The sequence below is a fragment of the Aethalodelphis obliquidens genome, unplaced genomic scaffold (genome assembly GCF_003676395.1).
Source record: "Aethalodelphis obliquidens isolate GAN/ISIS:26980383/991018 unplaced genomic scaffold, ASM367639v1 scaffold42, whole genome shotgun sequence".
NCBI classification, from domain to species: domain Eukaryota; kingdom Metazoa; phylum Chordata; class Mammalia; order Artiodactyla; family Delphinidae; genus Aethalodelphis; species Aethalodelphis obliquidens.
The window spans coordinates 7,993,041-8,218,714 of NW_020837986.1; the positions used below are offsets into that span (position 1 = coordinate 7,993,041).

General features: G+C 44.8%; 3 protein-coding genes and 1 non-coding gene across 26 annotated transcripts; 2 read left to right on the forward strand and 2 right to left on the reverse strand.

The window, feature by feature from the left end:
* Nucleotides 1-7,333: 7,333 nt before the first annotated feature.
* Nucleotides 7,334-7,406, reverse strand: TRNAK-CUU (transfer RNA lysine (anticodon CUU)). The gene has a single exon. It is a non-coding gene; the product is annotated as a tRNA-Lys (tRNA).
* Nucleotides 7,407-50,471: 43,065 nt separating this feature from the next.
* TGM2 (transglutaminase 2) lies at nucleotides 50,472-82,834 on the forward strand. The gene is made up of 13 exons (XM_027078045.1): nucleotides 50,472-50,618; nucleotides 53,000-53,240; nucleotides 59,096-59,338; nucleotides 62,968-63,086; nucleotides 65,749-65,877; nucleotides 66,920-67,097; nucleotides 69,386-69,521; nucleotides 70,428-70,531; nucleotides 72,111-72,353; nucleotides 74,383-74,655; nucleotides 78,959-79,119; nucleotides 80,107-80,243; nucleotides 80,949-82,834. The coding sequence occupies exons 1-13, from the start codon at nucleotides 50,472-50,474 to the stop codon at nucleotides 81,097-81,099; spliced, it is 2,262 nt and encodes a 753-aa protein (XP_026933846.1). The 3' UTR covers nucleotides 81,100-82,834.
* Nucleotides 82,835-94,923: 12,089 nt separating this feature from the next.
* On the reverse strand, nucleotides 94,924-172,547 carry RPRD1B (regulation of nuclear pre-mRNA domain containing 1B). Of its 19 annotated transcripts, none has more exons than XR_003427095.1 (10): nucleotides 172,020-172,546; nucleotides 166,337-166,466; nucleotides 158,806-158,939; nucleotides 149,681-149,793; nucleotides 147,767-147,893; nucleotides 141,271-141,446; nucleotides 118,574-118,724; nucleotides 103,403-103,575; nucleotides 98,423-98,653; nucleotides 94,967-95,079 (listed from the first exon to the last, which is right to left on the reverse strand). XR_003427095.1 is itself a non-coding variant. In XM_027078320.1 (8 exons), exons 1-7 carry the CDS (start codon nucleotides 172,168-172,170, stop codon nucleotides 118,575-118,577), a joined length of 981 nt encoding a protein of 326 aa, XP_026934121.1. In that variant the 5' UTR covers nucleotides 172,171-172,546; the 3' UTR covers nucleotides 94,974-95,079; nucleotide 118,574. The 19 variants fall into 19 exon arrangements, 7 of the variants coding, with proteins under 7 accessions (XP_026934124.1, XP_026934121.1, XP_026934122.1 ...); XR_003427094.1 differs by having other exon boundaries at nucleotides 98,423-98,826; XR_003427096.1 differs by lacking the exon at nucleotides 98,423-98,653 and having other exon boundaries at nucleotides 94,974-95,079.
* A 102-nt stretch (nucleotides 172,548-172,649) lies between these two features.
* Nucleotides 172,650-218,303, forward strand: TTI1 (TELO2 interacting protein 1). 5 transcript variants are annotated; one of them, XM_027078326.1, is made up of 10 exons: nucleotides 172,668-172,708; nucleotides 180,887-180,945; nucleotides 184,249-184,361; nucleotides 186,782-189,124; nucleotides 193,290-193,499; nucleotides 196,442-196,590; nucleotides 199,531-199,671; nucleotides 202,029-202,233; nucleotides 202,523-202,610; nucleotides 214,501-218,303. In XM_027078326.1, the coding sequence occupies exons 4-10, from the start codon at nucleotides 186,823-186,825 to the stop codon at nucleotides 214,682-214,684; spliced, it is 3,279 nt and encodes a 1,092-aa protein (XP_026934127.1). In that variant the 5' UTR covers nucleotides 172,668-172,708; nucleotides 180,887-180,945; nucleotides 184,249-184,361; nucleotides 186,782-186,822; the 3' UTR covers nucleotides 214,685-218,303. The 5 variants fall into 5 exon arrangements, with proteins under 5 accessions (XP_026934131.1, XP_026934127.1, XP_026934129.1 ...); XM_027078327.1 differs by lacking the exon at nucleotides 172,668-172,708 and adding an exon at nucleotides 172,789-172,860; XM_027078328.1 differs by lacking the exon at nucleotides 180,887-180,945 and having other exon boundaries at nucleotides 172,680-172,708.
* The last annotated feature ends 7,371 nt before the right edge of the window (nucleotides 218,304-225,674 follow it).

A 225,674-nucleotide genomic window follows, 5' to 3' on the forward strand; every position in this document is an offset into this window, starting at 1 on the left:
GACCACAGGCAGGGAGCCAGGGTACCCGGGGTGCAAGGATGAAAACTGACTTCTGAGAGACTACAGTTACGGCTAGTGCTCAGGGGGGCTGAGGAGGGGTATGGATAATCCAAGAATCCTTGGGAGGGAGGGGCCCCCAAAGCCATCTTGTACATCTTTCTTGTCTCCAGGAAGAGCCGAAAGCCCACAATTTGTCTACTCACAGCAGCCCAAAGGGGAGAAGGGGATGCAGAAATGAAATATAATAATGAATAATAATATTACTAGCCAACATTTATTCTGCATTTTCTTTGTGCCTGACTTGGTGCTAAGCCCTTTAAAAGCTTTGCGGGGCTTGTTGAAATGTTCACAACAATCCAATGAAGCCAATACTAGTTTCACCCCATTTTACTGAGGAGGAAACTGCTTTTCAAGCTCCAGGGGTTGGTGGGCAAGAGGTGATAGGAGGAGCATGGCCTGGGAGTCAGGGACCTCACCTGACACTTCCGCCCTGGTGCCAGCTGCCTGTGTGACCCTGGGCAGGTTGCTTCCCCTTTCTGGCCCTTGGTTTACCCTATCTGTACAATCAGGTCATTGAATGGATAAGGATCTTTCTTGTCTTTGTAATCAGAGAGCCCAGCCTTTGAATCCAGGCTTAATAGCCTGGTGACTCTGAGCAGATGGCCGCCTCTCAGTTTTCCCATCTGTCCAATGGGTTTTGTCAAGCCTGCTGGGCCAGGATAATAAGATCCTGGGATCTCTGAGCTCCACACCAGGCCTCTTCCTCTCCAGAGGGGTGGCCATCTTGTAAAGTCTGAGAAACCCACTGGGGCAGTGGTACAACTGAACCCAAATTGTAGTTTAGGCACTTTACAGTTTACGGTGTATTTTTTTGTCCATCCATTTCTTCATCCAATATTCCCTACAACCCTGAGGGCACAAAAGTTACACTGTAGGATGTCTCCATTTTACAGATGAGAAGACTGAGGAGAGGGGAGGTGACTGGCCCAAGGTCACACAGCAAGGAAAGGAAGGACTAGAGAAGGGGAAACCTCAGAATCTGGACCTAGTTCTTGTCCATGCCTAATCCAGGAGAGCAAATGTCAGCCACTCTGAGGTGAGCACCCCACACCCTCATGCCTTCAAGTTACCCACATCAGACCCTGACAGGGTAGCAGGCAGCACAGGCTGCCCTCCTGAAACAGAGATGTCCTGTTCTCTGCGAGCTGTGAACTGGCTTCCAGCCCAGGACAAACCCATCAGGCCCTAAACCCCACCCACTCCCAGCTGCAAAATAGCTGTCTGAGGCCAGAGCCAGTGGGCCTCCTGGAGAATAAATAAGCCCTCTGGCTGGGCAGCAGGATCCTTGGATCCCATCTCCTTCAGTCTGGGGCATGACAGGGACCTGGGTGAATCACCGCACTTCCTCAGGCCTCATTTTCTCCATCTGTGAAGTGGGGGGATTGGGCAAGACCAGGGATGGCAAACAGGTGTCGCCTGGCCAGTGGAACTCCTGATCTGCCCTCCGAAGCCTGCCTCCCTCTCTGTGTACTGACCATGCCTCCAGGCACCCAGGCTGAAAACCTGCAAGATGTCCTTGAACTTCCCCAGAGGCCCCAGATCCACTCCCCTCATCTCTCTCTAATCTTCTTCTTCTTTCTCCCTCCACCTTCCCATCCTCATCCCAGTCTCCATCCTCTCTCCCCCTGGACAGTTGTAACAGTATCCTCAGTGGTCCTCCTGCAGCCACTTGGGCCCTTTTATCCATCCTCCACAGAGAGGCTAGAGGGACCTTTGCAAAATGTAAAATAATGCCAGTCCCTGCTTAACAGAGCCCAGTGGCATCCCATGACTCTCCAGATAACCCCATCCTGCCCATCGCTGGAATCTACAAAGCTCTGTGGGGTCAGGCCTCTGCCCACCACTCTAGCCTCACCTTACTCCCCAGTCTCCATGTTCTCTGAGTTCCAACAACACTGACTTCCTTTTAGTTCTTCGGCCATTCCAAGCACTTTCAAGTTCCCCTAGAAGCACGCCTGGCCACAAGGATTCACGTACAGGTGATTTGCCGAAGAAGAGATCATGAGAGAAACCACAGGAAGGGGAAACAGGACAGAGAAGGGAAGGAAACCAATGTACAATTTCAGATCAAGGCTCAGCCTCTGCCTGATCACGTGGGGAATGCTGGAGGGTATTTTTACACCTCCTGAGGCACTGCAGGCCTCTGCAAAAGCCTGCCACAAAAAGCGGGGTCCAGGAACCCTAGGGCAGTGCTTGCTTGGAGGAGGGTTGCTGGGGTGGGCCCACAGAAGATAATATTCTAGATTACAAATATATAGAATGCTCTCACCACTAAATTATAAATTTTTAAAACTCCAACTTAGAAATAGGTAAAGGATCTGAATGAGCATTTCTCCAAATAAGATGCACAAAATTCTAATAAGGACATGAAAAAATGCTCAACCTCATTAGCCATCAAGGAAATACGAATCAAAACCACAATGAGATCTCACTACACATTTACTAGGATGGCTAAAATTTAAAAGTCCAATAATAAACGTTGGCAGGATGTGGAGAAATTGGAACCCTCATGCATTGCTGGGGGAATGTAAAATAACGCAGCTGCTTTGGGAAACAGTTGGGCAGGCCTTCAAATGGTTAAACATCCAGTTACGATATGACCCAGCAATTCCACTCCTAGATATACACCCCAAAGAAACAAAACCATATGTCCACACAAGAATTTCTACATAAATGCTTATAGCAGAATTATTCATCATAGTTAAAAGAAAGAAGCAACCCAAATATTGGGCAACCAATGAATGAATAAACAAAATGTAGTATATCCATACAGAAGGATGTGCTTCAGCCATAAAAAGGAATGAAGTCACTTCCTAACTTATTCTCTGAAGCAAGCATTATCTTGATACCAAAGCCAGATAAATATATCACAAGAAAAGAAAACTACAGGACAATATACCTTGTGAGTATAGATGTAAAAATCCTCAACAAGATACTAGCAAACCAAAGACAATAGCACATTAAAAGAATTATGCAGTGTGACCAAGTGGGATTTATCCCAGGTATGCAAGGGTAAAGATAAGAAAATCAATCAATGTAATATACCACATTAATAGCATGAAGGGAGAAAAACACGATCATCTCAGTTGTCTCAGAAAAGACATTTGACAAAATCCAACAACTTTCATGATTAAAAACAAAACAAACAAACAACAAAAAAAAACAAGAACAACAAGAAAAAAATACTACTCTGAAAACAAGGAATAAAAGGGAACTTATTCAACATGATAAATGGCATTCATGAAAAACCCACAACTAAGATCAAACTCAATGGTGAAATACTGAAAGCTTTCTCCCTAAGGTCAGGAGCAAAACAGGATGACTATTTTCACCACTGCTATTCAGCATTGTACTGGAAGTTCTAGACAAGAAAATTAGATAAGAAAAACAAATAAAAGGAATCCAATTAGACAAGAAAAAGAGCAGTTACCCTGCAAAAGAAAGAAAAGGCATCCAAACTGGAAAGGAAGGAATAAAGTTGTTTCTATTCACAGATGGCACGATTCTGTGTATAGAAAATAAGAAGTAATCCCCAAGAAAGATACTAGAGCTAATAAACAAATTCAGCAAAGTTGTGGGTTACAAGATCAACACACAAAAATCTGTGTTTTTACACACCAGCAATGAACAATCTGAAAAGGAAATTAAGAAAGCAATTTCATTTCCAAAAGCATCTGAAAGAATAAAATACTTAGTAATAAATTTAACCAAGGAGGTGAAAGACATTGTATTCATAGGTTGGAAGACTTAACATTGTTAAAATGTCAATACTATCCAAAGGGATCCTCAGATTCAACATAATCCCTGTCAAAATTCCAACAGCCTTTTTTTGGGGCAGAAATAGAAAAGCCAATCCTCAAATTCTTATAGAATTTCAAGAGGCCCCCCAAGTAGCCAAAACAACTTGAAAAAGAAAAACAAACTTGGAGGATTCTCAGTTTCCAATTTCAAAACTTACTACAAACCTACAGTAATCAAAAGAGTGTGGTACTGCCATGAGAATGGACATCTAGACACATGGAATCAAAATAAACCCATAGGTCTACAGTCAATTGATTTTCAACAAGGCTGCCAAGTCCATTCAATGGGGAAAGAGTAAGTTCTTAAACAAATGGTGCTGGAACAACTGGATTTCTTCATGTAAAAGAATGAAGTTGGACCTCTGCTTCATGCCATATACAAAAATTAACTCAAAACGGATCAACAACCTAGATTTAAGAGATAAAACTATAAAACTCTTAGAAGAAAACATAAGGGTAGATCTTCATGAGCTTAGATTTGGCAGTGGGTTCTTAGATATGATACCAAAAGCATGAGCAACAAAAGTAAAAGTTGATAAATAGGACTTCATCAAAATTAAAAACTGTACATCAAAGGACATTATCAAGAAAATGAAAAGGCAACCTACAGAATGGGAGAAAATATTTACAGATCTTATATTTGATGAGGGTTTAATATCCAGAATATATAAAGCACGGCTACAACTCAGCAAAAAAAGACAAGCAACCCAATTTTAAAATGGGTAAAGAACTTGAATAGACATTGCCCCAAAGAAGATATACAAATGGCTAACAAGCACATAAAAAGATGCTCAACATAATTAGTCATTAGGGAAATGCAAGTCAAAACCACAATGAGACACCACCTCACACCTACTCACACCTACTAGGATGTGTATAATCAAAAAAGCAGAAACTAACAAATATTGGTGAGGATGTAGAGATTTGGAACCCTTGTACTTTGCTGGTGGGAATGTAAAATGGTGCAGCCCCTGTGGAAACGATTTTGGTGGTTCCTCAAAAAGGTAAACATAGAATGACCCAGCAATTCCACTCCTAGGTATATACCCAAAAGAATTGAAAACAGGGCCTCAAACAGATACTTGCACACCAATGTTCACAGGAGCATTATTCATAATAGCCAAAAGGTGGAAATAATCCAAATGCCTATCAGCATGTGGTATAGACATACAATGGAATATTTTCCAGCTGTAGAAAGAATGATGTTCTGGTACATGCTACAGTATGGATGATCCTTGAAAACATTCTGCTAAATGAAATAAATCAGACAAAAAGGACCAATGTTGTATGATTCCATGAAATATCTAGAATAGGCAAATTCATAGAGACATAAAGTAGGTTAGAGTATATCAGGGGCTGGGAGGAGGAAGGAATAAAGAATGAGTATTTAATGGGTCCAGAACAGGCAAATCTATAGAAACAGAAATTAGATTAGTGGTTACTTAGGGCTGGGAGTGTGGGGTGGGAGGAGATGAATCCCTAAAGAGCAAAGGGTTTCTTTTTGAGGTCATGAAAATGTTCCCAAATTGACTATGGTAGAGGTTGCACGTATCTGTGAATATAGTAAAACTATTGATTTGTATACTTCAAATGGGTGAATTGTATGGTATGTGAACTATATCTCAATAAAGCTTTTTCTTTTCTTTAAACAAACAAACAAACAAAAACAGATAGAAGCCAGAGGAGGGATGAACAGAAACAAAAAATGATCATAGGGAATCTAGTGTAGCACTGACAATTTCTGCTTACAAGCTCTTTCTTGTCTCAATACCTGGAATGTCCTTCCCCTTTTTTTTCAATTAGTTAAGCCCTCTTTATCCTTCAGATATCAGCAACAGGGTCAGGCTTTCCTGGTCACTCTGAAGGAGTCAAAATTCCCTTTTATAAAGACCATGTAGTTCTCTTTCATAGCACTTATCTCAATTGCCATTTTGCAATATTTTGTTAATGCTCATATCCCCCACTAAACTGTGAGTTTCACAAGAGCAGGAACTGAACCTGCCTGTTCAATGTATCCTTGGCACAGGGAAGAAAATCAACAAAATTTGTTAGACGAATTGATGAATGAATGAATGAATGAAGGCCAACTTTGATTGATTAGTAGGGTCTGCCTAGAGCACCTGGTTGACTCAGTAAGAAGGAATTCTAAGACTGATTAATGATGTCTGCCATGGAGGAGGGCCGCTATAGAGATACTAGCTTTGTCCCAAATTTGCCATCCCTGAATTACAGAGGGCCATCCCTCAGGGTCCCCCAACAGAGGGCACTCTAGAAACAGTCTCATCTCCGCCAGCTCCCAGGAGGAGAGTGCAGTTGTCATCCCAGCTGGCCTTGATAATCAATCACACAGCCATGCGGTGCCATTAGGATTTGTCACTGAGCCACATCCAGGTGCACCAGGCAGGAGCAAGCAAGCTCATTTGCATTTCATCTGCATGGAAATTTGCATACGCCTCCACAGCTCTGTCTCCTTGCAATTTTCAAGTTAAAATGTCATTATTACTCCTGTGAAGCCTGTTATTTCTGGATTTCATTCTCCCTGCTCCTCTAACCTGACTCCCTCGTAAGCCTCAGACACTCAAGCCTGGGCTGGGAGAAGGAAATGGTTTGAGCTTTGGTTCTGCTGCTGATTCACTTGTGATTTCCCTCTGTGGGCCATGTCTGTGCCACTAGGCACAGGGACAGGGATGGTCCTATGGGAGCTGCCGTTTAAGCAGTCACAGGAGGGCTGCCACAAACTTAGCCACTCAGGACTGTCCCCATGAAGCCTCCAATTCCCCACCTCTAAGCCTTTGACCTTGCTGTGCCCTCCTCCTGGAAAAGCCTTCTCCCTTTCCTACAGGGTGAATGTCCAACATCCGCCCCTTTCGTTCTCTGCTTATACCGTGCCACAGCCCCTCAGTCGTAAACCGGTTGGATGAAAAGATAGACATGTGACCCAAGCTCACCAATAAGCTTCCTTTTCCAGGATTTGGATTTGGGAATCAGAGATGCTAGGCAGTTTCTGAACTGAGCATGTGTAAACTTGAGTTCAGAGGGCCACTGTGTCCAGCTGTGTACATAGAAAGCAGAAAAGTAGTCCTGGGGGTGGAGGACCAAAGCTGATGCACCCAGAGCCAGCCTCAAGAGACCGAGAGGTAGCAAAGGCCCTGGCTCCCGGTCTAGCCCCCATCCCTAAGCCCCAACCCTGAGGCCTGGCTGCCCTGCTCAGTACTGCTTCCAGCACTCACCACCTCTGCTCCCTGTCTCTTTTCATGCTTCAGCAAGCCCTAGGGCCTTGTGTTCCTTGAAACTGGGATGAAACAATAGAAGATGAAATGTGAGCTCAAGGATCCCAAAAGGAAGTTTTTTTAAAATAAATTTATTTATTTGTTTATTTATTTAATAAATAAATTTTATTTATTTATTAATTTAGCCTGCGCCAGGTCTTAGTTGTGGCACGCGGACTCTTAGTTGCCGCATGTGGGATCTAGTTTCCTGACCAGGGATCGAACCTGGGCCCTCTGCATTAAGAGCACAGAGTCTTACCCACTGGACTACCAGGGAAGTCCCCCAAAAGGAACTTTTGAGGGAAAAGAATTTGATACTTGATGTCTCAAAAAAAGAGCATAGAAGTTGTTGTGAAGACAGAGAGCAGAACTTAAATGAACTTTCTTTTTTGGTGTTTATACCGAGAAAAGGGGTATTAATTAATTTAATACCCCTTAAATTAATTAATTCTTTAGAAACAGGAGGTATGACTTTTTCTTTCTTTTTTAAAAATTTTTATTGAGGTATCATTGATTTACAATATTATATGTTTCAGGTGTATAACATAGCTGTTCACAATTTTTAAAGATTGTACTCCATTTATAGTTAGTATAAAATATTGGTTATATACCCTGTGCTGTACAATATATCCTTGTAGCTTATTTATTTATACATAGTAGTTTGTACCTCTTAATCCTCTATGCCTATCTTGCCCCTCATCCCTTCCCTCTTCCCACTGGTAACTGCTTGTTCTCTACATCTGTGAGCCTGTTTCTTTTTTGTTATATCACTAGTTCGTACATCTTTTAGGTTCCACTTCAATAATATCATACAGTATTTGTCCTCTGTCTGACTTATTTCACTTGCATAATACCCTCCAAGTCCGTCCACGTTGTTGCAAATGGCAAAATTTCATTTTATTTATGGCTGAGTAGTATTCCAGAGATGCATGTGTTGCTCAGCATCGGAGGGCTATAAATGGGAGGTGGCATCGTTATTGATGATCCATTTGCAAGGGACTCTGAACCCTGAGAGACCTCTGCTGGACCACCTCAGTGGAAGGAGATGGGGCCCCAGGTTCAAGTCCCAGCTTGGCCACTGGTTTACCGTGAGACCCCAGGCAAGTCCCTCCCATTCTCTGGGCCCCAGATTCTCCTCTGGTTACTGGGGAGAGTATCAGATGGTGGAGGAGGTGGAAGTCTGGAATCATCTGGATCAGGGAGCTGTTGCTAATCTACCTGGAGGCTGGCCTGGTTCTCACATCTTGCCCCTGAATCTCAGCAACCCTGATCTCAATGATTCTTCCTCTGAAATCTGTTCATGACCATGTAACCCAGGGGTGCCCTTGGCCTCTTAAAGGGGCCCTATTTCTACCATCTGCTCTCCAAGGGTCTCTGCTCTGTGGGTCCAGCCCAGGATCCCAGCTCCACCCTCCAGCCCTCAACACATAACCACATCCTGTGGCTCAAGGAAGCATTTCCCAGCTGGTTTTGTCTCAACATTTCCCTACCTGCTTGGCCAACCATCCTGCAAAGCTGGGGTCACCAGGGCTGTTGTGTGCGTGGAGGTGGTTGCTCTTGTTTCCTTCGTTGTTTGTAAGAAAAAGGCTTAGCAGCTCTGGCTGTTAATATGTTCCCGCTGAGGAAGAGACCCAGGATTAGCTCTGGAAGAAGATATAAGACTGAGCATGAGCTGGGTTTGACCAGAATAGGCATGATGTCTGAGGGAGGGGTCTGAGCCATATGGGTTCCCAGTGACCGCGCCGATGCTGCCTTGAACCAGGAGATCTTGGGCCCAGACCCCACTAGAGGGCCCTCACACCACGTGTATGGGGCGGGTTGCATTTCCCAAAGGCGGCTGCGAGAGCCTCTACCATCTCATATGCTTTTCTTTTCTTTCTTTTTTTTTTAAAAAAATATGGAAATTAAAAAAAAATTTATTTACTTTTGGCTGCGTTGGGTCTTCGTTGCTGCGCGCGGGCTTTCTCTAGTTGCAGCGAGCGGGAGCTACTCTTCGTTGTGGTGCACGGGCTTCTCATTGCGGTGGCTTCTCTTGTTGTGGAGCACGGGCTCCAGGCAGGCAGGCTTCAGTAGTTGTGGCACGTGGGCTTCAGTAGTTGTGGCTCGCGGGCTCTAGAGTGCAGACTCAGTAGTTGTGGCTTGCGGACTTAGTTGCTCCACGGCATGTGGGATCTTCCCGGACCAGGGCTCGAACCCACATCCCCTGCATTGGCAGGCGGATTCTTAACCACTGCGCCACCAGTGATGCAAGGTTCACTCTAGGTTGACAAAATCAAGGCACTTAGTTGAGTGAAATCACGAGGGTCAGCAAAGGTCAGTATCTTCATTCCTTAGGCTCCAGTTAGTCTGGTGGTTGAGTGCTCCAGGGGGTTGGATCCTGCAAAACAACTCAAAAATGTGCTTCAAGCTGATCTCTACCTTTGAAACAGAACTGGGAGTCTTCACGATTGACTTATTACCTTTGCTATAGTTACTTCTTTTGCCCGATCACTGTCATTTGTTCCTGCATTCTTTGTTCTTTTTAAAATCATTAATTACTGAGACCTATTCTTTGTTTCCACGTGAAGACCTATGGGAGGCTACAGTTCACCTTTCTCCCAATCATCAGTAAAGAGAACACAGAGGGGTTCTGAAATTCACACTCTGATTCTTAATTTAAGCTGTTTCAGCGCATGTTACACTTTCTCTTATTGCCTCGTATTCTACTTCCGCAAAATACCATGTAGTCTGGTTTAACCCCATCCTTTCCTTATAACTGTCTTGCTAACGTCTTGGAACTCAGCCACCATACTGTAACGCAGTCCACGACTGTCCACATAGAAGGGACCACCGGGAGGGGCCCTATGTAGGTGCTTTGGCGACAACCCCGCTGAGCCTCTAGCTGACAGCCAGCATCAACCTCCAGACGTGCAAGTGAGGATGCTTCCATGTGATTCCAGCCTCCAGCCACTGAATCAGCCTTCGAGTATTCCCAGCTGATAACATGGATGGAGACAAACTGTCCCTAATTGTGCCAAGTCCAAATTCCTGGCCCACAGAACGAGGGAGCATCGTAAAATGCTTGAATTAGACCATGAAGTTTTGGGTGGTTTGTAATGCTGAGAGTGTACGAGAGCAGTGGCCTTGCTAGAGGGTGCCCACCCAAAGTCCTGAGACCTCCCCCACCGTGTGGGTCTCATCTCCCTCTCCTTACTGAACCTCACCCAGAACATCCCCTCTTATTCAGGTGAAGAAACAGGTGCAGGAGGACCAGGGACTTGCCCAGGGTACCACAGACTTCAGTGGCTAGCTGCCCTGCTGTGGGGAAGCTCTGATTAAACAAGGTCTCTTAGAGCAATTGCAAATGACAGCCATGGGGTTGGTCCACTGCCTGTTTTTATAAATAAAGTTTTATGTACCACAGCCACGTCCAATTATTTACATATCTCCTGTGGCTGCTTTAACACTGCAAGGGCACAATAAAGTATGAGCCACAAAACCTGAAATATTGACTGAGCTCTGCCCACTAAAGCAACAGCCAGCTGAACCCACCACCAGTCCCTCCCATCAGGAAACTTGCACAAGGCACATAGATAGCCTCATTCACCAGAGGGCAGACAGCAGAAGCAAGAAGAACTACCATCCTGCAGCCTGTGGAACAAAAACCACATTCATAGAAAGATAGACAAGATGAAAAGGCAGAGGGCTATGTACCAGATGAAGGAACAAGATAAAACCCCAGAAAAACAACTAAATGAAGTGGAGATAGGCAACCTTCCAGAAAAAGAATTCAGAATAACGATAGTGAAGATGATCCAGGACCTCGGAAAAGCAATGGAGACAAAGATCAAGAAGATGCAAGAAATGTTTAACAAAGACCTAGAAGAATTAAAGAACAAACAGAGATGAACAATACAATAACTGAAATGAAAAATACACTAGAAGGAATCAATAGCAGAATAACTGAGGCAGAAAAACAGATAAGTGACCTGGAAGACAGAATGGTGGAATTCACTGCCGTGGAACAGAATAAAGAAAAAATAATGAAAAAAAATGAAGACAGCCGAAGAGACCTCTGGGACAGCATTAAATGCAACAACATTTGCATTATAGGGGTCCCAGAAGGAGGAGAGAGAGAGAAAGGACCAGAGAAAATAATTGAAGAGATTATAGTCAAAAACTTCCCTAACAGGGGAAAGAAGATAGCCACCCAAGTCCAGGAAGTGCAGAGAGTCCATACAGGATAAACCGAAGGAGAAACACACTGAGACACATAGCAATCAAATTAGCAAAAATTAAAGACAAAGAAAAATTATTGAAAGCAGCAAGGGAAAAACAACAAATAACGTACAAGGGAACTCCCATAACATTAACAGCTGATTTCTCAGAAGAAACTCTACAAGCCAGAAGGGAGTGGCATAATATACTTAAAGTGATGAAAGGGAAGAACCTACAGCCAAGAGTACTCTACCCGGCAAGGATCTCATTCATATTCGACAGAGAAATCAAAAGCTTTACAGACAAGCAAAAGCTAAGAGAATTCAGCACCACCAAACCAGCTCTACAACAAATGCTAAAGGAACTTCTCTAAGTGGGAGACACAAGAGAAGAAAAGGACCTACAAAAACAAACCCAAAACAATTAAGAAAATGGTAATAAGAACATATATATTGATAATTACCTTAAACGTGAATGGATTAAATGCTCCAACCAAAAGACACAGGCTCACTGAATGGATACAAAAACAAGACCCATATATATGCTGGCTACAAGACACCCACTTCAGACCTAGGGACACATTCAGACTGAAAATGAAGAGATGGAAAAAGATATTCCATGCAAATGGAAATCAAAAGAAAGCTGGAGTAGCAATAAAATACTCTCAGATAAAATAGACTTAAAAATAAAGAATGTTACAAGAGACAAGGAAGGACACTACACAATGATCAAGGGATCAATCCAAGGAGAATATATAACAAATATAAATATATATGCACCCAACATAGGAGCACCTCAATACATAAGGCAACGGCTAACAGCGATAAAAGAGGAAATAGTAGCACAATAATAGTGGGGGACTTTAACACCTCACTTATACCAATGGACAGATCATCCAAACAGAAAAGTAATAAGGAAACACAAGCTTTAAATGACACAATAGGCCAGATAGACTTAATTGATATTTATAGAACATTCCACCCGAAAACAGCAGATTACACTTTCTTCTAAAGTGCGCTCGGAACATTCTCCAGGATAGATCACATCTTGGGTCACAAATCAAGCCTCAGTAAATTTAAGGAAATTGAAATCATATCAAGCATCTATTCTGACCACAACAGTATGAGATTAGAAATCAATTACAGGGAAAAAAACGTAAAAACCACAAACACATGGAGGTTAAACAATACGTTACTAAATAACCAAGAGATGACTAAAGAAATCAAAGAGGAAATCAAAACATACCTAGAGACAAATTACAATGAAAACACGATGATCCAAAACCTATGGAATGCAGCAAAAGCAGCTGTAATAGGGAAGTCTTTAGCAATACAAGCCTACCTCAAGAAACAAGAAAAATCTCAAACCATCTAACTTTACACCTAAAGGAACTAGAGAAAGAAGAATAAACAAAACCCAAAGTTAACAGAAGGAAAGAAATCATAAAGATCAGAGCAGAAATAAATGAAATAGAAACAAAGAAAACAATAACAAAGATCAATAAAACTAAAAGCTCGTTCTTTGAGAAGATAAACAAAATTGATAAACCATTAGGCAGACTCATCAAGAAAAAGAGGGAGAGGACTCAAATCAAGAAAATTAGAAACAAAAAAGGAGAAGTTACAACAGACACTGCAGAAATACAAAGCATCCTAAGAGACTACTACAAGCAACTCCATGCCAATAAAATGGACAACCTGGAAGAAATGGACTCATTCTTAGAAAGGTATAACCTTCCAAGACTGAACCAGGAAGAAATAGAAAATATGAACAGACCAATCACAAGTAATGAAATTGAAACTCTGATTAAAAATCTTCCAACAGACAGAAGTCTAGGACGAGATGCCTTCACAGGTAAATTCTATCAAACATTTAGAGAAGAGCTAACACCCATACTTCTCAAACTCTTCCAAAAAATTGCAGAGGAAGGAACACTGCCAAACTCATTCTATGAGGCCACCATCACCCTGATACCAAAACCAGAAAAAGATACTACAAAAAAACAAAATTACAGACCAATATCACTGATGAATAGAGATGCAAAAATCCTCAACAAAATACTAACAAACAGAATCCAACAACACATTAAAAGGATCATACATTATGATCAAGTGGGATTTATCCCAAGGATACCAGCATTCTTCAATATACACAAATCAATCAATGTGATACACCATATTAACAAACTGAAGAATGAAAACCATATGATCACCTCAATAGATGCAGAAAATGCTTTTGACATAATTCAACACCCATTTATGATAAAAACTCTCCAGAAAGTGGGCATAGAGGGAACCTACCTCAACATAATAAAGGCCATAAACGACAAACCCACAGCAAACATCATTCTCAGTGGTGATAAACTGAAAGCATTTCCTCTAAGATCAGGAACAGGACAAGATGTCCACTCTCGCCAATCTTATTCAACATAGTTTTGGAAGTCTTGCCATGGCAATCAGAGAAGAAAAAGAAATAAAAGGAATACAAATTGGAAAAGAAGTAAAACTGTCACCGTTTGCAGATGACATGATACTACACATAGAGAATCCTAAAGATGCCACCAGAAAACTACTAGAGCTAATCAATGAATTTGGTAAAGTTGCAGGATACAAAATTAATGCATAGAAATCTCTTGCATTCCTATACACTAATGATGAAAAATCCGAAAGAGGAATTAAGGAAACATTCCCATTTACCATTGCAACAAAAAGAATAAAATACCTAGGAATAAACCTGCCTAGGGAGACAAAAGACCTGTATGCAGAAAACTATAAGACACTGATGAAAGAAATTAAAGATGATACCAACAGGTGGAGAGATATACCATGTTCTTGGATTGGAGGAATCAACAATGTGAAAACGACTATACTACCCAAAGCAATCTACACATTCAATGCAATCCCTATCAAACTACCAATGGCATTTTTCACAGAACTAGAACAAAAAATTTTAACATTTGTATGGAGACACAAAAGACCCCGAACAGCAAAGCAGTCTTGAGGGAAAAAACGGAGCTGGAGGAATCAGACTCCCTGACTTCAGACTATACTACAAAGCTACAGTAATCAAGACAGTATGGTACTGGCACAAAAACAGAAATATAGATCAATGGAACAGGATAGAAAGCCCAGAGATAAACCCACGCACCTTAGGTCAACTAATCTATGACAAAGGATGCAAGGATATACAATGGAGAAAAGACAGTCTCTTCAATAAGTGATGCTGGGGAAACTGGACAGCTACATGTAAAAGCATGAAATTAGATCACTCCCTAACACCATACACAAAAATAAATTCAAAATGGATTAGAGACCTAAATGTAAGGCCAGAACTATAAAACTCTTAGAGGAAAACATAGGAAGAACACTCTTTGACATAAATCACAGCAAGATCTTTTTTGATCCACCTCCTAGAGTAATGGAAATAAAACCAAAAATGAACAAATGGGACCTAATGAAACTTAAAAGCTTTTGCAAAGCAAAGGTAACTACAAACAAGACGAAAAGATAGCCCTCAGAATGGGAAAAAATATTTGCAAACGAATCAAAGGACAAAGGATTAATCTCCAAAATATATAAACAGCTCATGCAGCTCAATATTAAATAAACAAACAACCCAATCCAAAAATGGGCAGAAGACCTAAATAGACATTTCTCCAAAGAAGACATACAGATGGCCAAGAAACACATGAAAAGCTGCTCAACATCACTAATTATTAGAGAAATTCAAATCAAAACTACAATGAGGTATCACCTCACACCAGTTAGAATGGCCATCATCAGAAAGTCTACAAACAACAAATGCTGGAGAGGGTGTGGAGAAAAGGGAACCCTCTTGCACTGTTGGTGGGAATGTAAATTGATACAGCCACTATGGAGAACAGTATGGAGGTTCCTTAAAAAACTAGAAACAGAATTACCATATAACCCAGCAATCCCACTACTGGGCATATACCCAGAGGAAACCATAATTCAAAAAGACACATGCACCCCAATGTTCATTGCAGCACTATTTACAATAGCCAGGTCATGGAAGCAACCTAGATGCCCATTGACAGGCGAATGGATAAAGAAGATATGGTACCTATATTACAATGGAATATTACTCAGCCATAAAAAGGAACGAAATTGGGTCATTTGTAGAGACATGGATGAAGCTAGTGACTCTCATACAGAGTGAAGTAAGTCAGAAAGTGAAAAAGAAATATCGCATATTAACACATATATGTGGAACCTAGAAAAATGGTACAGATGAACTGGTTTGCAGGGCAGAAATTGAGACACAGATGTAGGGAACAAATGTATAGTCACCAAGGGGGGAAAGCGGCGGGGCGTCGTGGTGGTGGTGTGATGAATTGGGAGATTGGGATTGACATGTATATACTGATGTGTATAAAATGGATGACAAATAAGAACCTACTGTACAAAAAATAAATAAAATAAGATTCAAAAATTCAAAAAAAATACCAAAAAATCTGAAATATTTGCTAACTGGTCCTTCACTGAACGTTTGCCTTCCTTAAAGGCCTGAGGAAACTGCAGTCCCTCCCAGAAGCTCAAACCTCCCCAAGGGATGAAACGGAAAATTTTCAGCCAAAAGCTCTAAGTTTAACCCCAGCAGACCTGGGTTCTAATCTCCTCTTCTCTGCAGACCTCACTTTTTTCTTTTACAGCATAGAGCAATAACTGTCCCTGCTCCTGACAGGTGCAGGGAGGATGGAGGAAAAAGGAGGGTAAAGACCCTTTGCCTACAAGCCCAGCACACGGCGCACGGCAGGCCCTCAGTCCTGTGAGCGGCTGCCCATCCTCTTCCCTTCCACCCTGAGAAGTTTCTGGCTTGCAGGGAGGGGCAAGAATGGAGTTGGAGCTCCCAGAGAAATTAGTTCCTCGCCCCCGTGGCTTCACCTCATTTGTGATGTTAATTGCATAGATTTGCATAATGTGCTCACTGAGGTGTTATTTTACTTGCACATTTAAATCATTTAATCATCTGTCTTTTCCCCCCTCTTAATCTTGAGATGCCAAGATGAAGAGGGAGGTGAAAGAAAGACAGGAGACTGTGAGTCTCTATGTTTCTCTTTCTCTGACTGCATCTCTGTCTCTGTCTCTGTCTCTCTCTCTCACACACACACACAGACAGACAAAGTGAACTCCCAGATGCAACCCTGATGTTTTAACATTCTCTATCTCCATCACTGGACTCCAGCCACACTGCCTCTTGCCCTTCCTCATACACTAAGTACATTCCAGCCTCAGGACCTTTGCACTTGCCTTCTCCTCTGCTTGGAGGAGATATCCTTTCTCCAGATAGCCGCACAGCTCTCTCTTTCACTTTATTCACATCTTGCCGCTTCAGGTAATACTTCCTTGACCTCCTTGTCTTATTTAGTAGCTTCTATCCTTTTTGCATTTTTCTGCAAAGCGCTTGTCGCCACTCAACATTGTGGTCCATTTTTTGTCAACTCCTTTAACAGAATGTGAGCTTCACAAGGGCAAGGGTTTTATTTGTTTGTTTTGGCCCTGCAGCAAGGCATGTGGGATCCTAGTTCCCCGACCAGAGATCGAACCCATGCCCCCTGCTGTGGAAGCATGGAATCTTAACCACTGGACCGCCAGGGAAGTCCCAGGGCAAGGGTTTTGTTTTTGTTTTTCTGCTTGGTTTTTGTTTACTGCTGTCTCTCCAAGTGCCTAGGACAGTGCCTGGCACATAGTAGGTACGCAGTAAATATTTGTCAAATTAAGAAACATACACTGAAGGTTTAAAAGCCCTAAAAGGATAAGATGTGATGACTGTACAGTCACAGGCTTCCAGGCCGTTGTCGGCTCTGAGTCCAGGACCCAGGTTTGCTAACACTGAGGCCAGGCTTGCTCCAGAAATGGAGCTGTTTCTGGAAGGTCCCTTAAAGCAATGACCCAGGTCAGCCTCCCCTGGGGGCTGACATTTCCTGGGAAGTAAGAACAGCTGTCTGGGGTCTGGGCAGAGTGAGTCTGAACTGGCAGCCTTCCAGAGAACCGGGCAGTTGTTTCACAACTCCAGGCGTCATATGTGGCAGAACTCAGCGGTCAGACTGATAAGTCCAGAGCTCACGGTCTAACCATAGCGGGCACAGGGAGGAAGGCTGAGGGTCACAGGGAGAGAGGTCACTGAGAGTCCTGAGAAGACTGCTGTTCCCACTTCGCAGTGGATGTTTTGAGTCAAGGATCAGAGCTGGATATCCAAGCCTCCTCTGCACCATTGTACAGATGAGGAAACTGAGGCTCAGCCTAGGGAATTGGCTTGTCCAAGTGTCCTGAGCAGGGCCCATCTCCCGCAGGAGCTCCTGCGTGGAAAGGCCCTGATCTGGGAAGTGCCAGGCACGGTTCCCACCGCCTATGTTGTGCCCCTTTCTCCTCCAGATCCTCCTCAGTGTCACTTCCTCCAGAAAGCCCTCACTGATACCCTCAGTTTAGGTCAAGTTCCTCTGTTCTCAGAGAGTCACACACTCTCCCTTCAGAGCCCACATCTATTTGCAGTGACAGTCTGGTGTCTGTGTCCCCAGCCAGGCTCTAACCTCCACCAGGCAGGGACCATGAGGTGCTATTCCAGTCACCTCCGTTTTCAGAGCCTAGCACACGGTGGGTATGTTGCAGGGACTCGATGCCCATTGGTTGACTGAACACACACAACACGTGCAGACACTTAGTGCAGGAGCATATTCTAGATGACAAGGCGGCCACAGGGGCTGGCCCAGGGACTGGGACCGTGGCTCTGCTCCCTCAGAAGCTCTCGGGCTGTGCTCTGCCCACATCCTTGGATCTCTTTCCTGTTGCTTCTGGTGTGCGCTCATTTCCACAGCCTGCTCCTGGGTCTGTGTCCTGGGCTGCCTCGGGCTGCCAGAAGTCCCATCGCCTATGCCGGGGTTGGGGCGGGGGGAGCTGGAAGTGCCTGGGAACTGAGGCCCCCTGCGCACTCCTGGGGTGTGCCTCCTGCGTGCAGGGTAATAAAGACTCCGGCTCTTCGCCCCATCCGCCCGGCAGGGCACTTACCTGGCTGACACCCATTTACTTGACCTCCTGCCTTGCCCTGTCCCACTTCCCCACTCACCCTCTGGTGTTTCCTGGAGACACTCCCTAATAAACCACCTGCACGCAATCCTGTCCCGGGCTCTGCTTCATCTCCCTCAGGACCCTGTTCACACCTGGCAGAAGCTCGAGTCAGACACTCCTGGGTCCAGCCCCGACTCTGCTTCTGACCAACTGTGCAGCCCTGGGCACCTTCATCCGCCTCCCCAGCCTCCTCTGTAATACGCAGCAGCAAGAATTAGAAATGGTGTTTGTGGGGTGCCTGATCCAGGCCAAGTCCGTCCTGGGTCTCAGTGACAGTAAGTGTTCATCTCTGTCACCAGCAAGTTCTAACTCTAAACATCCTGGATCCCACCACCTGTTGAAGCCTCAAATGGGATATACAAGTTCAGAAAAGCAGCCACCCTGGCCCTGAGCTGTGCATGTGTCAGGAGCTCAGAGGTGTGTTCTATAAATTTCCAAAGAAACTGCCTGGCCTGCAGCTTCCTGTCTCTGCTGAGTGTCGTTGGCCCAGTCTCCAGCACACCCACAACATCCTCCTGCCCCTTGTCTAGGTCAGAGCAGGTCTTAAAGTACTCAGAGACCTAAGCATCAGGGATCTGCATGGGTTCCCCAAGCCTCACTTCAGGATGCCTGGCCTCCTACCTGTTCTTTAAAAAGCTGCACTCTCCTGCTCCTCCAGGTCTTTGCACCTACTGTTATCATTTGCCTGTCCAGTGAACTCCTACACATCCTTTAAAGCCCAGCTCTGATGTCACCTCCTGCAGGAAGCCTTCCCTGACCATGCGGTTCCCCAGGTGGGGTTTAACGTCTTCTCTGGGCACCCACATCTCCTGTCCTGACCCAATACAGAGCTGGCCACATATGTGCCTTTTTGTAAATGCCTCTTGACTTGTCTGCCTCCAGGAGAATTGGGACTGGTTTGCTCATTACTGAATCCCAAACGCCCAGCACAGGGCCTGGAATACAGTAGGTAGTCAAACAAATGTTTGGTGAATGAATGAATGAATGAATGAAGACATCAAGCCACCCCCAGATTTATCATCTAAGTTTGTAGCTCAAATGTCAGGGCTGGGGGTGGGTCTAACAGCTCATCGTGGGTTTGTCTGGTTTTGGATTTCATTTCATTTAACTTTTGGTTTTTCCTTTTCTAAGGAAACGGTTTCAGTCCCGAGCGGCCCTGTCTTAACTCTCTCATTTCCAGGAAATCGTGGGCCCTGGCATCACGGGAGCATCTGGCAAGTAGCTACTAACACCTTCCCCTTTGGGGTGCCCACACACACTGTACCCGCCCAGCTTCTTCCCACCTCCTCTGGGAGGCCCTGCGGTGTGTGGAGAGCTGGACTGGAGGGTCAGACAGACAGATGTCTGGCTCCTTTGCTAGCTAACTGACCTTGGGGAAGTCACTTCCACACTCACTGCCTCAATCTCTCCAGTTGTAGAAGTCCTTGTGGGCGTTCTGGGGCTCCTCTCCCTGTCTCCTGGCCCTGGGGAAAATGAAGGGCCAAAACATGAGCTCAGGGAGAGAACAGGAGTCTGTTTTCAGAAGAGGAAGCCGGAGCTCAGGGCAGGGCTGGGAGCCTCAAACTCTTGGGGCTGAAAGTCCCGCCAAGCGCAGCCTCAGCCCAGGGGAGGGCAGCTTTGCCACCAGGCCCCCAGCGGGGCTCGGCAGGCTGAGCCGGCAGAGGGAGGAGGCTTGTTTTTCAGGGCCTGGCCTTCCCTGGGGGCGGCCTGTCCTTAGCCTCAGGGCTCAGCCCAGCCCCTGGCACAGCCAGGCCTCAGCTGGGCGGGAGGTACTAGGGGGCAACGCTGGCCTGGCCCCACATCAGCATTTCCTGCTTTTCAGCCTGGGCATATCTCCCCTGGAAGCCACCTTCAGGGGCCTGGCTCTCCCACACCAGAGGCCAGCAACAGTGAGGGCCAAGGGGGCTGCCTGTAGCAGTGACCATAGGGCTCGACCATGGTGAGATTTCTGGACAAGCATAGCATAGTGGTTAAGGGCCTGATGGTTGCTTTTTAAAATCCTAGCTCTGGGCTTCCCTGGTGGCACAGTGGTTGAGAGTCCGCCTGCCGATGCAGGGGATGCGGGTTCGTGTCCCGGTCTGGGAAGATCCCGCAGGCTGCGGAGCGGCTGGGCCCGTGAGCCATGGCCACTGAGCCTGCGCGTCCGGAGTCTGTGCTCCGCAACGGGAGAGGCCACAACAGTGAGAGGTCCGTGTACCGCAGAAAAATAAAAAATAAAAATAAAATAAAATAAAATCCCAGCTCTGCCTTCTGACTTTGCTGGCCTCAGTTTACTCATCTGTAAAATGGGACTAAGAATAGTTTCCATCTCTTGGTGTTGCTAAGAAGATTGGATAAGCGATATTACATTCGCTTAGCACACACCATAATAAGTTTGTACTTAGATTCAGGGACCTGAGGGAGACCCGAAGTTCAGACCCTTCCCTGAAAGTCTAGTTCCTGGAGACCTGAGCAATGCCAAACAGATGGGCAGCAGGACAGACAGGAAGAGTGTCAAGGGAGGGAGGGAGAAGAGAGGGAGGCTCCAGGGCAAGGTAGAATGTGTGGCAGGTGGAGCCCATCTTTCTTTGACTGGGAGGATGGACTGCTTTACTTTAGGTTAAGAGACCCCGAGCGTGTGTGCATATGGAGTGGTGGGGGTGGGGGGTAGGCTGGGGTAAGGGCAATGCCCTGGACTGGGGTCAGGAGAGCCGGGGTCCCAGCTCCAGTTCAGGCCTGTGCTGCTGAGTGACATAAGAAAGCCACTGCCCATTTGTAGGTCCTAGATTTCTTAGAGGCTGAGAGCTAGAACCACATGGTCTTGAGGGGTTGCTTCCAGTGCAATTGACGGTTGGGGCTGAATCCCAGAATCCTAGCTCAGGAGGCTGTCTAACTCTGAGCCAGTGACAGGAAGACACGGTTCTGAACCTCACTGTGATTATTTCTTCCCTTCCACCCAGGAAAGGACATTATGGCCATTTTACAGATGAGGAAACAGGCTCAGAGACTCAGCAGCTCACTAATAATTCCTCACCTTTCACCAGCAGGAATGGGTTCCAGAGCCCTTCTGCATGCACTACAGCCCACTTAAATAAATTGTCTGTTACCATATCACACGAAAACAACTGAGTGGATTTTCACACACCAGGGAGGGTATGTTTGGGACAATCTGATGTTAAATATAGGCCACACTAGAGTATTCAGAACTCACGTTGGGGTTTCCAGGTCTGCTTGGGGCATCTCAGGGAGAAAGCAGCTACCATCTAGCGGGGCTGGACCTGCGGCACGGGAAGAGACTGGTGGGAATTAAGGCAAGTGTATCCAGACGCCAAGCAAAGAGAGCAAAGAAACAGGGGTGGAGGGGTGAACGCTCCACATACAGACACCAATTGTTGACCAAGCTACCATCACAAAATCAAGGGCACACTGTCAGAGTCAAGTGCCTCTCTGGGAGAAGCATCAGAGCTTACTTATACCATGGTGATCAACTCGATATTCCCACTCGAAGCAACTCAAACTTCCCACGTCCCAAATCAAACTTCTGGCCAGCTCCTCCCACAGCCGTCCCATCGCAGACCTTGAAAACTTCCTCATTCCTTAGGTCAGAACCCTTGGAATCATCTTTTCTTTTTTTTTTTTTTGGCTGCACTACGCGGCATGTAGAATTTTAGCTCCCTCCAACCAGCGATCAAACCTGTGCCCCCTGCAGTGGAAGCATCTTAACCACTGGACCGCCAGGGAATTCCCCCTTGGAATCATCTTTTATGCCTGTCTCTCACAATCTGTTAGCAAATCCTACTGGCACTACTTCAAGTTATATCCAGATAGGGACTTCCCTGGTGGTCCAGTGGTTAGGACGCCACGCTTCCATTGCAGGGGTCACAGGTTCAATCCCGGGTCAGGGAAATAAGATCCTGTAAGCCGCGTGGTGTGGCCAAAAAAAAAGATATATCTGAATATATCCAAGATATATCCAGATATATCACCACCTCCTGGACTACCGCCATCACTTCTCACGCAGATTTTGTGGCAGCCCCCTCACGCATCTATCGACTTCAAACTTTCACACCTGCAGAATCCAGAGCACCTGTTAAAACCTAAGTCAGATCACTTGTCTCCTCTGCTCAAATCCCTTCAATGGCTCCCATCAAACCCAGAGTAAAAGACAATGTCTTTGGAATGTTCTAGAAGGCCTAAACAGTCTGGTCCTCCTTGTTGGCTCTTTCTAATACCCCTGGGAGGTAAGCAAGGGAGGAGGGATTGCTCTCACTTTACAGATAGGGAAATAAAGGACTGGAGGACGGAGCCTCTGCTTGGCTCACCTGTCCTGGGACTCTGTCCACCACTCTGTCCCGGATGCCTGAGCAGGCGGCTGCTGGTGTCTGTAATCTGATGAGTGCTCACCCCACACTCTCCATGGAACACTGGCTCCCTGCCCATTCTCCAGAGATGCCAAAATACACTTGTGGACACGGTGCTCTTGGCTGGGAGAGGCCCCTGGATTCCACCCCTTTTTAGGCCAGATCAGAGCAGTGCACAGTCCACTCTGGGCTGCTTAGTAGCCATTAGAGGAATGTAGATCTTCTGGAGCCTGGAGTGGGTCAGCCCTGGGGCAGCCAGCTGTACCCCGGCTCTGACCCTCATTCGCCAAGTGACCTTGGGCAAGTCAATTCTCTGTTCTGAGTTGTGCTCTTTCCACTCCTACGAAGTTGTAAAATTTAAACATTCTAAGAAGAAACTGATGCAATGTGGGTTGCATCCTGTGAGACCACAAATAACCAGCGGCCAGAAGATGTCAAATATCAGCTCACCACTGGCCCGAGGAGAGGATTAGAGTAGATTGTCACAGGGTTCTGTCCCAACCCCATCCCGTTCAACTATCTATCCATCATTTTAAGATGGAAAGGTGGCCCTTTACAGTGTGGCTGGGAAGGGCAATAGGACAGAGTATCAGAACCAGAGTGTCCAAAGACCTTGATAAGCAGGACCAACGGGCTGAATATAAGAAGATGAAATATAATAAGGGTGAATGTCAAACCCTGTACTTGAACCCAAATACCAACAAATGAGTTTGGGATGAAGAGGACAGGATTGAGAGGAAGCAGATTTAAGCCAGTAGTTCTCTAGGGGGCATTTTACAAATTCATGGGGTCATTTGGGGCTGCCACTAACAATTGGGGGGCCCTTGTGACATTTAGGGGCAAGGTCCAGGGATCCTGGGCATCTCACAACGCACAGAACAGTCTCACCCTGTTGATAATTGCCCTGCATCCTTCACAACTTTCAAATGTCCACCCGATGAAAACTCAAGACAAATATAAATAGGTCAGGCTTTAGTGCATCACAATACTGAAAGGTTTTCATGAGACATCATGTGAAAAACTCAGTAACGTAGGAGAAGGTTGTTATTGACAGGGAAGCATAAATGGAATAAGGACAGTCACCCAATTATTGAATAATTTTCTCTTTCTGCAGTCTGTCTAGTCAATGTATTAGACTATCACCAATTACATATTGAGAGGAAAATTTTCCAGGGCATGGATGCAATTACAGCAAAGACAGTGAAACCAACTGTAAATATTGAATAGAAGAGATATGTAGCTCTTTTTGTTTTTTACAGGTTTAGAGCCAAATATTAATAAATTAGAGATGCAAGAAATCTGGGTTTCTTTAGGGACGGTTGCTTTGAATCTATGTTGTGAAAATTACACATTGAGCTGATTTATTTGGGGGTTACCTGTTGGTTTTCAGTCTTACTCAGAAACTGTCCCCATGGCTGCACCACATGGTTTCTTGATAGCACTGAATGGAAAACTTCCTCTTGTGATCCATCTGCTAATCCTTAATGAGGGATGTGGTAGTAAAAGGCTTTTTTTTTTTTAAAGTTTTTTTTTAAATCTTACTCCTCTGTTGAGGAGTGAGATTCTAAGGAAGATGTGTTTTCTGCGTGGTCACACCACTCACCTGTCGTATGCCATAAAATGGGAATTATTTATCACTACACTCAGATGCTCACCCTCCTTTTTCTCTCCACCTGACAGGTTGCGATGTGTCTTGGTGTGTTCTCCCTACTTCAATTAAGGTTATTTCTCTCTTTCTCTTATCGTATACAAATGAGTTGGGTCTGTTGTGTCTTGCCCTAACAACCGTTTTTATTTTAATTTTCACCTGCACCTCCTGCCCTGTCGTTTTCCTGCACTTCTTGCGTTTATGGATGTCTGATCTGCTTACATCTTTGGAATCCAAACTTACTCATTATGAATAGATATGGGTTATTATGTCGTTTTGGGTAGTTGTGCCCAAGAACATATGGAGATACACATGATTTTATTATAAATGATTTCCCTTTTATACCTCCTTTATATTACAGACTGGGCATCGTATTGATATATATGTGTTTCGGTAGATTATCCCTTGTGAATTTCATTGCAGAAAACTAAAATGAAAGGAAGCATAAAATATTTGCTATGAAAAAGAGACTTTGGCAATTACACTTTTAGGTTTATATCCGACTAGAATATGACAAGTTTTCACCAAAAGACATGTGCAAGAATGTTGGCAACAGCACATTCTTAGTAATCCCTAACTGGAAACAATGGAATATCCATCAAAGTTGGATGGATACATAAACTGAGGTGAGCCACACAATGGAATCCCCCAGAGCAAAAAGAATGAGCTATTTACAAGGACACGCAACACTGCAGATGAATCTCACCTGAACATGCAGCTGGGTGAGAGAAGCCAGACATAAAAGAGGTTGTCCTGAGCAATGCTGTTTCCATAAAGTCCTCAAACCAGCACTAATTGATGCCATTAGAAGTCAACATACTATGTATATAATATAGACTAATCTATGCTATTAAAAGTCAGGATAGCGGTTACCTCTGGGGGGCTAGTGACTGGGTGCAAGACAGGGAGGAAGATGGTCGTGTCCTACTTCTTGATCTGTCATGTTCAGTTTGTGAAATTTCATCAAGCTCTAGCTTTATGTCCACTCTCTGTATATATGCTTGTATTAGAGTTTTCCAGAGAAAGAGAACCAATAGGATATGTATATATATATATATATATATATATATATAGAGAGAGAGAGAGAGAGAGAGAGAGAGACAGAGACAGAGACAGAGACAGAGACAGAGACAGAGAGAGCCAGAGAGAGAGCCAGAGACAGAGAGACAGAGACAGAGAGAGACAGAGAGATCTATACATCTATATTGTCTACATATATTGGGAGGGGTGTATTTTAAGGCACTGACTCATACAATTGTGGAGGCTTGCAAGTCCTCCATCTGCAGAGGAGGCTGGCAGGCTGCAGACTCAGAGTTGAGCTGATGTTGCAGTTCATGTCCAAAGGCCATCTGCTGGTAGAGTTCTCTCTTCCTCAGGGAAGGGCAGTTGTTTTCTATTAAAGCCTTCAACTGATTAAATGAGGCCCACCCACATGATGGAGAATAATCTGTTTTACTCAAGGTCTACTGATTTAACTGTTAATCCCATCCAAAAATATCCTCACAGAAACGTCTAGAATAATGTTTGGCCAAATATCTGGGTACTGTGGCCCAGCCAAGTTAACACATAACAACGTTTTACTTCAATAAAAAGCTATTGGGGGCAGTGTCTTTGGACTGTCAGGGTTGAGAGCCACTAATTTAGCTGAAGCTCATAAAGAAATCCACAGTATGAGTACAGTCATCAATCATAAAGCCAGTTCTACATTAAGTTCCATGAAGAGGAGTATTGTAACTAGATCAAGGGAGGTGATTCATTCAGTCCCTCTCTCTCTGTCTCTCTCTCTCTCTCTCTGCTAATTAGTCATCACCTGGAGAGTTCCGGTCATTTCTAGAGGTTACCCCTTGATAGTGACTCAGGTTTTCACTGGAATGGCGTGGCCAAGACAGTAGCCAAAGGAAAATGATGGGCATGTCAATGGAGCATGATTCATATAACAAATCAGAAGTCTTAAAAAATGGGTGAGTCCTCAATCTGATAAAGGGTATCTATGAAAAACCCACAGCTAACATGATATTTACTGGCAAAAGACTAGACGTTTTCATTGTAAGATCAGGAGCAAGACAATGATGTCTCTTCTTGCCATTTCTATTTAATATTGTACTGGAGGTTCCAACCAGAGCAATCAGTTAAGAAAATAAAATAAAAGGCATCCAGATTGGAAAGAAGTCAAACTATGTTTATTTGTAGATGACATAATCTTATATAGAGAAAATCCTAAGGAACAAACTGGAAAATTATTAGAATTAATAAATGATTTTAGCAAGGTTCCAGTATACAAGATTGATATACAAAAATCTATTGTATTTTTATACACTAGCAATGAACAAATGAAATGCAATTAGGAAAACAATTCCACTTACAATAGTATCAAAAAGAATCAAATATTTTGGAGTACATTTAACAGAAGATGTGCAAGACTTGTATACTGAAAACTACAAAACATTGTTGAAAGAAATGAAAGATCTAAATAAATGGAGAGACATTCCACGTTTATGGACCAGAAGGCTTAATATTGTTAAAATGGCAATACTCTCCAAATTGATCTAAAGATTCAGTGCAATCTCTATCTAAATTCTGGCTGGCTTTTTAATTTTTTTTTTTGCAGAAATTGACAAGACTATCCTAAAATTCATGTGGTATTTCAAGCGACACCAAATATTAAAAACAATCTTGAGAAAGAAGAACTAAGTTGGAGGATCCACTCTTCCCAATTTCAAAACTAACTACAAATCTACAGCAATCAAGACAATGTTTGCTGGCATTAAAGACAGACATATAGATCAAGAGAATAGAATTGAGAGTCTAGAAGTAAACCCTTACATTTGTGGTCAACTGATTTTCAACAAGGATGCCAAGACTACTCAATAGGTGAAAGAAATCTTTCAGCAAATGATGCTGAGACAACTGGATATCCACATGCACACCATACCAAAAAAATCAACTCAAAATGGATCATAGATCTGAATGCAAGAGTTAAAACTATAGGGACTTCCCTGGTGGCACAGTGGTTAAGAATCTGCCTGCCAATGCAAGGGACATGGGTTTGAGCCCTGGTCCGGAAGGATCCCACATGCCATAGAACAACTAAGCCTGTGTGCCACAGCTACTGAGCCTGCATGCCACAACTACTGAAGCCCGTGTGCCTAGAGCCCATGCTCCACAACAAGAGAAGCCACTGCAGTGAGAAGTCCACGCACCACAGCAAAGCTAAGCCCCCACTCCCCACAACTAGAGAAAGCCCTCACACAGCAACAAAGATCCGACGCAGCCAAAAATAAAAAATATAAATATAAATAAATAAATATATTTATTAAAAAAACCCAAGAGTTAAAACTATAAAACTGTTAGAAGAAAATACAGGAGTAAACCTTCATGACCTTAGGTTAGGCAAAGCCTTCTTAGATACAACACCAAAAACACAAATGGCAAAAAAAAAGATAGGACTTCATCACAATTAAAAACTTTTGTGCTGCAAAAAATATCATCAAGAAAGTGAAAAGACAACCCAAGAATGGGAGCAAATATTTACAAATCACATGTATTATAGGGAATTTGTATATAGAATATATAAATAACACTAAGAACTATATAAGTAATGAAAAGATAACAATTTAAAAATGGGCTAAGGATCTGAATGGACATTTCTCCAAAGAAGATATACAAGTGACCAATAAGCACATGAAAAGATGTTTAACATAGTTAGTCACTAGGGAAATGTAAACCAAAACCATGACAGCCTCTAATGGCTATAATAAACAAAGAGAAAATATTAAGTGCCAGGGAGAATGTGGAGAAAAGAGAAATTCAACCATTGCTAATAGGAATGTACAATAGTGAAACAACTTTGGAAAGAAGTTTGGCAGTCTGTCAAAAACTTACAGTTACCATGTAATTCAACCATCCCACTTCTAAGTATATACCCAAGAGAAATTAAAATATACATCCACACAAAAACATGTACACAAATGTTCACAGATGCATTATTCACAATAGCTTAAAACTAGAAACAACCCAACTGTCCATCAACTGATGAATGATATATCCACTGATGGAATATGATCTGGCAATAAGAAGCAATGAAATTCTGATATATGCTACAACATGGACAAACTTTGAAATCATTATGCCAAGTGAAAGAAGCCCGTCAAAAAGACCACGTACTGTATGATTCTATTTATATGAAATGTTCAGAATAGGAAAATCCATAGAGACAGAAAGTAGATTAGTAGTTGCCTAGGATGAAAAGGAGTGTAGAGAATGACTGCTAATGGGTATGGAGTTTCTTTTAGGAGGTGAAGAAAATGCTCTAATATTAGATTCTGGTGATGAATCCACAACTTTGAATATATTAAAAGCCATGAAACTGTGCACTTTAAATGATGAATTTTATGGTACATTAATTATATCTCAATAAAACTGTTTAAACAAAGATTGAATCCTTGATTCCATGATTAGAAATTTATCCTGAGGCAATCATTGTCAACAGGCTCAAAAGCATTATATCATTCAGAGTTCAGTTGCAGGAAGCAGAAACCACATTTTCTGCTTTAAACAGAAAGAGACAATACTGGAAGTTGGGTTCTTGAAAAATTATTGAAAGACCTGGTGAGTGGGCTGTGTCTCTGGGAATGACTCTCGTAAGTCACCACCGTACTGTCTACCTATGGGAGCTGCTGCCTCTACCACATCCTGGAAGCTTGGTAACTGCTGTCTTCAGAAATTTGTCACTTCAGAGAATTCTCTGGCAGTCTACTGGTTAGAACTCTGCACTTCCACTGCAGGAGACATGGCTTTGATCTCTGGCTGGGGAACGAAGAACCTGCAAGCCATGCAGCATGGCCAAAAATTCTTTAAAAATAAAAAAAAAAAAAGGAATTTGTCACTTCAGCTTTAATCTAGGGATCAGATGTTGCTGTTGCCCCCATCACCATCTCTGGACACCTATGAGCTGGTGACGACACTGAGACCACAGTTGCAGAAAGTCTTAATGCCTTCACAACCAGCAGGAAACAGCCAAAGCAGAAAGAGAGTCTCCACCTTTCTTTGTCTTTAAAATCTCACACATGTGCGTTTAATGGGTATGACTGAATTGGTCTCCAAACTCTAGCTGTAAGGGAGTCTGGGAGATGCAATCTTCACCCTTCCAGCCCCTGCAATACAGGAAGGCACATCAAAAGAAGTTGAAATGGATGTAAAATGAGCCAACCCACCATAACCAATGGCTTCAGGGATGACCACTGTTTGCAACAGTGAAAACATGGGAAAAAAACCTAAATGTGCAACAATAGGGATTTGATAAATTAGGCTTCATCTATTTGATGAAATTCTAGACAACTGAAAAATGTGTTGTAGAAATACATGTTGTGATCTGAAACATGTTAGACAAAAATGAAAAAAGGCAGGTGAGTAGTATTAAATAGACAACTTTTATGACATTAGGAACCACATCTGTCTTGTCCTCCTGGGCATCCCACTGACTGGCACATAGTTGGCACAGAGTAGGTGCTCAATAAACCTTTGTTGGATGATTAAAAGTAATTCCATTTTTAGGGGCTTCCCTGGTGGCGCAGTGGTTGAGAGTCCGCCTGCTGATGCAGGGGACACGGGTTCGTGCCCTGGTCCAGGAAGATCCCACATGCCGCAGAGCGGCTGGGCCCGTGAGCCATGGCTGCTGGGCCTGCGCATCCGGAGCCTGTGCTCCGCAATGGGAGAGGCCACAGCAGTGAGAGGCCCGCGTACCGCAAAAAAAAAAAAAAAAAAAATCTTGAAAAGTAATTCCATTTTTAGAAGTTAAATACATATTTATATGCATTCATATATACACACATATTTAAATATGGTATAGTAAGCCTGAAAGAAATACAGCAAAATGTTAACAGTTGTTCTCTCTGGTGATAATATTTGAAGTGACTTCTGCTTTCTTCTTTTAGCTTTTCTGTATTTTACAGATTTTGAACAGTGAACATGTATTAATATCAATTAAGGAAAAAATGCAGATGTTCTGGTAAAGCCACAGAAAGAAAACATGCCTGCTTCATTTTTCTGTCTCCCACAGGGCCTGGCACAGGGGTGGGCCCAAATCTATGGGTGGTGACCAAGTGACTGCACCTCTATTTGCTGCCTGAGTGATTTCTGGGTATTTCTCAAGCAGCCTGAGGGAAGAATTGGGCTTTTAGGAAAAACCTGACTCTGACACAGTATGCTTCCTTCAGCTAAAACTGGACAAGTGCCAAAGCCATGGTACTCTACCTAAGTGCTACTCTTGAGTGTTGCAGAGGCTGTGCCAGAGTGAGGTCTTATTCAAGGGTCTTAAAGGGCTAGATCAATGACTCAGTCCTGCCCTTCCCACGCACCTGTCAGGCCCTGGAGCCATTGATGCTCTGGCTTGCCAAGCCCGCATCACTGTTACCAGCTGGGCTCAGGCAGGAAAGCCCTGGGGGAAATGGAAGTGGGGTGTCTGTCCTGCTCCAGGACTGTCCCTCAGTTTTGTGAGGAGTCCATCAGAGAAAGGTTTTTACCACTTTCACTTACACAGCTATTGAGGTCGTAGGTCACATTAAGAGAAGTATAGGAACCAGAATGAGAAAACTGAGAATTCAGTTGGCTCTGTGCAGCCCGGAGCCATGCTTGGGCTAATCATATAAATTATCAACCTTGTTTTCCCCATCTCACTAACAGCAACCTTCTGCCTCACACATTTTGCCAGTGGTCAGGAAACCTGGTCATGGCTGGCCTTCTTCCTCCTTGGGGCCTTAGTGAGGGTTGGCTTGGGGAGGCCCCAGAATGTTTGATAGTTAGCACCAGCCATCACTCCATTTATTATACCCGTTAGCCAGATGGAAAAACTGAAGCTTCTGAGGGGAACGGACATGGTCAGGGTCACACAAACAGAAAAGGAACATGTAAGCAGAGGCTCCCATATCCACCATGGTCTTTGGAGAATACAGGGCAGGACCAAAGAAGAGAAACAGAGAGAGAGATATGTCACAGAAGGATGGGAACTGGTCCTGTTTGGGAACAGTTTACCTCATAGGACATGCAAACATATCCCAGCCTCAGGCTCAGCTCACCTACAAACCAGCTGGGAGAAAATGCTCTGTCCCCGACCAGCTGTGGGTACCATATTTTGGCTTCAATTTGCTCATCTTTAAAATAGGACCCAGGGGAGAGGGCAGACAGCAGAAGAAGAGCAACAATTCTGCAACCTGTGGAAGAAAAACCACATTCACAAAAAGATAGACAAAATGGAAAAGCAGAGGACTTTGTACCAGATGAAGGAACAAGATAAAACCCCAGAAAAACAACTAAATGAAGTGGAGATAGGCAACCTTCCAGAAAAAAAATTCAGAATAATGATAGTGAAGATGATACAGGACCTCAGAAAAAGAATGGAGGCAAAGATCGAGAAGATGCAAGAAACGTATAACACAGATGTAGAAGAATTAAAGAACAAAGACCTAGAAGAATTAAAGAACAAACAGAGATGAACAATACAATAACTGAAATGAAAAATACACTAGAAGGAATCAAGAGCAGAATAACTGAGGCAGAAGAATAGATAAGTGACCTAGAAGACAGAATGGTGGAATTCACTGTCGTGGAACAGAATAAAGAAAAAAGAATGAAAAAAAATGAAGACAACCATAGAGACCTCTGGGACAACATTAACCACAACAACATTTGTATTATAGGGGTCCCAGAAGGAGAAGAGAGAGAGAAAGGACCCGAGAAAATATTTGAAGAGATTATAGTCGATAAACTTCCCTAGCATGGGAAAGGAAATAGCTACCCAAGTCCAGAAAGCACAGAGAGTCCCAGGCAGGATAAACCCAAGGAGAAACACGCTGAGACACACAGTAATCAAATTGGCAAAAATTAAAGACAAAGAAAAATTATTGAAAGCAACAAGGGAAAACCAACAAATAACGTACAAGGGAACTCCCATAACATTAACAGCTGATTTCTCAGAAGAAACTCTACAAGCCAGAAGGGAGTGGCATGATATACTTAAAGTGATGAAAGGGAAGAACCTACAGCCAGGAGTACTCTACCCGGCAAGGATCTCATTCTGATTCAATGGAGAAATCAAAAGCTTTAAAGACAAGCAAAAGCTAAGAGAATTCAGCACCAGCAAACCAGCTCTACAACAAATGCTAAAGGAACTTCTCTAAGTGGGAGACACAAGAGAAGAAAAGGACCTACAAAAACAAACCCAAAACAATTAAGAAAATGGTAATAGGAACATATATATCGATAATTACCTTAAACATGAATGGGTTAAATGCTCCAACCAAAAGACACAGGCTCACTGAATGGATACAAAAACAAGACCCATATATATGCTGGCTACAAGACACCCACTTCAGACCTAGGGACACATTCAGACTGAAAATGAAGAGATGGAAAAAGATATTCCATGCAAATGAAAATCAAAAGAAAGCTGGAGTAGCAATAAAATACTCTCAGATAAAATAGACTTAAAAATAAAGAATGTTACAAGAGACAAGGAAGGACGCTACACAATGATCAAAGGATAAATCCAAGAAGAATATATAACAATTATAAGTATATATGCACCCAACATAGGAGCACCTCAATACATAAGGCAACGGCTAACAGCGATAAAAGAGGAAATAGATAGTAACACAATAATAGTGGGGAACTTTAACACCTCACTTACACCAAGGGACAGATATCCAAACAGAAAAGTAATAAGGAAACACAAGCTTTAAATGACACGATAGGCCAGATAGATTTAATTGATATTTATAGGACATTCCATCCAAAAACAGCAGATTACACTTTCTTCTCAAGTGCACACAGAACGTTCTCCAGGATGGATCATATCTTGGGTCACAAATCAAGCCTCAGTAAATTTAAGAAAACTGAAATCATATTAAGCATCTTTTCTGACCACAACAGTATGAGATTAGAAATCAATTACAGGGAAAAAAACGTAAAAACCACAAACACATGGAGGCTAAACAATACATTACTGAATAACAAAGAGATGACTAAAGAAATCAAAGAGGAAATCAAAACATACCTAGAGACAAATTACAATGAAAACACGATGATCCAAAACCTATGGGATGCAGCAAAAGCAGCTGTAATAGGGAAGTTTTTAGCAATACAAGCCTACCTCAAGAAACAAGAAAAATCTCAAACAATCTAACTTTACACCTAAAGGAACTAGAGAAAGAAGAGCAAACAAAACCCAAAGGTAGCAGAAAGAAAGAGATCATAAATATCAGAGCAGAAATAAATGAAATAGAAACAAAGAAAACAATAGCAAAGATCAATAAAACTAAAAGCTGGTTCTTTGAGAAGATAAACAAAATTGATAAACCATTAGGCAGACTCATCAAGAAAAAGAGGGAGAAGATTCAAATCAAGAAAATTAGAAATGAAAAAGAAGTTACAACAGACACCGCAGAAATACAAAGCATCCTAAGAGACTACCACAAGCAACTCCATGCCAATAAAATGGACAACCTGGAAGAAATGGACACATTCTTAGAAAGGTATAAGCTTCCAAGACTGAACCAGGAAGAAATAGAAAATATGAACAGACCAATGACAAGCAATGAAATTGAAACTCTGATTAAAATTCTTCCATCAAACGAAAGTCCAGGACCAGATGGCTTCACAGGTAGATTCTATCAAACATCTAGAGAAGGGCTAACACCTATCCTTCTCAAACCCTTCCAAAAAATTGCAGAGGAAGGAACACTGCCAAACTCATTCTATGAGGTCACTATCACCCTGATACCAATCCAGACAAAGATACTACAAAAAAAATAAAATTACGGGCCAATATCACGGATGAATATAGATGGAAAAAACCTCAACAAGATATTAGCAAACAAAATCAAACAACAGATTAAAAGGATCATACACCATGATCAAGTGGGATTTATCCCGGGGATACAAGCATTCTTCAATAAACACAAATCAATCAATGTGATACACCATATTAACAAATTGAAGAAGAAAAAACATAGTATCATCTCAATAGATGCAGAAAACACTTTTGACAAAATTCAACACCCATTTATGATAATAACTCTCCAGAAAGTGGGCATAGAGGGAACCTACCTCAACATAATAAAGGTCATATACGACAAACCCACAGCAAACATCATTCTCAATGGTGAAAAACTAAAAGCATGTCCTCTAAGATCAGGAACAAGACAAGATGTCCACTCTCACCACTCTTATTCAACATAGTTTAGGAAGTCCTAGCCACGGCAATAAGAGAAGAAAAAGAAATAAAAGGAATACAAATTGGAAAAGAAGAAGTAAAACTGTCACTGTTTGCAGATGACATGATACTATACATAGAGAATCCTAAAGATGCCACCAGAAAACTACTAGAGCTAATCAATGAATTTGGTAAATTTGCAGGATACAAAATTAATGCATAGAAATCTCTTGCATTCCTATACACTAATGATGAAAAATCTGAAAGAGGAATTAAGGAAACACTCCCATTTACCACTGCAACCAAAAGAATAAAATACGTAGGAATAAACCTGCCTAGGGAGACAAAAGACCTGTATGCAGAAAACTATAAGACACTGATGAAAGAAATTAAAAATGATACCAACAGATGGAGATATATACCATGTTCTTGGATTGGAAGAATCAATAATGTGAAAATGACTATACTACCCAAAGCAATCTACACATTCAATGCAATCCCTATCAAAATAACCAGTGGCATTTTTCACAGAACTAGAACAAAAAATCTTACATTTTGTATGGAGACACAAAAGACCCCAAATAGCCAAAGCAGTCTTGAGGGAAAAAACGGAGCTGGAGGAATCAGACTCCCTGACTTCAGACTATACTACAAAGCTACAGTAATCAAGACAGTATGGTACTGGCACAAAAACAGAAATATAGATCAATGCAACAGGATAGCCCAGAGATAAACTCATGCACCTATGGTCAACTAATCTATGACAAAGGAGACAAGGATATACAATGGAGAAAAGACAGTCTCTTCAATAGGTGGTGCTGGGGAAACTGGACAGTTACATGTAAAAGAATGAATTTAGAACACTCCCTAACACCATACACAAAAATAAACTCAAAATGGATTATAGACCTAAATGTAAGACTGGACACTATAAAACTCTTTGGGGAAAACATCGGAAGAACACTCTTTGACATAAATCACAGCAAGATCTTTTTTGATCCACCTCCTAGAGTAATGGAAATAAAAACAAATGGGACCTAATAAAACTTAAAAGCTTTTGCAAAGCAAAGGAAACTACAAACAGGATGAAGAGATAGCTCTCAGAATGGGAGAAAATATTTGCAAACAAATCAACAAGCAAAGGATTAATCTCCAAAATATATAAACAGCTCTTGCAGCTCAATAGTAAAAGAACAAAGAACCCAATCCAAAAATGGGCAGAAGACCTAAATAGACATTTCTCCAAAGAAGACATACAGATGGCCAAGAAGCACATGAAAAGCTGCTCAACATCACTAATTATTAGAGAAATTCAAATCAAAACTACAATGAGGTATCACCTCACACCTGTTAGAATGGCCATCATCAGAAAATCTACAAACAACAAATGCTGGAGAGGGTGTGGAGAAAAGGGAACCCTCTTGCACTGTTGGTGGGAATGTAAATTGATACAGCCACTATGGAGAATAGTATGGAGATTCCTTAAAAAACTAAAAACTGAGTTACCATATGACCCAGTAATCCCACTATTGGGCATATACCCAGAGAAAACCATAATTCAAAAAGACACATGCATCCCAATGTTCATTGCAGCACTGTTTACAATAGCCAGGTCATGGAAGCAACCTAAATGCCCATTGACAGGCGAATGGATAAAGAAGATGTGGTACATATATTACAATGGAATACTACTCAGCCATAAAAAGGAACAAAATTGGGTCATTTGTAGAGATGCGGTTGGATCTAGAGACTGTCATAGAGAGTGAAGTAAGTCAGAAAGAGAAAAACAAATATTGTATATTAATGCATATATGTGGAACCTAGAAAAATGGTACAGATGAACCAGTTTGCAGGGCAGAAATTGAGACACAGATGTAGAGAACAAACGTAAGGACACCAAGGGGGGAAAGTGGTGGGGACATGGTGGTGGTTGTGGGATGAATTGGGAGATTGGGATTGACATATACACACTAATATGTATAAAATGGATAACTAATAAGAACCTGCTGTGTAAAAATAAAATAAAAACCCAAAATTCCAAAAAATAAATAAATAAGTAAAATAGGGCCCAGGAATCACTCAATTCAAGCTCTAAAATTCCACGATTAATGATTACCTCATTATCTTCCCCAAACTCAGCCCTAACCACACCACTCCCCCATTTAAAAGCTTTCCCATGGCTCCCTTTGGCCTAAACTGAGCCTGGAATTCAAGGTCCTTCCATGTGGTCTGGGCCCTTCCATGCTTTTCAGCCTTAACATTCCTTCCAAGTACCCCTAAACTCCAGCCACTCTGTTTGACATCCCCTTCCCACGAATTCTCCACACTCTTCCTCACCCTTATGACTTTGCCCCAGTATGCACAGATAGGTCCCTTTGCATGAAATGCTCCTCTTTACGGTATCTGCCTGACAAACTCCTATTCATACTGCAAAACCCAGATTAAGTGTTACCTCTTCCATGAAGCCTGCCCTGATCTGCCACACGGAGAGACTCTCTCTCCCATCTGGGTTCCCTGAGACCCCAAGCTTTCCTCCACCACAGCCTTGAACACAGTACATGGGAATGAATGTTTACACAGTGAGTGTCTTCTAACCTGTTTCCCTCACTGACCTGAGAGTTCCTTGACAGCAGGAACTGTGTCTTATTCATGATTCACCCCATAGTAGGTGCTCAATAAATGTTCAATAAATAAAGTATCCCATAAGTAAAGTAATCACTTTAAAAAAAAAAACCCACAGCTTTGTCTCTGATGGTTTATGAGTCTCAAGACAAAGAGAGCCCTCTCTGGGCCTCAGTGTCCTTAGCTATAAAATGACAAGGCTGAACTGGTTGGCTTCTGAGGACACGACCTTTTCTCTCCCCACAAGCTGTGATAAGCCAGAGACCGCAGTGATGCTGTCAGCTCACTTAAGAACCAAAGAGCAATTGAGACAGAAGAGAGTTAAGCAATCTCCAGGGTCTTACAGCATCTAATGTGGGGTTGGGGTTAGGGTTAGGGTTAGGGTTAGGGTTAGGGTTAGGGCCAACTCTTCCCCCCTTCTTTCATTGAATTTCCTCCAAGCTTATCACCACCCCCCATTCAGATACAGCACACCCTTCTCGGCACCCACATTGTCACCACACCAGGGAAGAGCACCTCAGACAGAGGGAACAGCCAGTGCAAAAGCTCTTAGTTGGGTGCATGTCTGGCAAGCTAAAGGAGTGGCAGGGAGCCAGCATGACGGGAGCTGAGTGAGCAGGAAGGGAATGGAAGTGGTGGATGGAAAGCGCAGGTCCCTACACACAGCGAGCGCTTAGCGAATGATGGCCATGCAGATGTTGATGTGGCAGCCATTGTTGGGACATGTGACCCTGGGGTAGATGTGAAGGATAGACAAGCACAAAGAACAGAGGGCAAAAGCACCAAGGCGTGAACAGGGCCCCACCACCTCGCTAGCCTGGGCCTCCATCCTCTCCTGCCTGGACTGTAACACCAGCCTCTTCTCTGCTCTCCCCACGTCCTTGCTCCCACCCCAGTGAGCAATTGGCCCCTTGACAGGGGAAACATATTTTGCAAAAAGCGTTGGGTTTCAGAGCTGGGCAGACCTGGTCCTGGGCAAGTGCCTCAGTTTCCCCATCGGTAAAAGGCGCGGGAGTGGTGAGGGGTTGGCACTGAAAGGCTTTAACAAAAGCCATTGGAGGTGGCTGAGAGGCTGAGCTGGTGCTGGCTGCTCCCTGTGAACCTGGGAGGGAGGGTTAATGAAGGCCAAAGTCCTGCTGGCTTCTGGGTCCTCAGGGTACCGCAGTGAATGCCCTGTCTGAGCTCCAGCAAGGCAGTCCCAGTGGGTCTTGGAGCTGCTGGTCTGGAAAGATGCACTTTTTCCAGGGCTGCCAGATGGCAGCTGAGAAAGGGTGGGAGTCGGGGGTGGCACGTGGAGGTGGTCCATTGTGTTCAGCTGGCGGGATGTGTCAGAACGCAGGGCTGGGGGACTTCCCTGGTGGTCCAGTGGTTAAGACTCTGCGCTCTGCACTCCTAATGCAGGAGGCGCGAGTTCGATCCCTGGTCAGGGAACTAAGATCCCACATGCTGTGTGCCGTGGCAAAAAACAAAACATGGGGCTGGGATCCTGGGATCCACAGGGAATGGGCAGACCAAGTGTGAAACTGCCCGACAGACCCCAGGGTCCAGCCCACCTCCAGAATTTCCATCCAGTGACCACAGTCAACCTTGCTGCTGTCTCTCAACCACACTCTTCTCATTGGAAATTGGCGGGTGGAGCCATTCATGCAGACAGAGAATTACCGGAGAGAATGACAACTTAGGGTCTTTGTAGGGCCAGATGGGACTGCAAACAAATCAACGAAAAGCAAGAACATGCATAAGTCTTCTTCACACAGAGCTGGCACACAGTAGGTGCACAAGATGCTAGCATCCCCTCTCACCCGCACCCCAGAGCTGACTTGCAGGAACAGATGGAATTGAGGCACCTGAAGCCCTTGAAAATAATGAGTCATTAAAACAGCCAACACTTGTATAGCTCTCGCTGTGACCTATGCTATCCCATGCAATAGCACATTTATTCTCAAGTCTGGGAGGCTGGAACTGTCATTATACCCATTATCTGGGTGAGAAAATTGAGGTGCAGAGACATGAAGTTACTTGCATGAGGTTGGGCAGCTATCGCACCCGGAAGCTCTCCATCACTCTGCCTCTGGGTTTCCTGATAAGCCTGGGTACCGCCCAGGTAGAATGGGGACCTGGGAAGAAGGTGGGTCTTCATGCAGGACTTGATCTGAGATGAGGCATCAGCCACTTCCCTCCTCCCACCTCTCCATCACCCCAGCAAGGCCAACGGCCTGACTGTTGCTTAGGAAAGGACAGGGTTAATCTAATTGGAGCCTCCAGACCATGCACAAGGTGATTCATTTTATTTTTAAAGCTTAAAAAAAAAAAAGAACTCAACCTGTCAGGTCTTATTTAGAAACCTGAACATTCCGAAAATATTGACGAAGAGAGGGGACTGCATCCATGAGAAGATTCTCAGCGAGAGGGGTGATGCTAATCCAGTGTGACAGGGGTGTTTTTTTTCTCAGGCCAGAAAGGCAGAGAGTGCAAATTGCTCTTCTGCGGGTCAGCTAGCTGGGGTGCAAGATCAGGAAGCCATCTGGGGTGGCTGTTGTGGGGTGAGCGCTGGGCTCCGCTCCCTTACCAGCTCCATTTCCCAGGAATGGTTTATCAGACGACTCCATTTTAGTCACAGCATGTCAAAATCACAGAATCTAGAGCATCAGAAATTCATTATTGGTCCAACCTTGTCATTTCTCAAATGGGCAAACTGAGGCCAGAGAAAAGGAGTAAAGCATTTATTCTACCAACCATCAGTCAATCAACAGGTGTTAGAACCTGCATTATGAAGCTGCTCCCCTCCCACCAAGGTGACCGGGGATTTAGAAAGGCAGCTATGGCTCCCTTCATGACTTTGATTTGGATTCAAGTCTCTGCTCCGTGGTCCAGGGCAGGTTATTTAGGCTCTCTGAGCCTCGATTTCCTCCGTAAAATGAGGAAAACAACCCCTAAACCCCGTAGAGTCGTTGGGAGAATTAAATAAGAGAAATGTCCGTTCCAGTCTTTGGTTACATGAACAGGCACAGACTCAGGGCAGCTTAACAATTTCCCAAAAAATCACTTGGAAGGACATGGGAATGGCTTACAGGTATTTACACGAAATAAATGAAAATATATGTCCACACAAAGAGCTGTACCTCTATGTTTATAGTAGCTCTATCTATAACCACCCAGAACAACCCAAATGTCCTTCAGCTGGTTAATGTAGAAATAAACTGTGATGTATTCATTCAATGGAATATTTACTACTTGGCAACACAAAGGAAGGTACGGCCAATACTTGCAACAGCTGGATGAATCTCAAATGCATTATGCTAAGTGAGAGAAGCCAAACTCAAAAGGGTGTCTATCGTATGATTCCATTCATACGGCAATCGGAAAAGACAAGAGTAGGAACAATAATCAGTCAGTGGTTGCCGGGGACAGAGGAAGTGGGGAGAGAATTGCCAGGAAAAGGGCAGGAGGGAAATTTTGGGGGTAATGGAAATGTTCTATATCACGATTGTGATATAGTAACAGGACAGTATATGTTTGTCAGCTCATTGAACTGTACACTCAAAAAGGTGAAACGGATTGCATGTAAATTATAACTCAATAAATCTGACTTAAAAAAAAGTCAAACAAAAGTAAAAAAGCCTAGCTTCAGAAAAGACAAAAAGTGAAGTAAAAAAAAAAAAAAAAAGTGAAGTAGTTTTAGGAATGAACCAGCGAACTCTAACCATCATTTAGAACTTGTGTCAGAGCCAGAAGATTCTAAGTCCCAGGAGAGCATCTGATTGGCTGAGTTTGGGTCTCAGGCCCACCTTAACTAGGGTTGGGCAGGGCCATTTGATTGACAGCCCCATCAAGGCTGTAGAAAAGGGCAGTTTACCCAGAGGCAAATGAGCTGTGTCTACAAAGAGGACTCCATCCACTGCAGAGGCCTGTAGCCTTGGGGTTTATTATCCTGGATACTGAGCTCTGCCTTTGCAGGAATGAGACTAAAACTTGCATCTTCTGTGACGATGGGACATGGTGATGGCAGACTCCCCTCAGATGTGAAAGCTGGGTTTCAGACTAATGGGGTCGAGCTGAGTGCTTCTTCAGACCTACAAACACTGGGTTCGGGCAATCTCTTGAGTGACTCATCAAACAGGCGGGAGAAACAATGATTAGTTCAGCCACACAAGTGTTCAATTTAGCTGGACAAGCGCAGTCACTGCCCTAGACAGTCATTTATTTCCAAGAAAGAAAGTGTGTTTGATCCTTATTGACTGAGCGGGGTGTGTCAAGCAGACACAACCAATGACCTAGCCTCAGTGGGGGAGATGCAGGGTAATGCTACAGAATCCAGTGGTTCATCCCCCATGTCTTCACAGACCCAAACGGCCAGGGGGGCTTAACCGGGCCCCCATGCCAAGGCTTAACTCCCCTGGCATGAAGTTCCAGCAGTATGGATTACAGGTATGGACTTCAGAGCAATCGCTCTGCCCCTTCTAAACTGTGTGACCTTGGGCTAGTCACTTCACCTCTCTGACCCTCCTTTTAACACAGTTAAAATTTTTCAAGCACTTTCTTGGATTTCACTGGGATTAAGTGCTCCAGAAGCATTTAAAGACATAAACAGGATTGTGACGTAAACAGAAACTCAGTGTACCATTCTCAAAGTTCCGAATTTCAGATGTGGGAACACTTGTGAATTTCTCCTTTACTCATGTGCTGTGATCCTGGGTTTGGTTTTGTAAGATTGTGCCAGTACTAACAAAGGGGTTTTTTTATGGGCTGATTGTGGATTTTGTTTGGTTCTTTTTTGGAGGAGGGCGGCGGGCAGATTTCCTTTCTTTTTTTTTTTCTCAGTCTATATTTTTTCTACCTTCTTTGCCAGAATATCTTTATTTTGGAGTATTTCTATTTTTATAAAAGCTCAATTCTAAATGTAAACAGGTTATTCTTTTTCTCTTGAAAAATTAATCTTTAATTACCAAAGGGATACATAAAAACACTTACCCTCTTAAAAATTTTCCACCTTCCAGGAAATACTGAAACCACCTTAAATCACCACGACCTACCCCCTAATTATGGCCCCAGTACTCCTCCCATCACCGTCAGCAATTTGGAGAGAATTTTTCCAAACCTCCTTTTGTATACTTGTTTACATATTTTACATATATTTACTTATTTGTTCTCATGGGAAATGAACAGTCTTGTGGAATCATAACCTACATAATGTCCTACAATTTACTTTCTTTGCTCAACATTATGACTTGGAATTGTTTTCATTGTCCATGCACAGAGGACTACTTCTTCTGGTTTTTAACTGCCATATAATATTCCCAGGCATGGCTTATTAATTCATCCCCCTTTGCTGGGCACTTAGGTTGTGGCCAGTTTTCACCAGAAGGAATAATGATGTAAAGACCCTCCCTTTACAGACCCTTTGGACACATGTGCAAGTATTTCTCTTCGGTTTAATTTGAAAATGGGACAATATTTGCAGGGCTTTCAGAGCTTTATTCTTGTGTTTTGTTTTTTAAATCCACTTTCATTTTAAAAAACCATGTTGTTGAGATATAACTTACACCCCATAAAATTCATCCATTTATAATGTTCAGTTCAATGGTGTTTAGTATATTCACATATTTGTGCAACCACCACCACAATCTAATGGTAGAACATTTTCCTCACCCTCCCAAAGAAACCCCAAGCCCATTAGCAGTCACTCTTCATCCCCCCTCCCTTCAGTCCCTGACAACCACTCCTTCACTTTCTGTCTCTGTGGAGTTGCCTGTTCTGGGCATTTCATATAAATGGAATCACAGAATATGTGGTCTTCTGAGATTGGCTTCTTTTCCTGAGCGTAATGGTTTGGAAGTTCCTCCATGTTGTAGATGCATCGCTACTTCATTTTTTTTAATTGTCAAATAACCCTTTTTTGAGTGTTTATTCTCTACCAGGCATGGTGTTAATCCTCACAAAAAGCCTGAGAAGTAGGCATGATTATTATCATACCCATTTTACAGATGAGGAAACTGGGGCTTGGAAATGCTGTGACTTAGCCAAGATCACACACAGGATAGTAAATGGCAGAGCTGGCTTTGAACCCAGGTGTGTTGAGCCCCCATACCTGTGTCCTTGCAGCTGAACTGCACTGCTGCTAAAAGAAGCAGGGAGGGAGTGAAAAGTGTCTCAGGGGCTCCGTGGGCAGAGCACAAAGTCCCTTCTACTCATAGGATGCCTCTGGGTCACTATCATGACCGCTGATGATTGCCCCATGAGGCTGGACTATTTACCCAACTCCAGACGGCCCTAGACCTTACCAATGTCAGAGCTCCTGCACCTGCTTGTGCAGCTTTTCTGCCGTCTCCCTCTCTCTTGGCACTTCCCACCTCTAGTGTTTCTTCTCTCCAGTCCTAATGTCTTAACGTCTAACCTTTAGGGGCTGTTACTTCCGTGACAGTGTTACGCCTTTGCTAGGATTGTATGCCAAGTAAGTGATAATTGGTTGTGAGTAAGGGTCTGAAGTGGGTTTTCCTATGATTAAAGCAAATCTTGCTGCCTGAAATGGTCAGGACTCCACTCCCCCAAAATCCTAAAACTCTCCATTCCCCGGAGTGTCTGGAGAGTTAAGAACTGTAACCACATAATGGTGACAACAATAATAGAATCACGTTACTCTCCTTGGGAGGGGCTTTCACGTCATTGGGTCTCCTCCTCTGAGCCCAGTGAGCTGGGGGTGGAGGAGAGTTGTCCCTTTTTATGGGAGATTAAGACTTGAGGCCAGGGGCTTCCCTGGTGGCGCAGTGGTTGAGAGTCTGCCTGCCGATGCAGGGGACACGGGTTCATGCCCCGGTCCGGGAGGATCCCACATGCCGCGGAGCGGCTGGGCCCATAAGCCATGGCCACTGAGCCTGCACGTCCGGAGCCTGTGCTCCGCAATGGGAGAGGCCACAACGGTGAGAGGCCCGCGTACCGCCAAAAAAAAAAAAAAAAAAAAAAAGACTTGAAGCCACACAGCCAGTGAGAGGGAGAGCAGGGTTGCAGCCTAGTGCTCTCGGACCCCATGTCAACCCCTGCCACACCAACTCAACCTGGTTCCATTGTATGAGTCTCACATTTCACCCCATTCCCAGTTACAACGCAATGCCCTGTTGCCAAGTTAAATAAAAGCACCTTTCTACCTTTTCAAAATTGAGAGTAGAGGTACAGGCCAGGACTTGTTTTTCTATTGTGTTTGGAGGCCCCACCCTGACTCTGCCCTAACTTGCTGTGTGATCTGGAGAAAGCTATTTGCCCTCTCTGAGGCTCAGCAGTGAGTCTGCCTACTCCTGGGATTGTAGGAGATATGACTGGAGAGTAAGTTGGGCCCAGACCTCTCATCTCTGGTGGAGGCAACAAGAATTGAAAGATGCCCCAGCACCATGCCCTGGCTCCTGGTCCTGCCCCAGGCACCACAAATCCTGCCAACCAAGGCTCTGGGGTAACCCCCTGAGTCTGGCCCAAGCTTGAATAAGTCTCTCTCTCTCTGTCTGTCTCTCTTTCTCTCTCTCTGCCGCAGGTCACTTATTCATTTAACAGACATTTATTGAGTAGCCACTAAGAGCCAGGCGGGCAGTGGGAGACAGAAAAACAGACAGACACACAGACAGACAGACAGACACACACACACACACACGCATGCACGCACGCACACATTGGTCCTTATACAACGTAGACTGTGACTGTGTCCTGCAGGTACTGGGCATGAGGGAAGGGAAATCCTGCTCTAGGAGGAGGTGGCCTTTGGAGGGGCGTGAAGCCTGGGTGAAATTTTGATAGGTGACGAGGGGAGGGCATCTCTGACGGCACACCTTGAGCAAAGGCTTGGAGGTAGATAATTGCAGGGTGCATTTGGGGGCCGGTAGTGTGTCTGGTGAGGCTGGAGGATACAAATGTGGGAGATGCGATTGGAGGGTAAGCTGGGCCAGAGCTGCAGGGCCTTGAATGCCAGGCTGAAGAGCTCATACCTTGCCCCAGGGGTTTCAGAAGGAGAGGAACAAGCTCAGATCACTTCTCAGAAGACTCTCTTTGGCCATACCTCCTCTCTTTCTCACATCAGCCCCAGGAGGGCTGGGTTGTGATTCCTGCTTTTACAGAAACAGAAACTGAAGTTTCAGAGAAATGAACTAAAGTACGCATGGTCCCTAGAGCTTAAGTGGCAGAGTTGGGGCTGAGACCCTATGCTGGGGGCAGGGAGTTGGGAGGGGGGCACATTGTAAGGGTGGAGCTGAGGACACCATGGCCAGGTCAGTTTTTCCATCTGCAAAATGGACACATTGGGAGGGCCCTCCCAAGTCAGGTGCCCTGCTCTCTGCTCCCCACAGCCTGGGACACCCAGGTCCTGCCTCGGAGAGGCCACCCACCATACTCCCTCTCAAAGGGCCTAAAAGGTCATGCCTGCCCCTTGACATTTTCCCTAAGTCCCCTGTCCTAACACCCCTACTTCAGCCCCTCCCACCTCAGGGGATTCTGCTAGACGCTGCTCATTTGCCATTAGTCACCAGCTGGTAGAAAAGCTGAGACCATTTCCTTATTACGGTCCCACCCGCTACCGCCCAGCCCTCCCTCCCCTCCCAGCTCAGCCATCCAGGGCCATCTCTGGTCTGCGGGTCCGTTGTCCTTAGGGAATAGCTGAGCCCAGCCAGGGCTTGGGAGCCCAGCTAGGGCTTGGGAGCCCAGCTGCGCTGTAACCTCAGGCAGTTTCCCCAACCTCTCTGAACCTTAATCCTTTTCCTTTTCTTCCCTTCCTTCCTTCTTTCCATTCTTCCTTTTACTCTGACTCATCCCTCCCTCTCTCATGCCATAGACATTTATTGAACATCTACAGACACCCATGGGTCACAAGCATGGACCACTGCTCTTGGAGGCCTCACTTGCCAAGAGCTGTAAGATTAGACAGGACCCAGGCCCCTGAGACCCCATCCCTGGGTGGGCAGGAATGGGGTTGGGGGGTGTGGGATAGGACTGACCTCTGAACCCTGGAAGAGCCAGCCCAGGCTTTTGAACCAAGCCCAAGTTCCATGCCCCGACTTACTGACTGTGTGACCTCGGGCAAGTCACTTCACCCCTCTGAGCCCCAGTTTCCCCATTTAATAAATGACTAGGGCTTCCCTGGTGGCGCAGTGGTTGAGAGTCTGCCTGCCGATGCAGGGGACACGGGTTCGTGCCCCGGTCCAGGAAGATCCCACATGCCACGGAGCGGCTGGGCCCGTTAGCCATGGCCGTTGTGCCTGCGCGTCCGGAGCCTGTGCTCCGCAACGGGAGAGGCCACAACAGTGAGAGGCCCACGTACCGCAAAAAAAAAAATAATAATAATAAATAAATAAATAAATGACTAAAATCATATTGTGAGATTTAAACGGAATATCTGACTGGTAATGGGTTATTCCAAAGTTCTAAAAATTCACCTTTGCCTCCACCTCAAGGCCTGGAAATCCTTATGGAATGAAGGACTGATCCCTCGAATGGGGGAGTTCAGGCATCAATCAGTGACCCTGGGTCCAAGACTTACTTACGAGGCAGGGAGTTCTTCTAAGAAACCCCCAAATATTATAGAATATACAAATATTCTACCTTGTTTGCAACCTGCTTCACCTACGCACGTCAGAATCTCCCTTTTGTGGGGGAAGGGGAGCCTTGACTCTTGATGACATCATCATAAAAAGTTTTAGGTGGCATTTACTGAGCACTTACTATGTGTCCCCCACTGCACAGACATTATCTCTAAATCCCAGAAGTGGTGATTCTTATTGTACCTGCTTTATAGATAAGGAGATTGAGGTTTGGTCAGGTCTAGTAATTTACCCAGGATCACACAGTCAGGAATGACCTCAGCTGTGCCCTGCCCTGGACTTCCCCTGTAAGGGATGATGAAGGGTCACCTCCTGCACTGTCTGGGGACCTTGAGCTCACAACCACCCTCCCTGGGCCTCAGTTTCCCCCTCAGTAAAATGGTTTTGAATTTTTACTTGCACAGTGAGGTAAGACAAGGCAGGGTTTCCCAACCCTCCTGAGCAGATGGGAAAATTGTGGCCCAGAGTGAGGCAAGGGCCCCCTGGTCACCAGGCCTGGAATCCAGGTCTTTGGGCTCAGCCTGTGGTCTGGTCTTTATCGATTGTCACTCCTAGGAAGCCAGTTCTGACTCAGACAGCCCTGGGATCGCTTAAGAGCCTGAATCACTTAGGTGGTCATAGTTCTATAGAAACAGGGAGAGGAAAGAAGAGGCGGCAGCTGGCGTGGTCAGGGACGGGTCTCGGACTCTGTACCAAGCCCCATGCAGGGCACCAGGAACAACCTGATGGGTAAAAAGCTTCCAGTGTATTCCTGCCCTCCAGGGAGCTCCCAAGTGGGGGTGATAAAGGGAGATTAGTACCAAGTGGAGAAGAAATGTCATTTCCAAACGGAAAAGAATGGACAAAGGCAAAACCCATCCTTTCATGTGGGGCAGGTCTGACTCTTGTAGAAACGCTGAGACTGCAACCTTCCTTCTGCAGAGCCTGACTGTCTCCGGGCCTCCTGTTTCTCTTTGAGGTCCCTACTCTCAGAGCCAGGTTCTGGGACACATGGCATTTTTGCTCCAAAACTCAGAGGCCCCAGTTATTGAGTGATCACTATGTACTAGGTGCCCAAACTCAGTTATTATGGTTGAGTCTTACTCCAGGCCTGTGAGGGAGGAATTCTTTTCCTCATTTTGCAGAGGGGGAGACTGAGGCCTGGAGAGCCAAAATACCTGCCCACGGCTGCATAGTGTGATCTCCAACCCTGGCTTCTTGACTGACGTTCATGTACACCACTCCTTCCTTTCAGCTCTCGCTAGCTGTAGGGAACAGTTTCTACAACAATCTATAAGATGGGACAATGACAAGGTTCACCCATTGGGCAATTTTATGGGTCAGCAGGGCCCCAAACTGTTGTAAGTTTGTTCACTAAGACCTCAGGCAGGGTCCATTTGACTCAGGGACACACATCTACTAAAACAACACAGGTTTGTTCCCTGCGCTGTGTCACACAGGAATGGAAACTGGGGCCAATTTTGTAGCCTAATCCATCCATAAATATGGAACTTACTCTGGAAAAAGGGCTGGAGGAGGCTCACAGGCCCCTGCCTCTCCAAGGACCCTCCCTGTTCAGGACTTGTGGTGGCTAAGAACCATAGGAGGCTGGGGGACCAGAGGGAGAAGAATGGGTGATCCCCCCATCCCCTAGGGTGCTAGGAGTGAGAGGTCAGAGGTTGAGTCCCTGGGACGTTGGCTTTGTTTCCTTCTGGCACAGGCTGGACCTGAAGGAACATCATCAGTAGAGGGAGGGAGTGGGGGAGGGGTAAGTGGATGGATGGATGGATGGATGGATGGATGGATGGGTGAGTAGATGGATGATTGAATGATTAGATGGATGGACGATTAGATGGATAGAGGGATGGATGAGATAGAGGGATGTCTCTGGATTTTGCGACAGAGACAGGTGTGTTGAGTCTGTCTTTGTGGGTGTGTCTGCATGTTTGTACATGAGGCCATGTCTGTCTGTGTGTCCGTCTCCCAGTATCTGCACCTTTGTGTGTCTGTAAGTGCCCCAATCTGATTTTGTGTCCACCTCTGGTGGTGTGTGGTCTGTGTGTCTATGAGCTGGGTGCATCCGGACACCTGCTTATTTGTGTGTAGTTCTTGGTGGGTACCTGTCCGTGTGTCTGGCTGTGGCTATGTACAGGCATGTCTCTGATTTTAATCTGATTTTCTGTCTACGTCACCGTGTCTGTGTGTCCAGGTTTATTTGTCGTATCTGTCACAGTGTGTCTGTGTCTCTGTGCGTCCACAACCCTACGTCCCTGATTGTGTGTCTGTGTCTGCTCCATGTGTATCTTTATCTGACGGTGTATGTGTCTTCTTGATCCCGGGTCTGACCTGACTGCGGGTCCATGTCTGTGTATCCAAGTATGCCTGTGTGTCCTGGTGCAATTGTGTGTCTGTATCTGTGTGTGTTTCTGTATCCAGGGGTCTCTGTTACCCAAGATCTGACTCTATGTATCCAGGTGTGTCTGGGTGTCCTGGTCTGTGTGTCCCCGTGGCTGCCGTCCCAGCCCTGCTCTGTTTCCCCAGGGGGCGCCCTTGCCCAACCTTCACTTCCTTCCTCGTCTCCTGACCCCCGGGTGCGCCCCAGCCGGCTGGTGGAGAGGAGCGTGGACCCAGACAGGACACCGCCTCCCCGCCAGGTCCCCGCCTTCCCGCAAGGCCCCGCCCCTAGCCCGCCCCTAAGCGGGCTATAAGTTCACCGTCGGTCTCAGCCTCTGCATTGCCCGTTGCTAGTGGTCTGCACTTGGAGAGTCCTGCCACGGGTCTGAAGAGCACAGCCACCACCCGACCATGGCCGAGGGTGAGTATCAGGGTCAGTGCAGTATCAGGGTCAGCGCCGCTGCGACCGCTCAGGGGCCCCGGGTCCAGCCATCCTTACCTGATCTCTGTGGTCCCACCGGTGCAGTGGGGGTCAGGACCGGGCTGGGCTCAATCCCTAAGTCCCCGATTTGGAGCGCAACAGGTGGGCTGGGCTGGGTGAGAGGTGCCGGGCTCCCAGTCCTGGCTCTGCTTGGGGCCTCAGCTTCCCCATCCCCAGGGCATAGTCATTAACCTCTGCCTTCCTGGATCAGATGAGGCAATGGAACACGAAGGCATGTTATGAACGGTAAAGTACTGTGTTAGCAGACCATTGTCACTTGTCCTCCGTCAGTTAGTGGGAGCTGGCTCCCTGCTGCATGCCAGGCGTGAAGCTGTACAGAGGGTGCTGGCCTGGGCTCAAGTACTTAGTTTTGGTTAGTCCGTGGTGGTGTGTAACCCAAGCCTGGCTGTCTCCTTGGCCTTGGGGGCCAGAGAGGAGCTCCCAGCATCCTATGGGGGAGAGGCCTGAGAGCAGACTTGCTTTCCTAGGTCCCTCCCTGCCCTCAAGTTCTGCAACCCTTGTCCTTGGCCACTGGTTGAGTCTCAGTTTCCCCTCCTGTAAAACATGGACAGTAATGCCAGTCCTCAGTACATCTGTGAAAGGACTGGAGAAGGAGCTCAATTCATTTCCTACACACACACACACACACACACACACGGGCAGGGCTACCATTTCAGAGGAGGGATTTCTACGATGGGAGATGCGCCTGTACTAATGCTGCTGGACTCAGCATCCTGGCTGACTCTTGGGTCAAGTCCATTTGGAGGTGGCCTCTGCACCACCGCAGCCCCCAGGAAGGAGGGTGGGCAGAGCGAACATGGAGAGGGACCCGGGGCGCGTGGAGCAGGAACAAGCAGGGGGAACCACCGACGTGCCCGACCTGCTGTGTGATCTCAGGCCACATTTGTCCCTCTCTGGGACCCGGCTCCCCAACACATGCCATGGAAAGCCAGCTCAGGGCTGGGTGTGACGCGTCACCTAGGCGGCCACTTGTGCCCCATGCAGTTTCCCACCCTGTCCCCAAGAGTGGGGTTCAGTAGACCTGGGGGACTCTGGAGATGCCAATTATGATGAGCCCCCTGACCCACTGCCAGAGTGGCCACTTCCTACAGGGGTCCCGGTGGCCTGGAAGACCTCGGGTCCTTTCTCAGTGCAGAAATCCTAAGATCCTGGACCCCAGTGTTTCTGCACCTCTAGAGCTGGGCATGATTTCTGGAAATCTTTCTTCAGACAATAGAGTGAGAAAGCGCTGCATCTGCCCCAGACCAGGGACTGACCATCTCCCTAAGGTCTCCTAGGGGGACAACAGTGGCCTCTTTCTTGCTTAAGCTCTCTGGAGTTGAAGTTTCCCAAAACAGTGTTTCTTCACCCCAACAGGTCAGCAGGAAGTTCTTCCCTGTGGCTAGCGGAGGTCTCTCTTGCTGTGATTGCAGGGGCCTCAACTTCCTCCAGGTCTCCTCCTAGGCTTGAAACAACACGGGACGTGGGCGGGGGATGGGAGGGGTGGAGGGGGTCGGGGGGATGGACAACAAATCCTGAGCTGTGAGTGAGGTTGTTACCAGTGCGGGCTCCCGAACCTACAGCCCTGGATTCAAACCCCAAAGCTTCAGCTTGTGCTTGCCGTGAGACCTGGGGCCGCGTAATGTCTCTGTCTACAAAGTGAAGGTAGTGGTAGTAGCTGTGTAGGTGGGTAGTTGTGAGGTTTAAGTGGAGATAATCCATGTCAAAGCCCTCGGCAGTTACTGGGCACTTCGCACCTCATTTGGGGGCTATTCCATGGCGGAAGGGAGGAGACCTGCATGTATGTCCCTGTGGAAGGACCCACTTGCTGGGTGACTTTGGCAAATCCCTGCCCCTGGGCCTCAGTGGGACCACATACTCTTAAGGGCCCCATAATTCTGAGCATCTCCCTTGCCCACTCCTCTCACCCTACGGTCCCCCTAATCTTGACCTTGATTAGGTCAGATTGAACTTGCCAAGGTTTATGAGATTTGACCCTCACTCTCCCATCACCCCAGTCCCTCCCCTGGTCTTCAGCTCCCTCTGAAAATATGGGAAAAGAGAACTTTCACATATCAAACTTTTGCCCTGGGCTCGGCCCCGGGGAAAGGGTGTCCTCTGCTAGACCTCACAGCAGCCCTTTGATGCTTCAGTAAAGGAGGCACAGAGAGGGAGAGACACCTTCCCCAGGATCACACAGCGGCCCAGCAGAACTGAAACTCAGGTCCAGAAGACTCCAAAACCTCTGTCATTGAAAAAAATTTATATTATGGAGAATAATGAACGTACATAAAAGTAGAGAGAACAGTAGAATAAATGCCTATGTTCTCGTCACCTGGTCCCAACTACCACCAACTTATGGCTACTGTTGCCTCCTGCCCTCACACCCCACAACCTATTATTTGGAAACAAATCCCAGGCATCACATCATTTCATCCGTAAATATTTCAATATATCTCTCCAAAGAATAAGGACTCCTTTTTAGACATAAACAAATTAAAAATTCCTTAATATCACCATTATACATCAGTATTCAAATTTCTAATTGCCTCATGCATGTAATAAATAGTTTTTAAAATCAAAATCCAAATAAGCGTCACACAGCACAGTGGGTTGTAATGTGTTTTAGGTTTCTCTTAGTTTATAGGTTATCCCTTCAACTTTTTTTTCTTGTCTTTTCTGGGTTTTTTTTTTTGTAATTTATTGGTTAAAGAAACCAAATACTTTACCTATAGTTTCCCAGAGTATGAATTTTCTGGATTGCTTCCTGGTTCTGTGTTTACATCTTCCTCAGTCCTCTGTATTTTCTGGAAATCGGAAATTGAACCTAAAAGGCAAAGCCTGTGTAATTAATCGATACCAAACACCACCCCCCTTTTTACCAAAAGAGCCCTCCAATCACAATAGACTAGCTCGTGTTCAGTAGGCATTTATTATGAGCCGAGCACCGGGCTAAATGGCTCACCACAGCCCTGTTAGGTGGGTCCTGCTGTCCCCACCTGTGGACACATGGGGAAAAGTGAGGCCCAGAAAAGCTGAGTTGCCTGAGGGTCCACGGCTGGGAGGTGCAAAGCTTCCCCACTTGCCGCAGTGCACGCAACCTGTGATTAAGAGCTGGGGAGGGAATTCCCCATCGGTCCAGTGGTTAGGACTCTGGGCTTCCACTGCAGTGGGCCCAGGTTCAATCCCTGGTCTGGGAACTAAGATCCTGCAAGCCGCGCAGCATGGCCAAAAAAAAAAAAAAAGAGTCGGGGAGATTCAGGCCCAGTTAGCCCCTGGGGGACAGGGCGGGTGGGGATTGGGAAGGCTGGCTCCCGGGGGGCGCCCTGAACCCCTCACGTCCAGGGAGCTCAGGGCTCACAGCTGGCTGAGGGATGGAACCACGGCTCAAGATCTGTCTCCACAGATCTTGTTCTGGAGAGATGTGACCTGGAGCTGGAGGCCAATGGCCGTGACCACCACACGGCTGACCTGTGCAGGGAGAAGCTGGTGGTGCGACGGGGCCAGCCCTTCTGGCTGACGCTGCACTTCGAGGGCCGAAACTACGAGGCCGGCGTGGACAGCCTCACCTTCTGTGCCGTGACTGGTGAGTCCCACGCCCGCACCTCCCTGTTCTGTGGTTTCGTTGTCCCCTGACAGACCATGGGACAGGTGACGCCATTCCTCTTCACCCCCTGAGAAATTCCCAGCAGTCATAACCCATTTTACAGATGAGGGAACTGAGGCCAGAGAGTGCAGAGATGTCTCCGCAGGCCCTCAGTCTTGTAGATAAGTCTGTGCTTCTGGACGCCTGGGTTCCTGACAACCTGTTGTCACCAGGGTTGAGGGGGAGGTTTGCCGCCACACGGGTCCATCAAGGTCCTGCCTGCCTTTTCCCACATGAGAACAACTTCCCAGTTCTTATCAACAGTCACCCCCGCAAACCCACGCAACCTGATGAAGCCTCTGGGATCAGGCCCAAAGAGGGTCTGGTTGGTGGAGAGAACCCCAGCTGCTCCAGCCCTCTGAGTGGGCAGTTTTATGTTCCCCTGGTTCTTTCTCTAAGCCTTGGGAGGCTGCCTCAGGCTCAGGAGCTGGACAGACAGACCTGGGTTCTGGTGTGGACCAGACTGCCTACCCGCTGTGTGACCCTAGGCAAGTTGCTTAGCCTCTCTGAGGTAAAGCGCTCCTGGTGGAAGGTAGTTAGGTGAGAAGGGCCTGACATGAGGGAGTGCTCTGCAGATGTTAGCAGCTGTTTGCTGGTCTTGCTCCAGGGACTCCAGTGATGGATGAAGGGACATTGAGGCCCCAACCACCCCATCCCCAGATGCCCAGTGTCCAGTCTTCTTTGCTATTCCCAGGAAAGTGGCCTTAAATGTCAAATCCCTGGGTTTGGCTTCTGATGGGAACCACTCCCTTGAGGTCAGAGAGGGGCCGCCTGGCTGGGACTCTGGCCCAAGTGTGGGAAAGGTGAGCTCTAGCTCTTTCTGAGGTCTCTGAGGCCAGAGAGCAAGCAGGCTGAGGCCCGTACTACCTGGGAGGCCGTTTGATAAAGCTTATCACAGTGCCTGCAGACCGGCCACGGATATCCCCTTCATCCCTTTCCTTCCTCCCCCTTCCCTTCTGGCAGGAACACACCTACTAGCCAGGGCACCCCCACACACACATACCCAGCATCCTTGGGGTTCTTCCAATAAATCTGAGGGGCCTCCTGCAAGTCTCTGACCTTTCCAGCCTCAGTTTCCCCCTCTGTAAGTGGAAGGCTGAATCCATGGCAGTTAAGGGCTGGGTGTGGTGCCCTGAGAAGTGTCAGGCTTGGCTTGATGAAAATCACATCTATGGTGTATGCATACTCATCCTGAATCCTTCTGTTCTGGAAGCATAACTAACACCCATTTTACAGATGAGAACTCTGAGACTCAGAAAGGTCAAGTTACTTGCCCAGGTCACACAGTAAGTTAGGGACACAGCAGGATTGAAACCCTGACCCTAGAGTTGAGGCTTTTCATTGATGTGATCTGAGAGCAGGGACATTTACTTGTTCACCACAAGTGCCTGCCGGCCTCAGTTTATTCCTCTGTGAAATGGATGGTCGATGAACTGCCAACTTGGGTATTTCCCATCTGTTTTTCCTTCTTTCACTTTCAAGGTGTCCGAATTTCTTTCTCCTTCTTCTCCATTTGTCTAGGTAGCCTGACACTAGGTCACGAGGCCCCAAGTTCAGGGTTGGGGCCACGGGGGAGGCAGGCAGCTGACCTTCTTACCCCAGCAACTAATCTCTGTTCTCCAGTCTCTGCCAACTTATCTCAAATCATAGCCAACCTGCCCTGGTAACGTCCACAGCCCCCGGGGCAGCCACAGAAGGCACTGTATCTCTGGGTGCACTCGGCCTCCCTGTCTGAGCTACCAAGACCCTCCTGTGGGCTGGGGAAGCTGAGAAACAATACCAGGAAGCGGAGCTTTCTGCCTTGAGGCCTGGCTTTGGTCAGCCCCCGACCCTGGGCCTGGCCTGGGCACCCTGCCCTAGTGTTGGAACATTCTAGCTTATGATCAGCCTGTCCTACCTCTTCAGGGAAACTGAGGCCCAGAGAGGGGAGAGAGCTGGCGAAGGTCATTCAGCAAATGGGGTGTGTGACCTGACCCCACCCATGCCCAGATGCCATGCATTTCACCCTGACAATTCGAGGCCAGACAGGCTCTGCTGTGGGGTACAGACCACAGCAGACAAGCACCACCCTTGTTAAGGAATAAAGCTCTGCTTCCCCCCAAGGCGGGCCAGGGTTGGGAAGGTGGGTCGGGTGAGAGTGAGGTCATCCTGAAGCAGTGAAAAGAAGCCTTCTGCAGCTAATAGGAGGCTTGACTCTGGAAGGTTCCCCTCATCCACCCCACCCAGGCCCTCACTGCCATGGTCGGGGTAGTGGCCAGGACCCCTCAGGTCTCCAGGGCCATTTACCCAGGGGGGTCTCTGCGGCGCCTCTAGCCCCACAAAGAGTACCGCGTGGAACCGCAGCCAAGGAGTTTTCTAAGCCAGTTTATGTGAGCAGCAGTGGGGCCGGGGGCAGCCCGTCCGCATCCCATCCACCAGGACCCCTCAGAAGAAAAGGGTGTGTAAGTGCGTGTATGTACACGGTTTCCGCGGGACAGAGAGAAAGGGAAATGTGTTTCCTGGCCTGTCCCTGAGGGTGATGTATCAATAGTGATGGTGGCTATGGTACCTGGCCCAGGCCGTTACCATGGAGACCAGATCATTGATCATCCAAACAGAGTCTTTTCTGAGAATGAAAGGGGTGCCATTAAGAATTATGCTGGATAAACAAATGGGACCTAATGAAGCTTCCAGGCTTTTGCACAGCAAAGGAAACCATAAACAAGACCAAAAGACAACCCTCAGAATGGGAGAAAATATTTGCAAACGAAGCAACTGACAAAGGATTTATCTCCAAAATTTACAAGCAGCTCATGCAGCTCAATAACAAAAAAACAAACAACCCAATCCAAAAATGGGCAGGAGACCTAAATAGACATTTCTCCAAAGAAGATATACAGATTGTCAACAAACACATGAAAGAATGCTCAACATCACTAATCATTAGAGAAATGCAAATCAAAACTACAGTGAGGTATCACCTCACACTGGTCAGAATGGCCATCATCAAAATATCTACAAACAATAAATTCTGGAGAGGGTGTGGAGAAAAGGGAACCCTCTTGCACTGTTGGTGGGAATGTAAATTGATACAGCCACTATGGAGAACAGTATGGAGGTTCCTTAAAAAACTACAAATAGAACTACCATATGACCCAGCAATCCCACTACTGGGCATATACCCTGAGAAAACCATAATTCAAAAAGAGTCATGTACCAAAATGTTCATTGCAGCTCTATTTACAATAGCCCGGAGATGGAAACAACCTAAGTGTCCATCATCGGATGAATGGATAAAGAAGATGTGGCACATATATACAATGGAATATTACTCAGCCATAAAAAGAAATGAAATTGAGCTATTTGTAATGAGGTGGATAGACCTAGAGTCTGTCATACAGAGTGAAGTAAGTCAGAAAGGGAAGGACAAATACCGTATGCTAACACATATATATGGAATTTAAGAAAAAAATATGTCATGAAGAACCTAGGGGTAAGACAGGAATAAAGACACAGACCTACTAGAGAATGGACTTGAGGATATGGGGAGAGGGAAGGGTAAGCTGTGACAAAGCGAGAGAGAGTCATGGACATATATACACTACCAAACGTAAGGTAGAAAGCTAGTGGGAAGCAGCCGCATAGCACAGGGAGATCAGCTCGGTGCTTTGTGACCTCCTGGAGGGGTAGGATAGGGAGGGTGGGAGGGAGGGAGATGCAAGAGGGAAGAGACATAGGAACATATGTATATGTATAACTGATTCACTTTGTTATAAAGCAGAAACTAACACACCATTGTAAAGCAATTATACTCCAATAAAGATGTTAAAAAAAAAAAGAATTATGCTGGGACCACAGGCATAAAATGAAACTATTTTGGGAAAACTGGGATGTATAGTCACCCCAACTTTACCCCTTTCGGTCTCAGTTTCTGTATCTGTGAAGTGATTCAATTGAGCTAGACAATTACCGCATTCCACTCCAGTCTCAAAATCTGTTATTTGGCCTGAGAATTCTGATTTGTAATATGGTCTCTTTGGATGACGCTGGGGGTAGTTCATATTTACTGCATAATTACTATGTGCTAGTCACTACTTTAAACTCTCACTGATTCTTCTAAACAGCTTTAGAAGGTGGTAGTGACAATAATTAATAATAACTATCATGTATTGAGCACTTACTATGTGCCAGGCACCTTGCAATGTGCTTAACAAGCATCACCTTCTTTGAGCCTCACAATGACCTTATGAGGAGGTATTGCAATTGACCCCATTTTACAGGTAAGGAAACTGAGGCACAGAGAAGCTAAATAGCTTGTCCAAGGCCACAGAGCCAGTTTCAGACCTGGAGTCGAACCTTTCCAGGCGTGTAGTCTAAGCCTGTTTTCTTCTTTGATGAGAAAATCGCAGATCAGAGAGGCCTGGTGACTTAGCCCAGGTCACACAGCACTCAGGGTCTAAGTGGTGGAACCAGACCTAGGCTGGCTCTCGGGCCCCAGTGCTGCCCCACTTCTCCCCTAAATACTGGCTCTGGAAGACAGGGAGCATTTAAAGGCTTACAGCTGGCTCCTGGCACTCAGACAGGGCTCCAGAGGCCTGTGTCATACCAGTTAGTTCATAGTTATATTTGGGCCTGGGAGTGGGTGGGGCTGGCAGGTAGCCCCTCAGTGAGCAGGGCCCCATATTGTCAGTAGTGAGGGGGGGCAGAGCTGCAGGGAGGGAGATGCAAGAATAAACAGAAAGCCTCCCGAGCAGCCGCCCAACCAGGCAGAGAAGGTTTTGTTTCTTCTCTCTGCCGCCCAAGTCCAGAAAGAGTGACCAGCACCCCTCACCCTCCCCATGACTCAGACCTGCCTACATGGGCTAGGCCCTGCCCTCCAACTGAAAAAGAGCTAGTTCAAGACAGGCTGTCACCACACTGAGCCCTGAAACCCCCCCACTAGGGAGCATCCCTTTTGGGAATGAGAGGCACCTTGGGGGCAGCCCAGGGCCTAGAGATGTGGGCTCAGATGTTAGCTTTGCTGCAGACCCCTGGGATGTTCTTGGGAGAGCCCTTCTCTCTGAGCCTCAGTTTTCCCTCCTGTACAAGGGGTCTTGGGAGAAGCAGGAAGTGCCAAGGTGCTTTGTAAAGTGTAAAAGGCTGTAGGGAGGCGAGGGGTAGTTCTGGCTCTTCGTGGCTGCCTATGGAGGTACAGAGGCAAAGTTGGAGGGGCCCTTGGGAGACAGACACCTAGGCCTGCATTGGCCAGCACCCTCTGCTAGCCAAGAGCAGGCAGGCTTTCAGACAGGCCTCACTGGGGACGTCAGAGGACCAAGGTCCCATTCTACTCAGAGTCTTGGCTTCTTTTTCTGAAAGTTAAAGGATTTAGGCAGGAGAGGAGGACCTTCGGAGAGTATCTTGCCTAATTCCTGTCCATGTTACAGATGGGCAAACTGAGCCCAGAGAAGAGAATGGTCTTCCCCAAAATCACACCAGTCCAGAGCAGTGTGACTGTGACCCTGTCCCAGGCCACACTGTCCCCTCTCCCAGGAGGAACCTCCTAGGAGACTGAGGACGTGCTGTGCGCCTGCACATTTTCACGTATTCCCACAAAACCATCCTGCACATTTTGGGGTCTGATCCCCATTTTACAGATGAAGAAGCTGAGGCTCAGAGAGATGAAACCTGTCCCCAAAGTTCCCTCAATGGTTAGTGACAGAACTAGGCCTCAAACCCAGGCCCAGGGGACCCCAGACATGTGCTCTGCTCCTGCCAGCCCTGGCGCTCACCCCCCTTCACCACCCCTGGCTCACGGCCCCTGCTTTCTCCCTCTGCAGGCCCAGCCCCCAGCGAGGATGCCGGGACCAAGGCCCGCTTCGGGCTGTCCGATGCTGTGGAGGAGGGTGCCTGGGTGGCCACAGTGGTGGACCAGCAGGACAGTGCCCTCTCGCTGCAGCTCCGCACCCCAGCCAGCTCCCCCATTGGCCTGTACCGCCTCAGCCTGGAGGCCTCCACTGGCTACCAGGGCTCCAGCTTCGTGCTGGGTCACTTCACCCTGCTCTTCAATGCCTGGTGCCCAGGTGAGCTGCGCTTCATCCGCGGGGCAGGGTGTGGAGATGGGCAGGGCTGGACCCACCCATGGGAACCACTGAGGGTGGGGGGATGGGGCGGAAGAGACATGCAGTTGAATTGAGTGAGGCCTGCTCTATGCAGTTCCGTGCTCCAGCCTCCCAAAGACCTTGTGATGTCGGAACTCATTATTCCCATTTACAGAGGAGGAGACAGGCTTGCGGAAGCAAAATGACTTGCCCCAGCCTACGTAGCTATGAAGCGATCTCACCCCGTGTCTGAGGCCCTGGCACTGTGAGCTGGGCCTGGAGGTGGCCCGGGTTCAGGAGCCCCGTTCAGGAAAGGGCTGCCCAATGGATGCCCAGGGCCGCGGCTTTACGCCTGGTTCTGTTCCGTGGGGCTCTGTTTTAAATCCCACCAGACTGGCTTGGGGAAGGGGAACAGGGAGGTGGAGGGGCGGGGTACCCAGGAGAGGTGGGCAGGAGCAGTTTGGTCACCTAAGTGCCTCCTTATGCACTCTTTCAGTGATGGCTCTCAACAATCCCCAGGGGGAGAGGTTAGCATCCTCGTTTTACAGACGGTAAACTGAGGCTCAGAGATAAGTGGTTTTAGGCAGGTCCTTCAAGAAGCAAGTGGGCGATGCTGGACAAAACTAGAGAGTCAGGGAGAGCGCTGAGTCTATCTCGAGCAGATGGGAGGAGACAGGGGCGCGCCACAGGCCTTCCCAGGCCTCAGTTTCCGCACGTGACTTACAAGACAGTGGGCTCACTTTCCTTCCTGCTCCTACGGAGCCCAGCAGAGAGAGAGGCCTTGTGGGTGGGCCCAGCTGGGAATGGGCTGTCCCTCCTCAAAGCCCAGGGCCCTGGGCAGAAATTCTGGCCTCTCCAGCATCAAGACAACCAGCTTCTTACTAGGCCACTGCTTTCTTTCTTTCTTTCTTTTTTCTCCATTTTGGGGCATTTTATTTGAACAGAAAGATTTTTAACTTTTCTCTTTTACATACTTTCGCTTTTATTTCTAATTATAACAGTAAGACATGAGAACACCCTCTGTATAAAAGCTTCAAGCACTACAGAGAGACAAGCCCCCCTTGACTTTCTTCCTTGGGAAACACCATTATTAGATGTCTTTGGGGGGGTTATCTCCTTAGATTCCAATGTATGTGCCTGGAGAAGTCACTGTATTTTTTCTTCCTTCCGGTTTTATTGAGATATAATTGACATACAGCACTGTATAAGCTTAAGGTGTACAGCATAATGACTGTACACGATGACTTATGTACATCGTGAAATGATTATCACAAGTTTAATGAACATCCATCATCTCATATAGATACAAAATTAAATAGAAAAAATTTTTTCCTTGTGTTGAGAACTTTTAGGATTTATTCTCTTAAGAACTTTCACATGTAACATACAGCAGTGTTAATTACATTCATCATGTTGTACAAGACCTCACTGCATTATGGGTTTCCCTGTCTTTCTTAAACATAAAAGAATCTTACCATATCCATCAGCCCACAACTTGGGTTGGTTTTTTTCTCCCTCTACTGTACATCTTGAGGCTCTTTCTGCATCAGTCTGCAGACATCTGCTCATCCTTCTTAAGAGCTGGGAGTGCCCTGGGTCTTGCCGGGTGGATGGTTCATTAGTCTGGCTCCCACCCACAGGCATGAGTTGATCCCCTGTGGCTTATCAGAGGGAGGAACACCCTTGATCACATGCCCTGTGGCCACACGGAATGGTTTCTCAGGACAGAAGTGGCCTTGCTGGACCCACTGTCCACTCATTTTGATTTCAGTCAATGTGAACTTACAGCTAGTTGGCAACCCTGCCCGCAGGGCAGGAACGTGGCAGTGCCCCTCCCCGACCCCAACACCGTGGGGTTTCAGAGTTCAGGGAACGGGGAGTGAGGGTCTGGGGTATGTCCCCTTCCTGTGTCCTGGCCTCCTCCCTGACAGTCAGCCAAGCAGCACAGTGACTAAAGGGACCCACATCCTAGGCCGGGAACCGGTGATGCAGAGGCAGGAAGTTGGGCTCAGTGGTGCTGGGCACACTAGGGGAGGAAACTGCTCTCCCTCTGGGGGGAGGGGGGATCTGCCCGTGACCTGGGGGCCTCCCATCCCTGAGCTCCAACATGGTTGGGGTCGGGATCTAGCGGCCCCAAGGCCTCCACCTTTACCAGCTAGAGACCTGAGCGGGGACATCATAGTCCCAGCTTCCTGGGCTGCGGTGGGGACAATTCAACATGTGCTGACACCTTCACTGGATGAGAAAGTACCGTGGGCTTTGCCTTCTTTAAATTCTTCCTCCCGTGCTGCCACTGATTTACAGCCACATAGTTTATTTATCTGAAGGCTGATGTTTATTGCACAATCTTCAGAGCCACAGGGCAGGACGCAGAAGACACCCAGCCACTTTCACGTTTGCTTCCGCCAAGCTGTAAAGTTGCTTGTCGCTGTAGGGGAGCCCAGGGGTCTGAGGGGCCGGGCAGCTTCATCCCAGGCACTGGGCATGTTTCCCCAAGCTGATTTCAGTAGGCACGCTGCCTGGGCCTGCCATACTTTTAGGGACCCATGAAAATGTGTTAATTTCTTTTAAAATCAGAAGAAACAAAATGAATGTTCAGGCCAGAGAATGTGTTTTAACATATAATATTAATATGTTCATCATTATACCAATGCAGTCATAAAATATATTTTTGTTTTTTTATTTTTTTGTGGAGGAAGGAGCCCACGGAGGCAAAAATGCCCAGAGCCGACCAAAGTCATACCATGGCTCTGGAATTCCCCTTCCCAGCCGCAATTTCTTCACTTGTGAAGTGAGGATTAGAAAGGCCAGGCTAACCTTTGCCTTCCAGTCATCTGGCCCCACCGCCCCAGGCCCTTTTCTGTCGTCACTAGCCACAGGGAACTAAGTGCCCTGCGTCTTCCAGCAGGTGCACCTCTGCTCTCTCTGGTCCTCTGCTTAGAATGTCATCCAGGCAACCTTCAGATGCCAGCGGACCCCCCAAGCTGGACAAGGACCCTCCTCCCCTGAGCTGCAGTGACACTTTCTCAGCTTTCTCTCCACCTGAATGATGCTCCTTCCTCGCACTGGCTCAGGGCTTTAGCTTGCAAAGCACCTTTCAGATCTGGGATCACATTTTACTCTTAGGGAACACAGTCAGGTGGCAGGAGAAGAAGTGACCTGCCCAGGGTCACACAGCAAAGGAGACTCAGAGCTAGGGGGTTCCTGACTCGTGGCCCAGCGAGTGTGCCTGTCCCTTGTTTTGGCATCAGTTTTCCCATCTGTAATATATTCTTGAGCCTCAGTTTTGCCATCTGTAAAATGGGGCTTCCAAGGATCCCTTCCACATGGGGCTTTTGTAGAGATTAAACAAGTTAATATATGTCATACATTTATCCTGGGTCCTGGCACATGCCAAGTGTCGGATAAAAGACAGACATTGTTGTCACTGATAATACCTTATCTCACTGATATGGGATTATTAATTAATGACTAGTTTTTCTGATTAAAAGAGAGAAAGGCCTCTGAGAAACTGACCTGGCCCTGGGGAGTTGGCACCCCGGCTGCCATGTCTGTGGGGAACCTGGGCCTTGCCAGACCTCGAGTTGAGGCCCTTTCCTTTTCACCCACAGCGGATGCTGTGTACCTGGACTCAGAAGAGGAGCGGCGGGAGTACGTCCTCACCCAACAGGGCTTCATCTACCAGGGCTCAGCCAAGTTCATCAATAGAATACCTTGGAATTTTGGGCAGGTAAGGCCACACCCTGCCCCTCCCAGCCATCTTAGGCCCACCGTGTGCTAGGTCCTGGGTCTGAGACAGTCAAAATCAAAGTCAGAAGTGTGAGCAGGTCTGAGTCACCCACGCCATGCTGTCAAAGATTCAAGGGCCCTGAAATGGCTAGAGGCTTAGAGAGGGCCCAGGCCAAGCCTGAGGTCACACAGCAAAGGGTGGCCCTTTCCACTGTGGGAGCAGCAGCTCTGGATTCAAGGTGGGAAAGAATAGGAGGGCCTTTGAGAGTTGTGGGGCTGGCAGGTGCTCCATGAGGGAGAAGGGGAACATTCAAGGCCATATATCAAAATAATGGGCAGCACTGGAGGAAGCTTACGATATGCTAGGCATGTGCTGAGAGGGGCTTTAAACTATTATCTAGATCAGTGGTTCACAAACTCGAATATATGTCAGAATCACCTAAAAAAATGGGTTAAAACACAAGTTCCTGGGTCCCATCCCTAGTTTCTGATACAGTAGGTCTGGGTGTGGGCTGAGAATTTGCATTTTTAACAAGTTCTCAGGTGATGCTGATGCTATTGGTCCAGTGATACTTTGAGAATCACTGTTGTATCAGCTAGCTACTGCTGACTAACAAACAAGTCCAAAACTTGGAGGCTTGAAAAAACAATCATTCATTATTTCTCATAAATCTATGGGCCAACCAGGACATGGCTGTCTAGGCTGAGCTGGTTGGCTCATCACTGTACCATGTGATTCCTCCTCTTTCAGCAGGCCAGCCTGGGCTGGTTCTCCAAATCAATACTCTTATTTCCTCTACTATCCAGCATCCCATAAAAATTCTGGAAATATTGCTGAGAAAACTCATGAAGCAAGAACCATCACACCCCTCGCCCTTCAACCTCCTGGTGTATTAGTGGGTGTTGGCCTCCTGGGGTAGGGTTCACCTTGAGATTTCTCTTAGCAGCCCCTGGATCAGGCTCCATGTTCAGGACTAGAGAGTCCTGCCCTGGGATCATAGGATGATCCCTGAGATCTGGGGCTCTGGCCTCAGTTTCCTCTTCTGAATATTGGAGATAATAATCGTAAAACTGTCTGCCTCCAAATAACTGCAGAAACCCTGCAGCCCTCTGTGGGATGTAAATGAAATGGTCATATGACTGTGATGCATAAAATACATCAAAAAATGAATTGGCTCTTATTTCCCAGGGCTCTGTATTCTCCCCTGAGAGACAGAACAAAGCTAACTCCTCCCTTTCATTTTCTGAGTTGCTGGTCTGTGTCCAGGTTGCGCGGGGCCATGGGACATGGCCTTGCAAACTTCCGGAAGTCATCACTAGCCAGGATGATAAGACCTAAAGGAAGGAAGGGAATCAGGCAGTTCCTGAAGTAGGCAGAATTTGAGCTGAGCTTTGGAAGAGGTGGGTGCCTGGTATTCCAAGCAAAAGGAACAGCATGAGCTGAAGCTCAGAGGTGGGAAAGTTTATGTTGTACCTAAGAAGTATGTTACAGTTTGGGGAGCACTTATATGAGAAGGGGCCCCAGGAGATGACGTGGGAGAAGTCAGCAGTGTTCAGGTTGTGAACAGCCCTGAATGTCAGGCAGATGGCAATAGGGAGCCACAAAATGAATGGTTCAAGCCAGGGAGGGCTATTCTGTGTCATGGAGGGAGACCTGCGATAAGACCTGGTTTGGGACAAGACCACAGAGACGGGGAGCAGGGGGCAGACAGGAGAGCTCTTGAACGTGACGGATGGGTCGTCCAATGAAAGGTGACAAGGAGAGATTTTGAAAAACATAACATCTGAGTTGCAAGGATGAGAAGGTGTGCGTCACACAGAGAGAGGCAGGAAGAGCATTCCAAGCAAAGGAAATAGCAAGTACAAAGGTCCTGAGGCAGTGAGCCTGGAGCAGAATGAGTATGGGTGAGAGCGGTGAGAGATGAGGTCAAAGATGGGGTGGGACACAGATCGGGTTTTTTTTAATTTTATTTATTTTTTATACAGCAGGTTCTTATTAGTTATTGATTTTATACACATTAGTGTATATATGTCAATCCCAATCTCCCAAGTCATCCCACCACCACCTCCCTTCCTCCGCGTCCATACGTTTGTTCTCTATGGGACACAGATCTTAATGGGCCTTGCAGGCCACAGGGAAAAGTCTAGATTTTACTCTGGGTGCAGTGGAAACAGGAGTGATGAGATTAGATTTACTTCTTTACAGTCTATACTTTGGTTCCAATCCGAACAGTGTGTGGCGATAGGATGGGGAAGGAGGGGAGGCTCATCAGCTCTGCAGGGTGAGTCAGGCTTGAGGGAAGTGAAGACGTGGTGGTGGGGGAGTGCAGTGGCTGGGCCTGAGGTGAGTCGGAGGGGAGGGAAGCTCCAGGGACGCTGGGCTTTTCACTCTGGGCTCTACTCCAAGTTCCCAGGACCCCCCAGCCTGGATGCAGTCACACCCCCTCCCCCTTTCTCACACACTCAGTCATTGTCCCACCTCATCCCCCCTTTCCTGGGCCAGGAAAAGCTGGCACTACAGAGATGTGACAGACCCAGCCCGAGCCTCCGATCTGCTGTGTGAGACAGCAGAGGGGTCCCACAACTGCTGGACTTCAAGGCAGGCTTCCCAGAGGAGGTGACTTCTCAGCTCCCTCATCCTCCCCTTGTTTCCTCTGACACAGTTTGAAGACGGGATTCTGGACATCTGCCTGATGCTCTTGGACGTCAACCCCAAGTTCCTGAGGAACGCTGGCCGCGACTGCTCCCGCCGCAGCAGTCCAGTCTACGTGGGCCGGGTGGTGAGCGCCATGGTGAGTGAGTAGCAGGCCCGCCCCAGGGGCCCTCCCTTACTGTGATGATGGAGGCCAGGCCCCGCGCTGGGCACGGTGGGGGAACCCAGGAGATGGGTGAGTTCCAGCTAGGAGACCTTGTATTTGGAGAGACAAGGTACAAATGCAGGTAATGCCATGTGGTCCCTCAAAGCAATCCATTCATTCATTCATTCACTCACCCATCCAGCAAGCATTCGTCAAGTGCCACCGACATCCTAGGCACCGGGGAAAAGCAGGTGTAAGACATGAATGGTCTCTAACTTCATAGAGCTTCCGTTCTAGGGTGTGTGTGGGAGGAGACAGGCGGAACCACAGTATCACATGAGTGCACAGTCATAAATTACGATGCACTCGCCAAAGGGGCCAGATGTGTGACAGTGTCTGACACAGGGCCTAATCCCAGCAAGGGGCTGGGGGACCTCCCTGAGTGATGAGTCCCGAGTTGACGTAGTAACTGGGAGGATAAGAGCATCCCAGGCAGAGGGGACAGCTTGTGCAAAGGCTCCCTGAGGAGGGGCGGCTGTGGCAGGTTTGAGGAGCAAAAGGGGGGCTGGTTTGGCTGGAGCAGAGCACAAGCAGGAGGGTCGGATGCAGGTGGGCTGCAGAGGGGGCAGGGCCAGACGGTGCAGGCCTCAGGGCCACGGTCAGGAGGCTGCATTTTATTCTCGAGGTTCTGGGAGTCTGGGGGCAAATGACACAATCTGGGCAGGGGCCAGAGGGGGTCTTTGTAAAACTCAGGTCACGCCATGTCACTCCCCTTCCACTCCACGGACAAATTCACATCTCCAGCATCACCCTCACGACCTTGACCCCTCTCTACCTCCTCCCTCCTGCTTCTCTCTCCAGCACCAACCATCTCTAACCTCCTGGTCTGTCACACCTTGGGATCTTTGCACCTGCTCTTCCTTCAACCTGGAATGCCCTTCCCTGCCTTTCACCATGTGCTGAATTCATGCCCACCCTAGTGCAGCTGTCACCCTTTCCCCAGGCTTGGTCCCTCTGATGCTCTCGCTGGTTGCAGGTCAACTGCAATGATGACCAGGGCGTGCTGCTGGGACGCTGGGACAACAACTACAGGGATGGCATCAGCCCCATGTTCTGGATCGGCAGCGTGGACATCCTGCGTCGCTGGAAGAATGACAGCTGCCAGCGCGTCAAGTATGGCCAGTGCTGGGTCTTTGCTGCTGTGGCCTGCACTGGTGAGCGGCACACGGGATGTGAGAGGGCCTGGAACTGCCCTTGGCTTCTGTGAGCCCGGGTCCCTGCAGCCTTCTCCCAGGCCTGATGTGTAACGGAGCCAGGGAGATTTGGTCAAATAAGGGGGCATCTGACCCCCGTGGTCACGGGGTTTCTGCAGGGAGCCGAATGGTGGATCGGCCCAGGGACTCGAGATGGACTGCCCGGGTTGAATTCCAGCTCTGCCTCTGACCCCTGGGAGGACTTGGGCAAGAGAACTGGTGTCTCCAAGCCTGTTTCCTCATGTGTAAAATGGAGACAGCAGTCACTGACCCAAGTGCCAGGGAGCTCTTAGGACCCGGGGAGATGTCACTTAGCACAGTCTCTGGTTCAAGTTAGGTGGGGTTTGGGGGTTTCCGGGGCAGCTGGGATTCCTCAGCTGGATCTTGGGGCATTTTCTCTGTGTCCATAAGTCGGCTGACCGTGATCGGATGGACGTTTGCAGTGATGGGCACCGTGACACACTTTTCTGTTCGGCCAGGCTGCCCATACCCATTACCCTCTGAATCATTACAAGCTGCTATTATTAGCTCCTCTTAGAGGAGGAAACGGAGGCTCAGAGAAGAGAAGTGGCTTGGCCAAGGTTGCACAGCTGGTGAGCGGCACAGCCAGGCTTGGAACGAGGTGGGCCCGCCCCTCTAAGGCCAGCCTCCTGGCCTTAGACTGTGATGATGAGGCCTCCCGGGACACCATCCCTGGGACAGGAGTGGAGCCTTGCTCCCTGGGCAGCGGCGACAGGTCTCCCCAAGCCTCAGGTCTGTACTCTGAAACCTGTCACATGGTGGGGCAAGGCCTGGGGTTGGGACATCAGCCCTCGCCACGGGCAGCAGAGCATCCAGACTCTACCCAAGTTAAAGGGCACAGGAACCAGGCAAGAGGTGAAGGGTCACAGCTGCTCCTTCCTTCCTCCTCCCAGTGCCCTCCTGTCTCCCGGCCAGAATCCAGGGCCATCGGGGAAGCTCTTGCTCTGGTTGATGGTGGGCACAGGACAAAGGTCACATCCCTGTCCCTCCCCCGTCTCAGAGACTCAACCTCAATCAAAACTAAAAGTAAACCAAAGGTCCTACAGATTATATTTAGTAGGCCTTTCTGTTGCCTTTCTTTTTTTAGATGTTACTTTCTTTACCTTACCCTGAGAATATGTTACTTTTACATTTTACATAAAAAGTAACATAAAAAAATGAAGGAGGAAAAACACCCATAATTCCCTCTGTCAGGAGCACCTAGCATCACCATTCGGGCAGGATTGGTGCCCGGGGTCTTCGTCCCTCCTCTGTGGTCTATAGTTGCCACTTGATATCCTGCCTCTTTGTCACCTATCATTCCAACACCAGTCCCTTTCCCAGTTACTCTGGGCTCTCTGTAAACTGTGCTGAGGCCCAAATGCAGGCCCTCCTCGTCCACGATGGAGTCCCAGTGCACCTGAAGCCCGGGCTAGAGAGGAGGAAACAAGGCCCAGAGAGGCGAAGGGACTGGCCTCAGGCCACACAGCCTGAAGCAGCTGGGGCTGGAACGGAAGGGCTCCTGACCTTTGTTCCCTCTTCTGCTTGCCCCGCTGTTCACTCCTCACTCTGAATCTCTGTCATTCCTTTCCTTCCTCCTTTTCTTTCTACTTCACCCACTCCTTCATCCCATTTGACAAATTAGCCTGTGCCAGGCCTGTGCTGGGCTCTGGGGATATAAAATAAGACAGCTCGCTCACTGCCCTCAGAGGACAAATTAAAGAATCCCTCACACACCTGTATATTGAGAATGGTGATGACTCGCCAGTTTTGCTATGAATGCAAATGATGGGGTAATCTACACCCGACCGGGTGGCCTTCCTGGCCCAGGGTACAGCATATGCCAATGTCCTGGGGCTGTTGGCAGCATGGAGTGCTGGAGGAGCAGCGAGGCCAGTGTGGCTGGAGCAAAGTGTGCAGGAGGTGGTCAGGGGCCAGACCCTCCAGGGTAAGGGCCACGGTGGAGGTCTGGCCTTGACCTCGAGGGCTGTGGGGAGCCATTGAGGGTTTAGCAGAGGACCGTTAATGTCAGATTTGCATTTAGAGTCTTTTGTTATCTGTGATGTGAAAGGGAAAGAGTGGACATGGGCCAACCAGCGAGGTGGGTGCCATTGTCCGGGTGGGTGCACCCTTACCAGTGTGCAGTGCTCCCTGGGGTACAGATGGGCACGTGGAGGCCCAAGCAGAGCAGATGTGTCTAGGGCCTCAGCTCATCCCCTAAGCTCTCTCCACTGTGTCCCCCGACCCAGTGCTGCGGTGCCTCGGCGTCCCCACCCGCGTCGTGACCAACTATAACTCGGCCCACGACCAGAACAGCAACCTGCTCATCGAGTACTTCCGCAATGAGTTTGGGGAGATCCAGAGTGACAAGAGCGAGATGATCTGGTGAGGGGGGCGCTCAGTGGGAAGGATCCCCTGGAGAGGAAACTTGGGGCGATTTCTCAGAGGAGGTCACATTTGAACTGGGTTTAAAAGTTCAACAGTATTTGGACAAAAGGAAGCGGGCCTTGGAGAGGCTCCAGGACGGGGACAGCAGGAGCAAAGGCCAAGAGGAAGGAAAGTCAATGCAGGGAGCATGAAAGGGCATCAGGGAGAACACACCGTCCGGGGTCTGCACTGCCAGGCTGGGGGTCTGGTCTTGATTCCAGAGGCTTCAGACTGGAGAGGGGTGTGCTGATGACCGGGGGGACAGATCGGAAGCAGGGGGCGGGGCTGTGGTCCAGGTGGGTGGTGGTGGGGTCTGAATCCAGGCAGAGCCTGTGAGCTGAAAAAGAAGGAAGAGTCGGGGCTTCCCTGGTGGCGCAGTGTTTGAGAGTCCGCCTGCCGATGCAGGGGACACGGGTTCGTGCCCCGGTCCGGGAAGATCCCACATGCCGCGGAGCGGCTGGGCCCTTGAGCCATGGCCGCTGAGCCTGCGCGTCCGGAGCCTGTGCTCCGCAACAGGGAGAGGCCACAGCAGTGAGAGGACCGCGTACCGCACCAAAAAAAAAAAAAAAAAAAAAAAAAACAACAGCAGCAAAAAAAAAAAAAGAAGGAAGAGTCGAGAAATTAGGAGGTCTGGTCAGCTGGGCATGCAGAGCCACTGAGAGGGGAAAGGAGTTGGGGAGAGGGGTTGAGGACTCCCAGTGTAGTTGGGAGCACCCGACTGGGGCCCCCAGAGGAAGAGCAAAGTGTGGTGGGGGACGTTCTGGGGTCAGCTTAGGACAAGGCGAGTGTGGACAGCCCGCAGGAGGTGACCGTGAACGTTTGCATGAGAGTCCTGGTCCACGTTCTGCTTTGTTTCCCCAACAGGAACTTCCACTGCTGGGTGGAGTCGTGGATGACCAGGCCTGACTTGCAGCCGGGATACGAGGGGTGGCAGGCCCTGGACCCCACGCCCCAGGAGAAGAGCGAAGGTGGGTTGGCAGGTGTGGCCCCATTACCGAGATGAAGTAACAGAGGCTGGAGGGGACCCACCCAGCAGAGGGGCTCCTCAGCTGGAGAGGGGCAGAGCTGGGATGCTAACCCAGGTCTGGCTGACTCCAAAGAACATTGAGTGTTGGGGGACCTCATTGATATTTTATAAAACACCTCTTTTATAATTTGAAAAGTAATTCATGCACATTGTGGAAAACAGAAAATATAGAGAAGCACAGAGAAAAAAAGTCAAATAGCATCTTTGTCCTCTTCCCCCCAAGAAATTTCATTAACATTCACACACAGCTTCCAATAATTTCAAATGAATCCTTCCTCAGAATAATATTTTAAATACACACAATATAACACCTAGGTTTCAATTACATTGCAATATAGTTATCAAAAATTTTTAAATAAATTTGTGATATAGTAATATATGCTCTATATAACAAGATTTATTAGTAGAATCAATAAGTTCCATAATTTTGTGGTAGAGATGAATGCAATCTATATTTCCGGTTATCTGTAACAACTATAAAGAGAGATAAAAATATCTGTGGTTCTTATGAGTGACAAGTCATAAGTGCACCTAAGACTGTGGTTTTTGGTCTTTCACAGTCGAAGGAAGTGAAAATAATGATGTAATTTTTTCCCATCCAAGTTTATGAACTCCTGAATTCTATTTGCTGCACCTTGGGGGTTCCATGGACCCCAGGTTAAGAACTCTTCCTGCACATGGTCTTTCATCCTGGCCCTGTCACTTCTCCATATATCATTAGCATTTCTCTATCAGACAGTTTTCTGTGATTTTAATTTTAATTTAATGTTACCACATTCCATCAAATGGACGCACTGGAATATAGCTACCAAGCCTCTAGTCCTCAACATTTAAATTTGTGACCAGTTTGAGGCAGTGGTACACCACACCCAGATAAACATCTAGCCCTCTGGTTCATTTCGTTAGCACACACTCCCTGAGTCAGTGTCAGACACTGACTGCTACTCTCAGTCTGGGCAGGAAACCAGACAGACACACACCCTTGTAAAGTATTGCCTACAGTTGGCTTCCTCATTTCCTTAAGTGCCTTGGGATACATTTCTGTTTATCAAACACATAGAAATAAGTGTTTGCCAATCCTCATTAGGTAGGTACAAATATCCCCACGTGAAGCCAGGACTCAGAGAAGTTAAGTGACTTCTCCAAGGTCACACAGCTAATAAGAGACTGAGCTTTGAACCCCAGAAGCTGGGTTCCAGGGTCCCCTGGAATTCTTTTTTTTTTTTTTTTTTTTTGTCTTGTTGCATGCCGTGTAAGATCTCAGTTTCCCAACCAGGGGTTGAACCCCAGGGCCCTGGCAGTGAAAGCGCAGAGTCCTAAACACTAGACCACCAAGGAACTCCCTCCCCTGGAATTCTTAATTCTTACCTGATGCTGCCTTCTTAGAAATGGAATCCCTGAGTCAAAGGCTATATGGTCTCTAGGTTTTCGGCTACGTGTGGTTGAATTGTGGAAGATTCTGGAGGTACCACCCTCCCCTCAGCCCAGGCTCGTCTTACCCTTCTCCTCCTCCCAACCAGGGACATACTGCTGTGGCCCGGTTCCCGTTCGTGCCATCAAGGTGGGCGACCTGAGCACCAAGTACGACGCCCCTTTCGTCTTTGCCGAGGTCAACGCCGACGTGGTGGACTGGATCCGGCAGGATGATGGGTCCATGCACAAGTCCATCAACCACTCCCTGGTCGTGGGGCAGAAGATCAGCACAAAGAGCGTGGGCAGAGACGAGCGGGAGGACATTACCCACACCTACAAGTACCCGGAGGGTAGGGGCCCTCGGCTCATCACAGCCTTGAGGATAAGCAGCTTGTTTACCAGCCCAGAGGGCGTGTGAGTGTGTGTGTGTGCGTGTGTGTGTGTGTGTGTGTGTGTGTGTGTGTGGTGTGGTGTGTTTTCTGGCAGCTTGCAAACAACAATGATCTGTAGGTTACTCTCCATTTCAAGAAATTCCTTAGAATCAGATGCAAACTTGACAAACACCCTGGGGGCAGGGGGACAGTGGTAAAGGATCATTCATTTAGGAAAAGAATTCTATATTCCACAAAAAGATTTCATTGGGTTTTTAAGCCTCACTTTCTTTGTTGGTTTGACTCAGTAAAACTGAAAGGGATGGCTGTTATACAAGAGAGGCTTTCATCTTCACAGAAAAATCATGATGTCCATGTTGTTTAACAGAGCTTATTAGTGGTGGGAGCTCCAACAATAGATGGTCAATTCCATGCTTTTTTTTTTTATCTTTATTTTATTTATTTGGCTGCACTGGGTCTTAGCTGCGGCATGCGTGATCTTTAGTTGTGGCATGCGGGATCTTTAGTTGCAGCATGAGGGATCTAGTTCCCCGACCAGGGATCAAAGCCGGGCCCCTTGCATTGGGAGCACGGAGTCTTAACCACTGGACCACCAGGGAGGTCCCTCCATGCTTTTTTTTTTTTTTTTTTTTTCCGGTACGCGGGCCTCTCACTGTTGTGGCCTCTCCCGTCGTGGGGCACAGGCTCCGGACGCACAGGCTCAGTGGCCATGGCTCACGGGCCTAGCCGCTCCGCGGCATGTGGGATCTTCCTGGACCGGGGCACGAACCCGCGTCCCCTGCATCAGCAGGCGGACTCTCAACCACTGCGCCACCAGGGAAGCCCCCTCCATGCTTTTTTATTGCAACGTATTTGTGCTGAAGAGGCTTGGAAGTCCAGAGGGGCCAGGAAGAGAAGTTCCTGGAACTCTGTAGTGTTAATTGTTTTAGCATTTCACACACAGGTGGGGAAGTGGGCATGAAGGTAGATTGGAAAGGTTTAAAGAGAAATGGACCAAAAGAAACTTAATAAGATGGGCTCAATCAGACACAAAGATGAAGCTTCTTTCTGCTACTAATATTAAATCAATAGTGGGGAAAAGATGTGGTTTATTTTAAAAATTGAATTTGAGCACATCCAATGGCCAGTTCAATAGACAGATATTTTCTAAGCATCTACGGTGTGCCAAGCACAGTAGGGTTCACAGAAGTGACTAAGAAACCACAGGCTTTATCTGACCCCCGTTGACTCTCCAGGGCTGACTTGGGATTGGGTATTAAGTGGCCGTGCTCCAGTGGGAAGGGCTAAAACAGAAGGAAAAGATGCTTTCCCCGGCCTCTGAAAGGTCTAGAGCTGATGATTTGATAGAAGAAATAAATATGTACCCAACAACACTGGGGACAAAAATAAAAGGCACATGGGGAGAAGTAAATGGAATATAAAGCAGGGAGCAGTCATTCCTGCTGGAAAGCTCAACAGGTAGAGAAGGAGGGAAAGGATTTCAGGTAGAAGTGGTCCCTGTGCAAAATGCTTAGAGGTGAGAAAGTTCTCATTGTATCAGTGCCTACTAGGCACCAAACACTGTTGTAGGCATTGGGTATGACTTCAGATTAAGTAAAACACAGTCTTAGTCCTCAAGAGGCTTGAGAGTGTAAGCATATGAACAGAAAAAAAACCTGGTGGGCCAAAACACCGTGACAGGCAATAGGCAGCTATGAAACTCCAAAAGACATTGTGACTCTTTCATCCTGGGAAAGGAGGAGTCAGAGAAGGTGTCCTGGAAGAGGGGTCATTTGGGGATGGGTCTTGAGGGATGTATAGGAGCTCACTTGTGGAAAGTAAATAAAATACTCTTTCCTCCTCCTGGCACAGTAATGTAAAGAAGGGGCTCCCTCAGGGGGTGCTCTGAGTCACCAGAACTCTGAGAAGCTAGCTTGCCCTGCTACCAGCCTCCTTCTCATTGATCCCCCTTCCAGCTGTGATGAAGCTCTCTTCCCTGTCCCCACAGGGTCCGCAGAGGAGAGGGAAGCCTTCACAAGGGCCAACCGCCAGAACAAACTGGCTGATAAAGAGGAGACAGGGGTGGCCATGAGGATCCGTGCAGGCCAGGGCATGAACAGGGGCAGCGACTTCGACGTCTTTGCCCACATCACCAACAACACTGCCGAGGACCACGCTGGCTGCCTCCTGCTCTGTGCCCGCACCGTCAGCTACAACGGGATCCTGGGACCCAAGTGTGGCACCAAGGACCTGCTCAACTTTTCCCTGGAGCCTTTCTCTGGTAAGGCCCTGTGTTCCTGGAGCAGCTGTTGACCACCCTGACGACATGCTAGGTCGTGCCCTGAGAGCTGAACGTGTGCCATCTACCTCACAGACACTCCCATTGCCCTCACTGTGGGTCAGGCCCTGTCCTCGGCACTTTATAAATAGCAACCCAGTTCCTTCTTATAACAAAAGTAGGAGGTGGATTCTTTTATGGTCCCATTTTCCAGATGAGAAGACTGAGCACAGAGAGGTTAAGTAACTTCCCCAAGGCCACACAGGAAGTGACAGGACGGAGACTTGAACCTGTACTCGTAGCAACTATTCTATTTCATTCCATCTCATCTTCGCAGGACCCCTGACTGCTTTCCCAGACTCTCTGCTGCCCCTTCCAGCAAATTCCTTTCCTCCGTCTCCAGCAACTCACACTACAGGTGCCTCTCCCCAGAGCCCCTTTGAGAACCTCTCCTATTTCTCTGGAGGTTCTCAGGCTCAGAGAGAAGAGATTCAAGACCAGCACTACCCAGAGAACTTTCTGTGATATAAGGATGTCCTGTATCTGCGTTGTCCGGTATGGTGGCCACTAGCTCCATGTGGCTATTGTGCACTTGCAGTGTGGCTGGTGTAATTACGGGACTAAAGTTTTAATTTCACTTAAACAGCCGCATGTGGCCGGAAGCTGCCATACTGGACAGTGTGGCTCTAACAGTGATAGGAAAGGAAAAGCCCTGATCTTCTCCTCTTCCATGGCTCCAGTGCCTGGCCCGACCTCCCTGGGAGCAGATCCCCTTCCCCGTTTGGGGCTGAAATGATGTCAGTAGCTCACCCAGCCCTCAACCCTGGGCAGAGCCTCTGTCGCTCTGGCTTCTTGGTCGGACGCCTGCACAGTCATCGTCCCCTTGATCCCTTTTTTCACTGCTGGCTTTGTCACCACTACTGGTTATCTCCCTAAAATTAAGCTGGAGACCCTGAGAGGGGTTGCGGCAGCCGAGGTCACTTAGGGAGGCAGCACGGAGCCCAGTCTCCTATCCCCCCCAGCAGCCCATTCTCTGTTCCTGCACTTGGAGCTTGTGGGCATGGGGAGGGCAGGGGGGTCTTCGAGTTGGGAGAGGACCCGGGGTCAGCATGATCTGAGTAGAACATCAGTCAACCCTGGGGCCCCTATCTCAGGGCCACCTCAGGCACCCTGGAGCCACACGCCGGGACAGAGCAGACCCTCTGTCAGGGTCCCTGAGCAGCAGCAAACTCTGGGGCAGAGCCACGTGGCACCAGGGCTGGGGCCCCAACACTTATGCTGCTAAAAGGCGTGTTCGGAGGCCAGACTTGGCTTTGAATCTGGCCTCTCCCACCTTCTATTATTAATATTAATTTTGGCTGCGCCATGTGGCGTGTGGGATCTCAGTTCTCTGACCAGGGATCCAACCTGTGCCCCCTGCATTGGGAGCTTGGAGTCTTAACCACTGGACCACCAGGGAAGACCCTCTCCCGCCTTCTAGATGTATAACCTTGGGCCTTGAATCACACTCATCCATCACATGGGGCATTAGCATGCCCCTCATGGGCTGCAAAGGAGATGTGTGTTCAGGAAAGATCTGGAAAGTGTATGATGGTGCCTGGACACGGCGGGGCTCTTCACTGTTCGCTGAGCAAGCGCCAACAGGTGTGGGGAGGCCGAAAAGCATCTTTCCTGAACCTGCTGTGCCAGGCAATGGTCTCAGGGCCGGGCTCAGTGCTTCCTGAGTCACTGCCAGCCTTGCTGGTGTGCAGAGGACTCAGCTCTCATCTCCACAGCCAGGCCCCGAGTCAGGGGCAGGGCTCCATCCCTACAGGTGTGTGGGGTGGTCAGGATACCGAGGTCCTAGTTCCTGCAATTCTGCCCACAGGATGTGGGCTCCTGGGTATTTCTCTTCTCCATTCCAGGCCCCGGGTTCCCCATTTGTACAAAGGCTGGCTCATCTTTGAAGAGCCCTTCCAGCCCCTTTGTGTGAATGCACACGTGTCAGTTCTTCCTCACGCTCAGAACCGCTTCAAAGGGAGGAAGTGCCTTTCCTGGAATGTGTATCATAAGGTGAACTCCAGCCTGAGCCAGGGATGCCAGAACAACTTCCACCCAGGCTGCTGTTGAGTTACCCTTTGCCTCCCAGATACCCTCAGGCCCTTCGCAGCATTCTGCTTCAGCCACAGCCGCCAGGGTTTCTTCCTGGGGATGTGTTCACAGCGGAGGGGTCCCTCCTGCTACGGAGACCTCTGAGGGGCACAGCCTGTCGGGAGAGGGCAGAGAAGGGCAGTGGTACTGCGTGTTGCCCTCAGGTGGGGCTAGGCCAGGATGCTCTATTGAGGCTTCCAAGGCCAAAGTCAACCTGAAAGTGATTCTCCCACCCTGTGAGACCCTGAACTTTGGCTGAGTTGCGGTTATTCTTTGATGATAAGATCTGGGGGATTTCCATGTGCTAGCGGACAGGAAGCCAGGCCTAGGACAGCTGAACTGAATCCAGCTGACCCCACCCCGCCTCCTTGCTCTCTTCCTTCCTGCCACCCACCCCTTCTCTCTCTCTGGATACCCTCACCCCTCCAGGTGGGTCATGAGGAATGCAGGCAGCGTGATCTCTGTGATGATCAAAGGAATCATCTAAGGAATGAATAGACACTAACCGCAAATGTTTCCCTCCTTCAGCCAGCATCTGGCCCGAAGCCAAGGCCAAGGCCAAGGCCCCTGGCCTGTAGACAGCAGTTCTCAAAGGTCCAGCCCCACCCTGGCCTAAGCCTCCTGGAAAAGTTAACAGCTGGGGCCACCTCCTCCAGGCTCCTGGAGGACAATGGTTTCCTTCTTTCCTGTGGAGCTGGTCAGAGTTTCTACTCTGCTCCACCAGGTCCTGACCCTGGAATTTTCACTCCTTTTTCGCAGAAGCTTTGGTTTTTTTTTTTTTCCCCCCACGCCATCTGAGCAGAGGTTGGGGCAGATCCACCCCAGGAATGAGTGACTAGAGGGCTGGGCACACATTTTCCAGAGAGTGGGACGGGGAACACCAATGTGCCCAGCCAGGACCTGGACCTTGACTCATGCAGAGAGAAGGTGACCATCTGCTTGGGCCTTCACGGCCCTAGAGATGACCTCCCAACGGGTGCTCACTGGCCCGGGCACCCCAGACCCTTGCTAACCTCCCTCTTTAACAGTAAGCTCAGGTCTCAAACTCAGAGTCCTCAGCAGATGAGAATATCGGCCCGAATTGAATAAACATGACTTTGTTTGCTGGTGTTTGTTTTTACCAGCTTCCTTCTACTTATGGTAAATGAGGCAGGTTTTCTGCAAATAATGATGAAAAGGTTCCTTAAGCAAAAAAGGTTAAAAAGTGTAAAGTGAGGGGACTGAAAGAAAAATTATTTACTGAGGAGTTACTCAGACATGTGAAAAATCACATGAATGGCTGGAGTTTGGGAAACGCTGGTCTAGTGCAGGGACGGAGGGGACAGATGGCAGAAAAAGAAGAAACAGCATCTCCCATCATGGCACTGGGATAGTGAGGAGAGGTTGGCTGGGCTCCATGGAGCCCCAAGACCATCCCTCCAACATTGTTGTTTGATGGGGGGAAGTCCGAGGAGCAGAAGGGATTTTTCCCAAGGTTCCCTGCGACCGAGTGAACAAGCAGGGCCTGTGGAGAATCAGTCCTGTGCCCGTTTCACTGCTCCTTTCTGCCTCCTGTAAGCTGACCCCTGGTGCCCTAAGGCTTCAGTGTTCTTGTCAGAGAAATGGGGCTGCAATCCACACTTTGCTTCTCTGCAGCGGGAGGGGTTGGCCCTGCCGGCTTTTTTCTCACCCCTATCACTTGTGTGGCTTTTGCTCTGAAATGACCTCTGGTCTTAGCTCTGCCCAGCGGGTGCCAGATGTCCCAGGGAACAGAGAAGGAACAGAGAGGGGAGGTCATCTTCCCAGGCTCACACAGTCAGACGGTGGCCAAGCAGGGCCAGCTCTCCTGATCTGAACACTTACTGGCAGAAGTGTTTCTTCATCTGTAAATGGGTACAATTCTACCGACCTCATGGGGGGAAATGGAGGTCCTGAGAGGTGGAGTGACTTGCCCAGCATCCTCAGTCAGCGAAGGGCAGAAGCAGGATTAAAGCCCAAGCCTCTCCTCCCCACTTCCTCCCTGGGAGCCTTGGAGACAGGGCAGGTGAGGGAAAGTGCTGGGACATGCCCCTCCATTCACCAGCTGTGTGACCTCGAGTTCATTCCTTGCCCTCTCTGTGCCTTGTGGAGATGCCATAGGAGAGGTGGGGGCCACGATTCAGATGTCATGAGTGCTCTCCCCTCTCCCCTCCTGCAGAGAAGAGCATTCCCCTTCGAATCCTCTACGAAAAGTATTGTGACTACCTGACCGAGTCGAACCTCATCAAGGTGCGGGGCCTGTTCGTCGAGCCAGCTGCCAACAGCTACCTGCTGGCTGAGAGGGACATCTACCTGGAGAATCCAGAAATCAAGATCCGGGTAAGGGCTGGCTGGGTCCCTGGACAGGTCCCCACACGTGCATGCACCTCCCTCCCTGCAACCTCAAGATCTCCGATGCCCCAGGTTCCTCAGATGCTAGGTTCATCAAAGAAAAGCATCATGAAGCAGAATTTGGGACTCACAGCCTCTAGGAATGAATCCTAAAATCCCAGAGTAGTAGGATCATGGCACTTAGGGATCTCAGACTCGTGGACCCTTAAAAGCTAAACTACTAATGCTAGATTCCCAGGTCCTGGGGCCCTGGTGGGGCAGGAGGGGATGTGTTGTTAAGGGCACAGACGCTGGAGTCCATTTATTCATCTATACAATGGGTGTTGTAAAGATTAAATGTGAGTCTACAGGAAGCACATAGAACCACATCCAGCACGTTATGAGGGCTCAGTAAAAACTGACTATTCTCATCACCAACTTCATGGTCACCATAGTGATTCACCTGGAGGAGTCACAGCCCCAGATCCCCAAATGCTGCAGTTACAAATAAATGGTAAAGAGCAGAGCAGGAGGGAGTGAGCACTGTGTGCCAGACAGTCTGCTAGGAGCTTGCACATATTAGCTCAGTTAATCCTCATGAGAACCCTGCAGTCAGGCATTTCTGTTCTATGAAGAAACCAAGGCTCAGAGAGGGTAGTAACTTTGCCAAGGTCACACAGTGAGAAAGGGTCAGAGATCAGCCTGGCTCCAAAGACTCTGATCTTTCCACCCTAGACCCTAGAATGAGGGAGGCATTTTACACATCCTGTGGGTTGCGTGGAGCCTCACTTCAGCTCCATGAAGGAGGCCTGGGCAGGTGTCATCATCTGTGTTTTCCACATGAGGCGAGGAATGTTAGCGGCGGAGCTGGGCAGACATTGGGCCAAACTGCAGCAAAGATGGAGATGGCCCAGTTGGGACCCTGCATGCCCTTGAGGGGCTGTGGGCTGCTCTCCCTCCGTGCTGCCCCTGACATCTGCCCCATGCCTCCTCTAGATCCTGGGAGAGCCCAAGCAGAATCGCAAGCTGGTGGCTGAGGTGTCCCTGTGGAACCCGCTCACCGTGCCGCTGTCAGGCTGCACCTTCACCGTGGAGGGGGCGGGCCTGACCAAGGAGCAGAAGACCGTGGAAATGTAAGTGCTGGTCCCTCCAGCTTGGGGGCCTGGGAGCAGAGGGCAGATGCTGCGGGGGGAAGGGCGCCCTCCGGCACTGAACCCAGGCCCGTAACCCCCTCTTCTCCCTTTCCACACACCTGCCTAATATTCCCCCGTGTCTACGCCCAAATACCCACGCGTTAGCTGCGTTCTGTGCACATGTGTTCACAAACCTAAACAGGTACACATTCGCTAAGCACCCACCTCGGGACACCCGAGTCCTCACATGCACACAGGTGTACATGCGTGCCTGTGTGGTGTACCCTCATGGATACATATTTATATATACGTACACTTACAAGCATACACACTTCTTGTTTTTCACTTTTTCATTGTAATTTATATAGAGTAAAGCATACAAGTCACGTATGTACAGTTCAATGCATTTTCATGCATGTGGTCACGTGAGCATCCGCACTCTTACCCCCAAGCACACCATCCACTTCCATGTACACACACACACACACACACACACAAACACACCAGCCCCTCTACACACAGGAGGGCAGACGGCCCAGGCCTTCGGAGAGTGGTGAGCGGGACCCATTGTATTCTGTCGGCACAAAGCTATACATCCATGGAGTTTCTAGGCTAAGATCTCAGTAGTCACGTGTCATCCTGGCCTGTCCCCATTGTGGGGACCAGGCCAGGGCCCTGATCTCACCCTCTTTCTCTCTCTCCCAGCCCACACCCCGTGGAGGCGGGGGAGGAAGTCAAGGCGAGGGTGGACCTGCTGCCCCTGAACGCGGGCCGCCACAAGCTGGTGGTGAACTTCGAGAGCGACAGGCTGAAGGCCGTGAAGGGCTTCAGGAATGTCATTGTTAACACCTCCTAAGGGCCCCCATGCCAGCCGAGGGCCCCCAACTTGACCCCAATCTTTATCCCAAGGTAATGAGCAAAATTTGCCCCTTATTGGGCCCCAGACCCCAGGGCACGGTGGGCTGCCTATGGGGCCTCTTTGGAATCAAATGTACTTCCGGCCCATATGGTCCCCCTGAGCCTGGCTCCCCACCTCCCTCACCTGTGAGGAATGTTTTGTGCCTCCACAGTAGGAGCCCTGATCTTGGCTGACTGGGCCTGGGGGGTGGGCCGGGGAGGAGGGACTCCAGCCTCCCTTCCCAGCCCAGATGCCATTTGGAAAGCCACTGACCACCTGCCATATTGTTTGATCAACTCCAGAGCCCCTTCCCTGGGAGCAGGCAAAAAACAGTGTGCCCAGTGACCAGATCAAGGAACTCAGCTCCCTGGGGTGTCCTGAACCCCTTCCCCAGATTGTGCCCAGGCCCCAGGGGCCGTTGGCAGAGCCTGAGCAGGTGCAGATCAAGAGGGTCCCAGGAATAGTCCAGACCCAAGCTCCCCCCACATCCCAGCAGCCCTGGCCCAACAGTACCCCCGCACGCCGCAATTGTGAGGCACCTACTAAGTGCTTCCTGGGCTCACACGGCCACCAACCCATTTAATTGCCATGGAAAACTGCAGAGTGGGAGCCACTTTCTCAGTGAGGAGACTGCAGCTTGGAGAAGGGAGGTGGCCCGCCCTGCACCGCTGGATAGTTGCAAGGCTGCTTAATATGAAGGTGCAGGAATGGAGCCAGGCCTTCTGACTCTGAGTCCAGGGCCCCGTTCACCACACCAGCCCTGACCTGACTGTCAGAGAGGCCATCTGGGGCCTGATCAAAAAGGATCCAGTTCGGATGAGGAGGTGGGGAGGTAATTGGAGGGGTTAGAGCCCTGGGTTTGAGCCCCAAGTCTGGCCAGCCACTGCCTTCCCCTCTCTGGGCCTCAGTCTGCTCATCGGTCACAGTGGTTGAACCAGCTCATCTCCAAGGCCCCTTCAGCTCTGCACTTCTGGTGCCTTATATGACTCAGCCTTGCCAATGACATTGAGTCTTACTCCCTGGCTTCACAGAACCTTAGGTCACAGGCCAGGATGTTTTGGAGAATGAGACCATGACCATGACCACCTTCCTGCCCCCAGCCCTGTCTGAGTCCCCCACCTGTGCCCAGGCATCTTCCTTCAGAGCCCAGTTCTAGGGGAAAAGAGCCCCGGAGGCCCCTGACCTACCCATGACCCCACCCACCACAATGTGTAGACTTCACAGGAGCCTTAGTTGCCTGTGCTGGTCACTCACCAACAAGGCTGGCATCTCAGCCAACCCCTCTTTGAAGAGCCAGGGCCCTAGAACACAGCCTTTGCCCCTGACTAAGCTCGGGGACCCCACAAGTTGCCATCTCTGACTTTACCACTCATTCTCTCCATGTGACTGGGCCTCCCTCAGCCTGGAAGAGGGAAGTGGGGAGAATTCTGTATCTGGAGTGGGGTCAAAGACTCCAGAGTCCCCCAAATCCCAGAGAGGGATTTGGGGAAAGTCACGCTGATGCACTTAGAACTTTCTGCTTTGCACAGGAAGAAGCACTTGAGCCGAAATATATATGTTCTATTCTGTATACATATTGCTCGATTTCTCTATGGTTTTATAAATACTTCTGGGTTCCAAGCAAGCAGTAGATGTGCTTTTGAGCCACAAAGAGCAAGTACTGAAATAAAAGAGTTTATTTTTCACATTCAAACCAGGTCTGGTCTGTTCGCTGCATGCTTTTGAGGAGAGTGGGTGGGTGAGCTCACTTAACATCTGGACCAGCCACTTCCTGCCTAAGAGCCTTTCCCTAGCCTCAGCGCCGCCCTCAGATCTAAACTTTACTGGCATTCAATGCTCTACAACTGTCCAGCTCCACCTCCAGCCTCTTCTCCAAACAAACCATGTTCAGACCAGAATGAACTGCCTGTATCTCTTCTAACATCCTGTGTACTTGTCAACCTCTTAGCTTGGAGTGCCCCTCTTTTTCCTTACCCAGCTTGTGAACTCCTATTCATCTTATAATGCTTAACACTAAAGTCATCCCTTCTGTGAAGCCTACCCAGATTTCTTCTCAGAACCCTGGAACATGGACAACTCAAACATTTATCACAGTGACTTTTAGTTCCATGTTGATATACCTGTCCCGCTCCCCATCCTGTCTGAAGTCCCAAGGGCAGAGACCAAGAATCTCTTAAACAGACACTAATAAATGCTGGATCAATGTGTTTCAACTCAGCTCCCATAAGACCAGTACTGTCCAGTAGAAATATAACGTGAGCCACAAATGCAAGCCATATATGTAATTTAAATTTTCTAGTGGCCATATTAAAAAGAGAAAAAGAAACAGGTAAAATACATTTTAATAATGCATTTAATTTAAACTAATATGTCTGAAATATTGTATTGCAACACATAATCAACATAAAAATTATGAGTGAGATATTTTACATTCTTAATTTTCATACAAAGTCTTTTAATGTGGTGTGTATTTTACACTGACAGCCTGTTTCAATTCGAACTAGCTGCATGTCAAGTGCTCCATGGCTGCAGGTGGCTACTGGCTACTACATTGTGTTACCAAGCAAGGGCTCGTATGCCTGCCACACAGAAAGCCAAACTCTGACAGTGGGTGTTTGCAGCAAAGTAAGGTTTTATTTGCAGGGCGCCAAGCAAGGAGAATGGGCAGCTCATGCTCAAAAGACCTGAACACCCCGATGGCTTTCAGGGGAAAGACAGTGTGAGGGGATATGGTCTCAGGATGCGTGATCAGCTTGTGGACCTTCTTCTGATTGGCTGGTGGTGAGGTAACAGGTGATGTTTCAGGAATCTCAACCTTCTGGTTCCAACCAGTCTGGGGTACGTGCTTGTGGTCAGCATGTAGCCGCCATCCTCCACCTGGGCGGGGCGGGGGTTCTTAGTTTCTACAGAGCAACTCAAAGATATGCATCAGATTGTTATCTATATCCTTTCAGGAGGAACTGGGAGCCCTGTGACTCTATGGTCTTCATCATTAACTGCTTGAATCTGCTCTTTGGAACTCAGGGAAGGCCTAGGAGACTAAAGCCTTTTTTTTTTACAAACAAGAAACAGGGGACACAGAGGGACTTTTGTACCTGGGAAGACCCCACAAGGTCCTGCTTGGTTTCAATCCCCTCTTTTCGTTGATACTCTTCAATCCTTAGGGGAACAGGGGTGGGACAAGAATGTGAATAAAGTTTTGGACAGAGAAAGATGAATCATAAACTCAGCAGGGGAACTCAGTTTCAGGGGACTCAGTTTCAATTGAATGGTTCCAAGTCTAGACTGATTCCAGGAGCGTGGGGGTTTGGTCATTCATCTCATTCCCCACCAACGAAGCACTAATCAATGTTTGTTGATTAAATAGATGATGGAAGACAGTCTCTGCCTTCAGGGAACCCATGTTGAAACATCTGACATGCACGCAAAAAATAAATCAAAGTGTGACATCACATTTTCGGGGTGCTAAATCCTTCTGTTCCTTAAAAACTACACCTGGGTCTGGCCTTGATGGCCTGAGCATTTTATCAATTAGTGACCAGCAAGAAAATAGAAAACACTCGGCTATTTCAGGTGGAGAGGGAGTTTACAAGGGAAACTGACTCCAAAAACATCTGAGATGCTGGAAGAGCAGAGGGAGAAGGAGTGGTACCCAGAAATAGGGAAGCAGCTGCCACCCAGGATACTCAGGAGCCCAGGAGCCGGTCCCCGCCACCCAGCTGCTGGAGGCACTGTCACTCCAGCTCTGGAACCAACAGAGCTGCTGAATCTACAAATCCTGCAGAAGTCAGCCCTGGTAGGAGCCAGAGGCAGGCTGGCATCTCTCATCCTCCTGCCTTCTCCCCACTGGCAGATCCTCACCAGAAATAGCTAGCGAGGGGCTCTGGCAAATATATTTCCAGGCTTCCAGCCCCTGAAAAACAGAGATGGCGAGGCAAGGGCTTGGGGGCATGGAGTTGAGTAGCCGATACCTATGGCTGCTCCCTTTGTAAGAACACCCTTCCAATCATCTCCACCTAAGGAACTCAGCTTTCAAAACCCTGCTCCAGGGAGACCTGCTCTGTGAAGCCTTCCTGGACTGCAGCCGACTGCTTCAAGCTCTGTTCCCCTTGGCATATGGTAGAGAGCCCTTTACAACACTCAGGTTAGCCTGGCTTAGGACCAGCTGCTGATGTGCCTGGCCCATGCTCTGGAGCACCCCAGGAGCAGAGTCAGGGCACACCTCACACAAGGGGGTCACCAAGTGGACGCGGTACTGCCGACTCTAGCTCCCAGGCCTGACTGCCTCGCCTCCTAAAGAGAGACAGGGCTGCCCCGGCCAGGTCTGCCAATGCTGGACAGATTGGGGGGCCCCTCCTGACCACCCCCTAGGCCTGCCCCACCCCTGAGAGCTCACTAGCCAGGAAGGAGGAAGGTTTTGCTGGTCACGTGGGCCCATTAGAGACAGGGGAAAAGAGTCTGAGCTCCTTCTGCACAAACCAGAGGCAAGGGTTGAGTCTGGGGCCCTACACAACAGTGCTGGGCACAGCTCCGCGGCAGCTCAGAGCTACTGGGCCCACACCAAAAGCTCGGCTCATAGCCCGGGTGGCAGGGGCCTGGATTCTGGAGCCAAACAGACCTGGGATCAAATCCTGGCTCTGCCACGGGTTCACAGTGTGGCTTCAGGCAGGTTCTCAACCTCTCTGTGCCTCTGCTTCCTCATCTGTCGAATGGGGATGATTTGGTGTCTACTTGCGTGACTGGTGTGTAAGTTCGATATAACAGTGTCCATAAAATACTCAGCTGGCTCCTGGCACATTCTAACCACAACAGCCACTTTCCTCCAGGTCAGCAACATTTATATGCACTGAGTTCTTCACTTCTGAAACAATCCTATCCAGCTTTTCCCCCCATTTTACAGCTGGTAAGGTGCAGAGTGGGGAGACTTGAACCCAGGCAGCCTGCCTTCCCCAGGGCATGGGCTAGCCTAGAGGAGGCCCGATTTCTACTGGAACCCTCCCTTCCCACCAAGTGCTAGGGTGCACGGGGCACAGGCCTCCAAAAAAGCCCCCGTGGAATGGAGGTCTGATCCGGTCTATCTTTCCACCCCCAAAAGTCCCTCTCCTTTCCAGCTGCTCTTGGGATGCCTGCCAGCTCCGCCCCTTGGCCTCAAGTCAAACCCAGAATAACAGAACTTTGACAGAGTCCAAGAGGAGAGGCTTAAGTGGGAGGGCCAGGTAGGGGCCTCCTAGAGGCACATGTGCCTTGGGGCCAGGACTAGGTCATCACATACACTTTCCCAGCCTCCCCACTTCCCTCCCGGACAGGCCTGAGAACACACACAGAGACGCACACCCATGAGACCGTGAAGCCCTGTGTCTTGTTTCAAGATGCAAAGTCCAAAGTGTTCCATTAAAAGCAGAAGGAATGACAAAAAAGGTGGTGCATACAGCCTTGAGAACACAGGAACTCTAACAACCTGAAGTTGAGCAAGAGAGGCAGACATGAAAGACCACGATCCACATAATTCCACTCGGACAAAGTTCATGAACTCATCTGTGGTGTTAGAAGTTGGGGTTGTGTTTTCCATGGCAGGGGAAAGACTGGACAGAAGCACGAGGGGGCTTTTGGGGCACTGGGATGGCTTTGATTTTTTTCCATCTGGGTGCTAGGTAAACAAGTACATTCAGCCTGTGAAAATGTGTCAAGTTCAGAAAACATAGTACTTGAAGTTTCTAAAATTAAGTCCAAAGTGGGGTGGAGACTTGATCCACAGACCCTGGCCACTGGGAGTAACAAGTCTTCCATCAGCAGCCCCCAAGGTCTGAGAAAGCCAGAGCTAAAAGGCTCATAAACATAGTTACCATATGACCCAGCACTTCCATTCCTAGGTATAAACCCAAGAGAACTGAGAACATATAACCACACAAAAAGTTGTATGTAAATGTTCATAGCAGCATTATTCATAATAGCCAAAAAGTGGAAACAAACCAAATGTCCATTTGGTTTGGATAAATGGATAAATAAATGGATAACGAATGGATAAATAAATGAATTTATCCACGAATGGATAAATAAAATGTGGCATATCCATACAATGGAATATTATTTGGCAAGAAAAAGGAACCATGTACTTATACATGCTCCACCATAGATGGACCTTGAAAACATTATAATCAGTGAAAAGAAGCCCGTCACAAAAGACCACATTTGTATGAGTTCATTTATATGAAATGTCCGGAAGAGGCAAATGTATGGAGATTCAAAGTAGATTAGTGACTGTCTGGGGCTGGGGGGCTGGAGGGACTGGGAGGGGGTGACAGCTAAAAAGCATGGGGTTACTTTCTGGGGTAATGAAAATGTTCTAAAATTAATCATAATGATAGATGCACAATTTTATACTAAAAGCCATTGAATCATACACTTTAAAAGGGTAAGTTGCAAGGTATATGTACTATATCTCAATAAAGCTGTTTAAAAATAAATAATGAACAGGGGGAAAAAGGAGAAGGCTGAGCCCCAGAATCTGACTTGATTCAGATTCAGGAGGTCTGCCTGGGTGTGCTGGTGACCTTGGGTAAAGCTCTTCCCTTCTCTGGGCCTTAGTTGGCCCTGCTGCCACAGGGGAGAGGAGAGAGTAGCAGCAGAGGAGTGCTGAAACACCACTGATGTGGGCATCATATCCATGACCACATAGGCTCCTGGCCCAGCCTGTGGAGTCTGGGGGTCCCCCAGGGCTAGTAAACCCCTAATCGTTCATGAGATCTTTGCACTCTGGTCACAAGCGCAATGTTTCCTCAACAGCCTTTAAAAATGGGAGAAGAGATGCTTTTCCAAACATTGCTTTCAGCCACTGCTCCATGTCAAGGATACCACAGGCGCAGTGGAAATCCCAGTTTCTCTCTAGGCCCTTAGTCAGTTCCCAACTCCACGTCAGCTCATTCCAAAGTCATCTGGAGTAAACATACAGAGAGACCAAGGAGAAATGCCAGCCAGACCTGGTGAGACAGGGATCCGCCTTCACTTGGTAAGTGAAGCCCATTTACAGATGGGGAAACAGGCACAGATGGGGCAGGGGCGGGTCCATGGTCCCAGATCCAAGGCTGAACCCAAGGACTTTCTCTTTCCACTTGTCTTGAACAAGCCTAAGAGCCTACTATGTGCTCAGCCTGAGGTGCTCTCCAGAAGGGATGAGAGAGGGCCTCCGACCAAGTGTGGGCAGCCCCTCCCCAGGAGTCCTGGGCCTGTGTCCCATCTCCCCTCTCTCTCTTGCTGTGTGACTCTGAGGAAGCCACTTTCCCTCTCCAGGCCTTTGTCGCACTGGAGCTCCCAATTACTGCCCTGTCACCCAACCCAGGGATGTGATTATGATGGGAACAGGCCTTATAAACTGTAAAGGGCTGTAGAGATGGAAGCCAACAGGAACTCCAGCCGTGAATGAGAAAGGCAAGATCAAGGCGAGCGACTGAGGCTCATTTATTTAACCAGTAGTAGCTATGGGGTCAGCAGAGGTGGCTGCTGCCTGAAGGGAAAGGATGAGGTGGCCTGGACCGGGGTGTGGCTGTCTTGGAGTCATCGGAATGGATTTGAGGTACACAGAGGAGATCCATTCATTCAACAACATCTTTTTTTGCCCCAGCTGTGGACCAGGTGCTGCATTAGGCCCTGGGGATACAGTGGTCACCATGGCAGGCCTGTCCTACAGAGTATTCAAGCAGATCACCAGTGTGAAGTGAGATGTGTCAGAAAAAAAGACTAAGGCTCAGGATAATGGGGCCGTCAGCACAATCCTAAGAGCAAGGGTGCCACGCACCCTTTTAAATGCATCACATGCATGAACTTGCTGGGTCCTCATAACACCCTGTGAGGCGGGAGCTAGTATTACCCTCTCCACTCTGTGGGCGAGGAAACTGAGGCCCAGAGGGGTTACGTGACATGTCCAAGGTCACACAGCTAGAAAACAAGGAAGCTAGGATGCCAACCAGGCAGGCTGGGTTCACAGCAACTGCTCCTAACCTCCTGCTCTGTTGTCATCTGTCTTGTGATGTGGACTTACAAAACAAGAGGGTCTTCGACAAGGAGGTCAGGGAAAGCCTTCTGAGAAGGTGATGTGGAAGCTGAAACCCTAGGGAGGAGGAGCCAGCCCAGGGAAGGGTTGGGGACAGGTTCGGGGTGGGGGAGGTGGGGGCAGAGGCCATTTCCCAGAAAGCTGATGCTCTAGGTTCTGGGACCCTCACTTGTGTGGGGCCTTGTTCACACAAAGATCACAGGCAGCTGTGGAGTACTGCAGGCAGGGAGGGGAGCCAGATTGCTATCAGGAAGCATTTCAATGTAAGCATTTCTGGGAAATAGCTTGAAAAATGCCCAGAAGAAGGGAATCTGAAACTAGCAACTCTCCAGCAATTTATTATGATTTCTTTTCACATTCTTCATAAATAATCACTTTTGTACTCAATTTTATATTTGTAATTTTATCTTATATTCTTTTTATTAAAGGTGGTCCCCCCGCCCCAAATTAAAACTAAATTCATGATGTGATAACACAGCCTTCTCACCAGAATGGTTAAAATGCAAAGCAAAAGAAAAAAAAAAATCGAACTGTTGGTGAAAATATGGAACAATAAGAACTTTCCTACGTGACTGTGAGGGGAATGTAAATAGTTATGACCAGTTTGGAAAACTATTTGCCATATCTTCTAAATGTACAATCATTTATCTTTATGAGGCAGCAATTCCACTCATGGATGTTTACCCAACAGAAATGAGCCCATATATTTTCTGAAAGACATGTGCAAGAATGTTCCTAGCAGTCTTTTTTTTTTTCTTCATAATACCCCAAAGCTGAAAACAGCCTAAAAGTCCTACACTAGCAGAACAGATATATAAATTGGTATAGTCATTCAAAGTGACACTACAAGAAAGAATGAGAAAAAAATAAATGACACCTACATGCAACAACTTAGTTGAATCTCACAAGCATGTTAAGGAAAGATGCCAGATGCACGGTACACTGAATGATTTTATTCATGTGAAGTTCAACCCCAGGCAAACTCATCTATGATGTGAGAAGTCAGACAGTGGTTGCCTTTAGGGAATGGTTAGTAACTGGAAAGGGGCAACAGGGAGGCATCTGGGGTGTTGATGCTGGGCTGATTGTTGAGCTGGGGGCCGGTTTACATGGGTGTGTTCAATTTGGGGGAATTCATCCAGCCATATGCTTATGACGTATGTTTTTCTATATGCATGTTGTACTTTAATGAATGCTTCCCTCTCCAATGGTATAAGCTTCAAGCCCCTTGAAACCTTGACTTGACCTTGAGACCAGAGAAGGGTTTGGTATTACCATGCAGTGGTTCCCACTGGACGGTTGTGAGCAGGAGGTGATATGATCTCCCTGATGCTTTAGGAAGCTCCCTCCAGCCACCCCAGGGAGGGAGTGATAATGCCAGGGTAGCAGAGGGGAGGCTTGGGAGGGGCTGCAGAGATGCCCAGTGAGGGAGGAAGGGCAGAGAATTCTTCCTGGGCGGGACCTCAAAGGCAAGACAGGGGCGGAGGAGGTGGAGGTGGCTGGGGAGGATATTTTGGGCAAAGACAGGGAGACTGAAATAGAACAGGGGCAGCCAGTGTGGGGGGCTGAGGAGGAGAGGGAGGGCTGGTCTTGATCATTCCAGAATGAGCTTCCTTGCCCCCTGCCCGGCCAGGCTCAAGCTCCAGCCCTGCCCAAGCCTGGTACACCCAGCTCCACATGGAAGCCAACTCTCTGTCAGCCAACTCCCCCTTCATTCCTTCCCAGGCCTGGTCAGCTCTGCTCATGGAAACTCTGAGCGGCCCACAGCCAGCTCTTGGCAGTCACCCAGATGCTCACAGCACTGCCAATTTGTCTCTCCTCAGTCATGACTGGTTTTTTTTCCCCTCTTCCCTGTTTTATTGACTCAAACCTTCGTGATGGTGTCCTTGGGGCAGATCTGAAGCTCGATGATGTTGTATCTTGTATCATTGAGGCACCTGGTGGTCCTGGTGAAGTGGGTAGTACTAACCCATTTCACAGATGAGGAAAGTGAGGTCTGACGAGGTGAAGTGACTTGGGGCCAAGATCACCCACTCAATCAGGGGCAGAGCTAGATTTTAACAATAAAAGAACAATAACAGTTGCTGTGTATTGGCACTGAGGGGAGCCAGATGCTGTGCCGAGCACTGTGCAGGCATTTGCCCATTCGGTCCCCACAATGACCCAGGGGAAGAAGCTGCAATTATTATTATCACCCCTTAACAAAAAGCCTTAAGTACATGTGCAGAAAAGTCCACAAATCATAAACTGGACCCAGCCATGAAACCAGCATCCAGGTTAAAAAATAGAACAATTGACACACCACTAAAAGCACAAGTGATAAAAGAGAAGATTGATAAATTGGACTTTATAAACATTTAAAACTTTTGTTTCAAAGGATACCATCCAGAAGTGAAAAGGCAACACACAGGATGGGGAAGATATTTGAAATCATCTATCTGGTAAGACTCTAGTACCCAGAATATATAGAGAACTCTTACAACTCATTAATAAAAAGTCAAATAACCACATTTTAAAATAGGGAAAGGACTTGGAGACATTTCTCCAAGAAAGATATACAGATGCTAATAAACAAATGAAAAGATGTTCAACATTATTAGACATTAAGAAATGAAGGTTAAAACCAAAAAGAGATGCCACTTCAGAGCAACCAGATGGCTATAATCAGTAAACAGATAATAAGTGTGGGCGAGGATGTGGAGAAGTTGGCACACTCATACACTGCTGCTGGAAACATAAAATGGTGCAGCTGCTTTGGAAAGCTGTTTGATGGTTCCTCAAAAGGTTAAACATAGAGTTACCATTTCATTCAATTCCATTCCTAGTGGAATTAGAGAAAAAAACCGTATGTCCACCCAAAAAGCTGAACATGAATACTCATAGCAGCATTATTCATAGTAGCTTAAAAGTAGAAACAACCCCCGCACCCCCCCACACAAAGTAGAAACAACCTAAATGTCCACCAACTCATGAGTGGGTAAATAAAATGTGGTATATCCATACAATGGAATATTATCCAGCAGTAAAAAGGAATAGAGTACTGATACATGCTACAACATGATGAAACCTGAAAACACTATCTTAAATGAAAAGACCACATATTCTATGATTCCATTCTATATGACACGTCCAGAATAGACAAATAGACAGAAAATAGATGAGTGGTTGCCTAGAGTCACGGGATGGGGAAGGGTGGGGTCAAGAGGATAGGGAGTGACTGCTAATATTTTCTTCTGGGGATGATGCAAATTGTTATAAAATTATATTATGATGTTGGTTGCACAACTCAAATATACTTAGAACTACTGAATTGTACACTTTAAATAGATGAACTTTATGGTATGTAAATTATATCTCAATAAATTATATCTCAATAATTATATCTTTTTAAAAATAAAAAGATACTCCATGCCTTTTTTCATGCAATACCTGGATTGCCCCTACCTTCTCCTTGCTATCTGAATGCCCTCAAAATAGCTGACTGCTAAGGCCCAACTCAAATGTCATTACAAAGATTTCCTTGATCCATTCCCATCAGAAGTAATCTCTTTCTCCTCTGAATTGCCACATTAACTTACATCATTCACTCAGAGATAATTTACAAGGCACCCATCATGTGTCTGGCACTTATTACATTTCACATGATTATTTAAGTCCTCATTTCATCTCTGCTACTACACTGTAACCTTTTGGAGGGAGGAGATTGTATCTTGTTCCCTTCTGTGTACTCAGAACCCGCCAAGTGACTGGCACACAAAAGGCATTCAAGAAAGGTATACAGATTTCATTCTACATTTCCTTTTTCTCATATCAGCTTCCTCCCAGGACACAGCTTCTCAATGGCAGGTTCCAGGCCTGATGCATCATTGTATCCCCCATAGAAACTGCCTAGCACTTAGTAGGTTTTTTTTGTTGAGTAAACACAAAATGATTAAATGATGAATGTGGCTTTAATTTCCATCGTAACTGTCGGCCAAAGTTTTTGAAAGGAGGTGAGACTTACATCCAGGTGTGGAGGATGGGTAGGGACAAGTGAGGATTTGCAATCCAGATAGGGAACAGCAAGAAGGAAGGAGTATGATCTTGCAAATATCTGCATGGTACAGGAAAGCATAAATGGTGCCTAGAACAATTAAAAGAGAACCAAACAGAACTTCTAGAAATGAAAACTATTAATAACTGAAACTTAATACTCAATAATTGAGCTTGATAGCAGATTAGACAGAACTGAAGAGAGAATTAGAGAAGCAGAAGATAAATGATCCAGAATATACCACAGAGAAATAGACAGATGTAAAACATGAAAGAGAATTGGGAAGGCATTGAAGACAGGGCGAGAAAGTCTAAAATATGTTTATTAAGAGTTTCAGAAGGATGTAAGAGAGAAGAGGCAGACACAATAATTGAAGAGATAATGACTGAGAACTTTCCAAAACTGATGAGAGCTAATAATCCACAAATTCAAGAATCCCAACAAACCCCCAGCTAAATAATAAGAATAAATCCATGTCTAAATACATGATAGAAAAGCTGAAGAACATTAAAGACAAAGAGTAGAATCTAAGGAGCATCTAGAGAATACAATAAATTACCTTCAAAAGAATGACAGGTGATGCTGACTTCTAAATAGCAACGATGGAAGCCAGGTAATGGTGAAATGCTATCTTTGATGGGCCAAAAGAAAATAGCTACCCAAATAAAATTCTATACCCACCAAAATGTACTTCAAGAACAAAGTTTAAATAAAGACATTTTCAGACAAACAAAATCAGAACTTTCTGCTCATAGAACCTCATTAAATTCTAAAGGATATACTCTGTGTAAAAGGAATATTAACCCTGAATGGAAGGCTTGAGATAAAAGTAGAAATGAAGAGCAAAGAAACTGATAAATACATCTGCAGGTCTATTTGAACATTAAGTATATATAAACAATAATATTAATGTCCAGTAGAATTTCTTTCTCTCTTTAGTATTTGATAGAATTATAATACATGAAAACTACGGCATATATGTCAAAGTAGCATTGCAGTGGCTGGGAAAAGATAAAAGGTACTGATTATATAAATTTAAATATTCATGTTGTAATTTCAAGGACAACATTTAAAAAACAGAAAAGATGTATAATCTCCAAGCTGGTCGAGAAGGGAAATAGAATTAAAAAATAATCAATTCAGAATAGCCAAAAAGAATAGAAAAATAACATAGAAAGGGTGAGATGAAAAGAAAACACAAAATAAGCGAGTGGATTTACACCCATATACATCAATAATTATATTAAATATCAAAAGACTAAATGCTTCAGTTAAAATATAAAGATCGTTGTATAGCTTGGATTTGAAAAATACAACTATACGTGGTTTACAAGCAGCATACAGGAAACATAAGGATATATAAAGATTGAAAGTAAAAGGATGTAATAAAGTATAGCTTACAAAAGAATGGTGGTGTGACTATATTAACATAAAATAAGAGACTTTATCATTAAAAGTATTACTAGAGATAAGAAGGCTGCTGTATAATGGTAAATGTTTTAATTTATAAGAATATATAACTACCTTAATTTTATATACACCTAATGACATAGTTTCAAAACAAAAATTAATAGAATGATAATTCAATACATCTCTCTCAGTATTTGACAGAACATGGAGACAAGTCAGTATGGATATAAAAGATGTATTTATCAGATAGGGATAGGTTATGCCTCAGTAACAAAAAACTCCGAAGTCTCAGTGGCTTGGTTCAACAAAGGTTTATTTGTCAGTCACACAAAGTCCAGTGAAGTCAGGCAATTCTCAGGACAGTTCTCCTCCAAGGAGTGACCCAGAGATCCAGTCTGCTCTCATCACATGCCTCTGCCATCTCACTCTGTAGTTCCCACAGATGCTTCTAAAGAAGAGAAAGTGTGGAGGAAGCACACTGGCTCTTAATTGCCTTGGCTCAGAAGTTACACATATCATTTTCATTCACATCTCTTTAGCTAGAACTGGTCACACATTCTCTCCCATCTCTAAGTATACTGAGAAGTGCAGTCTGCCTATGTCTCCAGAAAAGAGAGGAAACCCAGGCCGGAGTGGGAACCTATAGTCTCTACTCAGAGGATTTGAACAAAACAGTGAAAAAACTTGACCTAACAGACATACATAGATAACTCTGTGTCCAACACCTTATTTTCAGACACATAAAACAATTTACAAAATTTGACTATAACCTGGGCTATAAAGCCAGTCTCACCAAATTTCAAAGAACCAAAATCATATAGAGCATATTAGCTAACCAGCTATTTCTTATAACTAAGGTATAAATCAATAATAAGAGATAATTAGAAATTTCCATATGCTAGGAAAATTTTAAATACACTTCTAAATAACCTATGGGTTAAACAAGAACTGATAAAGGAAGCTAAAAAATATTCTGAATGAACTGATAGCAAATTAATTCATATAAAGATTTGTGAGTGTAGGTAAATCAGTACATAGAGGGAAATTTATAGTCTTAGATACATATGTCAGAGAAGAAAAGAAGCTGAAAATTGATAAAATAAACATCGACTCCAAGAAGTTGTAAAAAGAATGTCAAGGCATGGGACTTCCCTCGTAGTGCAATGGTTGGGAATCTGCCTGCCAATGCAGGGGACACGGGTCGATCCCTGGTCTGGGAAGATCCCACGTGCCACAGAGCAACTAAGGCCATGCACCACAACTCCTAAGCCTGTGCTCTAGAGCCCACAAGGCACAACTACTAAAGCCCCCACAGCTAGAGCCCGTGCTCCACAATGGGCAAAGCCACCATAATGAGAAGCCCGCGAGCTGCAACGAAGAGTAGCCCCCCACTTGCTCCAACTAGAGAAAAGCCTGCGTGCAGCAATTAAGACAGAACGCAGCCAAAAAAAAAAGGAATGTCAAGACAAATTCAATAAATGTAGGAAGAAGTAAATAATAAAGGCATGAACAGAAAATAATAAAATAAGAAAGCAAAGATTAAAACAGAGCCAAAAGACAGTTCTTTGAAAAGGTAGTAAAATTGATAGACCCCTGAAGGAAACTGGTCTAGAGAAAAACAGAACTGGCACCAAGAAAACAATATTAGGAATAAAAAGTAGGACATCACTACAGAGGCTGCCAGCATTAAAGAAAAATGAGGGTATTCTGAACAACTTTGAGTCAATACATTTGAAAGTTTAAATGAAACGGACAACCTGGAAAGGTGTAATATACCAATTTTGACTCAAGACAAAATAGAAAACCTAGAGAGTCCTCTAATAATTAAGAACACTGAAAATCCCTTTCATTAAGAAAACTTTAAGTCTAGATGGTTTCACTGGCCAATTCTATCCAACATTCAAAGAAGAAACAATTTTAGCTTCTAGAGAACAGAGAAACAGTAAATAATCCCCAATTCATTTATGAGAGTAACATAACCTGCCTACCAAAACAGCAAAAGGATACAGCAAGAAAAGAAAGTTACAGGCCAACTTTACTCATAAATATAAATGAAAACTCCTTAATAAAGTGTTAGCCACATAAATCACTATATAAAAGGATACCACAAAAGTGGGCTAATCCCAGGAACACAAGGTTGATTTAACAATAGAAAATCTATTCATACAATTCAGCACATAAACTGATTAAAGGACAAAAACTACACGCCGAGAACCATTTGATAAAAAATTTATATTTAGTCATGATTTTAAAACTAAAAAAAATGATAATCTACAACATTATGAACAGAAGGGAATTACCATAACTTGATAAAGATTATGTCTGTGGCTACCATAATTAATGGTAAAATATTGCAAGCTTTTCCTTTTGAGATCAGGACGTCAAGGATGCCCACTGCACCCATTTTATTCAACATTTTACTGGCAGTCTTATCCAGTGCAGTGAGGCGAGAAAAAGAAATAAAAGATGTAAGAGTTGGAAAAGAAATAAAAGTCATCTTTCAAAGGTGCTATAATTAGTATATATAGAGAAACCCCAAATGATCTACAACAATGTTATCTAAATTAACAAGAAAATGTAGCATTTTTATTGGATTCAAAATAAACATATTAAAAATATGTTTCCATATAATCACCCACTGAATTATTGAAAGAAGCTACTGGGGGGAAGATCTGCACTTGGGGGACAAGAAGGTCTTCTGAACGTTCAGAGATAAACCTGTCGGAACAGGCTACCCTGTGTGTGAGTGAGCTTCCCGTCACTGGAAGGGTTCAAGCAGGGACAGGATGGCCTGTGTCCAGGGGTGTTGGAGAAAGAAACTGGGCTCAGAGTGAGAGGCTGGTTCTCCCCAGGCTGGGCCTCAGCTCTTCTCACACTTGTCCCTGGGAGGCAGCCTCTCTCCTTTCTTCTGGTTCCTCTCAGAATCAACTTAATCCTTCGGTAAAGTGGGTAAAATAAACCAGGATTTATGGCTCCAGAACATGTTGTAACAATCCCTAATCTTATCGCTGTCCACTTCCTTCTCCTAGGCTTTCCTTTCAGAGAAAACCCACAACGGCATTTCTCTTGCCCTGCCTCCTGCCCCCGCCCCCGGCCCCACCAGACTTATCTACCAAGTTCAAGTTCTGTGGCAAACGGAACAGCTCCCCCAATGGCTGTAGGTGCCGGCCTAGGGGCTTCTCCACAAGCACAAACTTGAGTGGGTTCACCCTGTTCAAAGCCTTCAAAGTCTCCCCGCTGCCTAGAGTCATGGTTTTTTTCCAACAACAGACCCCTTTGATAAAGGCAAATCTTTCCTTGCAAATAGCACCCCACTGAGTATTTACTCGGTTCCCAGCACCGTGCTAAGGCTTTACGGGCTTGATTCATGGAATCCCCCATGAGTCCCCATGAGGTAGGACCTATTATTAGCTCCCCAGGTCACTAAGTGGGGACTTGGGACTGGGACTTTCTCAGTTCAGCCCACACACTCTGAAACACCATGCCATCTGGTTTGGTTTGGTTTGGTTTGGTTTTTGTAACTGTTTTTCCAGTGAAATTTAACATAGTCCCTTAAAGGCACAACACAAAGGCACAACACGGAACAGTGCAGCTGCTTTCACTGGAGCAGGGATGGAGGGCCTGGACTTCTCAGCTTTGCCACCTTATCCCCCAAAGCAGCTCCCCCATACCACCCAGCCACCATCCATAATCCTCACCAGAGGGGCCCAGGAGGTAGAGCACATAAGCATGCAGACCTGGGTCAGTCCTGTGCTCTCTAGCTACCTGACCTTGAGCCTTGGTTTTCTCACCTGCAAAATGGGGCTAATAGGCCTTCCTACTTTCGTAGGGTTATTGTGAGGATTAAACGAGATGGTGAATGTAAGGGTTCATCATCCAGAAGGTGCTGCATACATGTTGTCTGCGATTATTGGTGGTCTCTGTGGATTGGGGTAGCCCCTCGGCACCTCCCTCTGGACTCTCAACATGGCAAACCGGGGGCCGTGAGCTCTGGAAGATGCCGCAACCCATGTTCACGTCACCTGTTGAAAATTCATCCTCTGGTCATAGCACTTTGCCGGGCCCACTGTGCCTTTACCTGATTGGTCGCTGTCTGTCTCCCCCCAAGACTCTAAGTGCCATGAGGACAGGGATTGTTTCTGGTTTTGCTAGCTGCATCCACAGTGCCTATCACCAGGGGGTGCTTAAGAAACACCTGTTGAATTAAAAAAAAATTAAAGTCCTTGGGAAGATGATAAAACTATAACTCTGAAACATAATTTGTTAGAATCACAGAACTCCAGGGCTCAAAGGGGGCTCAGAAACCAGCCAGACAATTTCCTCAGAGGAAACTGAAACACAGGGACAGAGAAGGACTTCCCGGGATGCAGAGTGAGTGAGAACAGGACAAGAAGCCAGGCCTCTGTGTGACCCCCTCACCTGCCATTTCCCATCTGTCATAAGCCCCACTTACCTTCACCATTGGCACTTGACGAATGCTAACTGATCACCTCCATCAGCCCTAAGATCTTGGCACAAAAACTCCAGAAGCTGCTGGCAAAGTCTCCTTTCCGGTAAATTCTTTTCTTAGCTCTGGAACTACTGGTTCCAAAGATGCACAACCGGTCCTGAAAATAGCCATTTCACCCCAAATTAAGAACAAGCCCTGTTTTTGAGGATTCTCAATTTGGGGTTCCTCTCAGGCAGAGTTCTAGACCATCTGAGTTGGCAGGGACCTGAGATATTCTGGGCCAATTCCAGAAGGGGGAACCGAGGCCAGAGAAGGACAGAGACTTTCCCAAGGTCACAAAGGGAATCAGTGACAGGGCTGGGACCAGAACCCGGGCTCTCTACTCTCTGGCCAGTGCTCCTGTCTCTACAGCAGGCTGTAAGTAGTCGGACTGGATTAACTTGAAGGTACTTGCAGGCTCTGATCTGAGGCTAATAGATTCTTCTTCGAACAGGGGTGTGGTCTTCTTCAGACTGTGGTCAGCTGTGCAAACTCCTGTCACAGGTCCTCAGCACAGAGTAACTTTCTACGTGCAAAAATGACAATATGGCATTCCAAAACAAATTGGCATTCCAAGGACAAACTGATATTCCAAAAAAACAAAATTCCAAACTGGTATTCAAATTAGTTGCCAACATTAAAAAACTATTTTTACATGCAAATCCAGGATTCCACATTCTCTTAGAAAAATCAGACAATCTGGTAATACTGATCTTCCCTTCCGGCGTGTGACACTTGGCTGAACTACACAGCGGTTGTCACACATTTGCCTGTCCACAGCTGGCCAAATTGCCTCCTTCCTATTGCCTCCCCAGGTCCTGAAGGCATTTGAGTTTGCAGCCCCTGTTCTATTGAGATTTGCGAATCCCCTCTGTAACTATTCCCCAGATAAGGGGTCACGTAGGCACTGTTTATTGCCTCCAGGGAGTTTGCTTCCAGTCTGTTCCATGGTTGGCCACGTAGATGGTGGTGGGGAGAGAGAGCTTGATTTGAACCATGGCCGATCTGAATTCATGTATAACAGGTCATACTGTAGTGTACTTCCAAAGCCTAATGAACTTTAATTACCTCAGAACCAGTACTGAACATGCTTGTTTTGGTTGAGGCAGATAAGAAGGCCCCTCTTGGAAATGACTTCATAGACTGTCAAGCCATCGAAATGAAATCCAGATGCCATTGCATTCTGGGCAAACTAGGGGTCAAGTCTGGATGGCCCTTTGGAAGTTTTGAAGGCAACCAGTGCCGATATCAAGAGGGTCTGGAGGTCTGTCTTCAAGTTCTTGAGCAATGACAGCACTCAGATAAATTGCCTTTCTATGACCTTGCCAGGGGCTGTCACCACCAACCCGTGTTTCATAATCCATGGAGGTGGGGGAGGTTTAGCGTAAAGACAGGCCGCTGAGCAATCCATCAGGAGGTGGCCCAGGAAATCTGGGCAGACACTCTTAGAGAGTTCTTGGCAAGCTTCAAATTTTGGAACTTTAAAAGCAATGGCTTCGTTCCTACCACACGTATCAGCAGTCAAATCTCAAAGCCAACAGAAATATTAGAGTCCAGGAGTATTCGATATGGGAGAGCCCTTGTATGTTTCATCTCGTCTAACTCTCTACCTTAATTGAGAAGTGCCCTACAGCACCCCGGACAAGAAGGGTCAGCCAGCCTTGGTGGGGCAATGTTTTCCTGATAATGGGTCAGAAGCTGTCCCCACTGAAACGTCCAACTCCTGTCCCCACTTTTATCCTCAAAATAAGAACCATTTTTATGCCTGCCTTTATCTATGTACATTGAGCACCACCATACTTGCCCTCTCATCTGCAAGCTGAACTGTTCCAAGTCATCCTTCCTGGGAGGCCTTGATTTTGAGGCCTAGCTACTGTCCTGCAATTGGCCAGTGCCCCTTTTCAGCATCTTTTCACAACAGCTGTGACTTTAAAAGGACACAGTTCTTGCTCTATGGCCTCCAGAGAAGAACGGCTGAGTCCAGCTGTACCACATCCCAGGCTCACATGCCCAGTTTGCACTGATTGTTCCACAACAGTAAACAGCTTTTATTTATTTAACGAATACTCATGTAGCTCAGCTTACTTTAGCAATATTCATTAAATCCCCATAACCCTTGGAGTTACGAGTCTATTATTGTCATCCCTGGTGTACAGATGATGAAACCAAGACACAGGGGAGTAAAGTCACTCGGCCAAAGTACCAGTTAAGTGGGGAGGCTGGGGGGCTTCCCTGGTGGCGCAGTGGCTAAGAATCCACCTGCCAATGCAGGCGACACGGGTTCGAGTCCTGATCTAGGAAGATCCCACATGCCGAGGAGCAACTAAGCCGGTGCACGCCACAACTACTGAGCCTGTGCTCTAGAGCCCACGACCCACAACTACAGAGCCCGCACGCCTCGAGCCCGTGCTCCACAACGAGAAGCCACCGCAATGAGAAGCCTGTGCACCGCAACGAAGAGCGGCCCCCACGCGCCGCAACTAGAGAAAGCCCTCGCGCAGCAATGAAGACCCAACGCAGCCATAAATAAAATAAAATAGAATACAATTTAAAAAGTGGGGAGACTGGGACTCAAACTCAGATCATTGGAGTCTGGAGCTGGTGCCCGTAACCTCCCTGTGCTGCCTCTCTGTGCAGTTGTTCATGTTAAGCACAGCGATGAAGATCTCTAGGGAGATCTGGAAATACTTTGTCTCCTGGGTAAGTCAGCCTCAACCTGAGGTGTGAAGTGACTTGCCTTAAGTCACTCCATTCTGCAGTGATGGAGTTGGGACTTCACCTGGGTTCCAAGTTCAGGGCTCTTTGCTCTAGCCTAGAGCATGCCGAGTGGACTCATCAGATTTAATTGAAGGGGAATCCTCCAGGGGAGCAACATCACAAAGATCCTACCCAGGGAAGTGAAATGCATTCTAACCTGGCTTTGAGCCCACATGCATATCTAACAGTCCACAATTACCCAGTGGGTTCCTGGTCCAGGGAGACAAAAACTAATTAACCTAAGCATCTGATATTTTGAAAGTGCACGTTAGGAAATACATGGAGACCTCATTAATTCATACCCCAATAATTCAGCAGTCATCATGGTCTCTTGTTGGGCTGAAGTACATATTACATTAACCCAGAGATGGGCAGACTTTTGTAAAGGGTCAGATAGTAAATATGTTGGGAAATGTGGTCATACACAGCCTGTTGACTCCTGCACAGCTGCATGAACGTGTTCCTGGGGCCTGAAACATTTCCTAACAGGAAGGTAAGGAGCCCTCACAGCTAGTGCTGGGCATATCACCTTGTTTGCAAATATCTTTCCCCTGCTAACAGGTTTGATGTATATGTCTTTGTTCTGCTTAAGTGGCATCTGGCCAACCCCACTGCTTATATCTGTTCCTGGGGAGAGGGAACAGGGTCCTCCTCCTGCAGCACAATGAGGGGCACATGCAGACCATCTTCCTGTGTCAGCTGCAGGACAGGACCCGCTGACCATGGGGAACCAGTGCTATTAAAGCAGGTCTCGCTTTCTTCTGTGAGTAAAGCATCACTCCATCTAGTGCCTATGTGAGCTGTGTCTTACTTGGTGACTCCGACACCTGAAACCATGCACCTTAAATTTCTTACTATCTCTGCCTTTTAATTGAGGTATTTAGACATTTAATGTGATTATTGATATGATCAGATTTTAGCATATCACCTTGCTATTTGTTTTCTACATGTCTCATCTATTCTTTGCTTCATTTTTTCCTTTTTCTGCCTTCTGGAATATTTGAAAATAATTTTTATGATTTCATTGCATCTCCTCTGTTCACTTATTAGCTACAGCTGTTTGTTATTTTCATGGTTGTTTTAGACTTTTTAGTGTATATTTTTACCTTATCACATTCTACTCTCAAGTGACATTATAACACATCACGAATACTATAAGATCCTTATAATAATACTTCCATTTCTCCCCCTTCTGACTTTATGCTTTTGTTGTCATATATTTTGCTTTCTTGTATGTTATAAAACTCGAAGTACATTATTATTTTTGTTTAAACAATTATCTTTCTTTTAAGATTTTCTTTTTGATGTGGAATATTTTTAAAGACTTTATTGAAATTGTTACAATATTGCTTCTGTTTTATGTTTTGGTTTTTTGGCCACAAGGCATGTGGGATCTTAGCTCCCTGACCAGGGATTGAACCCACACCCATGCATTGGAAGGCGAACTCTTAACCACTTGACCACCAGGGAAGTCCCTCGATTATCTTTTAAAGACATTTAAATTATAAGAAAAAAAATTATATACTTCCCCATGGAGTTATTTTCAGTGCTCTCCATTCCTTTGTGTAGATCCAGATTTCTATCTTGGTATCATTCTTCTTCAGATACCATTTCTTATTGTTCAGGTCTACTGGTGATGAATTATTTCAGCTTTTGTTGCTTTGAAAACATTTTTCTTTCATTTCCATTTTTTTCTCTCTTTTTAAAAATTAAAGTAAAATTGACTTACAATATTAAATTAGTTTCAGGGATCAAAACAATATTAAATTAGTTTCAGGGGTACAATATAGTGATTCAATATTTTTATACATTACAAAGTGATCACGAGAAGTCTAGTTAACATCTGTCACCATACAAAGTTATTCCAATATTATATTCCCTATGCTAAACATTACATCCCATGACTTATTTTATAATTGGAAGTTTATACCTCTTAATCTCCCTCACCTATTTCATTCCACACTATCCCCTCTGGCAACCACCAGTTTGACCTCTGTATCTATGAGTCTGTTTGTTTTGTTTGTTCAGTTTGTTTTTAGATTCCACGTATAGTGAAATCATATGGTATTTCTCTTTCTCTGACTTATTTCACTTAGCATAATACCCTCTAGGTCCATCCATGTTGTCACAAATGGCAAGATTTCATTCGTTTTTATAGCTGAGTAATATTCCATTGTGTATATATACACCACATCTTCTTTATCCATTCATCTGTTGATGGGCACTTCGGTTGCTTCCATATCTTGGCTATTGTAAATAATGCTGCAATGAACATAGGGGCACATGTTTCTTTTAGAATTAGTGTTTTTGTTTTCTTCACAAAAATACCCAGAAGTGGAACTGCTGGATCATATGGCAGTTCTATTTTTAATTTTTTAAAGACTCTCCATACTGTTTTCCACAGCAGCTGTACCAATTTACATCCCCACCAACAGTGCACGAGGGTTCCCTTTTTCTCCACATCCTCACCAGTACTTGTTATTTCTTGTATTTTTGCTGATAGCCATTCTGACAGGTATGAGGTAACATCTCATCGTGGTTTGATTTGCATTTTCCTGATGATTAGTGATGTTGAGCATCTTTTCATGTGTCTGTTGGCCACCTGTCTTTGGAAAAAAAGATCTATTCAGGTTCTCTGCTCTTTTTTTTTCCTCTGCCCATTTAAAAAAAAAATAGGGTTGTTTTTTTGATGAGTTATATACTTTGGGTATTAGCCTCTTTTTGCCAAATTGTTCACACACACCTTCTCCCACTCAGGTTTTTGAAAAATTTCCTGATTTAACAATCCATTGCTTGTTTAGTAGCATATTGTTTAGCCACCATGTGTTTGTGTTTTATGTAGTTTCTTTTTTCCTTGTATTTTATTTCTCATCTCATACCATCATGGTCAACAAAGATGCTTGATATGATTTCAATCTTCTTAAATTTATTGAGACTTGTTTTGTGGTCCAGGACGTGATCTATCCTGAAGAATGTTCTATGTGCACTTGAAAAGAATGTGTACTTTGCTGCTTCTGGATAAAATGTTCTATAAGATATCTACTAAATTAATCTGGTCTAATGTGTTGGTCAAGGCCAGTGTTTTCTTACTGATTTTCTATCTGGGTGATCTGTCCATTGATGTAAGTGGGGTGTTAAAAGTCCCCTACTATTATTGTGTTACTATAAATTTCTCCCTTTATAGTCATTATTTGCCATATGTATTTAGGTGCTCCTCTGTTGGGTGAATATATATTTTAAATTGTTATATCCTTTTGTTGGATTGATCCCTTTATCATTATGTAATGTCCTTCCTTGTCTCTTGTTACAGTCTTTGTTTCGAAGTCTATTTTATCTAATCATTGCTACCCCAGCTTTCTTTTAGTTTCCATTTGAATGGAATTCATTTTACCATCCCCTCACTTTCAGTCTGTGTGTGTCTTTAGATCTAAAGTGAGTCTTTGTAGGCAGCATATACATGGGTCTTGTTTTTTTATCCATTCAGCCACTCTTTCATGGAGCATTTAGTCCATTTACATTTAAAGTAATTATTGATAGGTATGTACTTATTACCATTTTGTTTGTTTTACGGTTGTTTTTGTAGTTCCTTTTTTCTTCTTTTGTTGTCTTCCCTTGTGATTTGATGACTATCTTTAGTGTTGTGTTTGAATTCCTTTCTCTTTTTTTGGTGTGTGTATTATAGATTTTTGGTTTGTGGTTACCATGAGACTCATATATAACTATGTAAATATGATTATTTTAAGTTGATGATCTCTTAAGTTCAACACATTCTAACAACCAAGCATTTTTATTCCTCCTACCCATATTTAATGTTTTTGACATCATATTTTACATCTTTATGTTTTCTTTATCCCTTACTTATTGTGGATATAGATGATTTTATTACTTTTGACTTTTAACCTTCCTGCTAGCTTTATAAGTGATTGATCTACTATCTTTACTATATGTCTGCCTTTACCAATAAGATTTTTCCTTTTATAATTTTCATATATCTAGTTGTAGTCTTTTCTGCCTAGAGAAGTCCCTTTAACATTTCTTGTAAAGCTAGTGCTGAACTATTTTAGCTTTTGCTTAACTGTGAAACTTTTTAAAAATATTTATTTTCTTTATTTTTTTGGCTGCGTCAGGTCTTAGTTGCAGCACACAGGATCTTCGTTGAGGCATGCGGGATCTTTCATTTTGGCATGCAGTCTCTTCGCTGCAGTGCTCAGGCTTCTAATTGTGGCGCGCGGGCTTCGCTCTAGTTGTGGTGTGTGGTTTTCTCTCTCTAGTTGTGGCGTGCAGGCTCCAGGGCACATGGGCTCTGTAGTTGTAGCGCACGGGCTCCACAGAGTGTGGTCTCTGTAGTTTGCGGCACATGGTCTCTCTCATTGAGGTGCGTGAGCTCAACAGTTGTGGTGCGTGGGCTTAGTTGCCCTGTGGCGTGTGGGATCTTAGTTCCCCAACCAGGGATCAAACCCACGTCCCCTGCATTGGAAGGCATATTCTTTACCACTGGATCACCAGGGAAGCCCCTGTGAAACTCCTGATCTCTCTTTCAAATCTAAATGATAGTCTTGCTGGGTAGAGTATTCTTGGTTGTAGGTTTTTTTCCTTTCATCACTTTAAATTTATCATGCTATTCCCTTTTGACCTGCAAAGTTTCTGACGAAAAGTCAGTTGATAGTCTAATGGGAGTTCCCTTCTATGTAACTGGTTGCTTTTCTCTTGCTGCTTTTAAGATTCTCTCTTTATCTTTTTTTGCCAGTTTAATTATAATGTGTCTTGGTGTGGACCTTTTTGGGCTCATCTAGTTGGGACTTTCTGTGCTTCCTGGACCTAGATGTCTGTTACCTCTCCTAGGTTAAAAAATTTTCAGCTATTATCTCTTCAAATAGCAACCCCCCCCCTTCTCCTTCTGGGTCCCCTGTAACGGAAATGTTAATATGCTTGATGTTGACCCAGAGGTCTCTTAAACTACCTTCATTGTTTCAAATTATGTTTTTCTTTGTTCTGTTCAGCTTGGGTAATTTCACTGTGTCTTCCAGTTCACTGCTCTGTATCATCTAATCTACTGTTGCTTCCTTCTAGTGTATTTTTAAATTTCAGTTATTGTATTCTTCAGCCCTATTTAGTTCTTTATATTTTCGCCCTCTTCATTAATCTTCTCACATGTTCATTCATTCTTCTCCTGAGTTTGCTGAGTGTCGTTATGATCATTACTTTGAACTCTTTAGGGCGTAGACTGATTATCTCCACTTCACTTAGTTCTTCTGGAGTTTTGTCTTGCTCCTTCGTCTGGAACATATTCCTATGTCTTCTCATTCTGCCTGTGTTTATTTCTGTATATTAGATAGGTTGGTTATGTTTCCTTATCTTAAAGAAGCGGCCTTATGTAGATGTCCTATGGGGCCCAGCATCACACTCCCCTCTGGTCACGAGAGCTGTATGCTCTAGGGGTGTCCCCTATGTGGGTGGCATGGGCCCTTTTGTTGTAACAGGGCCTACTACTATGGGTGTGCTAGTAAGGGGGTGCTGGGCCCTGGTCTGGTTGGCTGCCAGGTCTTGCCTTGTGCAGTGGTGGGCTGGGTTGGGTCCTGGGGCAGCTGACTGCTTGGTCTGGGGGGTCCTGGGACTGGTGCTGGTCTGCTGGCAGGTGGGTAAAACCCTGGCACTAATGGGTCAGAGAGAAGACTGCAAAGTGATGCTTGCCACCACCAGTGTCCTCATGGTAGAACAAGATGGCTGCCTCCAGTGTCTGTGTCCCCAGGAGAATCCCAATTGCCTCCTGCCTTTCCAGGAGGCTCTCTAAAGTTAACATGAGGGTCTGATCCAGGATCCTTTCAAATTACTGCCTCTGCACGGGGACCTGGAATATGTCAGATTTTGTGAGTGCCATTTAAGAGCAAACTCTCTATTTCCCACAGCTCTCCAGCTCTCCTGTATGCAAGCCTGCTGGCCTTCAAAGTCAATGTTCTAGGGCTTATCTTCTCAGTGCAGGACCCCTAGGCTGGGTAGCCTCATGTGGGGCTCAGATCTCTCACTCCTTGGGAAGAACCTCTGCAACTGTGATTATGCTCTCAACTGTGTGTCACCTACCTGGGTGTGTGGGTCCTGGATTTACTGTATCTTCACCTCTCCTACCCACCTTGTTGTAGTTCTTTGTCGTTAGTTGTGGAAAATCTTTTCTGCTAGCCTCCAAGTTGTTCTCATAGATAGTTGCTCTCTAAACAGTTATAATTTTGGCATGCCTGTGGGAGGAGGTGAGTTCAGGGTCTTCCTACTCTGCCATCTTGGCCACACTCCCACCCATTTTTTAAGGACATTTTTGCTAAATAAAGAATTCTACATTTTTCCCCCCCTTTCAACACTTTAAAGGTATCATGCCATTCCTTTCTGGTTTGCATAGTTTATGATGAGAAGTCTGCTGCTACTCTGATCTTTGTTCCTTGGTATATGTTTCTTCTTATTCATTATCAGTGGTTTAGCAATTTCACTATGATGTGTCTTAGGATGTTAAGTTTTTTTTCATGTTTGTTCTTCTTGAGGACTACTGAGTTTCTTGGACCTATGCCCCTTTAACATTTTTATCATATTTGGGGAATGGCCATTATTTCTTCAAATATGTTTTCTGTCTCTTTCTCTCTTTCCTCTCCTTCTGGTACGTATTTCTGACAGTTGGTATTGTTTCACAGGCTACTCTTTTCATTCCCTTTCCAGTATTTTCTCTTTGTGCTTCATTTTGAATAATATCTATTTCTGTGCCTTTAACTTCACTGATCTTTTCTTCTGCAGGGTCTAATTTCTTCTGCTGTTAATCCCATTCAGTTTATTTTAATTTCAGATAGTCTATGTATCATCTCCAAAAATTTGATTTGGATTTTTAAAAAATACATTCTATGTCTTTCCTCATTATGTTCATGTTTTCCTTTATATCTCCTTGAGCATTTATAATGTTAATAATATCTGTTTAAAATCTTTGTCAGCTAATTCTATCATCTGTGTCGTTTTGGATCTGTTGAATTATTTTTCTCCTGGTTCTGATCATATTTTTCTGCTACTCTGGTGATTTTTTTTTTGTGCCAAATATAATAAACTTTACATTGTTGAGTGTTGGGTTTTGTTGTATTTCTTTAAACAGTGCTGGACTTCGTTCTGCCAAGCAGTTACTTGCAGATCAGTTTGAGGATTAATACTGAGCTTGTTTTATGGCAGGCTAAAAGCAACCTTTACTCTAGGACTACTTTAGCCCCAACACAAAGGCATGACCTTTTCAGGTTTCTATCCAACACTGTGTATTACAATGTCTCTTCTCTGGCTAGCAGAAACTTCAACTATTCCCAGATCTCTGTGAGCCCTGGGAATTACTGCTTTCTGTTTTTTCTTTCTCTGGAGGCATGGAGTTTCGTCCCACATATGTCCTGATCAGAACTTACCTAAGGGTCAAGGGAGCCCTCTGTGGATCTTCTGAGCTCTGCCTCTATGAAGCTACCTTCTCTCTGTTATTTCTCCATGTAAATTTTAGCTGCCTCAGCTTTCCTGAACTCTGACCCCTGTCTCCCAGTTCAGTGATACAGTGGGCGTCTGGTTCCCCATCTCTGTGAAGACTGGAAAAATCCTAAATGAGTAAGATGGGCAATTCCCCTCTTCCTGTGTGTTTTCCTTCTCTCAGGGAGTCACAGCCCTGAGATGTCCCAATGCTTCCTGATGTCCAATGTCTGAAAACGTTTGTCTCGTATATTTTGTCTGCTTTTCTAGTTGTTTATGGCGGAAGGCAGTTGCCACAGCACTTAATCCTTCATGGGTGGAACTGAAAATCTCTATCCTAGTTGTTTTCACCATTGGTTTATACTTTAAAATATCATTTAACTAATAGATGGTGACTTCATTAAAAGTTGTTAGAGACAATTTAAGAAAATTGTGTTGGGAGTTAGTTCATGAATATTTTTGAGTTTCACAATTCTACCAGGAAGTTAGGCTCTGTCAAGATTTTTATGAAAAGTTGAACTAGGAAAAGATCTTCAAGGTTAACTCGAATTGATCAAGACACAACCCATTACTTAACCTTTAAATTCACTTTTTAAAGTGTTCAAGATTTTGACAAGGGTGCCAAGACCACTCAAGGGGAAAAAATAATCTCTTCAACAAATGGTACTGGGTGAGATAACTGAATATCCATAAGCAAGAATGAAGTTGAACTCTTACCTCACACTGTACACAAAAACTAACTAAAAAATGCACCAATGACCTAAATATAAGAGCTAAAAGTGTAAAATCCTAGAAGAAAACATAGGAGTAAACTTTCATGACCTTGGATCTGCAGTGTTTACTTAGATATAACACCAAAAGCACAAACAGCACAAGAAAAAATAGATCATAGACTTCATCAAAATTTAAAACTTATATACATCAAAGGACACTATCAAGAGCGTAAAAAGACACCTACAAGATAGGAGAAAATATCTGCAAACCATGTATCTGATAACAGTCTAGTATCCAAAATATATAAAGAACTCTTACAACTCAACAACAGAGACAACCCAATTCAAAAATGGGCAAAGGACCTGAATAGACATTTCTCCAAAGATATACAAAGAACATTAAGCACATGAAAAGAAGCACAATGTCATTAGGAAAATGCAAATCAAGCCCACAATGAGAGAGCACTTCATACCCACTAGGATAGCTATTGTTATGGGTTGAATTGTGTTCCCTCCCCTGCAAAATATGTTGAAGTACTAACCCCTGGTATCTGAGACTTTGACCTTATTGGGAAATAAGGACTTTATAGATGTAATCAAGTTAAGATGAGGTGATTAAGGTGGGCCTCAATCTAATATGACTGGTTTACTTATAAAAGGGGGAAATTCGGACAACGGCACAGAGGGAAGATGGCCATGTGAAGATGGAGTAAGATATTAGAGTCATGCTACCACAAGCCAAGGAATGCCTGGGGCTACCAGAAACTGGAGGAGGCAAGGAAGGATCCTCCCCTAGTGACCTGGAGGGAGCATGGCCCTGTGAACACCTTGATTTTGGATTTCTAGCCTCCAGAACTGTGAGACAATGAATTTGCTGTTTTAAGCTACCCAGTTTGTGGTACTTTCTTATGGAGCCCTAGGACACCAACACAGCTATAATTTTAGAAATGGAAAATAACAAGTGTTGGCAAATGTGATGGTTAATTTTATGTGGCTGGGCCACGGTGCCCCTATATTTGGTTGAACATTATTTTGGATGTTTCTGTGGTGTTTTTAGGATGAGATTAACATTTAAATGGATGGACTTTTGAGAAAATCAGATTACCTTCCACAATGTGAGTAACCCATCAAAGGTCTTAATAAAACAAAGACTGACATCTCCCCTTGAGCAAGAAAGAATTATGCCAGCAGACTGTCTTTGGACTAAAACTGCACCTATTTCTTGGGTCTCCAGGTGCTGGCCTACCCTGCAGATTTTGGACTTACTAAGCCTCCACAACTGTGTGAGCAAATTCCTTAAAATAAATCCCTATCTATCTACCTACCTATATCAATATCCTATTGATTCTATTTCTCTGGAAAATCCTAACACAGCAAGGATGTGGAGAAATTGGAACCCTCATCCATTGCTGATGGAAATGTAAATGGTGCAGCCATTGTGGAAAATCATTTGGTGGTTCCTCAATTAGTTAAACACAGAGTTATCATATGACCCAGGATTTCCACTCCAAGGTATATATCTAAAAGAATTGAAAACAGGTGTTCAAACAAAAATTTGTACAAGAATATTCATAGCAACACTATTGACAATAGAAGATAAAAACAACTCAAATGTCCATCAACTGACTGATAAATATTGATGGATATCCATACAATGGAATATTGTTCAACCATTAAAAAAATAAAATTCTGATAAATGTTATAACATGAATGAATGTTGAAAACACTATGGTGAGTGGACAAAGTCAGACGCAAAGATCACACGTTGTAAAATTCCATTTATATTAAATATCCAGAATAGGCAATTTCATAAAGACAAAAAGCAAATTAGTGGTTGCCAGGGTGTTGCTTAATGACTATGGGGTTGCCTTTGGAGGGGATGAAGATAATCTAAAACTAGGTTGTGATGGTTGCACAACATCGTGAATGTATTAGATACCAATGAATCATACACTTTTAAAATGGCTAAAATGGTTAATTTATATTGCGCATTTTACTACAATTTTTAAAAGTGTTCAAATACACAGAGAAGGATAATTCTTGAACTTACTAATTAAGAAACAAATTGAAGATGTGGAAACGGAACTTTTTAAGTTAACAAAAATAAAACAACAAATCAAGAATTAAAGGTCGGGCTTCCCTGGTGGTGCAGTGGTTAGGAATCCGCCTACCAATGCAGGGGACATGGGTTCGAGCCCTGGTCCGGGAAGATCCCACATGCCACAGAGCAACTAAGCCTGTGTGCCACAACTACTAAGCCTGTGCTCTAGAGCCCGCGAGCCACAACTACTAAGGCCCGTGTGCCACAACTACTGAAGCCTGCACGCCTAGAGCCCGTGCACCACAAAAAGAGAAGCCATCGCAATGAGAAGCCTGAGCACCACAACAAAGAGTAGCACCCGCTCACCGCAACTAGAGAAAGCCTGTGCGCATCAATGAAGACCCAATGCAGCCAAAAATAAAATAAATAAAATTTAAAAATTAAAAAAAAAAAAGAATTAAAGGTCATAAAATATGTGTAACCATTGCGATAAGTAGTCTTGTGGAACTACAATCACAAAGCAAGTTTTGTCTCCTACCATCTCCTGAAATCCAACTTGTGGGACTAGCGTATCCCTTAGTTCTAGAAGAAAATCAGGCCTTGCCAACTTCTCTAGTCAATCTTACATCATCATCATAATATCATCCTGTAGTCACACTTAAGATGCAAAACAGTCTCAGTTCAGAAGTTTAAATGTCCAATTCCATTATAATAAAAATGGCTTATCATTTGAAGTTGAGGCCTTCTCTGGGCCTGCTGCAGACCATAAGCCAGCATCAGGGAAGTGAGGCCTTCTTTGTGTATTAAGGCTTCTGACCCTCCTGGGGTAGGGCCGTGGGAGTGAGGAAATGAAGGCAAAGCAAGAAAACAGCCTTAGTTGAGGCTTTGTGGTGACTGGGCACTGACTTGGCAAGAGTTTAACTGTCTTTCTCATGTGGGCTCCTCCAACGCTCCTCAGGGTGGCTCATCCGTCCTCTCCTCTCTCCCTGTCATGCCATCTTCATGCCGCAGGGAGCCCTCAAGGGTGACAACTTCCCCATGACTCTGCTTTTTGATCCTTCATCAGCACCGCGAGTTGGAAGTTCATCTCCTGGAGTAAACCCTCGGCTCTTGCTCAGGCTCTGAGATGACTGCGTGCCAGTTCTATTGCACGCAGCCCACATCTGGTGCTTGGGAGGCAGAGACACATCCCTGGCCCAACAAGCTCTGGGAGTGGAGGCTGCACCCACCTCTGCCACCTCTCCTTTGCTCCATCATCAAAGCACCCAGCCAGCCACTGGTATCTCATCCTTTAGATTTTTCCAGGCCAGGGTCTGTACAGTCTATCAGATTGTCACCCTACAGGGAATGCACATAGTAAGCTCCAGTGAGGCCCTTTTCCCTAGCCTTGAGGTGAGCGCAACTGGCACCCATTACTCTTGCTGAGGAGACTCCAAACACACAAATGGCTCTCTTCAAAGAAATCCCCACCAAAAATTCTCCTTCTTCAACTCTTTTTTTTTTTTTTTTTTTTTTTTTTGTGTTTCGCGGGCCTCTCCCTGCTGTGTCCTCTCCCCTTGTGGAGCACAGGCTCCGGACGCGCAGGCTCAGCGGCCATGGCTCACGGGCCTAGCCGCTCCGCGGCATGTGGGATCTTCCCGGACCGGGGCACGAACCCATGTCCCCTGCACCAGCAGGCGGACTCTCAACCACTGCGCCACCAGGGAAGCACTCCTTCTTCAACTCTTAACTCTTCTTTTATATCCTTGATGTGGGTGAGGGAGTTTAAGATGGCTACAGGTTTTCGACCACCTCCATTATAAATACAGCATATGGTATACTTATGTGGTATCTATTGCTGCCTTGCAAAAAACATCTATTTTAACCTCTTGTTGCATGTGCATTTAAATAACTACAATCATCTGAATATAGTAACAGCTACTATTGAGCCCCTACTTTGTCCCAGACATGGTACTAGGTCCTTTTTACAAACATCTCATTTAAAGTTATTAATAGGTATGCTTATAACTACCTTATCGATTTCACGAGTTCATACAGATAACTGGCATTTAAAAATCTACAGAGTGAGGTATTATTAATAAGATTCTCAATAGGAAGAAATATTCTGAAAGCCTAGTCACAGAACTTTAGATCTGGAAAGGACTTCATAGGTTAGTCAACCACACTCATTTCCTTTAAGAAGCAGCTGAGGTCCTGAAAGGCTGAGGGACTTGCCGAAGGTCATCACAGTGAGAGGAGATCAGAAGATGGGGGTTATCATTTGCTACAGCTGCCTCTTATTTTAAAAAGTATTAGGTAAATTCTAATGCATACTGCTAATTTTAAGATTTATCAAACCAGGGGTAGAAGTGAATTCTTAATGTAAAATAACTGTCTCAGAGTCTTAAAAAATTGAACAAACTGGGCTTCCAACACTAGGTAAAGCTGTGCGAATCCTAATATACTGTACAGGAGAATAAAGGATTCTTAATTGAATCTGTGCCTCAGAGTGGAAAAATGATTTTTAAATGGAAAATCCCACAGAGGTGGCGATGAGAAATGAGTTTAGCTAGATGAATGATCTTAAGAGAAAGCAAGAGAGCAAACCAGGTTGGAGGGTGGCTTTTTCTTAAAGATCTCAAATAAACCAAGCGCAGACTGTTTGTCCCCAGACAGTGAGCTACTGTGCTTACTCTCATCTTCCTAGTCTTGGTACTGTCTCGTGTTTTGATCCTCACAGCCTCCAAGATTTCATGTAAACTTTTTAAAAAATAAGCGTTTACAGCACGATGATGATATTATTACTCTATCTATCAAATACTATGGAGAACCCAGAAAATGCCATCCAGCATTCTCAGACTTCAGTCCTGCATTCTCCTGCAAGACAACAATCATATGCTTTAGGGCTGGCAGGTGTCCAGAAACAATTTAGTCCAATACACTTCAAAGATAAGAAAACTGAGGCCCCAGAGAGGAAAGCACCTTGCCTAGGAAGGTCACACTGTTAATGGCTCTAATCACAGAGGTTAAGCATTTTGACAGATTCATGAACTCTTGGGTAGTTAGTTCCATCCTCAGCTCTGAGGACCTCAGAGTCACATTTTGTAGCCTGAAGTGCTAATTAAACCAGAGGAATTATGGACTTACTATTTATAGGCAGGAGTGAAGACATTAACTAGGCCATGAAACCTGGGGACACAGAAGGAGATCTTGTCTCCTGAGATTCACATATTACATTCAACCTTTATATTTTAAGACAGAACTTGGTTAATGCATAGCCTCAACTTTCCAAACCTGATCTTCATCTTGGGTTGCATTTAGCCTTGAAGGACCAGGGCTACAGCAGTTTTTTTGCGTCATGAGATAAACGGGATAAACTGGTAACTGTACTTCTTTTGGTAAATGCTGCCCTCACCCAGTAAGAAAGGTTAAAATCATCCTTCTAAACATATCAATTGCTTCAAAGGAAAGTATTTCAAACCATTTTTTGTTATTTTGAGTTTTAACCAGTAATAGTCAATATGCTCTCACCGAATTTAAAAGTGAAAAGAAACCTACAAAAAATGTTTTTAAAAGACATATCACTTGGGTTTGCAATTATCTCATGTTTATTTTACTGTTCAGAGTGGTTTTCACTGTACTGCCAAAATCAAATCTCTCTTACGAGGCCTAGTGGTACGAACAGAAGTGCTGAAATCAAAGAACCTGCAAGTTTTAATCTGTCGGAGACCGTGTGGTACTAGGCAAAGAGCCATTTAACCTCTCTCCATCAATCCCACTTCTGTACAATGAAGATAAAACTATGAAGGTATCTCTCCTGTGTACTGTGTGAATTGGCTAATTAAAGCTAATTAACCCCCTGGAAAGAACCAAAAAATACTATCTAAGTGCTGAGTATTTATGGGCTACTAAACAGTCACAAAAACTCCTAAGAGACAAGACTCTGCAGAGACAGCACAATCTCTATTGATGATTACTAATTACCCACTGATTACAAACAAAGCTTTGGGTGCTCCCTAACAGGGGAGGGAAAAGAAACATTACACAATGTCATTCAACAACACCATCTTTATTCAAAAATATATATCTATGAGACATTTCAGAATATACTGCTACCGCCAATGGCAGCCTATACTTCTAAATAAAGTCCTAAATTAATATACAAATTTAAGCTTTAAAAATACTCTTTAAGAAAAAAAAAAACAGAACAAAAAACAAGGGAAGATTGAAGACTTTCTGAGAATGAAGACCTGAAGGTAAGGTCCTAGAGGCCAATGGATGCCCTAAGTATAGGAGAACACAGAACAAAATCCACCCACCCCGCCCTGCCAGATCACCTCACACATACAAGGAGAAAGGTTCATTTAAATTAAACAAATGAAGTAGAGAATTAAGAGTTAAAAAACAAAACAGAACTAACTTCCTTACAGGAAGTCCACTAGTAACAGGTGTTAAGAGGCCAACACATTCATTTACATAACTGCTAAAGTTTCATTTCTTGCTCTTGCTGTAATAATTATGCACCAATTTCTAGTCAAAGACTCAATCAGATAAAACACAGCAGTGGGCAAAATCCATTATGTTATAATATTTTCATCTAGCTGATGACAGCAGATATCTACTACACCTTTTTGGCTGGTTTGTGGCTGGTAAGACTTTGCTTCCTTGGTGAAAGAAAGCACAGAGTTTGTGCAAGATGGGTCTGTTCAGAAGCAAGCTCATCTGCGGGACTAAAGCAGCACACCACGCGGGGAGGGGGCTTATATGCAGAAACAGCAAAGACTGGAATTTATTCTGCAATTTTAGTAAAAGTCATTTACTGCCCTATGGCCTCTGGGAGAAAAGCTTTATATATAGACTCATTAATTTAATAATGACAGGACAACAGGCAGTGTCAATATGCAAACAACACACAGACCGTATTCAATCTGAAAAATAGCTTAAATGCTACTAGGTTCTACACAGAGTTAAACTGCACACCTGCTATGACTTTTTATCATTTTCACTTCACGGCAGGCAGGAAAGCTTCTTGAAGGGAAGCCTGTTACACTTTTAAAAACAGACGTTATGTTCTAACACGCTGAACATGTAAAATTACATGTAATTGGCTTTTTGGTAATCCTGAAAAGAGCAACTCAAAATAATGGAGATTCTGAAGCCCCCTCCACTGAATTCCTTTTTATATAGCTTTTGGATTTCAGCCTCTGGGCTATAATTCCTGTTACACTATTTGGGCAAATTGTTTTCTGCCCTTTCCAATGTCAAAAATAAGCCTGCCAAATTAGCATGATTTACAGTCAGCAGGCCTAACCTTTACTAAAAGCAAGGTAATAATCCTCCCTAACTACATTATATAGTCATAATGTCAGCTGGCATGATAATGGAATTAAGACCCCCAATTAATATCCCTCACTTTCCCCCTTCCCGAGATGAGCTATTCAGTAACATCTGACACAAAGTACTCCTCCTCCTAGGGGCACAAGGACACGTGCAGTGGTGTGAAGTGAAGGACAGACAAGCATGCACAGAGTGTCATATTTGCAGGGGAGATTTTCAAGTTTAGTCACCATGCTGTGGACACGTGCCCACGCAGTGAATTAAATGTTAGTGTGTGCCCGACTCCCCAAAAGAAAGGGTCAAAGCAACACCCACGCAGAGCCCGGACTCCCAGAATGCCTTTAGCTTTGGAGGCCCACAGTGCCATTTCTAACAACCGCCTTCACAACCAACTGGGGCAAAGATCATGTTTCGAGGAACGCGCTCTCTGACAGTGGGTGGCACCCTTGATAAGTGCAGCCTGGGAAGGTTGTTGGATAGGAACCTAAAGCAAATAACTTATGTTTAATTCATGCTTGTGATCTGTTAGTCGTTCTCTGAACTATGACTTGATGTCCCAGATCAGCTTTATTGCTAGATCCTCTAGTCTGCTCACACACGCACCTAACCTTTGACTACGCATTGTTAGAAGTCACAGTAAGGGAGGATCCGAGATTTGGCAAACTCTGTACGGCAAAGTTGCTCAACAGCCGTGCCTCCAACCTCTGGGGTGGATGGCGGCCAGGAAAGCCAACTACTCCAGAATTGAGTCCCTCAGCAGAAGTTCAAGTGAACTTGAACAAGCCCAACTCAGAAAGGAGAAGCTGCTTTCATGACACAATGCTGTCGGGAGAGACAAGATTCTTCTACACATGATTTTCATAACTTCTTGGGTGTAAAGAGAGAGCTAAGAATGGAAAACCAACAGGGGCGTGGAAACATGAAGTGAGTCTGTATGCTTTCCAAATATAAATCTAAACTGGATTCCATTCGCCACTGTCCTCAATTGTGCTCAACAGGAGAGGCTGGAGAGGAGAATCAGACCCTGCGGTTCTTTCTTGAGGCTGGGGGGGGCTGAGCAGAAAGAGGGATAGAACCAGGGGCTACTAGGTTATTTCCAACCATGACTTGCCCTCTTCTTTCTGCTGGTACAGATGGGAGTCTGGGGCATGACACCTGCCTTAGTCAGTTGAAAACAGGTCACCAGCAGAGGGCAGGGGGGCCAAGCCCCCTGTGACGTTGGGCAGCAACGAGAGGTCTGGCAAGCTCTGAATATGGGACTTGAGTTCCTTGCGGACCTGGGTTACCCGAGCAAGCTTCTGTTTATATTCCTAAGGAGACAAAGAGAACACAATGCAGTTAAGTCTGTGTGTGCTGATGGTCAGGTTTAAAGAGGAGATACAGATACTCTCACCTTCTTGCTCTGTGTGCTCCTCACCAGAGAGCCCCTCCCCCATTCAGCTAAACATTCATTCAAACTCTCAAAAGGCAAAACTTTAAATAAAAAAAGGAAAGCTCAAGAGCTCAATACTGGCAACAGTGAATGAAATGGTATTCAGCTAAGCACTTGAGATTTGGAAGTAAAAAGTGATGTTCTGTATTTGCGGTGTCTTTGGTTCTTATCTATTTCAGAATACTTTATAAAATAAAATAAAGCCTAAGCTTTAAAATCATTTTGAAAACTCCACCTAGACATGGCTAGAAAAACCACTATAAAGCTATATTTTGTGTGTTAAACTTAGATTAACCCAGAGTTATTATCTTCGTAGACAAGGACTACAGAAGCTTAAAATTCCCACTGCCACTGCCTGTGTCCAGGACTTCCTTGTTCCACACCTGAGAAGTGCAGCAAGGCCCAGCTGACGCCTTCTAGTAGACTCCCCTGAACAGACTTATCTTCCAGAAGCCCAGCTTTCAAGTCACTCCTCTGAGAAAGGGAAGCATGGCACGGCACTATCTCCATGACTGCTCCCAGCAGTAAGGTCTTCTTACAACTTCCCAACCCCCCATGCATATGCCAGAGCTTGCACAGGCCGTTTGTTCAGATTCCCCTCAAGCCTGAAGGGATCTCTTTCTTCTCCTGGTCCTGGCAAAGTCCTGACTCCACTCCTTCGCCTACTTGCTGAGTTCCACTCCTCTAGAAAAATCTTTCCTCCTTATCCAAGACGTTGGTCCCCATCTCCACTGGCCTTCCTCTGCACTGTGCCCCTAACAGACTGCTCTTAGGTACTCTCTCCATACATACAAGACTTCTATGTTCCCCTAAAATATGACTCCCCTGATGACAGGAACTGAATATACTATTTTCTTTCCTCAGCTCCCAGCTAAAAGGTCTTCTTGGTAAATCTGTATGGAGTAACAACTCTGGGCCATGTGAGATCTGTGGTTTACAACCCCTTTGGGGCTTGACTTTTTCCCTCTAACTGTGTCACCCTCCTTGGTGTTTCTGCAAAGATAAGGAGGTTCCTGAGACTGGGCCCTTGGTGACTAAAGCGTCTCCTGCAGGAAGGTAACAGAAAGCACTGGGCTAAGATGCAAAGCCCTGGGTTTAATTCTGGCTCTTTTAGTTTCTGTGTGACTGTGGATGTGTTCCCTCCTTTCCTTCATCCTTCTTTATCTGAAAACTGAAGGAACTGAACCACCCGTAAGGTTTTTCTTCAAGTTCCACATTCCTTCATGCCAGACACCTGAGAGGCAAAGGGTTTGAGGGCATAAGCTTAAGCACTCCTAGGAAGAGTGATAAGACAGGAAAAAGGTTAAATGAAGAACACTTACTTTGAGTTGTAAAGACAAATTCCAAGCAAGGAGTGGAAGAGGGGAATGGGGAAATGGGCAGGGAGGCTCCACCCCTACATGACTGGTGGCGGTCAGCCTTCCACCTGAAATGAGAGCTGCTCACACAAGTCATCAAACGAACAGACAAGTGACAGGTTAAGAAAGTAAGCTCTCCTGGCACCCCATGTTTTACCTTCGTAGACTTAATACAACTAAAATAATGACTTACGTTAATTATTGATAGTGACTCCTCCATCAAACTAGTAAGCGTCGGGAGGCTAGGACCAGACCTATATGCTTCACCCAGCATCCACCATGCCCAGCAGTGCCCTGTAAACAGTAGGTGTCTACACAGCTGCCCAATGAATTAACAATATATAAAAGATAATATCATGCACAAGCACACCACATAAAGTAATCACCTTTCATTCTTGAAACTGAAAACTACTTTCAAATCTGAGGACCTAAAACGTGAAGGTTCTCTGTCCTTCCCTCCACAAATAGTTTTCTTCTTTGGTTTCACAGACTTCACAGGAAATTAATAGAGAAGACCAATTCTCTATTACTGGACATGGATTCATTTATTTAACTTCTCCTGAATTCTAGGTACAAAAAAGGTAAAATAGTTACTGAATAGTTACCCCTTGCTCCCTGCCCAAATCCTCTGACCAAAGCTGACAAATGAAAGCCACCTCAACTCAGAGCCATCCAGTCTTGGTAGCTACAGAGCACTTCAGTTGAAGGAATTCCTCAAGAACAGTTTGAAAATCACCAAGTCTCTAGTGAGCTGACCTGAGATCAGAATCCAAGGGTCCTCACTCTTGGGTAATCCTTAGACTAATTTAATTTAGCAAGTCCACCTGAAGTCAAAAGGAAAGGTGGCTGGGACTTCCCTGGTGGTCCAGTGGGAAGACTCTTGCACTCCCAATGCAGGAGGCCGGGGTTTGATCCCTGGTTGGGGAACTAGATCCCGCATGCATGCCGCAACTAAGAAGTCCACATGCTGCAACGAAGACCTGGTGCAGCCTAAATAAATAAATAATAAATAAATAAATATTTTTTTAAAAAAGAAAGGTGATTGATCTGATAACACCCCCACACTACCTTAAGTTCAAATAACTCTCTTCAAGGGCAATCTTAAAAAAAAAAAATCCCATTTATTCCTGTTTAGGAGAGTGGAGAGGTATCTCATCATGCTTAGGCTGCTATTATATTCTAGATATCACCACAGAAACTTCATTTTAATAAAAGGAAATATGTTCCATATTAAAGTCCTCTCTTCAGGCCACTCTGAAAGTGGATGGATCATGCCCATACCTCCTTGTGCCATGGGCATTTCTTCTCATTCTCTTCCCATAGGGATTTCTATTTTAAGAGCAGTTGCATGAGCCTAGGAGGAGGGCATCACGAGAGAAAGGATGAAAGTGGGATTCACTGAAAAGGATTAAAAAACACAGAGTTGCAAGATACAAGGTTAATATATAAAAGTCAATTGCTTTCCTATATATACCAGCGATGAACTAGTGGAATTTGAAATTAAAACCCAATACCTTTAAATTAGCCACAAAACAATGAAATACTTAAGTATAAATCTAACAAAATATGTATAAGATCTATAGGAGGAAAATTACAAAATTCTGATGACTGAACACAGAAGTAAATAAATGGAGGATATTCCATGTTCATGGATAGGAATATTCAATTCTATTAGGATGTCTGTTCTTCCCAACTTGATCTACAGATCCAAGGCAATCCCAACAAAACCACAGCAAGTTATTTTGTAGATACAGACAATCTAATTCTAAAGTTTATATGGCGAGGCAAAAGATTCTGAAAAGCCAACACAATGTTAGAAAAGAAGAACAAAGTTAGAAACTACCTGACTCTAAGACTTACTTTAAGCTGTGGTAATCCAGATAACGCCAATACTGGCAAAAGAATAAACAAACAGATCAATGCAACAGAATAGAGAGCCCAGAAATAGACCCATATAATCAACTGATCTTTGACAAAGGAGCAAAGGCAATACAGTGGAGAAAAGATAGTATTTTCAACAACTGGACATCCACATGCAAAAAACCAGATTTACACACAAATCTTACATCCTTTACAAAAAATTAACTCAAAATGAATCAGAGACCTAAAGGTAAAACACAAAACTATAAAACTCCTAGAAGATAACACAGAAGAAAATCTAAATGGTCTTTGGTTTGGTGATGACTTTTTACATACGACACCAATGGCATGATCCATGAAAGAACTGACAAGCTGGACTTCATTAAAATGAAAAATTTCAACCCTGCAACAGACTGTCAAGAGAATGAAAAGACAAGCCAGAGACTGGGAGAAAATGTTTGTGAAAGACATCACACGTCATCAGGGACATGCAAATTAAAACACTGTTGAGGGGCTTCCCTGGTGGTGCAGTGGTTGAGAGACCGCCTGCCGATGCAGGGGACACGGGTTTGTGCCCCGGTCTGGGAGGATCCCACATGCCGCGGAGCAGCTGGGCCCGTGAGCCACGGCCACTGAGCCTGCGCATCCGGAGCCTGTGCTCCGCAACAGGAGAGGCCACAGCAGTGAGAGGCCCGTGTACCGCAAAAACAAAAACAAAAACAAAAAAACACTGTTGAGATACCACCCCACACCTATTAGAATAGCCAAAGCACAGAACACCGACAACACCACACGTTGGTTAGGATGTGGAGCAAGAGGAACTCTCAAGTACATTGCTGGTGGGAATGCAAAATGGTACAGCCACTTTGGAAGACAATTTGGTGGCTTCTTACAAAACTAAACATACTCCTACCATATGATCCAGCAATCATGCTTGTTGGTATTTACCCAAAGGAGATGAATATCTATGCCCACACAAATACCTGCACGCGAATGTTCATAACAGCCTTATTCCTAACTTCCAAAAGCTGGAATCAACCAAGATGTTCTTAAGTAGGTGAATGGATAAATAAACTTTGGTACATCCAAACAACAGCATATTATCCAGCACTAAAAAGAAACGAGCTATCAAGCCATGAAAAGACATGGAGAAACCTTAAATGCATATCATTTAGTGAAAGAAGCCAATCTGAAAAGGCTAACTATGAATCCAACTATATGACATTCTGGAAAAGGCAAAATCATGGAGACGAAGGTTGGAGGGAAGTAGGGAGGGATGAACAGGTGGAGCAGAGATGATTTTTAGGGTAGTGAAAATACTGTAATGATAAATTATACATTTGTCCAAACCCACAGAATGTACACCACCAATGTGAACCCTAATGTAAACTACTGACTTTAGGTGATTATAGTGTGTCAGTGTAGGTTCATCAACAGTAACAAATGTACCACACCTGGAGAATGTTGATAGTTGGGAGACTATACATATTTGGGGATAGGGAGTATGTGGGAAATCTTTGTACCTTCGTCTTAATTTTGCTGTGAACCTAAAACTGTTCTAAAAAATAGCCTTCGAAAAAAGTGACCAATGCGACAAGAGGTTAAAATGTATCAGCAAGAGTGACTAGATATATATTCTAAATATCTAAATACAGGTAAAGACTGCTTTTAAACCTGTTAAAACAGGGACTTCCTCGGTGGTCCCTGTGAAGAATCTGCCAGTCAGGTCACGGCACTCCCTTGACAGCTAGCTGCCTTTCCAGTTATTCTCTTAGGTTCTGGACGGGCAGAGGAAACAGACCTCAGGAGAATCCAAGAAGCTTTTTTCTCAAACTACTAGCCTGCCTTCTGACAACTGTGGTGCACAAGCTCTGCTGCTACAAGGTTCCAAACCATGCCCTCAGCAACTCCTGTGCTCAGCAGAAATCCAGGCTTCCTTTCATGATACCATGAAAGCCAACTTCAAAGTGATGAGACCTATTCAAGTTCTGTTGACTCATTTAAGTGTGCTGCATCCCACAGTCTCTTTAGCACACCAAGTACCATTCAGACAAATGATGTGGCAAGGTGGTCACATGCTCCTTGCTTAAAATACCTTACACTTGTAACAGAGGACTTAGCCTTTAATCTAAGGCTCATGCTCCCCTGCCTGGTACAGGAATTCGAGAGATCAAGCCCTGTACCATTTACACCAGCAGATGACGCTGCTGCACCGCTCCTGCTCATCAGTCTTCTCTCCCTGCCAGCTAATTCACCTCACCCCCACTTCACACGGCTCTTTTTCGTACTCTTGTCTTCAGACACTTGCCTCTTCCTCCACTACCTACCTTAAGCAGGAAAAGACAAGGCAAACCCAGGCAGCTGTTGCTTTTCCTTCCCTGCTCATGAATAATTTATACTGGGGTGGTGGCAGAGGTGATGGGTTGAGCTGAATCCTCCATTCTGCTACAGGCATACTGCAGCAAACCCCACACCACCCTAGAGAGGCCATGGGGAGCCATGAAACAGGCAGGAGTTCCACCAGATTTGCTGCTACGGCTGCCCTGTTTCAAGATCCTTGAGGAGAGGAGGTGGAGGGGAAAGCAGGCACCTGTGAGGAATTGCCTGGGTTTATTTGACTGCCAAGAAATGTTCAAAACATAGAAGGTAAAGGCCCAACACTTAGTTCTAAGATAATGCCGAGGATTTATGGTCCTGACAAAGCTCTGGAATCTTGCCTCACAGACTCTTCAAACCAGAGGGAGAAAATGTGTCCAACATCCCCCTGCTGACTTTGTGGGAACACAGTCCAGCATGGAGTACGAAGACAATTGGCTGAAGGAAGCAAGGCTGACACATTCTTTGCCTTTCTTGGTTACAGCGGTAAGCCAAATCTGACACGCTGCAGATGAGCTTGGGGATAAGATGGTTAGAAATGACAGGGTCCGACATCACAGTGACCTTTAGACAGGAATTTCACTTTCAAAACAAACAAAATTAGAAGCATACCCTCTAGCAACTCATGTAAATGTAATCACTGATCAAAATGTAAACACTGTCAAACCTACTTTCTTCTTGCTAAGAAGTATTTACATAAGAAATATTATGCTAGAAATAACACCACAGGCAGGGGCTTGATTTGATAAGACTTCCAGTAACAAGACTCATGTGTTCCTTTATCTTGCCCTGTTGTGCTATAGGACATATGGTATATAAAAATCACCCACTGCTTGGCTACTCCCAATTAAGAATCATAAAGGGTTATTACGCATGAAGAAGTTTATGAAGGGCCCTGTTCAGAGAACGGCTTCAGAGTCAAAGAACGGCTTCATTGCATGAAGGGTAAAGAGAGCCAGGCAGAAAGGGGAAGCTGATCCTCGCCCTAAGATTACTTAACGTGCCCACTCAGCCCCCTCGTCCTGCCAGGAGGCTCACCTCTTGCCACTAAGGCTCACAGGATCTACATGTAGAAGTCACAGCTTCTACTTAAACCCCAATTAGTTAATTAATTTCTCTTTCTTTCATTCATTTTTCTTAAGGGAAAATACAACCTATAGATCCTTGGACTGAAAATCAGAATGCTGTTTTTAATTTTCCTTCAAGGATCTACACGGGAACGCTGAAAACCCATCACTGACTTGCACCTCTCTCTCACCCAGCTCCATGCTCCATATGACTTAGTGGTAGCGGAGACATCTCAAAATGACACATTCTGGGATGTCACAGCAGGGCTGGAGCTGCTGAGTAAGATGCAAGATACAGGGAAAAGAGGAAGTCGTGGCTCCGATCCCAGTATTCAGGGCCTTGCGGCTCCATTACTAAAATAAGTAATAAAGGCATTGTTGAGGCTCAGAGTGGGCTGCCCCAAAATATGCCACCGTGGCATATTGATTATTTTGAATTGAAGCTGCTTAAGAAGCCGCTTATATAAGGAAGAAAAAAAAAAGACTGACCCTCCTCTGTCTCCCTGAAAAGCAGGAAATAAATCTCTCATGTGAAAGGTTTCACTCTGCATCTGGAGGTAGAAGGAAACACTTACTGTCAGAGACAAGGAGTTGAGCCAAGAAGCCTATATAAACAAACCTTGTTACTTTACTTCTTTAATTTACTACCCCAAGCTTAAACTCTGTTTAGAGTCTTTTCTAATTCAGCACCCAAAGCCTAAGTTTTTTTGTGCTGTCAATTCCTCACAAATTTATTGTTTGAAAAGTATAAAAGCTGCCTTCTCTGGCTACTTCTTAGGTCCCATTTTTATGAGATTTCCATGCACATGATTAAAATTTGTTTCTTTTTCTCCTCTTAATCTGCCTTCTGTCAATTTTATTCTTAGTCCAGCCACAAAAGCTCAAGAGGGCAGAGGAAGAAATCCCTCACCCCCACCCGCTTCCAACAGAACACACAAAGTACTTCCCAGAAGGGAAAATGACAAAATGACCACAATTAGGAGTATTCTCAGAGCAATCCAACCAGCCACTGGAGGGATCAACTGGGAACAGCCTTCTTAAACCTGAAATCGTACCACAAAGTGTTTTCAGGGTATTTCCTTCTCCCCAGAGGACCCTCTACACAAAAGGTTTAAGGGAGCTTCTGCTATCACAAGAAAAACCCCCTTCTGATAGGGAATTGCAAAAGCAAGGGAAGAAGAATGAAAAGTCACTGTATACACATAACTAAACTAATAAAAATGAAACTAACAAAAATAAAATCAATTTTAGGACTGGGCAAATTTTCAAACCTTAACATAACCATAAAGCTAAAATTTACAATTTAACAGATGTCCATAAAAGTGCTCTAAAAAGAGACATTTAAAAATGACCTGGGTCCTTGAAAAATGCTTACGCCATTTACGCAATGGACCCCTCATACAAAACCAGATAAAACCAAAATACTAATGTACAGGAAGAATTATTTATAATTAATTCTTTTTTAAAAAGTTAACCTTCAAAAATGCAAGTTTTATGCAAATAAAGCCCCCACAAACTGACTTCCTTAATGACTATTTTAATAAAGACCCAGGTTATTGCTGTGCAAGCATCGAAGGTGCCAACTTTTCACCTGTTTCTCCTTTTGAGCCTAATACTGGGGGAGTCAAGCATTCCTAGAAGGCAGATAAGAAGCAAAGGGTAGAAAGGAAAAGGATATTTTTCACAAAAAATAATTTTAAGCAATGTTTACTATAATTTTAAGTGCTATATGGTCTGCCTGAAGCAGGCTAGCCTGTAGGTTACTGCACAGTATTTGGATACAGCTCTCTCTATAAGCAATAAAAAAACATCAATTCCTTCCCATTAGCGAAAAAAGGAAGAAAATGCACTTCCTAGCTCCTCCAAAAGACTGAAGGTATATCACCCTCCCACTGGAGGGAGGTAGGTCTCTGTGGTAGAACAGAAAAAACTCAGAGTCAGAAAATCCAAGGTTCAGATCCTACTCTACCTCTTGTCTGTGGTATGACATGCGACTTTACCTTGCTGGGCTTAGCATCCTCTTAAGATGGGAATAGAAATAATGCCTATATCCTGGGGTGATGGTGAGTTCTGAATGAGACCAAGCACTTGTTAAACTGTTCAATGTCAATGAGCAGATCTGAGAGGGGAAAAGAACAATCACCCTTCCCATGTTTATTATTTTATAATATTTAATCTTCCTGATTTATATGTTAAAGATGTACAGAATTGAAGAAAAAGAGAATTATTAATGGGATACAAAATCCTTCCTCCCACAAACCATTTGAGTATGACCTGAAAATTTAGCACATTTACTAGAAGCTGGCTTGAGAAAATGAAAAGGCCCATGACCTCCAAGATGAGGGGAAAAAAGTCACAGAATTTTTAATTAGGTGGCACCATAGTCCAACCCTATCAATCTAAAAGCTGAGTGAGAAAAAGAATTTGTCTCAGGAGTAAAGCCTAGATCTCGCAGGAACGTCCTCAACCAGAAGGAGTCCCCGTTGAAGATATCCTCTGACCGCACCTGGAGATAAACCGAACTGCAACCGTAAGTGCCACCTGAGGTCAGACGCTGAGCCAAGCATCAGGATTAGGGTTGGGGATGAAAGAATGACAATACAGCCAGGATTTTATGATCTGGTCAGAGAATCACCAAATAATCCCTAAAGAGAATGACAAACTATGTGGTGCTCTAAAGGAAAATGATAGGGAGCTACGACAGTATATATGGGGGGTGGCAGCGGGGAGAGACCTGGCTTTATGGGGTGGAAATGGGGTTTCTGGGAAATACTGTTTGACTTAGAATATAAACGATGAATGGGGATCAACCAGGTAAGGGTAACCAGTGGGAAGTAAAGGAGGGAGAGAGTGTTCTATGCAGAGGGAACAGCACATATGAAGCCAGAGACAAAAGAAGGTCAGCACAGACAAAATGTAATGGAACACGGCAAGAGATATGGCTGACGAGGTCAGCAGGGGCCAAGTCCCGGGGTGGGGTAGGGGGACGGCCACATGCGAGGATTTGGGCCTATATTCTAGGAGCAATGGGAAGCCATTTAAATGTTTGAGCAGAGAATGACATGCCCAGAGCTGCATGCTGAAAACATCACAGGGTGCCATGCAAAGAATGGATCACAGGGCATAAGAACAAATGCAGATGGATCAGTAACCAGGCTACTGCAGGCGACCAGGTGAGACACAGTGACAGCCTGAACTAAGGTGGTGGAGGTGGACACAAAGATGAAGAGAAGGGGGACAAATTCAAGAAAACCTGAGGAGACAAAGATCACAATGGCTTGGTGACTACTCCAATGTGGAAGACAGGCGACGGGAGGTTGTCTGGCAGAGGTGCAGCAGAGGAGCTGAGGGAGAGACTGGGACATGAGAAGGGTGAAATGACTGGCGTGGGAGGTGGGAAAAATAGGGGGAGAAACACTGGATGAGGTCCAGTGTCTGGTTTTGATGAATGGCAATGCTCTTCTCCAAGAGAGGGGAAGGGCAGGAAAGGAAAGGTTGGAAGGGAAGAGATGGTGTGTTTTGACCATATTAAGTAAGAAGTATCTGTGGAAATAAGATAAACGGGTCTTAAATACAAGGAAGTGTCTAGGTAAAGATTTAGATTTAAGCCATCAGCACAAAGGTGGTAGCTGAAGCCACTTTATGTCACTCAAGGAAAAGGTCTGGAATAAGAAAAAAGCTAAAGGAAAACCCATATTTACAGGGCAAGGATGGAGAAAAGCTGAATAAAGGACAAAAGTCCTAGAACCAGCAGAAGGTGGGATACAGAAACCAGAGAAGGAAAACACATAAAAATTATTAAACAGTATAAAATGCTATAGAGAGGGCCAAAAAGAGAAAAGGAGATGAGAGACAGAGACTGAAAAGTATCTTTTGGCTTTTGAGATTAGACCACTGGTGGAAGATTCTAAAGACAGTAATGGAGATACGCCTGCTAAACTGCAATGGGGTAAGCAGAGGCAGCAAGGAGAAACACGAAGTTACAAAGGCATAGTGGTAGTGGTGCAGGGGTGTGCTTGTGTGAATGTGATTTAAAAAAATATTAGAGAGGGGGCTTCCCTAGTGGCACAGTGGTTGGGAGTCCGCCTGCCGATGCAGGGGACGCGGGTTCGTGCCCCGGTCCGGGAGGATCCCACATGCCGCGGAGCGGCTGGGCCCGTGAGCCATGGCCGCTGAGCCTGCGCGTCCGGAGCCTGTGCTCCGCAATGGGAGAGGCCACGACAGTGAGAGGCCCGCGTACCACAAAAAAAAAAAAAAAAAAAAAAAAAATTAGAGAGGCAAAGTATGCTACACGTGCTGAGAAGGACGCTTTCAGCCAGCCTATTGGAGAGTTCTTCCACAGAAAGGAAAATAACTTGGCCCTAAAGATCCTGTGAGATAAAGAAAGGCAAACACTACCAACTTAGGTTAGACAAGTATTGGAACCTGTTTGCCCCAGGTGAGGGTAAAATTATTATTTTATAAATGAAAAACCACACCAAAGACAAGAGGCTGCAAAGACCACTGGCCTCAGTAGAGAAAGTCAGAAAGAGCCTGGAATGGGCACTTTAGGTCCTCATCACTAAATCCTAACTGGGGCAAACGGTATCTTTCTGGGAATAACTCCTAGTGAGTTTATGTCTCACGGAGCAGAAACACTATGGGCAAAATAAAAGGACTCGGAAAAGCACCAAATACATCATACCAGACATCATGAAGAAAAAGTGGGCTGTGTCTATATATAATCACTATCCAAACCCCAATAATGCTTAGAAGGCTGCTGGCAAATTTTTGCTGAGTTGAAATTTGCAAAGTTACTCTGCTTAAAATTCTCAAAGTACCTAACGACTGGAAGAAGCAAGAGAGTGGTCCACACTTTTTCCTAAAGATGCTGAAAGAAGCTGAATAAGGAAGAGAACAAATAAGGAGGCTGGCAGAGTCATAATGACATTTGGCTGGTACCATCACTTCTTTACATGAAGCAGGCTGTAGGTACCTCAGGGACTTTGTAAAGGTTTCAGGTTGACTCATTATAAGCATGCACATTTTTGCCCTAATCATGGAAAAAGACTCTTTCTGACCTTATTTCAGGCCCTACATTTTATAAGGAAAAACAAAGTCAGAGATATAACTTAGAAGATTGCAGAGTATGCCACAATCCAATTTTACTTTCTTCAAAAATCACAACTTGAAGTGGGAGTAGAAGGCCCACCTTAACAGGAGTAGGAACATTCATAAAGACTAAAATAGATCTTCGCTCAAAATAACATGTACCCATTGGGTCAAATAGACACCTAGACACAAGAGCTCAAATTTCTGTAATCTGAACTCTGCTCTCAAAGTTATGATCACTCGGGCTTCCCTGGTGGCACAGTGGTTGAGAGTCCGCCTGCCGATGCAGGGGACACGGGTTCGTGCCCTGGTCCGGGAAGATCCCACATGCCGCGGAGCGGCTGGGCCCGTGAGCCATGGCCGCTGAGCCTGCGCGTCCGGAGCCTGTGCTCCGCAACGGGAGAGGCCACAACAGTGAGAGGCCCGCATACCGCAAAAAACAAAAAACAAAACAAAAAAAGCTATGCTCACTCAAGTCAATACTATAATAAGAATTGCTATTTTCCCACATCTGTTTCAAATGTAAACAGATAAAACCTAGAAGAGACCCCTATTTGTCTGATTAAACTATTCAATGTTCATTCCCTCATAAAACAAAGATTAATCCATAACTTGTGGATATATATATACATATTAAAGATATATATCTTCTGTCTGTCTATAAAGCTCAATAAAGTTCTAGACTGCCTAAGATGCTTTGAAAAAGATCAAGAACGCTTAAGACAGAAATGCCTACTGGTGGCAAAGACTTTGAAATGCATATGACCTGCAGGGTACTTAGAGACAAGCAGACATCTGCACACAGACAGAATCAATTTTTAGAAATTTATAGGAAGGAAATAATCCAGACTAAAAGTTAGTCCAAAGTGGGGGGCGGGGGGAGAAAAAAGAAACAGTACAATAAAAATAATCATTGAATATCCAACCACAGATATTCAAGCATCCATTTAAAATGTTTATAAAGTTTTTGTCAATAAGGGAAAATGATCACATAAAAGTTTTAAAAAGCATGACATTATGATTATTTTAATTTTAAAATAGGAGGAAAAAAATAAAAGAAATATACTAAAAGTAGTTATCTCTGGGTCGTGAGATTACAATTTTTTTCTTTATACTTAATTTTTCTACGTTTCCTATGATGTGCTTCTTTTTTTTTTTTTTTTTTGTGGTACGCGGGCCTCTCACTGTTGTGGCCTCTCCCGTTGCGGAGCACAGGCTCCGGACGTGCAGGCTCCGGACGCGCAGGCTCAGCGGGCCCATGGGCCCAGCCGCTCCGCGGCATGTGGGATCCTCCCAGACCAGGGCACGAACCCGTATCTCCTGCATCGGCAGGCGGACTCTCAACCACTCCGCCACCAGGGAAGCCCCCGATGTGCTTCTTTTATAATCAGAAAAAAAGAAAAGAGAAAAAACTGAATATTAGTTGAATAAGAACGGATGTTTTCAGACAAGCAGTGACATGGGGCTCGGAGGCTGTTTTGACTCAATATGTATATGCACTTTATAAATAAATATGAAAAATTAGTGCTACATACACCAGCTAAAACTCAGTGGAGCTGTTTCAGGAAGGAGGAGGATTAATCAAAAGCTGAACTATAAATACAAAAACAACACTGTGGCTAAAAGTATGGAATTCCAGGGACTTCCCTGGTGGTTCAATGGTTAAAACTTCCCCTTCCAATGCAGGGGGTGCAGGTTTGATCCCTGGTCAGGGAGCTAAGATCCCACATGCCTCGCGGCAAAAAAACCCAAAACATAAAAACAGAAGCAATATTGTAACAAATTCAATAAAGACTTTAAAATTGGTCCACACCAAAAGATATTCTTTAAAAAAAAAAAAGTATGGAATTCCAGCTGGGAGAGCTTTGAAATCACATCACTTTTTTCAGTGTAAAGTCTCAAATGTCAGTGACCCATGCCCTTAGGTCACCAAGTAAGTGAAGTACATTATATGGGGCATTTTCCCCCCTGGAGTGACAAGAGATTAATATAGAAAGAACACACACACACACCTAAGCATACACACCGACAGATAAAAGTTCCAGCTGCAAATCTGGCCTGAGCTATAATCAGCACCTAAAATGAATGGAAGGAATCCAAGGACTAAACACTGCCTCCAAACTCCAAATTACTCACAGAAGCACACAACTCAAGAAAAGTCCCCACCTACTGGAGGGAAACCTATTTAAAAAAAAAAAAAAAAAAGGGTCCTACATCAAAGGGATGAAAAAGCAGTAAGCAAGCCAAGGCCTGCTGTGTGGGGAAGGACACGAGTACAAACCCCCCCCCATCACTTGACCCATGTGAGCAGACTGACCTGCCTCAACGACTATTCTGCAGCCCATGGTGCTGACAGCACTGCTGGTCTAGGGAGGAAAGAATGACATGCTGAGGAAGGGCAGTGAGTACTGCTTAGCAGGGGACCAGGCAGGGCCTCTCAGTTCCCAGGGGAACACAGTAGATGATCACTGGAGTCAGGTTTCAGGAGACTGGGGCTCTGGTCCTCACTGACTTCCTCTGTGACCTTGAACTGTTCATATAAATGCTGATCTTTGTCTTCTCATCTAAAGTGAGGATTAGGGAATTCCCTGGTGGTCCAGTGGTTAGGACTGCGAGCTTCCACTGCAGGAGGCACAGGTTCAATCCCTGGTCAGGGAACTAAGATTCTGCATGCAGTGTGGCCAGAATTTTTTTAAAAACCAAAAAAACAAACAAAAACCCCCTCCGATTATAAAATGAGGATTAGATCACCTGCTCCCATCTGCCCTCACTATAATGGACGATGAGATACTGGCTTTCATCACCACGGGGAAAGGGGAGAATTTACTCCAAAGCTGACAAAAAAGGAGCTCTCTATCTCCACCTACTGCCTATCCCATTACAGGAATGAACACTTCTAACCACCTGCTCCCTGCAGGGAGGTGGGGGATGCTGCCAAAAACAACAGACGGCCAGCAGTTTGGTTTAGCGCCCCTCAGCTACAGTCAAAGACTTGCTCAAGTCTGTTATAACCAAATTACAAGCAGATACATGAAGACTCACAAGACAGCGCTGGATTCCGGGCTGTCTCCCCCTTCCCAGCCGTGTTGCCTGAAGTAGAAAGCTGTGCTCCCAAGTATTCATCACAGCTGAGGGGGAGGAGTCACGCTGGGGAAAGAGCAGCAGGCCCAAGTTCCATGAACTAGTTCTCCCTTCCTCGCAGAGCAAGAGCATGCACAGTTATAGCAGAGGGTACTCGGAACGTTTGTGGCAAAATGGGCTCTCTCAAATTCAGAAAGGTTCTTTCGAGGGCCACTTTAGAATGCTTTCATGCAACCATTTTAATCCCCCTACATAAGATGTCATGTCTCTGAAACAAGATTCTTGGGATTGCTGAAATGATCAACTCTGGCTACTCTTCTGTGTAGAGTGTCTTTCTGCCGTGACCTGACCTTATGAAATAAATAAACTAATTTTAAAAATCCACAATAAACAAACACAAACTCAATAAAAATCACAAGATGTCTGCTTTGAATTGTATTGCTGGTCTGGGCTAACTCTGGGTCTGAGTTTCTTTACCAATTCAGAAGCTGGACTATACAATCTCTAAGGTTCTGTCCAGCTCAGTAATCCTGTTAACGACCTTACCTAGACATCCAGGCCTATACTTTGCAGAGTGAAGCTGGCTGTCACTGACCATGCCCGGTGACTTTGTTGAGCACACACGCATACATATGCGTGCCTTCTAGAGGTGTGTAAGACACTGCCTACTGAAAGGAGGCGCACGCTGTCTTCTACTGTGGTCCCTGATACCGAGGGCACCTAAACAGGGCCTTTGTAATATCAAATGCATCAGTAAGTGATAATCTAGCATCTCTTTTAAAATCTTGCAGCAGAAATTAAAGCACACCTAAATAATTGGGAAGACATCTCATGTTTATGGATTAGAAGGCTTAAGATTGTTAAAATGGCAATAGTGCCGAAAGCAATCTCCAGATTCAATACAATTCCTATTAAAACTCCAACAGCCTTTCTTGTAGAAATGGAAAAGCTGATCCTCAAATTCACACAGAATTGCAACAGGCCCCAAATAGCCAAACAATATTGAAAAACAACAACAAAGTTGAGGACTCACATTCTCTGATCTTAAAACTTACTATGAAGCTCCAGTGATCAAAATAGTTGTGATACCAGCATAGGACAGACACACAGATAAGTGGAATAGAACAGACAGTCCAGAAATAAACCCATACATCTATGGCCAACTGATTTTTTACGAAAGTGCCAAGTATTCAGTGGGGGACAACAAATGGTGCTGGGGCAACTAGATATCTATATGCAGACAATGAAGTTGCACGCACGTCCCCCTGTCCCACCTCACGTCATATACCAAAATTAACTCAATGACCCAAATGTAAAAGCTAAAACTACAAAACTCCTAGAAGAAAACACAGGAGTAAATCTTCATGATCCGGAATTTGCCAACAGATTCTTAAATGTGATACCAAAACACAAGCAACACAAGAAAAAACACAGTAGAACTCACCAAAATTAAAAACTTACTACATCCAAGGGCATTATGAAGAAATGAAAAGACAACTTATAAAATGGGAGAAAATATCTGCAAAGCATTTATCTGGTAAGAGTTTAATATCCAGAACATACAAAGAACTCTTACAATTCAAGAACAAACAACCCAATTCAAAAATGGGCACAGGTCTTGAATAAACACTGCTCAAAAAAATGATACACAGGGCTTCCCTGGTGGCGCAGTGGTTGAGAGTCCGCCTGCCGATGCAGGGGACGCGGGTTCGTGCCTCGGTTCAGGAAGGGCCCACATGCCGTGGAGCGGCTGGGCCCGTGAGCCATGGCCGCTAAGCCTGTGCGTCCGGAGCCTGTGCTCTGCAATGGGAAAGGCCACAACAGTGAGAGGCCCGCGTACTGCAAAAAAAAAAAAAAAAAAAAAGATACACAAATGGCCAACAAGCACATGCTAAGATGCTCATCCCCGTTAGTCGTCAGGGAAATGCAAGTCAAAACCACAAGATATCGCTTCACATCCACTAGGATGGCTAGAATTTAAAAAGGACAGACAGTTATCACGTGCTGAGGAGGATGTGGAGAAACTGGAACCCTCCTCATACACTGCTAATGGGAATGTAAAATGGTACAGCTGCTATGGGAAACAGTTTTGGTGGTTCCTCAAAAAGTTAAACATAGCATTCACCTTATGACCCAGCAATTCTATTCCTAGTTATACATATACCCAAGAGAAATAAAACGTATGTCCCCACAAAAACTTGTACACAACTGTTTACAGCACCATTATTCATAATGGCCAAAATGCAGAAACAATCCAACTGTCCATCAACAAATTAATGGGTAGACATTTTTTCATATCTATACAATGGACAATTCAGCCATAAAAAGAAATGAAGTACTGATACATGCTACAACGTGGATGAACCTAAAAAACATGTTAAGCGAAAGAAGCCAGACACAATTATATGAAATATCCAGCACTGGCAAATCCATGGGGATAGAAAGCAGGCTGGCAGTTGCAAGGGGCTGGGAGGAGGGGGCGCATAGGGAATGACTCGTTAATGGGTACAGGGTTTTCTTTTGGTATGACGGAATGTGAAATGTTTTGGAACTTGATATAGGTGGTGGTTGCATAATACTATGAATGTACTGAACGCCACTGAAATGCATACACTTTTTTTTTTTTTTTTTTTTTGCGGTACGTGGGCCTCTCACTGTTGTGGCCTCTCCCGTTGCGGAGCACAGGCTCTGGACGCGCAGGCCCAGCGGCCATGGCTCACGGTCCTAGCCACTCCGCGGCATGTGAGATCTTCCTGGACCGGGGCACGAACCCGTATTCCCTGCATCGGCAGGCGGACTCTCAACCACTGCGCCACCAGGGAAGCCCATGAAATGCATACACTTTAAAATGGTTATTACTTTTATGTTCTATACATTTCACCTCAATTAAAAAAAAATCTGCAGATAGGAACACATCTCCCCAGAGCTCTTCCCTGTGTGGCATATAGTCTGTGTGTGCACCAAGTGGCATGTATATCACAGAACTGTCTCCTTTCAGTTCTAGAGCACTGCTAGTCAAACACCACGATGTAAAAGAAACCAACTGATGTGTTAAGGTGGTAAAATTTTGGGTACCTTCCCCCTTTTGATTTTTTTTCTTCAATGCTTGTACAAATAGGTTTCCTTCTCTCTCTCTGCTTTTCACATGCCCTGATCAGTCAGACGGAACATACCACATCATACTTTCTCCAAACAAGACGGGAACTTTGTCTGTCCTACTCTATGGCTTGTAAGCTTCTAGCAGTCACTTGGGGTAATGGTCACCTCTGTCACCCAGAAACAAACCTTCCTTTTGCTCCAAGAACTGAAGTTTAGAGGCTTTTCTGGTACCTTTGGCCTTTTCCTTTTTGAATTCACCTTCTTCTGTATCCTCCACATTCCTTATCCTCACTTCGGGGCTGCTGTTTGTGCTTCCTTCTACATGCCTTCTTTCCCATTTCTGTGTTTCCTCATGTTCATGACAAATATTAAGCAACTCTCCTTCTAACCCTGCCTGGAGTTTAAGGCCAATGTCTACCATAACACCCAAAAGGAAAAGCAGAAATAAAAGAAAAGGTAAAAAAAAATCATCTCAAAATGAATCATGATTCTACTTCAAGGAAAAAAAAAGAAAAGCAACACAAAGGAGGAAACCCCCAGTTTCCACCAAATACTCACCTTTCTTTACTGATATATTCTTTACAACCAAGAATTAATTTTTTAATTCAACCTAGAAAATCCTCTTCTTTATGAAATAAGGTTTCATCAGGTGATAAATTTCACTCACAGAACAAATATTTACTGAGGAACAATTATGTTCCTGACGCTGTAAGAGCAGCCAAAGAGCACATACTCGAATGAACTTTGGAAGACCTGCTGAAGGCAGTATGTTGTTCAAAAACTGCCCGTGCATTTTATAAATCTCTTAAATTTTAAATAAACTTCGGATCAAATTAATGTTAAACATTAACATATTCATTTTTCCTTGGTCTATTTTAACTTAGACACAGTGAGTTAGGACAGTCCCCTTACTTAGAACATGTCTCACATTCTACTTTAACTCCTTTTTCGCTGTTTTTCTCACACTAGAGTGGAAGCTCACTGACGGGAGAGCGTACATCATGCTCCTCTCCGATTACCTCCTGCCTGGCATGGGCTTTGTTGACTTCATGGCTGAGTAAGCAGCCCTTGAAAGAGTATGGAGCCTAATTCCCACAGGAGGGCTCCGGCACCCCGCTCCCATACCTTCTGTCTTTGCCTCCTGTCATAAATCTGTCTGCTCCAGCCTGGCTGTTCTCCATTTATAAATATATTTCCCTTCTTCAACTGCTACTTCCTTTTAAGAAAAGGCTTTAGTGCCTGCGAGGAAGTTTGGACTTAACCTTAAACCACAATCACAATTGCCAGTTGTCTCCTTGATCTGTATTATATACAATCCCTCAGTTTGGTTTTATGTTCACCGATGCTGTTTACTCAAGAATATGATTTCCTTGAGGGCAGAAACACAATCTCTCTGTGAGCCATAACTCTGTCTTCTACATCCCAGGGTCTGAATCATCCTAGGCTCTGAGTCATTATATTCCCTATCCCAAACTTTAGAAGCCACTGAGAAATCTAACATAAAATTCTCAAGTGAAAGAATAAAAAGGTATGATTATTACGTAAGGAAGATATAAACTTGAAGGAAAAAAAAACCTTACGTGTTAACAAATTAGAACTTTCGGAAGAAAAGACCCTCAAGTAAATAATTACATTTCTAGAGTTCTAAGAATTCCATATTCTACACCGACAGCAATGAAAAGATTAAAAAATAAAAGCAGGGCTTCCCTGGTGGCGCAGTGGTTGAGAGTCCGCCTGCCGATGCAGGGGACACGGGTTCGTGCCCCGGTCCGGGAAGATCCCACATGTTGCGGAGCGGCTGGGCCCATGAGCCATGGCCGCTGAGCCTGCGCGCCCGGCACCTGTGCTCCGCAATGGGAGAGGCCACAACAGTGAGAGGCCCGCGTACCGCAAAAACAAAACAAAAGAAAAAAATAAAAGCAGACTTCATCATGTGGCAGTTTTAAAACAAGTATTGGCAGTATTAAAAAAAAAATGTTGAAAAGGTAGGTAATTTTATTTACTGTCCTCATCAATAAGAGACTTTGGAAGATTTATAAGAATTCATAGTAATAATGCATCTTTCAAGTGGCACATACTTAGCAAGTTTTATCATCACTGTAAGGATATAATGGAATTAAGACCAGTCTATTATGGGATATGAGAGAAAAATCTCAGATTCTAGGGAGCAAACCGTTCATATTTTTAGCAAACATGGATAAAGAAAGAACTAAAACCATCTTTCAACATCTTATGTTATACCTAGTAGTTTGTTTTTTTAAATGTAGCAAATTTAGCTCCACTTTTATGATGAATAGTTTTGCTCATGTGGCTGAGACATGGTTTGGAATAAGAACTGGCAGTTCAGAATCTGTACTTTCCAGTGGTGGGACATACCCGTTCTGATTCTTAAAGCAATGGAATTCCAATGCCCAGATGAGTAAAGAAATTTGGGCTGGAAAGCAACAAAACACACTCAAATCTCTGATCCATCTCTCTGCCTTAATGACCTCTTGTGGCATCTAGCAAACCACTGGTTCTACAGAAACCAGAAAGATCCCCCAAGAAATATAGGGAGGAAGTGCAACTATGAGGAAGGGAGACGTACAAAGAGTTAATTCACGCTACCAACCCAATCTCCTTCTCAAAGACTCTGTCCTCTATGGTAGCGTGCCATGTTCCACCCAACAGCAGCTGCTCATGATAATCAATGTCTGACAGATCAGAGAAAGCCCTTAATGTGTTGCCAAGGGGCAGTTCAACAGATGGTATGGTGACTTACAACCAGAATCATTAATTACACTCTCTTATTAGTCCCAGGGCACAGTGCTGAAAATGCTTCCTCAGTGAAAGATGAGCATTTCAGATAAATGACCGTCTGGTACTGCCTGTCAAACTCCCTTTAGGATTTCTGGTCAGTGTTGATTTCTAAATCTAAGCCATACTATTTTTATAGCCGTTTCCTATCTTCCACTTTCAAGCTGGCTAGGAATATGAAATTTCCACCACTACTACCCATCACAGCTCCTGTAGTCATTGCAGGTAACAACATGGTAAAGAGCGTCCATCCTTCGTTTCCCCACACAAGTCAGGTGACTGTGTTGAAAGGCAAACACAACCATGTCAGCCACAAGGCTAGCTCACTTTTCCCTCCCTCTGTGCCAGAGAATGTGTTTCTTTAAGTACAGGGCTGGGGGAGGGGGACCATCCCCTCCCTCCCCAATCTACTCTGTTTCTTGTAGTAAGCGACTGATTCTCCAACTCAAAACTGTCTTCCCTTCCCAAACCACTGGCTGCAACTCTTCTCCACGTCTCTTTGAGAAAAAGAAGGGCAGACACTCCTGAAAAGGAAGCGTAGCAGCTGGAAGCAAGCAAAAGTTCCCAAATGTCCACACTGCCGGTTCAGTTATCTCAAAGGACTGAGGATAAGCCACCATGTATTTAATTAAGAAGCCAGACAAACGCAAACTAGAGAAACTAGTTCTGAAGGCCCTCTCCAAGGGCACTCAGACAATGTCAGCTCAGGGTAGAAATTAGTTCCTTCTCAACAGTACGAGAACTGGGCTCCATAAACATCACTATGTTTACGTGGAATTTTAGAACAGACTGCAGACAGAGCTTAGAGGCACACTACTTATTGGCCTCAGCAAGGATACAAGTTGGAAATAAATCTCAGTATAACCCAAAAGAAAGAAAATTTCAAGCATTTCCCAAATATTACCAAACAAACATTCTTTGGTTTTGCTGAATGCCTATTCTTCCTGTACCTCAATATACGTTTTGGGCTTTTTTTGGCTGCGTTGGATCTTTGTTGCTGAGTACGGGCTTTCTCTAGTTGTGGCGAGTGGGGGCTACTCTTCGTTGCGGTGCGTGGGCTTCTCATTGTGGTGGCTTCCCTTGTTGCGGAGCACCTGCTCTTAGGTGCGCAAGCTTCGGTAGTTGTGGCTCGCGGGCTCTAGAGTACAGGCTCAGAAGCCCTTCAATAAATTCTGATAGACCTGACAAACTGAGTGGCGAATTCTAACTCACTCAAAACTATAATCGAGGGGCTTCCCTGGTGGCGCAGTGGTTAAGAATCCGCCTGCCACTGCAGGGGACACGGATTCAATCCCTGGTCTGGGAAGATCCCACATGCCATGGAGCAACTAAGCCCACGCGCCACAACTACTGAGCCTGCGCTCTAGAGCCCACGAGCCACAACTACTGAAGCCCGCGTGCCTAAAGCCTGTGCTCCACAACAAGAGAAGCCACCGCAATGAGAAGTCCACGCACTACAATGAAGAGTGGCCCCCGCTCGCCGCCAACTAGAGAAAGCCAGCACACAGCAACGAAGATGCAACACAGCCAAAAATAAATTAATTAATTAAAAAAAAAATCTGATGGATGTCCTCATCTCATGAATTTTTTTAAAAAGAAAAAAAAACGTGTTATTTAAGGCATAATAAAAACCTCCTAATGTGGGTTGCAGGAAGGGAAACTTGGGAAGTTTGGGTCTGCCTTGCAATGTACTCACTTCTAGTTTTTTCTCCTTTTCTGACAAAACATCTTTCTGGTTCTGGGTGTACTCCACCAACATCCGAGCCAGCTGGCGTCGGTCTTCCAGTTCTGCCGCCAGGCGCCCGTTATATTCGGCTAGTAACAGACATGCTTCATCTACTGTTTTTGAAAGACGTTCAGCTGCCTCTTTGTCTAAGTACAAATGAGACCAAAAAAAAAGGGAGACAATATACAATGACACAGGCATAATTGCAAACATTTCTGGGGGAGGTTAGTCTCTCCCCTAACATTCAAGTCCAAGAACAGGCCAGAACCTGTAGACAAACAATGGACTGGCTGACAGAGAAATCCAAAGGTACTCACTCCTGTCAACAAGACGGGACATTTCTGAATTACCTGAAGTGAGGCAATTGTACAAAGAGGGGAATCTGGTAAATGATTTCTAAATGCTTCTACCAAAAAATGAATAAATATAAATAAATAAATATCTATAGCGACAAAAGCTCTACAAATAAACAGAAAGAGATATTTAAGGTCATTTGTGAAACAATATTTCCCTGCCTCTGAGAATTTCAAAGGTGCTTTCATTCATATTATTTCATTAAATATTCTTTGCATATCCCTCTGAAATACAAAAGCAAGCACTCATTTCTTGGGTGTGGAAACTAAGACTTAACAAAAGTGACAGGTTCAGTAGCAGGTTCTTTGCTGAGGAGCTGAGACTCAAAACCACATCTATAAAATGGACCTACAGGATTCTACTTCTTAAACTATGTAAGCCTTAAACCTCTTCTTCTATTTAACAAAATATAGGGTCTGATAAGAAGCTTTCAAATGAGACCCACGCTGAGAAATACTTTATATAAATACACAAAAATAAAAGATACAGAAGTTTCATAAAACAATACTTTCCTTAGTGTGTGCAGGGTGTTCTATCTTCTAACCCATAAAAAAAAAAAAAAATGTTGGTCATTATCTACCAGACTGATTTCAGGTCCAATTAATGGGTTGCAACTCATTGTTTGGGGAAAAAACTGTGCGGAAGAATCAAAGAAAGGGTATCCTTGGAAAGAAGGGGTGAACAAGGCTCAACATTAGGAAATAAGAAAAGACAAAGGACTATTTGTATTTCAAAGAAGTGATGTAATTAATTACGTGTGGTTATGGTGAGATTAAAATTTTTAAGCAGGTATACCTCATTTTAAAAAGGCCTTAAAGGATCGAGAGAGATCGGTGCTTTGAAACAAAGCACTAGAGACTCCAGTAGTTCCATGGGACAAACTCAAAGTGAGTTACACAGTGATACAGATCCAGTGCTTCCTATGAATACAGGTCGACAAGATGAGAGACCTCAGCACTGTCATACGTTAACCGGGATTTAAGAATTCCAACACAGTTTCTCTGGCAAACAGTCTGCCTGACTTTTAGATGCCTTCTCTACGTGAATACTGGAAGATGGACTGTTGAGGGATTCCAAATTAGGCCTGATGTCAAAGATCAGGTACTTCTATGCTCCTTGGGGGCAAGGAAACAACAGGATGTTCTTGGTGGAGGAGCACTGAGCCAAAGAGAACACAAAGGAAAGAGACATCGTCAGCCGTGGAGGGTGGAGCAGACGGGACACTTACTCTTCTAGACTGGCGGTGCGGCCTGGGACTGAGCTGCTGGGGCGGGTGGGCTGCTTTAGCTTTGTCACTGCTTAGCTATTGTTTGTAATGGTTAATTCATTAAAATGTGTTAAGTGCCTGTGGCAGAAAATGGCAAGGAAAACACTAATTTTTGAGATTAAAATAAATAAACAAAACCAATTCTTTTACACTCCAAGAAGTGTACAAAGGAAATAATTCATTCACACAAATAATTACAAACCAGAAAAAGAAGCTGCAATAGTTTTATGAGCTATAGAAGAATATGCAGCCAAAACGTAGCAGTGAGATGCTCACTTCGAAGAACTTACCTGTGGCTGTCCTCACATGCTCTGTCTACCCTCCCAGCCACACAGACGAGGGCTGTGTCCTCTTTTGGCCAGCCCTTCACTTGCGCGTGGGCATCCCACCCCCTCCTGCTTACTCCAAGACTCAAGTTTCTGGGTCTGTCCCCTGCGTTTCCCCATGCCTCATCAACTTCTCTCCCTCCGGAAGCACCCCACCAGCACACACACACGCTGCTCTATCTTCTGTGTGTCACTCTCTAGCTATTGCTCCACATCCCTGATCCTCTTAAAGCAGAACTTCTCAAGAGAGCTGTCTATCCTCCTGGTACCCACCTCCTCCCCTACTGCTGTCACTAAACTCACTCCAATCAAATTTTACACTCCAAATCTTCCAATTAGCCTCACGAACATGTGGGCTCCTATTGTGTGTCCAACACTGTTCTAGGCTCTGAGTCAAAAGGTAACACAAAGGACAAAAACTCTCTGCCTGCAAGTTTACAATCTCAGGGAGGAAGAGGAATAAGTAATACACTATATTTTAGTTATTTACCAGCTGAAGATAAGAACTCTACAGAAAAATAAGGCAAAGGAGGAAAAATGGGGCATTCAGAGGGAGGAAGGCAATTTTAAATAAGGTAGCCAGGGACTTCCCTGGTGGCGCAGTGGTTAAGAATCCGCCTGCCACGTGGGTTCGTGCCCCGGTCCAGGAAGATCCCACATGCTGCGGAGTGGCTGGGCCCGTGAGCCATGGCCGCTGAGCCTGTGTGTCTGGAGCCTGTGCTCCGCGGCGGGAGAGGCCACAACGGTGAGAGGCCCATGTACCACAAAAAAAAAAAAAAAAAAAAGAATCCGCCTGCCAATACAGGGGACACGGGTTCGACCCCTGGTCCGGGACGATCCCACATGCCACGGAGCAACTAAGCCCGGGCACGGCAACTACTGAGCCTGAGCTCTAGAGCCTGTGAGCCACAACTACTGAAGCCCGTACACTGCAACTACTGAACCCACCCACTGCAACTACTGAAGCCCATGTGCTCTAGGGCTCATGTGCCACAAATACTGAGCCCGCATGCTGCAACTACTGAAGACTGCGCGCCTAGAGGCTGAGCTCCGCAACAAGAGAAGCCACTGCAACAGAAGCCCGCACACTACAACGAAGAGTAGCCCCAACTTGCTGCAACTAGAGAAAGCCTGTGCACAGCAACAAAGACCCAATGCAGCCAAAGGAAAAAAAAAGAAAAAAGGTAGCCAGGGTAGGCTTCACTGAGGTGACACAGAAACCAAGGGCTGGAGGTAGTGAGAGAACAAGCCATGTGACTATCTGGGGAAGATCATTCCAGGCAGAGGAAACAGCCAAGTACAAAGGCCTTTGGAGGGGAAAGTGCCTAGCAAGGAACCCATATGACTAGGGTGTTCTGAGCAGAGGGGGGACATGATCCAACTTCCATTTTAGCAGATCACTCTGGTTACTATGTTGACGACAGAAAGATGACTGGGGGACAAGCAGGCAGCAGGGAGAGCAGATAGGAGGGTACTGTGATAATTCAAGTGAAGGTGGTGACTTGCACCAGGTGGCAGCAGCGGAGGTGGTAACAAGGTGTCAGATACAAGTTGTAGCCCAGATCAACAGGAATTATGAGGGGGTCATCTACTGAGATGGAAAAGACCGTGAGAGAAATTTTGGAGGGAAGATGAGAAGTTTGGTTTCGGACAGGTCAAATCTGAAATGTCTTTCGAGCTATCCAAATAGTAACACTGAGCAGGAGGCTGGATATATGGGTCTCAAATTCAAGGGACAGGTCAACACTAGAGATATAAATTAGGGGATCATTAACATAAAAATTGTTATTTAAAGTCATCGAACAGAATGAGAGGAACTGTCAGTGAAACTAACTAGGAAAGAGGGCTAATTACTCAAAATTAAGAGGTGAAGGAGAAGGGAAGAAACCAGCAAAGGAGACTGAAAAGACACAATCAGAGAGAGGGGAGGAATGCTAGGAGAATATGCAGTCCCAGCTTCCTCCTGCTGCTCTAACATATCACCACAAACCTGGTGGCTTAAAACAACATAAATGGATTGTCTTAATATTCATTATCATGGCCCCTTCCTCCATCTTCAAAATGCATCTCTCTAACTTCTGCTTCCACAGTCACAGCTCCTCTGACTCTTGCCCTCCTACCTCCCTCTTATAAGGACCGGGCCCACTTGACTAAGCCAGGATAATCTCTCCACCTCAAGATCCTTAACTCAGTCACATCCACAAAGTCCCTTTTCCTATATAAGATAATATATTCACAGGTTCTGAGGATTAGGACATGGACATTTTGGCGGATCATTATTCTGTCTACCACACCAAGTGAGAAAGTATTTTCAGGAAGAAGAAATGATCAACTGGGCCAAATGTTACTGAGATCAAGTTAAGATTGGGCAAAAAATTCACCACTGAATTTCAGCAATATGGAAGTCACCAGCAACACTAATAAGAGCAGAGTCAGTGATGTGGAACCAAAAGAAAACGGGCAGGCGGGCGGGGTACGGGGCACGGATGGAGACAGATGAGCACTGGCGATCTATATTAGAATGTTTTGCTATAAAGAACAGAGAAATGAGATGGTAGCTGGAGGAAGATATGGGTCAAGAAAAAAATTTTTCCCAAATGGGGAAAAAAATACACGTTTTTATGCTATGGAGAATGATCCAGTAAAGGGGAAAAAAAAACTGGAGATGCAGGAGAAAAGGGGAGAATTGTTGGAGCAGTGTTCTTGAGTAGGTGAGAAGGAATAGGTCTAACAGGCAGAGGGGCTGCTTTAGAAAACAGCATGCTCATCCACAGAAATAGGAAGAGAAGTGAGCCAGTGTTTATTTGTTTTGCCCAGCCACATTCAGTTGTGAACGGTGACCGCCAGGAGCTGGGGTGGGGGAAATGAGTTGTTATTTAATGGTATAGAGCTTCAGTTCTGCAAGATGAAGAGAGTTCTTGAAATTGGTTGCACAACGTGAATGTACTTAACACTTCTGAGTGGCACACTTAAGAATGGTTAAGACGGTGAATTTTGTTAGATGTATTTCACCATAATTAAAAATCAAAATAAATAAATAATTTTTAAAAGCCATATAAATCCTTTAAGTCAGTGAAAACAAATGAAATTATATACACTGCTAGTTTTATATTAATTTGCTTCCAATTTTGCAGATTGTGATTCTGACAGTAAGAATAAATGAGGTGGTCCTTATAACAACAACAAAGTTGGATTTAACCAGGAGAAAAGTTGGGTTTTTGCCACGAGACTAGAGTGAAGGGAAAAAAGAGCAAAGGGGACTGAGGGTGTGTGTGAGAGAGTGATTATAAAGACTCTAAGTGTAACAACTCCAAGCTGAGTAATGAAGAAAACGAGGCCATAAGGGGAGTAAAGGCTGGGAAAAGGTGGAAAGATTGACAGACTGTGGCATCGACAGGCTGTTAAATCCAGTGGGTTTAATTGTTGGGGTGAGGGATGGTGGCAGTAGAGAGAGCAAGCCCAAGAGGCCTCCGTGTTGTCTTCTCCAACTAAGCACACTCCTGCCTGAAGGTCTTGCCGGGTACCGCTCCCTCCACCTGGGGGGCACTGCCTTCCCTTAGGTCTCCTCACAGCTTGCTTCTTCATGGGGCTGGGGCCGGGGGGGGGGGGGGGGGGGGCTCTGATCAAAGCCCATCTCATCAGGGCTCCGCCTCCACCCCCACACCTCTGGCTTTCCTTTCCTTTGGGGCACTTAACCTGTGATGGGATGTGGGTGCAGCCCCTAGAGCAGATGCCACATGGGGTGCCTCAAATGACTGTTGAGTGAAGGAGTATTTCATGAGTAACCTTGATTTCCTTTAAATGGATATGGAGGAAGTGAGTGAAGCAGCCAAGGTAAGGGACTGGAAGGAGAAAATGGTGGCCCTCGGACGAGAGTGGAACAAAAGGTCCGAGCTTTTGTAACGGGAAGAACACAGGCTCTGCAGCCTAGGCTGGCAGAAGCACCTGGCGCAGAGCATACTCTACATGTAGAGTTCGCACTTCACTCCTTCCTCTCAACAGCCCACGCATAAAGCGGGAAGAATGCCAACTGCCCCTCCCTGTTTAATTGGGGGTGATCATCAAGAGGGCAAAATGACATGACTAACAATACAAACCTGGAGTTCTTGGCACTGAAGGCACTATCACCTATGGGGTATGTCAGTGGACAATGTAGAAGTCACAGCACTGAATCACAATTTTTTTTTTTTGGAAAGGGTCATGAGTTTAATGCCTTCCCCCCGACTGCCCCCCGCACACATAATTTGCACTGTGGTTTCAAAAGACCTTACTTGTACTGAGTACCACAGGCTGTGGCATGCTAGCATTTCTGAAATAATTCCTAGAGTCACTATTCAAGCTCGGACTATTCCAGCAGCTTCTTTGTTCAGCATGTGAGTTATGTTTGCAAATCCCAAGATGACAGAGAACCCAACACCATGTGGAAGGTCTGTATTTGCAGACATAAGCATGTCCTGGGGTTTGATGCATTGGAGATATGTCTCTCTCCTCTCATCTTTCACCCAAACTACCTTCTCACCTGTTATTTTTTCCAAAAGAGAAACATCTTGCACTTCCTGGGGTAAAGAAGCAATTTTCTGTCGGACAGTAGCATCCCCTGATGCAGCATTTTCCAGGTCCTGCAAAGCTTTGATTAGTTCCTCAGTCTGTACAATGAAAACACAAACAACACTATCCATTAAGACATATGGGGATATGGGGTGTAAAGAAACTTAGCTGGAGTTAAACAAGGTGGAGGCAAATTCTAAATATGATCATCCCTGACGTTTAAAAAAATCATTGCTCTGGGCTTCCCTGGTGGCGCAGTGGTTGAGAGTCCGCCTGCCGATGCAGGGGACACGGGTTCGTGTCCCGGTCCGGGAAGATCCCACATGCCGTGGGGCGGCTGGGCCCGTGAGCCATGGCCGCTGAGCCTGCGCGTCCGGAGCCTGTGCTCCACAACGGGAGAGGCCACAAAAGTGAGAGACCCCCCAACAAAAAAAAAAAAAAAAAAAAAAAAAAAAAAATCATTGCTCTTATCCCAGAGTGTATACTGAAGTCAATGATACAAATTCTAAGAGAATGTACATAATTTTTCTAAGTCCATGGTAGAACACAAAAGAAATTCTACATAACTGTGAAAAAGAATTTTTTTAAAGAACATGTTTTTGGCAACTTAAGAAAATGGAGTCTGGTTCATACTGTTTAGTTTCAAAGGATGCATGATCGCTGGTACAGAATGGCCTCCAGTTTAGAATAAAAGTATACATGTCAAATGCTTAGCAATTTGTGTGTTGACTGATTAAATGAAATGACACTACCAACTTCAATTCTTTCTTGAATTTGCACTACAAAATGAATATCACAAAGATGACATTTTTGATTTGGGCAGTCACTCCCAAAATTAACTGTGTCAAGCTCATTAGTTACAAACAAAGAGGGAAGAAAAGCAAGAAGAGCAAACCAAGAATGCATCTTCTGTAAATACCAGAAAGGGTTTTTTTTAATTGTCAGGAAACACACGGTGCTGACAGGTTAGCTAGTCCATAATGACCCTAAGGCTACCATGTAGATGGTAGTCAGGTTATCCTGAAAGTTGGTAATTCAGGCTGTTCTCTTGAAAGTTTTTAAATGCAAAGATATATGGCCTAACACTGCTTTCATTTGACCCCCCGGACTAATTCAACATTTTAACGTAACACAGATCAGACATGCTTCCTATTTACACAAGCCTTAAACACTCCCACGTGTAATAAAATAAAGCTGTTTTAGGCAAAATGAGAGGCAGTGCAACTCAGTGAAAAGAGCATGGGCTCTGCAGTCAGTCAGACCCAGATTCAATTAGAACACTGGGCAAGTTACTTAATCTGTCTCCTTGAGCCTCACTTCCTTTGACTGTAAATGAATAACTACATAAACAAACAGCTAAAACCAACCACACAGAGTTCATGAACTAACTTACACAAAGGGTCAAACAATGCAGATACACGGCTAAAAACTCAATAAGTGCTAGCTCCCTGTTTTAATATTTAAATAGGTTATAGTGTAGTAAATTTGCTACTGCTACACAGACTGTCCTTAGAAACTAATATGTTGTTTACTTATAAGAAACAGCCATGCTATTGGAGACAAGCGATGGTAGAGGACTTTTGAATGCCTTTGTAACATTACCCCTTTACAAAAGTCTATTTTTTTAAAGAATAGTTTCAATTTCTAGGAGTGAAAAAACCCAAATCCAAGTACTCTTACAAGTCCATCCCAGATTCAGGGCGTGCAGAGACAAAATCAAGCCTGCCGTCTGGCAAGTTTCATTAGGTGGATCTTGCACCCAGTGCCAAGAGCTGCCCTCTGGTGATTCCATACTATTGGTCACTGGCGCCACCCTGTGGCCAGAATCTTCAACTAGAGGTCACTTCAAGCCACTCTGCCCTACTCTCTGGGGGTCAAGACATACCAAGAGGGGTCCTGCAGAAGGATCTTGGGGAGAGTAGCTTCCAGGGTAGTCGTCATCCTCCTCCTCTTGTATTTGCTGAAAAGTTCGCTTTAGAGATTTCTTCTCCTCTGTTGCTAGAGGAAAGAAAAAAGTGACAAATTTGCATCACCACAGCCTGTACAGGTAAGAGTCAAATGCTATGCACAATGGGTTGCAAGTAAGAAAGGGTAGAAGGGGTGTACACTTCCAGAGATGGCTTAACATTAACCTTTAAGCCACTTATTTTCAATTGGTGGTCATTCTCTACATTACTGAAAAGAGTCAAAATGGCCTGAGTCTGTCATCTCAGATTGACTCACTGGAAAAATACTACTGAAAAAAAGCATCTAAAAGTGAAATTTACCAAACTAACACATTTCATTAAAAACGTCATTATCTTAAAAAAAAAAAAGTTAATAGGAGAAGTAAAAAGGTAAGAAACCTCATCAGAAAATGTAACGTGTAATGAAGCAAGCTGTTGTGTGCAAGGGTCTGTAGGGAATATACCGTGTACAAAATGAGATACTTTACGCTTTCCAGGGTCACTTCAGAAAATAAGTAGTAGAGAGAGACCCAGCAATAAAATTGTGTCAAAAGCTCTAAAAACAAACATCCTTTAAACTATCCCTTTAAGAACAAAACAAACCTAGTTATACCTTAAAATTTAAAATAACCATTCCTGAGCATTATGACATATTACTGAGAGAAATTACATAAGTCACCATTTTAAAATTAACCACTTCTGAGGCTAGCAGGTTACATTTTTTTATTATCCGTACCACGTGCTTTTAAATTGTTACGACAGATGTGTTAACTCCAAAATCATTCCTTTTGCATTAAATTGGACAATACAAAATAAATGCCAAACAACTGAGGGACATAAATCTAAATGAGAAATTCAGGTTTGGAAAGTAAAGAAACTATTGGATGCCTAACATGTGCCAGGCACTGCAATAGCTTCTTTACATTTGATCCCTCCAACAATTCTAAGATGTACAATAGTATCTCCACTTTAGAGATGAGAAAATGAAGACCCAGAGAGGCTAAATAACTCATGTAATGGTATGATTTCAAAACCTGCGCTCTTTCCACTGAATTCAACTTACTTAGCATCACACAATTTCCACCTCATCTGTCAAATGAGGGTCACCATGCACCTGCCTCAGAACTCTGTGAGATATAAACAGAATCATGTACACTTCCTGCTTGATTCAACATTTTCTTCTGGAACCCAGGATGTAGTTCCTGTTCTCTACCTTACATATTAACTGACCAGGCTATGTTTGACGTGAAAGTCAAGTCAATATTGTGGATTTTATTTTTTCTTAATGTTTTTGTTTGTTCTACTAACGAAGAGAAACAGCAGCATTTGCATTACCGGCAGTCCTGTCTTTGCACTGTTCTATTATGCACAGATTTATTACCACAGTTTGGTTAAATGACACTATTCCCCCAACAACAGAGTTCAAATTTCAGTTACCATGGCATATTTACTCTGTGTAATTGCATAAACAACAAACCCTCGCTGCTAACTTTAGTCCACAAATCATCACATAAATAATAGAAATGCATCATGATTAGTGACTGCATCACTTCTCCCAAGGTCAGTAATTGGTTACTGCACCTCCGTTATTCAGTTCACACACAGACAACAAAGTGTTTAGTTGTGTTGTTAGTCTCCCAGTGACAAAATCCACGTGACATTTTATAAAAATAAATAATCAAAACAGGGAACTGACTGACAAAGATGAAAGAGCAGCAAAGAAACTAAGACGAAAGTTAACGCTGGAAATGAAGTTTGCGTGGAACACAAATGGGGCTGTAGAAGAAACAGCTGGCTGTGGGGATGCCGGCACTGCCGTGCTCTTCTGGAGACGCTGGATTCGCAGCCAGAGGAATTTAGTGAAGGTCAACTCATCAACATAACTGAAGAATGTGGCTGTGATGAAAAGGATGACAATGTCCCAGAGGAAGTGATGCTGACAAAAAACTTCACTTTAAAGGAACTCTGATACACTTCACAACACTGAAAGCACAAAGGATAGAATGTTGGAAGCTGATCCACATTTAGGAAGGAGTATGACAAAGATGGAAAAGATGCAACAAGCTTTGTTCAAACCGCTCTTAGTAAGTTTGTTACAGAGAAATAAACACTTTAACTCACAGTGTTTCTAATTTATGTTACAGCGTGCTAAATAAGTCTTAATTTTACTATTTTTTTGTTTTCCTATACAATTGTAATCAACAGTGAGTTTTTAATTCTTCGATAAAAAATTTTAAGTCACAGAATAATTGTAATTTTTCCCATTGATTATTAAGATCACTCTGTACGGTTTCAGCTTGAATGGTCATTTTTACAGTCCTGCACTCCTATGCAAAGCAAGGATGGCTGTTATTTTTCAAACAGAAAATCTATAGGGATATAATCTGCATATGAAATATCTAACAGTACTTTGCACACAGTGGCTGCCTAATTAATGTGTAGTGTGTGGTATGACTTGTGTAAACATTTAGCCATTACAGCATCAAAGTGGCCATGTTTGATGAGTAGCCACTAGAGAATGTAAGCATAAGAGCAAAAAAAAAAAATTTACAGTATTGTTCTGTTCACTTCCAAACACCTAGAAGAATGCTCAATAAATAATTGTTAAACACTAAAGAAGGTAGAAAAAAATATAAAACTTGAATCCTTCAGTTTTCCAACTCTCATCCAGAAATTATTATATATAAAAACCACACATCACTGAACATCTCAGGACACTCAGAATCACTGAATTTTGGCACTGGAAGGCCTTAGGCAGACCTATGTATTTGCTTTCCCCACTGCTCCCCACCTCATTTTTCATGAGAATATCAAGGCCCACCGGCTGTGGTGTGTCCAAAGCCAGAGAGCTCATTAGTCTAAGTCTGGGTCCTACAGCAAAAAGCTTCTGTCTCCTAATCTGGAGTTCTTTTTACCACTTCATGCTGCCACTCACTTCTAGCAATGCAAAACCAAAATCAAACTGATGACAATTTTAGGGCCATTTCTGTCCTTCGCCATCCTGATGGAAGAGGGTGTAACAGGAGGTAACCGTTATCATCCTACTTTTCCAGTTCTCTCGTATCTCCACTAGAGGACCTACTGGAAATAAATTATTCATCATTTCCCCCACAAGGCTCCTTTCCTGAGCTAACTACTACCATTGCGAACACTGCCACTGGCCCCATCTTCCAGGTACAATGCCTTGGAGAACAGTGGAATCTTTCCCAAAGTCCCAACTTCTGGCAGATTCCACAATTGTGAGGAATTCTTCCTTACATCCTCTTTCTGCTCCTTCCCAAAGCCTCTTATCAGCCACCTGTCCTTTCGCAAGCCTTGTCCAGACCGCTGTCCTATCTGGGCTCTCTGCCTCTTCTAGTCACTCTTGCAACTTAGACTACACCATCTTCCTAGAGCTGAGCTCTCACCCCATCATGCCTCTACTCAAAACCCTGAAAAGGCCACCTAAGTTCAAAGTCTCCTTGGTGATGGTAACGGCAGAACCACATTGAGCACTCCCTTCAGACTGTCATCCTCTCCCTCCAGCCCCCACAGCATCGGGGCCTCTCTTTGAAAGCGCTGGGCCCTTGCCACTTTCGTGGCAACTGGCAGTCACAGGCCTTACCTCTCTGATCGAAACAGCAAGTGTCTTATTCCTTTACATCGCTATTATACCCAGGAAAGTGTCAACACACCTGAGTCTGAAACTTCTTGAAGGCAGAGGAAGCATAGCGACTGCAAGGTCCTAGTGCTGTGCCGGAAATGACTATCCCTGCTTCCCTTTACACAAACCAGACTCTCCCCTGCTCATGTGTACAGAATTAGCAGCGAGAAGGCCCAGAATTCTCAATCAAGTCGGACAACCATTAAAATGACCCGGGAAATCTGCCAGTCCTGTTCCTGTGTCTGAACTTCACATCAGGTACCTTCCACTATCAATTCGGCTCTGACCACAGGTGTTACACTCACTCCTTTTTTCACTTCCTCAATCACTCTGTTTATAGGCAGGGCAAACACTACAGGGACCGAAAACCTTCTGTCCTTATTGCACACCTTCTGTTCTATCCTTCAACACATCCCTGTGTCTTCACTGGGCCTTGTACTAGCTAACCTTCAAGTAATCTGGTTACCTAAGGGTTTATGGTATGCCTCTTAGAGACCTGTGATAGAATTTCAGACACTATGGCAGACTGTGAAACTAATTTTAAGGCAAAATGTTAGCCTGAAGGATCCCAAATCACATTACAAAATACAGTCATCTACCCGTAAAGCTGGATCTTCTAAATAATCCACTTGAAATTTCTAGGATTGAAAAAAGAAAATAAGGAAACTCCCCCCACAGATTTTATATTATTTTTTTAATAACATCTTTATTGGAGTATAATTGCTTTACAATGGTGTGTTAGTTTCTGCTTTATAACAAAATGAATCAGCCATACATATACATATATCCCCATATCCCCTCCCTCTTGTTTCTCCCTCCCACCCTCCTTATCCCACCCCTCTAGGTGGTCACAAAGCACCGAGCTGATCTCCCTGTGCTGTGCAGCTGCTTCCCACTAGCTATCTATTTTACATTTGGTAGTATATATAAGTCCACGCCACTCTCTCACTTCGTCCTAGCTTACCCTCCCCCTTCCCTGTGTCCTCAAGTCCATTCTCTATGTCTGCGTCTTTATTCCTGTCCTGCCCCTAGGTTCTTCAAAAACTTTTTTTTTTTTAAGATTCCATATATATGTGTTAGCATGCGGTATTTGTTTTTCTCCTCCTGACTTATTTCACTCTGTATAAGTCTCTAGGTCCATCCACCTCACTACAAATAACTCAGTTTCGGGCTTCCCTAGTGGCGCAGTGGTTGAGAGTCTGCCTGCCAATGCAGGGGACACGGGTTCGAGCCCTGGTCTGGGAAGACCCCACATGCCGCAGAGAAACTAGGCCCGTGAGCCACAATTACTGAGCCTGCGCGTCTGGAGCCTGTGCTCTGCAACAAGAGAGGCCGAGACAGTGAGAGGCCCGCGCACCACGATGAAGAGTGGCCCCTGCTTGCTGCAGCTAGAGAAAGCCTTAGCACAGAAACGAAGACACAACACAGTCAAAAATAAATTAATTAATTTAAAAAAAAAAAAAAGAAAATCTTAAAAAAAACAACAACAACTCAGTTTCATTTCTTTTTATGGCTGAGTAATATTCCATTGTATATATGTGCCACATCTTCTTTTATCCATTCATCTGTTGATGGACACTTAGGTGCTTCCATGTCCTGGCTATTGTCAACAGAGCTGCAAGGAACATTGTGGTACATGACTCTTTTTGAATTATGGTTTTCTCAGGGTATATGCCCAGCAGTGGGATTGCTGGATCATATGGTAGTTCTATTTTTAGTTTTTTAAGGAACCTCCACACTGTTCTCCATAGTGGCTGTATCAATTTACATTCCCACCAACAGTGCAAGAGGGTTCCCTTTTCTCCACACCCTCTCCAGCATTTATTGTTTGTAGATTTTTTGATGATGGCCATTCTGACCGGTGTGAGGTGATACCGCATTGTAGTTTTGATTTGCATTTCTCTAATGATTAGTGATGTTGAGCATCTTTTCATGTGTTTGTTGGCAATCTGTATATCTTCTTTGGAGAAATGTCTGTTTAGGTCTTCTGCCCATTTTTGGATTGGGTTGTTTGTTTTTTTGATATTGAGCTGCTTGTAAATTTTGGAGATTAATCCTTTTATCAGTTGCTTCATTTGCAAATATTTTCTCCCATTCTGAGGTTGTCTTTTCATCTTGTTTATGTTTTCCTTTGCTGTGCAAAAGCTTTTAAGTTTCATTAGGTCCCATTTGTTTACTTTTGTTTTTATTTCCATTTCTATATTACTTTTATAATGAAAAAAGAATCAGGAAATACTGTTTCCAAGAGCTCCCTCATTCTTTGTCCCCTCCCTGCAAAATAAGGGAGTTTTCTTTAAAAAGCACATTTACCTTTACTTGTAGAGAGAAAAAGATATGCAACAAAGGGCTGACACTTGAGGCACAGTTCTGAAAGCACTCTACCCATATCATCTCACTGAACTGAATGGCCAGGTCCAGACCTGAACCTGGTAAGCTGAGCCTAGAGCTTGTGCTCTTAACCACCACGCTCGCCAGCCTTGCACAAAATCTGGGGGACTGAACATACTAACATGACTCCTCCTACTTTTGCTATTGGTTTGTATTTAGAAACTCAGAATATTAGATATTAGAACTGGGAGGGGGTACCAAATAGAAGTCATATGATCACATTAATAACATCTTACCTTCATTATCTCAAGTAATCCTCACACAACCCTATGAGGTATTATTACTAGCCATAATAATAGCCATACTGTACAGTGAGAACCTGAGGCTCAGAGAGGTCAAATGCCATGCCCAAGGTCACACAGCTTGGAAATGACAGAGCTGGGATTCATACTCTGGAAGTCTGATTTCAAACCGTTGCTCTGAATAGCTAAACTAACTATACTAAGGTCCAGGAAAGTTGTGTGACATACTCATGAATTCATACCCTCATTCAAGTCTACTGAATCCATGTGCTTTCAAGGAAAAATTATGGTGTGAAGAACATAGGCTTTTAAGTTATATAGACCTGGGTTTGAATTCTCTACTTATCAATTATATCTACTTGGACAAAATTACTGTACCCTTGCGAGTCTTAATATCTTCATCTGAAATACGAAAATAATACCTAGTACATAGAGTAGTTGTAAGGATCTAAAATAAATTAACATGAAAAGCAGCCAGCAGAGGGGCTGGTGCTGAATAGGTGCTCAATAAATGCTATTTCCTTTGTATCTACCTTTCCTTTCTAAAGCCTGCAACTATAGGATATCGTGTGATTTACGTGGGACTGAAGTAAATAATGAAGTTCCACTCAGTCAAGCAACAGCATGAGTATTCCCAAGAATACAGAGACAACTTTAGAATCACTGGGTCTTGTACCTGGGATTGAAAAAACAAAGAAAAAACCCCACAGATGTTAAATTACAGGTACACAAACTCAAGAAAACTCCAGTTCTAAAACAAAATTCCTAAACTCACACATTCTCCAACATTAGAAATGTCAGCTCCACAGGAAATTTTTTATTCCAAAAGTAAACTCTGTAAAGTTGTCTGAAGACAAAGAATTAGCCTTGAATTAAGGTTGTAATATAAAAGGACTATTTAAATTTGGAAATAAGCTTCTGGAAAACTCATCAATATTTTGAAAGGATTGTGTAAAATATTCTGATAACTCAGGTCCAAAAAAGACAGTGAGAAGACAGAGTGAGTTAGTTGAGACAAACACATTGGAACCTTTTGATATGTGTTTTCATCTTTACAAACTAGAGAAAGAGAAATTATCTTTATATCAGCATTATCCTCTACATAAGAGGAATACTGCCTCTATTGCTGTTAATGTCTAGACACTCAAAAAAAAAAAAATCAGAAACCCAATGGAGCTATTTTCAAATCTAGCACTGCCACAAATTCCCCAATTTGTCTGACTGCTCCCTGAGGGCAAAACTATTTCTCACTCCTCTCTTGCTCTTTCCTATACTGTCTAGCATGGCTGTTTACTCAAAGCATATGTTTGGCAAATGCTTGTTTAATTGAAATTCAACACTTAGCTTCAAACATCATCTTTCAGAGCTCTCCTACTTGCCCAAAGGTGTTTTTAAAAAATCAGCACTGTTTACCAATGGACTTCAAGTCAGAGGAGAGAAAAGAATGCTGGATAATTCCCCAACACTGTGTAGAATACTTCCAAAGGACACAACACGAACACTGCCAGAATCCAATCCAATCCCAAAATTGTTTTCTATCAATTCCAAGTAAAACAGCAATGACCTGCAGACTGAAAGCACTTATGTCATTCTTAGAAAGCCTCTAACCTCTAGTTTCACAGGAAAGTTACTCCACCTTAAAACGCATATAAACTCAGACCTGGAAGAGATCATGAAAGGTATACAATAAAAAGAGTTGCTGGAAAAAAAAAAAAAAAAAAAAAAAGAGTTGCTGAATGAATGATATTATCACATATGCTAATTGTGGTTAAGTTCTATTGCAGAGGCATGTACAAAGTCCCAGAGGAAGATGGAGGAAATTGGTTACATGTGCCCAGACAAGCTAGCAAAGATGTCAGAATGTGAGTAGCATTCTTAAAGAATAAGTTCACCACACAAAAGGGGCAGAAGGACATTTTAGGCAGAGGTAACAGCAGATGCAAAGGAAGGGGTACCAACAGAGCATCCAGAGGGGAAATTGCTAGGTATGGCCAAAGAATATGGTATATGTGAGAAAATGGGAGAAGAATCTGGAAAAGTAGAGTAGTTCACATTATAAAGGGTCCTAAATACTATGTTAGTATTTGGACTTGATCTTCCAGGCAATGAGCATGTGTACAGTCAGATCAGATCTGTAGCTTAGAAACATGTCATGCCAGCTAGAATTAAGCCACAACTAACTGGAAGCCAAAGAATCAAATAACGTTTGATCTTACTCCTCTTTAAAAGAAAAAAATAACATAGCTTTTAAGAAGGACTTGGTAAAATTCACACACATACATGAACACAATACCTCAGAATATTCTGGGTTCAATAAGGACCAAAACCAATTTTAGACAGCAGCTGACAACCATCAAAAGTATGTCCCCAAACCACATCAATATTTAATGAAACCAAGTTCCATAAGGGCTGAAGGACTTATCCAAGATCCTATAACAGTTAGCGGCAAGGCTCGGACAAAATCCTAGCCCAGGGTACTTCCTAGTTCGCTATAACTCTGAACAATTTTGTTGTTCCTTTCCCTTGTGCAAGGAAAGTCTCTGAAAGGCATAAGCGTGCCAAGGAGAATACAGATCAAAAGGTAGGATATGAGATGATGAATAGCATGAATACTAGAACCAGGCTTACACACTGCAAGCACTACATAAATTCTCACCATCGTTTATGATCATCTCTCTCTGAAGAATCATATAATCGCTGGTGGTTCACAGCAACCCCCACTGCAGCTTTTCATATGTGATTCGAAAGTAGGCAAAGACCAAGAGCTGTAAACATGTGGTGATGTTTCTACCTTTGGGGGGAGGGCTCTTGGAGTCCTCCATAGACAGCTTCAGCTGCTGTATGAACTCGCCGCCATACACACTTCTTTCTTGCCAGATGTTCAGCAATCTTTCTAAAGGTTTTTTACAGCCTTCATCTGCCTCTCTGCCCAGAAAAGACGAAAAGATATATATAAGCTTAAGATTTTTTGCTTTTAATTAGGACAGATTTACTTTAAAAAAAAAAAAAAAAACAACCAACAACTGACTAAATGATTTACATATTTAAAAACAGAAGGAAGAGTAAGGTACATACTGTACTTAATGGATATTCAAAACTTGACCAGAAACTACATTCTTCCTGTGGTGTGTAGGGAAGAGAGAGGGATTATGTTACAGAATTAATCTGTGTCTTTTATCCTCTTTGAAAGATGGGGGTAAATAGGGCAAAAAGCCAAAGGCTGATATTTACTGACAGAGAATTATCAAAAATCAATCATATCAATTGTGACGGCTTGCTTTTCACAAGGCATTAACTGAAATCTAGTGCCAGATATGCTGCTGGAAATTAAAGCAGGCCAAAATGTTTAAGGACAGGAAAACAATGATTAAAACCAAATGTTTAAAGTGGGGAAGAAATTCATAATAACTCATCAATGCTAACACACCAACACCTCTAATATGTATAAATACAATCATACACACATACATGTCAAGACTCTCAACTTTAAACTACTTCATAATTATTTTAATTCCAGGCTAGGTCTGTATTCCAGATTCACACAAAGATGTCTAGCAGATAATCTTAGAACACACCGAGCATAGTACAGTCCTTTGTAATTTATATCTGAATGAAAGAAGCTATTTTTTTTCCTGACGTATTACTCTCTTAAAACATATCACTCTCTTATTTTTCAGTGAGATGACCATAACTCGCACTCAGGGTGAAGCAGTTGTTTACCATAAAGTGTCAGACGGCAAGTGGAAGCATGCGGAAGACTTTCCAAAAGGAAAACAAATTCCCTCACCATGTACTGTGTTACTATGAATTGTTCTGTTCTGTGAGACTGTCTAGATGTCAATGACCTTACACTGAGGAACTATAAACAAGAAGGGTTACCCTGACATCTTAGTATCTAAGTCAATATCTTTAGTAGGAACCTCAAGAAGAAACCATATAAAATTCAACTCAGATGGAATTTCACCCACCCCCAGCCCTAACAGCACTTTTCTAAAACTTATATTAACACTCAAGATGAGATGAGTTTTCGGCCTAAGCTGGTCAGATTATATTACTTATGAATTATTAGCGGCAAATTTCACTAAATTGGGGGTTAAAGTACTAACTAAATCAGGATACATACAAACTAATTATTAATTATTGGTAAAGCTTTTTTTTTTTAAGTCAGAGGTCAGGGTGAGGGGGAAAAGGGGGAAAATATTTCCACTGATATTTATAAAACTTAAAGATATGACCTTGATATTTACAATAAAAACATCTCTACTCCATCTTCAAAATATATCTAGAAACAAATTACTTCTCACCTCTTTCTCTGCTCTCAGCCTGATCCAAGCCACTATCATCTCTTGTCTGATTACTGCAACAGCCTCATTACTAGTCTCCCTGCTTCCACCCTGTCCTCCAACCATCTATTCTCAAGTTTTAAAAATCCAATCCTAACTGTTGTGTTAAAGTAGATCATGTTGCTCCTTTGCTAAAAACTTCCAATGGTTCTTCCTGGTCTCCCTCAGAATAAAAGTGAAAGTCCTAATGAAGCCTACAACAAAGCCCTTCTCAGCCCAGCCCATTATTTCTCTGACCTCACCTATCCTCACTCTCCCCTCCCTCCTCAACAGCTCCCCGGCCCTCCTGCCATTAAAGTGTAGGACCTTTGCACTTAGCTTGGAACCAAGGCTCAGGCCAGGCAAGGCTCCTTTGCTCTCCTCCTTCAGGTGCGTATACTCACACAGCACCTTTTCAGTGAATCCTCTCATCTCCCGACTTAAAATTACACTCCCTACTCCTACTTAATTTTTCTCCACACAATTTATCTTCTGATGTGCTATATATATGGTTTCCCTGTTGTTTATACTCTCTTTCCATTTGAATGGGATTTCCACAAGGGCAGGGATTTGTCTTTTTCCCCCACTGCTATATGCCCCAGAACAAGCACAGTAAATATTTAATTGCAATGTTTTTTCCGAAAAATGTTAGAAAGGTTTCAGTAGGCCATACAATTAGTTAACTTTCAACGACCATTTTACCACATCAAGGTCATTCATGTCAGACATCAATTAAGCATTCATCTGCGCATTAAGGTTTCTGAAATACTGTGCTTGGAATACAAAGAACAAGGCCTAGGTCCTGACCTCTAGATTCTTGACCCAGCAGCCCCTCACCTCTCCACACCCTACCTGAGGCTTCATGTTCTAGCAACACTCAACGGTAAGTATTTTCTACTCAGCACTTGCTGCCACTGTTACGTGTGCCTATGCTCATGCTTTCTCCTCTCGCTTGAATGGAATCCCCAAAACAGAACAAGGTGAAGAGCAAAAGGTTCTGAGTAATTCTGGTGGCTGAAGTACTATATGGGGTGGGGTGGGGGGGTGGAAACAGCAGAAGAATCTGGAGGGATACAGTGGAATTAGATTATAGAGGACCTTAAATTCCATACTAAACATGTGGCCTTTATCCTGAAGGCAATGGGAAGTCCCTAATGTGATGAAATGCAGGCTTTAGAAAAATAAAGTCATTATAACTACTGTAACAAAATCACAACTAATCAGAACTTAACTGGTCGGTACTTTTAACATAAAATCTGTTCTCTGCAAATTCTCTTAAAAGAGAAACTAATCATGAAAACAAATTCTTATCAAGGATTTAGTTAAAAGGGTTGGGAGGGGCACAATACCCATCCAACCACCATCCACCATTCCTGGGGCTATTTGGGGCTTGATTAAGACTGATAGTCTTAATCAGCTGCAGTCACACTACTGTATAGTGGATAATGATGCTCAAACCTGTTGTAACCAAAAGATTTTCAAAAGGCTTTCACCACTAAACGCTACAGCCAAAAGGGTGCTCTACTTTAATTAGTGAACATAATTAACCATGATAGGTTAATTCTTTGAGCACTACAGTAAATCAAAGTTTTGCCAACTAAGGTCTAAAGATACAGACACAACAGTCAAGAAATCTTTTTACTGATGTGGTTTTGCCCTAAGTAGCTCCAATGAAGTGGAAGTCACTTTAGCACCTGAAATTGGATACAACCAAAGCAAAAAAGTCATTTTATGACACAAGGAGCTATCTTTTCAAGTTGTATTAACTCCATTCTAACTTGAGAAATCTTTAAGTGAAAAAACACAAAAAATCTTTGCCACTTATCAATGAATAAACTGGAAGATGATAAATAAGTACATATGTAACTTATTTTGCAGAACACAACTTAGTATCTTAATTCTAAATATTTATAAATTCAACCACCGAAAATGTGATCTAAAAAGTGAAAAGTATGTGTTATACACACGTAGGACTACTGCTTGAAGTGCCAGCTGGATACCAAAGGGCTTGCCAAGCCAGCATGGGGGCCTTTTCTTCCTCTGCAGCTCTAATGGCACTGCCTTGGTACACCCGCTATAATTTGTGTACTTCTCTCTTATCCCATGCACAGTAGGCCTATGGCAGGCCTACTCAGGGCATAAATTCTTTCTAAGTATCCTCAGCACTTCCAACAGCACCTCATGTAAAGGTAGAGCAGAAACAGTCCTTTGCAATTGTGTGGGAAAGAGTTAACATAGCAGGCCTGAGACTGCTGCCCTTAGCAGGCCTGCTCACGAGGTTGGCCCTTGACTGGCATCTCGGAACCTGGATTTCAGAAGTGCTCCTATCATTTCCTAACTGGTAAGGGTGGTTTACTGTGCTTAAACTGTTTATACAAACAGTATGGTTTATGCTGAACACCTGCTTTCCTTCTGGGAGCCTAGAATTTTGGCAGAGTGCCTGTGACCAACCCTAACAAAATCCCTAGGTACTACATCTCTAATGGGCTTCTCAGGTAGAAAACACTTCACATTTGTTGCCACAGTTCAAAGGGGGAGGAATTAAGTATGTCTTATGTGACTCCACTATGAAAGGACTCTTGGAAGCTTATGCCTCGTCTCCTCTGGACTTCATCCCTTGCACCTTTTCCCTTCTGCTAATTTTGCTTTATATCCTTTCACTGTAATAAATCATAGCCAGGAACACGACTATACCCAAGTCCTGTGAGTCCTCCTAGCAAGTCACCGGACCTGGAAGTGGTCTTGGGGGCCCACGACTGTTATAACAGGAAATAAATATGTATATGGTGATAATTCCAAATTTATGTCTCCAGAAATCAATTTCCTACTGAGCTTCAAGACTGTTTCATCCATCCGCCTATATGGCATCACCCTTTGGAATATCTATTAGCCATCTCAAACTTAACATGGCCAAAACAAAACTCTTGATTTCCTCTACCATATCTTTACCTCAAACTCCACCTCGGTAAACGGCACCATCAGCCATCCACATATTCACGTCAAAAACCTAGAAATAATCTTTGATTTCTCTTTTCCCTCACTACCAAGCTCCCACTAATCCTATCAGTTTTACATGGGGGTGGGGCACAAATCTACCCATGAAGTAAACAAAGTAAACATTCAACAAGTGGAAGCTATTATCTCCTCAATGTTCCTGAATCCTAGCCAATGTCATCTCTAGCCTACACTAGAGCAACACCCTCTACCTCATGTCCCTGCCTCTCCCTTGGCCTTTATAATCCATTCTCCACCCCAAGCTGGAGGGATCTTTGAACAAGGCATTTGGAATATATCATTCCCCTGCTTAAAACTCCTCACTGACATCCCATCAGAACAAAATCCTAACTCTCTCCCAAGGCTTACAAGGCATGTGTGACTGTCACCTTCCTGCCTCTCTGATCTCACCTGGATATGACTTCCCCTCTGTTCCTTGTGTTCTAACCACAATGGCCTTCATTCTGATCCTCTTAACATGCCAAGATTATTTGTACCTTAGGTTCTTTTTAATAGCTATTCCTATTTTGCATGATTACCTCAAATGTCACTTCCTTAGAGAGGCCTTCCTTCACCACACTAGAAGAGATCCCACTCAAGAACGTCATTCTATTTTATTATGTCCATATTATCACTCTCTGAAAGTATCTTACTCATTTTGTCCTTGCCTGCCTTGTTCACTGCTTGCCCCCCTAGTGTCTGGATCAGTACTTTGCACAAAGGTACCTAAATACATCTTGAAGGAAAGATTAAGTGCACAACTATCTCCCAACTGAGAAGAAAACAAGAAGGCATTTGTATGGAAAATAAGTTTAAAGTCTGGTTACTTAAACTGCTATTCAAATTAAAACCACCCCATGAGCTTGGCAGCTTTCTCTGACTTGAGAGGTTTGTTGTTTCTTTCCTAGGGGGTAGGAGGTTTGAGGGAGGAGGTAGGAAATTATCATAAAGAGATTCCTAATCTATTTTAGTCAATATTAATGGGTCTACTATCTTTGTTCATCAATTGGCCACAGAAAAACTGTACAGAGAGCACTTTTTACTGTTGATAAGGTGCATCAGGACTGAAGTGGTGTGGCTGGACTTTCTATTCTAATAATGGGGGTGGGGGTGGGGAGAGAGCTTAGAGACATGGGGACCTTGAATATAATATATGAACAGGACCTTAAAAGAACTAGAAGAATGCAAAAAAGAAAGGTAATAGAGCTATCTATTTTTATTTAAAAGGATCAGGTCTATTTTCCCCATAAAGCCACAGAATTTGCCAAGACATTTTTACAATGCCTCCTAGCTAGGTTTTAAGATGATAACCAAGTAGAAAAATTTTTAATCCTGGTATTGCTCATCCCCCCTCTCCCATCCGCTTTTCTACTTACACTTTTCTGATTTGGGAGCAGCTTATGATTACTGTTAAATTTTTAAGGAAAAATGTTATGTTTACTATCCCTATAGGGAATTACTTTAGTCAATTTCTTATACCCTAAATTTATTAACTCATTCAACAACTACTTACTGAATCCCTACTCTGTGCCAGGACAGACCACCATTCACATCAAGACTATCTAAATGGTGTTCCCGAAGGTACAAAACCCAGTAGCTCTGTGCCAGATACTCTATTGGGTGTCTGGAATACAGGAAAGAACAAAAAAGAAACAGTCTTTCTCTTCATATAGTTTATAATATAGTATACTCCCATGAATGGGCAAAGACTGTGGATTGAGCATTGTTGTTTTACTTTACCCTCACAACTCTAATGAGACAGGTGGTGACATTCCCTTTTAACTAACATGGAAATGTGGGCTCAAAAAGCTACACAACACATCCAAGGCCACTCAGTGTTGGAGGCAGAGCTACAGCCAACGTCTAGGAAACTGAACTGACTCTCCTCAAAACAGGAAAATGCCTGTCTCCAATTTCAGAGGGCTACTCTAGTAGTCTGTTCTAAGCTTATTCTCTGTTATGACAACTCAGTATTTTTTCAAGTCCCCAAACATTCTGCTTTTTCAGTATCCATGTTCAAAAAAAAAAAAAAAAAGCCAGTTGACTAACAAAAATCTTTTATCCATCTCTACAAAGCTAGATGTCATTTCTTTAAAATCTTTTGGAGTTCTCATTTCACTCCTTCAAACTTTCCAAATCTTTCACAGAATGCCAGACTTACTTTCACACTTAAGGTCTTTCACATACACTCTAGACCTTAGAACAATTTTCGTTTAACCCACTAGTCTCCTTCTCACCCTTCCCAGTTTCCTTTGGCAAAGATGTTTTGTTTGATTTGCTTACCTATTAATATTCTAGTGAAAAATAGTTTTTCTTTGCTCCTCCTAGGCAACTAACTTATATCTACAAAAAACAGTTTGTTTTTAAATAAATAAAAGTGATTTGTAAAACTTTTAATTAAATGTATAGTTTCCGTGATATCAGCTATAAGTATGCTCTACCCACCCCCGTCCTCTGTCACAAAACACAATAGTGGCACACACTTAATATGACAGAGCCAGAGCAAATATCTACTTTCCACACTAATAATTACTATCTTTGCAGGTACAGTAATGACTACTATTTTTAGTAAGTTAGACATGTAGACATCCAGAAGTAAGTAAAAACAAAGGCACAGCCATTAAGGCTTTGTTACTGGAAAGTTCCCTTGTACTATTTAGCTTTGTTTTTTGACCATAAACTAATGAGGCAACTCAGCCAAACCAAGGAAAGTACCACATTCAAGAAGTGAATTCAATAGTGAATACATCTAGGAGAAAAGATGTGCTTCAAGTGCTAGACTGAGTCCCTTCAACGCATCAAAATATTTACTTGTCTGAGATAGTTCTCAAGGGTTCAGGCAAAATATAGAACCACAATTTGGCCTCTGCAACTCTCTATAAAGTACCTCTCTTTAAAGTATGAAGTTGTCAAGTTACAAAGGCTATCACACACAAAAAAGAAAGAACAAAAAGGAAAAGGTAATGCATTCAAAAACAAAATGTAACAAAAAACCCGAAAACATACCTGGCAACGTGAGAAAAAGCATCCACAAGGACAGATTCAAATTCTCTAGTGAATTCAGGTCCTTTCCTTTTACTGTTTTGAATGACATCATTGGCTAAGTACAGAAAAGTAAGCTTTCTATTTGATTTGGCTGGAAAAAAAGAAAAGATAATTTAGCTTACACCAAGGAAATTCTCAATCCACCATTCTTCTGCCCTAAGCTACTCCTAAAGAACACTAAGACAAGCATTATCTACTTGAGGTCAAGACTGCTATGTTTGAAAAAACAATTTAAGGGACTCCTGGAGGTGTCTAGTAAAACAGGATTGAGAATACAATTTTGAAAAAACTAAAAAACAAGAATACGCCATTTTAATTGATTGTGGTGATAGTTGCATAACTGCGAAATACTAAAAACCACTGAATTGTATATTCTAAAAGAGTGATTTGTGTGGAATGTGAATTATAGTTCAATAAAATTGTTTTTCAAAAAAAAAAGAATATGGCATCTTAATTTCTGTGTTATTTTAGTCAGGGTAATTAATTGGCAGTAAAAATTAAGATAATCCAAAGAAAATTCCTAAAGGATAAGCAGTCAGTATTCTCCAGTCAATTCCTAAAGGATAAGCTGTCAATACATCTCCAGAAGACATGTTAAAACCAAGATTTTCATTTATTATATTGCAAAAATGAGCATTTCTTACTCACTGTTAATTATCAAATACCACAGAATGAAAGACTGAGTTAAGTTTCAGTTTTAAAAGATACTTGTAATTTATGCTCCTAGACCAAGAATTTCTCTTTGAACATTCCAATAACCATAATCAGTCAATGTTATCAACTCTACAATCCAGAGGAATCTCTAGATGCACCAATGGATATTTATCTCAAAATTCAAATATACATTATTGCTACACGATCACTGAAAGTTTACACACGTCTGAAATCTGGATATGCAAAATTATGGCTCCTATAAAAAATATAATTCTTCTTTCTTATACCTACTAAATGTAGTATTTCCTATTACTCTATATGGTAGCATGCATTAAACCATAAAAACTTCACGCAATATGTCTGAGTTACAGTTGCTTGGGGGAACATTACTGAATTTCCTGGCTTCTATGCACATAACTTTTCAACCGTAAAGTTACATCACTACCATTTTTGGTCCCAGTTTTCTTTTAAAAGAAATAAATAATAACACAATCAGATAGTTCAAAACATTAAGTTTTCTCCAATGCCAAAGTGCCCAAAAGACTCAAGCAAGCCCTATGTCAACCTTTACACCTGAATTACTAGTCCTTACTCCACTGCTCTCAGAAACCATTTCTGTTTCTTTTGAAATGCACACAGCATGTATAAATTCTGACACAGCAAGCTCAAGATCTGACATTTTAAAATGTGGCTACAGGAGAATAACTTAAGTTAAAAACAAGATTTTTAAAGCATGTTATAGTTGAAACTGATGACTTAAAGTGCTCATAAAATTAAATATGGATATCCTGAAATGTATTAACCTGATAATAACCTAGTTTAGATGGCCAACAGATGAGAATATTGAAAACCTGGAGCTATCTTTAACTGTTCTAATTATTATTCGAAAACAGAACAAAAGTGTCAATAGCTTCAATATCCCACTGTTGCTACAAAGGTATGATTACGGCAAAAAGCTTTTTTTTTTTTTTTTAAAGCAAACCTTGTTCTAGGATGTTGCAGCAAGTTAAACTACCAAGTTTATAACGCCATGAAAGTTAGATTTAAAAGTAAAAGAGGGCTTCCCTGGTGACGCAGTGGTTGAGAATCCGCCTGCCAATGCAGGGGACACAGGTTGGAAGCCTGGTCCAGGAAGATCCCACATGCCGCGGAGCAACTAAGCCCATGCACCACGACTACTGAGCATGCGCTCTAGAGCCCGCGAGCCACAACTACTGAGCCCGCACATCTAGAGCCTGTGCTCCGCAACAAGGGAAGCCACCACAGTAAGAAGCACGTGCACCGCAACGAAGAGTAGTCCCCACTCACCACAACTAGAGAAAAGCCCGCACGCAGCAACAAAGACCCAAAGCAGCCAAAGATAAATAAATAAATATTAAAAAAAAAAAAAGTAAAACAGAACTTCTACAAAGCAAATCGGACTAATATACTTTATGTTAAAAAACCCAGAATCCATATTGTAAAATGTCAATTTGGCCATTCAAGACCTGAAACATTTTGCAGTATTACAAATGTGATAGCTAAGATAGCCAAGGTTTTCACTATCTACAATGCCAATTAATTCTCATCACCGTCAAACTTAGCAATGGGAATTTAGGATAAAACTTTTTCCCTCCACATCCAGCATCCTGAATAATCAACATGAGCACCATGTGTGTAAAGGTAACATAACAAAACCCTAAAGGGAATTCCCTGGAGGTCCAGTGGTTAGGACTCCTCGCTCTCACTTCGAGGGGCCGGGGTTCGATCCCTGGTCGGGGAACTAAGATCCCACAAGCCTCGCAGTGCGGTCAAAACAAACAAACAACAACAAAAACCCACAAAGCCCTAGAGCACCTGAACACACAAGGTCATAATACACACGACACACACACCCTCTACTCCAGCCCTGGGTGGTAACTCACTTGTTCAAATGTCTTTCCAATATGTCAGTATGGATTCTTTCACTCCCTACCGAGGCCCATTCCAAACTGGTTGAAATAGTTATTGAGCAAAGTTTAAATTACTGGCTGACCAAAATTTTTCACTTGTTTGGCTGGTTTTGACATCTAGAGAAAGTAATTTTTTTTAAAAAAAAAGGCCTATTTACCTGCACTACTAAAGGTAGTAGGAGTGCAAACGTAAGGTACAAAAGCACTACTAAAAAATGTTCATCTTAGGGTATTTTACACCAAACTGCTCCAAAAAGAAAGGGAGAAGTTCTACCTAGAACAGAGCCCAAAGGGATAAATTAAGGATTATTCCTAGGGAATGGAAAGAAAATAACACATCATGAATAGAAGTAGTACTTAAGCAGGAAAAAGAAAACTTTTAAAGTCTCATAAATATTTGGAGGCAAAACAGAGATGGTTTGTGAAATGTCTTAAGGAAATGACTTGGCTATAGATAGAAATGTCCATTTTTAAAGATTCAGGGTGGGCTAGAACCTAAAGGGCTAGTCAATTCTAACATTAGGGCACAAAATCTTTTTCCACTTCAGTGCGGGGGCATTTTCAATTCATGAAGGAAGGCTGGGTATTAGGAAACTGTACACTGATGCTTGGAAGAGCATCCTGTAGTTCTGCACTGTCCAGTATGATAGTCACTAGCCACATGTGGCTACTGAACACCTAATTTGTAGCTAACAAAACTCAGGAACTAAATTTTCAATTGTATTTATTTGAAAGTTTACTTCCTTAGTCACACATTTCAAGTGCTCATGGCAAGAGGCTACCTTGTTGCAGAGCAGATATAAAACATTTCTCTCATCACAGAAAGCTCTAGACAGTGCCGCTTGGATCCTTTACTCAGCCATGAAAATGATGTCCAGAGACCACAATTTAACACCTGAACTATTTTTTAACTCTGTTAACAGGCACCATGCTAAATGTTGTGTACATTACGGACAACTAGAAGAGCTAGTTTCTCCCTCAAAACATAATCCAGTGAAAGAGACATAACTAGTAAGAATGAAATAAATGCAGATTAATTCTAATAAATAAAAGCACTACGGGTTTGGTTGGAGTAAGATGATCACCTTCACTTATTAAGTGCACTGATGCACCGGGCACCTGAAAACAAGTTTCGGCGTCTCAGAGCTCTGGGCTAATGTCCCAACTATACACTCATGAACAAAGCACTTCACCTCTTCATATCTGTATCTTCTCATCTATAAAATGGGGATAATAATGCTGACCTACTAACAACTTAAGGTTTCATCATATGAGATTAGGGTTAAAGGAGCTTCATAAACGAAAGTACTCTTTATTTTCTGTATCTCAAATAGGGTGAGGTGGGGAATCAAGATGGCTTCACAGAAGTGACATCTGAGGTGGATTTTGACGTGCCTCTGAGATCCTACCAGATAGGATCCTGTAGAAAGCAATTCGAATTTTTCCGCCACATCTCAGATGACAGAAATGGTATCTGAATGGCACAGTGGGGTACATGAATGGGGCTCTGGGAGGCCCAGGATCTATCCGCCAACTACCCTGAGGGCTGAGGGGACCCCCATCTCAGTACAGCACATGATATTTGGGGGGCGGGGGGGTCTCTGCCAGAGGACTAGAACTGGGTCTCCTGAAAGAATCCTGGATTTTGGTGTCTGCCAGTCTGATGTAGTCTGAGCCTCACTGGTTCTAAGGCCTTGAAAATACCACTTAGCCACTTCAGTTTCCTCATCTGTAAAACAGAGTGACATCCTGACCTCACAGATAGCAGAGAACACATGTAGAGTTACTTCCTATGCTATAAAGGGCCTACCACATACAGGCTGTCCAAAACAGCGCTAAGCTTCATTTGCTCAGCTTTCTGCTATGAAGCTCACTGGGGTATCAGATAGCTGTGTAGGTGCCCATCTTTCCCCAGCAGACTGTAAGCAATTCGAGGCAAAGAACATGCCCCACACTGAGTAATCAGTATCCCACCTCACCATTATTTATCCAGTGCCTACACTCTGCCTGACACCATGCTAGATGTTCATGTGGATTATCCTGTTTACTCTTCACCCCAAGTTGTTTGAGCCTCCGTTATTTTCTCATCTGCTGAGCTCCTACTTCACAGAACTCTGAGACCGTAAAAAATGACAATGTATGTAATGATATCAGTACTGCACTTGGCACAGAACAAAGGCACAGTAAATATCAGTTATCATTATCTCTATTTTACAGATCAGGAAACTGAGGCAAAGAGAGGTGAAGCTGCGGGGGCTCAGTAAATGGCAAAGTCAGGCTCCAGAGGCACTTGGCCTCTGGAGCCAACATGCTATTAAGCTCCCAACCCAGTGCCTGGCACACAACAGGCTGAGCTCAATCAATGGCTGCCAGATGCTGAGCAGGGCCTAGAACCAAGGAGAGCTGCATGAGAAGAGGAACCTGAGAGGCAAGGTCTAGGTGGTGCGGCCCCTTGACTTCTCTGCAAGGGCAGTGACCGTACCCACTTCCCAGGGCAGTGCTGAGGACTAAGTGCGAGGATATACATAAGGTCCTAGCACAGTGACTGGCACAGAATAAAGGCTCTGGAAGTGGCAGTTACCCTTGTCCTCTTTTGACAGATGAGAAAACAGAGGCTTAGAGAGAAGAAACTTGCCCGATATCACTCAGCTAGCAAGTGACTGAGCCAAGGGCTCGATCTAGGTAATCTTACTCCGAATGCCCAGCAACTGCCTGGCACACAACAGGCTAAGGCCTGTACCCTCCACCAGGCGCTCAACGCTGCCGAGAGAATAATGGTCACAAGTGTCAGGAGGAGCCGGAGAGGAAAGCGGCTGGGTTAACTGGGAGTCCTGAGCCCCGGTCGGTGGAACCTCAGACAAGTACCTTAAACCTTCCCAGGCCTCGGTTTCCTTCTCCGAGAAATGGGGATAACACTGTCTCCAACCTCAGAAGCGCAATCAATCACAGGCCCAGGCCTGGAAAGCCAGGCTCAGCTAAGAAGCTAGAGGGGCCTCGGGACGGGGTGCGGGAGAGGGCTACCCGGGAGGAGGACCCATGGGGGTAGAGGGAGTGTTTACCTTTGCGGAGCTCGCGGTGCCACACCGAGACGATGGGTCCCGCGTGCTTGCGGTGGTGGATGAGCCACAGGGAGAGGGTCTGCACGCTCTGCTGAGAGTTGCTCAGCTCTGAGAGCTTCTTCTCCAGCGCCGACTCGGAGAAGGAGGACATGGTGGCGGCGGTGAGGCCCGGCAGGGATCGGCCTGGGCCGCCCAGTGCGGCGGGGAGAGCGATGGCACGAGGCCGGAACCTCACCTGGCGGCCTGCGGGACTCTTTATGACTGACAGACGGCCGGGGGGCCAGGAGGGGTAGGGGATGGGTCTCCGCAGTAACAGCCGCCCGCACCGCCGCCACAAGATGGCCACCGACCTCTCACCCCGCCGCGAGAGCAGGGTCAAAGGGCAAGGGCCGGAGTGGCGGGGCACCGGGGGGGGGTCAGAGTGTAGTAAAACACCCCTCCCGTGGCGAATGCCTCTTTGAATCTCGCTCGGAGCACTCCGAAAGCGACAGACAGGGAAAAGGGCGCACTTCGGCGGCCTCCGGAAGGCGCTTTGACCGCTCGCGCCCGCACGCCGGCGCAGTGAGTGTCACCGGAACCCTTTCTCCCGCTCCCGCAGAACCTTTCTGGCGCGGTGCGGCGCGCGAGTTACGCGTCACTTCCGGCGCGGCAGAGGAGGTGCGAGAGTGAGGGAAAGGCTGGAAGACGAGGTAAGGGAGAGTGGCGCGAAAGAGAGGGAAACAGCAACCGCGAACCCTTAGAGGGGGATCCTGAGGGGATGCTGAGGCAGAGAGATCATGACCTGGGAATGGAACGGGACCTTTCTCCCTCACCTGGCAGGCCCCAGCAGCACTCTTCCTCTGTACGTGTCCTGCTCTCTGGCCGCCCCCCACAAAAAGCTTTTTTTGGTTCTGCCAAGCCACCCACGTGCACTTTTCACGCCTCCACGCCTTGGCTCTTGCTGTTCTTTTTCCAAAGGTGACGCCCCCCCTTCTCACGCGGTGGGCTCCCACTAGGCCTCCAGGACCACCTTTAGTGGCCAGTTCCGATGTTTAGTCTGTGACAGGACCGCCGTCAAACACACCCTTGTGCTCCCGGCTCAGTTGGTTGTTGTATTCAGGGAATTACAGGCTGCCTTCTGGGGGTTCATTTGACTATTGCTCAAATTTAAGTAATACATGTTAACTTTGTGGGGGAGTGGGGTAAGGAAGTCAGTGGGTTCGTTGACCTCCTTTAAGAAACACTATTTGAGACTCTATCCTTTAACTGTTTAAAAAGTTTTAAATTCCAATTATCACATCAGCAGAGAAATTTGTTCTTCTAACTGCTGTGGGGTGGTGGTAGGGAGTTAGGTTATTGTAGACATAGTAGAATTTTTAAATGTCTTGATCATAGTGGAACTGACCAGTTGTGGGCAGATTCCAGTTAGGAGGCACTGTACTAGTTGATGCCTGTTTTTGCTCATACTGCACTGTTCTTTGCTTAGGTGCTTTTCCTCCTTCAGAATGGAATCATCATAATCAGAGCCAACATAACGAGCTGCTGCTATGGGCTAGACACTGTGTTTTCACATAGTGACTCGTTTAATACAACAAAGCTATGCAATAGGTATTATGTTATTCCCATTTGGCAAATGAGGCTGAGGGAGCTTGGGTGACCTACCCAAGATCACATAACTAAGGTTAGAGGGAAGGGACTCTACTTTATCTGTCTTTTTTACCCCAGCACCTTATTCGTAGCTGACTGGGTGAATTAATATAAAACAAGTGAATAGCTTAAAATCACTGTCAATATCTAGTCATAATTATAACCTAGGGCCTTTGAGTCCAAATCTAGGCCATCTTTCTGTATTAAGTAACAGTGTCATATACTGAGCACTTTTATACCAAGTCACTGTGTATTAAGCACATTATGAACATTCTTTTATTTAATCCTTACAACAGTCCTGTGGGGTATGGGTTATTATCAGTATTTGACAAATGAGAAAACATTAAACATGGGTGAGTAATCAATGTCACTTGGACACAAGAAATGACAGAACCAGGAATCAAATCAAGGTTATCTTATCCCAAATTCTTCACTCCCGAGCCAGTGGTTGATTTATTCATTCAGCCGATAATTTTTGAGAACCTATGTCTGAAGCACTATTCTAGGCAAACAGACAGAATCCATGTCCTGGGAAGCTTACCTTCTGCAGGGGAAGATAAACATGTGTGTAAAATGAGCCCGAAAGTTATAAATGCCTTGAATAAAAATAAAGGGAGGTATGAGGAATGCACGTATGGGCGGATAGGCGTGCATTAGTGAGGTCAGAGAACGCCTCACTGATATGGTGACATTTGATCACAGCCTTCATAGCATAGCCCTATGCTATGTGGTGAATGTTCCAGGCAGAGGGAAAACCAAGTGCAGAGTCCTGAGGTCAGACCATTATTGGCATTTTCAAGGACCAGCAAAGAGGACAGCTCAAGTGATGTGAACCAGAAGGCTAGAAATGAGCTTAGAAAAGTTGCCAGGGACCATATCGTGTGGGGGACTATAGGCCATAGTAAGGACTTTGGATATTCCTCGGAATGAAACAAGAGTCCATTGGACCATTTTGAGCAAAAGAGGAGCATGTGGCTATTAAGTAGAAAATAGACAGTAAGGGTGCAAAGGTAGGAGCAGGAGGACTATGCTGTTGTGATAATTCAGGTGAAAGGAAGACTCAGACCAGGGTGGAGGTTGTGAGAAAGGGTCAGATTCTGGGGATATTTTAGAGGAAGAGATCACAGGATTAACTGACAGCATAGGTATGAGGTATAAAAGAAGCAAGAGCTTATATGGCCCTAAGGGTTTTAGCCTAAGCAACCATAAGAATGGAGTTTGCATGTATGTACTGAACTGTGGGAAGAGCTGGTTTGGGTAGTAAGAGCAGGAGTTTAGATTTGTATATGTCTAATTGGAAATGCCTGTCCAAGTAGAGGTATCTCATAGGCAATTGGGTTTATGGGTCTGGAGCTCAAGGGAGAGATCTGAGGTAGAGCTATAAATGTGGGAGTAATAGGGGGAACAGGTATAGAAAGAAAAGAGGCCCAGTGACTAAGTCCTAGGACACTTCAACATTTAGAGGTCAGAAAGATGACGATGATATAATCATGTGATTTATCTTCTTTAGCCTGTTAATATTAATAACAGTGATTGATTTTCAAATATTGAGCCAGCCTTACATCCCTGAAAATTAGTCCTACTTTGTCATGGTGTGTAATTCTTTTTACATACTGCTAAATTATATTTCCTCATATTTTGTTTGGGATTTTGGCATCTATATTCGTGAGGGAAATTGGTCTGCCGTTTTAAAATTTTTTTATATTATCTTTATTGAGTTTTGGTATCAGGGTAATACTAGCTTCATAAAATGGATTGGAAAGTGTTCCTTCTTCTTCCATTTCTAGAACATTGTGTAGAACTGGTGTTAATTTTCTTTAAATGCTTGGTAGAAATCTGCAGTGAAACCATCTGGGCCTGAAGGCTTCTTCTTTCTTTTTTCTTTGATTTTGGGAGTCTTTAAATAATAAATTCAGTTTCCTTATAAGGCTGTTCAGTAATCTATTTCAGCTTGTGTGAATTGTGGTAGTTTGTATTTTTTGAGAAATTTGCCATTTCATCTGTCAAATTTATGTGTATAAAATTATTTGTAGTATTCCTGTATTATCCTTCAATATCTGCAGTCTGTAGGACTGGTATTGGTAATTCCTCTCTCTCTCCCTCCTTCCCTCCCTCCCTCCCTCCCTCCTTCCCTCCCTCCCTCCCTCCTTCCCTCTCTCCCCCTCTCTCTCCCTCTCTCTCTCCCTCTCCCTCCCCCCACCCCCATCAGTCTAGTTAGAAGCCAATTTTATTGATCTCTGTAAACCATTTCTTTGGTTCATTGATTTTCTCTATTTTTTGTTTTAAACTTCAATTCCTGCTCTGATTTTTATTATTTCTTCCTTCTGCTTGCTTTGGATTTATTTTGCTTTACTTTATTTTATTTTATTTGTCTTTTTCTAGGTTCTTGCTGTGGGAGTTTAGATTATTGATATTCATTTAAGAGCTTTCCTCTTTTCTAATATATATATATATTTAATACTATAAATTTCCCTTTCAGCATGGCTGTACCTACGTCTTACAAATTTTGATTTGTTGAACTTTTATTTTCACTCATTTCCATGTATTTTGTAAAAATTTCCCGTGACATTTCCTCCTTGGTCCATGAATTATTTAGAAATGTGTTGCTTAATTTCCAGGTGTGTGAAGATTTTCCTGTTCTCTCTCTATTAGTAATTTCTAGTTTGATTCCATCGTGGTTAGGGAACACACTGTATGATTTTAGTTCTTTTAAATTTGTTGAGGTTTATTCTGTGGTCCAGGATATGGTCTATCTTGGTGTGTGTTCTGTGGATACTTGAAAAGAATGTATATCCTACTGTCAATAGTATTCTGTAAATGTCAATTATGTAAATGTTGGTTGGTGTAGTTGAGCTCTTGTGTTATAATTGCTATTCTATCAGTTGTTGAGAGAGGAATGTTGAAGTCACCACCTGTACTTGTGGTGACCACCTATACTTTTCCTTTCAGTTTTATCCATTTTTGCTTCACACATTTTGCATCTCTGTTTTGTGCATACACACTTAAGATTACTATGTCTTCTTCATAGATTTACCCTTTAATCATTATATAATGTCCTTCTTGGTCTCTGGTAATTTTTTTGCTCTGAAGTCCACTTTATCTGATATTAATATAGCTAGTCTTGCTTTCCTTTGATTAATGTTTATATGATAATATCTTTTTCCATCTTTTTACTTTCAACCTGACTATATCATTATGTTTGAAGTGAGTTTCTTGTAAACAGCATGTAGTTAAGTCATATTTTTTAACCAATTCTGACAGTCATTTTTTATTGGTGTATTTAGACATTTTATATTTAATATAATTATTGATATGTTAGAGGTTAAGTCTGAAATTTAATTCTTTTGTTTTCTGTTTGTTCTGTTTTTTTGTTTCTCCATTTTCTTTTTTTCTCCAGACTTCCTTTACTTGAACATTTTTTAGAATTCCATTCAATTTATCTATAGTGTTTCTGAGTGTATCTCTTTGTATAACCATTTTAGTGGTTCTTCTAGGTATCATATTATGTGTATATAACTTACTTTTGACAGGTCTAGTGAAGTATATGTACCTTACTTCCTTTATGTCTCTTTACCCTTTCCTGTTTATATTTGTCTGAAATATTTCCTCTAGATACATTTAGAACCACATTAGTCAGTGTTATAATTTTTGCTTTAACTATCAGACACAATTTAGAAAATTTAAAAGAATAAGAAAAACCTATTGTATTTATACATATTTTTATTTACCATGTTCTTTCTTCCTCTTTGATGTTCCAAGATTCTTTTTTTTTTTTTTTTTTAACATTTCCTTTCTGTTTAGAGAATTTCCTTTAGCCATTCTTGTAGAGTAGGCCTGCTGGTGACAAATTCTCTTAGTTTTCCTTCATCTGAGGATATCTTTCCAGTTCATTCCTCTTTTTTTTTTTTCCTGATGGACATTTTTGCTGGGTATAGGATTCTGTGTTGACAGTTCTTTTTTTTTTTTGAGCACCTGAAAATTATTGTGTTGCTTCCTTCTGGCCTACATGGCTTCTGAGGAAAAATCCAGTGTCATTCAAATAGTTTTTCCCGTATCGGCAAGGTATCATTTTTCTCTGGCTGCTTTCAAGATTTTTTGTCATTTGTTTTCACAACTTTTAATTTTAATTATAATTGGTACAAATTTCTTTGGGGTAATCCTGTTTAGAGTTCACTCAGCTTCTTGAGTATATAGATTTATCTCTCTTGCCAAATTTGGGGAGCTTTCAGTGCTTTGAGTACTTTTTCAACCCTGCCCTTTTTCTTCTCTCATTCTGGGATGCTTAAATCATTTGTTATAGTCCCATAGGTCCCTGAGCCTCTTTTCAGTCTGTTTTCTCTTTGTTGTTCAGATTGAGTAATTTCTCTTACTCTGTCTTCCATGTTACAGATTCTTTCCTTTGTCCCCTCCATTCTCCTGTTGAGCCCATCTGCTGAGCTTTTTATTTGTTATTGAATTTTTCAGTTCTAAAATTTATTTCTTCTTTGTATCTTCTATTTCTTTCCTGAGGTTTTCTGTTCTTTTGTTTTAAACAAGTTCATAATCGCTTATTGAAGCATTTTCATCACAGCTGCTTTAATAACTTTGTCAGGTAATTCTAATGTCTCTGTCATCTTAGTGTTAACGTATATTGATTGATTTTTCTTTTTTTATTCATTTGGAGATCTTCCTGGTTCTTGGGTATGGTGAATGATTTTTGACTGGACATTTTTGTATTATGTTCTAAGATTCTGGACCTTATAGAAGTCTTCTTTTTAGTTGGCTTCCTCTGAAACCACTCTGGCAGGATAAGGCAGGGGTGGGGGGACCAACCTTGTTACTTCCAAGTGTAGGTAGAAGTCCAGATTCCTCACTCAGCCTCCTTTGACACCCATGAGGGAGGGCTCCTAATTACTGTTAGGTAGAAGTGGGAGTCCTGTCTCTCCACTCCTACTTAGCCTTCTTTTTCTTTGTTCCCCCCATCTTTATTGAGATACAACATTGTAAAAGTTTAAGATGTACAATGTAACGATTTGATACACATATCAGTGTATATATATTGAGAATGATTACCACAATAAGGTTAGTTAACACCTCCATCACCTCACAAAATTACCCTTTTGTGTGTGTGGTAAGAACATTTGAGATCTACTCTACTCTTTTAGCAACTTCATGGATCATCAGACTGACCTTGCAAACTTTTATAATAGATTCCCAAAACATACCTGTTCCACCCCACCCCCAACATAGATTCTGATTCAGTAGATCTGGTGTGAGGCCCAGGAATCTGTACTTACATTGTTTCCCCTTGGTTCTGATAAACAGTTGGGTTGGAAACCTCTGGTGTAGTGAAAAGAATGCATACAGCCTTTGGAGTCACACAGGCTTGACGTGAATCCCACTGCTTGCTGTGTAACCTTGGGCATCACTTAATCTGTCTGAACCTTGTGTTACTCAGCTTGTAGACAAGGAATTTATTTATGTACATTGCCTAGCATATGGTGGGTTTTTCCAACAAATATTAATTCTCTTCTTTCTAGTCAAGAACTTGTGTTGGCAATTCTTTTATTTAAACTCCTATTTCTGGGATCTAAACCCAGTCTTTCTACCATGTGCTAGTTAATTCAAAGTTAGAAGTTTTAGAGATCATCTTATCCACCAAGTTTATTTTATGTTGAAGAAACTAAAATTCATGGAAACCACAGATCAGGTACTGTCAGAGCCAGGACTATCACCCAGATTGTCAGATTCCTGTTCTCATACTTATTCTGTCTGGAAACACCCTAAAAATGGGCTGGCATACAGTCAAAATCTAGAACTATGATTGCCTCCTGAGAGTGAATCTAGTAAGATCCTCCTGTAATGGATGAGATCAACTACCTGTAGGAATAACTCACCCCAGGAGAAGAAGAGGATGGTGGGTTTTTCCCAGACTCCAGTTCACACATATCTGATATCAAAGATCCACCAAAGAGAGCCAGACCTTGGTCTATGGTGATTGATTCAACAAGCATATATTGAATGCCTGCTCTTTGCTGGAAGCAATAAACAAAACTGTCAACTATTACTGCCCTCATAGAGCTTATATTTTAGTGGGAAGAGAGAGACAATAAACAAATAGGTGGATAACTTGGTTTGACAGATGGTACTAAATGCTATGGAGGAAAATTTCAAAGACGGGAAGGAGATTGGGAGTGCAGGGCAGGAGAGGAGTGAGGATGGGTTGCAGTTTTAAATTGGGGTGATCAGAGAAGGCCTCCCTCAGAATTCACATTTGAGTAAAGCCCTGAAAGATGAGAGAGCAAGCCGTGAGGATGTATCGTGGAACAGCAAGTTACAAAGGCCCCGAGCAGGTGGTTTCATCAGAACATCACCCCTGTGTGAGGCATGGCTCACTTGCCATGATGGTGTCTCCCTCTCGTCTCTGCCTTTATTAGGGGCTACAACTTTTCTGCTTTCTGGCCTTTGCTTGTGAGGTATTGTTCCTTGAACAGCCTTCCCATGCAGCCCCAAGTGTGTAGTCCCCCCACCCCAACATAAATCCTCCTCCCTCCATGAAGCCTTCCCTTTTGGTGTTCATTCTTTTTCTAAGTTCCTTTTGTACTTCTTGGGTTTTTCCTCCCTTTTTCACTTTTTAACTATATGATACAATAAGTACCTTGTGGTCTAGTGTCTTATCTTTTAAGTGTCTGTAAAGTATAGCACCTACAGATTGTCCCGTTTGTCTGCACCACCTGGATGCCATGGCCCAGGGATCTTACACAGCCCATTCCTGTGAAAAGGCAGAAAGAGATGGGAAGGAGGGGAAGAAGCTGCCAGGGGAATGGGTTCACTCAAGCACTCCGATTGCAGCTCTCTTCCCCCACCTCCCCAGTGACTGCTTTCTATGACCGCTGAAGGGTTAGAGTCAAGAACTGGTTTATATAGTCACTGTCTGTCACAGTTGAACTCTGGGTTGTTTTCTCTGCTCACCCTGAGAATCAGCTTGTTCTGAAAGCCTCATCCCAGTATCACTTTCTGGGCCAGAATACGCCAGTTGCTGTCAGTTATATAAACATCAAACTTTGCAGTGCCACTTTAATCAGTGTTGCATTTTATCGGAATAGAATCTAGGACTCCTATGCTTCTAAATCTCTGAGCAGTTCCTTCTGTAATCGACATATTGTCACACAGGTGTGATTTCATGACCATCCCATAAAGGTATATGATTGCCTTTTATAGTCATGCCATACTAGCAATTTGTTATACTCTCTTCCTTACAGAAAGCTGGTTTATGTATTTCTGAGCCCGTAACCCATTCTTTTGAAGATCTCCAATTGTGGTAAGTCTTCATCTGTATAGTATCCCATTGGGAGAATATACTACAGTTTATCCATTCTACTATAGATGTGCATTTGGGTAGTTTCTTTGTGGGGACAGTTGTGGATAGTGTATTCCAGAACACATCTATTGGTAAATTTATGTATGCATTTCTGTTAGGTACATACCAAAGAATGTGATTACTAGATCATAGAGCGTATGTATGTTTACCTTTAGCCTAAGGATTTTCCAAAGTAGTTGTATCAATTACACTCTTACCAGCATTGAATGAGAGTTTTGGTTGTTTTACATCCTTGCCAACGCCTAGTATTTTCTCTTCCTTTTTCTTTTTTTCCCCTTTTTTTTCAGCTTAGCCCTTCTGGTGGGTGTGTAATGGTATTTTGTTGTAGTTTTATATTGGATTTTCCGGAGCAGTGATGTTAATGTCTTTTCATGTGTTTATTGGCCATTTGGATAGCCTCTATTGTGGTATGCTTGTTCAACTTCTTTTCCATGTTTCTGTTGGATTGTCTTTTTCTTAATGATTTATAGAAAATCTTTTATATGAACTTCAATGTAGTCCAATTTATCATTTTTTTTTATGGTTAGCTCTTTTCTGTGTCCTGTTTAAGAAATCTTTGGCTACTCCAAGATTACAAAGACGTTCTTTGTTTTCTTCAGAAAGCTTTGTTATTTGACATTCCATGTTTAAATCTAGTATGAGATGTAATCAAGACCTATATATTTTTTCATATGGATAGCCAGGTGGCACAGTACCTTTAATTGAAAAGACCATTCTTTCCCAGTTGGTTTCAGTGTCAACTTTGTCAGGTATGTGAGTCTATATATGGAGTCTCTGTTGTATATATGGGGACTATTTCTGGACTCTATTCAGTTCCACTAATCTGTTTGTCTTTCTTTTTGCCCTTTAATTATTGTATCTTTACAGTAAATCTTGAAATCAGATAGTGTAAAACTTCACCACAAAAATTTACCAATTTAATTCCTCTTCTTCAAGATTGTCTTTGCTATTCTAGGTTGTTTGCATTCCCATATCAATTTTAGAGTCGTCTTATAACTTTCTATAAAAATGCTGCTGGGGTTTTGATTGGGATTATGTTGATTCTATACCAGCGGTTCTTATCCAGGGCGATTTTTGCCCTACACAGGACATTTGGCAGTATCTGGAGACGTTTTTGGTTGGTACTCTTGGGGGAGTGCTACTGGCATGTTGGGGACAGAGGCCAAAGATGCTGCTAAATATCTGACAATGCACAGAACAGCTCTCCACCAACAAATTATCCAGCCCAAAATGTCAGTAGTGCCACTGTTGAGAAACTCTGAATTCGTGTAATCAGTGTTTCAATTGGGCTTCTGTCCACCATCTTATTAAGTATTTGTTTTCTGTTTGACCCACCAGTTTTGCTTCCCTTTTTCTCATTTTTCACCTTTTGGATCAATCAGAAGTACTAATTATCCCATTTTTACTACTGTCTGAACTTTTATAGCTCTTTTGGAGTTTACCCTATAGATTTCAACATGCATTCTTGACAATCTAATACAGATTTTTTTTATCACTTCCTGATACTGCTAGACTCTTAATACACTTAACTCCTTTAATACTATCCATGCACCTTTTGTGCATTATTGTCTTGCATTTTACCTTCAGTTGTGAAAGAGTTTTATAGGGTATAAAATTCAAGGTTGGCAGTTACTTTCCTTTCACACTTCAAAGATGTCATTCTGTTGTTTTCTGGATTTCATCATTTCTTTAGAGAAGTTGCCTGTCACTTCTGTTGCTGCATTACTTTTAAGATTTTTCTCCATACTTTTGGTTTTTCAGCAGTTTGACTATGATGTGTCTGTGTGTGTTTCTCTTTGTATTGTCAGCTTGGGCTTTGCTGAGCTTCTTGAATCTGTGGGTTGATCTCTTTCATTTGTTTGGACATTTCTCAGCCATTTGTCCCCCAGCAGCGGCCTTCTCTCAGAAGTCATGTATTTTGAGATCCCTGAAGACTATGGTTTTGCATATAGGACTCCAGTCCTATATGACCACATTAAAAGCGTCGTGGTTTCTTTTTCCTCAGTGACAGACCTCAGCCTGGGCCTCTTCATAATCCTGAGCCATGTCCGGGATCAGCAAATGGAAAACAAACAAACAAACAAAAAAACCCAACTATTGATTGTTGACTCACTGTGAACTTTCATCCTTCACTAGAGTATTAGTTCATCTGGTCTTTGTTGCTTCTGCAACTATTTGGTGCTTTAAGAAACGCTTTTTATAATTTATCTGGTTTCTCTAGTTGTCACCAGGAGTATTGGCCTGCCATACCCTACTGTATCCTACTTGAAAGGAGAATCTGTACAGATGTTTCTGACTGCTTATCATATACCAGATGCCCTTGTAGGTTCTAGGTGTAGGATTGCCCAGTCTAAAGTAGGTAAAACAGGCATATACAAAATAATTCAGCATGCTAAATACTGTAATAGCAGTGTGTACAGTGGTAGGAGAAAGGAGGAGAATATGAAATAGCACTACCTGTTTAGGAAATTGCAAGTTTTATAATTTCACATGGTTGCAGTTTCAAGTTCAAGGGGTGAAGCAGTGCGAAATGAGGTTGATGAGACAGGCAGGGGCCTGATGGTGCAGGGCCCTGTATGCCATGGTAGAAAGGTGTCTGTACTTTAGGCAGGCTACAAAGAGCAGGTGAAGGATTTTAAACATGGAAAAGAGTGATCCAGATTTTTGTTTTAAAAAAATTACTTACATGTCAGTGTGAAATATGGATTCAAGAAGGGCAAGCACACAGGGCAAGGGTGGCCAGAGAAGAAACCATTACGGTCAGTCCAATATCAAATAGATGATTATCATCCTCAACAGCTTTGAAAGATGTTGAAGGGGTAGAACTGATGAAATTTAGGGAACAGTGGAATTAAGAGGGAGGTGAAAGAAAGCAGAGAGGCTAAGGCGTCTAGCCCAGGTGAGGACCATAAATCACAAAGGGAATACAGAAGAAAGCGGATAAGTTCAGTTTGGCACAGGTTGTGTTCTCACCTCACTTGCTGTATTACAGTTTTTGTCATATAATCTGAGAACATAGTTCAGGGGACCCCAGGTTATTGTCTTGAAACTCCTGAGGTAAATAAGAGAGATGCAGAGCCCCCGGCCATCGCCTTCACCCCAGCTTTAACCAGACCCTCTGATTTTATCTGTTTTACGTGCTGGGCTTCCACTTAAACGTTTTATTTGAAGAAAGTTTTCCATGCTAAAAGAAAAAAAAGTTACTCAGCAACGTTTCCTTCTTCATTCATCTTCCCATTTTAGGTCTGTTTCGAGTCACTTCTTGTTTGAATGGAGTCCTCTGGTAGGACATGTGGTGCTACCCTCTCTGAATCCTCACATATGGCTCTTCACCCTGACAGCTGAATATCTTTGCTGTAAGTAGGGTTTGGGGGCCACAATCCTTTATTTGCAGTCAGTAGATGCTCTTCCACTGTCTTCTATTGCAAATGAGAAGTCCAAAGCCGGTCTTTTTCCTTTGTAAGTTATTTGTTGTTTCTTCCTGAAGACATATGTGATTTTCTTTTCCGTTTATCTTTTAGTGTACAGGAATTTTACCACAATTTGACTACGTGTGTATCCTTCAGTCTTTTCAATCTCCAGATAAATACTTTTGCAGCTCAGAGAAATGTTTCAGTTATTTATTTGTTTTAGCTCCTCCATCTGTTCCTTTTTTTCCTTCCAGAATTCCCAGCTATTTATATGTGGATTCTCCCAGATCTGTGCTCCAAGTCTCACATTTTCCATCTCTTTGTATTTTTGCTCAGAGTTTTAAGATAGCTCTACTTGATCTTCCCAGCCACTAATTGGATCTCAGCAATTAACCGCCTTTTTTTTTTAATCAATTGAGCTTTTTTAGTGTGGAAAGACATGTTTTTAAATTCTAAGAAATATCTTTTGTCTTGTAATTGAATTTCCTTATTGGTCTTAATTATTTTTCATATTCTTGTCTGTCTCCTTTAGCATTTCTGTTAAACTAAGGTTCACCACCTCAAGGGTGCTATATTTGCATTTCCTGCTCCTGACTGTTGGGTCCCATTAAGTGGTTACTTCCTTTGCTTCTGTTGTTCTAAATACTAGTACCTTGGGCAAGGGGTGGCACAGTAGCCTCGGGGTCATCAGTGTGTGAGCTGGTGCTGATAGGGTGTCAGTAGTCCCTGGCCCAGCTTTCTGGCCTCCACACCTGGCATTTTGCTAGTCTGGAATAGGGAAAATTTGAGCTTCTTCCCTTCCCTGGCTTCTTGAGGGTCACAGACCAGGAGATATCCCCCCAACGAACCTCACAGAACAGCATTGCCTTTCCTCTCATGGAGTTCTGTGGACCAGACTCTGTCCCGGGTATGAGAGCCTGATTGTTGCCCTGGAGCCCTCTCCTGACCCATGGAGGATATCCAGCACCAGCTCTCTCTCTGGGCTGAGCAGGTCTTGCCCACACCCACCAGGCACCACTTGCCTGCCAGCACTACTGGGGACAGCGAGAAGCAGTGGACACTTTCTTGTCATCATCTGTTCAGAAGCCCCCAGCAAATAGAGCTGAGACAGAGAGAGAGAGAGAAGGAGACACCACCAGACTAGGTGATCTCTAAGCCTCCATCCGGTACCAGCGTTTTACAGTTGTGCATGTTTAATGGTCTCCAGCTTCAACTCAGTCCTCAGTACCCTTGGGCCATACTTTTGTGTCTTCCCAGCATGCTCTGCTTCCCCAAAGGGAATATTTGAGAATTTTATTTCTCTCCTCAAGCCCTCTGTTTACCCGCCTTCTTATTCACTATCAGTCCATGACTTTGCATTTCCCCTCACAGAGAAAAGAGCCTCTTCTCTGTGAGGGGAAATGCAAAGTCATGGGCTCATAGCCCATGTGTAAAGTCACACAGCTCCTTCACTTACCTATAAACCTGTCTCCTTTCACTGCCTGCCTGCCATCCACCTCTCCATCCTGCTCAAATCTCTCTTCTCCCATGGTCTCTGTGATAGTGTGCGCTCCTGGTTTTCCCATTTCTCTGGCCACTCCCTTTCATTTTGTTTTGCTTTCAGTCTCACCCAGCTCTGAGTCTTCTCCTGTATTACTGGCTGCCAGGGGGTCTTTTCAATGCATAAAGTTGTTCCTATCACCTCTGCTTGAAATCTCTCCATGACAAGAACAGGCAAAATTAGTCCAGACTGATAAAAGTCAGAGTAATGGTTACCTCTGGGCAGGGGAAATAGGAATTGATTGCAAAGGGGCATGAGGGAGCCCTCCAGGGTGCTGGAAATATTATATATCTTATTTTGGGTAGTGGTTCTGTGAGTCTCTGCGTACATTAAAATTCACTGAGCTGCTATGTTAAGACTAGTGCCTTTCGCTCTATGTATATTATACCTCAAGTTAAAAAAGACAAAACCTTCAGTGGTTCTCCATCACTATCACAGGTTAAAATCCATACTCCTTAGAATAGCCCACAGGTTCCAATTCACTCCTCCCTGGAGTCTTGGCTCAAGCATCTTCCTCCTGTGAAACCCACCCTGGCTTTCTGAGTGTTATGACGCATACGTCTTCTATACTCACGTAGGACCACAAGCACAGGCCTAGCCTAATTCTTAAGAGACTGTGTTGTAACTGTACATCTGCTTCCCTCCCTGGACTGGGAGCTCCCTAAGACTAGGAACCGGCTCTTTTCCGTTCCATTGCTCCCCTAGCACTGTGTGGAGTGACTGGTACATAAGCCCCCACTGAATGTCTGTTGAATGAATGAGTGCAAGTTCACTTTGTATTTTCTTTGAGCTTGGCCTTCTTTACTGAAAAGTCTCCTCCCTCCAGCCTGCAGGGTGTTTGCTCAGTGAGAGGAAGCCTGTTGCACAATGGCGGTTTTTGATACTCCAGAGGAGGCCTTTGGCGTCTTGCGTCCCATCTGTGTTCAGCTCACAAAGACCCAGACAGTGGAGAATGTGGAGTGTCTGCAGGCACAGTTACAAGTCGTGAGTGACTCTGCCCTTCAGGAACTTCAGCAGTACATCCTCTTCCCTTTGCGATTTACCCTGAAGACCCCGGGCCCCAAAAGAGAGCACTTGATCCAGAGTGTGGTGGAATGCATCACCCTTGTCCTCTCTTCAACGTGTGTGAAGGAACAAGAACTTCTCCAGGAACTCTTTTCAGAACTCTCTGCTTGCCTGTATTCACCCAACTCTCAGAAACCTGCAGCTGTGTCAGAGGAGTTGAAATTGGCTGTGATCCAGGGCCTCAGTGCATTAATGCACTCGGCTTATGGGGACATCATTCTGACTATTTATGAGCCCTCCATTCTGCCTCGTTTAGGATTTGCTGTATCTTTATTGTTAGGCCTAGCAGAACAGGAGAAATCAAAACAAATTAAAATGGCTGCCTTAAAATGTTTACAGGTTCTACTCTTTCAATGTGAGTGTCAAGACCATCCAAGGTCCTTGGATGAACTTGAGCAAAAGCAGCTGGGGGATTTGTTTGCTTCTTTTTTACCTGGCCTCTCAACTACACTGACCAGGATCATCACAGGAGACTTTAAACAAGGGCACAGCATTGTCGTGTCTTCCCTAAAGGTCTTTTACAAGACAGTGAGCTTCATTATGGCTGATGAACAGCTCAGAAGAGTCTCAGAGGTCCGAGAAAAGCCTGCCGTGGAGCACAGAGTAGCGGAGCTGTTGGTTCACAGGGAAGCCAATTGGGTAAAAAATACCGGCGACAGGTTGACTGTCCTTATTAAAAAGATAACTGAGTGCGTTTCAGTTCACCCACACTGGAAGGTGAGGCTGGAAGTGATAGACTTTGTCGAGGCCCTTCTCTTGAAGTGCAGTCAGTCACTGGTCGAATCGGCTGGTCCCCTTCTGAAGGCTCTGGTGAGTCTGGTAAATGATGAGAGTCCTGACGTCCAAGCCCAATGCAATAAAATTCTGAGACGTTTTGCAGATGAGAAAGTCGTGGTGGGCAGCAGAGCCTTTGCTGACATCTTGTCAGAAAACCTGCACTCCCTTGCCACGTCCCTTCCCCGCCTGATGAACTCCCAAGACGATCAGGGCAGATTGTCTACTCTCTCCCTGTTACTCGGGTACCTGAAACTCTTGGGCCCCAAAGTGAACTTTGTCCTCAACTCTGTGGCCCATCTCCAGCGCCTTTCCAAAGCGCTTATCCAAGTTCTGGAATTAGATGTGGCCGACGTCAAAATCGTTGAAGAGCGGCATTGGAACTCTGAGCATCTGAGCACTTCTCCAGAGACTTCCGCCTCCCGGCCGTGGGCTCAAATGCAGAGGAGATATTTTCGCTTCTTCAATGACGAGAGGGTTTTCCTGCTCTTGAGGCAGGTTTGTCAGCTTCTTGGTTTCTATGGGAACCTCTACTTGCTCGTGGATCCCTTTATGGAACTGTACCACGAGTCTGTGGTTTACCGGAAGCAGGCCGCCATGATCCTAAATGAACTGGTTGTAGGGGCTGCTGGGTTAGGGGTAGAGAATGTTCATGAAAAACACATTAAAACAAACCCAGAGGAACTGAGGGAGATCGTGACATCAATACTTGAAGAATACACAAGCCAAGAAAACTGGTATTTGGTCACTTGCCTGGAAGCTGAAGAGGTGGGAGAGGAGCTGACGATGATGCAGTCAGGCATTCAGGCCCTCACTTCTGGTGCACACACCTGCCAGGCTACCTCTTCTCCCACCTTCTCAAAGCCAAGTCCCACGATCTGCTCCATGAACAGCAACATCTGGCAAATATGCATCCAGTTGGAAGGGATTGGCCACTTTGCACACGCACTAGGGAAAGACTTCCGTTTGCTCTTGATGTCAGCCCTCTATCCAGTCCTGGAGAAAGCTGGAGACCAAACCTTGCTTATCAGTCAGGCGGCCATCAGTACCATGATGGACATTTGCCAGGCTTGTGGCTACGACTCCCTGCAGCAGCTGATCAATCAGAATTCAGACTATTTGGTAAATGGGATCTCTTTAAATCTGCGTCATCTATCTCTCCACCCGCATACCCCGAAGGTCTTGGAAGTCATGCTACAGAACTCAGATGCTAGCCTGCTCCCTTTGGTGGCAGATGTGGTTCAAGATGTCTTGGCTACCCTGGACCAATTTTATGATAAGAGAACAACTTCCTTTGTCAGTGTACTGCATGCCCTGCTGACAGCATTAGGTACATTGAGAGCCCTTTTTTAATGCTGATTGGAGGGAAGGACTAGTATCCTTGTTCATCTAACTGTTTTTTTCTTTGGTTGGGGTTATGCTATGGAGGACGTTATTTGACTAGGTATCTGTCTGGTCCCACATGTTACGGTAGAGTTCCATTGCTTATGTTTTTATACTTTTAATAATCTCTACCATCTATTGAACCCCTGCTCTGTCGCAGGGACATAAACCCTGCAGACTAAATGTAAACATTATTTTGCAGGTAAGGAAAACTAAGGCTCAGTGAGCTCCTACTTAGCCAAGGTCACACAATAAGGAGGAAAGTCAGGATTTATGACAATTTTGTTCTTTTCAATATACCAGACTGTTTCTGACAATATTTAGAGTTAGCAGTGTCTATGCTAATGGAGAACAGGGCTAACTTAAATTATTCAGTCCACAGATAATCTAGAACAGTACTGTCCAATAGACCTTTCTGTGATGATGGAACTGTTCTATATCTGTTCTGTCCAATATAATAACTACACGTGGCTAGTGCAGCTGAGGAACTGAATTTTTTATTTTTATTTAAATAGCCACATGTAGCTAGCTAGTGACTACCATGATGGACAGAGCAGGTCTAGAAACTTTCTTTTAACCTTTTAATTGTATGAGGTGGTTTGAATTTCTCTACTTCCCTTTCACCCTGTTGGGTGTCTGTTGGAGGTGTTAACCCACCATTAAAATGGCAAAGTTTTGGACTATGAGAAAGAGAATCCCTTCACTGGATAGTCAATCTTCGAATGAAAAAAAAAAAAAAAAAATATTTATAAATTTTAATAAAATTTATAAGCTATATACATGAGTTCCTTTTGTCCAAAGAGCATACCTCCAGTATTTATTTCAGTACTTCTAATAGCCGCCAAAGTAGGTGGAAAGGTCACTGACCTCATTTTGTCAGCTGAAAAAGCTAAGACCATGTAAGAAAGTTTCTCAAGGAAGGTGACTGAACAGGGACAGTTCTCTGCCCTGTAGCTGATACCACTTCCAGTGTTCATTCATTCATTCATGAACGTTCACATGCAGTGTACATACTCTTTTATTCATTCAGTAAAGCTTACCTGCAGTGTGTTAGACACTGTGCTAAGTAATCAGGATTCAGCAGTGAAGAAGATGAATAAACTCAAGGAGCTTTCCTGCTACTGCAGGAGGGCAACAGGACAGTAGCAGAGTGGTCAGGGGACTTGATCATGGCACTTCCTTTCTGAGGAAACGGCAGTAGAGCTGAGACCTGAAGGCTGAGAAGGGCCCATCAGTACATAATGGAGCTGTCCCATCATTTTTATGTTTTTTAAGAACATTCAGGCAAAGGGAACAGCAGGTGCAAAGGCCTGGAGGGAAGAAAGGGCTTGGGGTCTTTGGAGAATGGAGAAGAGATCATTGTGGAGACAGTGACACAAGATGAAATTGGAAGGCTGGGTGAGGATGAATCCCACGGGGCCTTGTAGACCAAGGGAAGGAGTGGGGGTTGTATTTTGCAACCACTCGGAAGCCTGTGTGCTGGACTAGTCACTGGGATGGCAGTGGTGACCAAGAAGAACGTGGAAACGCTCCTAAGACTGGCTTGTTGCTTATAGATTTTAGACTATGAGTGGCTTCCATGGCCCAAATATACCCCAGGCTTCCATCCTTAGTGTTTTGAGGAACTCTACTACATGTCAGTTTGAGTTTTAAAATATATATTAACAAAAGGCCTATTAAATATATCCTCTCAGGAGATATCTCCATTTGGGCCGTGAAAATTGAATTGCCTTGGATTGCCAGTGTCTGGTCATCTCTGAAGAGGAATCCTGTGTAGCACCTTTTCTCTAAATTGCAGAGAGGAAAATGAGGATGGTTAAGCTTGACTTGAGAGCATCCTAGGAAAACCAGCAGAAGTGGGGATAGCTTTTCTGAAAGTTTTGAAATAACCCAGACCACACTTGCATTTTGAATGGTAAGCAGTCCTGGGGAGAGGATCGGTCTCACACAAATCAAAGTAGCACTGCCTGCTGGCGTTTCCTCTTGTCATTCGAATTGTCTAACTGATGGTCACTCTTTTAAGATGGGAGTGGAAGTGTGGTCTCAGAGAACTTCCAGAAGGTTTTAAAAGAACCCACTATATCTTTTAGGAAATTGAGTTACCACATACACAGTGTTTCACAGGCATTGACTAAAAAAGCATTAGGTTCCACAGTGAAGGCAAGAACCATCAGTTAAATTACTCCTTAGCACCACCTGCTGATCCAGTGATTATTCATAACAACAAAAAAGTTGGGTAGCTTTGAAAATGAGAAAGCATGCATACCACATACCTCAGCATTCGGAGACTGTGCCACATCCACACATGCAAGGCCGTGTTTTTCTGGACACACAATGTTCTATTGTGTGGCTGCACCATAATTTAAGCAGCCCTTTCTTGGTGGACATTTTGGTTGTTTCCAGTCTTTTGCCCCCTCCACCCCCAAAATGCTGTAGTGTACTCTCTGTAGGTCATTTTGGACATGTCTGAGTATACCAGTAGAGTATATTCCTAAGACAGTTGCTGGCTTAGAGGGTATTACATTTAAATCTGTGATAGATAAAGAGTTTCAAATTGCTCCGTGAAGAGGTTGCACCAGTTTAAACTCCCATCAGCAATGTAAGAGAGCGCCAATTTTGCCACCCCGTCACCCACACTGTATGTTACCTAGCTTCTTGATCTTTGCTAATCCAGTAGGAGAAAAAGTGCACCTTATTACAATTTAATTTGCATTAAGAGTGAGGTCGAGCTGCTTTGCCTTAAATCTAGAAAATAATCTTTGCAGCATGTCTACTTTTAGCAGTGTAAATGCTGGGCCCTGGCTTTAACCCATTGGGAATGCAGTCCCTCCGAGTACATTAAGGACAGATTTATGCCTGGGCACTGAAGAAATGGCATAATCGATCCCTTCACGTAGGAATCTCCAGGTACTGGACCAAACGCTCTCATATCCAGCATTTGCTCTCTGCTGCTCCCAGTGGCCTGGCCCTGGCGTAGCCCATTTGCTGTTGCTGTGGCTCTGTGCAGATGCTCCTTGATAGAAAAGAGATTAGCAGGTGCTAAAGGTCATCAGAGACTTCTCCCCTGCTGTCTGCAAAAGGAGGGCAAAAATTCAGGCCATAGAGTTTTCTTGTTGATTCATTCTTTAAGTATTAAGAGCCTTTTTTGAAATGAAGCCCTGGGGGACCCCAGTATACAAAAAGAGTTCAAATTAGAGCAGGGCTGGTAAAAGAAGGCATAGAAACTCTGTTCCCACCCTTTAACCTGCTGTCTCTAGGTGCCCTCCCTGTTGTGACCCTGAGACATTTCTGCAGAGCCCTAGGGCTCCTCAAGACACAGTTTGAAAACCACTGGTTCTGTAATGTTTAAGGCTTATTCTGCAGTGACACATCAGAAGTATTGGAGCATCACTAAAAAAGGAAAAGCTTTGGAGAGAAAATGCCAGCCTTCTGAAGCATTTTATATCAGATATCTGTGTGAGACTGTGTCCGTTCTCAAGGCTCTGCAGAGCCTTTCTTCCGCTAATGAGCAGTGTATCCTGCACTCAGAATTTTGTCACTGGTAGCTTTCCTCCAGTCTAGCATATTTATTCATTCAGCATATATTTTGAGCACCCACTCCATGCTGGGCATATTGGCTTTCCAGTGGTGATCAATGGAACACAGTGTCTAATGGGAGATTCAGACACTAAACAATACATACAAAGTAAATACAGTAATTACAAATTGTGATGAGTTGAAAGAAAAGAACATGGTGCTGTATAAGACAGCGTATAAAAGACCTAAGTTAGATTGGCAGGGCTGGGTTGGGGGGGCACGGGGGTCAAGGAATGGCTTTACTAGGTAATGTATATTTGTATTGAAACATGAAAAGTGAGTTGGAATTAACCAGATGTTACAAAGGAGGTTAAAGTATTCCAGATAGTAAGAACAGCATGTGCAAAGGTTCTAAGGCAGGAGGATACCTGGCGCATTGGGCAGCCGGGAGTGGTTAGAAGAGGAGGTTGGAGAGACCGGTAGGGACTGGCTCCTGTGGGCACCATGCAGGCCATGGCAGAGAGCTTATTTTACTTAGAAAGTACTAATGCCTGTTGTCAATGACCAAGGTGATCATTATAACACTTTATTTATAGCCCAGTGGTTCCCAGACGCAGGTCATCTCGGGCAACTCCAAGAGCAAAGTGTAGGGGAAGAGGGAAGTCATTTGAGCCAAAGACCAGCAAGTCCTGAGAAAGGACTTGAGAATACCACAACAGCCGAAGACATTGAACAGTTTGTGCTGAACTACCTCAAGGAAAAGGATGTAGCTGATGGAAATGTCTCGGGTTTTGATAATGAAGAAGGTAACTATTATTTATTTTGGCCTCAGCTGTTTTTTACTTTTGGAAGCAGATTATTGTAAAAACAATGAAACATCATGATAGAAAGTTTGGAAATAAGAAAGGTCACAAATAACCCCCGCCATGCTAACGTAAGCATTCTCTTTGTGTGTAGTTGTTTTCCATCCTTTTCTACTGCAAACCTGTTTTTGTTTGGTTGCAGCCACAGTTTAAATGCATTATACCGTTTTTGCATTTAGTTATATAATAAGGAACTCTTCATGTTGCTATGGAGTTTTCATAATTAATGTTTTAATAGCTGCCACTAAGTATACATTCCCCTGTGGGAAGTTTAGGTTGCTTCTAGCTTTTCACTCTAATAAACAGTGCTGCAGTGCATGATTCTATATGCACGTGACCTTTTCCTTCTTTTTGCATATTTCTGTATAAATCTCAGAAGTGGGATTTCTAGGTCAGGGATATGAACATCATGTTATGCTTGCCAAATTGTCTTTCAGAAAGGTTGTGGCAATTTACACCTTCTCTTCTGCAGTTCAGGATTAATACTGGTTTCACCACAAGCTTGCCAACATTGACTATTACCAGTTTTACTTCTTGCTAAATTAAAATGGTTCTCGTTATTTTATTTTGCATTTCTTTGATTGCTAGAAAGGTTGAACATCTTTCTATATGCATCTTTCCTAACAATTTTTTCTTATGTCCATTATCTTTTCACATGCTTTGTCCATTTATTTTATTTATTGGTAGGAGTAGATTCCAGTGTTTTTCTTACCAATTTATACGATAAAGGAGAAGGGAGTTCAGGCTAGTTGAAGCTCTGGCCTATTGTTTTATTCACAAGCTCAATCTGGAGCTTCAGGTCACGGAAGGATTAATAAATTATTAGAATCTCCTCTGCAAATATAAAATGCCAAGTCATAATGAGCTTGGTGGTCTCAGAACTATCCTAAATCAAACTGAGTCCCAAATTAGTTTGTTAGGTTGGAATAGAGCAGATTTCTTTTTCTTTTTTTTTTTTTTTTGGCACTCTACTCTGAGACTCTGATGAACTGAAGCCAATACCTCCACGATAACAGGAAATACCTCCAGGATAACAGGAAATAGTAGTTCAATGCAACTAACTGCAACAAATTCCTTCTAAATAGCAGGGAAGCATCACAAGGCCCACATAATGATTTATGCGGAGTTGAGTTGTTACTCTCCCCAAGAACAGAATTTTCTAATCAGAAATCTATCAGGCTTTTTCTTCTCAGTTTTGTCTCTTGAGCCAACCCAATCCTTCTCATAAACTGCACCCTTTGCTCAAGCCTAGAAACCGTGAAGAAGAGGCATCTTGATCCCTCATAATCCAGATTTGCCATTCTTGTTTGAAATTCTAGCATTGTCACTGAATCAATTCTTTCATGATTAGGATCTTCTGGTTCTAGCTGATGTTGGCTAGGAGCAGATTGAATGAATCAAATCTTTCTTCCGGTAGCAAAATCCACATCCCTCAGATAACATTTCGCAGTAGGTGTATTTCAAACAACAAATCCTCCTCTAGAAAGAAAAGCACAGCCTTATCATTCTTATAATTATCGTTCATCAAGTACACACCACACACTTGGCATTGTAAGGAATGTTTGGATTGATGTTGGTTTGACATGGGTTTTTTGTTTTAACCACAGTAAGAGCACCTTATATATCTGACGTCCCTTCCTCCAAGAAATCCAAGCATTCTACAAATGCATTTTCATTTATCTTTTCAGCATCTGTTAGAGACAGGTGTGCACTCTACTGTAAGGTTCTGTTTTTCCAGCAGAGGAAACTGAAATGGCAGAAAGTTAGGGGAGCAATGCTTAGCTCAGTGTAAATGAGCACAGCTGGTATTGAGGGTGTGGGGAGACTGGAGGCTATAAGCAGATAGAGGATAACCTTCAGGGGAGGAATTTTGGCCAGGGTTTCATGCAACTCTCAAGTCTTTTTGTTGTTTTAATTTACAAACTTAACACCTATCTCATGCAATGCAACACTGCAGGCAATGAGAAAAATGATAATAGCTGGTGACATGCATCTCATTTAACTCTCTCAGCAAGCAGATGAGGTATACATGCTTTATCCCTTTTTTTCAAATGAGGTGACATGGGATGAGAGGAGTTGCTAATAGGATGTGGAGGCAAGACTTTAGTCCTCTGACCAAACCCCATCCCTGTATATTGCACCAGGCTGCCCTGGTGTTGTCCCTCATACCAAGATGTGTAAGGCTTCATCTTGGCCCTCAGAAGATCTTACAGGCTGGTAGAGAAGACAGACATGTGCCCGCTTTAGTCAAAAGATGAACCAAAAGGAAAGGAAAGAGAGTAAAGGGCCAGAGGCCAGCTAGGGAACTGCCAGCCTCGGGGCTCCAAATTAGAATCTTGCCCTCTTATGTTTTTATTTTAAATATTTATTAATGGCAACTTAGAAAAAACTAAGGATATAGGGAAAAAATAAAAATCATCCATTAACTCATGACCCCGTCTCTGTTAATATTTTGAACTTCCTCCTATCTTTATATAAAACTTTATATAATAGTGCTCACATTGTGTATGCAATTTCGTATCCTGCTTTTCTCTTTTTAACACAATGTTATTTCATAAGCATTTTCCCTTGTCATTAAAGCCCTTGGTAAATGCAAAATTTCAGGCCCTCATAATGTGCCATTCATTGTATGGATATACCATGGTTTATATCACCGTACCCCCTTGAGTGGACATGGAAGGTTTTCCCCCAGTTTTTAGCTGTTACAGGTAATGCTTTGGTGAATATCTTGACTCGTAGCTTGACCCAAATTTTACATGGTTTCCTTGGAATCAGTTCCTAGACATTTTCCCTTGTAAGTCTTACTCCTTATCTGAAGTTGGGAGATCAAGTTGGGGTGGGGCATCTCTCGTAAAACACTGCCCCCAGTTATGCTCTTTTTCCAGAGGAGCAGTCAGACCCTCCCGAAGTGGATGAGAATGACACTGATCCCAGTGTGCAGCCACCACTGCCAGTGCAGATCCAAATAGCCACGGACGTGATGGAGCGCTGCATCCACTTGATGTCAGACAAAAATCTGAAAATCCGCTTGAAGGTCAGTGTGCGGCCCTTTCCCTGCATTCACAGAGCTGCGGGCCTGGGGTTTGGTCTATTGGCAATGACTACATGGATGAGCAAGGAGCCCCCCCTTATCTCCCAGTGCATGTGCAGTGGCCAAGAGAAGGCATCAGGAGGAATTTATCTGTGGGATGCCAGTCTTACGTCTTTCTGTATCAGCCCAGAGGCCAAAAGGGATCCGAGTCCCCTTGGTAGAATTAAAAACCACAAAGTTTTGGAGCGTTATTGCATCTCCAAGGGGGAAAAAGTCATATGATTTGGAAAGGATATCACTTTCTGAGCTGACTTAATGTGGGACACAGGTTTAAATATTTTGAAGTGGTCATTTGTCCAAGCCTGACGCTAGCCCTGGTCTCTGTTTCTGTTTCCATTTTCATCCTAGGCCTGGCACCAACACTTTTCTTAATCTTACATCCTTGTTTGCTAGCAGTTTCCCAAGCAGCCTCCCCGTCAGCAAAGACTTAAACTATACAGTAGTGACTCCGATAACAGGACAGTGGGGCGGGGTGGGCATGGGGGACACAGCTTTCAGAATCACCTGGGGGCAGATCTTATACCCAAAGGAAAGCACAGCCTGACCCATTCCTCCCTAGCCCCAAACAGGAGTGAGAAACAGTCGCCTCCATGCATTACTGATAGTGATGAGAGCACTTTGCGCTGGTCATGGGTGGGGGCTGGGTAACCCTGACCCACAGATTACCTCACTCAGCATCTGGGTTTTGCGGAATTTGTTTAGTCTTCCCAGAGATACTTAGCATTGTCGGGTTTTCCACTCAGGAGGCACTCTTCAGGAGCCTTTTGTTGGTGGTGTCTGGTTGACACATCAGTAAAGTGTCTTCCCTCTTCTGGAGGCTTTGTAGCAGCGTATATACACTGTAGCTATTGAGAGCATCAACACTGGAGTCAGATCTGCGTACCCAGGTTCCAGCCCTGGCTCGGCCCTTCACTAGCCGTGCCACCTGGAGTAAGTCAGTTCACCTTTTTGAGCATCAACTTCTTTATCTGTAAAATGAAAATGATGGTACCTACCTCAGTGGGTCATTGACTATAAATATAAAACAGTTAGCATCAGACATGGCATATACACTCATTCACTTATTCGCTTATTCACTAAATGCTTATTGAGGACTGCTATAGGTCAGGCAGAGGGTATATAGAAGGAAACTAAGCAGACATGATCCCTGTCTTCACGGAACTTCCTGTCTCTCGAGGGGAAAGGGGTAATACACAAATACATATACGTGGAGGAAATGCTATGAAGGTAATAAGAAGGTTCTATGATAGAAAATTCACCCATGTAGTAAACACATTTTGGGAACCTACTCTACCAAACCCTGTTGAATAAGAGGGAGCTACGTTCTGATTTAGACCAGTTGTCGGGTGATAATGTTTAAGTTGAGACTTAAAGGCTGAGAAGGAGCCAGCCCTGCAGGGGCAAACGGAGGGGGAAGAACATTCCAGGCAGAAGGGGAATGATTCACTGGAGTATGATGTAACTTACCCAGTTAGTGACAGAACTCAAATCCAAAGCCAGTCAGTGATACCAAAGCCATTTCCACTGTACTACTCTGCTCTCCTGAGGTTTCTCTTATTCCCCTGCCTAACTATTCAGCCCTCAAGGGCAGGGCCTGTTTTGTTCTTTGTTTCTGTTCCAGTCTCCGTGTGACCAGCACACAGTAGTCATCCAGTAAGGGTTTACTGCAGACCTTACTCTGTCTTCCTGACTCAGACGTGTACCTTCCCCTGCTCTGGGAAGGCTGGCCCATATGTGCAGGAGGGAAGCCTGCACTTGGTTATCGTGGCGACCACTGCCTGTGACACTGAGCAGGTCGTCTGTCTTCAGTGAGCTTTGAGACATGAGAGATCAGGAAACATATTCTCAGGGAAGATAAAAACCCCAATTTACATCTAGTCTACCCCAGACCTTTCTTCTGAGATTGACCTGTGTCCCAGCTGCCTACTTGACCTCTCCATTTAGAGGTAACAGAACTTGATCTCACCCACCCTCCCGGTTTCCTCCTTCTCCTTTGTTCCTGTCTCATTAAGCTGCACCTGCATCTATTCAGTTGCTAATCCTGAACCCAAGCAGCTCTTTTCGATTCCTCTCTTCATCTCCCCAAGAGTGAGTCCTTCAGCAATTTAAGCCATATCATCTCCAAAACAGATCTCAAACCCTTCACTTCTCTGCCTCGGCCACGACCATGTAGCCGCGTAACTCCCCGCCTCCCATGTGGACGTGCGCCGTGGCTCCCTCAAGGGCCTCCTCACTTCTTCTCACTCCCACTTCAAGTCCCTTCTCCACTCAGCAGCCAGAGTGACTTTTTAAAAACATGAATTGTATCACAGCACGTGCCTGAACATTTCCACGGCTCCCCACCACATTCAGTACAAAATTAAAAAGTCTTAATGTGACGTCGTCGAGGTCCAGTCCCATCCTACCCCTCCTCTGTCACGCCTCACGCTGCCCTGCTTTAGTTTTCTAAGCACTGCAAGCTCTCCCTCCTCTGGGTCTTCCTCGTTACTGTTTCCACTATGCCTCCTTATAGAAGTTACTTCCTCAGAGAAGCCCTCCCAACAGTTTGTATTGTATAGATCCCCCCCCTTTAGTGTCTTGCATTTCCCCCTTGACTTTCCTTCCTTGTACTTGTCACAATTAGTAGTCATTCATCCCGTTATTTCGGTGTTATCTGAAGTCTTTCCCCAGTTGACCATAAGCCAAGGAAAGGAAACGTAAGTATTTTGTCCCTGTGTGCCCCCACCCAGTACCTAGCCAGTGCTTGGCATGTAGTCAGGACTCGTAAAGATTTCCTTGACTCATGAGTTTCTAAGTTTTACTCTTTTAAAATGGTGACTTGATCCCAGGTATTTGGTTTCAAGCCTTGACTATCTGCCGAAACACTGTCCTCTTTTCTTGCAGGTTTTAGATGTGCTGGATCTGTGTGTGGTTGTTCTGCAGTCCCACAAGAACCAGCTCCTTCCCTTGGCTCATCGGGCGTGGCCCTCGCTCGTGCACCGACTCACAAATGATGACCCCCTGGCAGTGCTCAGAGCCTTCAAGGTACTGCACTATTGCCCCACCGCCATCAGTCATGGGGATGGAGGGAAGTGAGCACAGAGCTCAGTGGTGTCTTTTGGGGGTAGTTCTCTTTTTATCCAATTGTGACCTACTATACCTTGAAGAAAGTATAGGCAAATAAGAAAAGCACAAAGAAGAAAATAAAGTCAGTTTCCTTTTGAATTTGAAGCAGAGAGAACTAGTAGATGAAAAGGGCCACCGGTATTCATTGAGCACCTCCTCTGTGCCGGGCGACATGCTTGGCACTTCACACATGAGCTCATCTCCGTACAACAACCTTATAAGGAAGATACTGGTATCCCCATTTTTGACAGAGGAGGAAACAAGCCCAGAAAGTTAAGGAACTTTCTCAAGATCACACAGCTAGGAAGTGATAGTACCTGAATCTGAGTTCATGCCCATGTTCTGTGCACGGCACAAGAGTCAAGATGAAGACTGACTAGGTTCTAGCAATGGGCATCCTCTGTCCAGCTGAGTGACTCTGGACAAAGCCCGTGACCACCTATCCCACCTTTCTCATAGTTGTTGTTGTCAAGGATAAAGTGGGACTATTTAGTGAAATGCTTTGAAAAGTTAAAAGCCCTCTGTGTATGTAAGGTATTATTCTCCCTGACTTAGTTTGGCTTATATTAGCACACATATTTTGGTTTATTTATTTATATCCTTCCTTGTTCTGAAAAGCACTTAAGGCAAGTTACAGAGATACATTTACCATAGCAAGCTAACATCAATTAGAAGTGGGTGAGCAAGGTGAGGCAAAGAAAAAAGATGCGTAGGATATAGAATGAAGCCAGGAATGCATCTAATATACTTGGCTAAAGTATTTTGTTTCTGTAAGATTCTTCAGCATATACTGGACCAAAATGTAAGCTTACATTTAAAACATATAAAAAATTGTTAATATTTTTTTCCAAACCAAAATACACAAAATGACACATACACGCACACGCACATGTGGGTGGGGGGGGGAGAGGGAAGGAGGGAGGTGGGGGAGAGGGAAGGAGGGAGGTTGGGGAGAGGAGAAGGAGGGAGGTCTTGCTAAGTCACTCAGATGTGCCGTTTTCCTTTATGAAAATTAATAGTTTATCTGAAATGACAGCAAATATAGAAAAATGAAAAAATATAAAGATACGTGCACTGTAACTGAGGCTGCTTTTCCACTCCCAGACCCATTAGTGACCCTTGAGGTCCGTAAGGCCTTGTGCAGTCTTGCTGAGGGCCCTGAAATATGTGCCTTGTTCTCTACAAAGTCGGTAAATGTTCTCTGTCCTGGATATGCCTTGCTTACCAATTTTTTTGGTTTATTTATTTATTTAACTTATTTATTTTTGGCTGTGTTGGGTCTTCATTGCTGTGTGCGGGCTTTCTCTAGTTGCAGCGAGCAGGAGCTACTCACTGCGGTGGCTTCTATTGTTGAGCAGTACAGGCTCTAGGCACGTGGGCTTCAGTAGTTGTAGCACACGGACTCAGTAGTTGTGGCTCACAGGCTCTAGAGCGCCAGCTCGGTAGTTGTGGCACACGGGCTTAGTCACTCCGTGGCATGTGGGGTCTTCCCGGACCAGGGATTGAAGCCGTGTCCCCTGCATTGGCAGGCGGATTCTTAACCACCACGCCACCAGTGAAGTCCCTTGCTTACCAATTTTTAAAGAAATTCTTATTATCCTGTATACTCAGTCTTGTGCAGTGGGGCAAAACGTTTCAATATGTTCTGCTTGAGAAGGTTTAAAACAAGACATGCAAAGAGACTGCCTGTCGTGAAAGATGGAATGAGGGTGATGTACATAAGAGATTGTGCCATGGAACAGAAGGAACTCTGACTCGGCTCGGCCCACTGGGGACCCTGTCCTGACCCAGCCAAGGACCTCAGCCAGCCACTGCCCTTTTCGATGCCTGTACGTGGCAGCAGCTGAGCTGGACCTCAGCTACTGGGCCCGTTTATGTTTGTTCAGCTAGCTAGAGTTAAAAGCACAAGTCTTTCCTCGAGGGATGTTAGGAAGATTCAAGAGATGATCTATGTGAACTGCTTTAAGCTCTTTTTTTTTTAACAAAAAAGGAAGGGAAATCCAGGTATTAACCATACTATTCATCCAACCCAAGATTCCTTTGAATTATTCTCCATGTAATCTGTATTTATGGATAGAAGCAGCCATGCCTCGGGAGCAGAGACCTCCAAATTCATAACTGTCAGAATCACAAACCGTGGGCAAGGAATTAACAGCAATAATTCTATTTTTCTTTTTCAAGCAGAGACCTAGATGAAATTGAATTAGCAAACATTCTTTTAGTGCTCTCGCTGCCTTGGCAACGTTCAGTCACTGGGTTGGGGTCTCTTTCCACAGGTTTTGCGTACCCTGGGAGGCAAGTGTGGCGATTTTCTAAGGAACCGGTTCTGCAAAGATGTCCTGCCAAAGCTGGCTGGCTCTTTAGTCAGCCAGGCTCCCATCAGTGCCAGGGCTGGACCAGTTTACTTCCACACGCTGGCCTTCAAGTTGCAGCTGGCCGTCTTGCAGGGCCTGGGCCCCCTCTGTGAGAGACTGGACCTAGGTAGGTACCAGCCAGTCTCACCTGGGCACACACACTGTACACTGTCTCACCCCCCTCCTTGCCCTCCTCACTCAGCCATGCTCCTGTCATCTCCTGTCCTGTGCACATCCTTCCATCTCACTTTGGCCTCATTTATCCATTTACCTTGCTGTGTTTTTTGACTTGGGATGGAGTACAGAGCCCACAGCATCTTGCCTAGCTGTTCCAGTTTCATCAGACAGCAGTTGGTGCCTGCTCATCCCCACTGAAGCCTGAGGGCCAACGCTTGTTTTGTTTTTCCTCTCTGCAGGTGAGGGTGACCTGAATAAAGTAGCTGATGCCTGCTTGATTTACCTCAGTGCCAAACAGCCCGTGAAATTACAAGAGGCTGCCAGGAGGTACGTCTGCTTGATCACCCGCATCTCTTTACGTTTGTCCTAAATTATAGATGATTTGCTAATGGGGAGCAGAGTTGAGGCATCTCTGTTCTTTTCTCTTCTCTCTCTTCTTGCCAGGTTAAGATGATTTCTTTAACTGTGCCAACATCTAGAGATGGTATTTTTACTAGACACATTTCTCTTTGAAAGTAACCTTTTCAGCTGCTGCAGCATCAGCAACAATTCCAAAGGGGCAAAAAGCAGAAAGGTGGTGTCTTGTAGGGGACAAAGCACTCTCCTGGTCAGAGGGTGATCGGCTTCTAGGCCCTACTCTTCTGGTGACCAGGTGACCCTGGCACCTCTCTCTCAGCTTCCTCATCCACAAGGTGAAAGCATTGGGTTATTGATCTAGCAAACCTTGGCTCCACAGAGCATCTTAATGGGTGTCAGGTGCCGTGAACCCTCACAAATTGTATGCAGAATTGTGTGTGTGCAAGCAGACATGTACGTATCTGTTTCTAGACAGATTCCACATCATTCATCCGATTATAATAGGAGTCTGTGAACCAAGAAACGTTCAAAACCACTGGACTAATGATTTAAAGGGCCTTTTCAACTCTGAAATTATGTGATTCTAATTTCTAAGAGTTTTGCTTATTAGAGAGTAGCTGTACCACCTCTAACAGGAGAAGCTATGTCTGGTTCCTAGAGTCCTAAAGGCTATTTATCAAAAGCTAAAACTCTGAGCACAGGAGCATTCCCCAGACTTGAGACCCAAAATGTACCCTGACCCCCTTTCCCCAGCTCTCCTTCTAGCCAGGATCAGCCTGTGCCCTGGAACTGCCAGCCCTGGACATCTGCAGCTGGGGTGAAAGCCGGCCTGTCTGGCCTGGCACTGCCTGCCGCTCTGGGCACTGCAGCTCCACCTCCCCGGGCAAAGAAACAGTCCTTCCCACTTCATCAGCTTCTGGAAATGTGTCCCTGATCTTCCTTGGTGGGGTAGGCGTCATCTTACTCCCTGAAGGGCTGAAAGGCTGCTCTGTCTGTGAAATGAGGAAAGCCAACTTGCTCCCTTATAAGCCTTGCACTCTCTTGGAGCGATGGAAATATCTCTTTGAATTGACTTATTATCCTTTGCAGTTTTCTGCTCTTGATTTCCCCAGTTCCGTTTTTTCTTTCTGTCCCTTTCCTGTCACATCCCCTAGGCCCAGAATCCATCATGGTTTCTCAAGCACAGGGGTGCATCCCAAAGAGCTTCTTGTCCCCGGACATTCTTATTCCTTAAAGAACTAACTTAGGATGAAAATAGTCCTCCTCCGGGCAGTGTTCCTGAAGCTAATTGTGCTATGACTTAAAGTACAACTCACAAACATGATGAATCCATCTTGAAGCAAATTCTTCTGGGTGCCTGTTACAGCCAAGAGTCCCAAAGATCTGGTTTTCTCATTCCCTGTCCCATTCTACTCTTCCTACACCCGCCCCATACCCATCCTTCAAGTTTAGACCCATCAAACAAGCTTATATTCACAATTCATTATCTTTTCATTTCTAATTTTCCTTATTTGCTACTGAAAGCAGTTAAACCCGAATTGGACCTTACTGACTCTTGAGTTGGAATTCCAGGTGCCTTGCGGGGAGGAGATTGCAGCCAGAGGCCTGACTGCAGCACCTCTTTGTTCCACTTGAGGTTGAGTCAGATGACCTCCCTCTGACGGGTGGGGCAGGGAGGAAGTGCAAAGTTGACTGCTTTACGTACATATCATCTGCAAACTTACTTTGAAGTCAGGGAAAAAAATATCTGTGTTGTCCTTGATCAGGAGCTGACTTGGCATCTTGATTCAGAAATTAATAAGCTCTCTAAATGGGAGAAGCCGTCTGGGACAATAGGAAATCTGGTCTCTTTGTGAGTCTCATTACAGAGCGAAGAGAGGGAGATGGGTGGGCCAATTAGTATGAAAACAGTCAGACCTCCGGGAACGAATGAGGTCCCTGAGTGAGACAGAGTTCCCAGCTCAGCAGGTGGCCGCACATTCATCCGGTTGTTTGTCCTGAATTCTTCTCTTTCCATCACACCCCACACCCATTCCAGAAGTGAAGCCTGTCTACCTAACTTGCAAAATCTCTCTTCAAACTGCTTCTCTTCACCTCTAAGCTGCCAGGGCAGGCCAGGTCACCCTCATCTCTTACCTGATCCCCTGCAGGAGCCTCCACCCCAGCCCCCCGCTTCCACACATGCCCTTCAGTGTTCCCCACACAGCTGTCAGTGACACCTCCACCCACTCAGGGGAGAAGAGAAGGCTGTGTGTTCTTTGCCAGGGCCCAAGGGGGAGATCTGTAGCCAGAGGGTTACAAAAACTCAAGCTTCAGCTCCGTATTCAAAAGAACTAGTGAAAGCCAGAGACGCCCCAGCTCCCTCAGAAGTAGTGACTTTCTGACACTGGGCAGCTGACCGGCTGGCTTTGGATCAGGCAGGGCTGGTGAGGAAACCTGTGAGGGCAGGTGGCTGCTCTGAGGCCTCCTGCATTCTCAGAGAGGTGGATGAGCAGCTGTGTCTGTAGGTCTGGCAGGTGGCGGTGGGGACCTCTGCAGAGCAGCCTCCCTCACATTGGAATGGAGGCGAACTCGGCAGCTCCGTGAAAGTTCCTCTTTGTGTGCATTACAGTTGGATTTTTCCTTCCTCCTGTTTGCTTCTCCTGGCTCCAAAGAATGACCAAGCCTGTGTTTGCTTTTTTAATTTGTCGTATTAAATAGAGCCTTTGTGGCAGGCTTTTACATCCAGGCTGTAAACTCTAGAAATGGAAATTGATCAGGGGGTGGTTGATACAACCAAGGCTGTAAATGCTAAGAACGGAGAAGCCATTCCAGTTTAATGCTTTCATCTAGCAAATGTGTCTTGTAAGGAGGGACATAAATCTTGCAACTTGGTTGGGGGGGGGGGGGCGGTTGGGGGGCGGGGGTAAGAGCAGGGTGTAACCTTGCCATTTGTTACCACCAGGTGTCACTGTGAACTGGCCATGCAAGAAAAAATACCGACTCCCCCAGAGTCCACCTAGTTAAATGACTTCAGTGGATAACAAATGAGAAAACCATATTTGGGGTATGGGAAGAGGGGTCAGCATATCATGAGCTGTAAATAAGGCCGAGTCCCTGAGAATAAGCACTGGATTACAAAATAACAAGTTATATCAGCCACGCCCGCATCTCAACCTTGGTAGACTTAACTGATATAAATTCTCCAGTGGCCCTAGAAGCCTCTGAGATACCTCCCAGCATGCAGTGGGCCTCCACAGTTCTGTGCCTTCCTGGCCACGGAGCTCTTCCTTCCTGCATATGAAAGGAATTTGAGATGAGAGCACATTCCCCAAATTTCTGTTTTTTTCCTTCCAACCAGTACATGCTCTCAGCCTGGTTCAACTCAACTCCATTAAAACCACACTCCTTGGGCCTCTCTCTGAGCAGCCTCTGAGGCTCCCTCTCTTGTGCATAAATCAGTCAGTCTTCCACCCTGGGGCTAAATGGAACAAAACTAGGAAATATCTATTTTTTAAAAGTTGAAGTCCATGCCCAACAATGCTCTTAGGCCACGTGGTTTCCACCCCCAGTCCTACCTCCACCTGTCAACCCCAGAACCCAGGTGGGGACGCAGGGTGCCAGCAAGTAGTGACCAGCCTGTTGCACCTCCTGGTTGTACAGGTGCTGGGTGCTGTGGTTCCTGATGTGTGTGGTGGGGAAGGGAGAGGGCCCTCCCATCTTCCTCGCTTAGCCATTGTATATACGGGCAAAGGGCACCAGCCTTGGAGGTGGACAAACCTAGGTTCACATCTTACTGGCTCTGTGACCTTGAGCAAATGACTTCATTTCCTTGCACCTCATTTCCTTCCTCTGTAAACTGGGTTTGGTGATAACACCTTCCTCCAGAACCATCATGCGGATGAATAGCATTAATATGTAAGAGAGTACGCTCGGCGTTCATTCATTCTGCTGATTGGCTGAGGAGCTGCTGTGTGCCCGGCACTGTTGTAGGCACTGAAAAGAGAAGGGAGCAGGAGAGAGGAGGCCTCTGCCCTCGTGGTGCTTACGTTCTGGAGTTTTATTTATGTGTGTATACACACCCTTATGGGAGATATATAAATTTGCCAAATATATAATGTGTTGTATATATGTTACATGTACACATATACACTTGGGCATGGAATTTCTTGTTGGAAGCCTGCTTCATCTTGACTGAAATCTAAACTGGGGTTTTCATCTCAGAAGGATCTCTGTCATGTTAATTGTTCTACCTCCTCCTACCGCCTTTTGCATGAGAAGCCAGGACCAAGAGTTTGAAGGTTCATTTACTGACTGACTTCCCCGCTTTCTTTCTAGCAGTAGGATCCCAGCCCATCAAAAATGCAGCCGCTGCCTTCAAACCCTGGAGGAAGTCAGACTGGCAGAGCTCTTTCATTTCATCCCCGTCAGAGCCCCAACTCCTCTCACACGTGGGCCTATTATATTTGAATGGATCAGGAGCCACAGAGGTGATCCAGTAGTTCAGCTGAGCTTGAAATTAGTAGCTCATCCCCTTAAATGGTGTGGGCAGTTTGTTTGAGCTTGGGCTGCAAAGCCGTTTCCTATGGAAATGAGGGCACTCCTAATGTTTTCCCTTTTGACATTCGATTAATAGTTGACAAATCCAGACCCAAGTAGTTAGCTTTCCCATTATCCATCTTTTGACAGGCATTGCTGCTTTTCTCTTCAAGGCTCATTGTTCTAAAAATACACTCAGATCTGAAGCTGTTCACTGTGCATATATAGGCATGATTTCCTGGTGTCAAAGATAAGAGACATCTGCCATGCAGATTACAGACCAAGTGGGTTGCTGAGTTTCAGATCTGAAGGCAGGGACCTCTGTGCTACTAAAATCAAATGCAGCCAGCCCTTCCCCTGCTTCCTTGGTGTTGTCACGTGATTGATAATCTGCCAGGGTCATCCATTTCACCACCCAGTTGGAAAGCCGAGTGTGGGGCGTACATGCACTTTTATATGCCAGACTGGGTCAGGAACCATGATGCTCTTGGCGGGAGATCGAGCCTGGTAGGTGGACCACGTGCACAAAGTAGATTTCAAATATCAGAAGCCTTGGCCGACCACAGGGTGGTCATTTCATCCCTTTGCAGGGGAGGCAGGAGTGAATGTTGATGATCTCAGCACCAAGTAAAGTAGCCAAGGACATGGCCTCAATTGTCTTATTATATGTGTATTTATTTAAAAGATGCTTTAGAGTCTCTTATTAACCACGTACTGTGTTGAGAGTTCTAAGCTGAAGATCAAGGTAGAGTTGGCCTCACATCACTGTTCAGTAGTGGTATACCCTTGGGCAAATTAATTTCCTTCTCGAAGTCTCAATTTCCTCATCTACAAGACTAGAATAAGCATATCTATTTTTTCCACCTAATAAAATTATCACAAAGATTCAGTAAAGTCATGTACATTAGTCTTTAGCACAAAATGTCAGCCCAGAGTTAAAAAGTCAATCAATAATACTTGTTATCAGTATTTAAACTTCCTCCTCATTCCAAAAAAGACCTAAAGCATCTTATAAACTTAAGTGTATGCAGCAAGGTAAATAAGAAGTGAAGACATTTTTTAAGGGAAAAATAATAAGAGGGAGAACAAGGTGAAGCCAGGGTTGAGGTTAATATATAAAATGCAGGCTTTGAACTCTTCACCTCCGCTAGAGATGAGCCTGCAGCGTGGCTCTGGGCCTCCTAACAGACAAGGCAAAGAGGGAAACGCATCTGCTGCACAAATTCCAGTCATCACTGAAATAAGAAAGCTTTTAGAAGGAAGCACAGCTCTGGAATTCCCTTGGTGCTGAACCCTGAGAAAATTTCCCCATGGGCCATGTTAGAAGAACGCTAGGTACCATTGTGACTGATTATTCCTAATGTCCTTGCAGTAAATACAGAAGTCCATTTCCTAGAGCTGTTTCTGATGGCTCCATCAGTGGAGGCTGCTGGCTTAGTGCCAGAGCGTGGGTTACAGGAAAACAGTTCGGGGGTGGCGGGCAGGGGGGCGCAAAACAGGTAGGTTGCCACGAAGATGTCTTTATCTGCAAGGGTGTGAATCTTCCAGGGAGGACCAGGAAACGCTGCATGCGGCCTGAGAGTGCAGACGGCCGGGGCCACTTTGAAATCTGCGCCCAGCAGCGTTGTCATCATGGGATCTAGGCCGAAGGTGGGGCCTGGAGCGGGGAGAGCTGGCCAGATGGAAAGGGCTGCTTTTAGATTCTGCCCCAGTGGGATTTAAACCCTTCTTGGTTCTGGCTTATTTTTGAATTGTCAGTAACAGATTGGGCCTCTCAGTGCCATATCTTTTTAAATATGCACAAAGCAATGGAGTCATTCCACAGCATCTATGGTACTTTGTCTTGTGGTACTTTAGGGACTCGATTATCATTGTAAGCTTCCACTGGTGTTTATGGTTTTAAACCCTGTCCCCGTTGCATTTAAATATTTTTAATATCGGCCTCTGTGTGAGTGTGTGGGTTGGCGATCGATAGATGAATGACTGTGAACAGGTAAATAGAGTTAAGTCGAATGAGTATGTATAGCTGCAGAGGTAATTGGTAGTATTTATTTGGAGAGTAAATTGTTGCTTCAAGTCGTAATCCTCCATTTCCAACATTTAGAAACAAAAAACGACCCGCGTGCAGGGGAAGATAGCTAAATTGAATAGCGAGACAGGACAGGCGTGAAAGACTGGTTAACCGATGCGCCGAGGCCCACTAGAGTAAATTACTGAGTACGGAAGCATTGCCCCGTTGCTTGCTGGCTCGGACTCGTCGGCACCCTGAGCATCCGTTTATTTAAAAGGAAACACACAACCTCATTTGTAGCATCATCATGTACGGAGTCACGGGAGGAGAGATGGCCACAGAAAAAAAGAGTGCGAAGGCTGTTCTGCCAGAAGGGGAATAACAGGGAAGCCAAAATAACTTCGCAGGTGTGCCTGCTTTCCAACAAGTGAGTTTACCCTCCGATTGCGTTTAGTTGTGCCCACGTAGAGATAGCCTGTATCGTGTCCCTAAGGAGACACCCTGAATAACTTCTTCAGATGCCCCGAAATAAATAAATAAATAAACATCACAAAGCCGCAAGTCCTTTACCGCCGGCATTTACGCAGACAGCTCATGAGAGCATCTTATAAACCCAGAAAGAGACAAGGAGCAGCAGATCCCTCAAGCAAGTAATTGACAGAGAAAGAATAGCCTGTCACCCAGGAGAGCTGGGAGCTCTGAATTTCAGTTAAGTTTATTTAGCTTTGCTGGGCCTCTATTGGCTAGAGGTTTTCTAGAGCTCCCCTTGAGCAGGTGTCGTCTAACCCAAGATGGTGAGGACATACTCTGTAATATTTGCATCTTCAACAGAGGGGTGTCTTTTTGCTGCATTTGGGGTGAAAGGGCCCATGATCCAGCCCCTGTGCTTGAGAACTGCTGGGAGTGTTGGAGCTGGAAGGGGGTTAGAACTGATCTGATTGATGTACAGAGAAGTGACTTGCCATGTCCCCACCTCAGGAATCCTTCCCCGGCTCTGGCCCACCTGTGACTTGAGCCTGGCCCTCTTCACATTGTATCATGGGCTTCTGTGGTCAGTCTGTCCTCCCCACCAGACAGGGAGCCCTGAGGCCAGAGCCTTTGTCCATCCGTCTTTGTGTCCCACGCACCTGACGCAGTGCCTGAGCTGGACCAGGTGCTAGTAAACATTTGGTGAACCACGCAGAGAGGGAACCAGACCCGGCCAGCCAGATTCTAGCAGCACATTTCCCAACTCCCCAGGCGACATCACCCCCAGCTTTGTCACTCCGATCACCTGATATAGATCATAAAGGAATGAGTCCCTTCTGTTGGTTTGGTGTCTGGAGTTTATTAGGTACTTACTGATACCCGTCAATTGTAGATAGGGCTGAAGTGCAGGGAAATGGCTGCCTGCATGAAGTGAAATTCAATAAAACCGCATTTTAAGTGAAAAATCAGTATAAACACCAGGCTTCTTTGCCATGGAAACAGAGGTTGCTTAGAAACTGCCTAACAGCGAGTTCTAAATTTTTTAAAGTCAAGTTATCATTTAAGCTACAGGACCCTACAGGTTATTGAGAGATAATCACTCGCCTCAGGACACTCAGAGGCAGGAGGCACAGCTGAGTGGCTCCCGAAACTCTGGGGACCAGATAATCTCTTGATAACTGGGCTCCCTGGAGCCACTGATTCGGGCCTGGGGGAAAGAGAAAGAAATTTTTGTTCAGGAGTTAAATGGTGTACATATATTTTTTTTAAGTGTTTCTCTTTGGGTTTGAAAAAAGATGGAGTCAGCCACTTGGCATGTTCAACAGCCATCTCGGCCATGTCTCAAGATGTGTTAGGAACATTTTCCAGGCAGTTACTCCTATCACTTCAAAGCAGAGGTCTCCTCTTTGTCTTTTGTCTTTTGATTATGCAAAAGGATGCTTTCGAGGTCTTCAGCCTTCTTCCCTTCATTGTCTGGGAGCCCCTCTCGCCAGCTCAGAAAGGGCAGGAACTGGTCCCAGGACAAAGCAATACTGGAGTTTGGGGGAAAACTGGGCCGCTGAGTACTCAGACAAGACCTCCTGGGTCTCAGGCTCAGCTCCCAGGGCCTCAAAGTGAACAGGGGTCCAGGTTCAGAATTTGTCAGTGTTTAGAGTTCAGCGGGTTGCATGCCTTTTGCCAAGCAAGAGCACAGCTATGCCTGCCAGCCACCTGGTTGCATGGCACGGCATTTGCTCCCGACCTCAGGCATGCAGAGGGCAAAGAATATTACATTCGTTTCTTCCTGAAAGTAATGGACAAAATTACAACCCCAGTGGCTGAGAATTGGGACCCCTATCAAGTCAGTATGAAGGAAATTATGACGGAAACAAAAGACAAATGTTCTGCCCTTTACAGAGCATCTGAGAATTTTCCATGGTATGGCAGTGCTGCCAGGGTTGGTAGTGATAATTATTCCTTAGACACACACACAGTCTCTGGAAGGAACAGTGTTTTCATTATACACTTCAGAGTGTTTTCCTGCACCTCATCTCCTTAGAGCCTCAGAACAAACCTGTGAGGAGGGTCGGGTAGGTGTGATTATTTTCCTTTGGAGAAGGAGGAAACAGGTTCACAAAGGCAAAATAATTTGCTCCCGGCCGCAGAGGTGGAGAAGAAACTTGCGTTGCCACCTGCCATTCTGGGGATTCTACCTCTTTAAGAGCTCAGAAGTGAGACCCAGAATAATTCTTCCAAGAGTATGGCTCTAGCTTACCAAAAGAAGATGAACGTTGCACACGATTTTTCCTTTGCCTCCCTGTTGGCATTTTATTTAGGGATCTCGAAGGGCAAAGAGAGTGGCTTCCTGCCTTTTCCTTTCCTGCCAACGAGTACAACACCCGCATTTAGTAAGTTAAAAAGGAGACCAAAAATGAACACTGCGACGTTTCCATGCCGTGTAAGTCAGAGCAGAGCTGTGACTGAACTGGGCCACGGCACCACTTTGCTGGGTGTCGCCCAGATCAAAATACTCCTTGAAGCTGAGGGTGCGCCCATGCTGCAGCTTGTTCCAGTTCTTGAAGGGGAAAAAAAAAAAAATCAAATGAAACCATTTGCATTCTAACAGTCTTTGGCACCAGGGAAAACTGTCAACTGTGTCACGTGTAAATAGAAATCTGCTTCCCATTTTTGGTGCATTTTTTTCATAATTTCCCTTGCCACTCTAATTATCAAAGATATTTTTGTTTTTAAACAAAAATTGTCTCCCACGCAGGCCCCATCTCCTTTCTGCGGTGAAGTGGAAACGATGAATTAGAATATTCTAATCACTTCTCCAGCAACCACCGCTGAGGTTATAAATTCAAGATTATCCTAAGTAAAGAAAACTTAAATTGTTCGGGCACAAAACAGGCCAGCAAGTGTGTCAAAGCGCCCCCTCCACCTGTCTCCCTTGCCTCCTTAGCATATGTCTGTTAAACCCAAGGAAGAAAGCAGAAGTGGCTTCACCGGGGCTTCCCTGGTGGTGCAGTGGTTGAGAGTCCGCCTGCCGATGCAGGGGACACAGGTTCGTGTCCCGGTCTGGGAAGATTCCACATGCTGCGGAGCGGCTGGGCCCGTGAGCCATGGCCGCTGAGCCTGCGTGTCTGGAGCCTGTGCTCCACAACGGGAGAGGCCACAACAGTCAGAGGCCCGCGTACCGGAAAAAAAAAAAAAAAAAATTGGTTTCACCAAAGTAAAACCCAAATCCCCTGACGGCATAGGCTTTTTAGATTAACGAAATTAAAAACAGAATTTAGCTCTGTTCAGCAAGCATTTACATTCCTGTCTGATGCCCAGCAGTACGGGAGAGGCTCCTAGGAATGGTCATCAAAAATAAAATGTGATCCATCAAATAGATTCTATCCGCTGTTAGTTGGTAGACAGGGATCGCATGTGGGAGGCCCTGTGTAGGGCTGGATCTGTGTTTTCTCGTTTAAACCCCAGCAGAACCCTGGGTGAAGTACATCCCCAGTTTTAGAAATGAGGAAACTGAGACGGAGGCAAGCCATACAGCTAGTGACATCTGCGGTAACGTGACTCCTGTTAGTAACATCCTTGGTTCTTCCTTGGTAGTGAGCAGTTGACCTCTCCTTTAGATCATTTTACAGAATATAACTTACTTCAAAGAGGGATGCCATCTGAAATCATTAGTGTGCAGCATAATAAGTCCCTTATTAAACATGAAACCTGTTCAATCAAGTATTGGTTGAATGCTAACCATGTGCCGTGCTAAGTGCCTGAGATACAGCAGTGAACCAAACCGACATGGTCCCTGCCCTCAGGGGCTTGTGCTGTGAGGAAGGGAGATGGGAGATGGTCAATAAACAGGCAATTGATAAATGCTGGGGAGGGTGTCCTGAGAGAGAGAAATAAGGGGCAACCACCTAGGTGACATGGTCAGGAAGGCCACCCTCTCTGCACGGGTGATACGTGAGCTGAGATGGGCAGGGTGGCTGAGAGAGAGCCGCCCAGCTAGGGGAGGGCCTCATCCTTCCCGAGATTGAAAAGCCAGACTCCGAATCGCTGAGTCAGCCAGGCATAGGAAGTCTACACTTGGATTACCCGGCACAGTGGCCTGGGTATCGTTCAGAAATGGGATGTGAGCAGATACGAGGCAAAGGGTTGTGACCCCACGGTTCAGACCAAGATAAAGAACCTCACCCGTGGTGGGTGTCTGGTGCTGCGTGGCCCCGGCCCTTCAGCTGTGTTCATGTCGTGTATAGGGCACCAGTGCTCTGCCTCTGCTAAAGGTCCCAGAGCCAGGCTCAGCCGATCCTGCCATGGGAGAATAACTGCATCTGATCCCTCTATGGGATCCAGACCACGGAGAATCCATGGCTCTCAGGGGCCAGAAATGGGCCAACTACTGAGTTCAGCAGCGTGCTGGAGGGTCAGAGATAAGGACCTGAGACTCAGGAGTTGAGGGTCTGCCCAGGCTCCCCAAGCAGGAGAGGGAGTCCCTACACTGGGGCTGGTCCTGTGAGCGAAGTGGACTCTGTAATAAGGGGTGGGCCCTATCCATTTTATTCCTTCTGAGAACTGTTTTATAGCCCAGCATTTAACCGGTTTCTTTGCCAAGAGCTTGTTTGATGTCAATATTGTTCTGCTCAGACTAACTACTTTCCTTTTCTCTATGTCAACGGATATGAAGCTCTTTACCTCTCTTTCTGTTAGGCTTTGGGACCGTCCTAATGGCCCTGTATTAGGCACGAAAGTGGGCTTTGTTCTGCTGTGCAGAGTGATGCGATTATCATTGTTTTCTCCAAGAGCCCGCTAAGCAGCCTCTGGGGTGGAGGACCAGCAGCCCTCCCTCGTGCCCTCACTCCCTTCTCCACCTCTCCACAGCCTTTTCCTCCACCTGATGAAGGCAGACCCCGACTCCACCTGGCTCCTCCTGAACGAGCTTTACTGCCCACAGGAGTTCACACCTCCCCACCCCAGCCTGCACCCGGTGCAGCTACGGGGGGCCACTGGGCAGCAGAACCCGTACACAGCCAACGTTCTCCGCCTGCTCCAGGAGCTGCAGTGACCCCGCCCCGCCCCCGAGTCAGGCAGGCGCCCGAGGAGGTCCCCAGCGGAGCTTGCCGAGGATGTGGGCCCACCCCACCCTGGCCGAGGGCGGTGGCGTCGGCCTCAGAGAAGACTGCCAAGGTGGATTAGACAGCCAATCGATTTATAAATTGATCGATCACACTGCTTAGAAATTGGATTGAAGGAAAGCAGCTGACTGTTACTTCTCTTTCATACCTGGTATTTTCAAATGACATTGTCTGGCAGCTCTAAGGGCTTAACTCCTTAGCTTACCATCTCTGCGGCCCTAGCTGCCTCTCAAGCCGCCCCACGCACCCACCCACACCCAAGAGCTTGAGGATACATGGGGCGGAGGCCTGTACTACCCATCATGTATGACCTCGGCCGCCTGAGGACCACGTGGAAGTATCACACATTGGAGAGTTTTCAGATCACCGGCCTGCAGCACGGACTCACACACCTCCCCCTCTTCAAGGAAGGAGATAAGAACCTACCTGTTCTTTGGAAGAAAATGAAATAAAGGCACTTCTTGGATGAAAAGTACGATCAAGAACTCACTTTGAAGTTTGTTATTTAAATTGGGTGATTTTTTAAAAATGAGTTTATGGGGAATTCCCTGGTGGTCCAGTGGTTAAGACTGTGCGCTGTCACTGCTGAGAGCCTGGGTCTGATCCCCGGTCAGGGAACTAAGATGCCGCATGCCGCAAGGGAAGGCCAAAAAAAGAAAAAAGAAAAAAACTGAGTCTATGTTCATGAATGGATAATACAAAGTCATGGTATAAAATCCAAGCAGGACAAAATAATGAAAACTCAGTCTCCCCATCCTCATTCCCCAGACATCTAGTTTCCCTCTCCAAAGGCAAATAGTCATGCCAGTTTTTTTGGATACCTTTTAAGTATTTTTTAACTTTCCATCAGGGATAATGGTACTCTGAAGCCCCATGTGCCCATAACCCAGCTGCACCCAGTCACCAGCACGTGGCCAGCCCTGCTTCATCCTGCACCTTCCCAGTTACCTCCACACCACACCTGGCCCCTGGATTATTTTTAAGCAAACTCCAGATGTCATATCTAGACTTCTTTTTTTTTTAAAAACAAATGTACAGCCAGCATAGCATTATCACACCTAAAACATTTAACAACGGTCCTGTGTGTTTGAATCAGGATGCAAATAAGGTGTGTACATTGCCATTATCGGTATGTCCCTTAATAAATCTGTTTTAATTTATAGATTCTCCCTCCACCTCTCTTTTCTTTTCCTGGGAAGTTTTTTGTTGAGGAAACAAGGTCATTTATTCTGCAGCATTTCCCACAGTCTGGCTTTACTGATTGCATCCCCGTGGGGGGTCATTTCATGGGCTGCTCCTGTCACCTGTGTTTCCTGTAAATGAGGAAGCAGAACAAGAGGCTTGATCGGGTTTGCTTTTTTTGTTTTTGCTTTTTGGCTGCACTCCGCCGTGGGTGGTATTATTTACTTCCGTCAGGAGGTACATGATGTCTGATCTCTTCTTGTGAAGTTGGCAGCCATTGGTGAGCCTCACCTGGACCCTCTCGTTCATTAGGGATTACAGAGCAGCGCTGTTCCAGCTCCGCCATGCCGGCTTGCTTGTAGCTAGAGCCTTGGTCCCTTCATCAACCACGTGGTAACCTTGAGGGAGTTTGTGTAGAAAAGGCAGGATAAACACTTGATTTTTCTAGCTGGGAGATTTAAAACCCACAGATTATGTAAATTCAGGTACTCAGCCACATGCACACACTCACTCACCCATGCTGAAAGATGCACATTCGAGAATGATGAATGCTTCCTCCCCAGATGCATGGTGAGGCACTATGTACATAATTCCTCCAGTGACATAGATAATCCCCAAACTCTAAAAAAGCAAAACAAAACAAGATGGTTGGCATGGGGACTTATTGGAGCAAGGGTCCCCAGCCAGTTCCAGAGAGGCCCCACTCCTTTCCTTTTAGGACCTTCCCTGCAAGGACAATGAGATGTCCAGCTGGCTTCTGGTCTGGCTCTGTCAGTGAGTCATCACCACCCACCTTTGGCCTTCAGTTCTCCCACCTGTAAAGTGGAGGGAATGGGCCACAGAGAGAGTTCTTAAGCTTTGAGGATTCTGCGCTCTTCCAGGAATCAGATGAGATCTGAGGACCCAGTCCCCCGAAACATTCCTCCTCCCCTGTCACTCCCAGGAGGGCGCTGCATCCTCCAAGCCTACAGTCACGCACCATCTCCACCTCCCGCTGGGTCTGCTTAGCTGACCTCCCAAAATTCTGGGTACAATTTCAGAGACTTCACCTCAGACCCCAGAGGAACTCCCAAGTTAAGAAGTCCTGAGAGAGAACCACTTAACTCTCTTCCAGTTTTAAAATTCTGGGATGATTTCCTTTGAGAAATGCCCTCTAATTGAGGGGATTGTAGAAGGATTCACAGAGCATTGTTCCTAATTCCACTGGGGACACAAAGTGATAGGCTAATTCAATCTCTAGGTCCTGACAAATGAAAAAACAGGTCAGAGAGGTGGCGTGACTTGTCGAGCATGACCTAGCTCCCAGGGAGATTAAAGCAGCCTGCCTTCCTTCCCCAGGTCCCTAGGTGTGGCAGGCCGTGATGGTGTGCTGAGAAGTGGGGGGGGGGGGGGGGAACATGCACACCCACCCTGTGCTGTAACAAAACTCTCGCTCTGGGGAAGCCCTCCAGGAGATCATCTGCGTGGGAGGACTTGCCGTGATGTTCCAAAAACCCACCTCTTCCTCAAAGAGTTAAGACATCCCGAGTCACTCTCAGATTACTGCAGGCAGATTGTTGCACTTGATTAAAAAACAAAAAACAAAAACTAATTAGAGTGCCTCTCCGGTTATTATTATATTCAGGCAACTTTAATTTTGAAGCTGTCCAGCTGACTCAATCTAGTCTTTGTTAACGAAGGCTTTGCAAAGTGATCGTTTCCCCTGTTAAAACTTGCTGGTGCAGTGAGGGTTTCTTCTCTCATTCCGGGTGCACCCTGAGTACTCTGAGTATCAGTGTGGCTGGAGACGGGTGGGGAAGGGATTAATCGGCAGATACTGAAAGGCTTTGCATTTCAGGATGAGATGTTTGAGGTCTGATCTGCAGGCAGTGGAGGCTCCTGGAGGATTCAGGGAGGTGTAGAGCTGGATCCAAGGGATCCCGAGAAGAGCTGGATGTGGCCCTCAGGGGGCACCATACTGTGGAGAGAACATGGATGTAGAGTTCATCAGAGCTGGGGTTGATTTCTGACTCTGCCTCTTAGTAACTGCGTGACCTCGGTGAGTCACTTCACTTCATTTTCCCATCTCTAAAATGGAGCTGCTGCCTCCCCCTCTTTTGACGGTTGCTTCAGGGGGAATAAGTGCTGTAGTGTTTATGGTGTTTAGCTAGTGCCCAGGGCTCGACAACATGCTTTCCTTCCCCCTATCCCCACCCCATTGCTTGTGGCTTTGTTAGGGATGCAATACCTACTCTTCCAAGACAATTATAGCTGAGGAAATAGATGGTTATGTCTCAGAATGAGCTACCCAGGAACTACAGAGGACCACAGCGGGGGCGGGGGGCCGGGGCGTGGATAAAATTCTGGCAAGAGGGCTTCCCTGGTCGCGCAGTGGTTAAGAATCCGCCTGCCAATGCAGGGGACACGGGTTTGAGCCCTGGTCCGGGAAGATCCCACATGCCCTGGAGCAACTAAGCCCGTGTGCCACAGCTACTGAGCCTGTGCTCTAGAACCTGTGAGCCACAACTACTGAGCGCACATGCCACAACTACTGGAACCCGCGCGCCTAGAGTCTGTACTCCACAACAAGAGAACCCACCGCAATGAGAAGCCCGTGCACGGCAACGAGAGTAGCCCGCGCTCACTGCAACCAGAGAAAAGCCTGCGCGCAGCAATGAAGACTCAGCGCAGCCAAAAATAAAATTAAATAAATAAGCTAAAAAAATAAATAAAAAAAGATCCTGGCAAGACAAGCAGACTCTTTGGCAGGCAGAGAGGATAAAGGGCATTCCAGACAAGGTAATAACATGCCCAAATGCATCGTCCATACCTGCCAGTATCTGTACTCATCATAACTCCTTCCCTTGCAGCTGACAGGAGACCCAACTCAAACTGGCTTGAGTTGAAAGAAATGTCTGGGCTCGCATGACCAGCCAGCCCAGCTGGCTCCAGGTCCCACAGCCAGTCTGTCTTTTGATTCTGCTTCCCCCAGTGTTGCCTTCCTTCTCCAGCAGCCTCTTTCTGTAAAGTGTCAAAGATGGCCACCAGTAGTTCCAGACTTATGTTCTTTCTGCTGAACAAAGTTAGGAGAGTGTGCACGTCCCTCTGACTTGAGCTCCAGCTCAAGTCCTGGGACTTGCTCTCCTGAGCTCAGCCCCTCCGTCGCCCCGCCCCAAACCAAACCAAGCATTGTGCATTCAAGCAGGTGTCGGCAAACTTTCTCTGTAAAGGGCCAGATGGCAAATATTTTAGGTTTTGTGGGCATAGGTTCTCTATGGCATCTTCTTTGATTTTTTTTTTTACAACCTTTTACAGATGTAAAAATTATTAGCTCAGGAGTCTTTCAAAAGAGGCTGGGGAGGGCTTCCCTGGTGGCGCAGTGGTTGAGAGTCTGCCTGCTGATGCAGGGGACACGGGTTCGTGCCCCGGTCCAGGAAGATCCCACATGCCTCGCAGCGGCTGGGCCCGTGAGCCATGGTCGCTGAGCCCGTGCGTCCGGAGCCTGTGCTCCGCAACGGGAGAGGCCACAACAGTGAGAGGCCCGCGTACCGCAAAAGAAAAAAAAAAAAAAAGAGGCTGGGGGCCTTTTTTTTTTTTTTTTTTTTTTGGCCCTGGGACCTTAGTTTGCCAAGCCCAGATCTACATTCTCATGAGCAGGCCTGGAGGCAGGTGTCAGGTCAGCTCACCCAAACCATATGGAGAGGGAACTGGGGTGCGGTGCTTTCCCCCAAAAGGAAGCCCTGCATTCGGTTACCAGGAGAAGTGTTGCAGGGTGCAGAGGGGCCAAAATGACAGGCATTCACCACCCCATATTTGTGGCGAGTGACAAGGGTGGCTTGGTGGTCTAGGGATGGTGGGTGTGAGAAGGTTGTGGTCACTGAGGCCACATGTACGAAGGGCCTTGACTGTCAACCTGGGGTTCCCAGACTTAAGAGATCAAGAGGGGAGGTCTTGGACGGTTCTTGAACGGGTGAGTAATGCACTGAAAGCGTTTGCAGAATGTGCATCTCGTGGCAGCGTACAGGAGAAATTGGAAGGGAGAGAGCCTGGTGATGAAATTGCGTTTCTGAAAGTCCCAGGACGAGAAAATGTACCTCTTCCATCAACCCCAAACTGTTTGACACGCCATAGTTCATGGGCAACTTGAGGCACATAAATATGTGCTTTAAAGTTTAAAAGTAAGAAGTGAGATGAATGGAACCTCTGATGAGGCTTCCTCCAGCTCATTTGGAAGAGTTGAGAAGCCCAGAAATGATTTTCCGCAGCTCCAGCTCTGATGAACAGGGCAGGGTTCCTCTCCCTTTGTGTGACTTACCCCAGCCTCTGTGTCGGGCTTGACTGGAAGCAAAGTGCCCATGTTGCCTTTCCTCCAGAGTAAGGAAGAGAGGCCAAATTTCAGAAAATAATTCTGAGTGATGGCTGCCTCTGTCGAAGCACTAATTGCTTTATAAATGGCATTCTTCCCTCTGCCCCCCTGCCTCCCCCACCCCCAATGAAGTTTGGAGGCAGCGACTTTTCAAATTACACTTGAAAAGCAGCCTGATTTCCCAGAGGAATCACCTCCTAGATTAGGAGCTGTTCTTTTCTGACACTTCTACCCAGAGTACAAAACCCGCCTGCTAAGGGCTAGGAGGGAGTGGTGCCCACCACCCTTCAAAGCCTTAGGCATAAGCCATTTATGAAAACGTCTCTCACTGCAGCCATCTCCCAGCATCTGGGCTGCCCGCTTTTGCAGCAGGAAAGGGTTAAAAAGCACTGATGAATGGCTGCCTCCACCACCCCCTTCCGTTTTCTCTCCTTATATAATTTTCCATTCTTTTCGCACAACGGCTCCTGGGTCTCAACCTGCTCTCTCAGTCAGTACCCTCACGTCCTCAGCTTCCTCCCACACAGGCAGGCTCTGAAGTAAGGAAAACTCCTTTCAGAATCTCTGAGGCTGTTTCCAAGGGAAAAGATGCTGGGGGGTAGGGTGAGGGTGGAGATAAGGAGAAGTAACGGAGAAGAGTCAGAAGTTTCTTCAAGAAATAAAACATGGGACTTCCCTGGCGGTCCAGTGGTTGAGACTCCACGCTTCCACCGCAGGGGCCACGGGTTCAATCCGGGGTCAGGGAACTAAGATCCCGCGTGCCTCACCGCACAGCCAAAAAATAATAATAATAAAATAACAAGAAATAAAACATGTTACATTCCCCAAGGCAGAGGTGTGCAGTGGACCCAGACCTTGGTGCACCCCACCTCCTCTCCACCCCATTTTCACATCCTTTCTTACCTCATGGACCCCACCTGGTACTCTCACACATTCCACCCTGGGCACTGCTCCATCCCCTAGAAGAGGACGGAGAGGCCAGAAATGGGAATCTAACTGTGCCACAGTTCACAGGTGACCTTGGGCAGTCCCTCCTCCTCCCCAGGGTCTCAGTTTCCCTGTCTGCTAGGATTTAAAACTGTTGGTCTCCAAAATTGCACCATCTCCTAAACTGTGATTGGATAATAAAGTGTTGGCAAGTACTGGGGGAAACGGGTATGTAAGTTGGTACAAGCTCCCTGGAGGTCAGTTTGGCCATATCTCCTAAATTTAAATGTACACACCTTTTGACCAGCAATTCTGCCTCTAAGAATTTAATACTCACACGTGCACAAAGGAGTACATGCACAGGCAAGTCACTGCGAGGTTGTTCCTGATTTATAGAAACTCACAAATACTAAATGCCCAGTATGTATCAGGCATTATGCCTAATGCTTTACATGAACATCTCAAGAGACTGGAAGCAAAAGATAGGAAGTAACCTAATCATAGGACTTAAACATCCATCCAGAAGAGACTGAAACACCCTCTTGCTCCCCTCCAAAAGAGAAATTCTAGTGAACAATACTGAACAAATGGTACATCAAAAGTCATGAAATGTTAACTACTTCCTAAAAGTAAATATGGAATTAAAAAGAAAGCAGGAGTATGGGTTGGGGAGGGAGGGAGGGATGGACCGGTTAAATGAACTATGGTCCATCCATATAATAAAATGAATAAACCAACAATGGCTATCAGAATTTTAAATGCACGTACTCTTTGACTCGGCAGTCCCGCTTTTAGGAATTTCCTTGTCCACATGCAAAGATGAGGGACAAAGAGTTCATCGAAGCAGTGTTTGCATTAATCAAAGTTTGGAAACAACCTAGAAGTCCATCCAGAGAGTCTTGGCTAAATAAGTGTCTTACTAACGTGTAATGTGCCAAGTAGCCTTTAAAAAGAAAGAGCTGGTTCTCTGTGTATATTGCCAAGATATATTATTAAAGAAGAAGGCAAGCAGAACACTTATACTATTTATGAGGGACAGGGGTACTTTATGTGTGGAATTTTCTTAAAGAACACTCAAGTGGCAGCCTCTAGGAAGGGTAGCAGGATTAGTGATGAGAAATCTTTTCACACTGTACCCTTTATACTCTTCACTTTTTTTTTGGCCATGCCACATGGCTTGTGGGATCTTAGCTCCCCAATCAGGGATCAAACCCGGGCCCTCAGCAGTGAAAGCGCTGAGTCCCAACCACTGGACCACCAGGGAATTCCCTTTACTCTTCACATTTTTAAATCATATATATGTGTAACTTATTCACTCACAAAAATGTTATTATTAAAATATAAGACGTTTGTGAGTCTATAATTCTATAGTAAACTCACATTTTGGTGATAGGAGTCTAACATCATCTGGGCTCCCTCTCCTGTGCTGTGCATTTCTCAAGGGGAACCAGGCTGGGGGGAGAGGAGGTACTGCTTAAGCCAAATAAGAAAAGGGATCTTAGAGAGGATCCCTTCAGGGGATGGGTTGTGTGCTGTACAGACAGCCAACCCACAGCCCCTGTATGAATGCAGAAAAACCATCTCCCATCCGTGCCCCAGCTCACCTGAGCCCTCAGAACCCCAAGAGAAGCAGGTCGAGCCTCAGAGGCTCTCCTGACTGCCCAGACAGAATTTAGGACGCACACTCATTGCTCTCAGGGCATTGCACGGTGCCCTCTGCCCCAGCCCCCAGTGAGGCTCTGTCCAGCTTGCAGCCTTTTCCCTCGTGGAGGGGTTGCATTCATGACTGCACCTTCAGCACCTTGGACAGGGCTGTGGCTTGTGCCTTCCTCTCGCTGTTAGAATGCCAGCTGCCCAGTGACGGGCCCAAAGGCACCAAATAAAGCACAAAGATAGGATTCAAACCTGAGGCTGCCAACATCAAATGATGAGTTACATGATCAGTTACACCAGGTTTATGCAACAGAATTCAAAATCTTCAGGTTGGAAACTTCAATTCCGTTCAACAAGCATTTTCCGAGGCTTTTTATGTGCCAGGCCCAGAGACAAAAAGACATAAATTCTGTCCCCTAGGAGCCAGGCTCAGAGGAGAGCTAAACAAAACCATCATCGTGAGAAGGCAGCAATAAAGTTTGGATTGGGAGGAGGTTGGGAGCAGCAGTTAAGAGCATGGCCTCTGGACACAGACAGCCTGGGTTTGACTTCTGACACTGCTGCCTTGGGCAAGTCTCTTCATTGCTCCGAGCTTTGACAAAATGGGAATAAAAATAATACCTCCCTGAGAGCATGGTGAGAATAAAGTGCTAGACTCAGGGCCTAGCCCCTGGGCGGTGCTCTGTTGGAGTTGGTCACGATGATGACGACGATACCTTAGAGGTATGAGTGGCAGCCCAGAGGTAGAACTGAAAGGAAACTGGGAGGCTTCATGGAAGAGAGGCTGTCCAAACTGGCTTTGCAGTATTTGCCCCCCAGACGCAAAGGGAAGGATCCCCTCTGGGAAGAGGGAACAGCACGTATGGTGTTTGGCTCATGTGAATGGGAGGTGGGAACAGTAAACAATAAGGCTGAACAAAAGGATGAAACTTCGGGAAGGGAGGCTGATCTGTTCGATACCCAAAGGCAGACACAACTCTACTACCAGTGGGCACTCAGTAGGCGCCTAAGGAATGCGTTGGTAGCATTGCACCAGGGAAGTTGTTGTCTGGGGCTTTTCTGCAGGGCTCTGACTGGATGGAGGGCTGAGCTCGCCCTTGCCAGGCTACCCCCAAGCCCTCCTCTCCACCGTTCCTGAGGCCTGTTGTGAGGGCAGAACAGTCCTCTGTGGGGCGAAGTGCACGAGCTCTGAAGGCAGCCTGCCTTGGCCATTGATGCACTTTCCAGCCCTGTGACCTCTGACACGTCAGTTTCCTCATCTGTAAGATGGGGGTTAATAATAGTAGCTCAGCCTGTAGAATTTTGGTGAGGACTCAGTGATTTAATGCAGGAAAAGCAGCACTGAGGCTAGTATGTAGTTAATGCCGGGACCCAGGTAGATGTTCCATTTCTACAGAGCATCAGGTCCTTGGGAACAGGAGGATGAGTAAGACCCAGGACCAACAGACACACCTGATGAAGAACAGACTGGGGAGAGCCCAGTATGCCTCGAGGCAGAGGCGTCTTCCTGGAGGAGACAGCCCAGCGTGGGGAGGAGAAAAGTCCATGTGCCAGCGCCTCTGCTCTGCAAGCCTCAGTTTTCACATCTGCAAATGCAGCTAATAATGGATTTGCTGTGCGAACTAAATGAGCTACTGCAAGGCCAGGGTGAGCACGTCATGGCCTGTGAGCCTCTAAGCTGCGCTGCTTAGGAGGAGAGAGGAGCCTGGTTGTTAACTAGAAGGAAAGAGTTCAGGACAGTCGGGTAGCTATGTTCTCAAAATAGACCCTCTACCGGCCATCAGGGAGGATAACACCAAGGTGTGAGCTGACACTCCTGGCGCCACAGCTCCCTCTAATCTTCACAATTAGCCATGAGATACAATGTGCCCGTTGTACAGGGGCAGAAACTGAGGTCAGAGGGCTGAAGAAGGAGGTTCCTAAGGTCCCACTGTGAAGGAGGACTCAAGTCCTCTCCCAGGGTAATTACAGCTTGCTAGCACCTGCTTTCCTGACTTCTGTGAAGTCTATACAAAGTCGGGGGGTGCGGGGGGGGGGGGGGGGGGGGGTGCAGCCCTAGAATTTACACTCCAGTGTGGGAGGCCAGACTTCCCTGAGAAACGTTTTCATTTACTAATGGATTTAATGAGTGCAGAACTTCCTGTTTTAAACAAACAAGTGATTAGCATTGACTACAGAAGTGAGAACAGATCCTAATGAATTGCTAATTAGCTTCTTCCTCTTCCTGGGGTCTTAAGCTAGTAAATTCTCTCTGGTTACTGGGAGTCCTAGTCATTTGGACTGGAATTCAATCATTCATTCACTCATTTTTCATTCATTCACCCCACATATATTTCTTGAGGACCTACTATGTGTCACTGTGGATAAGACAAGCAAGATCCCTTCGTTACAGTCTGACTGGAAGACAGTGGTGATCAACTAACCTCGTGAATATATAATGACGCACTTATAGGACAGGGAGCTGGGATGGTGTGCAACAGGACTTGTTCTTGTCCTGGGGTGGGGGTGGGGTGTCCCTCAGAGAACGCTACCTAGAGAAAGGGACATTTGAGCCAAGATCTGAAGAATAAGTAGGACTTGACTAGATGAAAAAGGATGGGAAAGAGTAGAAGAGTGCTTCAGACATTCCCAGAACAGCATATGCAAAGGTCCTGTGGTGGGAGGGAGCAGGGTGAGTCTGAGGAAAAGGAAGAGGCCAGCATGATGAGAGATACGCAAGGAGTGTGTGTGTGTGTGTTTGTGTGTGTGTGTGTGTGTGTGTGTGAGAGAGAGAGAGAGAGAGAGAGAGAGAGAGAGAGAGAGAGAGAGAGAGA

What these genes read in the sequence shown, in the direction of transcription:
- TGM2 (XM_027078045.1), top strand. Translation starts at nt 50,472, where the DNA reads ATGGAGAGGGACCCGGGGCGCGTGGAGCAGGAACAAGCAGGGGGAACC. An exon ending in TACCTTGGAATTTTGGGCAG is followed by an intron (nt 63,087 to 65,748) that starts GTAAGGCCACAC and finishes CCTCTGACACAG; the next exon opens with TTTGAAGACGGGATTCTGGA. An exon ending in TTCCCTGGAGCCTTTCTCTG is followed by an intron (nt 74,656 to 78,958) that starts GTAAGGCCCTGT and finishes CCCCTCCTGCAG; the next exon opens with AGAAGAGCATTCCCCTTCGA.
- RPRD1B (XM_027078320.1), bottom strand. Translation starts at nt 172,170, where the DNA reads ATGTCCTCCTTCTCCGAGTCGGCGCTGGAGAAGAAGCTCTCAGAGCTG. An exon ending in GCACCGCGAGCTCCGCAAAG is followed by an intron (nt 166,467 to 172,019) that starts GTAAACACTCCC and finishes CTTTTTTTCCAG; the next exon opens with CCAAATCAAATAGAAAGCTT. An exon ending in TCTTTTGGAAAAAATAACAG is followed by an intron (nt 141,447 to 147,766) that starts GTGAGAAGGTAG and finishes ATTTGTACTTAG; the next exon opens with ACAAAGAGGCAGCTGAACGT.
- TTI1 (XM_027078330.1), top strand. Translation starts at nt 186,823, where the DNA reads ATGGCGGTTTTTGATACTCCAGAGGAGGCCTTTGGCGTCTTGCGTCCC. An exon ending in GGGTTTTGATAATGAAGAAG is followed by an intron (nt 193,500 to 196,441) that starts GTAACTATTATT and finishes CTCTTTTTCCAG; the next exon opens with AGGAGCAGTCAGACCCTCCC. An exon ending in CAGTGCTCAGAGCCTTCAAG is followed by an intron (nt 199,672 to 202,028) that starts GTACTGCACTAT and finishes CTCTTTCCACAG; the next exon opens with GTTTTGCGTACCCTGGGAGG.